The 269,332-nt window shown below is 37.3% G+C and overlaps 1 protein-coding gene and 1 pseudogene across 7 annotated transcripts; one reads left to right on the top strand and one right to left on the bottom strand.

Annotated features, from left to right (window-relative positions):
• The first annotated feature begins 53,239 nt into the window (after positions 1-53,239).
• On the top strand, positions 53,240-240,268 carry PRDM5 (PR/SET domain 5). 7 transcript variants are annotated; one of them, XM_027598799.2, is made up of 17 exons: positions 53,241-53,626; positions 68,248-68,331; positions 72,191-72,337; positions 107,178-107,300; positions 130,653-130,827; positions 133,119-133,293; positions 134,486-134,578; positions 134,845-134,966; positions 138,663-138,742; positions 143,187-143,271; positions 144,514-144,671; positions 164,728-164,821; positions 168,926-169,086; positions 172,215-172,308; positions 192,280-192,365; positions 230,882-230,986; positions 239,941-240,268. In XM_027598799.2, exons 1-17 carry the CDS (start codon positions 53,534-53,536, stop codon positions 240,103-240,105), a joined length of 2,040 nt encoding a protein of 679 aa, XP_027454600.1. In that variant the 5' UTR covers positions 53,241-53,533; the 3' UTR covers positions 240,106-240,268. The 7 variants fall into 7 exon arrangements, with proteins under 7 accessions (XP_027454605.1, XP_027454603.1, XP_027454600.1 ...); XM_027598800.2 differs by having other exon boundaries at positions 53,246-53,390; XM_027598804.1 differs by lacking the exon at positions 192,280-192,365 and having other exon boundaries at positions 53,240-53,626; positions 239,941-240,078.
• On the bottom strand, positions 140,029-140,141 carry LOC113926092 (annotated as a pseudogene).
• Positions 240,269-269,332: the final 29,064 nt, after the last annotated feature.

Genomic DNA, 269,332 nt, shown 5'->3' with positions numbered 1-269,332 from the left:
TTGTTTGTTTTAAGTAGGCTCCACGGCCAGTGTGGGGCTTGAACTCACATCCTGAGATCAAGAGTCTCCAGCTCTACTAACTGAGCCAGTCCAGGCACCCCTCATTAGCTTTAATGACAATGAAATGACTCCTTTTGGGATTCACCAGCTTTCACCTTATACATTAGTAAGAGACCACCACAGCAAAATTATTTCTAGGATTTCATATAAATGAAACCATACAAGATACACTCTTTTGTGTCAGGTTTCATTTGCTCAGGATCATGTTTTTGAGATCCATCCATGTTATTATATAAATTGGTACTGGGTAGTAATCCGTTGTTGAATATACCACAAATCTATGCACCTGTTGATAGACATTTGGGTTGCTTCCAGTTTATGGCTATTAGAAATTAAGCTGCTATGAATATTTATATTTAAGATGTTTTGTGGACCTATGTCTTTACTACTCTCAGATAAAGACCTACAAAGAAAATTGCAAGATCATGGGGTAAGTGTATTATTTATAAGGAACTACCAAGAAGTTTTCCAAAATGGTGCTATCCTTTTATACATATACCAGCAATGTATAAGAGATCCAGTTGGTAGCCTTATACATACTCACTGACACTTGGTATTGAGATTTTTTATTATATGTTAGCCTTTTGGTGGGTATGTAGTGGTACCTCATTGGAACACCTTTTTTTGCGATAATAGGCCATTTGTATATCCCTTTTCTGAAGTTTCTGCATAAAAATCTGGTCTGTTTTGGGGCACCTGGGTGGCTTAGTTGGTTAAGCGTCCGACTCTTGATTTCAGCTTAGGTCATGATCTCAGGGTTGTGAGATCAGGCTTCGGGCTGGGCATGGAGACTGCTTAAGATTCATTCTCTCCTTCTCCCTCTGCCCCACCCCCAAAATATCTGGTCTGTTTTTATTGGATTGTTTATCTTCTCATATTATATTATAAAAAGACATTATATATAAACATATATAGATAAAGACCTAAATGTAAGGCCTGAAAGTATAAAACTCTTAGAAGAAAACATAGGGGAAGAGCTTCAGAACTTTGGATTTGGCAACAGTTTCATGGCCATGACACCAAAAGCAGAGCTAACTAAAGCAAAAAGGGACTAACTTAAAAACTTATGTTCATCAAAGGGAACAATCATCGGAATGAAATGTGAGAATGCAGAATGTGAGGAAATATTTGCACATCATATCTGACAAGGGGTTAATATCCAGAATAAATAAGGACCTTCTACAATTCAACAACAATAAAATAACCTGATTAAAACATGAACAAAGGACTTGACTAGACAATCCTCCAGAGCAGATATATAAATGGTCAGCAAGCATATGGGAAGATGTTCAGCATCACTAATTATAAGGAAATGAAAATCAAAAACAGCAAGCAGATATCACCTCCCATACATCAGGATGAGCACGAGCAGAAGAAGAGAACATAACAAGTGTTGGTGAGGCTACAGAGAAATCAGAAACCTGTGCACCATGGATGGGAACGCACACTGGTGCACACATATGTTTACTGCAGCATTAATCACAAGAGCCAAGACGTGGAAGCAACCCAAAGGTCCACAGAGAGAAAAATAGATGAAGAAAATGTGTGTGTGTGTGTGTGTATAGAATATCATGCAACTTTGAGAAACAAGGAAATCCTGTCACATGCTACTACATGGACAAATCTTGACGACATTATCCTAAGCAAAAGACGTTGTCACAAAAGGACGCATACTATATGATTCCACTCACACGAAGCATCTAAAGGAATCAGTCATATTAACAGAAAGTAGAAAAAGCGTTGCCAAGAGCTGCTGGGGGAGTTACTGCTTACTGGGTATGAAGTTTCAGTTTTGCAAGATGAAAACATTCTGGAGATCTGGTGCACAACAATATGAATATACTTAACACTACTGAAGGTACACAAAAATGATCGAAATGGTAAATTTAATGTCTTTCTCCATCTCAGTAAGAAATTAAAAACAAAACAAACAAAAACCAAAACATGAAATTCTGTACCCCACGTGAAAATGTAATCACACTTTAATACAGTCACCGACCTCACAGGACATCCTGCTGGTCAACTCTGTTGATGGTATTATTACGATAGGCCATCACGAGCAAGAAGTGGCAGACAGTCTAAACACCTTAGTAAAATAGTTACGTGCCTGGAAGATATATAACGTGGGAAAGTGTCGTCTTTCTACCCCACTGATTTTTTTGCTGGAGTCTGAGACATAGCAGAGTGCGATCTCCAAGATGAAAGTATGAGATATAAATTGTTGCACCTTGCTCCATCTCCGCTACTGCCAGTAAGGAAAGGCATCAGGCTTGAAGGACCTTTATAACGAATTTACGTTTTGCAAGGAGCATATATCACATTTGTGATGATTGTGTGTGTGTGTCTGTATACATACATACATACGTGTACATATATACATACACATACATACAAATATACATGTTTCTCTCTACCAGATAAGTCATAAAGCTGCCAGCTTTAATTGGCCCTGGGCATGAGAAGTCTTTTCAGCTGGTTCAGTGTAACCTTTTTCAAAATCAATGGCTGCATACCATATGCTAGGAAGGGTGTTGTAAATAGAGCACATCTGGAAGAGCAGTACAATTTGAGTCACCACCTTATTAATTTCAGAAAAATCCCTTTTTATTCTCCAAAACAAAAAACCAAGTTAAAAGGCAATTTGATAGGAAACACCACCTCTACTTATTTCACGTGTTTGAAGATGACACTAACATCTGTAATCCTTCCAGAAAAGCAATACTGCTTTGGGTTAACAATTTGATATGGAAGAACGGTTACAAATGCTTCCTCTTGGCATTTTCATTGGAATAACCTTTACTTCATAAGTTAGTGAGTCAATGCTATACCCTGCTAATTGCCAAGTATTCCTATTTAAAATCTACATTAATAAATGGAAGAGGGGCGCCTGGGTGGTGCGTAGGTTGAGCTAGCGACTTGATTTTGGCTCAGGTCGCGATCTCTGGGTCGTGAGATCTAGCCCAGAATCAGGCTCTGCACTCAAGCTTGGAGTCAGCCTAAGATTCTCTTTCCCTCTCCCTCTGCCCCTCCCTCCCCCCCTCTTTCTCTCTCTCTCTCTCTAAAATAAATAAACAAATAAATCTTTAAAAAAATAATAAATGGAGGAAATAACTAAGGTATGATTGTGGAGCCATTATGTCCACTATGAGACAGTCTCAAGCCAAAATTCCTTGTATCACCTGAGCTTCATATATTGATTTCCAATCAACTGTCCTTGGTAGAACACAGTGATAATTAAATGATAAGGCTTAGCATCAGAGTAGAGCCCAGGGATCCCTGAAAAAGTTTAGGTACACAGCAACTTCAGTAAATGGTCACAGGTCCCTTTAGTGAAGTGCAGCATAAATATCTACAAACCAAACTTTAGGCCTTATCACAGTGTCGTCCCTTAAATGCACTCTTCAGTAATGGACCTTTGGAAATTGCATGAGAAATCATATCTCCCTACTGCGATCATTCAAGTCAGACTGTTGTGTTTGCTAGATATAGGGTATTCTAGAACCTTAGATGCCCTTTTTTTTCAGTTGGATGATCCCCATTTATCCAGTAGCTATCACCAAAGTTCTCTAGAGGAAAGGTCAAAACTTTCTGATTACCATTCCTTCCCTCCTACCTACTATGATAACCATGTCTGTCTTTGCTCTGGTGATTGAGAATTGTCATTCAGCCAAAAGCCCATTCATCTCTCAGGAAAAAGAGGGGAATCATCTCTTCTTTTGAAAAGCAAGGTGCAGTGAAGCCTGGGCTCTGGGTGCTATGATTAATCTAAATTCCTCCAAATGTCTCCCTTCCAATTCTCAGCTTCCCTCTCTCCCGATCAACATTCCAAATTTCATATAAAAGACCAAGAAAGCCTATGAATGAACTGCCCTTTAATGAACTAAGAATTTAAAACCCTGCACTTCACACTTCTTTCCTTAAATTTCTGTAGAAATCAGAAGAAACCACCTTGCCCTCAAGTCCTTGTACCCCCCACATAGTGGCCCATCACAGGAACCCCAGCCCACCAAGCCTTGCCTTCAAAGGCCTTTATTCCAGGAGAAAATTTAAATAACTATTTTGCTCTTGTCATTTCCCATTTTCCATTAATAACTGGATTGTCTCTAATCATACAAATGCAGGGATCCGAAGGGGTACATGCACCCCAATGTCTAGAGCAGCAATGTCCACAAGAGCCAAACTGTGGAAAGAGCCCAGATGTCCATCGACAAATGAATGGATAAAGAAGAGGTGGTATATATACACAATGGAATATTATGCAGCCATCAAAAGGAACGAGATCTTGCCATTTGCAACGGCGTGGATGGAACCAGAGAGTGTTATGCTGAGCAAAATAAGTCAATCAGAGAAAGCCATGTATTTTATAACCTCACTGATATGAGGAATTCTTAATCTCAGGAAACAAACTGAGGGTTGCTGGAGTGGTGGGGGGTGGGAGGGATGGGGTGGCTGGGTGATAGACACTGGGGAGGGTATGTGCTATGGTGAGCGCTGTGAACTGTGCAAGACTGTTGAACCACAGATCTGTACCTCTGAAACAAATAATGCAATATATGTTAAGAAAAAAAAAGAAGAAGATAGCAGGAGGGGAAGAATGAAGGGGGGAAATCGGAGGGGGAGATGAACCATGAGAGACGATGGACTCTGAAAAACAAACTGAGGGTTCTAGAGGGGAGGGGGTGGGGGTATGGGTTAGCTGATGATGGGTATTAAAGAGGGCACATTCTGCATGGAGCACTGGGTGTTATATGCAAACAATGAATCATGGAACACTACATCAAAAACTAATGATGTAATGTATGATGATTAACATAACATAATAAAAAAACAAGTTAGATAACCAAGCTAGTTTCCCATACTTCCCATTGAGTGGCCTGCAACTCTTGAAACTAACAACTGAATGAGTCAAGTTTCAACTGCAGGAAATTTAAAACCGTTCTAGCATTCATAAAGAGAAAGAGATCTCGGTGTTTAAAAATCTAAAACAAAACAACACAAAACTGAGGAGGGACCAGATAAGCACACTTCAGAGCAACGCTGCTGAACCAGCCTGCCAAACTCTTATCATCGTATAGATTGGAATCAGGGGCTGTCAGTGCAACTGTTGACTTCAAAAGCACACTGCCTACCCCAGGTTCACAGCAGCATCATTCACAGTGGCCAAGAGATAGAAGCAACACAAATGTCCATCAACGGATGAATGGCTAAAGAAAATGTGGTGCATACATATAATGGAATATTATTCAGTATTAAAAAGGAAGGAAATTCTGACACATGCCACATGGATGAATCCTGAGGACCCTATGCTAAGTGAAATAAACTAATCACAAAAAGACAAATACTGTATGCCTTGGTATGAGCTATCTAGAATAATTCAGTTCATAGAAACAGAAAATGGAATGGTGGTCAGCAGGGGCTATGGGGGCAGGAGAAACAGAGCATTGCTGTTTAGTGAGTATAAGGTTTCAGATTTGCAAGATGAAAAAGTTCTGGAGATTGGTTACACAACAATATAAGTATGTTTATCACTACTAAAGTGTATACCTAGAAATGGTTAAGATGATGAATTTTGTGTCCTGTATATTTTATAACAATTACAAATAAAAATTTTTAAAAAGCATATTGCCTTAGCTGAGACCCAGGGATGAGATTTTGACGCTGTTACTGCCATCACTGCATCTGGCCACTAACAAAGGAAGTGACTGGATACTTACTTCTGATGAAGAAAAATCCCAAGGTCTCAAGGATCGTGCTTCTTAGCAGAAAAGCTGAACAGCCGGCAGATGATCTCTGTCCCCATGGTCCTCAAACCCTGCATGACTCTTTCCAATAGCCAGCACCTCCAGCCAGCTTTTGGACACTCTTGCACAGAGTATAAGAAGGAAGGCTCACCAGAAGGAGGTTCAATGGATGCTAAGTGCTAATCTACTGTCCACCACAGAAAAATGTTGTTCTACAAAGAAAAAAATACTTAAAATACATTTTTAGGACTTCTGGTTCTACTAAGAACATGGGGAATTTAGTTCTGAAATTTCCCACTTTCCCTGAAACCTATACAGAGAAATAAGGAAGAAAAATGGAGGGGGGTGGGCAAAAAAGTCCTACAACCTACATTTTGTATAAAACTACAAAATGTAGAAACCCCCTAAACCACAGATTATGTGTAAGAGATGTTACCAAAGGCAGAGGTGGGACAACAGCAAGGCCAAAGAACAGAGTGCTAGGAAGCTAGTAGGGACAGATTTCAGAGATCTCTAGAAAATATCTATTCCCAGCAGATAGTATTGTCATGAGAAGGAGATGTGGAGAGCAGTGTGGAGATTAAACGGGGCTCAAATAATGCTCATATCCAGCCCAAGAATAGGGAGAGAGGCAGAGAAAAAAAAAAAAGGTGAAGACTATAGCCAAAGGAGCCTATAGATGGCAGATCTTTAAAAGATCTAGCAAAATACGCATCTGAGAGTGCATGCATTCTCAGATGGCAGTGATAGCTCTTGATGATGGTCAAGAGGAGGCTTCTGGATGGGGAGAAGGGAGATTGAGAAATCCATGAACTGGTGGCAAAAGCCCTCTTGAATCAGATATGACACTGGCTATCAGAGGAGGTGTGATTACACAGATTAAAGGCAAAGTCTTTAACTCAAGCACAGTGATTTTCAAACCTGGGCGATTTGAGCAACATCAGGAGCCATTTTGGTTGTCACACTAGAGAACCTCCTGCAATGCATAGAACAGCCCTACAAGAAAGAATTATCAATCCCCAAATGTCAATAGTTACAAGGTTGAGAAACTGCTCTAGTAACAGAGAAGGGAGCCCTTGATCTGTGAGTTTTAGAATGCTACCTTGGGTCACCCCTTCCTCCATTGGAACCTCCTGCTAATGGTCCAGGAAAATCAAATAAATTCAAAAAAAATTTTTTTAAAGAAGCAGCACAGATCCTATGAATTATACTATTAAGGAAACAAAGAGGCTCATTTTTTTTCCATAAATAATGAAAATTCTCCTAAAAATATTGCCATTGAAAGAGGTGAACGTTATAATCCAACTGTCCTACAGAAATTTGGAAAACTGATAGAAGACTACACAGAACATAAATACCATAACTAAGGGAGGAGACAGACAGGTGAAGGCACTGGGCAACTATGATTTGAGAATTTGAAGTGGACCTGGAGACTATAGGTTATTTAGAAAATGCAGGAGCTCAAGAAACCACTAGAACAAAGATAGAAAGTTTCTAAGATTTAGAACTATATTTTTTACAAGAGCAAAGAGGGGCACCTGGCTGGTTCAGTCGATTAAGTGTCTGATTCTTGATTTCAGCCCAGGTCATGCTCTCAGGGTCGTGAGATTGAGTCCCATGTTGGGCTTTGCGCTGGGCTTGGAACCCACTCAACATTCTGTCTCTCCTTCTTCCTCTGCCCCTCCCCCTACCGCTCTCTCTCTCCCCTTCTCATAAATAAATAAATAAATAAATAAATAAATAAATAAATGAGCAAAGAGATCACATAATGAAAAACATTTATTGACAGAGAAAATAATACAAGACTAAGATCAGACATATAAATAAGTATAAACGATTATTCTCACTTATTTTTTTAGTATTTAACAACTGATTCACAAAACTGATTCAGAAAAGCTAAACATAAAAAAAAAAATCAGCAACGGTTAAAAAGGCAAATAAAAATCCAAATAAATTAAGAGTTAAGATATTCTGTTATATGAAGAAAGCTTTACAAGACTCTTGCAGGACACAAAGTGATCTGAATAAGTGGAAAGACGTGTTTTTTAATAGTAAATTTTAATGTTATAAATATGTGATTTTTCCCTGGTTAATTTATAAAGTCAATGAAACCCCAATTAAGTTACAAATGTTTGCAACCAAAGAAATTAATCCTGAAGTTATTCTGTAAGAATAAACTAAGTAAAAATACCTCAGAAAACTGAAAAATAGGGGCGCCTGGGTGGCTCAGTCGTTAGGCGTCTGCCTTCGGCTCAGGTCGTGATCCCAGGGTCCTGGGATCGAGACCCACATCGGGCTCCCTGCTCAGCGGGAAGCCTGCTTCTCCCTCTCCCGCTCCCCCTGCTTGTGTTCCCTCTCTCGCTGTCTCTCTCTCTGTCAAATAAATAAATAAAATCTTTAAAAAAAAAGAAAACTTAAAAATAAGTAAGTTCAACGCATGTCTTAATAAATAAGGTAACATGATGCTAGTGCAGGAACAGATGGACAGATCAATAGGGCAAAGTAGAAAAACCCAAAATCGACTCCAATCTGTACAGGTGTTTAGGATGTGTCAAAGGAGGTATCTTCAATTAATGGCGTAAAGACAGACATGGTTTTGGAACAACTAGATAGCATTTGGCAAAAAAAAAAAAAAAAAAAAAGGCAAAGTTGAAGCTTTCCTTCATAGGATTCTATGGGATAAATTTCACATGGATTTTAAATGCAAAATAGGAAACTTCAAAGTATCCTATATAGTGAAAAAGAGGAGAAGTGAGGAGAGGAGAGGAGCGACAGAGAAAAGAAAGGAGTATAGTCACTTTCTTTTTACTGATATGGAAAGATTTCTAAGATACATTGTTAAGTGAAAACAGTAAGGTAGGGAAATGAGTACCAGTGTACTACTTTTTATATAGGGAAGAGGGAAAATAAGAATATATATGCATAACTACTAGAAGGATATATAAGAACGAATAATAACAAATAAATAACAAAGAGTGATTAGCATAGGGAATTATGTGAACTGAGGATGGGAGACAGACTTCTCTACATAAATCTTTTTATAGCGTTCTGATTTTGAAACTTGTGAATATGCCTGTTCATAAAATAAACGAAAATTGTTAAAAGAAAAGGAAAATACTCACTGGTGTCATCTACAAAACATCAACTTATACAAATCTTCCAAATGTACTCTAGATTCCAATTCACAAAAAGAAGGAAAAAAGAAGTCACGGTCACTCTCTACAAATACTCATAGTTCAGGTAGTAGGAGGACTGTTTAATGTATATGCAAAGAAAACTAATATTTCAAGAGAATCCAACTGAATTTAATTTTTTAATTTTTAGTTATTTATTTAGAGAGAGAACGTGAGTGGGTGAGGGGCAGAGGGAGAGGGTGAGAGAGAATCTCAAGCAGACTCCATGCTTGTACTCCTCACAAGGGGCTCGAGCTCACGACCCTGAGATCACGACCTGAGCCAAAATCAAGAGTCGGACACTTGACCCACTGAGCCACCCAGGTGCCCCTCAGACTGAATTTATAATGATGCTCTGAGGACCTGCTGTGTGTGGTAGTCTGCTGTGAATTGTAACAGAACTAGAGGTGTGCTCTTGGTGAGGAAAGAAAATTCAATATACCAAGACATACCAAATCTCCCCTCCCACAGAAAGGCAGCAAGGGGATGGAAGTATTATGCATACTGAACAGGAATAAAAACAGTAGGCAAATTGGGCCAAGTCAAGTTAGAGACAACCATAAGTTAGTTTCATGATTAACTATGAAGGGAAACTAGAGGTCTGTGGGTCACAGATAACGCTGAGTTGGGAGTCAGGCTTCACACAGAGAAATTCACACTTCATCTACTTCACTCTTTTATCCGTGAGGTATTTGTAAGTTAAATTTGATTAAAAAGAATGATTAATAATATCAAACTTAAAAGAGAAAGAGACCTCCAAAGGGGATGACTCAGAAGGGCATCCCCCCCTCTAAGAAGGGTGGGGGACATGGACAAAGCTTTGTAAATTGGGCACTTTAAGTTTTACATGCCATTCCCATGGACATCAGTCCCTAAGGTCTTTTGTTAACACCAACTGCTCTCTCCCTTACTTTCTTCCCACCCACTGTCTGGATGGTTTCTATAGCAGCCTCACTTCCCTTGTCTAGCAAAGAGTACATGACCCTGGGCTATTGCCCTAATCTATCAAACCTTAAACACAGAGCCATCTAAGTAAATCTTCAACCTCTCATAGACCACCCTAAGAAGAAACTTACCCTTCTGGGGCATATCCATTGTTCTCTAAGGAATGGGTTAAGGTGTTTGCTGCAGCATTTTCGAATGGTTTTATGTTCTGTATAAGTCAAAACAGCATCTTGTGTATCTCAGAAATTTGGATGCCAACAATGCATATGTGAAAATGAGGCATTTTGCTGTAGGTATGTATGCTAGAGACATTATTTCCAAAGAAGGACCAGATTTTAGCATCAAGTAATTGGCTTTTACTGAGACATGGTGGCTTCTTGGACACAACTTTATGCCTGAAACTTTACAGAAATTGCAAAGATTTGTCCCCCTCAGCCTGCCACCATTGGGTTCTTCCATACTAGATCTGCCCTAGGTCTTTGGGAAGGTAATGTTCTTTCTGGGTGGGGAAGGGGGTGTAACTTTATCTAGAACCATCCAGAAGTAACTTTTCACAAAGGGCCATTCAGATGCCTGCAGGGTTATATTATTAACTACATACATGTGTGAAGCAGGCCAAGTGTGAGAGAAGAATGGTAAGCTGTATGTATTTCAGAATAAGGAGGAAGACAAGAAAGTGCTCCAGGCAGGGACACAAAAGTATGAGCAAGGATCCTGGGGTAGGAAAATGTTCAATATAATGAAGGTGAGGAAAGAAGGCCAGTATGGGCTAGAGCAGGGACTGGCTAGGGATTGACTTTGCGCTATAACTGAGAGTAAGCAATTGCAAAAGAGACTGTCTGGCTTGGAAAGCCTAAAATAATTTTTATCTGGCCCTTTAGAGAGAAAGCATGCTGACTCTTTTTTTTTTTAAGATTTTATTTTACAGAGAGAGATAGAGACAATGACAGAGATAGCAAGAGAGAGAACACAAGCGGGGAGGAGAGGGAGAAGCATTCTCCCGCTGAGCAGGGACCCAATGTGGGGCTCGATGCCAGGACCCTGGGATCATGACCTGAGCCGAAGGCAGCCCCTTAACCGACTGAGCCACCCAGGCGCCCCAACATGCTGACTCTTGACATAGAGAATGGAGAGGCCGTAGCCAGGACATGGCTGGTGAACTAGAACCTGAATCATGCAAGGCCTTGAAGGCTCGAGTTAAACTATTTTGATTTTACGTTATGGGCCATGGAAAGCCACTGATGTGTTTTAAACAGAGAGTGCCATAACCAGGTAAATATTTCCAAAAGAGCACACTGGTTTTATGTATGTGAGAGGAGGACAGAGACAGAAATGGGAATGAGGAGCCTGGCTAGACAGTTATTGTGGTAATGCAGAGATGAGAGTACTTTGGGCTGGGGTGGTGTCAGTGAGTGTAGTCTAAGAAGAACTAAGTGGGGGGCGCCTGAGGGGCTCAGTCGGTTAAGCATCAGCCTTCAGCTCACGTCAGGATCCCAGCATCCTGGGGTCTAGCCTCACATCACGGTCCCTGCTCAGTGGGGAGTCTGCTTCTCTCGCTCTCTGTCTGCCCCTCCCCCTCCGTTTGTGCTCTCTCTCTCTCTCTCTTTCTCTCAAAATTAATAAAATCTTTTAAAAAAGAAGAAGAAGAATGAAGGGGACTCATACATACAGAAAACAAACTGGTGGGTGCCAGAGAGGAGGGTGGGACGATGGGCGGAATAGGTGAAGGGGATTAAGAGGTACGAACTTCCAGTTATAAAATAAATGTCATGGAGAGGAAAAACACAGCATAGGGAATACAGTCAATAATATTGTAAAATGTTGCATCATAACAAATTATAACTACTCTTACCCTGGTGAGCATTGCATAACATAGAGAAATGTCAATTCACTATGTTGTACACCTGAAAACAATGTAACAGCATATGTTGACTATACTTCAAAATTTAAGAAGGAGGAAAGGGCACCTGGCTGGCTCAATTGGAGGAGCATGCAACTTTTGATCTCAGGGTTACAAGTTCAACCCCCATGTTGGGTGTAGAGTTTACTTAAATAAATAAATAAATAAATAAACTTTAAAAAATAAAAGGTGGGATGGGGGAGAGAAGTATTAAGGGGTTAGAATACCCAGAATTTAGGGATTTATTTGCTGTGACGATGAGGGTGGGAGATACAATTTTTTTTTCTTCGCAGTTATCTTGCCTCAAGAATATCAACTGAAATTAAGAAAAACGGAATGAGAGATCCTTGAGGTCTCAGTTCCAAATGTCTTACTTCTGTAATGTTAAGTTTACACACTGATAACTTTGTTATTTCCAGTTATTTTTATTATTTTAAATTTAAAATTTAGGGTATGTTAAATATAATTATCAGTTTAAAATTATACTATTAGTCAAACATAAAATGAACATGTATCAAATATATTATTTAACTCATTAATAAATGAAGGACCAATAAAGAGTTGAAAAGAAATATCTATCTGAAATTTCACAAAGAAATGTTAGAATAAAATTGCTGCATTAGATACTAAACTGGTTATTATCTCACATCTGTGGTTATCTGTTCCACCAGACAGAAACTATTTATTTATATCTCTAATGGACAAAAATCTGTAAATTCACCTTTGCTTCTACAGAGTTGTAATATACCCCTGACAACCAAACATATCAAGCCCAGTACTACAACAAAAGAACACTCAATAATCTCTTTTCAAGTTTCATGTAACTTTTCTGGTAGGTACATTATGTTGTCTATAGTGAAATAAATGGCATAGCTCATTTCAACATAATTTAGATTTATAACAATTCCACTTCTGCTCTGATTTCTGTCATATTCAGATCCAAGTAAGGGATAATCAAAAGACATCTTGGCCATAAGAACAATAGCAGGTGAAAAGTGAGTTTTATGTAGAATGATGGTTAGAAGACTTCTTTTGGACTTTAAGTGCAAGTTTTCCATTTCTGGGATACTCACTAAAATCTTAAGTCCAAGAGTCTAACTTTAAATACATAAACTTGAATTTGTAGTATGGGGGGGGGAAACTCTTCTTAAAACTGAGAGCAAAATTAATGATAACTTATTGCAGCCAAAAACAAGATTTAAGGATATTTTCCTTACTTGTTTCATATGACTTTGGCTTGCCTAGTTGGCAGTTTCATAATTTGAACATGGCCAGCTGTGAACCGAAAAGCTGACCAGAGTTTTTTGAAGAGGGTTATCAGGTTTGCAGTTTCTAGCAATTGTACTTTATGTAAGCTTCCTGTTCTTCTTATCTAATAGTCACACTTAACAGAATGATTTTCTGTCATAGGACTAATTATGAAGCATATATAACTAAATGTTTTAATACTCCATATTTATTTTATTTTATTTTTTAAAGATTTTATTTATTTGACAGAGAGAGACACAGTGAGAGGGGGAACACAAGCAGGGAGAGTGGGAGAGGGAGAAGCAGGCTTCCCTCGAGCAGGAAGCCCGATGCGGGGCTTGATCCCAGGACCCTGAGATCATGACCCGAGCCGAAGGCAGCCACTTAACCAACTGAGCCATCCAGGTGCCCCAACATATCATATTTTAAACCTATATGTTTTCTCAAAGCAAATCTTTGTGGGCAGTAACTTGTATCATTATTCAATTATTCATCTCACTTGACAGTGGGAAGTCAGAGCCATGAGAAGGAAACATCATACCTGTAATGTCCCACTAAACAATTTGGAGAAACTTAAGAATATATTTTCCTGAGAAATTGAAGGCATCCAATCATGAGGATTTAGTATTGGACTGGAAATGTATTTTGAATGTCAAGAATAAAAATTCTGAGAAGAATAATTTTATAGAGGAATTCTAAGAATCTTTGGCTTTTTAATAGGTGGTATTCATGACTAATGAGGTGTTCTATTGTGAACTTGGATAAGCTAACTCCCAAAGGTGCTTTCATGCAATAAGGTGGGAAAGAGGCCATATCACTTGTAGTATCAGACTTGGGAAATGAAAATGGAATTGCTCCCAGGGCTACGATTTGTCTGTCATTTAGTACTAAGTAAGCTCAAAGGCCCAATTCTCTTTCTATTCTTGGTAAAACTTATGCAAGAGGCAGAAGAAAATTAACTATGTCTTACTGAATTCAGACAGTTCTAGAAATAACCCAAATGGTCAAATTATTTCTTTGGCTTGGGGCATGCATATCCTTTGCCTTCATAAGTTCATTCATTGGGTTATAGTCCTATGTCTCTTTCATTTTCCACTGGCCATTCAGGAAAACAAAATGGTGCTTTCTCACATGCGCTTGGGAGAACAGGAAATTTGGAGCAATCCCATAGTGGTGAGGAAGCATTCATGTGCTTTATACCTATCATAAAGGTAAAAAGTAGAGTTTTCAATAAAAAACGTTTTCCATTATCTAAAACAAAATTAAATTTTTCGTTCAAACATAGAAAGTATTAATTAAATAAATAAGAAGTTTTCAAAATAATTTGTTTTAAAATGTCATGGATTCTTTTTCAAAGAGTAGAAATACTTTTCATATCTAGCGAGGAAAGCTCCAAAAGCAACTTTGCTTTCTTCAACAATATCTGTAACCAGAAAGAATCTATCACATATACATAAGTATTTCACCGTTAAGGTAGGCATACATCCGGGCAACAGTCATACATGTTAACTTGACTTCATTTTCCTGGATATATTTACTAGGGAAAATTCTCTTTCTGTTCTGAAGGCTTAAGAGAATACATACTTGGATCCTTCCAAGTTTAACATGAAGCTACATCACCTATTGTGATATAGTAAAATCCTATTTATTCCCATTTTCTTCATCTTAGACAATTGTGAGGTATTACAAGAAGTGAATGGGTAATCTCAAAGAGAATGGAAACTTCCCTCAGTGGAGACTGAGGAATGACCATGGTAAAATCTGCTTTGGTATTACTTTTTTCTACTTTAATAATGGTTTGACAGTTTGATAAAAAACTGTCCTTAACACTGTGCAACTGAAGATGATGATGATGATGATGTTGATAAAAGTAATAGTAGTAACAATGACAGTAACAGTGACTAAACTTAACCAGGCACAGTACTAAGTACTTAACATTACCTCATTTACTCTTAGCTGTTATCTTTCTGTGAGGTCGCCTACATAAAGGAACACTCAGGTAAACACAAATTATCAAAAAACCCACTGTTGGTGGATCTACAGACATACTCCAAAGTGGCTCACTATATTACAAAAATTCTTTTTATTTCCTGTTTCATCATAATCATATAGGTTAATTTTACATTCTACTTTGTAGTGTATATGCCTTTATTTTACTATTAAAGTAATATGTTTTAAAAGTTAACAATAGAAAATTTATATAAATAAGTGTTTATATAAATAGAAAATTTATATATATATTACCTATAATCAATATTGCTTACTTGATATTTGAACCTCACTTTCATTGAAGCAGTCTGTTTCATGAAGTAAAATACCATTGTAGATTTTTTTAATGATGTTAAGTCAACTTAATAAGCTAACCATTATTGGGGCACCTGGGTGGCTCAGTCGGTTAAGCGTCTGCCTTTGGCTCAGGTCATGATGCCAGGGTCCTGGGATCGACCCCTGCACCGGGCTCTCTGCTCAGCAGGACTCTGCTTCTCCCTCTCCCTCTGTGCTCTCTCTTTCTCTCTCAAATAAATAAATAAAATCTTAAAAAAAAAAAATAAGCTAACCATTATTGTTAAGACAACAATGAATTAATTCACCTTATCCAAGATTTTTGCCTCTATCTTTTCTTCTACCCTTGAAGCTTTCCCCACGCCCTCAGAAACTTTTAATCAGTATCTTCCACAGCTTATTCACAGAGAGTAGCCCAAGGCTAACAAAGCAGCAAAGGATCTGAGGCCACAGTTCTCTGTCTTCTCCCAAGTACAGTTCTTCGGGTCATCCACTGCATGAATCTGTTTGGTTAGTTCCTCTCTCAGGCCCTGGAAATAAAGTCATCCTGGACATGACATAGTTTTGGTCATTCTGACATTCACCTTCAATTGCCCTCAATTTAGAGGAGCAGAAGAAAGTGAGACTATAAGACAAAGGCTGTGCACATCCTATTTTAAGGTTCATTGTCTTCATTTACAAACTCACAAAAATAAGTCTTCATGCCCACTCCACAGAGCCCAGGAAAGGAAAGATGTAGATGTGCCTGTACTAAAATTTCTTGGGAGTCTCCAACATCAGAACAGTTTTTCTTCAAACCTTTCAAAGAAAGGGACACTCCAAAAGGATTTGGCATGTTCCATTGACTTTTTGTATCCCAGCGCTTCACTGCAATGTCTTGAAGGTTCTTACAGGCCAATTAAGAAGTCTTAGACCAAATTTCGTTCAGAAAATTGTCAAAAACAGCTGCCAAGCCTGGGTCAGTTGGAAGGTAAGAGGATGTAGGTTAAAAAAAAAAAAAAAAAGGAGATACTTCAGGAGAATTCAGTGGAATAAGAACACTTACATTGTTGACCTACCTCCTAGGACTTGGGACAAACTCAGCCACTTAACAAAATGAGGCTCTTAGAGGTGGTCTTAAAGCCTTCATCCTCTTGCGGCTAGTACGCTGTGGGTGACTATAGGAGGATCTTAGGCTATGTCGACTTGTTGTCATATGTGAACTTACTGCCTTCAGAGATGAATCAGATAATAATTAGTGAGGTGACAGCCCTGAAGTGCTTTTGAAAAGATGACTCTAGTAAAGAAGAGTGAAAGGAAAGACGGAGTGGGGTGTCTTATAAAAGGCCCCTATATGTTCAGTCAGGGTCAGTGACCTCTCAGGTCAAAACAGAAGGAACCTAGGTGAGGTGAGAACCATTACCGTTCCCCCAAGATGATTTTCCACTGTTTTGAGACTTACAGAGCATTCTTGGTGGGCTAAAAAATTTCCCCGTTGCCATGGAAAGAGGGAGAAGAATGACACCAAGGAAAATAGAGGCAACGTGGCTTTAAGTCACGCTTGGTCTTTGGTCAAGTTTGTAAGCAAAGCTAGAGCAAAATATATCTTTTTCCTCAGTCTCTCCTGTCTCCTCACTCCTCCTCCCATTGACTGACAATTTTGAAGTCCACGCTCCAAGCACATTGACTGGACATCTCAGTCAAAGGATTCATTAGGACTAGTTTTGCTGGTATAATGCAATTGTCCTTGTCACTGTACATTTGTTCTGTTACCTCTATCTTTTGAACTTTACAAATAATGAGTAAGCCCTGCATGAGATGGTTTAGAGGGAAATTAAAGAATAAACTTGTGTAGTAGAGGATTTTAAGGCACACCATCCCAGCTGAAGACATATTCCCCGTGCATCCAGAGCAATGAAAAACTGTCCTTAACACTGTGCAACTGATAAGCTTGCTTTTCAACTTCAACTCTTTTTAGAATTAACAACCACTCCAAGGTTGTTACGGAGTTATATACAACATTTTCAAAGAATTTCATTTTGTCAGGATGCAGTGACTCTACACTTCATCTATCATCGAGAGATATCTGTCTTGGGGTCAATTTTGCATGATACTCTTCATCATGTGTAGACGAGAATGCAAAGTTTTGAGGTAACTTTTTTTACATAGACTACATCTTTGAAATATTTTTCCCAATATACTATTAGTTATGAAAACACTCAGAATGTGTCCATTCTTCTGCCAGTAAGAATATTACCTCGCTGGCAGTTACTGAATATAGTCTCTTAAGAGTTCTAACTATCCTCCATAGTTATTTATCAACTTTCAAATATAATTTAATAAATGTTGTGTTGATCGAAACACTTAACACTTCACATCGAACATAGGTCAATTGGCAATTACCCATTAGGAAAGCTTCAGTTGTAAAATCAACCCACTTCTCCGGGAAATTACCAGCATGGAATTTAAACTTCCATGTCCTGTTCAAGAGCATTACAAAAACACTTAAGACTGTTGAAGCTCTTTCAAGAGCTCATGATTAATTTATTGTACAGTTGTACTGCCAAAAGTAGAGAGTTAATTGATAGACCAAAGTAGTCCCTACATCAGAACCGAATTTATGGAGTTTTGCAAAAGGACAATCCCTGCATAGGGGGAAACAAACCAAGGCTTCTAAAACACACTGGAGCCGCTTAATCACTTGGTTAACTCTTCTGCACAGTGAATAAATTCTGTGACTTTCAAGATCGCACGTGCTCTTTTTGTGACTTTTATCCCCTTGCCTGCACCTGCACTTCTGTTGTGCTTGGATGACGGAGCGGATAGCTCTGATTCAAATCATCAAGAGCTCTGTGCACTGGAGTTCTCTTGTTTTCTTTTCTACTCAGTTTTGTTTGGCCTCAGTGACCCAGATGTAAGGTAACACCAGATTTAACGTATTTTATTAAAACTCAGTACAACTGAAAGAAGACCCCAGCTAGGTTTGACTCTTACGGACGTATTAAGAATTTGAATAACCTCTGATCATTGCTCACCATCCTTGAAGTTATTGTACAGAAACTATTATTTTTTAAAAATATTTTATTTATTTATTTGACAGAGGGGGAGAGAGGGAGAGAGAACACAAGCAGGGGGAGTGGTAGGCAGAGGGAGAAGCAGGCTCCCTGATGAGCAAGGAGCCCAAAGTGGGGTTCGATCCCAGGACCCCAGGATCATGACCTGAGTTGAAAGCAGATGCTTAACTGATTGAGCCACCCAGGCGCCCCTGTACAGGAACTGTTATATCCTCTGTTAGAGCACTAGCTTTCAAATCTCGTTTTAAAATACTATGCCTCCATTTATCTATCTATCCATCCATCATACATTTGTTAGGCACCTCTTATGTTTAAACCATGACGTTGGGTGTTATGGGTTTTACCATAATGTAGAAGATAACCAAAGAGAGTGTGATTCTCAGCTCACAAACTCAAGTAAGCAAAATACAAAATTTTATTTCTTTATTTTATTTAAAGCCCTCATCCTGTCAACCTGGAAGGTAATTCAGCTGCGGTCGTCACTAGGTTCCCTGTGCAGTTTTATATATGCTCTGATACATCAGAGAGGTCCTGTGGCTACAGCTGGTCATTTTTTCACACTGATCACTGAAAAGACACTGAAAAGACAACAGGATTGTTGGCTTATTCTGATCCTGCTATTCTGTCCTTGGCCATGGATATTCTAGTGGCTCAAAACTGACCGCTTTCAGTGTACTATGCATCCATTGCTTTCAAGGGCTCTCTCAGGGAGCAAGTGCTGTTCCCCTGTGCCCCACAGATCTCCATTTTCCCCCCAGGCTAGAAGGATCACTTGCTCTACTCTCCAGGACACTGTTTGCTGGCTTAAGCTTTAGGAAAACAGAGCCACAAAAGGAAGCATTGAGTGGACATCTTGTGCTTTTTGCCTTATGACATCAATCACAATCCCCAAACAAGGAGAGATGCCAGAATCCCCAGAAATTTTCCTGACTTTTACTCTGATGAGACCATCCTTGAAACAATCTCCATGGCCAGGCAGATGTCGTGCATTCAGCTGGGCTGAACACAAGTTACCTGCTCTGTGGCAAAAGAGATGGAATTAGCCTGACTGACTGAGGAATTAGGATTCACCGCTGGAGCTTGGAGGTAAGCCCACCCAAAGTGAATAGCTACTACATAGTGAAGTTGGGTAAAGAGTCTTAATGTGTTTCATTACATGGTTTAACAAACTATTTTCACCCTCAAACCTTCATTATTATTTTCTGGTGACTCTGTATATAGAACCTTTAAATGCCAATTTCAACTTTGGTAGTTGTCCTAGGATACTAAATAAGTGCAGGAGACAGCAAACCAAGAAATCAAAGCTGTGATTACAAACCATTCCATTACTGACCAGGAACATTTCATTTATTTGTCATTCACTGGGCACCTTGCAGTTGCCACATTGTGTGCTGGGCACAGAAAATAAAAAGATAAAATAAATAATCCCTGCCCTCAAAGAACCCAAGGTTGCCTTCTTCTCACTGATAGCCTCATATTGAGGATACCGATTAAAAAATATTCCCTACATACCTCTCTCTGTGAGTCTTGCACTTGAAGCAAATAAAAATGTTAAAAGGGTGGTAAATTTGAAGGCTAGAAGGGCATTTAAAAGCTTACATAACATCCCTAACGTAGTTTCTGGCAAGTGGATTTTCAAACCCCTTTATTCTCAATGCTTAAAAGCCCAACATTACAACGGCTCTGACCACTTCTTAAAAAAATTCAAATGTCTCTTTCTCAGTCTCCATCTCTGATTCTTAGGCATTTAGGTCTTTGGACCACTTGGACCTTCTTGAAATTTCTCTTGCATTGGCTTGGCTTCCAGTTCTCACCATTTAAATTTCTCCTGTTTTCACTCTTAGTCTTCTCTCCTCTTTACTGACACTTCCTCCCCACCACCACCATTGTCAACTCTGGTTCTGCCTCACATCCTGGCTTTGTACCCACTCATATCTGGGAACATCTCTCCATCTTTCTGGAACCTCCTAAACTCGATGCACTCAGCTAATTGCAGGGCTTCGACCATTATTTCTTCGGATAATTCCTAAACGAATATCACATTTCCTGTTCTTTGCCTATATTCCTGGTACCTATTGCCTGGCGCCATTAGGACCCCTCCCCAGAAAAGTTTCAGTATTACCTGGACATCACCGGAGCCCAAGAGCGGATGCCAACTCTCACCACTTGATAACTTTGAATAAGTCACTCTACTATCTAGGCCTCAGTATCCCTCCACTACAGTCTGAGGAGGTTGGGCCAGATGATCTCAAACATTTCATTCAATTCCAAAGACGTCATGCTAATTCATTTCCAAATCTGAATAGATGTCTACCACAAAAAGCACATTTTTAAATCTCACTTTCTAGTTTCCGTCCCATTTTACTTTTGAACTCTGTTCTGTCTTTCATATCAACTGTCGCCAATGTTTTTCTCTCTTCAAAATGTGTCTTTCTTTTGACTCCTAGTGTTCTCTCCTCTGCCACTTCAACTATGCTTTCATTTAGTCTCCTTTTTTCCCCCTTAACCCAAACCTTCTTTATACCTTTCCTAAAACAATATTTTTATCATGTCATTCCCGGTGCAAAAATCCCCAATGCTTTTATTGTCAATGTCAGTCTCCATAGATAAAAATAGTGTGTGCTTACCATTTTCAAGGGATCTAGGCGCCAAGTCTAAGCATTCTCTGCAAGTGCAAAAATTCTTTTAAAATATTTTAAAGTGGGTTTGTGGTTTAGTTCATTATATTTCCATGTAATAGCCATGTATGATGTAAGGATATTGGGTGTGTGGGCATTGCTGCTGAAGTGGTTAAGTGTGTGGACTCTGTAGACAGACCTGCATTTGAATCCCACTCCACTTCTTACCAGCTGGGTGACCTTGGACAGATGACAATCTCTTTGCTTCTTGATTATCCCCTTCTGCCAAATGGGGATAATAACAATAGCTATAATATAATTTTGTTCTGAGGATTAAGTAGTGAATGTAAAGTGCTCGGCATAGCTTCCGGCCCATGATAAACACTCAGTTTTGTGTTTGAGCTCCATACTCAACAATTAGGACTAAATTCTTTTTCCACTCCTTGCTAGTTCTATGACTCTCTGCAAGTCTCTTAACCTTTCTGAATTCCCTCATCTGGAGGTAATGGTAGTACTTACTTTGTAGAACTGCCCTATAGATAAATAATCTGAGGTGGATTTACCATGAAATGAATAAAGCTTAAGCTTCAGAGCCTCTTACTTTCCCAGGTTCCTCCCACAACCCCAATACTTAGCAGGGTGGGGGTGTGGGGGGTGGCTAGAAATCCACTTGTATGGTTATATGTGTTTATAAAATTTACAAAAATAAGATGTTGCATCCACACTTGGTTATGACTGGTGGTGCTTTCTACTCCAACTTCACCTCCATCACAGTTCCCCTCTGGGTGGGCGAGGTTGGGGTGGCCTGTGGCATTTTGGGGGTGTCGCCAAGGTAAGACTGAGTTGGGGATTCATTTAGTCTAGGTTTATGGGACATTTGTCTGATTCACACAACTTTTTGTATAAAGTTACTTCTAGCTGTCCCTCTTGTAGATGGGATTTCAAGAAATACTGCCACCCAGCCTGTGGCATGACTTAAACACCGCAGGGCCAGAGGTCATGGTATGAGCATGCTCTGCAGTGTCCAGTGCTGACGTATGTGGATAATGGTGGAGAAACTAGGTATGCAATGCGCAGAACCAGGAACCAATACCTGTATTTTATTTTTGATGCCTGCAGCATATTTGATAAAGTTCTAATCCATCATTTTAGCTGTAAGTTAGAAAGACACTTTGGAATATTTCAATAAAATAAGTAAAACAATTGTAGACTTTTGATTTGGTCATATCTTTTGTCGTCTTTAAATCTACTATTTATTAAGGAACTAAGTGAAAATTCAGGTAAAAATTAATGAAATTCGAAGTGGAAGTGTTAAGGTAAGTGATGAAATCAATGTAAATTATTCTGCTGTTAGAAGAAAATTATAAGAAAAAATAGATTATTTCAAAGGCTGCAATTAATTAAAAGGAAGAGACAAGGTTTGAATACAACAATAAATAGGCTCTTGGATTGTTTGATAATCAATTCATGAAGAGAAGTGAATCATATACACACTAGAAAAAGATTTGTGTATTTTTTTGAAAGATTTTATTTATTTATTTCAGAGAGAGCACAAGCAAGGGGGAGGGACAGAGGGAGAAGCAGACTCCTTACTGAGCAGGGAGCCTGATGCGGGGCTCGATCCCAGGACCCAGGGACCATGATGCAAGTGATTTGCATTTCTTCATGATTGCATGTTAAATAATGGCAGTGACAGAGATCTATAAAACACTCATAACCACCATGACAACCAAAGACAGCAATTAAAAATTGGCTAATTGTCAATTTAATGAGTGTGAACACTCCCTGCACGCACACTCACCCCTGCCACACACACAGAACTTGAAATGCCCCAAAGTCTTACAGTTTATTAAAAAAAAAAAAAAAATAGTAGGAGCCTTTACTGACCTTGACAAAAATCTGGAATATTTCTGTAACTTTACCAATAATGATCTGTGAAGCTACATAATGCTTTTGTAAACTGTTAGTAATAACAATAAATTTTAAGTAGGAGAAAATTTAAATTAGCTTCCTCTTCTCTCTGTGGAAAAGGTATCACTAAATCTTTATCATCAGAAATGCAATCAAGGGGCACCTGGGTGGCTCAGATGGTTAAGCGTCTGCTCCTTTGGCTCAGGTCATGATCCCAGGGTCCTGGGATCGAGCCCCGCATCGGGCTCCCTGCTCAGAGGGAAGCCTGCTTCTTCTTTTGCCTCTGCCTGCCCCTCTCCCTGCTTGTGCACGCTCTCTCTCTGTATCTCTGTCTCAAATGAATAAATAAAATCTTAAAAAAAAATGCAATCAAAAGGAATACACCAAAAATGAGGCAACAAAGCTATTACAGAAGTGTGTCCAACATTTATACTTCTCCCCTGGATTTCGGAATGTTTGTGGTTAGTTTTTTTTTTTTTTTTTTTCATTCTAAGTAAATTCTCATTTTCATACTCAATCTTGTGTCTTGATTTTTTATTCTTTTTCTTTCATGTACCAACCCCCCATCCACCCCCCCCCCCAAACACACACACAAACAACTGCCTAAGCATGACATCCCACAAAACCTGGATCCACTCCTGGCATTTCTTGGAGGAGTGCCTGACACACAGGAAGCTCTCAGTCAGTGTTCACTATGATTGCTGTCCCTCGTGTTTTATATTTCCGAGCTTTGGGAGAAATCACGCTCTAAGAGATCAGGGCATTCAGGTTTGTAAATGACAGTTTCACTTATCAAACTCAAATTCTTTTGCCCACTATTCAAAGCCTTCATTTTCTTGGTTCTAGACTACCTCTTATGCAAACATTTGCTGTTGTCCTCAAGTTGTATCCTTGGTTCTATTGTGACTATTTTCTGTTCATTACTGACACTTTGCCTTTGCTTCAATTGAGGGAAAAATTAAGTTGACGTGAAAATGTTGTGTATGTACTGTATATTTTAGTGAAAAAATTTCTAAACTCAAGCATACTCATAACTCTGAAATGAAAGTAAATTTACGTACAGAAAACACACATCTACACACAAGTATACTGCTGGCTGCCTCTGAATTTTACATGGTTATTATTTTATTTTTTATATATTTCTGTAAATGCTGACTGTTCTATAGTAAACATTTATTCAGAAAAACATACTTGAAATGAAGTGAACGAAGTAGATTTTATTTAGTTATTTTTAAAGGGCAGAAAGTGTCTTGAGTAAAATGTGCCTTTATTCAGACTTTTCAATAGGCCATTCTTAGGGACCTGGTATTCTAATTGGAGCTTAAAGGCAGGAACCTGGCATTCCTGTGATCTACTCCCAGAAATGGTATTAACTTATTCAGTAGCCTTAAGCTCTTCACTTAACCTTTTAGTTTACCCCTTTATAAAGAGAGGATAATAGCCATTCTTGGCAAATTACAATGGCAAATTAGCTTAGGTTTGTAAAGGGTTTTAAAGACGAGTCTCTGTATTAAATTGCTTTGTAATTTTTGGTATCAGTCAAAGAAATAATGATGATGGTAATTAATTATCTTAAGTGTCTATGTTCCCATGGTAAAAGAAAAACAGAACTTTAAAATAATGTATTGCGTAGAAGCTTGGGATGGAGGCAAAATGGCTTGGGGAATGAAAGCAGGCAGGCTTGACAATAAAAGTCAGGCGAAAGCATCAGTGTGTGTCCTTTCTCCAGGACCCACAGAGTTGGTTCTTTATAAAATTTTATTTATTTATGTACCTTTGAGTCTGAGGGGTAGTCAGGGAATCTGGGTTGAAAGACAACATTCTTGGCAATGTTATTTTAATATATGAATAGAATGGAGGAAAAAAACTATAAAATTGAGAAATGATTTTAATGAAACCTCTTCCATGTGAGGTAGCAAACTGAGAGCATAATGTCACTTTCTTAAGCTGTTTTCTGCTGATCAAAAATAAAATTCTCCAAACCTAACTCAATCTAAACTTAACTTAATGGGGAGGGGGGGAGGGTGATGATTCTCCTGTAATTTCTGAGGTTTAAGAAATTAATGGACTAAATTGAAGTACTGATTAAAGTCAAATGGTTTTGAAATATCTTCTAGAGGCAAATGTTACCAATTTTTATTTTTATAAATCATTTGCTCATAGTAAGTCAAAAAATATTAGAGGAGAAAAAAACATGTTTTTTACATCATCAAAAGTGTAGGCAAAGAAAACAACATTATGGAGTTGGGGAGGGGGAAGGGTAGCATTTTCCCTGAGGGTGGCGGGGTCTGCTTAAATACTGACAAAAGGCCTGTTTAATTGTTTAAGAAAGTAGATTATGTCTTTGATTTCTTTTGAGGAACACAAGTTCGAAATCAGTAGTGAACATGTGGTTTGCGTTGAGTTCATGTCAATGCGATTTGTTCCAGGTCTTCTATCTCTAACTGTCCTGGTCCTATCAACACCAGACTATGAAGGAAAAAAGGTGAGTCGTGAAGCTCGATCTTTCAGAAGCAGAACGTAGTACAGGAGACATCATATGACCTTGCCCAGTGCCCTGCAGTGAGACCACATCCTCGCCTTAATCCTCATCCCTCCCACCAGTGTCGCGAGGGGACTCCCCTCCCCCAGCGCCCGTGCTGAGCTTTGCTGTGCAAGTACAAAAGCTGTCAAAGGCAATTTTTATAAAGTAAGGTGTCACCTTCCAGACCCAAACCCTAAGACTCAGCCAAAAACTGGCCCAGCAGTTTCACAGCACCCAAGGAAACGTGTCGCCCATTATAAAAGCTTAGCGGGGGTTGGTCTTGCAAGTTCTGGCTCTAATTTTGTTCTTTTGAACATTATCTTAAACCTTCCAGGAGTTCCTTGCAGGTTTACAATTTTCTTGATTTTACTTGCTTTGCCGTTCTGATGAGCAGCGAGTAAAAACATAACTCAGTGCTAGGAAGTATTATTCATGGATTTGCTGAAGACGTTATTTACATTGTTCTTTTAGATGTCAGGAAAGAACACACTGTTTTAAAAGTCATGGACTTTTTGTTGTGTTGTGAAAGAAACACACATATCCAAGGGTCTCTGCCTCTGTTTCAAGTTACTCCCTGTCTGATTTTCTATCTGTAATGTCTCAATCGCTAAAATAAAAGGAAAACATAAGTATGGAAGGAAAGTTTGATTCCAAAATTTCTTATGGTTCTTGAGACTAAATGCTTTGTCTCTGGGGTACATTTTTGGTCAGTTAACTAACAAAGAGAGTCATTATTCTATAAGGAATATTAATAATAGTAAAAGATTAAATGTCATAAGGTAATATTAGAGTACAGTATGATGTGTATTTTAATAACCTAACATCTTTCACAGTTTGGCATTTATACTAAAGATCTTCACCTTCTGAGATTTTGGTATTATCTTTTTCAGAATAATTTTTATGTGTTTTGCATAAACAAATAAATTTGAATAGCAATTTAAAATTGAAGTGAACTCTGGAAATTCTTCACAGTTTTCTTTAATCACTAATTTGCATTTACTAATAGACTCCTTAAGAACTCGGTTGGGAAATCAAGGAGTTAGAATGACTCAGTTGCCTGAATAGAATTCAGCAAGAGAGGACATTAAGAGCCCTTGGTTTTAACATCAACTCTCTCAGTTTAAGAGGAGAAAGCTTGCTTTTGAAGCAGGCAGGCTGGGTCTGACAACCCACGGGAGGGTCCCATAGGACTAGCCACGAGGGTCGTGGCTTCATGCAGGATAGAAATCAAATATGAGCTGGAGAAAGTGAAAACAGAGCTTATTTAATAGCCTGAGTGACAGACAGAATAGCAGACAGAGTGCCTGGGAGACTTGGAAAGGAAAGGAGGATGAGTCTCATCATCATTTGAGGCTAGGGGAGTATACTGGAAAGGGGTCTAGGGTACGTGTTCCTTCAGGAGTCCAGGCTAAGGTCCAATCACAGGTGAGTGTCCAGTGAACAGTAAGTATTATTCTATAATTTACCCAAGGCAGTGATATTGATGCCAGCATCAGTTTTGTTTGAAGCTGAGTTTTGTTTGAAGCTAATGTCCCGGAACATGTTTGGAATCTGGCTCTTCTTAGGTGATAGCAGGTGTTTGGAGCCTTAAATAGAACTCAGAGAATGATTAACTTTCTCTCTCCCCCCTTGAGGTGGGAACATAGCTCCTTTGGCTTATTCAGGGGTAAACTATGGAATATGAGTAAATGGGGCCCAGCTGAAAAACAGCAGAGATGGGGCCTTTCTAAAATGGAGTCCCTTCAGCTTCCCCATCTCACTTTCACTGGCTCGAAGATGCAATCTTTAGACTCTTCCTTCCACCTTATTAATTCCCTTAGTGTCATTACCACGTATTCATTTAAATGTAGTCCATTGGCCGTAGGTCCTAAAAAGGGCAAGAAAGTTGAGGTTCTAGGGGTTTTTATCTCATTCAGCTTCAAGAAACATCTTTTGAAGCCAAACATTAAGTATTGTGCCTTATCTATCCTGAGCACACTTGTCCAAAGGGTTGACCACAAGTTTGGAGGCCATATGCTTCTTCTAATGGTCTTCTGCCAAAGAAGGATCAGCATATGGCCATCATACTTTGATCCAAACCTAAGTAAAACTGAGCTTTCCAAGGGGAAAATACAAATTGTTTTATATTTTTCATTTTAGTTTCTTATTTACCCATGTGGTTATTAACGATTGCCCATATCTCCATTGAGTTCCACTCAGTCACACTCTAACTTTCCCTGGGTAACTTGCAGTGGACACTGTGAGTGAAACGATGGGCTACTCATGATTAAAGTCCTTGAGAGTTTTCTCAAGTAAATAATATGAATCAATTTTGAAAAGAATACAACGCTATCACAGTCATATACTCTTAATTGAAATACAAATCTTGACCACTGATTTACCTTATAGTTATAAGTGTTCCTTGGGTAACAATATTTTAGGAAATAATAAGAATAACTAGCATTTATTGAACACCTAGTACACTTAGTTTATACTAAGCTCTCACTCTATGTTTCACATTCATCATCTCAAATGCTTTCTACCACAACCTCAATAAAGAAAATTTAGGTTAAATATTTTGACATTCTACTTGATAATCAGAGTTTACTACGAAGTAAAACAATAATATGGAAACTCCAAGCAATAACAAGATAATTTAGGCAAAACACCTAATTTGTACTTTATTGAATTATGTAAATCTAGGTAAAATAAGTTATTTTCCATGTAGATGTATGTGCACACCTTTAGAACTGTTTGGATCATTCAGGTAGTGCTCTGGTTCAATATTTTATATCTGGATAGTTTTTCTAAGTGATCTAAAAGTTTCTTGCGTTTGTTAAGATTAATGAGAAAGTCCCTGTGGGAATTCAACCAGTGTTTTACTAGTAAGTGCTCCATAAATATTAGCCTGTCTTGTTGCTATTGTTTTGTTATTCATTCATAAATTTATTCAATAGTATTTATTGAGTGACTTCTATGTATCAAATATTGTTCTAAGCAGTAAGAATACAACAGCAAGCAAAATAAACAAAAATTCCTATCTGGTCATCAATAATAAGAAAAGATTTTGTAAGATAGGACTAGGCTGGAAATGAGTTTTATAATAATAGCAACTTCTGAATAATGCTTGCTGTTATTTCTTACTATTATATCCCTCTCCTGGACATTGTGACAGTTATTGAGATGTCTGTAATTTTAGCCAATTTGACAGTCCTTTTAAAATTTTTACTTTTTTTAAAATTCATTTGGCTATACTTATAGAGTGCCTCCTATAAGATAGCTATTCCTCTGAAAACATAACTCAGAGACATTTAGCACTGAAGTGCTACAATTTTGCATTTACCTTTCTTAAGTACAGAAAAATCGTGCATAGACACACAAGTAAAAGATACAGGAAGGGGGAAGTATCAGAATGTTAGTATCAACAATTTACAACCAAAAACGGAGACAGTGACAACTTTTCACACTTGTCACCTATCATGGGTGGGATAGTAGCGTAGGTCAGATATTTGTCCATCCAAGAATTGTTAGGAGTTGAGTAGAACTCCCGGGCAATCTGTGGTGCTGCCTTCTTTTGGACCATTGAGCAATGCCTCTTGACCCCCATCCTTCTATTCCTAAAAGAGTGAAGGTCAGAAAAGGCATCTTACAGATGTGACAAAGACTCTGAGCCTAAATACCTTGATTTATGGGTTTGTGGCCTGAGGCGCAGAAAGAGGTGCATTAGATGCAAGAAGAACTGAGGAGGGGGCTAGGAGAGGAAGGAGGGGACAGACACAGACCTACTTCCTGATGGGCATTAAGTGGTGATTGGTGGTGAAGGGGCATACCCACTGGGTGACACTTACACAGGACTGTCCCCACGTGGAAAACTGATGAAAGGAAGATTTTGGATAAATGAATTACTCATCCACTTTTTTTCTTGCAGGAGCATTTTTCTTTTGTTTAAACTCTTTGGAGGTGATAAAATTGTATCTATCATTATACTAAGACACTAAAATTCAATTTGAAATTGAATAGTTTAAAAAGAAAGTATAAAATTCAGCCATGAAAGTAGCCACCAATTAGAGAAGAGGGAGGGAAGAATCTGTTTTAAAATAAAATTTCTCATTGTTTAAAATTACAGCCAAAGTGATGTTGGGTTTCAAATATATGGAGACATTTGAGAAATTGTTTACATGCGACAGTAACTTATGTAAGGAAACATGGTATGAACTTCCTTTTAGAAGGTGTATGAAAAATATTTGAGTCTTAATCTGAATAGAAGTGCAGTATTTAAATGAGATTAGTTGGGGGGGCTTTGTTAATGTTCTTAAATGTTAATAGATATCATACATAAATATATTGCACCAATAAGCCAGCTGCTAGCTTGGTAGACAGCAGGGTCAAAAACTAATTAAAGAAGCAAATTTTCTGTTAGAGTACGCTGTTTCTCAGAGACCTCTATAATTTCCTTTATTTATGAAAAATTGTGCAACATCCATGTAAATATAAAATACTTATAATCAAAATGTTATTGGTTCATGGAAATCTATAGTAGAACTACAATAGTGATACAATGTCCACATCTCAGCAACTGTTCTAATATTAAAACAACTTGTGTGTAAAGAAGGGGATGTGGTCTGATGAATCAAGGAAACTTCAAGGTTCCAGATGGATGGATTTAAATGAGCAAGGACAAGAAGAAAAGAAAGACTTACATGACCATGAGAAGATGGATTTGAGGAAAACAAGAGAAGAAATGGCAAGTGGGTGTTGTTTAGAACCAATTACAGAAGGGCTATGCCTCCTATCATATTAATGTATGAATCTTTTGAAGTTGTTAATATTTAATATTTATAGTTACTGTTTGTAATAGTTTAATTGAAGAAGGATGGAGTGAATGAGTACTTACCATTTATTGAATAAAAATGTTGATATAACAGATGAGTTCACCTTTGCAATTAATTTTCCACAAAATTCTTATACTTGAACATGTGGAAGCTGTGTTTTCCTCAGGTTCTGGGCAGTGTGTTGAATATCACTGAGTATGAAAGCAATGTACAGTTCTAGAAGACCTGTGCTTCCTAGGGTAAATAACCTAGAATGGTACACTGTGATGTGAGCCACAAGGAGAGCCCTTGGGGTGGATGTTTAGATGGACACCCATTAAGCCCTATATTTACTAAAATTGCTTCCTTTTGCCTGGAAGGAAAATGAGGAAGACTTTAGTTTTAAAGTGATAAAATCTTGTGTAAATCTGGTTTAAATGACCTAACCTAATGAATAATTTACTTCTAAAAAAAGACCTTTTATATTTGCTCACTGTAGAATCAAACATAACAAAAACTTTAATCACTGCTTTTGTGCACTATCACGCAAACACGTATCTATAAACAATTACTCTCTACAGTGTACCACTTCATTTAAGGATGAGCAATTTCTGTAGTTGAATAGTAAGAAATAGTTGACTCTTGTGTTCTTCCAGAGGGGGAGGTTACTGTTTTGTGTTTTACCACTTTTAGTAAAAAGAAAAAAAAAGTCTGAAGATGAGTAGAAGAGAAAGCAAGAAAAATTATGGGTAGCTTTACTTGTAATTTATAGAATTGGTGATCACTTTCAAGTTCTCTCTTTACAAATGCAGAATGGAAGTGAATTTTAAAGTTGTTACACATTACATATTTTGCAAGGTTTTAATTAGTAAAGAAAACCAGCCTTAAAATTGTCTTCAGTAAGCTAATTATATCATTAATTAACAACTTGAAAATAGATTTGGACAATGATCTTTAAAAGTCTAGTTGATACGTTTCATGGATCCTGTGATTTTTATAATTTAATATTAAAATACATTTATTGGAAATTCAGCAATTTGAATAAAAGGCTATGCTTTTTTTTTTTTTAAGATTTTATTTATTTATTTGACAGAGAGAGAAAGAGAGAGCACAAGCAGGGGGAGCTGCTGAGGGAGAGGGAGAAGCAGACTCCCTGCCGAGCAAGGAGCCTGACAACGGGCTCGATATGGGCTTGACATGGGGACCCTTGGATCCCAGGACCCTTGGATCACAACCTGAGCTGAAGGCAGACACTTAACCGACTGAGCCACCCAGGCGCCCCAAAAGCCTATGCTTTTTTACATTTTTAGTACTTCAAGTAATGAGTGACTTTTATGCCATTTTAAAAGATCAATACATATTTATTTGGTTAGTAAAATTGAAATGCCGAGTTATATATTTATGCATGTGAGAGTATGTCTTTTATTTTTTATGAATGTCTTTGAATCCAGGGTGAACGATTTAACAAAGATAGCCTGAAGGAATACTGGAACTTTGGCCAACCAGCTGAGAGGACAGAACTTTACTTGTGTGGAGTATGGCAAGAAAGCACCTCTTAGTTTTCTGTGGGAAAGTGAGGAGTAGGGTGGGAGATGGGGTGGGGTGTGTGATGAAGGGCAGGATTCAAGGGAAGAGCTGTCCTGAGACAGAGGTTAGTTAGACCGTCGGGGTCTCCATACTTGTGGAGCCCAGCCACCTCTCTTACTGGTCTCATCTAGTCTCTCTGGCACCTCAGAATTCCTAGGGAAATTCATTTTCAGAATTGGACTATTTGATTCAGAATGTAGATTTTTTTCCCCCTAGGAAACACTGGCAATCTGTGTAGGCTTCAGTAAAAGTTTCACACCACTTCCTGAATTTGACATTAGAATTTGCCTGCGTTGATACAAAGGTTGAGGGCTGTAGGAACACTGGCAGACACCAGTAGGCGTCTTGGCTAGGTTTCTCTAGGTTTAGAACTTAATGTGGATTTATTAAATCCATGATCTGAGATGGGCTTGAATGATTTAGGAAGGAGATGAAAGACAGAAACCATAGTATTCTGACAATAAGTTTATTAAAAATCCATCAATGTTACGCTTATTACATGAGAAATGTACTTCATATTTGTTTTAAATCCACTTTCCAATCTTCATCACCAGATTAGCTCCAAAAGATATTGCATTTTACAAATTCCAAGAGATTAAAAGGGGGCAATCAACTTGGAAAAAGAAATGCAATAACTTGACACTTGTTTTTCATAGAGGATCAGATTTTCAAAAGGATTTTGTTATTAAGTATCATTAGGGTTAGCCTTAATATCAGGATCCATATAACGAGTCCATGTTACATCCACATTATGGTCTGAAAGGGCCAATATGTTTTTGAAATGTGAATAGTTTAGCTCCTATTTATTGGTAGGGCTTGATAAATAGCCCCCAATGTGCTGTAAAATCTTTCTTCTTATATTGTTTTCATGACATTCTTTTGAGTCAGGAGATTACGACCAACTGTCAATTATACTTAAGTGATGGAAGGCAAGGGTAGCAGAAAATTGTGGTACATTGTTACGACAGCCCTGGTGAACTAAAACAATGAATGAAGAATATAAAATCAAGAAATAAAAACTTACAGATTCAGGTATCAATTTTTAGAATTCAGAGGTATCTTAGAGATTAATGGGCCCAATTACCTTGTTCTGCAACTGAAGAAACTGAGTTATAGAGAGAACTCTGTAGCTCCTAGGATGGGAATAAGACAGGCCCTTTCCATAAGGTCCTCATTCCTGGTCCTCCTGGTCTCGCAATTGCTTGCTATGCTTGGAGAGAAAGGATCTCTAACCAAAGTTCAAAAAGGCTGCAAGTAAAAGGGACCATATGGATGAATGCATCTGATGTTCAGATTACACAAACATCATTTTTCTGAGACGATCAAGGAAGGTAGCAAAGAGGAGGTAAGGGGTATATGTGTGTGTATGTGTCTGTGGTTCTGTCTGTGTTTTGTTTTAATTTTTAGGCTTGAAGGATAAGCAAATTGGAAGGCTGGGTGGTGAAAGGAGAAATTTCAGTTAAAGCGAGTAGGTGCACCCCATGTGTAGCACTAATGCAGTGGGTGTGTTTGGACAAAGTGAGGGATCAGTTTGATTGCTGGAATTAAAAAAAAAAATTAAAACGAAGGTTCCTGTGGAGGTTTAGTAGCAAATAAAACTGGAAAGGTCGCAGAGGCCACGTTGCCAAGAGTCAGCATGGGGAAGGAAGGCCATTCTGTGTGGATAGCGGCATTAGGCCTTGCTGGGTGAGGGAATTTGCTTTGATTTGGGGCCCAGGTGTCCCATCTGTCAGGATTCATTACTCTTCTCCCTGGCAGGAGGTACTTGCCGATGGGTAATTCAGATCTGATTATAACAGCATCTGGAAACTACTATAATTTTCTTCCTGCTTTTGATTTCTCAAACCTGGTCATTTGAGTAAATGCATGTGTGCTTTATATGTATAGGCACAAGAGAGGGACCCCCAGGTGAAGCCCCAAATTATTACACGTTTGTTCAAAAAGTGTCAGCCTATTCTAGCTAATCTCATGCTTCTCTGGGCATTAGAATGCCATGAAAATCCCCCACAAGAAAGTGAACCATAGCTCTTAAGGCCATATGTTTTTTGAGATAGAACGTTTGTAACTTGCACTATTCCCAAGAGGTGGAAGTGTTTCTTGAGGGGAATTAAATCTATTTATCCCTGTACATCTCTGAGGGGAAAAGTATTAAAAGAAATTTTATGTTGTGCAAATACTCATCAATAGCCATTTTTATTACACATGCATTAAGAATTCTTGCAATGTCGATGGACAAATTTTATATTTAGTGTACTATTCTTGCAAACGTTCCTTACAAGTCATTTAGCTCATGTGGCAGTTACTGCAGAAAGATGGTACCTTATTTTTTCATATTTATATAGGTTGTCACAAGGTGAGGTGTGACTTTATGATACTTAGGTTGTTGTGTTAGGCAAATGACTAATTTTTGTATCAAGGACAAAGCAAACTCAAGGTGATACAATAATACTTAATCTTGATAAGTAACACCTCTCTCCCCCCTCCTCCCTCTGACCCCAAATGGTCAAAGATTTTACAAATATCAATTTATTCTCATTGTTTTCAGATTATTATCCTTTTTTAAAAGAAAATATATGGGTTGACTTAAACCAGTTTTTTTTTTTTAATCTTGCATCAGTAATCGCATTTGGACATGCAGTTCTTAAGGCCAAATATTTTTTAGACGTATTATCTCCATTGCTACTTAGGCATTGGTACATTGTATTTTAAAGGTAGATTTTATTGCTCTGCGGAATTATGCACCTCTGTGCTTGCATCTAATTCAAATTAAAATAGGTCACAAATAACTAAGAATCCATTTAGTCCCAAATGTTTATTTCTGAGTTACAGATGTTTACTTTCTTCATTTTTCTATGTTAGGTGCATTAGATTCCTTTTTAACTTTATAAACGAAGTTAAATAAATAAACGTTTCCATTGGGAAAATTGGGAAAAAGAATTTCATCAGCTGCAAGCTTCACTGCATTGGTAAATTTATGTTTATTCTATAGTAAAACAATAATGCATGGCCCTGGCCTGAATTCACAGCTAAAATTTAATCTGTTTAATTGGGCAAGTTCAATCTGAGGTCCTTCTGTCCTTCATAAAACTGTACTCTGACAGTTTACGATTCTAACAAACCTCTAAGAGTGAGTTACGGTTTGGTGCTCAAACTGGGAATATCCACAGGATTATTCAGAAAGTAATATCCCATTTGGGGGCACTTTATCTTTTTACAATGGGATATTTAATTTTACTGTGCCTAGAAATATTTGTCAAAGAGGCAAAAAAAATGTTTTTTTAAAGACCTTTGGTTCTTTTCCCTCATTTTCTAAGGTAATTAGTGTAATAATGTTTTAGTTCCCTTGGGGAAAATAAAGTGTTTCAAAGCTGTCAAATGAGTTTTAAAGAGAAGTCAAGGCTGTATACAGGTTAATGAATCATGTCTGAATTTAGGCCTTGAGTTCTCTCCCATCCCCTTGGTCAAGTGTTTTTCAGATAGATTAAATATAGACTGTGAGTCCACAAATTAGGTGTACCCTTACAAAAGACTTTAAGCACCATTGTGCATGCTCTGTTGTCATTTAATGGAAAGAAAATTGGCATTTTTTGAGTACCCACTATAAACATAGTGCTCTGTGTGTTATAAACGTTAAATCATCCAAAATTCTCTCCATATATACACATATATCTCTACATACTTTATATATGTATCTATATATAGTAGTATCCCCTTTTAGTAAAAAAGGAAACTGATTTTTAGACAGATAATTTTTCCACGTGGACCTGGAAACTAAAGCATAATCTTTCAGGCTCCAAAGTCCATTCTCCTTTTAACTTCATTTTTATTTTTTAAAATTAAATGAGTACTACAAAGATCCATTCTCTTTGTAAAAAAACTAGAACACTGTGTTTAAAGCTAAAATACCTTTAAAAAACCACCTCTGATCCCAGTCTCCCCTTTCCCTCCACTGAGACAGGCCATTTTATGTATTATAATGTGTGTTGTTCAGAACTTCGGTATCTTTTACTAACATATAAGTATCCGTAAAAATGTATAGCATAGTTTAGTATGTTCTGTTATTTTTACGTAAATAATACTGTGCAAAAAATTATACAGGTTGCTTTTGTTGTTCAACATTATGTATTTGAGACCCACCCATCTTGAGACACACAGATCTAGCTGATTCATTGTTAACAGCTCTATCTGTGACTATATCATATTTGAATTTATGTTTGCAATTACAGTGAATATTGTGACAACATTCTTTTACAATTCTCCCTGAGCATATGGGCTAGTGTTTCTGTTAGAGTGGGAACTTCCCTATAAGTAGAACTGCTGAGTAAAAGAGTATGTGCATATTTAGGTTTAACACATACTACTCAATTTCTCCCCAAAGTGGATCTCACACTTTATCTTTGTACAGTGTGAGAGCACCCATTTCCCCACACCTCGCCAACTTTGGGGTCCTTGTTCAGCCTTTAGAGTTTTTGCCTCACTGGTGGGACTTAAAATGTGATCTCACTGTGGCTTCAATTTGTCTTTCCCTGAGGACTACAGCAGTTTGCCATCTTTTCAATGGCCATTTACATTTTTACTTTTATTTACTTTTTCATTTTTGCCCACTTTTCTTTTAGGTATTTGTCTTTTTCTGCCAGTATGTTGTGTTGCCTATATTGCAAATATTTTTCTTAGCCCACAGTTTGTCTTTGCACATTATAATGGTTTCTTGATTGGGTCAGAAGTTTTACATTTTGATGTGTTCCATTGTTTCAATGTTTTACATTAAAAAAATACTCTTCAGAAGTTTTCTCCACTCCATAGTCATGGAGATATTCTTCTGTTTTTTCCTCTTGTAATTTTAAAGTTTCCATGTTTATGCATAGTTATGTTAGATGATTGAAATCTGTCCTGTCTCAAGGTTTCCAAATAGTGTAAGGCTAACAGCGGAGACAGATCTCTATGGAGAAAAAAGTTACTAATTTCTCTGAGGTCGAGTTCAAAGAGGTCCTTGGCAGAAGATACCCAGTCTGACCCCAGGTGCCAGTAAGATTAACCTGTTTTGACAGTTTTTACCAATGAGAGAAACAGGGAATTTGGAAACAAAAGATACTTGCTGGAAAGCGTTCAATATGCTTACAAGTACACTATTTTGTTCTCATTCCTAAAGGTTGGGGGTGGTGAAAGAGATGTATGTCTATAGAAATTTAAGGGTGTGCTTAAACATAAAGACTAGAGCCAGATTCTTGTCTGAAGATTTCTGAAAAGGGGATAGCTATAGTGGTAACTCATCCTTGCTGGTCACGAAGGGAACAGATTGTAGTCTGTGAGAGTCCAAAGTTACATTCTGGAAAAACCACACTAACACCCTATTTCCTTGTGAGCCTTAGAGTATCTGGAAGTGGACTCCAAGGGTTCCCTGTGGCTTCACCTGGAAGAGCATGGAGAGTAACAAAGGGAAATTGAGGCCATGGGACTGGCCAGCTGGACCCTCAGCTGAGCTGTTGTACACCCAACCTGGAGATCTCTATTGGCAGGGGAACCCCATGTGAGTGCTGCAGGGAGTAAAGTTGCCCCTCAGGAGGGAGGGGGTCGTCTGCGACAGTGGCAACTCAGGTAAAGAAGAATGTCCTTAAGAAAATCAGCCTCAAAGCAGACAAATCAGAGCACAGACACATGGACCGAATTTCTGCTCCCTCTTCTCCTCATTCGCTATAGGCAAAGAGGCTATTATGAGCATTTAGAGGGGGGTGGGGAGAGAAGAGGGCTATTCAACTAGAGAAAGAAAAGGGGAGTAAGGAAGATGATCACATCCATTCTTTCCCCTCCCTGATGCCAGAAATATAAATCCAACAGCTCGGAAGTGGGTCTGTTGGGTTCAAATTCAGACAGGCCGACTTCAACATTGACCTCTTAATGACCTCTTAATGTTTCTTCGCAGGTATGATATTTGCTCCTAATTTCTGGTTTATATCCATTTTCAGATTCTGGAGATTTCTTTTGAGTTCCAATTTGCTAATAATTTTCTTTTTAAAGATTAATAGATGGGATACCTGGGTGGCTCAGTCAGTTAAGTGGCTGCCTTCGGTTCAGGTCATGATCCTGGGCTCCTGGGATCAAGTCCCGCACTGGGCTCTGCTCAGTGGGGAGTCAGCTTCTCCCTCTCCCTCTGCTGCTCCCCCTGCTTGTGCTCTCTCTCGCTCTCTGACAAAGAAATAAAATCTTAAAAAAAAAAAAAAAAGATTAATAGACATTAGCTTTTATTTGAAAACTTCGGGGCAATTGTTAAATTATTTTTCTGCTAACATGTTAATATAGGGAATTAAAATAATAGGTTTTCTAATATTGAATCATCTTGCAGCCTACTTTAAATCTGGCATGTTGCTAGGTATTTGCTAATATATTAACATATCATTAAGGCATTTTTAATTCATGTTCAAAAGTGAAATAGAACTATTCTTTTCTTGTGGTATTATTTGTCCACTTTTTAATTCAGAATATTATAGGCTGTGAGATTAGATGACTAGATTTAATATTTTTCCAAATTATGGATCTGTTCATATAAAAGGAGGATTGTGGGCTCCCTGATCTTAAATTTGTCTTGAGCCAGGTGCCTTTTGTAAATTATCTATTGAGCTTCTGTTATTGTTGTTCTATCGGGTTTTCCATTGCTTCCAGTTTGGGTGATTTGTATATTTCTAGAAAAATGATCCGATTCACATAGAGGATGTCCGAATTCGCTGGTGCAAGATTACTGATGGTAGTAACTGAAATCTGGTAATTTTATAAAACTCTTTGAATCACTAAGGGTCCCTTTTATGGCCCAATTGTTATTAGTTGCATCCTCACATCTTTCTTGATTATAATTGCCCTTAATTTGTCTTTTTTATTAGTTTTTTTCAAATACCACTTTTTGTTTTAATCAATTTATTTATTCTTTTGTTGTTTTCTGTTTTATTAATTTATTCTCTTACCATTGTTGTATCTGCCCTCCCACTTTCTTTGGGTTTGTTTTGCTTTTTCCACTCCATTGTTTTTTGATTAAAAGATATAGTTCATTTATTTTTAATACTTCTTATTTTTTAAATAATCAAAGCTGTATATCTTTTCAATTAAGTACTACGTTGTTTATACCCTGTGGGTTTTTGTTTTGTAGGGCTTTCTTTCTTGTTGGCAAGTTCTAAGTATTTGATTATTACTCATTTTTAATTGTATTGTTCTGTTCAGTATATTCAGTCTTTGTGACATAATTTCAGTTTGTTTTTTTTTAATTAGTATACATTCTAGTCAATTTAGCTTGTGTGTCCTTGCAAGAGGGATTCTGGGAAGCTGTGCTGTAGAGGGCTATGCTTTGGCTTTTATTTTTTGAGTCCAATCAGTGACTCTATCTTGTAGTTTTTTCCTTCTTTTTAATAATTAAAAAAATTAATTGTGATAAAAACACATAAAGTTTATCATCCTGATTGTTGACAAGTCCACTAATGTTAAGAATATTTACACTGTTGTACAACAAATCTGTTGAATTTTTTAATTTTGCAAAACGAAACCCTATACCCATTCAAAAACAACTCCCCATTTCTCCCTCCCCCTAGTCCCTGGCAACCACCTTCCGTTTCTAGAATTCAACTATTCTAGATAGGTCATATGAGTAGAATCATATAGTATCTATCTGTCTTCCTGTGACTGGCTTATTTCATTTAGCATAATGTCCTCAAGGTTCATCCATGTAGCAGTTGTCAGAATTTCCTTCTTTTTTTTAAGACCAAATGGTATTCCATTGTATGTTTATACCACAGTTTGTTCAAACAACATCTTTTGGACATCTGCATTGCTTCCACATCTTACAGATTATTTTAAACCCATTTATATTGATGGTACTTACGTCTATGTTTTGATTTTTTCTTCTTATTTTGTGTTTTCTCTTTATTATTCTTTTTTTTTTTACTTTCTCTACTTCTTCAAAAAATCTTGAAAATTTTAACACATATTCCTAACTTTTTCTCTGACAATATCTAGAGCCAATCAACCAAACTTAGGTCCAAACCTTAACATGCTTTTACTCACTTCTGCTTTCTTCTGCATCCTCTGCATATATATATATATATATATCTTCTTTGCCATGTCAACAATGTCTAGAATTATAGGTTTAGGTTGATATTTTAACTGATTTTTGAAGTTTTGCAATCCATAATGATGTAAATTTACTTATTTTTGTTAATCACTGTTCATTATATTATTGCCTCAACTTACTTTTATTTCTTTTCTTGCTGGATCACATCTTTCAGAGTCTTTCAGTTTTGGGGGCAATCAATGTTGTGAATCCATCTATATCTGAAAATGTCATTATTTGCTTTTAGGTTTGAATCGTAACTTGGTTGGTTATAAATTCTAGGTTCAGTTCTCCTTTCCTTCATCAGTTATGTGTTTTAAGAGTTTGATCGTTGCTTTGCTGTGTGTGATATTGCTAATGAGAGGACTCATGAGAATCTGATTCTCATTCCTTCCTGAGCCTTGTGTTCTGTTCCTTTTTTAGTATTATTTCTTCATTCATTTCCTTCTGAATTTAACTATGATGGTTTGCGGGTTCTCAGTGGGCCCTTTAGATGTGAGATTTTGTGGCATTTACAAGATCATCCTGTTAGCTACTGACAAAATCAACTCTCTTGACTCAACCTTATGCTCTTTATAATGGTCATATAAGGGAGGAGATCTTACAGCTTCCATTTAAAAATTTTAGTCATCAGACAGGTACAATAATAAAAAAAAACCCACTAGTTTATAAATAAAGAACAATTGGATCCAAATTGTGTTTCTGGCAAATGAATTAAGTTGAAGTTACCTGCTCAGATGGCTAAAGCTTTTTACTAATATTTGTGGAGACTATGATTTTCCATTTATCTAGTTTCCAAATAGCACTTCCCTCTTTTTTTCCTTCTGATGTGAACCATCTCCCTAACGTTTGCATTTCCTAGAGATGGTTCTCAGGTCCTAGAGAAGACAGTAAAAAATTTATCTCAAAGGCACAGAGAAAGGATGTTGTTTCCTCCAAGAAGGAGTTTTGGGCATATTAGCCTCTTATCTGAGGTCTGGGTAATTACTATGTAAATTTTCCTTCTTTCTTACATGCCAGACAGTTCTGTTTCCAGGGTCCTGTTCTTTTACAATATCTGCAGTCTGAATAATATCAAGGGGCTGACTCATCCACTCAACTACATTTTCTTCAATTTCCTTCTTTTGTAAGGCTGAAGATTTCCAACTAAGATGGAAATCAAAAGAGTCTTATGTTTTAGATTTAGAATTGCGTGTCTTTGAAATATTTTAAGAAATCATTCCACAAAAACTTCGGACTGTTTTCTTTCCTTCTGGGTATATAGTTCCATTTCAGCTTACAAGAGAAGCCCGCTTCCTACTCCCCCAAAATTTCCTACCAGGCTCTGAATATCAATTTCCACTTAGGCCAGCTTCTAATTGTAGAGCTTCTTATAAAAAATCCTTTCAAATATCTTATTATCAAGTTTCAGTCGGGACAAACAATAAATATTCCTGATTAGCACTGACCCCCTTTTAAAAGTTCTTTTTCCCTTTATCTTTTAAAACAAAAGTATACCTACAGGTGACTCAAAATCAAAACCAATCATCTTTTTATGACTTAACCATGGATGCAAGAGACATTCCCAAAGAAGTTACAAAAGATACAGTCCTCCCTCGACCCAGGGCCACTCTCAGGGACAGCCAGAAGAAAGCAAGACAATTTCTGAACTGTTAGCAGTTGGTAGGACACAAATCTGGACAAACAGGAAAACAATAGCCATCCCTGGGAGGAAAGGAGCAATAACCACTAGGTACCCCAAAACCAAATTCAGAAGAGTCACAATTCACAGAACTAATTCTTACAAATGTTTTTCTCCTGCTATTTTGAATTCAAAAAAGAAAGGTCAAAATGAAATGTAACCCTTCTCTGTGGACTGCACCCTACAGATAGTGATCTCCAAGAGCTGACTTTGGTAAGAATTCTTATCCTTCACAGGCTTCTGCTGGTTTCCCAGGATCCCATTGTTAAACTAGTTAAACAAGGAGACCATTACACTGAGGTGGTTCCAAAGCTGTGGTGGCCTACATAAGCAAACCAAAATCTAAGTCTGTAAATGTCTCAAGCTTATGAAATCGAAACACCTAGGACAAGCAATCGTTAGCAGCCAAATGGGTTTTAAGCTATTGCCACTCAGTGATTTCCTTACTTTGTGTCCACCTTTTCTCTATGAGAAGTTTCTCTCCACCTCCTATCATTGAAGAGCTGCTCACCACTTCCCATGCGAGGCTGCCCGATTTGAATCGATTTTTGCCCAAATGAAGTCTTAATAATTTTAGTATGTTTCAGTTTATTTTTTAATACTATCCGCAGGCTTTGGACCAAGTGGGGTGTTGCAATGTGTCCCTTCCTTGTCACCAGAGTTGTAGGGGAGGAAAAATAATATCTGGGCTCTTGCCCGAGACTCCCAGTAATAAAACACAGATTAATTAAAGAAAAACAAACTGGTTTATTAACATACATATCTCATCTTTTTTTAAAATTTATTTTAATTTTTATTTATTTTTAGTTTTTTTCCAAGCCACCATCTTAAATACCATCTTCAGGCAAAGACAGAAGATGTTGAGGGAAGTGGGATGAAGCCAGTTATGCGAAGTTAGCAGGAAAAGCATGTTAAAGAGTAAGGTTCCTTATGTGGATTTTAGTCACTGCTTCTCCATAAATAAGCTTCTTGTGATTTACAATCACCCTTGTCTTCCTGGCACCTAAAGGGAGACATCTTACAAATGAAGATTTCCTCTATAAATGTAAATTTCTCCTGCAGAGGATAACTTCTCCTCTATTTTCAGAGCTTCTCCTGGGTCTGCTGTTTCTCGAAAATAATCAGCTCAAAATAATCCTTTACGCCTGAAACGCATATTTTGAGGTGGCGTATTCTGCTACTCCTCAAGAGTAAGAAGTCAAAGGAGTCCCATCAACGCTTGAGAAACTTTTGTTATAAAGAATTAAAGAAATGACACAAGTGAGGTAGAAAACGTGCAAATATTAAGTTTATGCTCTATGCCAGCCAGTTGCTGTTTATATATAGCACGCAAGCTGCGCACTGCTCAGCCTCGGAGGGAGACATTGTCACCGACTGCGCTCTGACCGAAGCCCTTAGAGGCATGGCATGTACGACGTGATCACGCTGCGCTCCGGCACTACTTTTAAAGTGGGATGCTAGAAAAATAAGGATATAAAATGTAAGACACAACATTCTCCTTCGAAGACCTTAAAATCTGAGTAGGTAGATATGAGAAAGAACCCCCCCAACACACACACCTAACAATATAAGATAGTTATTTTTAAGTGCCAAATTAATGAACAGACAACAAAAATATGGCTCCATAAAAGCAGGAGAGATCGCTTCCAATTTGGGGGCTCGGAGATGGTTTGATGGAAAAGATGAAACATAAATTGGACCGGGAAGGATGGTAGAAGTTAAACAAGAACTTAGTAATGAAAAGGACGTCTCAGGCGATGGAAAAAAGGTAGGCACAGCATTGAGCCAGGTGTGATAAAGTTTGAGGAAAGAGACAATAAGTGAATATGATTGAATGAGGGGTCTAAAGGAGTAGTAGTAGTTCAGGTTGGAAGGGGGAGATGGAACAGGTTGTGAACAGCCTTCTGACTGCAGGATAGGATTTTTGGACTATCCGGTTGGTGTGTGGAACTATTCAAGTTATTCAAGAAAGAGAATGTCAAGGTAATATTTAAGGAATCAGTCTAGCAATGATGTCTATAATGCATTCAAGCAAAGAAAAGCTAGAGTAGCAAAATCGAATGTAGGGCTTTGAGGGTCTAGGCCATAGATAGTGCCAGTCCTATGGGAAGAGGCAAGACAAGAATGAAATGAATCTAGGTCTAAGGCATCTATCTGTTCATCAGGGAGTCAGTATTTCAAGAACAGACACTGGCAGAACTGTTTCTAGAGTAGGAAGATCAGAGTGATTAAACATATTGAGGTCGTGTCACAAAGGTTTAAAACAAACAAAATAAATAAAGCCAGTTTGTTTTGGTTATTTAGTTATTTTAGCTATTTACTATTTGTCACTGTCTATTCTTCCTAGAATGAGTGTTTGACTCCTATGATTGCAACTAAATATATTACATGGATCAAAGAGGTTCTTTCTTAATATAGTCAATACTTAGAAATTTTTCGGATTTTACATTAGAGCTAATTGTCATATTGAATATTATTGAGATAGGAAATAGTTGTCCTTTGAAAGAAGTGATATTGGTATGAATAAATATTTTTTAAATGAATGAATAAAGCACTCTTTATTCAGTGTATTCTTTAAAATAAGTTAAAACTCTTCAAAGCTAGTTAAATTAACAATTTTTTTTTAAGTAGGCTGCATACCCAGCATGGAGCCCAGCGCAGGACTTGAATTCACAACCCTGAGATTGAGACCTGAGCTGAGATCAAGAGTCAGATGCTTAAGCAACTGAGCCACCCAACAACTTATTAATTAAATTTGCTATATTATGCTATATTTTAAATTAAATTGCTTTAATTATATTATGCTATGTAGTTAGTATAAATTTGCTATATTTTAAGTTAAATTTGCTGTATTATGGATTTTTAATGTCTTCCTTTTGGAAGTTCCACAGCTACTATATAATCATAAGCCTAAGAAATATTTTACTTACCCTACAATCATTTTAAGTTTCCTGGGCCAAATTCTCCCCTCAGATGTACTTTTTATAACTCACACTGAAGTGAGTGGAAATTTAGCTAGACTATCTGAGGGCAAAATTTGGAATCACATTTGCAAAGATACTGACTTTTCCTGCATGTTTTATTGAGAAATTGGACATCTAAATAAGCTAGGATTATCTGTAATAACGTATTTGAACTTGATACCATTTAGACATACTGGGAAAAGGAGAAAAATAATGTTTTACTGCAAGTTGCTACTTTTCAGATTTTGACTTTCATTTCCCATGAAAAAAAAATATAAAACTGGAGAATTAAACACCTTCATATTTCTCCCTACTGAGCTGGAAAGTTAAAAAGCACTGCAATTGCCTGAGTAAAATATTTTTTATAGCGTACAATAACACTGGAGCTGCAGGAGATTGTCAGAAAAGGGGAAAGGAAATCGAAGTGTAGAAGAGGAGCGTGTATGTGCAATATTGGACCCAGGAATCCAGAATAAGTGAACCAAATAGTTTTAAGATTAACTCATATTATTTCATCTCTATGTTCTCATTGTGCAATCATTACAAAGATTTCCTATGGTTCTGGGTTTGTTTTGGGTTTTGTTTTGTTTTGTTTTGTTTTTGGTGTTGACCTTAATTATCTTGGCTAAATATTAGAGGAATGCAGTGTACCCAGATGAAACTCAGTCCTGTGCAGACAGAATTCTGCAAGGGATCTGCTTCTTGTGCCTTTGCCCACTCTGGGCACCAGACTTTCGATGGCAAAGCACAGGGAGAAGTCATTCAGTTCTACTGCTGATATTTTAATTACTTTTGGAGGAACTTTTTTAGTTCTTAATGAAAAATTTGTTTAAGATGATTGTGCCCATCCCCTTAATGAGAATGACCTACAGTTTATTCCTCACACCAATTTATAATTTGCTATGTGCACAGTTTACTACATGAACTATCTACATGTGTTGGGTGTCATTATTTGTGCCGTGTCGGCCCATTTCCCAACCTTGTGTGTAAAGAATCACTTCTGGCCCTTGTGAATCCTCTTCTGTGTCTACCTTGTTTAATATGTCCCCACAACTGTTCTTCCAGGTTAAAAATATCATATCAGGTTGTACCTTCAGGAACCTTCCTGCCGAGTTTCATATTTGCTTATGCACCTCCTCAAACATTTTGTCCATAGATATCAGTTGTCATCAATTGATGTCTAGAAGAGGCTTTACTTTTCTCCTGTGAGCTCGGCAAGATGATTTGTGTGTTTGTGCAAGACCATAGCACTCTTGTCTCTAAGGTGACTGCTCCATATTTGTGTTCCCTTCCTATTAGTAATATAAATACGAGCGTGACAGAAATACTATTAAAGCCTCCTTGTAAGAAACGCTGTATTTCCCCACAAATTCACTCTGCCTCCAACTGGACAAAACCACAGATTGCATGGGACAACCTTTGAAATACATTAAATAGACTCTTTTTCTCTTCTTCCCATCCTGAAGTAGAAGTATTGGCTACTATATTATTTTCACGTGCTGTTGAATTTGCGAAGTCTCATCGCTTGTATTGCTTATTCTTTGTGCTTGACACATTATGAGTTCTATAAACACTTCTTGCAGGAGTCTACCTTGATCTCAAAGATTTATCTTTTAAATAGATAACATGTAATTTGAGTTAAAAACTGAAGACCACCTACAAAGTTTTAAGTAAATGGGGAGTATAATCAAGGACTTCAAACTGATAAAATTAATACACTTTAACTTGTGGAAGTTTTATTTCCTCCCCCATTGAGAGACACAAGTGGTCTATGAGCCCAGAGAAGAACTGTTTCCTACAAGTTCTCATTGGAAAATTTTAGTATCCTGCTGATCTCTGTGGAAGCATCGTTGTCCTCTAGCCAGCATTATGCAGGTATTAGAGACACTGTTCTTGTCCTGGAAGGATGACTGGGGGCCGCCATGTGCCACGGTGCAGATTAATAGACTCACTTCTGGGTAATTAGAGCAAAACCTAGATGGCTTGGTTCTGAAGAACACTAAAGTATAGCAATGAAACATAGTCCCAATCCATGGTAATAATAACAGTAACAACAATTTCTGTTGATTTTTAACCTATTTTGTGTCCAGGGTTCTGCAAAGTTGGCAGTGTGATCCTCACGGTAGTTGTAGAGTGGCTATTAACCTTTCCTATGGCCTCATGTTAATACTTCTCAGCTCCGTGACTCAAACTCATACTCTGATTCCCGAATCCTTGCTGTTTCCATGGCTCCCTACTACTCCAGCAGAGACTGGGAAGCACTCCTAACAGAAAGGAGTTCCCCATGGTGGAAACAAAGGAGGGAGACTATTTTGGCAGTTTGTCTGGGGAAGAGGTTTCCAGAAGCTATTTTTGTGGGTAGCCTATATAATTTACCACAGACTCTACTATGGTCTGTGTGATTTAAAAAAAAAAAAAAAAACAACAACTCTTTTTGCTTCCTTCTGGCCTAAGATTCCTTATGGTGAAATTTTTCAGAAACGTTCAGAACTGATGACTTGAAGAATCAGCATGATGCCAATTTTTTTTTTTCACAGCTGCATAGTGGCCTGCAATGAAGAGAGACTTATAATAACTGAATTCCTCAGACAAAGAGAACAGCAGTGCAAGGCTGGCTGGGTGATAATTCACTGAGGAAACATTTGACCCAATGGTATGAGAGGATCTGTTATTTTTGCCATACTTGATTATTTAAAATTTTTTGGTATCTTTTCTCCAGAGAATATATCTGTCACATAGCCAGAAGTCTTCCAATTTGGTTTTCTGTATGTTGACAAGTTTCTTATAATAATGGGTTTAAGTTACCTTCAGGGCAGTATTGGTAACTTTCAAAATAATATATTGTTTCTTATTTCTGTCATGTATACAACTTAAATACTTCCCAAATTAGGTTTGGATATAAAAGCTTAAGATCTATAGACCCACTTTAGCAACAGAAAATTTTGTTGGTGTGTTAGAAATAAGTGACGTTAATATACTGTGGCCTAATCATGAAGACATTTTAAAACACAGTAAAATAAAGTTAATGAACATTACTGCCTTGAACTCACCTGTGGGACTAAATAAAAAACAATATTCTTCATTCATATGTAAAATATGTTAATATAGTCCTTGGTTACAATTGGAAACAACTGAGAGAAATTTTAATATTAATGATTGACAGTGTTAACTTGCTATGATCACACACTCAGCCTGAGAGGATGGAGTTAGAAGCTTACCTTTCTCGTGATGAAATACTCTGTGAAAACTTCAAGCTGTCGAACATAAGAAAGAAACGGTAGGGAGGAGGCCTTGTGGAGACCTCGATTCAGTGGGAATTATATCATTGGTTGTGTATGTGCCCTTTCTTATGGAGAGGTCACCAAGACATCAGCACTCAACTGTGATGTTTATTTGAAATAACATTTTCTAAGAAAAGGATGGTTCATGCCTCTCTGTGCTAAATAATTAGTAAGACATTATTATAACAATTATTATTTTACTCTCTACATAGTTTCTAGAGAGTTTATAGAAAATGATTACTTTAAGATTTCTCCTTACTCATTTGGAATGGTATTCTATGAAGGTGCCCCCCTCCCCAGTCCCTTTAATAATAGTTCAGCTCTGAAGTCACCATTTTATTTCAATAAGGGAAAAGGGAAACCAGTAGAACAAATTGTGAGGTTCTGACAAACATGGGAGCATTGGTATTGCTTTTTGGTTAATTACTGATTCTTCTTAATATTATCACTTCTGTGGATTAGAAATATGTGGATGAGCTAGGTTGTGGTTTTAAATAGACCAAGCTTCAAAATATGTATCAGGTTCAGGAAAACTTTCTGTAAAAGCAGTGTCTTATCTTACAGTCACTCTCTGCAGAGGAAATGTCCTTGGAGAATCACAGGACTTGATCTTCTCTTTATACAGTTGATTGAACCCAACTGGAGCATCTGACAACAGAGTAAGTATTTTATGGACTTTGGCCAATCAAATTTTCTGCCCAGTTCTAGAGGAGGAGTTGGAGGGGGCATTGGGAGATGAGTTGAGAGAGGGAGAGAGAGAGAGATAAGTGGAGAGTTCCTCCTCTCCTAAAGCCTCATGGGAAGTGTAACTGGAAAGTGAACCAGACCAGAATGAGCAGGAGACAGAATCAAGGACATAGGAGTCATCAGTCCTGAGTTTGAATTACCTCCACCACTTCATAGATGTGTCAAATTGACTTATGATTGATCACTTCTCTGGGATTCAGTTTCCTGGTGTGTAAAAGGGGGCAAATAAAATTTACTTTACCAGACTATTATGGTAGGGCTGTTAGGGTTTTAAGATAATGGATACCAAGAACCTAGTCTGGTTTCTGGTATATACTAGGCTCAGTGCGTGGAAACTATTATCCTTGGTTTCCTTCTGTTAGTTTCCTTCAGCTTCCACATGCCGCTCCATGAACAGCATTGACTTTTGGAGCCGTGACCACTGATTTATCCTTTGGCTTTTCTTTTTTTCCCCAGGGCCCAAGGCATCATTTTTTTTTTTATTATTATTATGTTATGTTAATCACCATACATTACATCATTAGTTTTTGATGTAGTGTTCCATGATTCATTGTTTGCATATAACACCCAGTGCTCCATGCAGAACGTGCCCTCTTTAATACCCATCACCAGGCCCCACCGCCCCCCAGAACCCTCAGTTTGTTTCTCAGAGTCCATAGTTTCTCCTGGTTCGTCTCCCCCTCTAATTTCCCCCCTTCATTTTTCCCTTCCCTTTGGCTTTTCTTTTTACAACATTACTCACTCTAGTCCTAATAACTTCTAGGATTTTTCATGTTTTCGTTGTTGTTGTTGTTTGTTATTTGTTTGTTTTTTGTAATCTCTACATCTATGTGGGGCTCAAACTCATGACCATGAGATTAAGAGTCGTGTGCTCTATGGACTGAGACAGCCAGGTGCCCCTAGGTATTTTCTAATTAAAGGATTTAATGATTATGTTCTGGTACCGCATATAAGTCTTTGGTATCATCACTTAAAACCAAGAGATTAAGGAAAAATAAATATGCAGACTTTTTCAGGTTTCAGGGTCATCTTTTCATGGTGCTGTTGCTATTGTAGAATCAGTGCTAAGGAGAAATGATTTTAGAGCAAGAATCCAACAACCCCACTATGGATTTTATTTTCAGAATTTTTTTTTTTTTTTTTGAGTCACACTAAATAAATCTTTATTCTTTTCTTCTCAGGAAACTTGGTTTCATATTCATTCACTACAAAATCCTTCTGACTCTCAGGAAACTAAAGACAAATAACCCTCAGTGTTTTGTTTTGTTTTGTTTTTTTTCTATTAGGTTTTTATTCTATCATAGCAGCTGGAAACAATCAGTAATAACCAAGACACAATCAAAAGAATTCTGGTAAAATAATCAATATAGAATCATCATTCAAGTCTTTCCTTCTAATGAAAAACAAGGCCTGCACCAGCACACAAGTTTGAATTCAATAAGTAGAGTTTGCTTTAGGCATATCAATGAAAAAAATTTCCTCCAGAAGCAAATTTGAAAATAAGGAGACATGTTTTTAGAGTCATTTATCTTGCATCAGAATTTTCTAGAATAAGTAAATCAGGTGCATGGTAGTACTTAGACGTCAATATTTTGGTTTTCTTACTTATTTTTTAAAGACTGGATTTAAACTCATGATATAAAGCAGACATTTAATTTCCCGTTTTTCTAAAGATAATATTGAAAGGTCACTTTCTAGCTTTTAAAGTTCTAAGAAGTGACTCATGGTACAACTACTGTCTTTACAGGCTTCAAAATCAAATTTCCGGTCAGTATTATGCATTTTGATTTGGCAAACATGTATCCTTTTTTATGTGTTGTAATAGAGATTATTATTAAGAGCTTTTTATTACTGATTTCCATCTTTTAGGCAGATCTTCTGAACACTCCATCATATAGGTAAAAAGAACACTGTAGTCTTTGATGAAATCTACTGTTTGTGCCAGTTATAACAAAATCTCTGACAGAGATTCATAAAAGATCTGGAAAGTTTCTCATTTTATTACTTCCAGACTTATCTTTACACACATTTATTTTTTACTATTTATTGATTAATAAAGATACATACATTCAGAAAAATGAGCATTCTCAAGCTGACAACTTTGCTCCCCGAAACATAACACACAACAAAAAGGGAGATATGCCAAACAAGGGTCATCAGTGAATGAGGGTTGTGTCAGACCAAGACCAGAAAACATTTCTTTTTCTAATGACCAAAAGCTGTGGAAACTTCTGTGCCCAGAGATATGGCAGAGCATTTGACTGAAAAGCCAGTATGGCTGAGGGGCCAGAACTGAAAGGCTTGTGTCTGAAAAAGGACTGAGTGCTCTGGGGAAAATGCCATGGCCACCCTCTGCATTGTGATCTGGTTCCAGCTGGGCTCAGGGGACCTGGTGTCGCCTGGGTGTAGCACTGGTTTAAAGGACCCCAGGAAAACTGATTTAGTCCAGATTCTTTGGGGCACAAGTGAAATCTAGGCATATCATTCATTCACTAGTTTGAAAACCTGATTAGCCTCAGAATTGACTTTTAAAGATTTTATTTACTTATTTGACAGAGACAGTGAGAGAGCACAAGCAGGGGGAGCAGGAGAAGGAAAGGGAGAAGCAGGCTCCCCCCTGAGCAGGGAGCCTGATGCGGGGCTCCATCCGAGGACCGTGGAATCATGACCTGAGCCGAAGGCAGACGCCTAACCATCTGAGCCACCCAGGCGCTCCCAGAATTGACTTTTAAACAAGAAATATTTACTGAACACCTGTTATGTGTTTCAAGGCCATTTAATTTCAAATTCCATTCAAATAAACTATTGATTGATTTATTTAAATGATTGTATTTATTTATTTTAGAACGGAGACAGAAAGCCTGTGTACATGCACGAATGCAGGGGAGGAAGAGAGAGACAAGCAGACTCCACGCTGAGTGTGCTAAGTGAGGAGCCTAACGCCAGGCTTGATCTCAAGAGCCTGAGATCATGACCTGAGCTGAAACCAAGAGTCCGAAACTTAACTGATTGAGCCACCCAGGTGCCCCAAACTGTATTTATTTATTGATTCATTTCCCCTCTAAAGATTAGATAGTATCTTCAATGGTGGGTCAAAGGGATGGAAACTCAGAGAATAATTAAGACATCCTTCTTCTCACCCCTGACAAAGCTACTCTTACATTTTTCCAAAAAAGAGGATCATTTATTCTGTTCTTTAAAATCTGCAAATATTATTATATGATTTTAATAAAATGCTTCCACTTAAGAAATGAGGAACTATTTTCATTCCAAGGCTTTTCTTAATCAAGAAATAGAAATCATTTCCATGATGTGTGTTGCTAAAAACAAGACAACAGGCTCAAAATGGAGTCACTTATGCTAAGCTCCATGTTATCAAACTGAGATTCAAACTAATTACTTCTGGTTTTTGTGGAAATGTAATTTTCAACCAGTCAGTGGGGAGTTGCCTGATGAATACTAGATAGGTAATCTGCCAGATTGGTACCTGCCATCACCTAAAAGAAAGTAACCTTGCAACAGCCAATCTGCTTTTTTGTTTAGTATAGTTTCCTTGTTCCTGCTTTCTTCTGCCTGTAAAAGTCTTTCATTTAGTACAGCTCCTCAAAGCTCTTTTGTTTGCCAGACTGCAGGCTGCCCCATTCATGGATTGTTGAATGCAGCCAATAAAATCTTTAAAATTTATTTAGTTGAATTTTATTTTTTAACAGTGTGCTCTTTAATGTTATTTTTAATGGTTTATAAGCAACATCAAATATGTTTAGGAACACCAAATGAATTCCAAAAGACCTCAGAATAGAAAATTATCAAGAATATCAAGAGAAATGAATACAAACCTCCTAACTTGTCTTAAAGGAGAAAATAGCCTTTTAAAATTTCTTCTGAGAAGTACCAAACGTTATTAAAACCACTAGAACAAGGCTTCTGTTGTTTCATTGCTGTGATACAGGATTCTACTGTTTGGGCGTTCCCTCCCATCTCCCCCACCTCTCCTGCTTATGTCTGAAGATCTGACAGGTCTCGTGATTTACAAGCAAGAGAGGACTCAGGAATGGTGTATCTTGGGAAGTGTAAGAACTTCCCCTGGGTTACAGCACCATACAAGAACTAGTTTCCGCTGGATTTAAATATTAAATTGTTCGCGACAAATTTTGAATTAACTTGAAATCGATTAGTTGCAGACTGTGTACACCCCCTTTCCGTGTACGTTAATCACCATACTTACTGATCCCCTATGAATTCAAATCCCTGAAACAAGTATTAAAAAAAAAAAAAGACGCATAACTTAGATGTGAGAAGCACCCAAAGTTCCTAGTCCTTAGGGTTGGCTTTCAGTAGCCGGGCAATAAGCATCCTTTCAGAGTCTGGAATTCCATAAAATTGTTTGGGACGATACCCCCAGCTGTGTCATGGCCCATTTCGTTTTGCATCTAAAGACAGTAAAATTCCCCTACTAGGAATACTACTAGCTCAGCGGGGCAAAACCCAGACCTGGACAAGGGCGGGTCCGTAAGCTGTAGCGCCCGGCGCGGTGAGCAGACGGGTACTCTCCTCTCGCCGGTCTCTGGGCTTAAGGCCCCGAGGTCAGCTCCGCTCCCGGCGCCGTGCCCGGCGCGGGTCGAGCCGCCAACTTCGGGCCAATCAGCGCGCGGCGTCTCTGAGACCGCAGCGCCCCGGCCCGCGCCCCCCGCGCCCCCGCGGCAGCAATGGCAGCGGCGGCCGCGGCGGCTCCGGGCTGAGCCAGACCCGGGACTAGGAGGGGCTGAGCCGCGGGGGATCCTGGAATCGGCGGAGAGGTGGGGATTCTGGGAGGAAAACTCCATTTCCTCCTTCCCCGCCGGCCTCTCCCCTCCACCCCAGCACCCCAAATTTCGATGTGTCGCCGCCCGGGCGCAGAGCGCTGGTGCTGAGCGAGGCGGCGGCGGCCGCGGCCGGGAAAATGCTGGGCATGTACGTGCCGGACAGGTTCTCCCTGAAGTCCTCCCGGGTTCAGGACGGGATGGGGCTCTACACGGCCCGCAGAGTGAGAAAGGTGGGTGACCCGAGGGCAGCCTGCGCGCCCCTGCTCCTGCCGCGCTCTGTGCGCCTCCCGGGGTCGCCCCTCCGCCGGGGCCGGGGGCTCCGCGGGCGTCGCTGCCGTCGCCCTTAGCCGGGGTCGGCCGGAGTCCGGCGGGCAGGCCGGGGCTGGCGGGGCGGCCTTCGCCTGCCCGCGCCTCCCGAGCCGGCTGCGCCACGTAAGTGCCTGCGGGGCGCGCTCCGCTGCCGGCCGGTCCCGGGGCGGAACTGCCGCCGGCCGCCTTGCGGCAAAGATGTCTTTCCTTTCCCCTGCAGGAAGTGAGTCCGGATGGAGCCTCCCTCTTCCTCGGTTCAGGGAGTGAGCTGCGTCCCTGCGTTGGCGGAGCCGCGCGTGGGCGGGTGTCTTCATAGGCGCGCACGCAGCCCCGCCGCCGCTTTTCTTCCTTTAGGATGAGGAAATGTGGCCAGAACCGCCTCACTCTCCCTATAGGGATTGGGAGGCGGTGCCCAGGGCGCACTTCAACACAGGCCTTAGAATCTCATTCAGACAAGCGGAACTTTCCCTCCTTCCAAAATGTGTTTTGTGGATCCTGGGAGGTGCCAACTAGATAATCTTAGAATCTCTGATCTTTTTTCGCTGCTTTAGGATTTTCTCTGACTAGATCTCTCCTTCCAGAAATTTAGAGGCAAGTGAGCAAGGCAGGCACATTGCAGTGTACATACGGGAACGGCTTGGAAATGTTGGATGTTGAAAGCAAAGGCCTAGGAGGAGAGATAACTGGAAAATTCCAGACCTTTGGAGTTGATGAGACCTGTGTTATGGCCCTGTCACAGGATATGTAAAATTTGGAACCACGAAGTCACTGGTAAAGTGCTCAGGGTAATGAGAGCTACCGTTTATTGAGCAGATACTTTGGGCCAAGGCCAGTACTTGGAACTTGACCTACTTTAGTAACATCACCAGCACAACTCCCTTGAGAACAGCAATCCTCATGTAAGAGATGAAAAAACAGAAGTACTGCAAGGTTAAATTTCCTGCTGAGTTAATAAGTTAGGCTTCAAATCCATGGCTTCTGGGTCCAAAGCTCATGCTCTTTTCAGATCTGTCCCTGCCAGGTACCCCCCCGCCCCCCGCCCGGTGCTCTCCCCTCAACAGAGATTTTGAAAAATAGAGGTTTGGGCAAGGCAGGCTTGTTTCGGAAAGGTATGCTAGCAAGGGGTTTCACAGAATGCACCCAGAGACACTAGGATGCCTTTCGTATGGGTATAAATCTCCACCCCCTCACCCGAAGAGCAGGACGGTGGACAGGTGCTTTGGGGCTCCCTTGACAGCATGACCTATAAGTATCTCCTAGGATAAGACTGGAAGAAGCAAACCCCATATTTACTTTTTCAAATGGGAATTTGGAAGAATGCTCAAAGTTGAAAACCAGGAGTAAACCCTTTATCTGAATTCGAGATGAACTGAATAGATGTTTTTGCCAAATAGGTAAATGTCAAAGTCAACATTCTTTCAAAGCAGAAGTTGAAATTCTGCTTTTAATCTTTTCTCACAGGATGTGAAAATTCCCAAATGGGTTTTCTTGAAAGTCTCAGGTTTAAGTGTAATCACTTAAAAATTAAATACAGTTCTTATTTTGTTTATTGTTATTAATAGTTATATATTAGTTATATAAATATTAGAATTATTTCATAATCCCTAGTTTTTGTCTTATATTACTATTTAGGTGTTTAGAAACAGCTGGCGAATGTACATTCTTTTGATACTTTTATAAATTCCAACTTATTTTTCCATGTACTTGATTATTTGGAAGTTTTTTATTATTTTTGGATATAGAATGAACTACATCCAAAATCACCATATAATTATTCTATTATTGCAGTATTAGATAGACACTTATCTTTTCTTGGCTTTTGTAATTTCAACATGTAAAACACATTGAGATTTTCATCCAGATCACATCTAGAATGCTAATCTGTATTTCAGGTGAATATGCAGATGTTTGCATTGAATTCAAATGACACACTATTAGTGACATAATTTAGTTATGATCACAAGATACTCAGTCATAAGGTCATTGATCATGGACAGGTTCACTGATGCCAGAAATGATTCGGAGTTAGGCTTCAGCTCCTTTGCCTTCCAAAGGCCAAGGACCACACTGAAGCTGAATAGCAGATTTTAACTGAGTGGTAAGGATGAAGCTAAATGTCCATGTATCCCTTACCTGTTTGCATGTAGTTTCTTGATTCTTAAATATTTTCCAGGTTACCTTTAATAGGCCTACTGGCCTTAAATCAAGGATCAAGGGGTCTGAGAAGACAGTATTTCAGCAAAGACCTTATTTTAAAGCTTTCATGTTCTCCATTCTAAATAAATTTTTTATTGTATCACGTTATATATATATATGTTGGAAGTTACAAATTTTTGTCACACTTTTATGACACATATTCTCATATAACACTTATCTTTTAAAAACATAATTGCAATGCAAGCCATCTACTGATTTCAAATTCAGAGAATCTAATCCAGACTGGTACTGAAGTTGGGGGATCTTTCTAGATACTCCACTCCCACTATATTGATCATGTCCATTTGAGAATCACCTAATGCCCTGGCTCCACCTTAGCCCTACTAGGTTTTTCCTTGGCGGTTATCTTTTTTTTTTTGCAGGCCTGCTGCCTCGTTCTTTCTCTCTCTCTTTTTTTTTTGTAGAAAGTCTGCATGATGATAATAAAGTGAAAAGGAAAGGAAAGGACCTTCTTTCCTTTTCTTGCCATTATGGAAATTAGAGGTTAGATGAGGAGAAAGTCCTTTGGTAGCTATTTCTGTGTAAGCTATGAATTGTTCTTGGAGAAAGAATGGATTAAGACTGTTGGAAGGTCCTTGAGTAGAAAAAGGACGCCTGAGTTTCTTCATGGTTATACACATTGCGATTTGCTAATGATGAGGATAAGGTGGACACTTTTGCTTGCCAGGTGTCAGACCCTGTTCTAAGTGTCTCCTGTGTGTTACCTCATGAGCACAGTTTTAATTCTTCAATAAAGATGTGGAATTTTAGATTATAAAGTACTATGCAGATTAAAAATATTACAGGTAATACATTACATATACATACAAAAAAAGTTGAGCAAACAAATATTTTACTACATTACATTTTTTATATCGTGACCATTATTCCCCTTCACAGCTGATGAGATTCATCAGTGGATGGTGGTGGTTGACATTATGCTTGGAACCCAAAAAGTGGAAAGGTGAACCGCAAAGTTCCTTCAAGCTTTCAGATTTTATTATTTTATGGAAAGGGTTAAGGCAGGAAATACAGTACTACCAGTCTTCCTTCCCTTTAGGTCTGTTGCAGGCAGTTGGTTTTTCTTCCCCTCTGGCTTTCAGGCCTTTAGCCATTCATATGTGGCAGGCGCTATGCTAGGGTCTGGGGGTACACAGGTGAGCAAGACAGACATGTTCTTCGTCCACAAGGAGCTTGTTTTCTTGTGCGGGGAGATAGGCAGTAACCAAGTAAAAAAGTACAAATTATGAAGATTATCATAATTTGAGCCTCTTTATCTGGATTGATTTTGCTAGGCACTATATTAGGCGATGGAATTGCTGAATTAGAGTAATTTTTAGTCTGCTCAGGGAGACAGCAAAGGAAATAGTTTCCATCCGATCTGACTGCTGCTATGATATTCAACCAAACGAGGTGGTGAAACTATGGGGTAAGAGATGCTGCAAGATTTCAGAAGAAGGAGAGACACCCCCTGTCCCATCATTACAGTAAGTGATCAGAAATTCCAGGGGAATCAAAGAGGGCTTTATGGAGGAGTTGAATTTCTTGAGGGTCCTGTCAAATTATTGTTAAAATATCTTTATTGTTGAGCATTTTAACTTCACACATCTGTTGGTGTGACACCTCAAGTATTGCCTGGGTAACACAGACTAAGTGGTGGACCTGTGATACCAATTTCTGTGAGTCTGATCAGATTTTGTGCTCTTAATCCATTTGCATGGAGTTGAACAGTTTGTAGGTAGAATTGTTGGGAATAAAATGGAAGCAGTCCTTTAAGGGCTAGTAGCCCTTGTGACATACCATATTGCAGACGAAGGGAGTCGTTTAAACATTTCCACTGAAGCACCACCTTGGAGACTGTGGCAGCCTGAAAGGGTCACACAACAATCTGAAGTCTGGATTTTCTGTTTACTATGTACTTGTGTGCCTTCTCTCATTTTACTGTACGATTGTCTTTGAAGGTTTATTATTATCCCCATTTTACAGATTACATACTTGATGGATCATTACTTTTTGTCAAAATTTTTGCAGTTGTCCTTATGCTGACCTTTTAAAAGTTTTTTTCCTTTCCAGTTCATTCTTCACTAGCAGACCTTACCTGATCAGATATGTAGTTATTTTCCTTTATATCTAGAAGCCCTTTAACTTGCATAAGCTGAGCTGGGTTTGTAATTTTAAAAAAGAACCAAAGACTAACAGGAAAGCTGAAAAAAAGCTGAAAAGGAAATAACTAAATATAAATGAAATAAAATTATGTCTCTCCCAGATTTCTGGTCCCCCAGTTCCAGAAGAAGCAGTAAAGAGCATCGCTCTTTTTACACCACCTGCAGTGAATTGACCCCACTGGGGTAGCTCTGTTCCTGGCTCCCTTCCCTCTCAACCTTGTGCTGTTTTGCCCAAGTGGCTCCTAAGTAGCATCCTGTGCCCATGAACCCTAGGGCAGTGTCCCACTCTACTTTGCCTTTCTCATGGACAAACGTAGGTTCCTAGTTCAAAGTGTCAGATATCCTGGGATTTTATACACAGCTACTTTTCAGGGCAAAATGTATTAACAGTGCTGGGGTATGAGTTTCCTGTTACTGCTGTGACAAATTATCACATTTCGTGGCTTAAAGCAATACACGTTTATTACCTTATGGTTCTGGAGAATATAAATCCAAAATTAGTGGGCAGAGCTGATTCCTTCTGGAGGCCCTAGAGTCTACCTCCTTGTCTTTTGCAGTTTTCTAGAGGCTGCCCACATTCCTGTGCTCATTCCTTTACCCCAAATCATTCTGACCTCTGCTTTTGTGGTCACATTTCCTTCTCTGACTCTGACGCTTCTGGCTTCTCTTATAAGGACCCTAGTGGTTAGATTGGCCCGACCCGGGTAATTCAGGGTAATCTCCCCATCCCAAGATCCCTAATGTAATTACATCTGCACAGTCTCTTTTTATCAGATAAGGTAACATACAGATTCTGGGGATGAGGATGTAAACATTTTTGGTGGGCCATTATTATCCTACCTGGCCTCCAAAGTATAATTGTTCCTTGCCTAGATTATGTGGAACATTGTACGGTGACTAATGGGTGGGTCCTTCCCCACATACTGGTCCCGATAAAAAGTACCCATTGCAAATCTACCACGTTGATGAATATTCTGCCTCATTTTCAGTATTGATTCTGGAGAAGATCTTCAGAGTTGTCATTCATGCAAGAAAACCAGGATGAGTGGTTCCCTTATAATGAGGAGGAAAAAGTATGTTCTTAGAAGTAGAAAAAGAACTTCAGAAGTAATTGAATGTACCCATTCTTATTTTACAAATAATGACACTGGAGCCCAGAGAAGCTTTGCACAGAGCCTTGCAGCTAACAACTGTGCCTTCCATAATACCAACTCCCTCTCTTTCAAATCAAGGCAAACACCTTGGTTTTCTTTGAGGGACTTGAGTAAAGATACAGTGTGGTCAAATCCCAAGTGAAGAATACCGGAAATAAAGGTTCAAATCTGAGTTTATGAAAAGAAAATAAGCGGAAAAAAAAAAAAGCAAGTTGTATAGGGCTAGAAAAACATATGGGAAAGAGGTATCCTGAAAAGAAAAGTAAGTAAAAGCATAGAGGAAAAATCACCATGCATAAATGTTAATATAAGGAGACTGAATTTTGTGGAATCAAGTGTTTTGTTGATCAGCTTGGAAGGTGAATCTAGTGAAGAAACAATGGATCTTTATGCTAGGGCTAAAATTCTGCCAGTGAATGTTTGCTTAGATTTCCTGGTGGCTGATGATAACTAATTTGGAAAAATAATCAGAGGAAAAATCATCACCATTGATGCCTGCCATATGTGCTATCTCTTTTTTATGTTTACACATTTTATACTCTAGGATAGTGACTCAATGCAGCTTTGTATTTCCTGGTGTTACAGATTTTAAAATGTATAACTAATCCACTTAAACAGGTTTTCTCAGAAACTTCATATTTTGTTTTGTTGTGTGTGATAGTAACAGCGACAGTTAATTTTTTCAACAAATATTTATTGAGCATCTGAAGTTGTTAGGCACTGGGCCAGTTGCTAGTGACAGAAGGGTGAATGACTGAGACCACAGTCACTGAATGCGTCCCACAGTTCATATGCAAGTTCTTCAACAAGCCTACAAGGTGGCCATTATTATCCTTGTTTTATAAATGAGGGAACTGATTTTGAGGAAGGTTATATCAATAATAAGTGGATTAATCAGAATTTGATCTCAGATCATTCCATATATTCTTCTCACTGAAAAAAAATTTTTTTTCTCTATACTTATAAAGTGTGTCCATGCTCATATAACACAATATGGACACACATCCACTCACACACTTAAACAGTTATTTTACAAAAATGAGAAAAGAGTAAACTCCTTTCATCATCGAGCATTTCTCATTCAACAGTATCTTATGGGAATCGCTTCAAGTCATCTACTTTGGCTGTAATTTGTTATTTTTAATGACTAAATATATTTTATGCTGTCAGTGTGCCACAATTTCCATTTATTCAGATTGTGTTTTACACAGTTATTCAAGATTTATCTTCATGACCAAAATCTGTACTGGGCATTATGAATACAGTAGTGAACGAAATAGAAATTTTGGCTCTTGTGGAGTTTGCATTCCAGTGAGAAGAGACAGAAACTAAACAATGAACATATTAGATAAATTTTATACTATGTTACAATGTGGTAAGTGGTACAGAAAAAAGAAAAAGTAGGGCCAGGTATGGATGACTCGGCACAGTGCATGGATGTGGGTGTGGGGTTGTTATTATAAATAGGTGGTCCAGTGAGGCATCATGAAGCAAGGGAGGTTTGGGCAGTGACTTACAAGACGGGAGGAAAGTAGACTTCTAGGGAAAGAGCATTCTAGGCAGCAGCTAGAGCGAAGGCCCTAAGATGGGAGTTTGCTTGTTGTGTCCCAGGCCAAAGAGGCCAATGAGGCTGGAAGGGAGTGAGCAGAGGCCGAGATGAGGGGAGGAGGTCAGAGAATTAGTGAAGGGAAGTGTACTAAGAGCCACATTTCTTTCTTTCAGGCCAATGTAAAGATGTCAACTTTTCTTTGAGTGAAAACGGAGCTGCTGCTGGGTTTCGGGCAGAGGAGTGACATGATCTGACTTGAGTTTATCAAGGGTCCCTCTGACCGTTGTGTTGAGAATAGTCAGCCACAGGGCAAGTATGTAACCTGAAAGACTGGTTAGTACTCTGTTGCAGTGATCAGGCTGAGAGATGATGGTGCTTAGACCAACATGGTGGCAGTACTGGGGGTGTAGTTTGAAGATAGCAGTGACAGAATATGCTGATGAGTAAGGGGGAGAGAAAGGGAGGGATCGAAGATGAGTCCAAGAATTTTAGCCTGAAGAAGCTGGAGAGTTGGATTGCCCATCAACACCTGAGATTGGTTAGATTGTAGGTGGAGCAGGCTTGAAGGGGGGGATCAGGAATCAGATGAAGGCAAATTGATTTTGAGGGTTCTGTTTGACAACAGGGAGAGATGTCAAAGAGGAGGTGAGATACAATTGTTAAACTTGCAAATCCTCTTCCCATCCTTTATGCCATTATTTGCATCTATTTTATTTTATGTTATAAACCTATAAACCTATATGCTATAAACCTTTTTACTCTATTCCCTTTAGATCATCAGTTGACTTTTAGAGCAATTAAAAATAAGATGAATTGTCTTCATTATTTATTTATTTATTTTTGACATTTCTGGAGCTCTTAACTACTTTGTTTTGAACTAAGTTTCTGTCTGGCATCATATTCCTTATACCTGAACCATATTCTTTGAACATTTCTAATATCAAAGGTTGCTGGCAATGAATTATCTCAGCTTTTGTTTGTCTGAAAAAGTATTTTCCTATGTCCTCGAGGTTGACAGTTCATTTTTTTTTTTTTGCATTACACTATAGATGTTGCTTATTTATTTATTTATTTTTTTTGCTTACATAGTTTCTGACAAGAAGCCTGCTATAAGTCTTACTTTCCATACATAATATCTTTTTTCCCCTCTACTTAAAAGACTGTGGGCTGTGGCCCCCTCCCCCATCTCTGACTTTCAAAATTTTCTCTGCATTCCCTAGTTTCCAGTCCTCAGTGATGGCTCTTCTGCTAGTTTCCAGTTTATTACTGAGTCCACTGGAGAAAATGCCTCAAGCCAGTTTTTTGCCAGAACCTAAGGCTTCACTTATGTTTGGTTGGCCGTACACGCTAGTAGCAGTTGTTTTGCTCAAGAGAAGCAAGTAGCTTACGGTTGGAGTTACCAGGAAGGTGCTCTATGCAGGTCACCATATACCCAGAATCTCTTCTTCCTCACAATTCTCCTGCATTTCCCATTTCAGGTTTATTTTATAAGGGACTCATTTCATAAAGAATGATTCTGTTATGTCTTGGGCACTAGTACATTTCTTTTCCTTGACATTTGCTCTGTCAGCTGAGTGTGATAGAGACAACTACAGTAATCTAAACCTTGGGGATTAGGTTCTCTATAACAAGAAGTTGGCATGTAGGCATCTACTGCTATCAGTTCAGTGGCTTAAGATTTTGGGGTGGGAGTCTTTGCATTCTCCTGGCCTCCATATGGCTGCTTTAGCTCCAACTATCATGCTTTTATTCCGGGTGGGAAGAAAGATGTAGTGACCAAGGCCCTAGGGTATACTTGCCAGATGACTTAGGCCTCTTGCTAAGAGACTTTGTAGTAGGTTCATATAATGATTTCTGCTTGCATATGGTTAGCTCGCTTCCCTATTTAAGTGGGAAGCTGGTAAATGTAGTTCTTCTACCTACATACATTAGTGCCTTCAACAAGTTCAGCATTCTAGTACTAAGGAGTATGGTTATAGTGAGCCGATTTGTCTCTGCCCCTACAGTCATAGTAGGGAAGAAAGATTGGATATTTTTCATTCTGAACTTTTTAGTAACGCACTTTGTTGAAGGCCTACTTGTACTGTGAGAGCAACACATGCATAGTAGTTTAACATTGAAATATAATTATGTTCTAAGTGGGACCCTAGACTCCTTTTGTGAAAAATTATCATTATTTCACATATGAATAATTCAACTGCAGACTGATTCACTTTAATATAATTTATTTAATTTATATGTATATATTTTATTATTTGCTCAGCTAGTTCAAAGTAAATTACAGACATTAGGACAATTTCTTCCCTCAGTATTTCTGTATGAGGACATTCTCCTAAATAGCCATAATATCATTTTCACATCCAACAAAAGTAACAGTAATTTCCTAACGTCTTCTAATTCCAACCCATATTCAAATTACTCCCGATTGCCTCCAAAATGTTTTTATAGCTATTTGGCTTTTGAACCAGGATCAAATCAGGGACCACCTATTACATTTGGTTATGTCTGTCAAATCTCTTAACTGTCTCCCCTTTTCTGTTCCCCTTTTTAATAACAGTGACTTTCTGAGATCAGGCTAATTGTATAGTATCTCGCAATCTGGCTTTATCTGATTGTTTTCCCAGGGCTTTATTTAATGTGTTTTTCTCTCTTCTGTATTTCTTCAAATCTGGAAGTTAGGTATAGATTATTCTACTCTTCTTCTTAGTGCACTGACACTGTATATTAAACACTTCTCCCTACCCTCAGGATACTTTTTACATTGCAATCAATAGTGCAGTTTTAGCAGTAGGCACCACAGGAAGCATCCACCTCCCTCTCCTATATGTTTTATCGGTGTGCTCTCTTCCTAGGTAGCACGGATCTCCCCAGGTGCTGGGTGAGAGACAGGACAAGGGGGAAGAGATCCACTCACGTTCGCTTGCCCTTTCACCTCTGGAGGTGCCTGGAGAGTTCAGCAAACACCCGTCTCACGTTCCTGTGACCGACACTGGGGAATGAAGGGCTAGAATGGTTTACCTCAGACCGCGTTATAGCAGGGGGTGTATACTGTCTGGTTTTCCCACTGTTAGTAATGCCAACACTAGGGTAACGTAATTTTTCCCTTTAAGGGGACCTTATGCTTAAACCAGTAATCTGTAAGCTGATACTGTATGAATATCTATTTCACTATCAACATTTTACCTAATGGTCTTAGCATCCATTGATGACCCCTGCCTGATTCAGTTACATTTTTAGGGATTTCAAAATGGTGATTTTATTCAAATAAATAGTGCTTCTTTATTTATAAATTAGCATTCCTCTGTAAAAAAGAGCCTTTCCTCTATTTGCTGTTATCTGGCTCTCGTGAACTAGGGTATTATTGAAAAGGTAGGGTAAAATGTTAGTTCCTTCCCTCTACTAATTTTTTTTAAAAGATTTTATTTATTTACTTGAGAGAGAGAACATGGGAGTGTGAAGGGGCTGAGGGAGAGGGAGAAGCAGGCTCCCCACTGAGCTGGGAACCCAACATGGGACTCCATTTGAGTTGTCAGCTTCTCTAAAATACTTGCCGATATCTAGGAACATTAGGTTCCCATTGTGATATAGCAACATTCAGTTGCAGTAGAAGAGCTTAAGTGGGCCTGCCCTTCCAGCTTGCCTCCCAGTCCCTTCCTAATGTGTCCTTTACATGTTCATTGTTGGATGACAAATGTTGTGCTGCTTTCCTGCCTGACCTTGTAAGCATTTGAGATAGTGACCCCTTGGAGGGTGACCCCTTGATGTGAAGAATTCTAGGAAAATTCTTTAAATGAAGGTAACATCAATAATGTAGGCACACACGAACTGCAAGAAAATAGTACAACTGACAGTTTTCCTGCTGCTAATAGGAGATCTTCAGCAGCTTAATCACAGAGAGTAAAACCAATATGTCAGCCAAAAAATTTTGAAATTTTCAAGATTGTTTGAAATAGCAGTTTTCTTCCTGTCATTAGTTGTAAACTTCACCTTAGTGTTAATTATGCTAATGCATATGTATATATAATTTTTATTATAATGAATCATATGAAAAATTTTCATTTTGTAGGTTGAAAATGGTCAAATATTGGTAATTTCATATGGTTCAACTAAAAAAAAGTAATTACATATATCTGGGTTGTGTCCCCCAAATCTTCCTTTCACAGGTATGGTACCCAAGCAGGTTTGAAGCTCACTGAGGTAGAAGAGGCTTACTCTTTAAGTTAGAATTCCCATGGGAAATGGTTAGTGAATAAAGCAGAATTTGCAATAAAATTACAATTAGAAGAAAGTGCTGTTTGTGTAGTAGAAACAAGGACGAACAAGGAATTAGAGAAAGGGTGTATAGCGGGTGGTAGGATCCTTAGGGGAAAGCTTCAGAGTGAGAGTGGGTCCAGTGAGTACAAAATCTTCATCTCAAGTCAAATATAAATTGTTTTAATTATTGCACTGTTTCATACCATAAGCACTAAGGATAATTAAGAGTTGGCTATTTACATTTTTATAACCTTGCAGCTACAGAAACTCAAGTTTAGTTGATCATATCATGCTAATATGCTCACTGGCATACTTATAAATTTGCCTTCTCTTTGTATGTTTTCATGGCAATGTTTTTCAAACTGGATGGCAAGCCATTAATGAGTTGTGAAATCGACTTACCGGGTCAGAGCTAGTATTTTTAAAAAAGTGAAGTGAAAATGTATAAAGTATATGAGTGTGTTGTACAGAGTAACGATGGTATTGTTTCAAGAAATTTATATTTTAGTTTTAAATGTGTGTTTCTATGTGTACATGTGAATATGCCAAGTTGAGATGCACCATGTATTTCTTACTGTGGGTTGAAGAAAAAAGTTGAAAGCCATATTATTCTAGTTTGGTATTTTGAGTTTATGGTAGAGTGCTTGTTCACTATTAATAGTGAGGCTTTAAAATCAGAGTCTGATTCTTATTTTGAATTTTCAAATCTGTAATTCTTTAATAATCTTGCTAGACATGCAACCAAACAGTCCTTTAACTGATTCCAGTGTATTTATTTAGGTTTCCATCCCTCTTCTTCAGTCCTTTGAACACTGCCGAATTGACTGATTCATTTTTTCCGCCCTCCCGATTTGTACTGCAGAGAGAAACTGCCTGGCATGGGTAGATCAGTAGCCTTGGAAAGTGTGTACTTAGATTATTACCTTCTGCAATGATTGAGAAACACTAAATATGTGGCTAAGTAGAGTGAAAAGGTGAACTACATGCATTAATACCAAATCCTCAGATTTATTACCAAAAACACACCTTATTTGTTGGTCTGTCTTCCAGATTGGGCTTTAGCAACCGTTCGTCAGTTTTGTCATTCAGTTCAACAGTCCATGTGTTGAGTGACTACTGTGAGCAAGGCATGGCCCACATAGTTGCTAAAGGTTATAGTCAATGGAAAGTGAGAAGAGAGGGGTGAGCTGCCTGGGCACTGGGTCATACAGTTGTTGTGAGGGTTTTGAGTGGTGGCATAGTGAAGCAGACAGTGCCTGAGCAGAATAAACCACTGGTTCCTAAGCTCTTCTCGGATCTTTGCTAGGTGGTTGACCTTAATCAAGCAAGTTATTTAACTGTTTGATTCTCCATGTCCTTCAGTGTTAAATGGGGAAATCCTCACATAGGGTTATTTGGAGTATGACACATATTAATTCTCCCCTCTTCTTTCATTTCTTTTTTTTTTTTAGATTTATTTGTTTATTTGTTTTGAGAGAGAGAGAGAGCGTGTGCACGCGTGTGTGCGTGCCTGCACTAGCAGGTGTGTGTGCATGGGGGGGTGATGGAGGAGGGGTGGGGGGAGGAGCAGAGAGGGGAGGGAGAGGGAGTGGGGCAGAGGGAGGGGGAAAGAATCTCAAGCTGACTCCACTCTGAGTGCAGAGCCTGACACAGGGCTCTGTCTCAGGACCCTGAGATCATGACGTGAGCCTACATGGAGAGTCGGATGCTTAACCGACTGAGCCACCCGGGCCCCCCACTTCTTGAATTTCTTATACAGCTTTTCTTAACTGCCATTAGATACTGGTAGGGTCCCATGTTGAGGTGAAAAATGATTACTTTTTAAAGGAGAGCATTTTAGGGGCTGTTGTAGCTGCCTGAGAAGTGATGCCCAGTGCCTAGTTTTGGCATGAAGCGGCTAGTGAGGCAGGGAAGGATGGAAGAAGCAGAGCTGGCTTCTAGCCTCTGAAATTTGCTTGCTAAACTTTGAATCAGTAACTCTATGTTACTATAAATAGCAGTCTTCCTGGTTCTTTCGTGTGCTCGTGCCTGAGTTATTTAGGATTATAATCTTGATTTGAGGAACCTCTGTACGTATTTTTTTTGTCCCTAAATTATCTTTAAAGAATAGGTCTTCTGGGCGCTGCCATTTTTTGCAGCTTTTCAGGACCTCTTCTCTTTATTTGTAAAATGAGGGGCTGGGCTAGTTAGCTTCAGTTCCTTTAAGCTTTAACATGTTACTATTTCCAGGAGTTGGGTTTTCTGTTGTTCATTAAGTAATTTATATCCCTCAAAACATTGCTTTTGTTGCTGGCTGTTTTTCCCTCCAACAGTGTTTATCAAAGTTCCCCTGGAGGTTTTGTTGGAATTTTCTTCCTTTTAGGAAGGGAAGGGTTCCGCTGAAGACTAGGCACAGGCGGGTTCGGAGGACTCTCACAAAGGCACGCATGGCTCTGTGTCCTCTCCGCATACTTTTTACAGATGCTCTGGCTGGACAAACCCAGCCTGGCTCCCTGGCTGTCCAGTCTCTGCTTTGGTTGCCTTTGTTGAGAAAACAATGTCTCTTACCCTGGAACCCTCCTCACAAGTAACTTGCAGGGGCCAGCCACAGATGCCTCTCACCTGGGAACTTGTCAAAATGCAACTCCCCACTCCCAGCAATTCTGATTTTAATAAGCCCAGGATTCTGAATTTGAAACAAGTGTCCTTGTTGATTCTCATGCCAGGTAGGCTCTGAAGCCTGCACTTTGAGAACCTCTGGTTTATAGTATGCTGCCTCGGCTGTTGGAAAGATGGGCAGGGGAATTTAATTTATTTATGAACAGTCTTCCTCTGAGAATGACAAGCCTACTTCTTTCTTGTTTATAATTGGGATGACTTTATGATTTTTATGGAAACCACGTGATTTTCTGCCTGGTGGGCTTGTCTCTCAAGTCAGGCAAAACTCAGTGCTTGTCATTTTAAGACCACTTGCCAGAGGCCTTGTCAGATTTGAATGTTATGCAATTTAACCCTTTTATGTTGGCTCCTGTCTTGTGGATTCAGTCTCTTAAGCTAAAAACAGATTAAGTTGGATTTTAAATATGTAAATATTTTGTGTTGTGTAAATTAGTTAATACTTTAAATGTGTCTCACTCATAGGGCATGAAGGTTTAGAGAAAAAAAATTTCCAGGAAAGAGATAAGTTTATTTTAGTAACTTGATTATTGCACTAACCCCTTTTCAATGTAATCATCACTACTCAGGGTGAAAAGTTTGGACCCTTCGCTGGAGAGAAGAGAATGCCTGAAGACTTGGATGAAAATATGGATTACAGGTTGATGTGGGAGGTGAGGATGTCATTGTTATTTTAAATATTTAATGTTTTTCTTTATACTATTTCATGCGTTTACAAGGCTAAGTTAGTACATATTGATTCCAGTCGACTATTTAAACACTGGAATGTTTCAGTTTTAAGGGACCTGAGTAGCTTGAAAGTTTAGCATTAAAAAATATACTGTTGAAATATCTTACGAGACAATTCTTCTAGAACTCAGAAGTTTATAGTTCATCGTTGAAAAAGGAGTTTTCCATGCATAAGGATGTTTGGATTTTAAAATAAGCGTGTTCTTATACTGGATTAAGAATTCAATTTCTGTAAATGAAATTATACTTTTCCTTTAACTTTTATTTCCCAGTTGTAGTTCTGATTTCTTAGAAACAGTTCTGAGCTCTTTGTTGGAATGAAAAATACCACTTTAAAATGTACCTTACCTATATTTCAAGAACTGTGACTTTGTAGACAGTCTTTTGCAATCTGAAATTTCCCTAATGCAGGGATCTGTATATGCAAATGTACATCTGTATGAGAATTTTCATCCTAGTTTATGCCAAGTATATTTGTTGCTGAGGGATAGAAGTAGAGAAGTAAAGGCATAGAGATTGTTGCAGCAAAAACTTGGAAAAAATTCAGTTCCAAGAATTGTATTTGGTGGGTTCCATGATTAGGGTGGGAGCTGAGTTCTGTGTAGGTAGGGCTGAGAGAGGTAGGACCAGTAAATCAGGAAGCGGTAGAATAAAGGGGTAGAGAGTTACACATAAAAAGCCTCTGAATGTGTATTTATCAGTTCGAGTCTGCAGAGCAACAGAACCAATAGGATGAGATATATATATTTTTTCCAAAGAATTGGCTCACGTGATTTTTGGGGTGGCAAGTCGGAATCTGTAGGGCAGGCTTACAGGCTGGAAACTCAGAGAGGAGTTGACATTGCAGTCTTGAGGCAGAACACCTCTGGCAGTCCTCAGTTGGCAGTTAAGGCCTTTGACTGAGGATGAGAGCCGGCCACATGCTGTATTGGCCTTAATCTCCTTTACTTACAGTCAACTGACTGTAGGTGTTAACCATATCTGCAGAATACCTTCACAGCTACACTTAGGATAATATTTGATAAATACCTGGTTACTATAGCCTAGCCAGCTCGACACAGAGAGCCATCATAGTGTATTATCTGCAAACAAAATACATTTTAATCATCATCCATATTGCTGAAACTGCTGGTAGTAGGGAACGGTGTTTGAGGAAGAGATTCTTGAAAGGTTTCTACAGTGCGGGTGATGGAAAATGGAAATTCATAATACAGTCCTCACTGGAAGTGGAAAATGTTATTGATTTGCCTAATTTAACGTGCTGTTTTGGTTGTTTATTTTATGAATGTAAACATATTTTCAGTGGCTTTCACTATTTTTCTATAAGGTCTTAATTTTCTCAGCAGTTATTTATTTATTTATTTTTTCCTGTGAAGGTTTTCAGAAATCAAACATCTATGTGACAAATAAAAAGATAACCTAAATAAGTCACAAATACACAAATACCAATTATTTAAGAGGTTGTTCCTGGCTTTTGATATTTGTTCTGAAAATTTTAGTGTGGTGGGTTAATGTTTTGCACAGCTGGTTATGAGGCATTGTGAAACAGATAATGATTGTAATTTTTTTTTAAATTTTTTATTGTTATGTGAATCACCATACATTACAACATTAGTTTTTGATGTAGTGTTCCATGATTCATTGTTTGCATATAACACCCAGTGCTCCAGGCAGAACGTGCCCTCTTAAATACCCATCACCAGGCTAACCCATCCCCCTACCTCCCTCCCCTCTAGAACCCTCAGTTTGTTTCTCAGAGTCCATCGTCTCTCCTGGTTCATCTCCCCCTCCGACTTACTCCCCTTCATTCTTCCCCTCCTGCTATCTTCTGCTTCTTTTTTTTTCTTAACATATTTCATTATTTGTTTCAGAGGTACAGATCTGATGATTGTAATTTTTATTAAAGAAAAACTTGCCTATAGGAAACGTAAGCAGGCTGTTTCTGAACTGTTCTGTAGCTGACAGTGCAGCAGCGGATCATCTAGTTTTATATGACCTATTCCCATGGGCCTTCAACGTCTTTACATTAGTACTTGTTTTCACACACCCCTACCCCCTGTCCTCTCGCTCCACGGCCCAAAGAACTATTGATTTTATGTGTTGTAGGTTCAGGTAATGTTACATTCACTTAGTGATTGCTATTCTCTATTTTATTTTACTTCTTATTTAATATCTGGGTTTTGAATAAGTAATATTCTTATTGCTTAAAAAAATACTTTTTATGCAACTCAGGAGAGTATTGATGAAGAGTCTCCCCTTGATGAGCCTGCTCTTTTCACTTAAGTCCTTTGATCCTTTAAACCCCTTAGTTCACATGTCCTTCTACTCCTTCCTCTAGTTCTTCTTCCTCATAGTCGTCTGGTTTTCATTTTGGATTGTCAGCCAGTCTTTTCTCTGCTGTGCTGTTGGGGGCGGGGGGGAGGGCAGTGCAGGACAGGGGAACACCTCTCTCAGTGGTTTGCCTTTTGGGGGGGATTATTTAAAAAACAATCAACACCTTTTGAATTCCAAAAGTTTGCTGCCTGCTAGCTTTAGTACTATTAAGTGTTATTATATTAAGTTAACTGAATGAGCGGCTTCCCAGCCTTGAGTTATACTAGTGAAGTCCACTTTCGTTATTTAGCTTTGGAGGTTGCAGACTCAGAAGGAGCAGAGAGAAAGGAGAAAGACTCCTTCTGCAGTCTTCCCCTCATGGAGCCCTTTGAGTCCTCTCTGAGGGAGGTAGGGAGCTGCCCCTCTCTGGTGGGTACTTTGGGGCTGGTTATTTAAGTCATTTCTAATTTGGCCCATAGCTACAAATTTAACCCCCTGCAGTTCTCAGATAGGTTGTCCTTCTCAAGCCAAGAGTTAACTTGGTCTATGTGTGATTATGGAACGTGAACCAGATCCTTAGGACAGTCTGGAAAATGGTGTCATGTGAGAGAGCATGTGGCATAGCTCTTCCTCAGTCTCTCTTTGCACTTTGCTTATGGCCAACAGCTCTGGTGGACAGGGCCAGGAACCCCTAGGTGGCCATTTCATGCCAGAGAAGTTGGAGGCACCAGTTAGGAATGAACCTACTGGTATGTGTGAGGCCCTGTGAGTTTGGGACAGGATATAAAGGGATCTGATGGGACAATTGATACTGTCTGCTGTGACCTTCTCCTCTCCCTCTAGAGGTGCAGGTTGGAAATTTATTGATGCCCACTGCTTCAGAGAATTCACCAGCACCTCAGCCTTGTTCTGTGTGGGCCACCAGAATTTGAGATTCAGGTCTGAAGAGACTAGTCTCATCTGTCCTTCAGGCTTGTTGGTATCCTCAGATTTTTGCTTTTCTTTTGGAATTACGCTCATTGGTAGAAGATTCCTTTATTTCTTGGGCCTGAGACCAATCATAAAGCTTGAGGTTGGAAACCCGTGCCTGATTGTAAATACTTCCCGTGGATAATTTAGTGGCATGAGCCCAGTTGTCTGTATTGTATTCTATTATGTAGAACAGTCTTTTTGTCTACTTTTTTCCAGGTCGTTTGGAGCTTGAGGTATATTTCCTTCTAGTCTGTACCTGCTCAAACTTGCTCTGAAACCCAAATCCATTACTGTACTGCGGCTAAAACTCTCAATCGTCCTTTGTTTTTAAATCTCCAAGAGCTTCTTTTTCTATAATACTTTCTTCAGTATTTCAAGGCACAGTTAACTCAAATTCCTCCTGTCTAGGCTCTGGGTCTTTATGCTTCCTGCACATACATACCTTTAAGTTTTGGCACCTATAGAATACAACACAGATTGTACTTTTTCCTCGCCCAGCCTATTATGCAGGTATTCCAAAGTGGCCGCTGGTGTCTGCTTGAATCCTCCAAACAGCTCTACTCTGTTTGCAGTGGGTCTTCCCTTGCTTTTCCAAGACATCCTTTTGCATCACCTGTAAGAAGTTTTTGTCTAGAAACTGGTCTGGTAAGTTGTCAAAACTTGGTATCATCCTGACATTGCCAGTGGAGTCATTCATTCCTAAACTTTGCATCTATTGTGAGATCACAAAGGTCTCAATCCCATCCCTCTCTCTCTCCCGCTCATGCTGGGTCCATGTGCCTCTCCATCTTTGAACAGTTCAGCAGGTGTAGTTGGGTATTTGGTGGTGTGATCTGATGCAGGTTGAGCAGAATACCATGCTATAATTTAGTAATATCGGATGGGCCTCTGTGGACAAAATGTTCTTGCTGTCAGCTAGTTAAGAACTCACATGCAGAATCCCAAAGAACCAGGTAAAACCTGGAGAGTCAAGTGAAATATCTAAATTCTGAGTGTTGTTTTTACAGGAAAAAATAAAATCTCTCTTACTTAGATACATGTTGATTTCTTGCTATTAAACCTTAGAAGAAAAGTGTCTACAACTTTGTAGAAAAGTAATTTCTGTACATTAAGAATAAAACAACACAAGACTTAAACTTTGCTTTTTAAAAAATCCATGCTCTTACTCTTAAGGAGCTTGTGGTCTTGTAAGGATTCCAGAACTAACACATTGTAGGGTGCATAAAGTACGATGAGAGAAATCAACTTTACCTGTATGATTGTGACTTAATGGCATTTAAAAAATCTTACATTTGTTTACTTTTTAAAATCTATTGACTTGAGGATTGATGAGCAAAAACTACATTTTTTTTTTTTTCTTTTTACATCTGAGGCTAGTGGAATTACCAGGGCTATTAGTCATTACATTCTGCTAGGTACCTGTGTATTAAAAAATGCAAAATATCAAATAATCAGTTTTATTTATTTTTGTCAGCAGAAAAGATTCTGTACCTCTGAGTAAATAACATGCTTTCAAAAATACAGCTAGAGAAATATGATTACAAGATTTGTAGGTGTTTGTAAGAACTGTTAATCTCCTACAGTTATAGTAAATTATTATTTCAAAATAAATGTGCATAGCAGGTGAACTGGGGCCCCTTCTGTGTTGGTCTTTAAATATGGTTTGTTTTGGGGGACTTCTTTCCCAACCCCCAGACCTTACACATTGGTGATGTTTCCTGATTAATAACCCTTCTCTCTATCTCTCTTCGGTTCTAACCAAGGAAGAATAGATAGGAGCCAGTTGAAGATTAAAATATCTACCTCATTAATAAACATACAGTAACCTCTAAGTTCATGGCTCCAGAAGAGCTGGATTGTAGAATATGACCGGGGCCCACAGTCAGAGTGGGGACTTTATACTCTGCTTCTTAAATCTTGGAACATGTTGATGATAAAGAGGTTGAGGATAAAGGGAGGAGATGAAAATGGTGATGATGTAGAAGAAGGAGAAAGGCTAAATAGGAAGACAGAAAGATATATATGGGTTAACAGAATACTAATAGATTCCAACCTTCCTTTTATTTCTTAAAATTTTATGTTTTCTGGGAGCAAGTTACCGTCTCCTATTTTTTCCTTTTGTGTTCAATTGCTTTGTTTTAATGAGATTTCTTTATGTTTTCCTTCTCTTTATTATATGACTCTCTACTTATTTTATGGGAGACTATTTTGAGCAAAATATAATGGGAAAAAATGTCTATCCATTTCTGATCCAAGTTACTTGTTATCCATTTTTGTCTCAAAAATCTGAATGTACTGGTGTGGAAATAACATATCACCATGCACTGTGAGAAAGAAGAAAAATTTCCCCCTTTGCTCTGCTGGAATCTAGAGAGTGTTCATCCTTGTGCTTAAAATCCTTGACTTCTACTTCTTTCTCCAGAGGTCTAGGAGAATACACTATGTCTCTATATAAATATGGACATTTAGCATTATCATCTTCTACAAGCACTTTGCTCAATAAAAAATCTAATGAAATGGAATTATGTTAAACAGGGAAAGGATGGGTTTGAGATGTTGGGTATTTTAGTGTTAAAAAGAGAGGAGGGAGAATGGGCAGATGCAAATTTGAAAAGATAATGGCATTGAGTGGGTATTTAGACATGACTTGTCCTTGGGCATGCCTAATTAAAGTTTAACATGATACCTTTAAAATAAAATTTTATTCTAATGGTGACTTGAGTCCTGCCACTTGATGAAGAGTCATCCAAATTGTGTAAGATTTTTTTAGAATTGACACTTTCTGTTGTAATTTTGTTCCTGTTTATTTTTAAATTGTGTTTTTCTTTCATGGAGAAAGAAAGAAAATAGCTCTAAATCTAAAAGTATGTATAAGTTTCTTTGTTACAGTGAAACTAAATGTTTATAGAAAGAATTTGATGCTTTTTCCTTAAAACAGATAAATTTAAGACCTTCCAAATTTGATTTGCTTGATAAGTACTTTTGCTTTCCAAATTTGATTTGCTTAATAAGTAGTTTTGTCAAAAAAAGGCAAATAAAGATGTATTCAGATAAGCAAAACCCAACAGACCTATACCAAAGAAATGCTAGAGTAAAAGTAGCTCTTCTGGGAGAAAGAAAATGAATTCTGATGGAAACGTGGAAATGCAGAATAGAGTGAATAGCAACAGAGGGAAAGTATATGGATGGATAAATGTAAATGTTGATAGTACTAAACAATTATAGTAATGTTTTATGGGTTTTAAAAATATGTATAATTTATATAATGATAAGAATAATTGGAAAGGCAGGAGGGAAACAAAGGGAATTTAAGAGTTCCAAAGTTCTAGCATCATCAAGTAGATTTAACTAAATTTTCTAGAATAATAGTAAAAGATTGTTTAACTAACAAGTTAATTAAAGGAAAAAATTGGATAATAAAAGAATTTTCTTAATGCAAAATCAGGTAAGAAGTGAGAAAAAAGAAACAACTGGGTCATATAGAAAGTAAATACTAACATGGTAGCTATCAATCCAACTAGATCAATAATTATATTAGATTTAAATGGGCTAAATATTTCAATTAAAAGACTATTATTAATGGATTGAATGCAAAAACCAACCTGATGTTCCTTAACAGACAGTTTTAAAATATGAAGACACAGAATGCCTGGAAATAAAAGCATGAAAAAAGAGATATCAGATGTAACTTCACCAGTATTTGACAAGTAGACTTTAAGGAAGTGAACATTACTAGAAATGAAGAGGGTCAGTACACTAGAAGATATATATATTTCAAATGTGAAGGCAAAAACTGAAAGAACTAGCAATAGGCATAGACAAACACAATCCTAATGGAAGACTTAAACACATCCTACTCAACTGCTCAGAGAATAAGCAGGAAGATAAAACTGGAAAGGATAGAGAAATAATCTGATCAATGTAGTTATCAGACATGCCCTAACTGAGATATGTAGAATACTACCCAGTGATGGTTGATCAAATGCACATGGAACGTTTACCACAATTAACCATACTCATAAAGCGTAAGTCAATAGATTTCAAAAGATGCAATCCCATTAAAAATCCTAGCAAATTTTGTTTGGTTGGTTGTTTGTTTTGGTGGAAACTGATTATAAAATTGATGTGAAAATTCCAAAGGGATATGAATTAACCAAAGCAGCCTTGAAGTGAAAGATCAAAACTGGAGAACTTACACTATCAGATATCAAGACTTAATATAAAGGCATTCTAATTTAATACTGTAGTGTTGGCACAAGGATAAGACAAGTAGACACTGTTTTTGACAAAGATGTCATCAGTACGGTGGGGAAAGGATGGAATTTTCAATAACAGCTAGGGGTCAAATGATATCCTTATGGAAAAAGAGTATTTAGACCCCTAACTCACGTTGTATATGCAAAATCAATTTAATATGATTATAAATGTAAGCATGTCAGGGGAAAACAATCAACCTTTGGAAGAAAATGTAGGAGAATACCCTTATGATCTTAGGGTAGGTGGAGGTTTCTTAAATTAACAATAAACACTGTAAAGGGAAAAATGATACATTGGATAACAGTAAAATTAACTGTTCATCAGAACATACAATAAAGAGAATGAAAAAACACATCACAAAGGGGAGGAAATTTGTAATGCATATGTCTGAAAAAAGATTTGTATCCTGACTATATTAAGAACTACAATTTGATAAAAAAAATTAAAAGAAAAACGGGCAAACACTTGAATAGACACTTCACACAATAAGATATCCATATGGCCAATAAACATGAAGTGATGGTCAGCTTCGTTAGTCATCTGGGAAATGCAATCCAAAAGCATAATGAGATGCCATGATATATTCACCAGAATGCCTAAAATTAAAAAGATAGACAATGTCAAATATTTGCAAGGATTATCTGAAACTCATTTACACTGATGCTGGGTTTTTAAAATTAATACAGTCACTTTGGAAAACTATTTAGTGGTATGTACTAGAGCTGAATATGATACAATGTGGCCATTCTATTAGGCATATTCCCAGTAGAAGTATGTTCATATATTTCCTAGAAGCTGTGTACAAGAATTTTCCTAGCAGCATGATGAAAAGTTATCCCAAACTGGAAATAACTCAAATGTCCACCTATAACTAAATGGCCGAATGCAGTGTAGTATATTATATTATTAAGCTTTGTGTTATAACTGTGCTTTACAACGTGGGTGAATCTCAAAAACATAACATGACTGAAAGAAGCTGGAGACAAAGAGTCTGCATGATTTTGTTTATATAAATTTCAAAAACAGGTAAGGCTAATTTATGAAATTATAAATCAAGATTGCTGTTACCTCATTGTGAGGATAGTGACTTGGGAGCGGGTTCCTGGAAAGTCTTCTGGGTGCTGTTTCTTGATCTGTCTGCTAGTTGTATTGGTATGTTTACTTTGGGAGATTCATTGATCTATACACTTAACGTTTCTGCATTTTCTTGGTAATTATGTTACATTTCAAAAAAAAGTTTACTTTAAAAAATAGAACAGAACAGTGAGCTAAAATGCCAGCTCATGAATTTCTACTTTCTCTCTTGACCAGAGCTGTTAGGTTGTGCTGAGACCTAAACATTGAGAGCACAGCCATATGAATACCTGGATCAAGAGCCCAGGGAGGAGCAGAGATGTCAGTAAATTTGGGCTGTTCCAAGACCAGAAACAAAGCCAGCGTGGCTAGTGGTTAGTGCATGAGGGGCCAGATGTAGGGCACAGGGTTAGACAGGTAGTTATAGGTCAGATCACAAGGTTTATTCCAGCAGCTAAAGGATTGATCAAGAGAATGATATGATCCTCTTCATGCCCTGAGAAGAACACTGTGTCTGCTGGGTGGAGAACAGGCTCCTGGAGGGAGGTGAGAGTAGAGCAGGTACACTCGGTCTGCTACTATAGTCCAGGCGTGATTTGCAGGAGGCATGGACTTGGGCCTTAGCAGTGGAGTTGGTGAGAGGTGGTGGGCTTCTGGGTGTATGTTGTTGGAGGTAACTAACACCGATAAGGCTCACTGATTGATTCTGTGTTGAAAGGGAAGAATTCAGAATGACTTTTAAGTGTTTATCCTGAACCATATGTGTGGAAGGTGGCGACGGGTGTGAGATAAGGCATGAGGCGAGTGAGAGTGTGAGGGGGTGGGGGATGGGTGGATTACTACACTGTAAACTTTGGAAGACCCGGCATTGTCCTATTGATCTGTACCCCTTAGGTCTTAGCACAGATCTAGGTCATAAATATAATCGAATAAAAGTTAAAGTCATTTAATAGTATTGAATAAATCATTCATATTCCATAAATATTTTTGTTGAGGTATAATTGATACATAACTTGATACTAGATTGAGGTGTATAACATAATGAATTTGATATTTGTATAGATTGCAAAATGATTACCACAGTAAGTCTAGTTAACATCGATATTCAGTAAATATATTGAATAAATGTATACACTATTTTTACCATTGGCATTCTTAGAAAATATGTAATTTAAAGGTTAAAAAAGAAGAAACTTCTTGATTCCCCTGGTATTTTATTGTGTTGGGTTTGCCTACTTTGTAGACATCTTTTATTTATTGCTGTTGCGAAGATGGTGATTTGACTAAAATATGGTTTTTAAAGGAGCTGATTGGTTGGATATGAAACTGGACATTCTGTTTAGATGTTTTTTTCATTCTTTGCAGTTATTTTGTGATTACAGCTGTTCTGATATTTGGGAACTTGATTCAGCCCCAGCTTTCCAATGTGTTTCAGTTTTTGGGAAAAATGTTTTCAATCTTTTAAAATCTTTTATTTTTCTTTAATGTTTATGGAAGTCCTTTTAGGTGTTTGGAACAAAGAAGTCTCTTTACTAAATGTTTTTCTTTTGCAGACGATAACATTTTGTTTTAGGTTCCAAATGGAACCACTTAGCGTAGACATCAGTTGGAGGATACCACCTAGGAAGCCTTGTAGAATGCTGGGAATCCTAAAACAAATGCCATGTGCATCCCTCCTGACACTAGTCCTCTAATAAGGGATAAAGCAAAGCAATTGAATGTTACATGTCTTCTGGAAGTTCTACTTCTGGAAGTTTGTTTTGTGGTCGTCCTTTGTCTGCCCTTCACAAGGCGGCTCCCACCTGAGCTTGGCAACCAACTTATGGCCATTCAGCCAAACCTGAGGTGTAATTAGAACAGTGTTGGGAATCTAGGCAGAGTAGTTTGGTTAAAAAAACAAAACAAAACAAAAAACAAAAACAATTCAATATCTGTATTGTTGGAGTATTTTTGCCATATTTGTGATTCTGATCAACTTAGAGCACCACAGGAATTTTATCAAATAGATACATTTGGCTACAAATAACAGCAACTCCAACTTATTTGAATAATGAGGACATTTCCTCAAATGAGAGGAAATTCAATAATTAAACAGGCTTCAGGAATGGTTGATTAATTAGATTACTGATGTTACCCAAGTTCTCTCCACCTCTTGGCTCTCTGCTTTGCTGACCTTGGTAGTGGCTTAATTCTCAAGCTGATGGCGGGTACCAAGCACGTTTCAGACAAGTAGTGTCCCTAAGGAGCAAGAACACATTTTCAAGAATCCTCTTCCTAATATGTCACATATCCATTCTTGAAATGGCAAAAATAGGATTGCTCTTACCCAGTCAGACATAACCTGGAGCTGCTATAGGTCAGCTTTTTCATAGACTTCATAGGTGAGGGTGGGCATTGGAACAAGTTTATTTAGCATTCTTTAGGGGAGGAGGGTGGACGGAATGTATACTCCCCATGAGAGTGACATTATTGGTTCATACAGCAACTCTGTCTCAATGCTTACTCTGTTCCAGATGATACATTAGGCGGTGGGTTTACCAAGAGATACAAAAAATACCTGGCAGAGAAGGTAAAGCTTAATATCTGGTAAGGAGTGCAGTATGTGTATTTTCCATTATTTCTATATTCTCCAAATGTTTTGATTAGAAAGCACCCTTAATTAAAGTCTTTGTTTATCAGGACTTTAAAGTCTTTGGTAATCAGATTAAAAGAATAATTCTAGAGTTTGAGGCAAGTATTTCAAGTAGAAAGTATAAAGGAAGGGAGAGAAAGTGTAAATGAAGAGAGATGCGTGTATCAACCAGATTATTATGTTTTCAAAATATTTATTTTTCATTACACAAGTCACATGTGATTACATGATGTAAAAAATTAGAGCAATAGACATGAAGTTAAAGTCCCACATTTTCTTTTTTCTATGTATCTTCTCTTGTAAATCATTTTGTGTGCATTTCCATACATATGTAATACCAGTAGGAATTACATGAATTTTTCATGTCTGTCTTACTTCAACATATGCAATAACAATATTGCACATCTGAGATGTGATTACCGAGAAAGCCTTGTCTCCTTCACTAACAGTTTACACATAAATGCAGGAGGCATTCGTGAATGTTTTTATAGCAGCTTTATTGAGATATAATTCACATAACATAAAATTCACCATTTAAAATATACAATCCAGTAGTTTAAAGTATGTTTATAGAATGTGGAGTCATCAGCACTATTTGATTTTAGAATATTTTCATTACCCCAAAAAGAAACCCTGTACCTATTAGCAATCATTTTGAATATTTTATGTATCCATCAGTGTCTTGTGTAAAATTACATTTTAAAGAGCCGTATTTCTCTAAATAATTTTCTGAACACTTTAAGTCCTTATAGTGAACGTCCCATTAACTTCTTAGGACTAGTTTCAGGGAAAATATTTCAGATCCTTAGAAAGATCTCTGAGCAATGATTGTATGCATTTTTGGAAGTGTAACCGTTAGCAGTCCTGGGAGTGTTATTGGGAACTGGAGTATGTTTCGGTATTTGTTGCATATATAAAAATAAAGAAATTCCATGAAATTAGTGGTAATCATAGTTCCTGTATTTTTAGATTTCTAGCTGCATAATAGAACAAGAAGACAGTTAGCAAAATAAGAGAAAATCACTTTTAAGAAAGTACAGTGTTGGGGCATTAGAGGAACTGATATTTGTTACCTCCTAACCCTATAATAGTTTATAATTCTATTTTCTTTATACTGAGAGCTAAAAAAATGAGGGCCAAGGGAGACAACCTGAGTAATGTTACTTACATTAAAATCTCTTGAAAGCTTTTAAAAGATCTTCTAAGATAACACTTTAAAAGCACTGTATTTAACCTTAAGTGTGTAGACCTCCACTGTCCAGTGTGATAACAACTGGCTACATGGCTGGGGCCATGAGCACTTGATATCTGGCTAGCATGACTGATAAACTGAATTTTTAATTTTATTTACTTTAAATAATTAAAATTTAACTTAAAAAACTAAAGCAATGTAAAATATTTTTCACTTAAATGATGCTTTATTTTTTGGTAAGACTATATTTTACTTTTCTGCTGCATGATATGAGATATCATTATACTGTGGGTGTGTGTCAGGCATGTGCATTATTTTTTAATATTTTATAGAAACATATCACCAGTTTTTTTGGTGTCAGCAGAATAATTCAAATGGTTTTCTGAAAATAAATCAAATGATTTTTTTTTTCTATACACCCATGCAACATTGTAATGTGTTTATTTGAATATTTTATGTAAACAGCATGAGTTACTTTTGAAATTGGTAACTTTATAGAAATATTTGTTATACATTATATGGTGTACGTATTTTATACGTATTTATAGATGTTACAATGGTTGTTTTAATACTATATCATTACATTAGCTTTCTAGTGTAAAAACAAAGTACGGAAAAACATTTAAGCATATGAAGTATATAACTGATGCACACTTGAGTGGAGACGCAGGAACTAGAACAAGAAAAGATGGAATGAGAATGGAAGAAGATATGCCACAAATTTCACAATAAAGACAATTTTATTTTCTGTGATTGAGTAAAAAAAAGCTATTATAAATAAAAGAAACAAATTAGTAAAGATGACTATATGAAGAAATATTTTCAGCAAATACAGAATGAATTTGATGACAAGTGTCTTCTCAATATTAAAAAAAGAACTTATGAAATTGCTTGCCAGAAATCAGAATTAAATGTATAATAAAAAAATATGTTTGATTTCAACAGTATCTGAGAGTGTAATTTTGGCCACCTTGGTTCTCACCCTAAGGAAAAAAAATTTTTTTTTCAGTTGGAGAGATTATAGGAGAAATTATTTCAGTTGTGAAAATTTTTTTGGAAAATTACAAGGAAAAGCCTAAAAGTGAAAGATCAAATAATTGCCTGTAGAATACATGGTCATTCTGACAATAAAGATCAAATTGAGCCAAAGTTTGAAAAATTGCACATATTTTTCTTTGGCTTTAGATGAGTCATGGGCCATGAGGTTCTACCCAGTTAATACTTTCCACGTAGTTTGTTTCAGAGGATTTCCAAATTTACAAAGAACTATCAGTACATGGCCTAAATAAATGAACTTGGGGTGTAGACTTAAAAAAGTGGTTTTTCATGGAGGATGGTACTTCAGGTATGGTAGATCAAAATATCAAGATTTATGGAGATTTTTTTAAAAGAAAGATGAATATTTTTAATATGACCTAATTCTATATGATACATATTGAAAATATTTGCATTCAGTTTTCTGAAGTAGACTCTATGAAAAGTATTATGGATTCAGTTATTAAATTCATTCATTTATGTGCAAATGATTTTAATCATTGCCAGTTTGGAATTATTAAAAACAGTAGAAGACAATGAATGTAATGATTTTGTGCTCTTTGCCAATATTCAATGGTCGAGTTATGGGTGAGTTTACAAAGGTGACTGTACTACTGACTCTTGAAAAAAGAAGACTTGACAAATACTCAATAGTCAAAGACAAAGAACAATTTCATTGTGATTTACGTTTTTGCACCAATATCACACTGCATATAAATGAGCTAAATTTGAAGCTTCAAGGAAAAGAAAAGCATTTTATAACCTAGCTGGTTGTTGAAATTGAAAATTTCAGTGATACAAATCAATAACAATGTCTTTATATGTCTTAAAAATGAATAAATATACAGATGATTTTAATTATAATATGCAGTGTCAAGTAAAGTTGCTGCGAAAAACTACAAGAACGATTTGATGAATGTTGATAACAATAAATTTAGGCTTTTCCATTTATACAATTATACAAATCTCTGAATTCAATTTTATGAATACTTTTTTGATATAAAAACAAATTATTTTACATAACTTGGATAGCTGTAGTTTTGAAACTGATATGCGTTTTCTTCAGAGTCAATTCTTATAAAAATGTGGAACCAGTTTTGTCAATATGGATGTGCACAGATAATTTCATTATTGGAAAAAAAATTTTTTTTAAAGATTTTATTTATTTTTTTGAGAGAGAGAATGAGATAGAGAGAGCATGAGGGGGGAGGGTCAGAGGGAGAAGCTGACTCCCCGCTGAGCAGGGAGCCCGATGTGGGACTCAATCCCGGGACTCCAGGATCATGACCTGAGCCGAAGGCAGTCGCCCAACCAGCTGAGCCACCCAGGCGCCCCTCATTATTGGAAAAATTATAAGTATCTTTGGAACAACTTTGTGAACCTTTTTAAAATTATATATGAAATCTAAAATGAGATTAAGTATTTCTGATTTAAAATATAGCATACAAATTGATATGTGGTGTGCTGTAAGTATAAAATAATCCAGATTTCAGAGTTTGAAAAAGGATGTAAAATGTCTTGTTAATAACTTTTATGTTGATTACATGTTAAAATGATAATATTGTGAAATGTAAGTTTAAATAATATTTGTATTATTACAATTAATCTTTTATTGTTCAATGTGACTACTATTAAAATTGCTTATGTGGCTTATAGTATATGTCTGCTGGATAGTACTGGTATAGACCATATCAGGATTAACCTGAGCTCCTCCTTGGGGCTTAGCTCATGGTATAATTGGATAGCAGCAGAGGTCATATTTATGGAGAAAGTTAGCTTTATTATTTTAGTTTGTGTATCCTTTACTTTAGGATATACATTTGGCACTTGATCTTAGCTTCAGCTTATTTCTTTTTCTATTTTGTGTATATTTTTTAAATTAATAGACCTTACTTTTTAGGGAAGTTTTAGATTACAGCAAAATTGTCAGGAAGGTACAGAGTTCCCATGTAGTCTCCCTTGCCCTGCCACACACAGAGTTTCCTTTATTATTTCCATCTTGCATTAGTGTGGTTCATTTGTTACAATTGATGAGCCAGTATTGATACATTATTATTGAGCTCTGTAGTTTACATTTGACTTCTTTGTGTTGTACATTCTGTAAGTGTTCTGACAAAGATTTGTATCTTTGTATTTTACATTCTTTGTGTTTTGACAAATGTATAATGACATGTGTCCACCATTACAGTGTCATATAGAATAGTGGCACTGCCTTAAAAATCCTCTGTGTTCTGCTTATTCATCCATCTGTTCCTTCCCTCAGTCATAATAGTTTTACTGTCTGAAGAGTTTTGCTTTTTCCAGAATGTCTTACAGTTTGAATCATATGGTCTGTAGCCTATTCAGACTGGCTTCCTTCATTTAATAATGTGAATTTTAAGCTTCCTTCCTGTCTTTTTGTGGCTTGATAGCTCTTTTATTTTTATCACTGAGTAGTATTCCATTGTATAGATGTACCACAGTTTATCCATTTACCTCCTGAAGGACAGCTTGCTTCCAAATTTTGGCAATTATGAATAAAGTTGCTATAAATATTTGTGTGCAGATTTTTGTGTGGACATAAATTTTTGACTCACTTGAGTAAACACCTGGTAGCATGACTCCTGATTGTATAATGAAAATGTTTAGTTTTTTTAAAAGCTCCCAAACTGTTTTCTAAAGTAGCTGTACCATTTTGCATTGCTATCAGCAATGAATGAGAGTTCCTGTTGTTCCATGTCTTCCCAGCATTTGATTTTGTCTGTTTTGGATTTTGGCCAATTCTAATAGATATGTAGTGGTATTTCATTGTTGTCTTAATTTGCAATTCCCTAATGACATATGATATTGAACATTTTTTCATATGCTTATTTGCAAATTGTACATCATCTTAAGTAGGACATCTATTGAATCTTTTGCTCATTTTGTTTTCTTATTGTTAAAGTTTTAAGAATTCTTTGTATCTCTTATATGCCAGCAAAGAATTTCTCCCAGTCTGTAGTTTATCTTTTAATTTTCTTCATAGTATCTTTTCAGAACAGAAGTTTTTTTAATTTTAATGAAGTTTAAATACTCAGATTTTCCTTTCATGGATTGATGCTTTCAGTATTGTATCTAAGAAAGCCATCACCAAACCCAAGGTCACCTGAGCTCATGACCTGGGTCGAAGGCAGATGCATAACCGACCGAGCCACCCAGGTGCCCTGCAGATTGCTTTTTAATCAAGAAGTGACTTTAATGAATTTGCTTCTTATGGAGTCATAGGTACAGTAAAGTACAGAGATAAAGTTCTATAGAAGTTAGCTGGTCAAAAATTGTGTTGCTTTTGTTGGAAAAAGAAATTGTACTACTCTATGGAATGTTTAGTTACCATTATGGGAATTACAAATAATAAGAACATAATATAATATAATATGGTTTAATATAACACAGTAATATAAATATAATTATTATAAATAAGGAATATTTGAGATTTCAAACTTACCTGAGTGACTTCACTGACAGTTTTTTTTTAAATAATTAAAAACTATTTCCTTATTTTATACTTTTGTCTTGTCATGTGGCCAGAGTTTCCTACATACTACATTTTATGATTTCCTGGGCATTAAAAATGAAGTTAGCATAAAGATAAGGCTGTTTTATTTGAAATCATTTAGACAGCCCGGAGTTAAACTGGTACCAGGAGTGGAAAAACAACTGAATTGCTAAATTGAAAAGTTATCCCAGGAACAGAATATGGTTATCACAGCAGCTGGCCACATAAATGACTGCAAAGCTACACAAATGTTAACTTGATTAGTTCACTGGCGATTCCAACTTGAAGGATGTGGTACATGAAAGAAGCCATGATCAGAAATTATGGGTGTTTGGGGAGAATACTATTTGCTACTTGTAAAGGTCACATGTGTTTCAGGAACAGAGTCTTCTATTTATTTGGTGCTATAAAAATATAGGTGAACTCACCTCATGCTCTCTTACTTATAAAGCTTACGATTCTGAACTCTGACTTGTTGAACCTACTTTGTCTCAGAGTTAAGATTGGAGTCATTTTCAGCAAGTAAGTCTTCGTGCTTCTCATAAAGTATATTTCATTTATAATAAATTATATGTGATATTTTTCAGATGAAATTTTTCTGGATAGGTCTTGATGACACAACTATTTTGAGTCTTACAATGAATCCCCTATAAGAGTTTATTTTGTTTGTAAGGATTCCTCTGGATTTAACTGATTCTATATGACATTATAAATTTTTCTCCGGTATTTTACTGAAGTTACATAAAGCAGAATACATCCTAGTTTCTATAGTAATAGAGAATGAAGGTGGTTTTTATTTTTCTAAAATTTTACATGCATTCCTTTGTGTCCTGGGGATTCCAAAGACTTGTTGTAAGTAGAATACTTGGACTCTTCATCAGATATATCTCCACTAAATGAAGCTTATAAAATTTTAATTTTATCCTGAAATACACATCAGACGTAGAATTTATTTCATGGTCTTAAGTGTTTTTTTCAACTTTTTTACTTTGTAGGGTTTTTATGTTTTTAGATCTTGTTTCTCTTTAGCTATTTGGCCATGTAGTCAGTCTTCCTATAATGTGATATGTATGTTACCAGAATTCAATGTGCTATGCAAAATGCTCCATAAAATCTGTGAGGCTTATGGGAAAAATGGGGTTAGGGACATGATGTGAAAAAAAATCTCCAGTGACATATAAAATAAAAGAATCTAATAAAAATGGTAGTAGTTTTACACATATTAAATGGTTAAGCAATACGTAAATACTGTAATAAATATGTCAATTTGCTTTTAAAAAGACCTGAAGAGTGTTTGTGGAGGTATATGTCAGGAGGGTTGCAACTTGTGAGTTCCAAAGAGGTAGTGGAAGGAGGGTTATCTGAAATTGGTTGGAAGGTTGTAAAACCCAAAATGGATGGGTATGTCTCATAACACATATGGTAAACTGAAGTAGGTGGTAGGTTTTTGAGGTGGATGTGTTTTGTGTATTTCTGTGTGGCTCAGTTCAGCTAAGGGCAGTTTTCTTCATCCACTTAGTGTTTCTGGGAGACAAAATTTACACAGGCAGTTGCAAAATTTGTGTTATGCTGAAATTTTCCCCTACTCACATTAGAACCCAACTGACACTTTCAGAACAAACATCATAGCAGAACGAACTATATACACTTGAAATACTGATAGTTTTATAAAACATTTTCATAAAAATGTTTTAGAAATAATTTTACTTAAATTACTTATCCAACCCAACATGGTACCTACCCTTTAAACAGCTATTCCCTGCAAAAAGAAATATCTGGAAGCATTTTCTTATTGAAGGAGTAGCTACCAAAATGCTCACCCCTTTGTACTTTGCTCCTTGTCTACTACTTTTTACTGAATCTGTCACTACCTTCATTGCTCTGTCCACATCACACTTTCCCCTTGCCCTTAGATTAATCATTTCCCAAAATTTCATCGACATTTAACTTTGGCTCAGTCTTTCTATATGGTCACTTTTCTCATGGACAGTTGGGTGAGTCCCATTCTAAGTTGGCTTGGCCCCCAGAAACCATGCTCAACCTTCTTAGTTGTTTTGCCTGCTGGGCACAAGTGGATGTGCGGCTTCAGGATTGCCCCTGTGAGGTACTTGAAGTGTCTTGACTGTCCGACACTGGCTGGGGAAGAAACTTCTGCCCTGTATTTCTAATTTTACATCTGGTGAAGACAACGCGGCTGCTTTATCTCCAGATCATTCTCAGCACAGTGCTCTAGGCAGCCACCGTGGATCAGAATTGGCATGCAAGCTGAAAACTTTTCCCTATTTTTGTTTCAATATGTTTTCTGGGTTTGTGTGGCACAGGCCTTGACTTCCAGGGTGGCCTGAGCCAGGGCCCTGGGCAGGTTAACAGGGAGATGCAGAAGGTTTGGCCACATGCCTTCGGTCACCAGATTTGTCATGCAGTCCACTTCGGATATCCCAGTCAGTTCATGAGGGGGGCCTCTTAACATCACCATAGGCCAAGAACACTGTCCATCCACTGCTTGCTAGAGAAGAGAGCCCGTCTACAGCCCAATGTTGTGACCTGCTGCCTAAGAGCCAGACAGATGATTATGCTGCCTGCTCCACAGGCCGCACTTAGAGCAGGAACCTTCTCCTTCCTCTTCCCTACAAGGCACTGCCATTGCCTCATGAGCAGTGGCTCTAGTCTCAGGCCCTGGGCAGTAGGAAAGACATAGAAGCCTATAGCCAGGGACTAGCTTTCTCAGGTACCTATAAATCCCTCAGTACTGGACAAGAAAAAGAAAGACATTTTCAGAACAGTGTTAAATAATAGTGGTGTGATAAGAAATCTTGTCTTATTCCCGATTTTAATGTCAACATTTATGTGTTTCACCATTAAGTATATTGGCTGTGACTTAAACTCACTATTATTTTCATACTGAAATTGTTAGGAATGCGGTGACAAGTGAAACCAATCAAATGGAGTTAAGTCAGATGTTTCATTTTTAAAATCTTCTCTTGAGATTTTGAAGCAGACATCCCGTTTTAAAGACAAAGAAAAGATAACATTTTACTACCTCCACTTCCTACTCCCACTTTCCAAGTTTTGTTGATCTGTGATGAAAGTCATTAGTATGGACTTCATATATTAATCTTCTGATTCAATAATAGAATTTTTTACTGTTGGATTTTTGAGTTCCTGATTTTGATCACTTGGTCGACTGGGAAAACCTTCATCAATGAAAGTAACTCCAAATTTGGATAAACATTTTATAAAGTGTAGATAGTAGCCCAAGATGCACGAGGAGCTAATAAAAAAGCACCTATTTAAATTAGTTTCTATCTGCAGTCCCAGAAAAAATAATATACTTGGTGCTGAAAGAAAAGCTGTTCTTGCAGAAACTGTTTATTAGTTTTTGAGAAGTCATGGAGAATAGGGCAAAAAAGTCCCCAGTGGGGAAAAGGTAGATTTTGGAAATGATCAAGTTCTTCAACTACAGAATTTTGGAATGAAATACCAGACACATTGCTTGAGAGTAGTTAAGTTAGGAAAGTGGCAAACGGTAGGGTATAATAGAGCTTTAGTTAGGTCAAATGTTTAATGTTTAATGGTTATGTACACCCAGAAGAGGCTTGCAAATCTGAAACTCTGTACCCATTAAACAGCTCTGCATGTCTTCCTCTCCCCAGCCCCTGGTAACTATCATTCCACTTTCTGTTTCTATGAGTTTGGTTACTTTATTTTTTTTTTTAAGATTTTATTTATTTATTTGACAGAGAGAGACACAGTGAGAGAGGGAACACAAGCAGGGGGAGTGGGAGAGGGAGAAGCAGGCTTCCCGCTGAGCAGGGAAGGCAGACGCTTAATGACTGAGCCCCTCAGGCGCCCCAAGTTTGGTTACTTTAGATACCTCTTAATAAGTAGAATCATACAGCTAACTTCTTTCAGTTTGCATAATGTTTTCAAGATTCATCCATGTTGTAGCATGGGGTGGGATTTCCTAACTTTTTAAAGCTGAATTTTGTTTCATTGTATGTATACACCATATTTTGTTTATCCATTCATCTGTTGATGGACATTTGGGTTGCTTCCACTTCTTGGTTATTGTGAATTGTTCTGTTATGAACATGGGCGTGTGAACCTTTTTTTTTGAGATACTGCTTTCTGTTCTTTTGGGTGTATACCTAGAAGTAAGTTTACTGGATTCTTTTTTTTTTTTTTAATCTTTTTAGGAACCTCCATAGTATTTTGTACAGTGGTCGCACCATTTTACAGTCCCACCAGTGTTGCACAAAGGTTCCAATTTTTCCACATCCTTGCCAAAACTTGTTAGTATTTTTTAAATAGCAGCCATCCTAATGGGTATGAGGGATAGATCATGTTTGAAGATATATAGTTGATATTCAAAAGCTGTTAGTAAAGTAGAGTGATGGACCAAATGCTTATGTGATGAAGTATGGCTAAATGTAAAGCCAATTTTTGAAGTCTAAGATGGGGGATACCAAACTTGATATTGACTCATATGCAAGTGTCTTAAGGGTTTACTTGATTTATATGGACATTTTGTTTAGCAGTATTACTTGGCAGCTAGATCAGAAACCCAACCTGCAATAAAAGAAGTAGAGTGTTGAGATCCTGGCAGAGAATAGTGCTATTGTACTGTGCACTGGTCAGATTGTATGAGGAGGGTCATGTCGCGTTCTGGGTGTTAGCTATGGATCCAGAAATTGGTAAACAGCTGACATTCAACAGAGAGCAGCCATACACAGAAAGGGTTTAGAAACTGTGACCTCTCAGTCAGTTGAGAGAACTGGGGTTCTTAACCTGAAGAAGACTAGAATCATACTTGTCTTCATATGATTTAACATGTTGTCATGTTATGTCATTTGGTGGTTTGGCTTTCCTGTTTGAGGACAGAGCTAAAAAGCAAAACAAAACAACACAACACATGTGGGACTGGAGAGAAGCATGTTTCTAATGAACATGAGATAAACTTTTCTGTCAGAGGGGTAGAGTTCCCCTTTGAGGGAAGTGTTTGAGCTTAGCCTAGGAGGAGATAGAAGGGGTGCTGTTCAGGATAGTCCTCTGCTAGATGGAAACCCAGCAAGGTGGAGCTATGTAAAAACTGTTAGTGCCTTCTTCTATGAGCAAGAGACTGAGAAGTTAGGAAAAAACAGTTCCATCCACAAAAAGCCTGAAATCTAGTAGTGTCCATTTTTGCCTGCCCAGTCTGAACCCTGCCTAGAACTCTGAGCTAATAAATTTTTCCATAAAGAAGAGTCTGGACTGCCAAGAATCCACTCTGGGTTGATGGTGACCTACAGTCTTTTTCCAGTGTGCCTCGAGGTGCCATACAGATCCCAAGACCTGACCCACTGCTAACCTCTCTACACTTGTCCTCAGAGTTCCTGCTTCACACTTAACTCTTTTCATTATAATTTTACAGTACTTTCCCCTCCCTGTGTGTGCGTTTGCTTCTGCTAGTCTCTACTTGGACCGTGCCCTTCTTTCACTCCATTCCTGCCCCTTATTCCTGCCAGGCTGATGTAGGGGCTTCTCCTCACTGCTTTCTGAATACTTAAGGCAGGCTCCTGTTCCTGACTTTACTGCACTGTGGGGTATCTGTCCCCACATGCTGGACTGTGGACTAATAGAAGAGTTGAGTATATGTATTTTTTTCAGTTTAGGCCATAACATTATATTGTTCTAGAAACCTTCAACCTTAATCTGGTTGAAATGTGCAGGCTGAATCTCGGAGTCGGAGGTTAGCTGAACCTCTCCCCTCCCTCCTGCTTCTCCTCTTCCTTCACTTTCTTCCCCTTTGCTCCTCCTCCTCCTCGTTCATCCTCTCCACTTCTTCCTTCCTCTTTTGTCTTTCCTTCCTCCCTCCTCTTTCTTTTTATAAAAAATGTGCAGTCTCCTTACACGGTGTTCTCCTGCAGAGTTTGGCAGGCTTTTTCTATTCCGTAATTCACTCATCCTTTAACCAAGCCTGAGTATTTCCAAGACCTCAGATGTGTAGATCCTAACAGAGATTCCAGATCACTTTTGTGTTGACATGAGGGTTTTTTTTTCTTCAATATGGAAAATGAGGTTCAAACATACCTTGTTCAATTTCTACACATTTGTCTTCTTACTTACTTGTCTTTCTAGTTTTTTTGTATTTGTGCCAGACTCCTGATGCCAACCATCTGTTGATTCTTTAATATTATAGCGACACAGGCTCTGTTTGTGTTTAGGGTAGTTTACATTTTTATGTTTGCCAAGACGTTTTGCTGTTATTATGTGGTAAATTAAACGTGAGAACAACGGGCAGGCTAGAAGTCTCTTTATGAGCAGCTTGATGGATTTGTATCTAAGTATATAAGCTGTTGTGTGGTTACTCAGTTTTTGGTCTGTTTTAGTAACAAATTGTAGCTCTAATTTATGTTTAATATAAAAAAGTAGATTTAATGAATTTTTCCTTAAGTTAGGTGTGGTATTTTCTACAAGTCAAAAACACTAGCATTCATGTAACTTCTTTGTATACAGTGGAGGCTCTCCAAACATTGTTGAAAGTTTGCATAAAATTCTACCTGAGGAATTTCATGTTTTCTTTTTATATAAAGAAGATTAATGTTCATGGACTTGAGTGAATTCCATCTAATGATTTGGCCTATAATTTCTTTACTGTATGATAAATGACTATTCTGAAAGTGCTTTGTTCTTTGAAGAATTTTTAGGACAGCTTAGATAATTAAACCTTTGATGTTCATATTTGTTACTTTTTAACTTTTGATTAACGAATCATATTTTCCCAAAATCTTCCCTTCTGTTAGGCCCTAGAGATTGGTCGAAACCCATATTCTTTTGTCCACATTTAAGATGGCTTTGTATTTTACAAATCTCATAGAAATTTCAAACCCAAAAGAGGGCTATGTTGACATATTGCCAGGACTGGCAAGTTGTCTCCAATTTGCATGTTAATAAGTAAATTGCAGGTGACCTGGAGAGGAATATATTCTTGTGTATAGAAGAGACTGTAGATCTTAGTATTATTTCCTATTTTTTACCTGTGGACGTCATTTTCAGGTCAAAGGGAGTGTGGGAGTAGTTCTCCACAAAAAAATCTGTTTTTTTTTTTTAAGATTTTATTTATTTATTTGTCAGAGAGAGAGAGAGAGAGAGAACACAAGCAGGGGAAGCAGCAGGCAGAGGGAGAAGCAGGCTCCCTGATGAGTAAGGAGCCCGATGTGGGACTCAGTCCCAGGACCCTGGGATCATGAAGGCAGATGCTTACCCAACTGAGCCACCCAGGAATCCCAGAAAATCTGTTTTCTTAAGAGTTGTAGTGCTCAGCAGCCCTTTTATATAAGAGTACCTGCTATCCATGCAACCATTTACAGATTTAGCACATTCAGGATCTCTGTTCCCACATTTCTTTAATTCTGTGGCATTGCATTTTCCTTTGGTACCATTGCCAGAGCACCTGTCATCACTCTAATAAATTTATCACATCTCTATAGAGAGAAAGGACTCTAATGGGTTTTCTAAGCACTCTTTTTTACTTCTAGGTTCATAGACCTTTATATGGAAATCTGAACTCCATAAAGCTCTGAAAACCGAATTCCTGAAAACCAAAGCTCTGAAAACCAAATATATATAAGATATATATCTTATTTAGCAGCAAAACCTGACTTGAACTTATGTAAGGCTGTTTGTAGCCTTTTGCTTTTATCCTATTTAGCATGATGATTCATACATTTAGTGCAGAAATACGAATGTGTCTGATTATGGGATGGTGTTCTAAACTCTGTAGAAAATGTTATGTAAACAGTATATGCACTATATTATCTTTCTAAAATAAATTTAAAAAAATCAGCTTTCAGAAACATCTGGTTAAAGAATTGTGATGTTGGGTAGGAACATTTCCAATTTCTGTTTAGGTAAAAGCTCAAGAACTGTAGGTATTTCTATGGGAGAAAACCATTAAAGGTAAGTATAATAGGCTAACAATATATGAGTAAAGTAGTAGGTTTTAGAGTCAGTAAGGGACTCTTTGTTATTGAAAAAAAAATGTTATGTATATTCGTGAGATAGAACATGATACTACCCCCATGTATAAGTAGTTCTGTTTGCAGGCGTTCATTGCTTCCGACATCCTGATGTTGTGTCTCCCCCAGTGAACACGTTTGGAAGGTGATGTCATGGGTCTAGTGAGCTGATCATTAGAGTTTAATATTAGAGTTTTTGTGTATGCACAGCACAAGTTTTTCTCACTTTTGTGTTAACAGTTGCCAGGGAAGTGAGATATCTCTGGACAAAGAAGGTGTTGTTATCACTTTGTAACTTTAGGTGAGTTATCTTTAAAGGTAGTTTGTTGCAAACTTAAAAACACTTCTTCAAGGAAGGCCCTAGATTTGTAAGCACACTTTTAAAAACCTTCAACCAATATTATATAGTACCTTTTGAACATCAGTTTCCCCAACTTCTTCTCTTTATTATGTTCTACATCTGTATTTTTAATGGTTTATTATGTCTTTACGAGGTAAAAAGTAATAGAAAAATATTTATGATCAGTCGTTTCCTTATGTGTTAAATTCTTGATGTGAGTTTGATATCTCTGTTACACTAGTGAAAGTATACTGGCAGCTATGTAATAAATGTAAAAAAAAACCATAATTGAAGGTTTAAGATTTGGGAAAAACTGATGAAATGGGAAATGTAGAAACATTTTTTTTTTTTTTAATTTTAGCAGGGGAACTGATTATGTCTGTAACCCAAGAATTAGCGTTGAAATTTATAAATAATATGTAGTAGGTCCCTTCTCTATTCTTTCCCTCCCTTCCTTCATTTAATATAAGACTAAATCTCTTACCTTAAACATTTATATTATGCTTAAAGGCATTTTCATTATTTTTATATAACTAATATTATGTAGATTGTAAATCACCACTTATCATCTCATCTGAAGTGAAAGAAGCAAGACAGTGAGGATCTCCCTTGGTCAGACAGCTTCAAGGAGCTGGAATTTGGCCAACAGCCTGAAGCAGCTTGGAAACAGATCCCTACAGAGTCTCCCCCATAAACCTTAAGCAGAGAATCCAGTCCCACCCATCAAGACTTCTGATCTACAGAACTATGAAATAAGAAATGAGTATTGTTTTAAGCTATTCTGTTTGTGGTAATTGTGGTGCAACAGTAGAAAATGAATACAGGTTTTGGTACCAGGAGTTGAGTATTAGTTTTCTACTTTTTGCCTATAACAAATCACCACACACTTTGTGGCTTAAGACAGCATTCTTTTTTAAATCTTACTGTTCTGTAGGTGAGAAGTCTGAGTGAGTTCTCTGCTTAAGGTCTTTCAAAGCCATATCAAGGTGTTGCAAGGCTGCGTTCTCATCTGGAGGTTTCAGTGATCAGTTTGCTTCAAGCTCATTCTGGTTGCTGGCTGAATTCAGTTCCTTGAGGTTATAGGACTGAGGTGTGTGTTCTGTTGCTGGCTGCTGGTCAGAGGCAACTTTCAGTCCCTAGATCTCTTAGGGTTCCCTATCAGGCTGCCTTGTAGCCCTACCATCTCAGTAATGGAAAACCCTTCTCATGTCAAAGCCTTCTCATGCTTCCTGGCTCTCTGACTTCTCTACTTTACCAGCCAGAGGAAATTCGAGGGTTTTAAACAGCTTGTGTGATTAGTTAGGCTCCCCAAGGGTATTCTCCCTTTTGTGATATAGCATGATCAGAGGAGTGATAACTCACTGTCCTCACAGACTCCATCTACACTCAAACTGGAAGGTATTCTCAAGGGTCATGAGGAGTGATTCTTAGAATTCTGCTTACCATTTGGCAACTAGGGACCAAGGTTGTAAAGATATTGACTTAGTATAATGTGGTGGGCTCTGGAACCAAACTGTCTTGGTTTGAACACTAGTGTCAATACTTAACTAGCTGTGAAACCTTAGATAATTTACTCTGATTGTGTCTCAGTTTCCTTATCTGTTAAATGTGGTTAATACATAGCACCCACCTCATGGGGTTGTTTTGAGGAATATATTGTAAATTATGTGTAAAGGTGCTTATTAGCCAAGTGTGTGACACATAATAAACACTCAATAACTGTTAGCTGTTATTACTACTCTTATTTGTTCTTTAAAGCAGGATCCTTTTATGTTTCAGTTTTCAGAGAATGAATTTGACTAAATACAAAGCATATGTTCAGTAGAAGTAACATGATACTGATCCAAATGGGAGACTTTCATCATTGTGGAATCTGACTCACGTGAGCATCTCTCAGATGGAAGTGTGAGCGCTGTTCCCTGCTCCAGACAGGGAATATGTACTTTTGGACAGCCCAGGCCATGTGTGTATGGGAGTGTGCCTGTGTTTGGGTCAGTCTCAGCCTATGGATAGTAATGCTGGGCATCCTGGAGGAATGCCTGGGGGAACTCACCTGGGTCCATGCTACTTTTTGGCTAGTCTCCAGAGACATTTCCCGAACCTGGGGACAATGTTGTGGCTGGACTGGTCCTTATGGTTCTTATTATGATTGCAAGATGAACCTCAGCAACAACCATCAGGGAGCTTCAAAAAAATGTTTATTACTTGTGGGTCCTGGAAGGGTACATGGCATGCCTAGGGCCATACAGTGAGGTCCTGCGGAGAGAGAGAGTGTGTGAAAGAGCGTGGACCTGGGGTTCTGCCTTTATTGGAGTTGAGGGTGGGGTGTCGAGGGTTTTGTGGGCTCACTCTTTATGAATTTAAAACATAAGAGTGGGTGGGGATTAAAGCATAGGAAGGGAAAAACAAGTGGTCAGAACGTCAGTTATCTGTCAACCAAAGCTCTCTAAAAAGAGAACTTTATGAGTGAGAAAGCCAGGTTCTTTAGCTCTGTGGCTGTCCATGTCTTCATTCAAGATGGAGATCTTTGAAGTAGATACAGAGGCAATCAATCTTAGTGTCAGGCATTTACATTACAGTCAGAAAAACTAATTGTCAGGTGCTCACGCTTAGACCTCAGTGCGGTGGGAAGAGGGTAGAGTGGCTTGAGCTGAGATGAGACAAGTCAGCATGTGAAGGCCTTGTATGTCATGCTAAGGAGTTTGGACATTTGATCGGCAATGGGCAGCTTTTAAACAGGCGCTGGTATGAGCAGATGTGTGAATTACAAAGAGAACTCTGATGGCAGGGTGAAGGATGAATTTGAAGATAGATTTTGAGTCAATGTGGAAAAATAATTATGAAAATGCTATAAGAAATGTTTAGGAAGCTCTGCTGGAGGTGAGGGTGGGTCAGACAAGGGATGTCTGGACCACATGGTGGTCCTGGTGGATGCTGTTGGCCAGGAGATGTGAGCATCTGAGCCAGAAGCAGGTCCAGGTTTGAGTAAGATTTGAGTTCAAGGATAGATGAGAATCCAGGAGATTGGTCAATGAGGAGGGTCTAAATTGATGCCTAGAGAGTATAATCCACTATTCTGGTTTTGCATCCCAGAGAAGTGGGACTGATGGCATGTAGAGAACCAAGGAGTTCCAGCTAGCAGGGCAGGACTGGCCTTCATCTGGCCTGGGGCAAATCCAACAGTGCAGGGCTGCAACTCTGTCAAAAGAAAGGTTGGAATTGAGGAAAAAGAATCCAGTGACTAGAAGGACTACACTGGGTATAAAGCAGGCTGGGTAGGAGCCCAGTCACTTAGGGACTAGATTGGGAATGAGAGGTTGTCCCATAGGAGGAACAAATCAAAAATGCAATTTTAGGATTTTATGATCCAGAGTCAGAGCAGGGTCGATGTCAGGGTTGAATCGGCAACGGCAGACTGAATAATTTCAGTGTCTGTCCATGTTCTTAAACAGTCCATGAACTGGACTCAGAGGAGAGGAGATTGGAGAGTGAGGACTGAGGGGCCCCAGTGGTGGAGTCAGAGGGCCCATCCAGGTGGCCCATTTAGGACCGCATCTCTGGAAGGGACCACAATTCCTGAAAGATCCCTTGGAGTGCCCAAGAGTCCTTTTCTGAAGGGCTCCCCTTCAGGATGAGTTCTTAGTTCCATCAACTCCCTGGGCCTCTGGATATATAATACCAGCTGCAAGAAAATCCGATCAAGGGAAAAGCCCCAGATTTTTTTTTTTTATCAGAAAGCATCCTCCATTGCAATATTTGTGTCCAAGGTTTGGACAGCATTCCTTGCCAGGCCTTTGGTTGCCAGAGCAGTTACTGGTGCCAGAGGCAGCTTGGTCTGTAACAGGGAGATATTCCAATTCCACTGATCCTGCCTCCTGGCAACATGAGACTTTTGGCAGAATTCTTGAAAATGAGCTACAGTAAGAGAGAAGCATGTACAACATAGATGTGTGGCCCCTTTTGAGCCAGTTCTTCTGTTTATGTTTGGATGATAGGAAGTAAGAGCTTTAGCTAGAAATTTTGAGTGAGGAACCTAAATGTTTCAGGAGCAAGTAGAGATCAGCTTCTTGGAGAAGACTTCTTTTTCTGAACACTCCTTAACTCAGGCGGTATGCTGCAAATCACCCTTACTGATACTGTTCTGTGACATGCAGGGGCCTTCTGTGAATTATATGTGAGGGTCATATTTTGCCATCTCTCCACTGTGTCATGATATGACTCAAAGATGGAGAGTCGCGAATTGTTGGCCATCCAACCTGATGGGCTAGATGTGTGGGAGGAAGATTTGAAAATTGCCTACTTTCCTCTTTGTTACATATAGCATATATATTATTTAAATTCTGTGTTTGTATTCCTTCCTGTAATTACCTGAAATATGCCTGTCTGTATGGTTTTGTCTGCTTTGGAATCAAAGCTTCTAGAGGGATAGTTTGTCAGATTTTCTCCTTCTATACCCTATTTTTCGGATATTAGGTACCAACGTTCAGGGCTTCTAAATTAACACTTACCACTCATCTTTCATTCTCTCCTTAACTCTGGTTTTTAATTCCAAAGGACATTTCTCTTTAGGTCTCCTTTTTATATATGAAAGTTCCTGAGTTGAATGCTAGGCGTATCTCTTCCTGTTTACTGTTTCCTTCATGTAGACATTGGTTTTTCAATTCCTGTTAGTATCAGTTAGACAGTCGGCAGTAATTGGGAAACATTTATTGTCTTAAGTTCATTCTTACATGAAGACAACTCATTTGGTCTGTATTAAGTTATGTACATTTTAAAGATGTGAATGAAGACAATATAATTAATTTAAGTGGATTGAGTGGATTTAATTTTAATTGCCTGTAGAAAAACCATGTACTTTAGAAAAAAATCTGAAAACAGGTTGACTATAGCAGTGGAACTGGGGTTAGAAGATTGGGATCAAAGGAAAAGTAGATTTTTTTTTCAATTTTTTTCTCCCTTTGGACTGCACTCTGCTCTTTGTTATTCAGTGTTTCCATAACCTTTGCCTAGAAGTTTCAGATACAAAGCATCTTATTCTAAAAATAGCACCAAAACTGTGATCTCTGGATCTTGGAGATTATCATTGCTTTTTATACAACCGACTATTTCCAGTGATTTCATGTTTGATTAGAATTTTGCTACTCAAATTTGCTTATTATTATTCGGCACATTTTGTATACCCTTTTAATATGCCATAGGGAATGTTCTTCAGAAGCTGACTTCAAGGCTTTAAGTCTGTGTAAGTTTCAAATCTATATTAAACAATTGGGCAACACTATAGTCTCATAAAACTAATCAGATTTGAAGTTTTGTGAATTGCTTCTGATGGATCTGATGGGTGTTACCAAACTGTCAGGAGACATATTGACTTTATTAATAATGGTTTTCTACTTTGTTTGTGAAATAACACTTTACTTAATAGAGAAGTCATCTGCTTATGATACTGAAAAAATCAAAAAGTAAACAAATAAGCCACTAAGTTGTCAAAATAGATGTCACAGTATTCACACACTAACCCTTCCATATCCTTTACAGAAAACCCCTAAAGCAGTGGGTATAATAAGCTAATGTCAGATGAATTTACTTTATTCTTTTTAAAAAGATTTTATTTATTTATTTATTTATTTATTTATTTACAGAATGGGTGGGGGGAGAGGCAGGGAAGGGGGAGGAGCAGAGGGAGAGGGAGAGAGAGAATCCCAAGCAGACTTCACACGCAGGATGGAGCCCGATGCCGGACTGGATCTTAGAACCCTGACATCCTGACCTGAGCCGAAATCAAGAGTCAGACGCTCAAGCCACTGAGCCACCCAGGTGCCCCTACTTATTCTTTATGCATAAAAAACTTGTCTATCCAAAATGTCACTGAAATCTGAATATCTGAACATGTTTGTAAAACTATAGAAAGGGACAATGGCTACACTGTGAAGGCTCTCTCATAAATTTACAGTGGAAAAGATGATGCACTTTTGACTGTATCTTTCAGTTATTCCTTCTTTTAAAAAATTTTTTCAATTTTCAAAATAAGGTGAAAGGCAAGGCAAGACTCAAAAAAGGAGTGCTTTTAAAAGTTTTACATTAAGTCTCTCATTACTCTCATAAAATGTTTTTGAACTTTAAAAGGAAATAAAGGCAACGGCAGTTTTGTTTTGTTTTTTTTTTAGACACACTAGCTGAGCTTTTAGTGAATAAAATATTTATTGAGACCATCCCCAAATAAAAGGTTTCCAACTCGGAATGCTCAGTTGCCTAAGTATAGGTAGGGTTTACCTGCCTATGTAAACTTGACCGAGTTGCTCAGTTAAATTTGTCTTTGTGTCTGACTGTATCTCAAGAACGTGCTTGATATGGGTTAGTTGAATATAAAGGCAACCGCGGTTAAATGTAAGATATGGAGCCAAAAGGCCTTTGTGATTTGAAGTTGCATCAGTAGACGTGACGCCCAGATCATGGGTCATATGGCCCTTTGTATGCCGTTTCATGTCCCATATTCAGAGAGCTTCGACAGATTCATGTGCATCCACAGAGCGCAAGGAGGATAGCGAAAGAACCTCAATCACATCAGACCAGGAAAGTGTTACTTGTCTTGTAGAAGAGAAAACAAAGAGAAGGGAGGACTCTTGCCTTCAGAAATTTGAAGGTCCATATGTGTGAGAGAAATTAAAACTACTGAAGAGGACAGACCTGGATTTGATGGCAGTTGGTCATAGGGCAACATGTACCCCTTTGGCTGAAGGATAGAGTGTCGATTCAGCTGAAATGGTTATCTGGATTTGCTACTATATTCTAAAGGCATCTGTTCTTACTTCGGGTGTTCAGGCAGAGGCTCTTTGAATATGTGTTTGGATTTGAATCGTGGTAGTTAGGATGTCATTCATGTTTGTTCCTTGGAAGAAGTTAGCATTGCAGAAAAATGGTACATATGTTTTCAGCTGTGCCATTGGAAAGCAGTGTTTGTGTTGAAGGTGTCTGAGCTACCGTGAGCCTCTGTTTCCTAATACTTTGTGATTGCAGATATCCATTGGTACACAGTGCTGTCCTGCATCTTACTTCATTCGATGCTCTCACGGTTTCTGTGAGGTCGTGGAGCAGCGACTGTCATCCCCCTCTCGGAGGTCGGGACACCGTGGATCAACTCCGTGAGAGGGAATGACTCACCCGCAGTGACACAGTCAGAGCTTGCATAACACCTCACTTTTTGATTCCTAGTCCGGCATTTTCCCCACTCCAGAATACTTTTCTGACGTTCTTTTCAGCTTGACATATTTAGGGCACTAATTATTTGTAATGAAAAACAGACTTAATTTTTCACATCAATCCTTTTAAGTTATTTAACTTCCTGTGCATTATATTCTGAATGCTGTTCAGTTAAAGAGACTGGGATCTGTAAAAATCTGTTTTCTCTCTGTCTGCTTTTCCATCTGAAGATGGGGGATTCCATGGTTGGGGTGATTAGATAGTTTGGGAGGGGGGAGATGTAAGCAGATATGCCACAGTGATATGTGTGTGTCTGTGTATGTGCGAGTGTGTGTATAAGCCCAAAGCAAGCAAGAATTTTAAACGGAATCCCTTTGGAAAATCAACAGAAAAAAAACCCCACGCCCTTTGTTCAGAAACTATAAATCACTAGTTTCCTAGTGACAATCCTTGCTGATTTCTGAAAGAGTGTCTCTCTTTGGCTTAAATCTGACAAAGTGGGGTGCCTAGGTGGCTCAGTCAGTTAAGTGTCTGCCTTCAGCTCAGGTTATGATCTCAGGGTCCTGGGATTGAGCCCCACATCGGGCTCCCTGCTCAGCAGCGAGTCAGCTTCTCCCTCTCCCTCTGTGATCTCTCTTGCTCTCACTCTCTCAAATAAATACATAAAAATCTTTAAAAAAATAAATAAATCTGACAGTGTTGTGCTGTCAGAACTGATTACGTGAGCACACTTGTTTTTTTGTGCTTCCAAATATATCCTGAAATCTGTTTAATTAGACACTGAAGGCAGGGCATCTGACCTAACTTCAGTTCAAAACAATCACGGAAAAAAATGCCTGTAATTTAAATATAAAAATATGATGACATTGTATACTCTAAAGATATCCATACCTTAAATCTTAGTGCTTAAAACTAGCTTCTTTGAAAAGCCTTGTTGAAAGGTAGAAATGGAAATATATTTTATTTAATAAATAAATCATATCACATACTGCGACTTCTCATTAAGGATATTATTACTATATATTTTGGAACTGACTGTACTTCACTGCCATTAAATTTTACCATATCTTAAATAAAATTCTACTGGTTACATTTTGCCATGTCTGGGGACAAATATGACTGATTAGCTTTGCCCTGATGTCCTATTATATAGTGAGTAAAAAATTCCATTCAGAATAATAGAGGAGAATAATAGAGTAAATAACACTGTAGATACTTTTCTTGTAAAAATTAACTATCCAAATAATAAAATGCTCTTCTGTCTATAGTTGACCCAATTTAACACAAAATATTTAAGGAAATAATATTTGTACTGGCTACCTATTGCCAATTTTTTTCCTTTTATTTATAGGTTAGGGGGCTCCTGGGTGGCTCAGTTGGTTAAGCATCTGTCTTTGGCTCAGATCATGATCCCAGGATCCTGGGATGGAGCTCCACCTCAGGCTCCCTGCTCAGTGGGGAGCCTGCTTCTCTCTCTACCCTCTCCCACTCCCCCTGCTTGTGCTCTCTCCCTCTCGCTCTCTGTCAAATAAGTAAATAAAACCTTAAAAAAAAAAAAAGTTAGGATTTTTTTCTTATTGAGCTGAATTTTGTGTGTGTGTGTGTGATATCTTCTGTTCTTTACTGGGTGGGAAGGCAAAATCAAGTGTGACTTATATTTAGTACTACTAATCTTTGGTCTGAAAAAAGGGACAGATCCATAGTAGCACGTTCTCTTGGACACTTCAAAAGTGATGTCAGTAGCATTTAACAGAGACTAGAACCTGCCAAATTCCTACACAGTTCTAATTTACATTTAATATTAAGTGGCAAATTCATAGACATATAAACAGCTATATGGAAATGTGAATATTTTCGTTTTTATATGAGGGATTCTTTTCCCTTCCCCACCTTAGCTAATTTTTTTTTGTGTGTGTAACTGGCTTAGGAAGTCTGTGCAGATCAAACAGGGTTTGGGATTGAGATGGTTTTTACTGCAAGAGGAGAACATTCACTTCATTACAGGCCCCCAGGCATGCAGAAGACAATCCTCAGTAGGACAGTAACCAGTACACTTCATTTTCATGAAAATTCAGATAAAAGATGATGGTATTTGGAAGACCAGTTTTGACAGGGAAAAAAATACACTTGGGCTGCAGAGCTTAGTTAGATGGCTAGAACGTGATACCAAGAGGAATATCTTCTTTATTTGTTAGACTTTAAAAATGTTCAATTTATTACCTCAGGGTTCAGTATCAAATTAAAAATAGATAAATGGAGACTTTAATAGTAGCCATCTGTCTGGAGAGTTTTTACATGGTTTCTCTGGAGAGGAAGGATGGCTTAGATTATCTTTGGATGTCTCTTTTAGATATTTCATGAGGAGAATGCTGTGGTTAGGGTGGGAAGATACAAGTTATGTGTGCAGGTAATCTGAGAGTTTCAGTGAAGTGTTGAAGACTGGGAGAGGGGAATGAAGCATTTGAAAGTTGGAGAAGACAGGTAGCCTGCAAAGATTGTGAAGGAACTGAAAAGTCATTTGGGTAAAGGTGTTTAGAATAAAATAAACAGGCAGTGGGTCTGTTAATGACCAAAGAAAATTATTTCAACTATGAATATGTAAGCAACTATAGTACATGACTGCCTATGATAGTGTTGTTATGAGGCTATAAGTAAAAGTGAATCAATATATAAATTTGGATATATTGAGGGACACCTGGGTGGCTCAGTCGGCTAAGTGTCTGCCTTCGGCTCAGGTCATGAACCCAGGGTCCTGGGATCCAGCCCCAAGTCAGGCTCCCTGCTCAGCGGGGACCCTGTTTCACCCTCTGCCTGCCACTCCCCCTGCTGTAGTCGCTCTCTCTCCTCTGACAAATAAATAAATAAATAAAAATAAGATCTTTAAAAAAATAAATTTGGATGTATTGAAAGTGACAGGTATCATCGGAATTTTAATGTGAAATTAAACTGTGCTTGTTTCTTAAGGTGTAATATGATGTGAGGTTATTGACAACCAGAGAGTGCTTACATCTAGTGGACTGGAAATGAGTCACTAATACTGAATAATTGGACATAGTTGGAGCGAAAGGGCCTGGGAGAAAGCTGAAATATACAAAGAACAAACAATGCCCCTGGTAAAATGTGCTTACTATAAATCAGGGAGAAATCTTCGTTATATTTCACATCTTTGAAGAAAGAATTCCAAATGTCAAACACATCTGATATATACTGTACTTAATACCAGGCGACAAATGTATGACTTAGAAGGGCCATTGACTAGTTTCTGTAAGTAGTGCCGTCCTCTCAAACTGAGATATGTCACTGACAGAGCCATTGGTGTTTCCCTACATAAAATTAGCTGGACTGTGGATTTCAACACTAGTGGTGTTACGGGTGAGAGAGAGTCTGTTGTGTGAATGGAGGTCTCAGTCCTTGGATTCCTCAGAAGATTTATGTGGTGATCTGCACTCCAATAAAGACAGCCAGAAGGAAAGTAGCAAGCACAAAGGAGTTCATTAAAGGGAATGAATACTCTCAAGGTGGGAGAGGGGGCAGATTCTGAGAGGTGGAACCTGCCCCTAGGTTGTTTTGGGATTTGGGTATTATTAGGTCTCTCTGGGTGGGGAGGAGCCATGACTTACAGTGGGGTGGTCTCTAAAGGAGGCTGCTTCCAGTCATTTGGGTAACTCCTCCCACAGGTTGGGAGGGGGAGTTCTTGACCTTACAAAGTTTGTACCAGAACAGTCAAGGCAGGCTTTGCAAGGGGGTGGGGGAAGGGATGTTGAGGTTGTACTATTAATGCAAATGCATTATAATGAGCCTAGGGGTTACCCTGGGGCAGAGGTGGAGGAAGAGAGGGCCTGCTTTGCACCTGTGGCTCTTGATCTGTCCGGCCCAAGGTCTTGGAAGCCAGAAGGTCAGGATGTCATGCCCCTGGGGCTTTTAATGTGTAGCTTATTTATCACCGTCCTTGCCTCCAGCTCCTGTCTCCGTCATTCCCCTCCAAGGATTTGGGACTCTGCCTTGGGGTATTCCTTCTACTGCTAGAGTCTAGTTTCTGCCTAACAGTTGGAGGTTTTAAATTTTGGTTCTGAAAAAATTTTCCTTCAAGTATCTAATGGCATTGCCGTTAGTTCTGTTGAATTTAGCTGTTTGTCAATAAAGCAGTTTTGTTACTGTGTCTGTGGAGGAAGGAGACTTTATACCCAGATATTTAATATTATTTATTTACTCTGCTTAAAGAGAGGTGAGTTGATGTTCTCTTTGAGGAGAGGTATAGAGGGTCCTTTGTATCTATCAGTGGGCAGTGAGGCAGTGGGCACCGCCTTGAGGGGTAAGCAGGAACGTAGTACAATTTTCAAGTGCCTCCCAAAGGAGATCTTCTCACCATGAGGTTTTTTCAGTGAGAAGTTACAAATTCCCATAGCTTCACACCTCAACATGTGAGAGATAAATAGTAGGTGTTTATAGTCCTAAATTCTTCTTTTAGCAATTATAATATCAGATTTCAGATTTATAATTTAGCAATTATAATATCAAATAATAAATTCCTCCTCAGTGAGGTCTGGTCTGGTATCTCATTAGCGAGATTTTTAAATGATTATTGAGGATGCTTTGGCATTGAAGAAAACAGGAATTGTTCGAGAAACATGGCAGTGAATGTATAAGGTAGTAGGAACAGGCAAACTATTTCTTCTGGACAATAGATGCTAAAATCCTGACATAAAAGTTTTTGCAGTGCGGGTAGCAGATTTTTCTATGTAAGTTTTTGGGGGTAACGTGTCCTCTGTAGATGGCTTTTCTAGTCTGTACATCAGTGTGTGACTGGGCCTGTGTAGTCTGATCTGAATGCCCCTCATTTTTTTGGTGGCTCCTTCTGTTCTACTCCCAGGGCCTTTCTCTTTGCCTTTTCTGTGCTGTTCCGTCCTCCTGGGAGCACTCTCTCCAGCCCTCCGCTGGCCACTGGCCGGTGCCTGCTTTCTTTAGAGCTCTTCTCAGGTCACCTCATCAGATGGGCTATGCCTGACCCTCTCCCCTGAGATTGCTCGGCCCTCCTCAGTCTGTTTCCTCTAGCTCTGCGTTAGTTGTCTTCACAGCTCTTCCCTTTACCTGAAGCTATATTCTATGCTTGTTTGTTCTTAAGTGCTGCGACGTTAAGCTTCATCCATCTTGTTCACTGAAAGAGTCTCAGAGCCTGAAGCTGTACCTGGCCCATGGTAGGAACTCAAGAGATTATGTCTAGGGAATGCATGATTGTCCAAATGTATCATGAAAATACATACCTTAGTAGTCTGGTTGTGCTGTGTTTTATTAAATAAGATTTTGGAAATGTAGAATTTGTTTATCCCCACCCCAAGTCTGCAAAGGTGAATTTATGTTCTTACATTTGGTGTTAGAGATCTGCAGTGCTACTCATTCCTTCTTTGCCCCTCCCCTAGATTCTAATTGAATATAAACACAGAGCGAGTTGGTTGGAGATTGATATATGCATTATTAAACTGAGCAGTGCCTGATAACCTTCAGTGTGGGGGCTTTGGAGAAGCTCCATTTGAATCAACTTGGATTCAAGAATGTCCAATGGACTACCCACTACTTTGGCAATTACCTCCCTCCCTCCAACTGAATCTTGAGTGGGTCTGACCAGGAGGCTTTATGGCATGAAACAAAAGGCAGAGGGCCCACTGTGCTCAGCAGGCCATGAACAGGCCGTGAAAAGACAAAATGGAACCTGTTTTATTCATCAACTAGTTAAAATTGTGAGAATGTGGCTCAGTGGATGTCAGCTTCCACTGGTTTCATTAGCAAGTTCTCCTCATATGGAAATGATTCAGTAAACAGGTGGAGAGAGAAATTGAAAGGATTGCTCCAGCTCCACCCCCCTCAACTGGGAACCAAGCGGTATCACCCTCTTCTGTGGAAAAAAAGGGGGCAGGTTGCAATTACGGTTATCGCCTGAGTGATTGCAGTTGCAACACATATTAAAATGTACCTACAAACAAATAATTTTAACCAGAAAAGAGCTATCAACACAGGATGTTTCTGAGAGTTGCTTGCAATTGTGAGTCATCTAGACATCTGCCAAATAAAATAGGAGGCTCTGTTTGTACGTATGTTTAAGGGGAAGAATGGATGTTAATCCAGCATCTTTTCAACACCTGTCAATAAGAAAGGCATATACTTACGAAAAAATATCATATCCTACTCTTGATATGTTTAGTATAACTAATACTGACTTCAGGTACAAACTCAGGAGCTTTTTATGTTTCAGGTTCGTGGGAGTAAGGGAGAAGTTCTATACATATTGGATGCCACTAACCCACGACACTCCAACTGGCTTCGCTTTGTTCATGAGGCACCATCTCAGGAGCAGAAGAACTTGGCTGCCATTCAAGTGAGCTTATTTGCTTCTTATTTGTACTGTGCACTGTGAGGGGAATGAACTAATTTATAACTGCACTCCCTGTTTTAAATTTATTCCCAATGACCTGCTTCAAATAACAGTAACTAACTCGTAAAGCAGAGAAATCTCATTCATTCAGCATATGCAGGAAAGGGGCAAGTTTAGTTGCAAATTGACACCAGATCACTCTCTTTATGAGAATTCTTGGGGGAATGAATTACATGGTCTGATATTGTCCTTGACAGGTCTTGTTTTCAAGTACTTCTAATTTATTCAGTGAACATTTATTGATAGTTTCTTTATTTGATGGTTTATTTGGCTCATAGTACAGTGTTCTGTGTCATTGTTTGGGAAAGGCTTCATGGAGAAGGTTTACTTGGGTATATCCCCATGACTGGATTTTGAGCTTCTCGAGGATAGTGTGTTAGTCAGGGTTTTCCAGAGAAGTAGAACCAATAGGATCTATGTACCTATGTCTATCTATATCTAAATCTAAATCTATCTATTAGAGAGAGATTTATTCTAAGGAATTGGCTTATGTGGTTATGGAGGAGGCTGGCCAAATCCAAACTCTGCAGAGCTAATGTCCCACTTTGAGTCTAGAGGCCATGGTCTGCTGTAGAACAAGGAAGAACCCGTTTCCCACTTCACATGCCATTAGGCTGGAAGAGCAGCTATTCCAGTTTGAAGGTCATCAAGCAGGAGATTGCTCATATTTGGGGGAGGGTCACCCTGTTGTTCTGTTCAGGCCTTCAACTGACTGGATGAGGCTCACCCACACTGTGAAGGGCAATTTCTTTTACTCAAGTCCTTCTATTTAAATGTTATTTTCATGCCAAAACACCATCACAGAAACACCCGGAATGATGTTTGAACAACTGTCTGGGAATCCCATTGCCCAGTCAAGTTAACACATAAAATTAACCATCCTAAGTAGGAACCATATTTTATTGAATTCTGTATCCCTCTCTCCTAGTATAGTGCTGCACTTAACATTGGGCTCTCATAGAAACTATGATTGACTTAGGTGATTCCTCAGTAGAAATTAAGCCGAGAAGAGAAAAAGTTAAGGCAGTAAGTTTTTAGAGGGGTCCTCTAATTAAAACTCTTTGATCAGGTGATTAACAGAACAAAGAAACATTGCATTCTTTTGGGAAATTGGCTGATTGCATGTGAAAACACAGCTCCTGGTTCCTAAACTGCAAAAGAAGAAGCAAAGCTATGGTTGGCAGAAGTAAGAGAGAAGGAAAAGAGTAAGGGAACTAATATTTCCTTAAGTATTTACCATGTGTCCTGTTCTAGAAGCTTCATAAATGTCATGTAATTTACTCAAATCAGAGAAACTCTCAGGTTTAAGAATTTGCTGAGTGTTGTGCTGATTTCACTCAATTCTGAGTGTAAAACCAACAGTCTCAAGAGGGAAAATGCACAGAATTAAGTTTTAGAGTAACCAGAAAAGATCGTCATCTCGAATATTCCATTTCCTGATGTTATTTGCTAACCAATGTTTTTTTCAGTACAAATAAGTATCGGATGACCAATGTGATTACTGTCTTTTTTTGTCTGGATAAATGAGAGATGCCTCTCACCAACAGGCTAGGTTGGGCTGGAAAATGGGATCTTTGGGCAGTTAGAGATATTCAAGCCATTTTTCAGATTATCCATAACATACATTGATCCAACCACAGATGTCGGCTGATCTTTTTAAATGTGTAGACATTAACTTTTTTTCAAGTATTTTGTATTTTTTTCGTGGTTTCCTGATGTAGTCATTTCACAGCATCCCCAGTTACCTCATAATTTTAATCTACAGACTCAGTTTTAGTGTTTCCTTGTGAATGTTACTGCTATCAAAAAGCCTACAGACCCATGAAATTTAATTTAGGCAGACCCATTGTTTTGTGTTGTTTCTTTATTATTGTGTTTTAGAGAATGTTATTCTATCTAAACTAGATTCTTTTCTCCTTATGCTTAAATAATAACTCTCACCTTTGCTCAGATGCCTTTTGTTTGAGACATTTCTTCCCATTGGCTGTTATTTCTGTAGCACTGGTAACTCTCTCCATTTGCCCAGACTTCCAAGGTGTCTCCCGCTCAGCTTTGAGTTTTGTGTCAGGCTCTCTCAGATAAGCCTTGTTGAAGAGTTCCCTTTCACTGTACATTTTGCTTGTAATGATCCCTTTAGGTAATGGACTACTATGTCAGTAGGTGTTTATCTCCATCTTCTCTTACCCACATTCGCACCTCCCTGCCCTATTACTTTCTTTCATTATATGGGACCACCTGCATGTCTCTCTTTTCTAGTCACTGCAGTTGCTCAGACTTAGACAGATTTCACGTTCATTTGGGTCTTCAGTACAGTACTCTTCTTCCGCTAGGTCAGCCGTGCTTCTTTCCTTGAAAGAGAGGAGGAATCTACAAGGGAGGCCTGTTGCAACTTTGATACTCCCAGAAATTATTATTTAAGAGGAGGTGAAGCGGGATGGGATTAGAAGAGGATTCATAAACTAACTAGAGGCTCTGTGAAGTTTCACCCTCGAATTTAATTAGAATCTGTTCAGAGGCCACTGGGACAGTCTTTTGGTGCACAAGTGATGACAGTGCCTTTAATTCCTTTTAACATAGTTTTGGCCTTTCTTTAGAGGGGGGTGAGTGCACTCTAACCATGTTACTTGCCACGGAGCACAGTATGGATCTTTGTTAGCTCCCTTGGTGGAACGTCTGTTTTACTTGAACGGTAGCTGGAGTAGCAGAGCGTTCAGGGTTCAAAATCACATCTGAGCTAGGGGCAGAGGACATAATAGTTGGGTCACAAGGCTGACGGTGATGTCAGCCTTCTGATTCGTTGGGATAATCTCCTGAGGGTTGCATTCCAGAAACACTGAGTTGGTAGGAGAAGATCATAATGTTTCCTGCATAACATTATGAATCACTTACATTCCAAATTGTATCTGAAATTTGGGGTATTCAGGAAATTTTTTATTTGAGCTGTATGTCCCAGGAGTGGAGTAAATGAGAAACATTTGTGGCTATGTGGCTTGCTTGGTGGAAAACGTCAATACTTGGTCCAATTTTTTTGGACAAGGGATTAAGAATTTGAGGTCTGTTTGGCAGAGGATTGGAACTCCTTTTTAGAGACTTAGTTTACTTGTAGTTTTGCAATTTATTTGATTTTGGAAAATTTGCTTTGGAAATGATGATTTAAATATATGAATTATTGAAGGATCTTGTAAGCAAAAAGTTCTTCCCACATGCACACATTTCAGAATAATTAGTTGAACTGTATGTTCAGACTTCTGAAAAATATTTCCAACTGAACCAGAAAATTCTAACCGTGAAAGATGTGGCTTAAAATGAACCAAAAGAATTCTTAGACCCTATAAAAAAATGGATGATTCTTATTAAATATTAATTTTGTTACAGCAAAGGAAAAAATGTAATATTTGAAAAAATATTTGACCTACTCAGGGTTTTACAGGATTTTAAAGATTTCTGATCTTTTCATAGAAAATTATTTATTTAGGTACAGAATTTTGTCATTCAAAGTTGAGACTGTGATTCTTGGGAAATTTCAGAGATTTATTTAAGGACATATCTCCAGGCATCCCTTCCCTGGGACTTTTTTTGCAGTTTATTATCAACATAAATGAAAAGATGGCTTGGTGTTGTAAGAAAAAGGAGCATATGGAAAAACATTTGGGTTTTGGTACACCTCGCGAGGGATGTCAGGTTGTGGGGATGGCCTAAATAAGTTGAGAGAGCACTAGGTATTGAGCCAAACTTGTGATGTCAGCACAGCTTTGTCCCAATTCTGATGTCAGTTTAGTTTTCCTGTTACCAGGAGAGCTATTTTATTACACATTATTTTCTCTCCTTCCTCTGCCTTGTGCGAGGATGGGCAGTCTTAGGCAGTCTATCCTGGAGTCTTCTGGTGACATATGATATTTCAAAATGGCAGAGCTGGGAGATCAGATGTGGATTCCCTAGGAGAGAAGCAACTTGAGTGTTTTTAAAGCACAGACAAGACTTTCTCTGTTGTCATCAAGACACCAAGATCCACAGGCGTATTAAATGGTGTTGATGCAGCATTCAAATCGCAGTGTTACCAACCTAGCAACCAAGCAAGCAAGAAAAGAAGAAAGAAAAAAAGAAATATCAAAAGGATTTTTCATTTATACCCAAAATTATAAATAGTTTTCTCTAATTCAGTGTCTTCTCTATTTCTGTTTCTTCCTATCAGATTTATATAAATGGTATTTTTAGATTTTTCTAGAATCTGTTACAGAATATTAAGGTGCAACTGTCTAATGAGTTCTTCAGTAACACCACAGAAATATCAGTTAAATAACTTGCAGATTTTTTAATGGATTGCCTCATAGCAAAGTACATACTTGTCTTTCATTAGGTAAAAGTTAAAACTGAGGTACAATTACAAGCAGTTGGTCCTAAGAAGTTTTAAATACTAGCCCTACTGTGGCCACATATTCTTGTGGGGAGTAGAGGAATTATTGTATCACTTAGCAACTTATTATTTTAATTCAGATTGTAGTTTATTGGCAGGTCAAATGAGTATTTATAGAAATACCCTTAAGTTATGTATAGTGATAACCTTGAAATATATCAGTTAATCCTTAATAATGATGATGGCGATGGTAGCTAACACTTACCGAATACTTAACTATGTGCCAATAAGTGGTTATGTGTATTATAACCTTAATACTTACCAGGATCCTCTGAGGAAGGTGCTATAGTTGTTGCCTCCCTTTGTCAAATGAGGATGCTGATACGCAGAGTCTAAGTAACTTGCCTGAGGCCACACAGCTAGTAGGTGGCTGGACAGGAATTGAATCCAGGCTATCTGTCCCCCCTGCCCACCCTCTAAACCTCTGTGCTGGAATACCTTAGAGTTGAGATAAGTAAATGAGTAAATGTAGATTGTAAAAAACCTTCAATGTTTCTGAACTTACTATTTGCATATTTTTGAAACTACTGAACATTTGCAGAACAGTTTAATTTAAAAATGTGCATATTTTAGAGTTATTTACATCAGGTATTCCTTGGTCTTTTTTAAGTTCTCAAACTAATACCGAGTTCATTCGAAAGCACTGCACCTTTCTTAGGCAGTATCTGTCCTTGCCTCTCGTTCCCTTCGGTTCCTTTCTCCTCAGCTGTTAGCGAATGTGTTAAAAATACGTTACACTTAGCATTGAGGTCTCTTGAAATTAATAGTAGTAAAATTTCAGGATCAGAGCACGTCAATTTGGGTGTAGGGGAAAGTTTTGAGTAGGTGGGACTTCCTGAGCTTCTCAATCCAGAAACCATGCAGGTAGTTTCTGCTGCTGCCTCCACTTCTTCTTCCACCAGTTCTGCTTCCGAGTGTCCAGGTCCCACCCAGCAGCAAAACAGACTGGGCTGTTGCCTTTTGACTATGAGGATTCCGTGAGTCTCTTTTCTTAGGGTGTGACTCTTGAGTTATTCTTCAGAATGATTTCCATCTAGCCTGTCTTATCTGTGTCCTTTTGTGATTGTATTAGTTATCTATTGCTGCGTAACAAATTTCCCCCAGATTTTAACAGTTTAAAACAGCAGATGTTCATTATTTCACACATTTTCTGAGGATCAGGAATTTGGGAGCAACTTTCCTGGGTGGTTCTGGAGTTCTTGCTCAAGGACTGTTGCAATCAAGTATCAGCTGAGGCTGTTTGAAGCCTCCAGAGACTTGATTGGGGTAGGAATTCTGCTTCCGAGATTACTCACATGGCTCCTCTACCATGTGAACCTACTTACCTAGGGCTCCTCATTACATGGCAGGTTGCTTCTCTGAGAGTGATGTTGGGAGAGAGAGAGACAGGCCATCTTTTATAAACTGATTTTGGAAATGATGTACTGTACCACTACTGCTGCGGGATGCTATTAGTCACACAGACACAGACCCCGGTACAGTGGAGGAGGGGACTACACAAGGGTGTCAATTCCAGGAGGCAGGGCATCTTTGGGGGCCATCTTTAAGGCTGACTCTGGCAGTGGTCAGTGAGGGAAATTTACTTTGTAGAAGGATGAGGAAAGGTTAGAGTCAGTGGACAAAACAAGCACTTGATATAGAATCAGAAGGAAGGCAGAACTGAGCCTAGTCTGGATACTATTAAGAAAGGCAATTTAAGCAGTAGATTCCCGGCTCGGAGCCTTGCTGGCTGAGCAGTTCACTTGATGCATTCATTCAACTAATAGCTCTCGAGCATCTGCTGTGTGCCAGGGCCCGAGCTGCACACTGGAGCTATTACAGTTCAAAAGATATCTAGTCACTGTCTCCGTGGCGGTAAAAATAATCTTGGAACTCTTCCTTTTTGTGAATAAATGATCATAATACCTACCTCACTGGATTTTGTGAAGATTAAATTAAACGAGATAACATATGCAAAACACCTGGCCCCCATGTGTGCCAATATAAGTTAGCAAGTATTTTTATCACAGCTCTGCCACGTTTATAGTTTTTGTCTCTGTAGTTTTGTTTCTGTATGAAACAGGGCAAAATCTGTTTTATTTCTTCTAAAGTCTTCTCAAGGTAGCTGGTATAAATGCAAGCGTGTAGAAGACGTGTTAGGGAATAATCACCCCTCAGGGATCAGCCTGCTACGTGGAATGACTAAATCCTAACGAGCCTGCCCCCAACGATGCCAGATGCAGCCTGGCGCCCTGCTGCTGAGCTCCTCGGTTGTTGGGGGGCACGGGGAGGCGTGTGTCCGCTTAGGCCACTTGAACACTGTTTACTGCACCATTGTACAGGCCGTGGCTGTGTGGCCTGTTTTCTCTTTGGAAAGATTGCTAGGACTTCATAAACGTAAGAAATGTCCTGTGGGGAAGGTATCTTGTTGTGCTGTGCAGAGACCTTTATTAGGTACAGTGGTTTGGCAACCTCAGAGATAGGTTTAAGATCGTTATGACAATGCTAAGCCACTTTTCAGTGTTTGTAGAGAAGCGGGTTTTGTGCAGACCCATTGTTTCTTAGAGAACACACTGACTTTCTGCCTGCCCTCAGCTATCTTTCAGAATGCGGAATGATAGATGTGAGTAGGTAGGGTCTCTAGAAATCATTTCAGAGACTCCTGTGCTTTCATAATTTGCAAGCCAGCAAAGTCCATCTCTGTGACATCAACCAGAGAGAAGCTGGAGTGCTGGAGAATGTTTGTTTCCTGATTAATGTGGGGCCTTTGTTAACAGGATTGGTCATAGTGAAAGTATGAAGTAGAATTTAAAATAGGAATTCTGTGAAGTTATTCTTCTGGGAGGAAAAGTGCTGAGTCTTCTATTTTATATTTAATTTAAATTTATTATTACTAATTTAAAGTTAAATTCTATTTAATATTTTACTTTATAATTTTTAAAATTTGAAACAAAATTATTTAAAATGTTCCCAACCCCTCCGGAATAGAAATCCAAACTAAGTGATATATCCGTGGGCTCACTTAAAGAAATGATATACTTCTATGTGTGTACCTGTCACTGGGCTGAGTTCCTCAAGAGCAGTCCGTATCAGCTCTCTTTGTTTTCCCACTGCCCACCCTGGCAGGGGGTGCATCCAGTTGGGGCTTAGTGAGCACTGGTTGACTTGGCCTCCTCTGCTCTCTGTCACTTCTCTCCTGATGTGGGACACCGAGCTGAAGGTGCCTTGTCAATTTGGAAGAAAGCTTATGTCTGTTTCCTCTGAAATAACAGAAGGCAAATGCTTCCACTTGAACTGTGGTCTGTAGTTTCCGTGCATGAGAGTATTGGTCTGGCAAAGCGTTACATTTTTACTCTGTGAGTGCAGAGTATGTGCTGGTGTGTGTGTACAAGTTTCAGTCTACTGTGTGAGTACTCTGTCTCAGCCAGATAACTGTGTGGCCAACAGCACCTTGTTGTTAAGTCGTAGATCTTTTTACAGTTATTACCACAGATAGTCAGAGCCTTAGATTAAGAGAACTCCATTGACTAAGAACTAGGCAGTCCAGTCTGGACTAACTCGGAAACCTGGATATAGAATAGTGAAATGGCAGACGTTCATGGGAAAGATGGTATTTGCTGCGACCTGGTAGTTTCTTTTGAATTATACTTAATACATGTAATAATGAAAGATTAGTATTTAAAAACTCATCACCGTTGCATTAAATACACTGGGATTATGCTATATCATTACAAGGTTTAGGAAGAGGTATGGTAAAGACTGAAAAGAAGAAAGTTTAAAATATTTTAGTTGCTAAAAAATACAATGAAAAGAAGAGACATTTGTGTTAGATTCAGTAAAGCAAATAACAATACCCCAATTATCAGAGGAGGAAATTAAAATTATATATATATGCATTTAAGTGTTAAATCTAAAATCTAAACAACTAAAATTAAGGATACATACCACTCGTTTCCAGGCAAGAATTTTTTTTTTGTGAAGAAAAACATAAAGAAGAAAATGGCTTAGTTTTTGTTTTTTAAAATTGGAGATACATTTTATGGTGAATTTTATATTAATTTTTAAATGATTGGTATTAAAATCGTCAATAATCTGCAAAGTGAAGTTGATTTAATGCTTGTAACATAAAACACTAGAATTAGCTACATTTAGTTCTTTATGAAGGGAAGTTGGGTTTTCTAGGGAAATATTTATTCAAAGAAAAATGTGCTCCATCCAGTACATGAGTAGATTCTCATAAAAGGTTTGGCCACTACGTAGCAATACAAAAATAAAATGTGAAGTTCTATATTCCATCACTGAATTAATAAAATATTTGAAAGAAGGTGTAAAATTTGTCTTATAATTTATATATCTTTCAATAAAGATTACAATAAACAATAAAGTTATACTGTATTCAGCTAAGTATATTAAATTCTGAGAATTTGAGAAACCGGCTCACAGAATCTTAGGAAAAATGTTTCTTAGAACCTAATCTAGTTGTCATTAAGTGTCTCTTCGTCCTCTTTGGAAATCTCACATGATTCAAAAAAGCCTGCTTGGGGAAAGGAAAAAAGGAAGATTAATTATTGAGTTGTAGCCCACTGTTTGTGGTGCTTTAATTGCATCAAGAAGGTACAGAGTTGAATGAAAGAGGAGTTCTAGGATTTGAGTTCTGTCCTTCCCTTTTTTGGAGTTTAACAAGAGTCTAGGAAGTAATTAAATATATCATCATCATGGCTGACTTATGTCAAAACTATACACACTTTTTATTATACTAATTAAATGCATAATCAATTGACTAATGTGTCTGTTACTTCTTAAGTTGGTATTTAATTGAACATTTTATTTAATTCTCAGTGGACAGAGATTAAAGCACCATTTCCTGGTTTCTTTTCCTGTGGCTAACTAAGTCCTTTGATATATGGCTACGCACAGTTAATGGTGGTTTACATATCCGTCTGTTCTATGAATTTGTTTTCTTTGCTTCTTTCTTCCTTCCTTCCTTCCTCCCTCCCTCCCACTCCCTTCCTCTCTTTCTCTTTCTTCCTTCCTTCCTTCCTTCCTTCCTCTCTCTCTCTCTCTTTCTGTCTCTTTCTTTCTTTTCATTCTATTAGTTTTTCAGAAAGGAAAAAGGGACAAAAAGGAGCCTGGTCATTCTTGCTGAGAATTAACCTGACTCTTCTTCGAGCAATAGCATGTAAACCAACCAGGCTTTTGAGAGTTTTCCCTAGGTGACTTAATTCCATGTACCCATTTCTAGACTTTGAAATGTAGTGTGCTTGTAAGTAGCTTTTCTTTCCTTTCCTCATTTTTTTTCTTTATCATATTTAAAATGCATATTATTTGGCATTTATATGCATGTATTAAACTTCTGTAAATATATTTTGCTTTGTTTCAGTTCATGGTGTGACCAATGCCATATTGTATACAAAAGTGATATGTAATAATCCCTGAAAATATTTCACATCTTGCCATTCAATAACACATATGATTTTTAACACTCTTGACATCATCTAAAAGTCATTGGAAACCCTATCATAATTTTAACCCCTAGAAAGTCAATTAATAACTAAAAACAAAACAAAATAAGTAAAAACTGATTATCTGTATTTATGAAATGAGATTTCAAATCGCTACTTTGGCCCATTATAAAAATTTGTCACATTTTTGCATCAGCATTATCTCACTTAATTTCAACAGCCTCTCTCCCCCCAAAAGAGTAGTGTGATCCCCATTTTGCAGATGAAAAAGCTGAGCTCAAGTTTATAGAGCCTGGAAGGAGTGGAGCAGGGCTTCTCATCCATTGTGAAGCACTCTCTTCCTTTGGCTTTTCTGAAAGCATCTTGTAGCCACTCATTTTCATTCCGTTTTTGCAGCTTATACTCTTTTTTACCCAGCTACCAAATGTCCCAGTTCTTTCCACTTGCTCTGCACATGCATTTTCCCTTTTCCCTTTGTTACATTCCTCTGTTTGTGTTCTTCAAATCTGAGCTAAGTCATCACATTGCCAGGAAACCATCCTTGAACTCCAGATGAGATTAGCTCTCTCCATTACATACTCTGGTAGCACCATGTTCCTCGCTGTCCTTGCGTTCGTCAGGTTCTTTTCCGTTTCTCTGGTGGTTGACTAAAGGCATACACCTAGTCTATAAGTTCTTTGAGGGTGGACTCTCTGTCTGCTTTATTTCACTGTGGTATACTTAGTCCTAGCATAGTTCTTGGCATATACAGGCTCATTTTTTTTTTTCTCAAATGAATTACTTATCTCTATCAGAAGTGTTTCTATCTTCATTAAAATGAAAAGAAGTAGAATTAAAAACTATTGATAATTGAAAGATTATTGCTCTGAAATGATCTGTAGGTTATTTAATGTTACATTTTTGTCTAGGTTAATATGTTTTCTTTGACTAGAAGTTACATCAAATGTACTTTAGTTTTTTATCAGATAGATTCTATTGTAGCAATATAAAAAACATCTTAAATTTTAAGTTTGATTGTATAAGGCAGGGTTCTCCAGAAAGACAGAATCAATAGGATATCTGTGTGTGTATTTGTGTATGTATGTGTGTGTAAAGAGACTTGTTGTAAGAATTGACTCACATGATTATGGAGGATGACAAGTCCCAAGATTGCTGGGTGAGCCAGCAAGCTGGAGACCAAGGGGAGCTGATGTTGTAATAGTCTGAGTCTAAAGGCCTAAGAACCAGGAGAACTGAGGGTGTAGTTTAAGTCCAAAGACCCTCAGGCTTGAGACACATCCAGTGTTTCAGCTCAGGTCCAAAGGCAGGAGAAAGCTAATGTTTGGAGGCAGTCAGGCAGGAGGAATTCTCTTTTACTTAGGGAAGGGTCAGCCTTGTTCTGTTCAGGCCTTCAACTGGAAGCCCTTCCATGTTGCAGACGGCAAGCTCCTATACTCAGTCTGTGAATTCACCTGTTAATCTCATCTGAAAATACTCTCACAGATACACTCAGAATAATGTTTGACCAAATATCTGGACACCCTGTGGTCCAGTCAAGTTGATACATAAAAGATACCATCATATTGATCAAATGAGCAAAATTTCTTAAAGGTTTCTACTTTTCATTCCTTTTTTTTTTTTTCTGTCTCATTAGTGTGAAATGGTTGCCTTACAATTTTCTTCAAATGCTGCAATTCACAGAGCATGTTTAATCTGTGCCTGACTTCTCGGTCACTGCACACATCAAAGCCACTTTTTCAGTCAACTTCTCTGCAACTTTTCTGCAATACCCGGTGTTAGCAGCTAGGTTTGTTGCTTGCCATAACTAGACTACCCTCTGCAAGTGCTGTGACTTTGCCAACGTTGTTTTCCCTATTTTAATAGGCCCACTCCCTCTTGATCTTATCTTGTCCAAAATTTAACCAGCTTACAAGGTTCAGAGTGAACTTCAAACGCTGTTGTGAAACTGCCTCTAAAAGTCCCGGAGATGCTCTCTGTACAACTGTCTTGCCTTTTTGCTCTTTCTGGTAATTTAACCAGTTTCTATTCTATTTCCACCGAGAGCCTGTAAAGTCCTGTAGAGCAGGAACTGGCGTGGGCATTCTTGTGAGTGTGGGTATTTTGTGGTACTGTGTGCATTATGTGCAGCAATAAATGCGTTGAATGAACATTCAGTTTCTCTCCTGGTTTTTAAGTAGACTTCTGGTATGTTGTGTGGGGTGTGCTCGGCCTGATTCTGGTTCTCACTCCAGGAAGCATATCTGCTTGTCTACTGCTTGTCTAATCTGTTCCCTCATTTCCAGTTGGTTAAAACACTCTCAATTGTTGGCTAACTTTTGAGTTCTTAAGAATTCGCTGGGAATGGGAAGTTAATTCCCCAACCCTTTTTGCAAGTTCCACTTTCCTGAATGACACTCTTGCCTTTATGGTTTTATTAATTCAAAAGGAAATGACAATTATTTCTCCCTTACTTAGTTCAGTTCAGTGGATCCTTTGTGGATAACCTTCAAAGAGCAAGGTGTTGAGTCAGGTACTGAGATTTCTACATAGATGAATATGATGTAGGGCCTGCCCCCAGGGAGCAAGCTGTCTTTGGGGAAGGGGGGAGGCAAGGGGAAGGAGAGGCCTGTGTTTAGCTAATTCTCATGCCATTTAGAATTATAAGTATTTTTGGAATAATAATTTATATATAATTTGAGGTTATAATCCCTTCCCCCCATGGAGTTAATAGCCCAGTTGGGGGATGCAGCTAAATAAATACAGATCAGGGTGGTAAATACTTTGACAGGGATAGCATAGACCTTTAGGGAGGCATGTATGGGGACCCTATTGCTCAGACTTGGTTATATGATAATTTGGTTGAAATTCTCTTTTCTGATAAGATGTGGACCAGTACTTGGTCAGGTAATAGAAAAAGTTTGTGCTAGTAGGGATCATAGAATTACTATTTCAACCATTTTATTTTAACTGAAGTTTTATAAGTATACTTTGATTCTTTAATTTTTTTGATTTATGACCAAAGCCTTCTTGATTCTGAGTATAGGTTTTCTCACTAGAGTTTGCTACCATATTTTTTTCATAACTACTCCTTATAGTATTGTTTTGCTTTTTTAAAAGTCATGCGAGTAAAGCCTCTTTCTTGTAAAGCAACCTGAGTGCGGAATCCTTCCAGATTTATAATTTTCCCCCATCTTTTAGAATTGCTTTGCCTTCTGTATCTTGACAATTTTTTTTTTTACAGACTTACCTTTGAGTCTTTTCAAAACATACAACTGATTTTCTTAGAAACAATGGCATTTCTTCTTACTCATATCTTTGGTTTATGTAACGTTTAGTTAAGTTACTAATTAAAATAACTTGTACCAGTGACATAAATATGTATGGGAACAAACACGTTGGACTCGGGACGCAAGTACACAAGTCAAGTGGCAAGGACAGAGGTGTGCGGGCAAAGCAGAGAGCAGGCTGCTCCCTGATAAGACTTTGTTTTGGGCATCATTTGGTAGATTTGATGCAAGGTGTCAGGGAAATCTGGGAATGAGTTAAGTGGAGGTCAGTTAAGAGCTTCTGATGTAAAATAGAGCAAATATGCTGTGGGAACACAATATGCTCTCTAATTACTTGTATATAAAATAGCCACTCTGTTCCTGGCAGCATTATTTTAAAGTGTTTTGGCCTGTCAATATTGATAACTTATATCTAAGTAAAATAGCCAAGGTATAGGTTTTTTTCAATGAAGAGCCTTCATTTCCCAGGATCAAATCATGCATTTTCTATGTAGCAAATTTTTCTTTTTATGCTTCTCGTCTTTTCTGTTGACTTCTTTCTCTATGATGTCAGATTTGTTTTGTAAGATGCCTCAAAGATTACTATCTTTGCTTGAGCCCCTCAGAGAAAGATGGCATATATGTTAGTGATTTGTGATTGTTGTTTTTTATTTATGGACTTGTTTTTTTTTTTTTTTTTTTTTGTCTAATATAGTATCTCATTCCTGGGAATTAAACTGTTTCTTTGCTTTGTGGCTGATTATGAGCTGTAATTAGAAAAGAGACCAATTTAGGGGCGCCTGGGTGTCTCAGTTGGTTTAAGCTCTGGTAATGATCTCATGGGTGGTGGGATGGAGCCCTGTGTAGGGCTCTGTACTCAGCGGGGAGTCTGCTTCTCTCCTTCTCCCTCTCCCTCTGCCCCTCCATGTGCTTGCTCCCTCTCTCTCAAATAAATGAATAAATCTTAAAAAAAAAAAAAGACCATTTTATTTACATTTGTTTGAAACTTCATTTTTCTTACAGGACCTGATTAATGTACCATAAACATGAAATTAACTTACTTTGCACAGTTCACCCTTTAAAATACCCCTGTCATTTTCCTGCTTCATGTGATTTTCCTTGATCTCAAGACGTTTTCGTTTTACTCACCAAGAAAATAATTTAAAAAGTACTTTTTTGCTTAAGTCATTGTATCAGTCAACTTTTGCCAAGAAGACTGCTCTAACAAGTAACCTTAAAGTCTTAGTGGTTTGTAGCAACAAAGATTTAATTTTTGTCCACACAAGTACGGGCTCCGGAGGCTGTGACTCCTTCCAGCATTCAGCTCCACCTGATGTCTATAGGAGCAACCCTTAGCAGAGACTTGCATTTTTCTGGCAAAGGGAAAGAGCAGTCACCCAAACGTGATGACTCTTTTAAAGCTTTCTCTTAGACATGGTTCACCTTGCTGCCAGTCACGTTTCTTGGGTTGATACAAGTCACCTGGTCAAGCCTGATCCAGTACACACCTCCCACAGCCACCACTCTGAGACTCTAAGCTCCATCGCAACTTGGTACAGTCCTCTTCCTGGGATGGGAGTGAATAAAAAGGAGTGTGATGTTCTATTACAGTTAGGTCTTTTTAAAAGATTTTTTGTTTTATTGTTAGGTGAGTATTAATAGATGTATTTTGTGAATTTCACCGTGGAAATGATTTTTTCCTGATATTTTTCAACTTTGTATGTTGAGCTCTGTAGAAATGATGTTGATGTACGGGTTGAGGCAGAATTAGGGTTTTTGTAAAGAAGAATTAAGTGAGAGGATATTAAATATGGAATTCTTCCTGTTTCATTACATTTTCTCCTTTCCACCTTTGTCGCTTGTCTCCTACTTCTATTGATAATCAAGTAGGAGTCCAAACTTTTTTTTCATCCACACTGGTATGGTTTCAATTTGTAACCTCAGGAATTTGGTAGATGATTTCCTATTGTGTTGATTAGTCATTAGTCATTTTGGCTGGGGAATCTGAATTCTCACTACTTACTACCTTTTCAGTACAATGAATTGTGTCTTTGCCAATTTCACAATCATGGTTTTTTTCTTACATCATGCACATGTGGAGAACAGTCTGCCAACAAGTAAACAGAAACCAAGTTAAGTCACAGACAGGCGCAGCTGAGATACCAAGTCACCCATGGCCTCTTCTAGAGTTATATTTATTTGCACACAGTGGGGATTATATTTCCTTACAAAACAAGAGACAGTTACTTTTCCTGTTTCGAAATAGCAGAACTGAACCTCAAATGCATGAGTTCATGAAATCTGTCCTAATGGGGCATGGTACTTGAGAAGGGACAGTGGGCAAATTGTCAAAGAAAGCTGAGGTTTTTCAGTGATGCTGGATGTCGGAAGGAGATAGGGAATTTGAAAAGTAGGTACATCTAGATATCCAGGAGTTTTATGATAGTGATAGATATCCAATGTTTTATGATAGTGATAGAATCAGGAAGAATTAGACTGGAAGGCATTGTGAGTTTCTTTGGTTCTAGCTATTGCCACAATACAGAAGCAGTCACATTGATAAAATCTTATCAAGTGGTGACTTACGTTATCCTGTGTAATTTGAGAGAAGCCCCCTCTCCCAGTCTTACAGGGTTGTGTGCCAAGCTTTTTTTCACTGACATCCTCCTTAAGTGTCTCTTAATTCCATACCAACCTTCCTTTTCATAGGGTGAAGTCTGAGAGGGGTAGCAATGATCACATCATCCTGTAGGCATGCTTTTCTCTTTAGCTTCGTTAAAATAGCCCTTCGGAAAGATGTTATTTCACTTGTGATTGAATCTAGCTCTGGAAGGGATGAGATAATAAAGTCTATCTCCATCCTTTTACAGACGAAGTAAAAGAGTTTCAAAGATGATAAGAGACTTGCCCAAGGTGAGAGGGCCTGAGTGGGAAAGCCAAAGCCAGAAGAACAATCTTGACTCCTAATTAAGTGTTCTTACTTTGTATATGACATATAAGTGGTTATTTTAATAGATATTAATATCAGATCTACATAACAGAATATAAGTTTTTCCTGTGCATGAGGTTAAGGCAACATAGTAAATAATAGGTGTCTGACCAAAGAAAGGAAATGATTTTGTGAGTCATTGAAAAGTAAGCAGAGGGGCGCCTGGGTGGCTCAGTCGGTTAAGTGGCTGCCTTCGGCTCAGGTCATGATCCCAGGGTCCTGGGATCAAGTCCCACATTGGGCTTCTTGCTCAGTGGGGAGCCTACTTCTCCCTCTGCTTATACGTGCTCTCTCTGGCAAATAAATAAATAATAAAATCTTAAAAAAAAAGTAAGCAGAAAAAAATAAAAAAAAAATTATATGAGGACAAATCCCCTTTAGGCCATAAATGCATTGGGTTATTGAGACTCCTTTAGGAAATATTTTATCCAGTAAAATTGAAATCGTAGCTGTATAGATTAACTAAGTCTACTTCACTTCTGACCTCATTATGCCAGTTCTTCTCAACAGTTCTAGTTCTAGACTGGCTCTGAGATTTATTAAGTGTGAGCTTTACAATTTATTTATCATCTCTGAACCTCAAGTTTCCCATTTGTAAAATGTGCACTGGTTGGAGGAGTTCTTCTGGGAGATGGACCCTGATGCTGGTTCTAAAGCCCTAAAGTCTAAAGACTGCCTCCTCGTGTTCCTCTCTAGACCTGAGTTTTACTCTGGCATAGGGGCTGATTCCATCACCCCTGGACTCATTCCCGTGATGGAACTTCCCAACCAGTGCACTAAGACACCCTAGTGAGCTAAGAGTGGGCTACTAGTATGGAAAGAGATAATGACATTGATGATAGTATTTGTTTTTAGGACCATACACCTACAGTTAGTCATTCAAACTTCATGACAGTTGATATAACAGTATTTATATGGCTACCCTGCTATATACTTTATGAATTCAGAAATGGATTTTGGGAGAGCACCTGCCTCAAGAGGGCGTTCTGTAGCAACTCTACCACATGGCACTTTCCTGTTGAATCATCCCTGCCAGGTTACTACTTTTTTCTGGATTTGTTTATCTTCATTACCTAAGTTTGTTTTGAAAACCCTGACAATTAAGATGTTCAGAGAAGCTCTTGTGTGTGTAAATTTGCCTCCAAATCTGAATTCCATATGTGATGTTACCAAAATGATGAATCTAATAAAATCTAAGCCACCATTATTTTTTTCAGTGTCATTCGGAGAGACAGATCAGCATTCTCCTGTACTTTACATATCTGAATGGGTTGTCTGTCCAAAGGAAGAGCTTTGCAAGTAGCTTATGACCTAAAATATTTCTTTTTTTCGATTGGGGATTATGAATGACTCTTACTTTGCAGATTTGTTGAGGAATAGTAATTAACTTTAAAAATGGCTGCATTGGGGGCGCCTGGGTGGCTCAGTCGGTTAAGCATATGCCTTTGGCTCAGGTCATGATTCCAGGGTCCTGGGATCGAGCCCTATGTCAGACTCTCTGCTCAGCGGGGAGCCTGCTTCTCCCTCTCCCTCTGCCCCCTGCCCCCCGCAGTTCTTGCTTGTTCTCTCTCACTTTTTCTGTATCTCAAAAACTAAAGAAAATCTTTAAAACATGGCTGAATTGGGTAGTATTCTTGGGCACCTGAGTGAAGGACCACATGAAAATATATTTACATATACAAAGAAGACACAGGTTCAAAGCAAAAATCTGAAGTTGGTGTTTTATTTTGAACCTTAAGAAGCATTGTTATTAAATAGAGAAACATCTGTGAATGCTTGAGGGAAAACTGTAACAGCCCAGACTCATCCTCGACCCTTCTGCTCTCACACTGCATGTACATTGTCAGGAAATAGCATCTGCTTTCTCTTCAGATCATACTTAATACTTCTCAACATTTCCATTTTTTCCCTGCCATAACCCTCCCATGTCACCACTATCTGTGACCTGGTTTATTGTAATAGTCTACCACCAAAGGCAAATCAAGGAAAGTATCTGTAAACTTTTTACTAATAAGTGCTTTTCTTCTACAGACACAAGCATTTTAGTATTCTTTTTTACTATCCATTATTTGTAAAGTGTTGAGCAACTGTTATGAGTACAGCTTCTGCTGTGGGCAACACATGGTAATTCCTTGTTGGCTGCCTTGAGGAAATTATCTTTGGGAAGACGAGATCAACACATACTAGAATTTCACTGATCATATGAATTAAATGACAAAAACCACAGAAAGAAATTATAACTGCCCAGTAAAGTTAAGGCATTTTATGTAGAGAAACCCCTTGGAACCTACATGCATTTAGTAGATTAGAGAAGATTTCATGGAGAAGGATGAAAATGAGCTGTGCCTCAGATGATGCTGAGGAGTTGTAACAGGGAGGCCAGGTGGCATCTTTGCAATTATACTAAGGCAGGAATGAGGCCAGTGTCTTCTGAGAAGAAGTATACCAGCTGGACTGAAGAATAGGAGGCAGGTTCGTTTGAAGGATAGCTGAAGATGAGAGGACAAAGTGGGTTCAGATTATGGGAGTCTATTTGATAAGGCTTTGGAGCCATATTTGGGGATATGACTGGTTCTATATGTTGAAAACCCTGAGCGGGGGCTGGAGATTGGGAGATGGACCCAGTCAGTATTATTGGTAGGAAATCTTAAGTAGAGTTTAGAATGTGGTTTTGGAGAACATGATGGGTGAAGGTACGGTGACCAACTGTCCTGGTTTGCCCAGGACTTTTCAGTTTAGCTGTGAAGGCCCCATGTCCTGGGAAACCCCTCAGTTGCAAGCAAAGCAGATGGCCGGTCACATTAGGAATAGTTCAGACAAGTGACTGAGATCGGAGATCCAAACCAGAGTGACACATTAGTATGTTAACAAGAGAACAGAGCGTGACAACCAGAAATCCAAAGCAATTCAGAGTTCTGGTAGGCAGTCAGTGGAATTGAATTATATTTTGACCGAGAGCAATTTGACCAAATGAAATTCAGTCAAAAGCATCATTGTCATAGCAACTTTATGTGGCAGTTGGGTTGAAATAAATTTTGAAAAAAAGGAATATTGTAAGCACTGGTTTTCAAGTTTTATATCATGATAATAATAGTAACAGCAACAACAACAATAATAATAATAGCAGCAGCTACCATTCATGAATGCTTACCATATGCCAGGCACTTTACCAGATTTTACAGATATTCTCACTTTTAATTGTTACAACCAGCCTGTGAGATAAGCAATGTTATTTTCTTCATCTTGCAAATGAAGAAACGGGTGGTGTGGGAGATTAAGCTGTTGGCACAGTTACACAGCCAATCAACCGCAGAAAGAGACTTTGAACCCCGGCCAGTCCAAAGCCTGTGCTGTTTAGTCACTATGTGGTACCACTTCTGGGTATCAAGAACCAGGTCTGTTTATTATTTATTGTTTTCTTTTACTACAAAAGTAACCCCTGTTAATTCTAGAAAAATTGTAAAGTATGATCTAGCAGAAGACTCTGCAAAATACTTAGAATTACCTCTACTTAGAAGTAAGCTCTGTTAACATGCTTGTTGGTATCTTTTTCTTTGTGGGGCACATTGGTATGTGTGTATATATATATATATATATATACACACACACACACATATATATACACACACACACATACATATATGACATATATTTTTTTCCTATAAAAATTACATCTGGTAAATTTTAAAACCAATTGCTAGGTATTTAATTTATTCCAACTTCTGTTGTTGGACATTTATGCTACTGCAGCTTTTTGATGCTACAAACAGCTTGCAGTAGAAATAATTAGCTGAAAATGATATACAAATAAAGCAAAATGAAACAAGACTAAGAGACAACAAATTCAGAATGATGGACAGTAATGTAAGAGTTGGATAACAGTTGTAAAACCATTCACTCTCTATTGTATCCTGATTACCAACACAATGAAAACCACTGGCTGAGGACTATTTGCTTTTGGGGCGCCTGGGTGGCTCAGTTTGTAAAGTGTGGGACTCTTGCTTTCGGCTCATGTCATGATCTCAGGTTGTGAGATCAGCTCCCCCTCCCGTGGGGCTGTGAGCTCAGCGTGAAGTCTGCTTGAAAACCCCCCTCCCCCACTCTCTGCTCCTCCCCCAACTTGTGCTACTGCACCCTCTCTCTCTCCCTTCCTCTAAAATAAATAAATAAATCTTAAAAAAAAAAAGAATATTTGCTTTTGAACAGATCATCATGTTGAATAGCCTTCTTTCAGCCAAAGCATTTTTTTTTCAAAGATTTTATTTATTTATTTGAGAGAGGGAGCATGAGCAGGGGGAAGAGCAGAGGAGGAGGGAAAGGGACAAGCAGACTCTATGCTGGGCGCAAAGCCTGACCTGGGGGCTCAATCCCAGACCCCCAGATTGTGACCTGAGTGGAAACCCAAGAGTCTGATGCTCAACCGTCTGAGCCACCCGGTGCCCCCAACGCAAGCATTTTCAGGAAAATCACCAGGAGCCCATAACAGGAACCAAAAACAGGGCCCCAGACCCCAGGCAGAGTCCAGGAAGGTGCTAAACCCTAACATGTAAATATAAAGAGTGATTTTCTTATGGAGGGAACTGTGTTCAGGGGAATAAGCCACAAACCTGATGACCAGAAATGATGGCTTTAATAAGAAGTAAATTTCAGAATCAAAATATTAGAACAGTCATCAAAGCTGGAACACAAGGTCAGAGCCAGGCTAACGACAACAAGGAGTTGATGCTGAGTCCCAGGACTTTGGGTCAACACCCTTTAAATTCTTCTTGCCAAAGGGCACAGAATTGGGCCCGGGGGTGAGCCTACAGGTGAGGAATATTGCCCCAAGAGCTCAAGAGAGCTCCAGAGATTAGGAATCTGGCAGGTTCTGGCAATGGGAAGTTTTGAAGGAGAACAATATAATGAAGAGTTGTTATGTGATTAAATTAGTGAAGTGTAGGGAAGGAAGCAATTTAAGAGGATACTTCTTAAAACTACTGTGCTAGTTTTAAATGAAAGGAAGAGACTCTTGGTCTGGGTAGTGGTAGGAATTATATGTCGAAAGGTATCTATATATTTCTATTAAATAAATAGATTGGAGTAATACCTGTAATGACATTCCTCTTTGTACCATATATTGGCATACAGGCAAAACATGTAGTTGGCCCTTGGCGGCTATCATGCTATTACTTTTATTAAATTGAGGTTTTAACTGGTATATGAAATTTTTTTTTTATTATGAAGTCCCTAAATAGGCATGCTGTGTCTTATGATTGCAGTTTAAGTTAATGATATCATGCTTTAAAATTAAAAATTATCTTTTCTTGGTGCTGCACAAAATTGATGATTAATATTCTGGAAAGACGTTTCAGTTAAATTTCTTGGATGTTGATCAGATAAGTGCTAAGATTTATGATTGTATTCTGAAATCTTCATTAGGTGAGTCCTTTGTTGCTTTGGGTAACTCTTGGCGAGTGGTTTCCAAACCCTGGAAATTACCACTTCTGGGTTAATTTAAAAAGAGACCACTCCTTTGCTGAGTGTCTACATTGTTTTTTGTTTATTTCTGTTGCACAAAGAGTAACAATTGTGTAGAAGTTAACTGTGTTCTTAATTAAAAATAACTCTGTATAGTTTCTGGAGGTTTGAAATTCGAAAAACTTCCAAGGATGCTCTAAATATTATAGAAACATCCTTTAATCAACTGTAGCTGATGGTTAGATTTGTTCAATGCTTTGAGCTTTTGCATCAAGCCTTTCTTGACCAGAAATGACAAATATGATCATCATTTCTGTCTCTTGCATGGTATTTTCTAATGTATATTGTTTTAAAAATTACAAAGATTCTGTTCATTGTAAAAACCAAAACAAAAAAACCTAAAACGGTATTGAATATAGACTACTTTTCCTCCCAGCCTCCAAATGATAACTGTATAACAGTTTGATGCATATTTTTCCAGCTTTTCCCAAGGGTTCTGCTTGTGTATACATATCTACACACACACGTAGACCCGTTACATGTCCCTCTTCCTCCCCTCGCCCTTCTCCCACTCACCTTACCTATTGCCCCTCGTCCTCTGTCTCTTCCTCCTTAACAAGAGTGTGGTGATAATGCCAATGGAGAGAAGGCTTTGTTCTGTGTTCTCTCCCTTATTGAATTTCACTCCTTGGTGGAGCTTATTCTTCTTGTCCTTCCCTCCCCTTGCCTACCACCAAGGTTCAAAAAATTCAGGCTATGCTTTGCTTCTTTTTATCCTCAGCAGCCAAACTAGGAGCCCTCCCAGAACAAATCCTCAACTATGTAAAAGACAGCAATTCTGGGTGTTTCTCCTGGGCACAGCGAGCTAAGCAGCCCCAGTTCTGGCCTCCCTGGTGATTGGCCGAAGGCCCAGAGGGGCTTTTTGTACCAGTTCATTCCAAGTGTGAAGTTTCTCTGGAGTTTCCTTGGGAAGTAGGTTCTTCTTTGTAACTTTTTTCTTGTGTCTTTTATGGGTTGGAATTTCTTCTGCAGTAGTTATCTATCATTTCGACCCTGATTTCTAATCTTCCAGAATTTTCCAAAAAAATTTTGATGTGTTGATAGTGGAACTTCCTTTCTTCTCTGTTCTCCTGTCATTTTAGTGGAATTTAGATACACATGATGATTCAGTCAATTTTTTGAACCTCTCAGGTGCCTGGTCTTTTTTCTATTTTTGGTCCAGGTTTTTGGAAATTCTTTTAGGGTTCGTTTGCTGTTCCTCTGACTTTTGTTATAACTTGAAAGCTTTTTTTTCTTCCAGTTTTGGATTTAATATTAATTGTAATTAGGTCACTGATAGCACACTGTTCTCTGGGTGCAGAAATGACACCATTACTTAACAAATTTCTTTTTACTGCATTTACGGGCCTCCACAGGTGTTACTGCATTAGGCAAATTAACAATGTGAAATTCACTTCTAGAAATATAAATAACTAGTCTTTCATTTGATATATATAAATGTCACTATCTGTAATATATATATATTTGTATTTTATTTGCCAGGTGACTGAATATTGTCAGTTTCCTTTTTCAGTATCTAGATCAGTGAGAGCTATGAAAAAAAAAAAACAGACGAATAGTCTTTCAATGGGCACATGGGACTCAATGTATCTTAAAATGTCATTACTATTAGAAATGAATGGTTCAACGTTTTTTAAATCATTGAGTTATATTTGTCATACAACAGCATATTTTTTAATTTTGTCTCAGGAAGGAGAAAACATTTTCTATTTGGCAATTGAAGATATAGAAACAGATACAGAGCTGCTGATTGGCTACCTGGACAGTGACATGGAGGCCGATGAGGAAGAACAGCAAATTATGACAATGGTCCAAGAAGGGGGAGTTAAAAATTCTAAAGGACAATCAACAGCTGGCAGAAAAGGTATTGCCTCTAACTGGTGATCTGAGAGAAGGGAAGTTGTAGGAGAAATACAGTTTGAACAGCTGGTGCATTATAGTTGCGTTATCATAGGGGGTTGTCAAAATAGTTGTGGTCAAAACGACTATCAGAGGCTATCCAGCTGTAAGCCCACTTTTCTTCCAGCAGGAGGAGAATGCTGGGTGTGGGTGATAGATGTACCCTGTAGGACTGCCAAGGTCAGCACCAGCTCCTGGCTCGCACTGCTATCCCTGGTACAGTGGGGTGGCGAGCGTGAGGAATTTTGTACTCCAGCCCTGGATCTGCCACTAGTCAGTCTTGGAACCAAGCAGGTCACTAACTCTTGGAGACGTTACGTTCTCATCTGCACAAGGGGAAGGGCGAGTGCAGAGGTGTCCAGAGGGTGCTGCTGGATGCTGGGCCTCTCTCTTGTTAGAGATCCTTGGAGACTCTGGAACTTCTGGAAATCTCTTTCTGTTCTGATTGTAGAGGCCTGCAGGACTGTTAGGTTGTTTCAGTTGGGTAACCAAAAACAGTGTGTTGGCTGTAGGTCTGACCTGCTTAGAGCAGTCCTGCAATCCGGAGATGTCGCTTGTTTGCCATCTGCTGGGGAATAATCGATTATTAGTGGGACTTGTTTCTGTTACGTTGTGTTTTATTCCTGATGGGGTTCGAAAGAAATATGAATGATGTTATAAGTATTCACATTTTGTAATAGGCTGAAATTTACCATAGGGTAGTTTTTCATTTTGTTTATTAGCAAAGCCATTTCAGAAGTGACACTAGCTTCTTTAGCCACCATAGTAGTAATGTCTTTCATAGGAATTTCCTATTCTAACTGTACGTTACTGGCTGAGAAAGTGTAAGTGTTCCGAGCATTGCCAGCTTATTGCTTCTGTTTCTTTATTTGAGTTGGATTATTTAAGGGGAAGATGAGGGCAGGCTTTCTGTTCTATCTTTCAAATATGCATTTTGCTGTTTTGCATTTCAGACTTTGGGTGACAGGGATTATTTCTGTATTATTCTGTGTTTTCTTTTTGAGGGGTATGTATTTATGTGAATTACAGTATTACTGACTGCATTCCCTATGATGTACTTTTTGTATTTATTTATTTATTTTTTTAATGTCACCACCCCTCTCCCCCCGGGCATGTTATTATTGTGTCCACTATTTTAGCTTAAAAATGAGTCTCCTGCTTATTATTATCACCCTGATTTTTCTTTAGTTAACAAATATCAAATTCACTTCGATCAGATTTACTTTTGTAAAAATAATCAACAGAAACTTAAATAGATTTTTAAAACACATGTATCAGGTACTTACATTATTAACATTATTGCTATTTTTACTTTAGAAATCAGTTTTTATTTAATAAAACCATCCCCCCAATAAAAACCCAAAACACGGAATAACAAACCCACAACACAAAAGAAACAAATAATCCACTCCAATGTCAAACAATGGGGAGTTTAGTTAAATAAATATGGAACCTTATTTTTTTAATAGAGAAAATGTTGAATGAAAAAAAAAAGAGCAGCAGAAGAAATTGCATAAGAAGTATGATCATAAATATAGTTAGACTGTGCATAAAATGTGAATGGACAAAAGACAAATCAGACTTGAAAATATATTATTAAGCGGTTGTCTCTTCCTTTTGGGATTATTGGTCATTTTTATTTTCTTTATATTTTCTAAATTTTCTAAATCTCATCTTATTTAGTAATCAGAAAAAAATCTGTAACGTAGGTAGTGTACTTTGAGAAATTTGGGTGGAGCTGTGACCGTCCATAGGAACTGACAAGCCAGAGACGCAGTGGAGCCTCACTGCACCTGCCGTAATGATTGCTGTTTTTTTGACCTTGGTCTTTTCCACATATATGTGAAATTCCCCTTGGTGATTCCATATTGTTTGCCTTGGTTGGATTTTTTTTCTCTTTGTGCACTCAGTGAACTCAAAATGACCCATTTCAGGGAAAACTTTTGCTTTCTCATTCAACATTTGTAATAACTCTTTGATGTGAAAAGTGAACATTGTAGGATAAATTAAAAATTGGTTTTGATTTTGTATTAATTTGCTGAAACAAGAGAAAGGAATTAAAAGACAATGTATTTCTCTCTAGTAACACTTCCTGTTATTTTTCGTGGACATTATTAATATTCATAGAAGTAATAAGCGTTTACTCTTCTGATACTATTAAACAGAATTAATTTTGATTTTAAAATGAAGATAAAACCGAGCAGTTCTTGGCTGTTAATTTTTGTCTTCTAAATCTGTTTCCTTGTAAATGTGCAGATTGCCTTGGCCGTAAAGAGGACCATGCTTGTCCCCAGTGTGACTCAAGTTTTACCAGCGAGGAAATTCTTGCTGAGCATCTTCAGACATTGCACCAAAAACCTACCGAGGAGAAAGAATTTAAGTGCAAGAACTGTGGGAAGAAATTCCCAGTTAAACAGGCTTTGCAAAGACAGTACGTACAGCAAAGAATATCTAAAATTATAAGCTAACACTTTTTTAACTATTCCATTTGATTTGTTTTACAGTTTTTAACTTGTGCATGTGTGCATGTGTGCGTGTGTGTATGTGTGTGTGTGTGTGTGTGACAGAGATAGGATGGGAGGAAGATAGTAAACGTTCTATGTTGTCATTGTCATTAACTTATCTTTTCTTAGTATAATATGTTGATTTTGAAACATTCTGATTATGAACTTCAACAAGTGAGCATTGTTTATGCTAATAAGTCTGTCCATTTAATTACTTGCCATTAAATATCAAGCTCATTGGTTTACTAAGCTGAAATTCAGTTATGCATAATTTAGTTAGTGCTCTGAGGTCACAGATCAAGTTTCAGTTGTCTACATTTGATATTCTCTCTGAAATCAGTAAAAGAAAAGTTTAAGAAATGGAGAGAGTTGAGAGTATAAAGAAAACAGGGACATTTTAGAAAAGAAGCACTGTTTATTTCATAACAATTTAGAAGGAACAATTTAATGATGAATAGGTATAGGATATGACATTAAGATGAATTAAATGATCCCACACATTGCTCTGCACCCTTTATTATTTTGACTTTATATTAACAAGCATATAAAGTTATCTTTTTACTTAAATATTTTACACTCATTATTAAAAGTGAGAACGTAGATACATATATTTTTATTTTAAGAATGTCACCTGTATATGAGCAAGAAATCTTTAAGAGACTTAATATTTCATTTTTTACTCATTAAAGTAAAATTCTGAAACATTCTATATTTTACATTAAGACAATTTTCACATATTATATGCATCCAACTTTGCTTACAAAATTTGAGATGAAAAATTTCTGCTTAAAAAAAAAACTTTTATAATAGCAAGAGAGTAAACACTTAGAAATTCTGTTATAGGCTCTTGAAAAAAAAGCAAGGGCTGTATACTTTTTAGTGAAAAGACTTTTAAAACTGCAGTCTAGTCAGCTTTTATTGAATCTACACCAAAGATACTTTTGCTGAGCTGGGTCTTACAGTTAAATTAGGTACTATTAAAATTTTAAAGGGCAAAGACAGAATGAAAACAGAGATCACAAACATGATTTTATTTAAAGTAGAGAGATTTTCTTAAGTTTTTGTATTACGCTTCCAGTTTTTATTTCTTTTTGTTTCTTTTTTTCTATTTCCCCTCAGTGTTCTTCAGTGCACGGCAAAAAGCAGTCTGAAGGATTCTTCACGAAGTTTTCAGTGCTCTGTTTGCAGTTCTTCCTTCAGTTCAGCATCAAGGTTGTGTTTCTGAGTTCTCAGATGGCTGTTATCTAATTGTGGGTCATTTTTAGCATGCGTGCTTTCCACGCTTTGTAGTGACTTAGTATCACAAGGCTGTTGTGGGAATTTAAGTACTTTCCTTTTTCCTGCCCAGGTAATGCATGAAATGACCTAGAAACGGGGCTAGAGAGCTTGCACTGCAAAAGCTTGCCGCGATGTAAGAATTATTTAGGTATGGCTTCACCGTCTCTTCTCCCTTTTCCCCTTGACTGGTTGTCTTGCAGTTTTGAGCAGCACCAGGAGACCTGCCGGGGAGATGCCAGGTTTGTGTGCAAGGCCGACAGCTGTGGGAAGAGGCTGAAGAGCAGGGATGCCCTCAGAAGACACCAGGAAAACGTCCATGCTGGTGAGAAGTCCCTGCAGGGTCGTTTCTAAAGGGGCCTCCTCTCCCCGGGCTGCAGTGATCTGTTTTTAATTCTTGCTCCCAAGGAGAGAGCTTGCTTTTCCATCGGACTCATACAGATGTGGAGCTCTGGCAGTGGACTTTTTTCTTTCACCAAACACTATTTCTTTTGCAAGTTGATTTCAGCAGTATTTGTCATTTTTCGTATGTCTAAAGTAATCTTAGCTGGAAACCTAAGCTAGAACCTACTGGAGCTTGGTAGGCAGGTGTATTAAGAATTAATATTTTCAAATAAAAATTTAAAGGTGAAATACGAAATTTCTCTTTATGGAGATAGATTTTAAAACTGTTACATGATGCTCTCGTGCCTTAGTATTTTTACAGTAAAATTCCATTTTTTAAAATTTATATTTCTTCTATATTGGAGAAAATTACTTACTGCATTTTGACATGGGAATTGAATGTATTTGGGTTAATAGAGCAGATACTATTTGAATGCCTTCTAATGGCCAGCTAAACAATAAAACAAATACAACATTTGACGGTCACTTAGATCGTATCTGTTTAGCACATGGTAAATGTATTTTGGCTTAGGGATTGAATCTCTTGCACTGAGTTGAACAGATGGCTGTATTGTCAGAGTTAACTTTTCACTTCCTCAGTGTCTTTTCCTTAAAGGAGGCCGACATTCGTGGAACTCCTCACAGCCGCCTGTATCTATACTTGTCTCACGTGTTTACATTTGCCCTTGGCTTCTGGGAAATGTGTGGAAAGATGTCTTTCTGGATGTGGGGAATGTGGATTTCTCTTCTCCCGTCTTGTTTATTCTCACATGCGTGAGAACAGGATGATCACTACTCAGCTTCTGTATCCTCTCTTTGTTCATTGTCCAAAAAGTATCTCCTTTAATGTTAAAGTTATATAGAAGCGAGTATGAGTGTGACTTACTGGCTCCCACTTGGCATCTCTGTTTGGGCCTCAGATTAAGTTAGAGCTCTGTTTGAAAGCTCTAGGTGGTAGAAAGTATGGCCTTGGAAAATACAGCTTCAGGATGAGATCAACAGGACTTTCCAGTATTCTAACTTCTTTTTTTCCGTTTGAAGAATATATGGCTGATTTAGGGAAGATGGCATTTTTCTGAATTCATTATACTGGGCCTTCCCTATGCTTACAAAAGGCAAGCATAACTTTTTGATAGTTTTTTGTAGTTTTTTTTTTTTGAAGCTGTTATGTTTAAAATGCTGTTCTTAATTTTCTCCATCTTTGTCTGCAATGTATTACAACAAATCTTTCATGTCATTTTTAAAGTTAACTTTGCTGAACTAAGTAAAAAAGCAGATGCATACTGAAACTCTGGAAACTTGCATTCTTGTTATTGGGCATGTGGTCTTCAGGCTGTGCTATAAGCATAATTTCTTTGAGGCTTCTTGTAATTGGCCTTGGATATTATAATATTACTGATTCTGGAAATCATTTTGACTTCGTAGGAAATAATTTATAAGAGGAATTTTTTTATATTTCTATGTTGTGGAAACATACAAAATATGGAACATACTATATTAGAGGTTACTATATGTACCTTTTGTTGGGATCGGTACACAATCGGTCTCTCATTCATAGCCCCTCTTTTGCTTCTCCCCTTTCTTCTATGAGATACACAGGCATTTGGAGAGAGATATTCCACATTCAGAATAGCATAGCAAAGCAGTGTTCACACACTTGATTGTAGAATGCTTGGAAGCATACTTAAGCCACATTGTACTGAAAATCACAGTACTTAGGTGACTGTGTATTCAGTACAGCTGTATTAATTTCTCATATATCTCCTACCATCATAAAAAATGTGTTCCCGAATTTTTTGAAAGTTGAATCTGAAAGTAAAAAATCAAACTTAACTGAATATAGCAAAACTAAAATAGTAAAAAGTCTAGTTATGGCTTTGTATGGGCTGTTGTCCTTCAGCCTAGGGAAGCCAGTAGAGTGGTAAGGACATTCACAGTTACCCAAGAGGAAACAGAGAAAGTGAAGGGGCTGGACTTTCTTAACCCACTTCCATTTTTTTCTTTTGTTTAGAGTCTGTGGGTACTAAAACCAAGAGGTTTTGTATTTATGGGAGATAACATTCGTCTGTACTCTCAGGCAAATTGTCATAACTTTTTAAAATATATATATTTTTTTTCTCAAAAGAGCTAGGATTTCAGTCCAAGGATGACGAATAGAAGACATGAGGAGGAGAGGAGAGGTTGAAGAGTAAGGATGGGGGTATGGTATACTGCCTATGATTCCAGCTGGAGGGACAGTGGCAGGAAGATGAAGCTAAAGTAACAGGTGTGGTTGGGAATGTCTCACTTCTTTCTGTTCTTTCCCTCAGGCTCTGACCTACCTTTTTGGAAGGTTAGGGTCTAGTCTCAAGGAGCAGCTGGTATGAGGGATAAGATCGAGCAATAAAAGTTTATGGATTGAAGGAGGGAAATGCCTGCTAGTGGGAGCTGAAAAGAAGGAATATTCTTTCTCAGTGGCCCCTCATGTATTCAGTCTATATGTACAAAGATACTTATTTTGTTTGGGAGAATTTTCTCCTTCAGTAGCCAAATTACTTGTCAATCACTAAGAAAAATTTTCTTGGCTATAATATTCGGCATGCTAAAAACAGTGCATCATATGAAATAAGTAACTTGAAGGATAAGACAAAAATTCATATTTTTCTTTTTCTAAAAGTGTTTTTCTTTCATAAACACAGTCCTATGATAAAATCATTTTGGAAAACTTCTTTTTAACTTGGTTTGTTTTCAAAATAATGGATAAATGGGGGAGGAGATGGGGTTGAGGTTAAGGCAGGAATAGCCATGGATTTGTCATTGTTGGGGCCAGGTGATGGATACATGGTGGTTCCTCATATTATTTGTTTACTTTTTGTATATTTGAAATTAACTAATTAAAAATTGAAAAAAAACCACTCCAGTTATTTATGGTAGTACAGATGGTGCTATTATTACATCATATTTGAAAAATGTTTTATTGAGTCTTCATTTCTACAACCACTGTGAAATTTGAAATATGAAATGAGCTACTATGATCACTATGTAGGAAGACAAAATTGGGCTTGTTTTGATTTGTATATTAATATGAATGTCAATATAATGTTTTATTGTACTTGATTTTTTTATTGTTTTATAATATTAATATGAGAAAGTATATGTTCATAGATTTTGCAGGAATCTAGTGATGGAAAGAATAATCTATGAATTCCATCTTAAAAAACCCAGAATGAGTTTTAAATATTTATATAATACTTATATGTTTATATATAAAAATGGTATAATATATTAATAATATAATATTAAATGAAATATTCTGTTAAAATTTAAAGTAGCAAAATCAGCTTGAGTTAATAAATCTAATTTTTATAAACACATTTGATTAATTTCAAGTAAAATTTTTCATGTAAGTGCTTTTTAAAAATTTTACATTAGTTTATGGAAAGGTGAAAGACCTATTTTATTTATGTAGAAATGTTATATCATGCTGAATATTTTTCATATTTAAAAAGAAAGGGTTTAAAATGCAGTTTAATGGATATAACTATAACACTGAAAGTTTTGGAATTCTAAGTTAAGAAATATGTGTTTAGAAACATTGTATCTGATATCCTTCTAATATTCTCATTTAAATCATGTTGGCATTTTATTTTCATTTTAGGAGATCCTAAGAAAAAGCTCATATGTTCAGTGTGCAATAAAAAGTGTTCTTCAGCCTCAAGCCTGCAGGAACATAGAAAGGTCAGTAAGATGAAGATTAATGCTCATCAGAGTATAAGATCTTTTAGTCATTTATAGTGTCTGCCATGAAAATTTTTAGTTGATTTTTTATATTTATACAGACAGAGCTTTGTCATTAATTTATATGCTAACATATTCTAAAATGCAAGACTGATATGCAGAAAAGTAAGTTCTTGCAAAAATGTATTTTGAATTGTTTATCACTCAGAATTAATAGAAATATTTCTCCATTGCAAAGTGTTACATCTAACTGAGCCTTTCACGGCAACACCACACCATGGTTTCAAGCTTTGTCAGTTGCTGTTTGCTCAGGAAATACCATACATTTGATGAAAACTTAACAGTTTTGTGTATTTATAATGTGCTCTGCAGTGGCACTTAGCTATTAAAAATAGATGCATATGATGTTTAAGTCTGGCAAAACAAAGACAAGAGCTCCATTATTTTGAAGAACTAAAAATAATGTTCAAGTATGTCAAAGTGTTGTTGGCAGGAACAAATGATTATATTTACAGAAAATAAATTAAGTATATTTTGTAATAAGCATAAAGCTTACTAAGTTACTATTTTATGTGGAAATTTAACCTGAAAAATATACAGTAGTTATTAACCCTAACAACAGTGGTACTAGTTAATAGAATTTACAATAGAATAGAACTAAAGTAGAATTTCACAATTTTTGTTCTTACTATAGCAAAGTCTAGAAAAATTCATATTATATAATATTACCTTATATTGTAATAACAAAGATGAACGATTATTTTTAAATTTCACATATTGTTTTGTCAGAATATCTAGGAGCATATAATATTTTCTTTTAGTAATTTAGTATTGAACAAGAGAAGAGATGGTACTAGTGAATGTAAGATTTTACTTTTCTTGTGGTTTAAAAAATTAATTTATCTTTTTATTTGTATATTGATATATTCCAAAATAATCTGACAGACTTTAAAATTCGTAATATTCAGTCTGATGGCTCTAACCACGTGTCATGGATTAATCTCCAAACACATGAGATAGTTAGATGGCAAAGATGTCTGAGGTTATATTTTATAAGTTGGGTGATTGAGATCCTCAGGGAGAAATAATGGAACAAGCAGTGGACTGAGAGTGAGGACAGTGGGTGTCATCTTCTGTCCCTAACACTCCATGTAACATTGGGTCTCTGTTCTCTGTTTTATTACATGTGACTTGGAACTGATTCATGCCTTTTAATTTTTTTTCTGTAAGTGCAATGAAACTTTTTTTTTCTAGTTTCCAAATGGTTTTCTTATTAGGATTGTTGAAAAAATATAGAACACTTGAAGAATTCGTATATAATTCTTGTGCACGGACCATGCTAATCTTCACTGTATCATTCCGATTTTAGTACTTGCACTGATCACTTCACTGGCATTGCTTCTGAAGAAGAACCTAGTCTGAGACAAAAACATTGTAACCGGGTGATGGGTATTAAGGAGGGCACGCGTTGTGATGAGCACTGGGTGTTACACAGAACAAATGAATCGTTGAACACTATGTCAAAAACTAATGATGTACTTTATGTTGGCTAACTCAACATTAAAAAAAATTATTAAAAAAAGATTAAATCCAATTGAATAGATGTTTTCTAAATATCTTTGTACTTGTATGTATTTCTCATCTCTTTAAATCGTAAGAAGTTGAAGTTTAAGATATTTTACCAAGTTAAACATTTTACCAAGTAGAATGTTTCAGGAAAGCTGCTTGTGGGGCATATTTCTGAAAAGCGTTCTATTTTCCATTTATTTATTTATTTTTTTCATAATATAAGAACCTTTTCCCGAAGGAATATCTTGGCAGATCTAAATACTACCTGGTGATGGTAGAACACAGCACCGAAGTTATCTCTGCAAAATACTCATAACTTATTAGCTCGGTGCAGCACTTCCTTCATTATAGCATAGCTCCTCTAACTTAGCTTTGCTGAATCCATAGGCAGCTTTTATTGACTCCCAATTTTGACTCTATTCTTATAGTTAGTTGGATATGTTGAATGTCTAGTAGAGTTTGGTTGCAGTATTTACTCTTGCCAGTAGAGGGTGCTTTATAAATATGCCAAATTACATTATGGTCTAGAATGGTATCTTACGTTACTATATACTATCCCATGTTACAATAAGACATATTATGGTCCTTCTTGAGAATGACCTAATTAGGGACTTCAAATTGTAAGTTATTACCCTCCATATCAATTAGTAAGCTGGACATTTTGAAAATTGTGCTTTATTTAGCATTAGGCATAGATAAATGGTTTTACCTGTCATTTTCATTTGAAATCTGATTGTTTTATCACGCTTTTTTTGGATTTTTAAAAATAGCTTGGGCCTCAACTTTCCACTGTAAGTATGGTATTCAATGCAAAAATGCTTGCATGTACAGTGAAAATTCTATTTTGTAATTATGGAAAATCAATTCAATTGAACCTTTAAAAATAATTCGTGTTTCAGGAGCCACTAGAGTTAAGTGAACAAGTATGGGTACTATGCTACAGTAGTTTATTTAACAGTTAACATTTTATATTTGGTTGAATAATTTTAAAAATTTAATATGTTAATATAAATTTCGTATTAAAATGAAAATTAAATATGTTTTCATTTATGTATGGTTCAGAAGGCATATCATCTTTTTAAGAGGTATATTGTTATTATAAAACATACTGTTATTATAAAAGGCATATATTACAGAAACACAGAGTTTAAGAATATAAATGTCTTCATACTGTCTTTAAATAAATATTACGCATAATATCACTGCTCCTTAAACATAGTTGTTCGACCAAAGCCACGGTGAGGGTCTTGGATGATTGAAGAGGCTGTCTTTAAAATGGCTCAGGCTGAAAGTTTTTCTCTGTACTGCGTACTACTTGCTTTCTGAGTACTTGTGCAGATTCCCACCTTGTTTTCTGAGGAGTCATAGAACTCTTTGGACTCCATGTATTCACTGATTGAGATGAGGTAGCACTGTATGGAAGCAGAGATGTAAGTCAGACTCTAGTGGAATGACACCGTTCTGCTTCTGCCTTGTTTATCTACCTTTTCTCTGCTTTTCCCAGAGGAGTTTACTCATCAGGGTCTGACAGAATCAGGTCTGACAGAAGCAGAAGGTGGCTAGGCAGCCTCAGACCTGCCATGGGGTTGGGTGTAGCATTAAGGCACAGACCGCAGACCTGGGATCTGTTAACTTTCCTAGCTTTTGTTTCCCTGCCTTCCCCGCTTTTCACTCTCTCGGTCTTGAGTTCTTCCATGGCCACTTAGATCAAGGGAGCCGTTCATGAGAATATAACCCAAGCCCCTCTTTACTCACTGCTGTACCAGTTCATGGTCCTCTGCCTTGACTTCTCTCTGCAGTGGCCCTAGTTATTCTGCAGGGATAAGCATAGTATCTGGCTTTCCAAGGAAGGGCCTTTGCTTGTCTGGTGCTTAGTATTGTGAGCTCTACCTTTCATGAGGTTGAAACAAAAACTTAACTTCACCATTTTTGAATCTTCGGCAAAACGCTGTGATGTTTTTTCTTGTAGTACATTCCTCTTAGAACTTTGTGCATTGTTTCTGATCATAAACTGGGCTTCTACTTTTCATACCACCTATTCAATTACTCTGAGTTAGTGTCTGGAAGGGAAAGAGCTAAACTTAATATCTAGTTGTAATAATTATTTAGCCAGTTGTTTGCTAAAGTTATGCTCCACCTCTTCTTATTATGGTTTTTGAGCTTTTCTTTTTGTTGTGATCTTCCTATCATGTAAGAATTTTCACTGTGAGCTAAATGTTTTTCAGAATCATGTATCTTCTTGTCTTTCATGATAATTAATGCTTTGTTCTGTAGTATATACATTTAAATTTAAAATAGTTTGACTACTGTAAAGGGAATCTTATTACCTATAAGATTACATATTTTCAAACCTAAATTTGTGCATAACAAAGAATTAATGTAAATTAGGTATAACTCTTTACAGAGTGTAGAAATTTAATACTCACTAAATAGTCAGCTGCATCACATATTTAAATACTGTGCTGCAATCTTGTATTTTCTTTCCTTTTTAAATTTTATTTGTTAGAGAGAGAGAGAGAGAGAGAGAGTGGGGAGGGAGAGTGAGAGGAAGAAGCAGACTCCCCGCTGAGCAGGGAGCCTGACGTGAGGCTCCATCCCAGGACCCTGGGATCATGACCTGAGCTGAAGGCAGCCGCTTGACCAACTGAGCCACCCAGGCACCCTTCCAATCTTGTATTTTCTTTTAATGATAAGATTTTACTAGGTAACATGTTCACTGCATTTTCAATTTATATAAGACAGTGTGAATAAATTAGGGCTGAATTATAATACATAGATATTGCAGTAGCAGCTGTCTACATGTTTATACTTTTACTTTTGCTCTAATTTATTTGGCTTTGACAGTTGACTTAACTATCCACTTAACCTTTTGCAGATTCATGAGATATTTGATTGTCAAGAATGTATGAAGAAATTTATTTCAGCTAACCAGCTAAAACGTCACATGATCACTCACTCAGGTAAAATATATGTTTTTCCATTTATATTGAAATCACTATGAAAGATTCACTTTGTCATTTTTAGGAGCTCCAAGAGTAGTAATCGGGAAGCCTGGCTCTTAGTTCGAGTTTGGCCATTAACTAGTCATGTGATTTTGAACAAGTCACTTAGCCTCTCTAGACCTGTTTATTTATAAAGCCAAGGTGGTTGGACTAAATGATAATCAAAGATCTTCAGAGTCACCATTTAATTTGTAATCTACTCCTCTTGGAGCCTTAGATTCTGTTCTTTATCTGTGAAAAGGTATCCTACCTTTCAAAATTTCTGTGAAGTTTAAATGAGATCATTATGTATTGTGCTAGCATAATGTCTCACTTTTAGGAGGGATTCAGCAATTAGAATTTCTACCTTTCTAGATACTTTCACATTCTAACTAAGGTACTAATAAATGTTAGTGAGAAATTTATAAATACATTTTGAGAATATAAGTTTTTAAAGCTGTAGTTTCATTTTAGGCAAGTTTGACTAATAGGGCTGTTAAACAGATTTTTCAAAAATAAGGTCTGAGAATAAATTTTGCTTTATGAAGTCTCCTTCTAGAGTTTAGAACATCTATCATTGGAGGCCACTGAAGTCAGAATTTTTTTGAATATCCGCTTTGCTTGGAGACAGATATAGATATTTTGACAAATGGAAATAGGAGATCAGACACTGGTGGACTGTTGAGATATGCTTTGTTTGAAACAAGCAGTATTTTTTAAATCTAGTGGTCAACATTACATGAACATTGCATAAATAGGGATTTTATACAATAACCTAGGTGTGTTGTTTCTGCTGAGGATTGAAGCTGTGCCCATATGGGGTCCACTTGTTTGAGTAGGAGGCAGGTCTGTCATTTACCTTTATCACTGTCAGACCACTCTTGGCATTTGGGGTTGTGACCCTGGTTTAAACTCACACCTATCAGCAGATTTTTCATCTGGAAGTAGGATTTTTTTCCTTGAATTTAAATTTCATCCTTACATCTAAGCTGCTTTATACACATAGTTTACAGCATAGGTCTATAAAAGAACTAGCTTACATTTCTTTTGTGAATAGGCTCACGTATCTAACAAATGGATTGGTAAGTAGATTTTTTTCTCAGTTGTTTCAATCATGTTTTAGTTGACTTATCCATAAGAAGTAATATAAGGTAAGGCTATTTCCATTTTTATCCTTTACCTTTATATAGATGTGAGATTGTCTCCACTCATTTTTCACAGAAAAACGACCCTATAATTGTGAGATTTGTAATAAATCTTTCAAGAGGCTCGATCAAGTGGGCGCCCACAAAGTAATACACAGCGAAGATAAGCCTTACAAATGCAAGCTTTGTGGAAAGGGATTTGCCCACAGAAATGTTTACAAGAATCACAAGAAGGTAAAACCTTATTCATATTATTATTACTGTTTTTGCTGATTTGTTGATTTGATTTCTAATTGTTTTTTTTTAAAGAGGTTTTTGTATATCTGGACATGCTGTACATGTGGACTAACTAGAGGACAATTTTGCTTATATGTTCTACTCCCCCACTCAGGCCATAACCCCACCTGGCCTTATTTCCTGTTTTCCCTCCTCTGTTGAAACTGTTCTTATAAGCAAAGTGTCATCCACTGTTTCCCAGTGTTGTACTAATTGCAAAGTCTTTTCTTCTTTTCCTTTTTTCTCTAAAATTTGACACTCTTGTTCATGGTAGCTTTTTTGAAATTCTCTTCATCTTTGATGTGTAATTGGCTAGGTGTTCCACCAATTTCTCTGGACACTTTCATCTCTCCTCGCCCAGGAGGTTATCCTGGATGCGTTGGCTATGGACCTCTTTTAGATTCTCTGCATCAGCTACATCCATGACTTCTGCCATCAACTCTATACCAGCAAATCCCAAATGATTTCTTTCTTTAACCCAGGCTTCAGACTCACATTTATTTTTCTTTATTTGATACAAAACTGTATATCTTTTTGACCTAATGAATTTAGCATGTCCCAGAATGACCTTTTTATTCTTTATGCCCCAGATAACCTCTCTTTTGGAGTTTCTTCTTTTTGTTAATGACAGAAGCATATATTTATTCCTGTCTGTTTCTTTAGTCTTAAGACCCTTTTTAAAATTAGAAGCCAGTTCTTTTTTTAAATTATTTTAATTTTATTTATTTATTTATTTATTTATTTATTTATTTATTTATTTATTTTGAGAGAGAGAGAGAGAGAGAAAGAGAGTGAGCAGGGGAAGGGACAAAGGGAGAGGGAGAGAGAGAATCTTAAGCAGGCTCCATCCCCAGTGCAGAGCCTGACATGGGGCTTGATCTCACAACCCTGAGATTATGACCTGAGCTGAAATAAAGAGTTGGAAGCCCAACTGACTGAGCTACCCAGGCACCCCTAGAAGTCAATTCTTAAAGATTCTACCCTCTACATTGGCTCATCACCCTCATTCCTTTACCATCCTATATCCTGATTATTGCTCATCTTCATTACTTTAATACCCATCTAATCAGATTCTTATTACTTGTCACTTTCCACTTACCCATCCTCCTAGATAAATGGTTCCACAGTGCAACTCTGTCACTCTTGTACTCTAATATTATGAGTAGATTTCCAATGCCTATGTAAGTTATGGTATATGCATGTTACCCTGTCATTCAGAGTTCTCTGCTCATGACCTCAGCTTTTCTAGATTTCTAGCCTTTTCTCTGCATTAGTCATACCTAAGACAACTTGGCATTTGCTTTCAGTCAGCATGACCTAACTTCCCCTTCTTCTTTTCTTTAAATTTTTAATTTAATTTTATTTTTAGCTAAACTCTACACCCAATGTGGGGATTGAACTCATAACCTGAGATTAAGAGTCATCATGCTCTACTGACTGAGTCAGCCAGGTGCCCTACCCCTTCCTCTTTTCTGATAGGACTCCAAGTTATGATCTCTTAGTCTTCTTAATTTTTGTTTGCATTTCCTGTGCTTTACCTTTACTCTGGTTCTTGTTTCAGAATGTATTAGTTTTATTTATCTACTCTGCGTTGATAATAAATAATGTTTGAGTTGAATTCAGAATATTTGTCCAAAGACATTCAACATCTAAATAATGCATATTAAGATGTATTTATGATGTGATAATTATTGATTTTTTAAGAAAGGTTTTATTGAAGTATAAATGGCATACAGTATTATTAGTTTAGTGTATACAAATAGTGATTTAACATTTATGTACATTGTAAACTGATTACCACAGTAAGTCTACCATCTGTCATTGTACAAAGTTAATACAATGTTATTGACTGTATTCCTTATGCTGTACATTGTATCCCCATCACCTATTCATTTTATAACTGGAAATTTGTGTCTCTTGATTCCCTTCACCCATACCACCCCCTTAGCCCCCTCACCTTTTGGCAACCACCACCCAGTTCTCTATCTATGAATCTGGATTTTGTTTTGTTCTATGTTAGTTAGTTGTCTTTTTTTTTGGCTTCCATTTAATAAGTAAAATTATGAAGTATTTGTCTTTCTCTGTTTGACTTATCTCATTAGCCTAATACCCTCAAGGTCCATCCATGTTTTCACAAATGACAAGATTTCATTCTTTTCTGTGGCTGAATAATATTCCATTGTATACACATGTACTGCCGGTTCTTTATATATTTATCTATCGATGGACACTTAGGTTGTTTCCATATCTTGACTATTGTAAATAATCATGCAATGAATGTAGGGGTTCATATATTTTTTTTTAATTAGTGTTTTGTTTACTTTGGATAGATACCCATATGTGGAATTGCTGGATAATATGGTAGTTTTTAATTTTTTGAAGAAAATTTAGTACTGTTTTCCATAGTGGTTGCACCAGTTTACATTCACACCAACAGTGTATGGGTTTTTTTTTTTTTTTTCTACATCCTTGCCAACACTCGTTATTTCTTATCATTCTGATGATAGCTATTCTGATAGGTGTGAGGTAGTATCTCCCTGTGACTTTGATTTGCATTTCCCTGATGATTAGTGATGTTGAGCATCTTTTCCTGTTGGCCATCTGTATGTCTTCTTTGGAAAAATGTCTATTTAGATCCTTTGCCTATTTTTTAATGGGATTTTGTTGTTATTGAGTTGTGTGTGTTTATTATATATTTTGGATATTAACCTTTTATCAGATATATGATTTGCATATATCTTCCCCTCTTCAGTAGGTTGTTCATTTTGTTGATGGTTTTCTTTGCTGTGCAGATGTTCTTTAGTTTGATGTAGTCGTATTTGTTTATTTTTGCTTCTGTTGCCCTTGTCTTTGGAGCCATATCCAAAAAACATTGCTAAGACCGATGTCAAGGAGCTTACTGCTTATGTTTTCTTTTAGGAGTTTTATGGTTTCAGGTCTTACATTCAAGTCTTCAATCCATTTAAAATTAATTTTTGAATATTGGGTAAGATAGCGGTCTAATTTCATCCTTTTGTACGTGGCTGTCCAGTTTTCCCACTACTATTGATTGGACAGACTGTTCTTTTCCCATTGTATATGCTTGCCTCCCCTGTCATAAATTAATTGCATAAATATATGCATGGGTTTATTTCTGGACTGTCTATTCTGTTCCGTTGATCTATGTGTCTATTGTTTTGTTAATATATTGTTATGATTATATAGCTTTGTAGTATAGTTTGAAATTTGGGAATGTGATACCTCTAACTTTGTTCTTCTTTATCCAGATTGCTTTGGCTATTTGAAGTCTGTAGTTCCATAAAATTTTAGAATTATTGTTTCTACTTCTGTGAAAAATGCCATTGGAATTTTGGTAGGGATTGTATTGAACCTATAGATTGCTTTGGGTAGTATGGACATTTTAGCAGTATTAATTCTTCCAATCCATGAGCATGGCATATCTTTCCATTTATTTGTGTCTTCAGCTTTTTTCATCAAAGTGTTAATAGTTTTCCGAGTATAGGCCTTTTACCTCTTTGGTTAAATTTACTCCTAGGAATTACATTCTTTTTTTTTTTTTAATTTTTTTATTGTTATGTTAATCACCATATATTACATCATTAGTTTTTGGTGCAGTGTTCCATGATTCATCGTTTGTTCATAACACCCAGTGCTCCATGCAGAACGTGCCCTCCTCAATACCCATCACCAGGCTAACCCATCCCCCTACCCCCCTCCCCTCTAGAACCCTCAGTTTGTTTTTCAGAGTCCATCATCTCTCATGGTTCATCTCCCCCTCTGACATACTCCCCTTTTCTTCCTCTCCTGTTATCTTCTTCTTTTTCTTTTTTCTTAAAATATGTTGCGTTATTTGTTTCAGAAGTACAGAACTGTGATTCAACAGTCTTGCACAATTCACAGCGCTCACTGTAGCACATACCCTCCCCAATGTCTATCACCCAGCCACCCCATCCCTCCCACCCCCAACCACTCCAGCAACACTCAGTTTCTTTCCTGAGATTAAGAATTCCTCATATCAGTGAGGTCATGTGATACATGTCTTTCTCTGATTGACTTATTTCACTCAGCATAACACCCTCCAGTTCCATCCACGTCGTTGCAAATGGCAAGATCTCATTCCTTTTGATGGCTGCATAATATTCCATTGTGTATATATACCACATCATTCTTTTTGATGCAGTTGTAAATGGGATTGTTTTCTTGATTTCTCTTTCTTATAGTTTCTTATTAGTGTGTGAAAATGCAGTGGAATTTTGAGTGTTAATGTATCTTGAAACTTTATTGAATTCATTTCTTAGTTCTAACAGCTTTACTGGTGAAGTCTTTGGCGTTTTCTATATATAGTATCATGTCATCTACAAATAATGACAGATTTACTTCTTCCTTTCAATCTGGATGCCTTTTAGTTCTCTTTCTTACTAAATTGCTTTGGCTAGGACTTCCAATATTATGTTGAATAAAAGCAGAGAGAGTAGACATCCTTGTCTTGTTCCTGATTTTAAAGGAAAACTTTCAGCTTTTCATCACTGAGTTTGATATTAGCTGTGGACTAGTTATATATGGGCTTTATTATGTTGAGCTACATTCCTTCTATACCCACTTTGTTGAGAATTTTTATCATAAGTAAATGTTGAATTTTGTCAAATGCTTTTCTTCATCTCTTTGAGATGAGCATGTAATTTTTATCCTTCATTTTGTTAATGTGGTTTATCATGTTGATTGATTTGTGAATATTGAAACCATCCTTGCATCTCTGGAGTAAATCCACTTGATCATGGTATATGACCTTCTTAATGTGTTGTTGAATTCAGTTTGCTAATATTTTGTTGAGGATTTTTTCATCTATTTTTTTTCTGTTATATTGGCTCATATTTTTTTTTTCTCTCCTCCTCCTACACTTCCTTCTCTTCTTCTTTTTTTTGTGGTGTCCTTGTCTAGTTTGGGTATCAGGGTAATATTGTCTTTGTAAATGGGTTTGGAAGCATTCCCTCCTCTTCAATTTTTTTTTTTTTTTTTTTTTTTGGGAAGAGTTTGAGAATGATAGGTATTAAATCTTTGAATGTTTGGTAGAATTCACCAGTGATGCCATCTTGTCCTGGACTTTTGTTTGTTGAGAAGTTTTGATTACCGATTCAGTCTTCTTACTGTAATTGGTCTATTTAGATTTTTTATTCATGATTTGGTCTTTTTTAAAAGTTTATTTATGGGAATTTATCTATGTCTTCTAGATTATCCAATTTTTTGACATGTAATTCTTTTTGTAGTTGTATGATGATTTGCATTTCTGTGGTATCAGTTTTAACTTCTCCTCTTTCTGATTTTATTTCTAAGAATCTTCTTAGCCTCTATTTCACTGACTTCCATTCTGATCTTTATTATTTCCTTTCTTCTACTAGCTTTAGGTTTCATTTTTTCTTCTGTTTTTGGTGTTTTTTTTCTTTTTCTAATGGTTGGGAAAGTTGCTTGATATGATTTCAGTCTTTCTGAATTTTTTGAGACTTGCTTTGTGGCCTAACATGGGATCGATCTATCCTGGAGAATATTCTCTGTGCACCTGAGAAGAATGCACAGAGTGCAAATTTATCTGCTTTTGGATGAAAGGTTCTGTATTTATCTATTAAGTTTATCTGGTGTAATATGTTCCCTTATAGACTTTCTGTCTACGTGATTTCTACTTTCTGTCTGTCTGATTTATCCATTCATATAAATGTGGTGTTAAAAAACACTACTGTTATTTTTTTTTATGTTCTTGATGTCACATTTCACATCTTTTATGTATTCCTAATTATTTAATTTTATTACTTTTGTCTTTTAACCTTTATATTAACTTTATAAATGGTTAATCCACTGTTTTTACTAAATATTTACCTTTTTTAGTGAGATTTTTACGTTCATATGTTTTCTTATTATTAATTAGTGCCCTTTCTTTTCAGCTTAAAGAAGTCCCTTTAACATTCCTTTTAGGTCTGGTTTAGTGGTGATGAACTCCTTTGCTTTTGCTTATCTGGAAAATGCTTTATCTCTCCTTCTATTATGAATGATAACCTTACCATGTAGAATATTCTTGGTTGGAAGTTTTTTCCTTTCGAACTTTGAATACTTCATGCCACTGTCTCCTGGCCTGCAGAGTTTCTGCTGAAAACTCTGGGGATAGCTTTATAGGATTTTCTTTGTACATAACACATTATTTTTCTGTTGCTGTTTTTAAGATTCTCTCTTTAACTTTTGGCATTTTAATTATAATGTGGGTTGGTGTGGATATCTCCCTGGGCTTCCTGGACCTACATGTTTGTTTCCTTTCTCAGATTAGTAAAATTATCAGTTATTATTTCTTCAAAAAGTTTCCTGTCACTTTCTTTTTCTTCTCCTTCTAAGATCTCTATAATGTGGATGATATTCTGCTTCATGATGTTCCATATGTCACTTATGCTGTCCTTACTTTTTGAAATTCCTTTTTCTTTTTGCTGCTCTGTCAGGGTGAGTATTGTTGCTTTTGTCTTTGAGCTTGCTAATCCATTCTTCTGCTTCATTCAGTCTTCTGTTGAGCCCCTCTAGTGTATTTTTCAGTTCAGTTATTATATTCTTCAGTTCTGTGACTTCTGTTTGGTTCTTTCTTATATTTTCTATCTCGTTTTTGGAGTTTTCATTCAGCTTTATAATCATTACTTTATTTTCATGTTTTCACTTCTGATTTTATTTGTTTTCTCTCTCTCCCTCCTTTTTTTGTAATGAGTCTGACCAAAAGTTCATCAATTTTGTTAATTTTTTCGAAGAACCAGCTCCTGGTTTCATTGATCTCTTCTATTGTTTGTTTATTTTACTCTTTATTTCATTAATTTCTCCTTTAGTCTTTATTATTTTCTTCCTTGTACTGGCTTTGGGCTTTGTTTATTTTTTCTTTTTCTAGCTCCTTTAGGTGGAAGATTGTTTGCTTATTTGGGATTTTTCTTGCTTCTTGAGGTAGGCCTGTACTGCTATAACTCATGGGCCCAGAAGTGTAATCCCCGTGGTCATGAGATTATCCCCTGCCCCAGACATTCAAGAGGTGTACCCTTTGTGGGCTTTGTGTGCTCACTGGCTGTGGTGGAATTGCAGCTGAAGCTTGGGGACTTGGAGTGCTTGCCCAGTTGGCTGTGGTACTGCTTGCTTATTGATTTTGGTTAATACATTTTAGCATGCTGTTAAGTAATATGTATATAATATCTTTTAAAATAACTTGTTAATTATTTTTCTCTTAGACTATTCCATTGGAGTTATAGTTATTTCAATATTTATTGAGACTTCAAAGCATCATTCTTTCTCTTTTAAAATCTTTTAAAAAGTTATGACATCATTTTAGCTTTAGCCTAGAAAGAAAAAAACAAAAGTTAGATTTACCAGAGAATAAAAAGAGTTGATTGATGGTGTCCCAAATTGTCTCTTTCTAATTTCTTGCTGACTGTTCTTAGGTTTAATTCAAGCATTAAATGATCAGGGGCAGGACCACATTCATTACTTCTGCTTTGGAATTGCATGACTGTAAAAAATTATCTGGCTAGTTTCCTGCTCAGTCTCTGGAACTCGCTTGCTCCATTCTTTGATGAAACTGATCTACCCACATTTACGAGTTTTTCAGTTTGGCTTATGTTATATGCCATATGGGAATTTGGCACAGGATCTTTGCACCATCTCTCATACATTCAGCCATAAATCATATGAAAGTAATAATGAGGTCTTGGGAAGGATAGAAACAATGATGCCTATAATTTCTAAAGTGGAAAGCACATTCGGTCCTTCTGCTATAGACAAATGTGCTTCTCACTGTTATGATCCTAGCATGTATTTGGTATGGTTAAGTGAAAAAGTCTGAAATATTCTCCATGAGTTATGTGAAAAAAGCAAATAAACTTTTTCTTCTATCATTATTCATTAATGGCCAGTTAGGAAACTGAAAAATAAGGATATGCAAGGAAATTAGAAAAAAAATTTGAATCAAACTGATCTCCATCATATAGCATGACCAAAGGTTGTTATTTTAAATAAATAAATTATTCTTCTGGTTTCTTTGGTGATGTAACTTTTGCATTTTTATTATACTTACTTTATTCATTTTGGGGTCCGTTCTCTTAACATTTGGATTTTCTTGAAAAGGAAATACTGTCTTTCAGTGTGATTATGGCAGTATCAGACTTTGAAGGGGTGATTTTTTTGTTTCTAAAACTTAATTACTTATTTCATCATTTTGCCAGTATATAGGCTCAATAGGTCAAAATTAGTTTTTCCTCTCTCTAATCCTTTCTGACAATTATTTGACTCGATTACTAGTTGAATTTTTTGGATCTAGTTAAAATAATGATTGTTTATCTGGATCTAACTAGATCTATAAATCACAACTGGACACACACTTCAGAACTACAGGTGGCAGAAACTAGTCTTTACACCCTCCATTTGCTTCCTTATCAAATTTATTGAAAAGCAAAATTGAGATAAGGTGTATAGTGCTTCCCTCCTGCTATAGGCAGGACATCTAGATGGACTCAGTTATCCTGGATCATGAAGCTGGTACTACAAGCTTGATGATGGAAATGAATACAGAGAGGTTTTGTCCTGATGAAGTCATAGACAAGCTTCTGGGGACAAAGGTATGTCTATTCAAATAATAGACTTTTTTCTGACCCTTTACATATCCCTCCAGAGATGAACTTAGAGGCCTATGAGGAACTCTGGTCACACCCTTTCCTGGAATAATTCCATTGGGCCTTCTATATTAATATCTCATCCAATGATTTCCAAGCTCTGGGCCATGGCCACTTTGTGTCTTGAAATCAATTTACTGGGTCATGAATCGCCATTAAAAAATAGAACAGAAAACAGAAGAATACGGGCAATTTATTTATTTATTTATTTATTTATTTATTTATTTTTATTTTTATTTTTTTTTAAGATTTTATTTATTTTTCAACAGAGGGAGAGACAGCGAGAGAGGGAACACAGCAGGGGGAGTGGGAGAGGGAGAAGCAGGCTTCCTGCAGAGCAGGGGGCCCAATGTGGGACTCGATCCCAGGCGCCTGGGATCATGACCTGAGCCGAAGGCAGACGCTTAACTACTGAGCCACCCAGGCGCCCAAGAATATGGGCAATTTAAAGAAATAATACCTTTGTTTGTGTGTGTATGTGTATGTGTGTTGAATTTCAATATAAACAGTATTTTTTTGGTCGTGGTCTGTTTGACAAACATTGCAGATCAGACTTGGCCCATGTAAAATTTTATTAAGCCTTCTTTTTTTTTTTTAAAGTTTTCGTTTATTTATTCGACAGAGAGAGACATAGCAAGAGAGGGAACACAAGCAGGGGGAGTGTGGGAGGGAGAAGCAGGCCCTTTGCGGAGCAGGGAGCCCAATGTGGGGCTCGATCCCATGCTTAATGACTGAGCCACCCAGGCACCCCTTATTAAGCCTTCTTTAAAGGAAAGGATATATCTCTCCCTAAATGAATCATGGATTAGGTTCTAAAACTATATAATATATGGCATAAACTTTATATAATAAAAAATTCTTTGAAAATCTCTAAGGAAGGTGCCATGTTGTAGACTGAAAGAATCACTCAATAATTTCGTCACAGTCACTTTTTCCTTTGACGTTGTACCGGATTTGTCTTCCTTAGGTGTGCTGTAGGTGAAGTAGTGGGTGGTTCATTTAAGGTGCTATGTTGTACAAAATTACCGATTTTTGTGTTCTGGAAGCACATTCGCAATGATGAGATGCCACGCTGAGAGAAGCATGCAGCTATTGAACCTGACAGAGAGAAACAACAGATAGATATTTGTCTGAAACTTATTTACCTAATGGCAAATCGCTTATCCTATTACAGTAATTTTTTTCTGAAGTGCATGATGAGATAGCACTGTATAATTTCTAACATAAGTACTTTATTTTCCATATTAAACTATAAGTTTTGAAGATAGATGCTGTACTTTAATTCATAGTACTTATTGACTACATTGTGCTTTGAATGTGGCACATGTTTTCTGAATAAATAAAATCCATGAAAAGATTATCCCCAAATAATAAGATTTAATGTTCTTAGTTAAGTAGTTGTTGAAGCATGAGAAGTGAATTAAAACATATATATCTGCAGTACATTTTGCCACATTTGCAGTGCTGTTTTTCTGCACATTCTTCCTCTCTCTTGATTTTATTTTATTTTTATTTTTTTTAAAGATTTTATTTATTCATTTGAGACAGAGAGATACAGAGAGAGAGAGCATGAGCAGGGGAGAGGCAGAGGGTGAGGGAGAAGCAGGCTCCCCGCCAAGCCAGGAGCCAGGAGCCAGACGCCAGACGTGGGGCTCGATCCCAGGACCCTGGGATCATGACCTGAGCTGAAAGCAGATGCTTAACAATCTGAGCCACCCAGGCGCCCCCTCTCTCTTGATTTTATGAGGGTATTAGTGGTCTAGTGATATACTGGGAAATCTTTGTTGTATTCATTCTACACTAATTGAGTTTACACACTCCGAGATACCTAAGTATTACTCTTTAAACCTTTAATTTGAACTATTGTAATTTTGAGATAAATACTTGACTTGGAGTTCATTTACTTCCAAATCAGTGATTCCCCTTTATTCTCAGACTTTAATAGGGAAACCTCCATCCAGCTTTATTCTACTCTCTCCACTCTCCCCACCCCTAAATATTAACTTAGGAGTCATCGACTGGAGACCATACCTCCTAGTGTTTGCCAGAACCACATCATTGCTCATTGCCCTTCAGAGCTTCCTTCATCCCTGCTCCTCTGGGCACAGGGCACCTTGCCTCCCAAACTTCTGGCCTCCAAGTCTTGTCTCAGCCTTTAAGTTTCGACTAATGCTTACCTCCTGAGCTCATCTTAAGTGGGATATCAGCTTTACTCTCTGCTCTGCTTTTTACCAGCCTAGCCCAACCCAGTCTAGGGTTTTGAACTCCTTTCACTTGACCTGTCTGATCAAGTACACATCCCTAACCCTCTTAAATCCACAAAGCTGGAAATATTGAAAGAGAGGAAGGTGTCTTGTTTTTGTTTTTGTTTTTTTTTAATTTGATTAAATTTTTTTTCTTTTGGTAACAGGTATCTTAAAAGTAAAATCTCAAAACACACATAGTGTATGGGTACTCAGTTATGCAATTTAGGTTGTAATCCCTGACAGCACCTACCTTCCCTGGTCCCCCACAATTCCAGTCCCCTCCCCAGTGGATACTTTTTGGGACTTTCTTAAATATATTAAAAACTGTACACATTATGTGCACAAACTGTTAATTATGACCCCATCTACTACTGTATTCAGGCTAGTGATCCTAATAGTTAGAGGATATTTTATACACAGTAAAATAGAATCGTTATTTATCTTCAGTATAATGCCTTTGACATACCTTCTCACTGTTTAAAATCGGTTAGAGTGTGGGAAATTAGAAATGAGAAGGTGAGAGTTGTTTGTGTTTGTGTAGCAGAATTGGAAAGATAGGCTAGGAACTGTGAAAAGCGGCTATTGGAAAGAGATTCCACAGTGTTAGATTAGATGTGAATTTTTCAAGTGCTGTGCATACCAGCCATCTCCTTCATCTCCCTAGTCAGATCTTCAGTAACTTCCACATGTCACACTGATGTTTTTGTATAAGAGAACGTTCTTCTGGGTGGAACTTGGAGAAAAGCACAAGGTTTTAGCTGCCCATCTGGGAGATAAGTATATTTACATGTAAATGGTATTAGGACATAGATGTCATTCTGGAACTTACTTTTTTGCCTTAACATTATGATTTGGAGAGTTTTTCAGGTAGGATCATATAAAGCTACTCATTTTTTGTCACTATAACTATTCTACATAAAACTTTATAACTATGTCAAGAGCATTAGTGCAAATAGTCCTTAGTTATGAAATTTATGAAATAATAATAGTCTTCTTTACTAAAAAATTATTTTTCTTTAATAGAATAGGAAGTTTTGCTCCTGCCCAACTGCCTTCTGAAAAAGCTCTTTCATTTGGCAGTGATTGAAGTGCCCCTTTATCTGTACAATTAACATTTGATTTTGTCAGTCTTTATTTTTCAGTCTGAGAATTGAAAAGTGATATTTCATTCCATTTAAGCAATGGTTAGTGAAATTATGTTCTTTTTATAAGTTTATGTTCCATTTACATTACTTTTGAGAAATGCTTGTATGTGCTCTTTATCCACTTTTCTATTGAACTATTTGGCTGTTTTCTCATTGGTTTCTAGGAACTCTATAGATACTATGAATGTTAATCCTTTGTTATTTTTGTTTCTAATATTTGTCCCCATCTATCAACTTGTATCTTTTGAATGAAGAAGTTTTACATTTTTATCTTTTGAAGTATGACATGGATTGTGAGTTTTATGGCTTCTGAGTATATACAGCTTCTGAGTTGTATGTCTTATTTAGAAAACCTTCTTATTCCAACACTATGCAAGCATTTATTAATGACTTTAAAAGTTATATTAGTTTCTTTTTTTGTTACCATCTTAGTGCATGAAGAATTTGTTTTTAGGTATGGAATGAGCTCCTCATTTATTTTATTTATTAATTTTTAAAAGATTTATTTATTTATTTGAGAGTGAGCGAGCTAGGGGAGAGGCAGAGAGAGAGAGAGGAAGAGAGAATAAAACAGACTCCCAGTCAGTGCAGTCTGTTGCGGGGCTTGATTCCACACCCCTGAGATCATGACCTGAGTCGAAATCAAGAGTCAGCCGCCCAACCACCTGAGCCACCCAGGCACCTCTGAGATCCTGATTTATAACCACTGCTATTACATTGTTGAATGCTTCTTATATAAAACTGTTTGGATGTTGTTCTTTTCCATTTAATCTCTGTTCTCTTATAATATCATAGTATTTTAATAATTGTACTTTATAGTATGTTTTAACATCTGTTGGGTAAGGGCTTCTTTTAGTTTTTCTTTTATGAAATTCTTTTACGTGGTGCTTTGGGAAGATGGATGTTAATAAGCAGATTTCTTTCCACTGCTTCCTTTTTATCTTCTTGTAGATCAATGTCATATATTAAAAAATAGCTCCTTTTCACAGAAAGTCTTCATATATATACTTGCCCTTGTGAATAATTTGGATCAGAAATGTTTTATTCTTCCCCTTTTTGGTAAAAAGAACAGGAAACAAAAACATAGCTTATTTTCCTGTATAATTATAAATTAATTCTCCTCTACTGCTAAGTTTCATGTTTTTCATGTATTAAAACATGTTATTTAGTCATAACATGGAGATCCTTTCTTTCTCACTTTAACTTTTACTTTATCTGAGATTCTACCAAGTTCAATTGACTCATTTCCTAGCCCACAGGACCTATTAGAAGGTTAAGTGAAGGATGAATTAAAAAGCAAAAACAAAAACAAAACTTAGGTTAGCAATAGCCAGAAGATGTGGTAATGGCTTGTTACAGCAAGAGAAGACAAAAACTTTGGAAAGTAAACTCAGTGACTCATGGAACATAACATACAGTGGAAATTTATCATGAAGGCAAGAAGTATACCTATATGAACCCTCAATACACACACAGGGTAATGAATTTTTGAATGATATAAACAATTTTGGTGGGCAGGTAATATAAATTTGGAAGCTAAGTTAAATTAAATGGAAAATTGTATATTTTTGAAAAATAGATGCTCTTCCCATATAACATTTTGTACCATAATAGCCAAGATATGAGGCAATCCAAGTGTCTATCGATAGATGAATGGATAAAGATGTGGTATATACACAACGGAATATTACTCAGCCACAAAAAAGAACAAGATCTTGCCATTTGCAACAACGTGGCTAGACTTAGAGCGTATTATGCTAAGTGAAATAAGTCAGACAAAGACAAATACCATATGACTTCACTTATATGTGGAATCTGAAAAACAAAACAAATGAGCAAAGAATTTGTGTTATACCAGAAAATGCTGTAAACCTGAATCAATGAAAACTAAAAAGGCACAAATGAGAACTGTATGTTATAATTAAAATATGCTGAAATGCAGTATTTTCAGTAGAAAATAGGCTTTGAACCTAATACCCCATCTTGGATATTTTATATTTAAAATTAGAAACTGACTCTAAACTGTGATCTTTTGAATTTAGTTTATATCTGTATTAGGTTGAAAAATAGATTAATTTTTATGAGGGTTTCATTGAGAATATGCCCTCTGGTGATGTTGACACTTAGATAATTGGATGGTGGCTTAAACACACATATACAAAACACACATACATTTTACTATCTGTCTATCTATCTATCTTGTCTGGCCAAGTATTTGAATCCTATTAGCATCTGTTAGTTTTTATCCTATTGCTGATAATACATATCCTATTATATGTTAATTTCTAGGGATTTATATTTTAAGAAAACTTTCTTATTCAACAACTGGTAGTAATTTTTAGAGAGCGTAATTTTATATAGGATTAGAATCCTATAAAATCCAACAATCCCTTGTTGTTTTATTTGTCTGTTTGTACTTTAGGTATCTGCACTTGTTTATTTTTGGATGGCACATAAAGTTCAATGCAGAATTACCAATTTATTTAGCCATTTTGCATAGCAAACGAATCATCCACTAGAGGAGCTGGTATAATTGCTGAGTTGTTCCACGTGAGTTATAAAAATTAGGATGTCTGATTTTTATTTTATTCAGAAAATTCTGCTTTACAATTCCTGTGATGTATCTGAAAGCCATATTTTCATGAGTGAAGCTACAGGTGTCTGGTTATCACAACAGTTTGTGAAGGGACATGGTTGCTGTTTCCATATACTTGTGGAAGAGAGTAAACTTGTTCCGTATGACTCTAGGCTCACTGTAATAAATGGTGGCCATTGTAGAGGCAGAAGTTTTAAATTAATGGTCAGATCAGCTAGCCTGAAGGGTCATATTGTTTGAAGCAGTGTTTGTTAAAAGCATCTTGATTAGAAATATGGGATGCTATGTTTTAGTAGTGTTGTAGAGGGAAAAATTCCCTGAGTGGTAGTCTAAATTGCTGCCCTTCAAGGAAGACTTCTGCAAGTCTATGGTTATTCCTTCTTTTAGCAAATTCCCTTTGCCCTGATCAGGGTATAAACTTGAGGCCTTTACTAGTTGGCTCCATGGAGTTACAGCTTTGTACTAATGAAATTGTGGCTTTTCAAGCAGTGGAAAGGTTGGGCTTGGCCATGAAAGGCTATGCTTCTGGAAGAGTCTTAACTTAATCTGTGTGAAATGAGCTACCTTTTCCTGTGCTGAGTTGATTTCTTTGATATCTCTCTAGTTTCCATTCATTTTTGTGAGGACGAGGCCCTTTAAGGAAGCCAGTTATAAAGCTGACAGTAAAAATTTAATCCACAGACCTTGTAAACAGCCAGATGACACACATTCTATGCAGCTTTAGGTTTATTATGTGACCCAGTGGGATAGTAATATGCTTATGATATGCAGACTTGAGACTTCAATAACAAAAGTCTTTTTTTTTTTTTTTTTAAGAGAAAAGAATAGTTCTGACATGTATATCTCAGGGATATTTTCTTCAAATTTATTTTAGCTCTTGTTATTTCTCTGAATTTTAAGATAGTTTTCTTGCTTTGCGCATGACCCAAAGAAAAAATATCATTTCTAGGGTGCCTGGGTGGCTTATTTGGTTAAGCGACTGCCTTCGGCTCAGATCATGATCCTGGAGTCCCGGGATCGAGTCCCGCATCAGGCTCCCTGCTCAGCAGGGAGTCTGCTTCTCCCTGTGACCTTCCTCCCTCTCATGCTCTCTCTCTACCATTCTCTCTTAATAAATAAATAAATAAAAATCTTTAAAAAAAAAAAGAAAAAATATCATTTCTAGTAATACTGTTACTACAGAGCAATATATACTGGTGATAGTCATGGTCATAATTTTTAATTGTGATTGGGCCTGATGAAAATTTTATTCTGTTCTCACGAAATTAATATTTGGTTTGTATAGCTAGAAATATGCTAATTTGGTGATTATTGTATAAAAATTATGTTGAAAACCTGAAGCATTCTTGAGACATTTTATTAGGCGTTATAAAGAGTGGAACACATTTTTTTATGTGTTTTCTACATCTGCAACAACGATCAGACTTGGTGCATAAAAAGATATATGATATGATACATAAAATATATATGTATAGTTCATGGACGAGTTCATTTGTTATTACCAGCAGATATTGGTGTCATTGGTGACTTGGCATTTAAGTGGGGGAATGTTCTATAGCTGAAGGATAATGTAATTAATAAGTCTGAGAAGTTTGGCACCCTGTAGAAATGAAAAACTGAAGCATAAGCACCCTTTAAAAAGCTGAATTTTATCTGGTACTTGTAAAGTATATTATGCCGAGACTTTGACAAGTCATGCCATCACAACTCCTTTGGTGGTATTGGAATCTTTGACAAAAATATTTATTCACCGGCCTATGCACTAACAGCTTATTACTTAAAATAGCTCTTGACTTCAGGCTGTATCTAGATGTTGTGGCTTTGGTTTGGTTAACATAGGCGTGAGGCTTCATGCTGTCCCAAGTTATTTCATCATCAAGCTGCTAAATCATAGCCACACGTTGTATTGTCCTGGATTTGGAAAAAGAGAAAGAATTGGTTAGGGTGGAATATCATATTTTTGGAAGACTAAAAGCAACCCTTTGTTCCAATATGGGTGCTCTAAAAACAAAAGAGTTTCTTTCTTTTTGTAATAATATAATCTACTCTTTGTAGAAAACTAAAACATCAAAGAAAGGTGTAAAGAAGAAAGCAAAAGCTCTGTCAGATACCACTCTCCACTTTACTATAAGAAACCTCCTCAGCATTTCGTAGGACATCTTCCTACATCCCATTCTACATGTGTGTATGTATGCAGCAAATGGTATTCTATCTATAATGGTTTGCATTGTGCTTTTGACACTCAAAATATGGTATAGTGGGTTTTCCATACCAAAATAAATATACAGTAGCCACTCAAATTTAGTTATCAGGTTTATATCTGCCAGTGGGCATTTAGGAGGTTTTTTAAAAAAGTTTTTGTTTATGTAAATAATTGCCAGATCTGTGTCTGTCAAGGGAGTTGGTTAGTCAAAGAGTATGTGCATTTGTCAATTTGGTCAATAGAGCCATACTGCCACTCAGAAAATGTACATTCCCGGTTATAAGATATAGGATTGCTTGATCTTACCTTTTTGTCGACAATGAGTAATATCCATTCTCCTCACTTTTGCTGATCTGATATACCACAGAGAGTTTTTTTTTTTTTTAACTTTTATTCTCTCATTGTACTCCTGGCTTTAAATACTAACAATATATAATCTGACATCCCCAAATATTCTACACTATAATGCAGACTTGAAAGGTTCCACTGTCTACTAAACATCTTTGATTAGTCATTTGAACCCACCCAAAACTGAACCCCTCTTATCTTTCACCAGACTTGTTTCTTGCTTGCTCTTTCATGTGTTAGTTAATGGCTGATCCAGCCTACCATCACTCTGGTCACAATCTTAGATCTTCTTTTCTGTGTCTCATGCTTCAAATTCAAGGCTCTCCACAAAACCTGTTGACTTGCCTCATATATCCAGAAATCTACCACTTCTCTTTACAGTGGTAGCTACCACTCTGATATAGGCCTTAATTACCTCTTGTTTGGTTTATTGCTGTTCTTCTCCAGTTTCTCTGCTTTGCCTTGTTCCCCTCTCTCCTTTTCTCAGCACAGCCACCTTAGTATCCTATTAAATGTCAAGTGAATCATGCCACTCATATGCTCAAAACTCATTTGAGATTTTTTATCTTTTTCAGTAAAAGACAAAATTCCTACAGCGGCCAGCCAGGCTCTACGTGATTCACTTCTCCTTCCCATTCTTTGCCCATTTTTTTTCTGGCCTCATCTCCCCACTTCTGTGTTTCTTCCACATGTACTCCAGCCACACTGGCCTCCATAGTGTTTCCTGCCCAGCTGCCTCTGAGGGAGACATGCCCTTGCTCCCTCACTTCCATCAGTTCTTCTCTCAAGTCACCTTCTCAGTTAGAATTTCTGTTTAAAATTGATACCCCATTCTTTGAAACTTTTGCTATCCCCTTTCCCTTCCTTTTTTTTCTCTATAGAATGTATTTCATATTTTATCATTTGTTCTTTGTCTTTCTCTCTTTGCCAGTGTGAGAGCTCTGTGACAGCAGGGACTTAGTCTTCTGTTTTTACTACTATATCCCCAGTGTGTACAACAGGACTGACACATAAGGGCATGCAGTGCATAGCATGGACTGGGTACAAAATAAGTAATGAAGGATATTGCAAGAGTGCTACTTGGAGAAGTCTTTTTGCCCCTTTTCTTTGGAGTTTTCATTTTTTTCCTGTTAATGTGCCATAACTCCTTATATTAGCAGCTTAAAATTTTTATTTCATGTTGCAAATATTTTCTTTGTCACCAAACATTTTTGCCTTGCAGTTTTAAATTTAATGCCTTCTCTCATCTGCATATCTGAGTTTCTGCCATGCTTAGAAAGCCTTTTCCTGCTCAAAAAGTATTTAACAATTCACTTATATTTTCTTCTAGTATATTTACAGTTTATTCTTCACATTTGCAAAAAAGGCTGAATTGAAATGGGATTTATTTAAAGGGGTGAATGAATAATAGATCCAGTTTAATTTTTTCCTAAATGTCTATACAGTTGCCTCAAAACCATTCACTAAACAGTCCACTGTTCTCCTACCAATTTGAAGGACCATATTTTCCTATACTAAGTGTCCATATATTTTATGTAATGAAAGAAACTTACTCTCTGTTCTATTTTATTCCCAGCTATCATGTTCATTTATGTAGCTAAATAACACATTTGAATATGTGTAGTGGTTTATCCCAAGTTTTAAATATTTGTTCCCCTCATCCTTTATACTTTTTACAACTGAAAACAGGCAGGATAATCCCTTTTTCACCAACATTATGTTAATAGGTAATACTTATATCTTGAATTTTATAATGTACATTAAGAAAATGTTTAAATCTTTATGCTGTGAATAAAGTGCTTTATTTATTCCCTTTATTTTTATACCACATGTATCATAAAAACTAATGAATTACATGATTTGTTTTATTATCATAAGAGAAAATAGTTCAATTTTTGGTATTTTAGCATTTATGAGCATTGTTATCTTGCCATCCATGGTAGAATAGGATTTTATACACTGACTTGTGCCAAACAGGTTAATACTGATGTGCAATAAAAAAAGTGAAGTTAACAAGCATACTATTTTGTTGTTTGTATTGTTCTTATTTCTGGTTTTCTGTTTATTGTTTCTCAGTGTATTTTTGTTTGTTGTATGTTTAAAGGTGCTTGCTGCACCTACATTGTTTGATCTCAGGGAAGTTACTGAAATTCTTTGAGCCTTAGTTTTTTCATCTGTAAAATGGGGACAGTAATAGTATGTTGTCCATCCAATTACTGTTAGAATTAATTGAAAAAATTCATGTAAAGTGTTGAGTGCAGCAGTGACACAAAATAAATATTTAATGAATATTACCTGGTTTAAGTATGAGTGTTCTAGTTTAATTTAGGAGGAAAATGGTATCTAGGACTAAAAATTATTGGAACTTATTCAATCAAGTTGAGGATAGAAGGTGGAAACTGTCTCCTTTTACCAGTTTCCTTTGATTATGTTGAAAATGTTGTAGTAGCATAGTAAAAGCCTGTCCAGTAAAAAAGAAGTTTTAGTCTTCAGAGAAATTACAAATCATTTTACTCTGCAGAGTAAATCCTGAGAAATCTGTGTATATTCAGATTAGCATTTTGAGATTATAGGGACAATTTCCTTTATTACTTATCAAATTTATAATTAACGTGAGAACTTAAAAATACAGTTGTTTTGCATATTTGTGTCCACGGTTTTATAGTGAAAGAACATCATCAGAAGAAACAAGATATTGTCTACCTTCCCATTCCTCTCCCACATCATGAATACAAGCTCCAGTTATTGTCATGATCAGATGATTCTAGATCCTCCTGATTCACAGTTTCTTTCATCTGCAGACCCATTCTGAAGAGAGACCATTCCAGTGTGAGGAATGTAAAGCTTTGTTCCGAACCCCATTTTCTTTGCAGAGACACCTGCTCATACATAACAGTAAGTCACAATACAAGCAGTTGAGGACAAAGTGAATTATCTCAAACTTCGTTCTTACAACTTTTGAGAATGTAGGCATCACAGAAGTGGACCTATATGTGGTTATGTGATCTGCTTTTGAACATAAACAGGGCTGATAATCCTGCTTTTCACCTTTTCTTCCTTTATCCTTGCTTTATTTTCCCACATTAAGATAAATCATTTTATGAGACATTTTATTTTATATCATTTCTTTGTACTATTTAAGGTTTGTATATAAAATCTTCTCTTATATTCAGTAAGGTACCTTTGAAATTTGTTCTGAAATAGACATTTTTGTTCCCTTTTAAATATAATGATTAAGGAAACATGTCTGACCCTTTAAAACATGCAGATGTCTGGCATGGTTTTATTAGCTCACAGACTTTTAAAGTTGGAAAAGATCAGAGTACATATCTAATAACTTCTAATATCTACATATCTAATAACTTCTTACTTCTTTTGGCAGGAGCACTTCTTTTTCTTTTGAGAGAAGTTACACACAAACACAGCATGCAAATTTGTAAGGCAGATACACTCAGAGCTGTGTTTAGAATATAGCACCTTATACCCACATCGCTGAAAGACCACTTTATATCACTTTATTTCAGAGAAAATGCTATTGCTAAGCTGAGTTTTAAAGTGGGTTCAGATATCAAAGTAACTGGACATTTGCTGCATTACTGTATCTAAAAGTAAAGAAAAATGGCATAACATAGGTAATCTTTGTATTGATTGCTTTTGAATTGTTTAGTCAGTGGAACATCTTCTGAAACAAAGTTCCTACTGCTGATTAAACTTTTAATATTTCTGAGGAAAGCAAAACAATTAATCATTTGTGACAAGTGTATGGATAAGATAGTGTCTTGGAAGAAATTTTCTCCGGTCAAATAGAAGTGTCTAAAACTCAAAATACCGAAGATATTAAAGTTTTTAAAAATACCGAGCAGTAATGATCATGACGAAATGCCTCTTTTCCTACATAAGAGGTAGTGTTAAGGTCTCGTGCCATTCTGCATCTGACCTTACAGCTCTGGAGAATTGGTCAACACCACTTTCTGTTTCTTTATTAAGGACAGCCATGCATTTAAGAAATAAAATTTGTCATGTAACAGCAGGAATTTCCATCCCATTTCGCTCTCATTTGATTAAGAAAGACAATCATTATGAGATGAATGGATTTTAGAGTAGGGATTTGGGACTAGTGAACCTCATTAATACTATTAAGACTTCTGTGGCCAAATTTGGCCTGATGCTCAGGAAATTTTTCTTTAGACAGATGAAAATTTAATTTCAATAGCGACAAGGAATATTTATTATAAGGAATCTGCTACTTTTGATTTCTGCTGATTGGTTCTCATATACTTGAGACAGAGGATTGAAGCAGTGGTGTAGACTCTGCTTGCACACTCTGTATTTAATATAATGTCGATCAGTACATTAATCACAGGCTTTATGAAGCTGCACCGACATTTGGCTGGAAAATCAGCTTTGTAGTTGACTGAGTAAGTGGGTTATTGAAGGTAAAGTTAAACATCAGATAAGGCGAGTCAGCTAAAAGGATGGGAAAAACCAGAAGTAGACAGAATAAGACAAAATACTAGATGTTATCTTACACAATATGAAAATTAAAACCTGTTTAACTTCAAAACATGCAGGCTGTTTTAGAAACTTCTATCAGCATTCTGGCTCAAAATATGAAGAATAGCTTGTCATAATTACTTTGGGAATTACTGCTATTTTCTAACACACTGAAAACCAAAAGGCAGGTTACTAAATAGCTTCTTGGTTTTAAGATAGGAAAAATCCTATCTTTAATCCTGTGTTTATTTCTTTAAGGCAAAGAAATCTGATAACATCAGATTAAATCTCATCAGAGTTAAAAAATTCTGATAAGCTTAAAACAAAGAAATCTGGAATTAAAATATGAAAGAAGAAAGATAAGGCCTCCCTTGGTATAGCTTGAAGAGGTCTTTGTATAGGAATCAATATTTTGATTCATGTGGTAGTTTAATAGAAATGCTTTAATAGGAGAAATCTTGGAGGTTTACTTTTTTGTTTTGTTTTTGTTTTTTGTTTACTTAATTGTAAAGATTTACTCATTTATTTTGAGAGGGGGGTTGGGGAGGAGCAGAGGAAGAAGGAGAGGGAGGGAATCCTAAGCAGACACCCTGCTGAGCACAGAGCCCTAAGACACAGGGCTGGACCCCTGGCCCTGAGATCATGACCTGAGCTGAAACCAAGAGTTTGACCCTTAACCGACTGAGCCACCCAGGCACCCCTTGTTTTTGTTTTTTAATTTCTCTTTGTTCCTGAGTTGCTTTGGTATTATTTATAGTCTTATATCATTGATACTTTCTTTTACTCTCACTGGTTATACATTTTATACAAATAAAGTATTTAAATAAATCTTAAAAGATATGTAAAGACAAACTAGTAATAGCACCCAGCAACAAAAATGCACAAAGGCAACGTACAAACATAGCTCTCAGAATCTCCACAGTTCTTGCATGGTTTGGGTGTCACTTTGTTCCAAGCATCAGATTTCAACAGGGCTCTCAGAGATTTTACGTTAAAGAGCCATAATTCTGTTTGAAAAGGGTCATTTGTCTTTTTCTTTTTTTCTTTTTTCCTTCTTTTTGTCCTTCCTTCTTTAAATTTGGTATGAAGAAATAATAAGATCTTCACATTTCTAAATCTATGCTAGTTCTAATGGAGGGAAATAAGATGAGTTTGGTTGAAATTGAGGTAATCTCTTATTTCAGTGTAGAAAGTTATCTGTATATTTTGTCTTATAATGAATATAATATGTGAATCTGTACTAATATAATTGTTCTTTAAAAAGGGAAAATATGTTCAAATATTAGTCTGTCTAGGGGCGCCTGGGTGGCTCAGTCGGTTAAGCTTCTGCCTTGGGCTCAGGTCATGATCCCAGGGTCCTGGGATCGAGCCCTGCATTGGGCTCGCTGCTCAGCAGGGAGCCTGCTTCTCCCTCTCTCTCTGCCTGCCACTCTGCCTACTTGTGTTCCCTCTCTCTGTCAAATAAATAAAATCTTAAAAAAAAAAACAAACAAATACTAGTCTGTCTAATTTATATAATTGTGTTAAAATTCCTGAGAGGTAAAACTGCCTTCTAATTGTGCACATGCATCGCTTAAATGTATTTAATGTATTTAAATAGACCACTAAAAGGTAGACGTGTTTGTTAAGAAGACCTACAAGGATAGCATTATATGAAAGTTGAAAAAGTACCATACCATACAACCCCTAAACATAGTTTGTGGAGTTGCTTTCCCTGTGGGTCTAGGCTATAGAATGAGAACAAGGTGAAAACCCTCAAAGGTACCCCGGGGCTCTTGGGTAGAAAAGGATAATTGTCCCAATCCAACTGCCTCTCTGAGAGGCAGCCCCCTAACCTGTCTGAGGAGAGCCTGGGAGCTGCACCCCTTCCCTGGCTAATGAATTAATTAGCAGACCAAGGACCATGTTAGGGTGCCTCTAGTCCAAGTTCCTGAGATAGTGCTGAGGAAGTAAAGGGGTGTTGTAGCCCTCTCCTGTCCTAGAAGGGGGCTGGCTCTGACCTATTTCTGTGTGCCCCCAGGGGCTTCCCTCCCCACTGTGCTACCCATGACCCTATTCTGCTTGTGCCCTGTCCCTTAAAGGCCATAAAGGTTGTGGAGTGAGGGGAGTTTAGGAGGGACCCCAAAAGCCACTAACTCTGCTTGACAGAAGCCTTTTGTCACAAGAATCTACTTACTTCAAACCTGAGCCCCTGCCCTAGAAAGACTTACTTTCTTAAAGAAAGTTCATGGTTCCTTTAGAAAATTAGCTAACTGAGTCTCCACCTTTTCCAATAAAAGAGGCTGAGAACATAAGGTTAAAGTACTTCCCACTGGTCACATAATGAATGAACAAATATGGAATTGAAAGATGTGAAAAATTACCTTTTCTGGTTATGATAAATTGTTAGTAATAAAGCTAACTTTTTGGAGAAAAGAACACTATGTCTGGAACCTATGAGGGAGAGTTAACATCACCCTGCTATTGCATCTGATCTTTCTCTTATTTGACTTTTTCATTTCTCAGGTGAGAGGACTTTCAAGTGCCATCACTGTGACGCTACCTTTAAAAGGAAGGATACCTTAAATGTTCACGTCCAGGTGGTCCATGAAAGACACAAGAAATACAGATGTGAGCTATGTAATAAGGCATTTGTTACACCTTCAGTGCTTAGAAGTCATAAGAAAGTAAGTAGAAGCCTTCTGTGAGTTTAAATGGATTACATACTTCAGCAATATAGGCATGCATGCTAATTATGTGATAATCAATTTTATATTAATTAATCAACATATTTCCTCAAAATGACAAAGGTTGCATGGTTTATATGAGCTCTTCAAAAAATGTCTGCTCTTTACTTTTTCAGAAGAGATATATAATTTGGATGAAGGTGAACCTAGTTTTAGGTATGGATTCTGCATAACACTGAGCTATGGTGATAGATGGGTCAAAGTATTTGATGAGTGGGAGCTTGTCAATTTTTGTACATTTTTGAATTATTGTGGGTTTTTATCTAAAAAATGATTAGTGCCTTAATTTTATTTTTCAGAACTAAAAATTCATATGTTTATTGACAAGTTATTAGATTGAGCTCTTTTCTAGGATTGGAATGGTCCTTCTTCATCTTGCATCTCTAGGGCCTAGGGAGGTTCCTGGCACAGAAGAGGGACTTGATAAGTATTTGCTTAACTCAAATAAAATGAGGTTCTTACTTACGGTGGTGATTTGGAGATTATCTTTTTTGTGTTATGCTAATTACTGTAGGCAAATCAAGAGGTTATTTTTATTTGTTTTGTAAGTACATTTTAAGTGTATTTTCAAAAATAGCAAAATTCATAGTGTAACAAACACCATTATAAGTTTTACTGTTGACTCTAGAAATGACTAAGAAGTAACAGATTCGGCTACTTGGTGTGTACTGCTGAGTGAATGTGAGGAAGTGATTCCTGCTTCAGTGTGACTTTTATTTTGGTACCTGTCCTTAGTATGGCTGTGTCAAAGGACTGAATTGAATGTTCTTTTCCTGTTTCTTTAATGTTCAGTAATAATGATATTGTCTTCTTTTTTCAAATTTCTGGATAAGACAGTCTTTCAACTGTCTTTGCTTGAATTACTTTTTTGCATGAATTTAATAAACTTGTGTCATGTTTTAATCAATGTGGGAAAAAATAGCGAGTTTTCAAGAGAGATAATCGTTTGTCCACAATCACAGATTGTCGTATAGTACATTTTGCAGAGCATTGTTCATTTTTGTCTCATACATTTATCCAGTATTGTCAGAGTGATCTGTTTCCATGCTTTCTTATCTATATTTAAGATATTTTAGTATTGTACCTTAAATGACTTTTAAAACCAATTAACCAAATTCCATATCTAATAGGATGATACATTTTTGAATTAAACTAAAGAAGCATTTTAATTCTTTTCATTAATGTTGACTTAAAGTTGTTCAGTTTGAAACTTATGCCACTGAAAAGTAACTTAGGTCATGTAGGTGAGCAATGAAATACTTATGTAGCAGCAAAAGAAATGCTGTGGATTTTATATGGATACTATAAATAAATTGATAGCTGCCTCTTTGGAATAATCCAATGTTGTAATAATAGATATATACAATTTCTAAACAACCGTACACTAATCAAGAAAGAATTATTGTATTTTGCCCCTTCTGTCAGGGAATGAGAAGAAAATAGGTCTGCTATATGTTAAAATGTTATACCATTTCCTTTAAAATGAGCCATAATGGGGACCATGGGAATAACGGCTCTTACAGTAAAGAATGTATAACTGTTTTGTATAAAAACTTAGAGTGAAAATGGAAAGTTAAGTTCCTGCCAAATGCAGAATCGAGGAGATGTCTGTTGTAGCCAGTGTCATTGGCTAGCGTGGCAGTTGGTTAGACTCTATTTCTCAAACTTGAATATAATGTAAATCATTTTCAATGGAAAAATATTTAAAAGGACACTGATGTTGACTAAGGTATTTAGTTTATAACTCTTTTAAAAACTACAAATACAATAGTGTCTATCCAAATGCACATTATAATTCAAATGTGAAAATTTTCAAATTAAATACCAATAAGGCTATGAAACTAATTATATTAAAGTTAGCAATTAATATAGAGAATGTTTTGCTACATTGGTGGTTTTCTGAGATGAGGTAACTGCCCCACCCCCCTCCCCCCCTTCACTCAATCCCGGCCAATGCGTCCCTCCTGGGAACACATCATTTAAAGAAAAAATAAATAAATAAATAAAACTTTCCTATTCTTTTTACATTAGCCCATGGCTATGCCAGTAATTTGCACAAACCTAATGCAAACACAGGCCCTGGAAACTCTGCGTTCTGGTGGTAACACAGATGATCCACTGTATGCTTTCATTGATGTGTAGGTCATCATTGAAATGAAAAAAAAAATTTTTTAAAAAGTGTCACTGAGAATGTGCAGATATCCAGAGTAATTTCCTTCTCCCTTCTTTTCCCCTTCTCCTAAGTTTGAAAAACAATGGGACTTGAAAAGTAGCTCTGACCCCCTCATTTATTGGAATGACCTATTTTGATGCTGGTAGAATAACTGGTCTCCTGATGAGATTGTGAGACAAGTTTAAAAATCTCCATCTGCCTCCCCTTTTTGGGAGAGCTTACTCTTTTCTTTGAACTCTCTAACATTCCGGCAAAATTCACTTTTGATGATACATATTCACCTTTCCTTGTTATTTTATGCTGAGATTAAAGGTGTGTGGAGGGCAAGGATGTTCTTTCAAATTGACTGCTCAATTAACACTGCTGATTTTAAAGATCAAATCGGATTTATATTTCTTTTTGCTTTGCCGTAAAATCAATCCAGTCAGGCAAACATAATGCAAATAATAGATTACTTTATTGAGATTAATTCTGTACTCAAGAGTTAAATACACACAAAGAATGTGAAAAATGCTTCTAAGGAAGTGTTTCTTGGCAGCAGTAAAGGGCAGCTTTAACCCCATTTTGATTATGCGGTTTTGCCAGCATATACTGGTTTTGTATAACTTAATCGCTTTTACTTGGGGGCTCCATAAAGGCTTAAAAAGTAAACTGCAGAATTATTTTCAAATTAGCACTAATGCATGATTCTAAGGTTTGTGTTTTTATTTTATTTTATTTTTTTGAATCAGTGGGAATACTCATGATAAATTGTTTAAAATCTCATTGTGATATTAAATCATCTTAATGAAACATAATCCTGGAAAAAAAGGATTTACCATTGTCAGAGGCACTTAATCATTTTAACCTAATTCTTTATATTTATCCTCAACCCTTTTTATTTCTTTCCTATTAGACCCATACAGGAGAAAAGGAGAAAATCTGCCCATATTGTGGCCAGAAATTTGCCAGCAGTGGTACACTGAGAGTTCATATCCGTAGCCACACAGGTATGTAAACTGTAATTGGTGATAAAAACAACTTAAAGAAATCAAGTTCCTTTAAGACAAGGAATATAATAATCTTACAAAATATCTCCCAGATTAAGAATTAATCTTGGCTGTTTTCTCTTCCTTAAAATTTTATGGAATCCAGTTCCTTACTTTAGAAAAATCTTAAATAAGTTTACTTTCCCAAACTAAGTTAAATGTCTGAAATGGAAATAATTTGGCTAATGTTTTGTTGTGATATAATTGTGATTTACTGTATATTCTGTTCTAATGGAGGAATAGGGAATGGCAGTTTCACTTTTTATAGAAGGCTAAGGGCCTCCTCTTAAAATTCCTTCCTATAACTGACATCAAATGTGGCTTTTTTAAAGTTAGAAAGTTCTTGGAATACTGCCTGGATGCTGTAGGATTTTATTGGCTATGAGGGTGATGGAACCGTAATGTCCCGTATGCCATGGATTGCTTCCTAAAGGGGTCGTCCCTTGATTTCTTATGACTTTTTGTGCAGTTTCTCCCATGAAGGAGGGCTGTGCCCTTGTGAAGGCTGAATAAACAACTAAATTATTCTTTTTTAAAATTTTAACTGAAGTATAGTTGACATAGAATATTTGTTTCGGGTATACAACATAGTGATCTGATAATTATATATGTTATAAAAAGCTCACCATGGTAAGTCTAGGATAAGTCTAATTACCACCTGTCACCATACGCAGTTATTACAGTATTATTGAGTATATTCCCTATGCTGCACTTTTCAACCCCATGACTTATTTTGTGACTGAAGTTTGTTCCCTTATCTTCTTCACCTATTTCACCCATCCCCCCACTGCCTTCCCCTCTGGCAATCACTAGTTAGTTCTCTATTATTTATGAGTCTAATTCTCTTTTTGTTGTTGGTGGTGGTATTTGTTTATTTGTTCATTTATTTTTTAGATTCCACATATAAGTGAAATCATACAGCATTTGTCTTCCTCTGACTTACTTAGCATAATATCCTCTAGGTCCATCCACACTCTTGTGAATGGCAAGATATCGTTCTTTTTTCTGGTGAAATCATATTCCATCATATATATATATACCACATTTTCCTTATCCATTTATCTGTCAATAGATACTTACATTGCATTGCCTCCATATCTTGGCTCTTGTAAATAATGCTGCAGTAAACATAGAGGTGCATACATCTTTTTGAATTAGTATTTTCATTTTCTTTTGGTAAATACCCAGAAATGCAATTACTGGATGGTATGGTACTTCCAATTTTAGGGTTTTTTTTGAGCACCCTCAAACTGTTTTCCAGAGCGGCTGCATCAATTTAAATTCCCACCAGCAGTATATGAGGGTTACCCTTTCTCCACAGTCTCACCACCACTTGTTATTTCTAGTCTTTTTGATACTAGCCATTCTGATTGGTGTGAGATGTTATCTCATTGTGGTTTTGATTTGCATTTTCCTGATGATGAGTGATGTTGCACATCTTTTCATGTGTCTATTGGCCATCTCTATGTCTTTTTTGGAAATTGCCTCTTTAGGTCTTCTGCACATTTTTTCGTTGGATTATTTGTTGTTTTGGTCTTGAGTTGTATGAGTTCTTTACATATTTTGGATATTAATCCCTTACTGGATATATCTTTTGCAAATATCTTTAAACAATTAAATATTCTTGACAGGACCTTGTCTGGATTTTATCTATCATGTAGAGAAATACTTGAGAAGACTTGAGAAAATACTCTGAATATTGATAGCCAGATCATTTTACCTGAATCTTAATGGTTTTCAGTAGCTGGACTGTATGTGGTAAAATGTAACTAGATTACATTGCTGAGGCTTCCTATTCAAGAGCCAGAATATTTGACTTTATCATTGTAGCCCCAGTACCTCATGCAGTAGACGTCTAGCATAGTAACTATTTTGTGGATGAGGAAATGTTAACTTACATAGACCAAAGAATCAATAGCACAACTATTACACATAGGTGGGGGAAAGGACAGCTGTGGAACATAATTTCTTATTCTGGAATTTTTTTGGCTAAAGCTAAAAGACAATGTCAAAATAGTATTTGTAATCTTAGAGTGGTCTCTTAAAATACTTTTAAACTAAACCTATAACCAAGAACATATCAAACATTATACATGATGGATGTAGAATAATGGGTGCCCTAAAGAGAGAAAGGAGGTCGTATTGCTTAGAAGTATCCAGGGAAAGTGAAGTTTTGAGAACCAAAACAGAAGCAGAGAACAACAAAAAGAAAAGAAGCAAAAGGAAAAGAGCGGTAGAGAGCCATGTGGATGGAGGGTGGGTGGACTTAAAATCGTGCCAGAGTCTTAGCACTGTGTCCTGATTGTACAGAAGAAACAAGTGATTGATATAATTTCTTATATTATTCTTTTCTCCTTTTCTTAGGTTTTTCCTTCTTACAGATACCATCCTGAGAATTTTATGTTCAATATCTTTCCCTTTCCTTTCTTTCAAGTTTATCAAGATCCTAAGTCGTTGAATATGCTGAAACTTTAATAATTTATAGACATAATCTTGATTGACTATTGATAAGGAGCTAATTTACTATCACGTTGTCTGGCATTTTTTTTTTAATGTATTACCCTTGGAAAAATGCATTTTTGATGGAAAAAATGCATTTAGGTGGCTGTGTTCCTGATTAACCTGACCTTTTTGTTTAATAAGTGTTGAAAGGAGAACTTGGTTGGAAAAATTATTTTTAGTGTTGTTTTAAATTCTGAGCTATGTGTTTTTAACTAACTTCTTTCTTAAAATTAAACTGTAATGATCTCCAAGATAATCTATCAAAAATTTAATTTACCTTGTCACATCAAAAGTTGTCCTTGGCTTTTTAAATTATTACTATCTTCCTTATTAGACATAAACTCAAAGTATGCTTGATTTCTAAGTCCAAAAAGAGATCATAGGCAGTAAAATTTGTTTAAAAAAAAAGAACAATCTCCTGTTCCTTGAAGAGCTATTGATAATAGGGGGAAAAAAATGGAAATAGAGCCTTTAGTTTAGAAGATTGGTTAAATAAATTATGGTCTATCTATAAATTGGAATATTCTGTGAGCAATACCATATATTAGTAATCATATATTTGTTAACATGAAAAGAAATATGTTATAAAAACAAAATGATATATTTTTGTAAGGATAATATATTTATATATAAAGGCCTTAGAGGTTAAATACTGAGTTATTAATTGTGGTTATTTCTTTGTATTATAAATATGGACAATTTGAATTTTCTTGATGATTTTCTGTGCTTTCATATGTTTCTTGTCTAATAAAATATTTAAAATATATTAACATTATGATTATGCAGGTAACTGCTATTATTAGGTTTATGCTAAATTACTTAGGTGTGACATGTTTCTGCATCTGATTCTCAAATGGAGCAGCAAAAAGAAGTGCAAAAAATATATTTTAAAAAAGGAGAAATGAGAATGAGAAAGCAAATACGGTGACATTAAACCCAAGTGAGGGTATATGTGGCTTATTGTACTATTTTTCCAATTTTTCTGCCTGTTTGAAAATTTTCATAATTAAAAGTGGGAGTGTTCTATTCCAGTGAGAACAATTGAATGGATGCAGATGCTAACTAAGTGCCGCTAAGAGCTGTTTCCTGAACATCCAGCTTCACAGCTTACATCTTGTTCGCATCTCTCTCAAAACCTAGTTCTTTCAACAGGAAGACTTCTATTCTTTAAATATAAACAGACTTTTTATTGTTTTATTTTGTCGCTTACAGTCATACCACTCAGAGAGAAAACTCAGATTCTTCTGAAGAAGCAGAACTTCATTACTGCATGCTTAGTCATCTTCTTGAAAAAGGAATTCCATGAAATTTGCTATTGGCATAGTCTTTAGAAGTTTTTTTTTTAAATATATTGTAAAGTATATCTATTTTTTACAAAAGAAGGTTTAAAGAGTTGGTAAGGCTTACCCAGTCATGCTGTTATCCTACTATAAATCTCGCAGTGGTTTCCCCTTGCTTTCTGCAAAATGACTGTCCCTTACCTATCACGAGACTCATCAACTACCAATTCCTCTCACAGTTGACATTCCAGGCTCAGTTATTAGGCTTCTTTTGCTTTCCCCCAGTCTCCAAGTAAATGTAACTTTCTCCACAATATGTCATGTGACCATCCCTTCTTCCCACCACATTTGTGCTTCTCTCAACACCGCATGCTTCCAAGTGCTCATACTTCTTCAGTCATCTGTAAGTTCTCTGTTCCTTTAGAGCTGTGCCTATATCTGATAACTTGTTTACTATTCAGAGAACTGACTGGCATGGAGAAAGAACCTAGAGAATGCTTCTTGAATAAATAAAAGAATCTACAAATACATTACCATACCTGTGGGATAGTGGAAAGAATGCTGGCTTCATAGCAAGAAGTCCTGGATTTGAGTCTAAATTTAATTGACCACAAAATCATTTTTTCATAAATTATACAATCATGGAATTCACTTTGAGAAATGTTAGAATCAAAGAATAAAATTACTGAACTCCCCAATCTATTAGCCAGTCCCACCTCAATATAAAGTTGGGCCCTTTGCTCTCCTTTCCATTCTTTACCTCACTGCTTTATCATGCTGTTGGTTGGAAACAATTGTATAACAGATAATAATTAACAGCATGGTTTAAGATTTAGCTCACCAATATATATAAAATCATAGTGCTTAAATGAAGGAATAAAGAGCAACATCTGGCCAACCAGTATTAAAAACTTACCATGACTCTTTTTAACTTGGAATTGGCTAGTTTTTAAAATTCTTATTAGAAAAAAGGTAGAGGAAATTGGTCCTGACAAATGCCCTATCCATTTTGTTTGACAAAGTCCACTCTACAGGAACTGGAATAATTACAAACAATTGTGTAGTATATTATAGTCTCTTGCTCTTCATAGCCTCTCATCTAGTAGAGATTTGGGGCTCCCCTTGCTTACTATATATAAACATCTCTTTTCAATTATGATATTATACTTACTTTGCATTATCTGCTCCATGACTAGATTCTGAGCTGAAGGGCAGGGCAGATCAGGCTCAGGTTTTTAATCAAGTTTATCGAAGGAGAAAAGTTTTTTCAAATATTATCTGAGTTAATCCTTCCACAGTTAGTGTGATAGGTTTCTAAGACCATTCTCATTTTCTAGATGAGGAAGCTGAGATTCAGAGAAACAAATGACCTATCCAGTTAAAGTAGTAAGATCCAAATCTTTTGACTTCAAGTTCTGTCTTATTTTTGTGTTATCTCTTCTTTTTTGCTACACAGCTGCTATGTAGTTATAATTAAAAGATTTACACACATCATGTAAGTTCTCCAATATAAAAGATGAGGAATGGAATTCTAAAATTCACATTATTTTAGTAGTGTGAAAATTTTATCTTTTAGAATGAAATGGAAGGTGTGTGTGTGTGTGTGTGTGTGTGTGTGTGTGTGTGTGTATGTATGTATTTAGGATTACATGCTCATTTTCTTCCTGAGTCACCTTTATAGTGGGCAATGACATACAGAGAAAATGATGACTAAATTTAACTTTCCAGATTTTTATTTTAAGATTTTATTTATTTATTTGTCAGAGAGAGTATAAGCAAGGGGAGAGGCAGAAGCAGAGGGAGAAGCAGACTCCCCGCTGAGCAGAGAGCCCAATGCGGGACTTGATCCCAGGACCCTGGGATCATGACCTGAGCTGAAGGCAGACCCTTAACCGACTGAGCCACCTAGGCATCCCTGCCTTTATTTTTTAGAGTAGTTTTAGGTTCACAATGAAATGAGGGGAAGATCCAGAGATTTTCCCTCCTACCCCCTCCCTCCACTATGTATACCCTCCTCTGTTATCAACATCCCCAATCTAAGTGGTATGTGTTACAATTGATGAACTCACATTGACACATTATAGTCACCCAAAGTCTATAGCTTACATTATAGTTCACTCTTGGTGTTGTACATTCTGTGGGTTTGGACAAATGTGTAATGTGTGTTCATCAATATGATATCATACAGAGTACTTCCACTGCCCTAAAAATCCTCTGTGCTTTGTCTGTTTATCCCCTAACTCTCAATGCCTGGCAGCCACTGATCTTCTTACTGTCTCCATAGCTTTGTTTTCCAGAAGAACATTTGACATTTATATAGTTTGACATTTTTCAGAATGTCATATAGTTCGACAGATTACTTTTTTTATTTCTAGGAAATGATTATTGATAGTTGGGCTTTTTAGTGGGATGGATGTACATTTGAATACACTGCAATGTGGTAAGATTTTTATAGAGGTAATAGTCTTTCCATGGTTTTCCCATTATGTTGAAGGAGTCAATTTCATTTCATTTTTGTAGCATTCAAACTGTCCATCAATATTTTGGGAAGCTAATTCTCTTTTTTATAACATCAAATAACATTCAGTTTTATGAAGAGAAAACAGGACTCCTGTCTATGTTTCTTCCTTCCACCTTGCCAACTGGTTATCTTTCATCATTTCCTATTTAGTATAATGATGGTATTGCTTTGTGGAGTATTAAAGGCAGTTTCCTTCATATTAATTTTATTAGAACAGGTCTTATTTTATTGGCTCATGACTAATGGTCATTCTATAAGACAGTGATAACTTAGCTATTGGATTACTACCTGTTAGTTCTGGGAAGAGTCTCAGTATTTATGTCTCTATTGTAATTTTTTGTTAATAGTGCTTTAAAAAAATTTTAAAAACTTCTCCAATTCACATTTTGATTGGTTTTATCCTTTACTACCTTAAGTAACCAACCAGTTGTATCCTTGCTTCACCTTCTTTTCCCCTCCTTCTCCCTCCCCTTCCCATTACCGCCATTTTGTACTGCTAAGGTGAAGTCTGACAAAACTTTGTGGTTTTTTTTCCATTAACTTTGAAAATGTTATTTTTTACAAACCCTGTATCCACCTTCTGAAGTCCATTCATTCTTCATAATTAAGTGATTAGAATAAGAACATGCACAGCAAGTGTGCACAAGTCATTTGCTTTTAAAGATTATTAAAATACAATACCCTTCACTTTTAGAATAGACGGAATTTCATAAATTTTGTAGTTCAAGTCTCTTAACTGAACCCATGCCCCACAAAATACAGTGAATTGCTAAGGTTACACTACTCGTATATTGTTCCTCTAGAGCTAAACTAAGGCTTAAATTTTGTTCAGTGTACACTTTGCTGGTATTTTTAGTTCTTATTCTAAGTTTTACTGTTACTCTGAAACTTACTGTAGAATTACATATATCCCTTCCATGATGTTTGATGATAGTATCTTGTTGACATATCAACCAATTGAGGTTAATAATCTCTACTTAGAAGCTTGAGGGTCTGTAGTTCGTTACTTAATTCCACTTACGGAGAAATTTTCCCACCACAAAGTCATCTATCTCCACTTCTTGTTATTTAATACCTAGTTCATATCCGAAGTATGGATCGTGGAGTCATATGACAGGCTTTCAAACTCCATTTTATTCATTTCCTCCCTGCGTGAGCTTTATAGTAAGTTGCTTAGTTTCCTCATTTAAAGGACTTGGGTAAGAACAGTTCCAACGGGGATGCCTGGGTGGCTCAGTTGTTAAGCATCTGCCGTCGGCTCAGGTCATGATCCCAGGGTCCTGGGATCGAGCCCCACATCGGGCTCCCTGCTCAGTGGAGAGTCTGCTTCGCCCTCTCCATCTGCCTGCTGCTCCCCCCTGCTTGTGCTCTTTCACTGTCAAATAAATAAATAAAAGAAATTGAGGAAGACACAAAGAAATGGAAAAACGTTCCATGCTCATGGATTGGAAGAAGAAACATTGTGAAGATGTCAATGCTACCTAGAGCAATCTACACATTTAATGCAATCCCTATCAAAATACCATCCACTTTTTTCAAAGAAATGGAAAAAATAATCCTAAAATTTGTATGGAACCAGAAAAGACCCCGAATAGCCAGAGGAATGTTGAAGAAGAAAAGCAAATCTGGCAGCATCACAATTCTGGACTTCCAGCTCTATTACAAAGCTGTCATCATCAAGACAGTATGGTACTGGCACAAAAACAGACACATCGATCAATGGAACAGAATAGAGAGCCCAGAAATGGACCCTCAACTCTAGGGTCAGCTAATGGTGACCATTTCCCAAATGGTGTTGGGAAAATTGGACAGCCACATGCAGAATAATGAAACTGGACCATTTCCTTACACCACACACAAAAACAGACTCAAAATGGTTGAAAGACCTGAATGTGAGACAGGAGTCCATCAAAATCCGAAAGGAGAACACAGGCAGCAATAAAAATCTTAAAAAAAAGAACAGTCCCAATGTGCTGGCATTGTTTTGAGGAGCAAATGAAAAGTCTGTGTCGGGAACCTTGCACGGTGCCTAGCACAGTGTGCGCATGCGGTATGTGAGCTGCTGCCGCCACGGTGGCTCTTTGCTCTGTCTTCGTAATTCCTGCCTGTATTTAACCACAGTTATGCAACCTCCCTTGATATACGGTCTGACCTTTTGTTCCCAGTGTCATCATCATCATCTTTTTATAACCTTTAGCAGCAGAATACAGATCATCTGTAGAACATAGACGAGGGTTTGCTGTCAGACAGGGCTGGTCTGGGGTGAGTGAGGGTGCATGTACTGTGTGTCACCATCAGCGTCAGGGAAGGTGAAATGTTTAGGTCTGTGCCTGGCGGCTCTGTAATTTACCATCCGGTTTCCTATGCTACAGTGACAGGGATGGCACTCTGTGGGTCAGCCGAAATAGTAGAGCACATTCTTCTGTTGGTTTATAGCTTCTTAGGGTCGGTGAGAGCTGGGGCTAATTCCGCAAGGGAATCCACGGACTGTGACAAGAAATCCATCAGTTGTTCATAAATTATGAAAGAAATTCTAGGAACTGCTTTTGGGGTTTTAAAGCTCTGGGCCAGAAGGTTAATTACTTGCCTACAGTTCCAACCAACTTTTCGTGTTAATAGATACCGGCTGTGTTGGCCCTTCTGTTCTAGGCTTGCTTGCACACTGTTGTATGAATGTAGTAATAAATCATTGTCTTAGGAAACAGTTAATTTTTTTTAGTAAATACCTGTGATCAGCTTAGAAATAAAGGATCAGTATAATTTGGTTATACTTGGATTTTAGCCATTGTTTTTCTGATTCTTTCTCTAAAAGAATTTATTCATTCTTTTTAGAATATTTGTTCAAAATTACAAAAATGGTAGCTATAATTACAAACAACAATAAGACAATATGGCAATTATTAATAAATAAAAATAGACAATTAGCAAAGTCATTATGAACACAAATGAAAATTTAAGGCATGTTTTTCACATTTTTATAAGAATTAGATAACTTGCCTGTGTTGAGAGGAAGCTTATTTTGCTATATTTATTTTCTAAGTGGTTAATTACTAACATTAGGTCATATTGAATGTTCTCTTACCTGCAGGTAAACTAAGAGTTCACAGAACAGTTCAGTGTAGAATCTGCACAGAAGTAAATGATATTCTCAGCATCACATTTTGGGAGCCTTAGATTTTCCCTAAGAAGTCATTCGTAAAGTCTTGAACTACATGATTTTTGTTCTCCGTGTTATTTTGACACTTAAGATCATTTTTGAACACTGACCACATTAGTGGAATGTAGTGTTTCTTTCCTTTTTTTTTTTTCTTTCTGTACTTCGCTCCTCCCGTTTGATTCTGAGTTAGTGACAAGTGCATATAACAACTTAAAAGAGAGATATGGAGAAACATCCATTTTGATTTTCATTGATAGTATTATTATCTATTTTTAAATATTTTTTCAAACAATATCAAAGGCCCTAGTTTCTAATGCAAAAGCTATAATGCTTATGTCAGGGTTTGTCAAGGACGGATAGAGGCACAGTGGGAAGGGTGAGGGAGTGGCATTGGTCTTGGGATGTAGCATCATGAACCAGATGAAGTAGTAATATAGTCACAGAGTCTAACAAGAGGGATCATTTAAAATATATCATTGTTTAGTAACTCTCTTTTTATCTCTTCTTCATTTTTTTTTTTTTTGATACACTGAGATCCTCAAAGATGGAAGTGGTCCAGGCAACAGTTTTCATCACCTGTATCTCAGCAACTTTATCTGTTAGTCCATTTCTACGTAATATTATGAATAGCTACCTCTGTTAAATTTGGTGTTCCAAATTTAACTACAAGAGATTGGGTTTCCTCTGATACTTGCTTCCTCTTGCCATTACTACCACTTTCTCCCCTGAGGACAACTTCTCTGGCTGTTGTTTTCCCACGACTCCGAAGTATGCTTCAGGGCTGGGGAAGGTTTTATCCCTTTTCTAGTTTGGGGGGTAAGGAGAATCATTTTCAGGGTTTCATGCTGCTCAAAGTTATATAGTCTTGATTCTTCCTTGCTGGCACTGTTAGCAGGAAGCCCCTCCATTTGCAGCTCCTGAGGTTTAACTACTTCATCACCCCAGGACCACTGTTCACAAACTATGCTCATAAATATGAGGCTAAATAAAACTTTTGGTAGAAATTCCTAAACACGGGAAACTGCTGGGTGAAAGGATTAGTTTTCCCACTGAAGTCTGACTCCCTACCAACAAAACCAAATCAGTAATTACCTTCCCTTTCTCTACTTACCTATCTTAAAGTGTCCCTTAACAGTAGCGGGGAGAATTCATGTAGTTTTTCTTTCTTGGTCAGAACCTTGAAAACTTTGCCAGTGTCTGGATCATTCAGATGTTTCTCCTGTTTGTGAAGCAAACCCCTTTGCTTTTGTTGGCGCACATATGAAGGAGTCGTACTCCCTCAGACAAATTGCATGTGATGGGTGTCATTTATACACCTGGTCGACTGAAGCCTTGAGTAAGGAGTCTGACTTTCTCTTCCTAGCTAATTATATATTTTTAACTATTCATTAACTCTTGTACTTTTTTTATTCTGCATCATGTATTCTATTTTGTTTGCATCTGTAAAACTCATTTTTTATTTTGCCGTCAACCCAAAAATAGTTGTGGCTCTTTGAGATTAGAAAATTAGTGAGCACATGACTCTCCTATTTTTCTGCTTCCCTGTGAACCTCACCTCATTTGACTTGGCAAATCTCTTCAGAAATGAGGGATGGATACTGTTAACTGTAAGATTCTTAAGGAGAAGAATGCATCTTTTACTTTTTTTTTTTTTTTTTTTTGTAGCTCCATTCATAGAACCTGGCATTTAAAAAAAGACTTGATTTGTTTTGATTCAGGTGGCCAAAGTATTTTGAGAAGTAAAGATCTCCGCATTTAGTAAATTTTGATTTTTGTATTTTACTGCCCATTTCTTTCTAATAGTAAACTCTTTACACTTTTAAAAGTAGAGCATCTCTGTAAATACTCAAGGAGAAAATGTCAAGTTCAGACTTTTGTTGTCTTTCTTTCAAAGAGGGTGTCCTTGGGCTCAACTTCTTCAGATCAAGTGAGATTTTTGCAGGATTTGATTAATAGGAGCATTCCAAGAGTAACAATGTGGGGTTCAGTGAGGTCAGTGGGGTTTCATGGCTTTTTTTGTTCCTGGAGAAAAAAATAAGTATTTCAAATCATAGAAAATTGTCAAGAATGAACTTGAGCTACTCCCATCTGTCAGGGTAGCATTTCACTTCTCTCTGTGGTGTACTTTTAGTTTATTAGATGCTCCATAAATTGAGGGGATTGGAATGGTGAAATTGGAAAAGTGGGCGGTGCTTGCCCCATTACATTTTTTGTTTAATTTTTATTTAGAATGAGTCACTTTGATGTCTTATAACAATTTCCTTAGTTCACAAAAGCAAAACAAGCCAGTCCCATGATATTTGTGGAAAACAAATTTAGAGTTCTAAAGAATTCCCATATAGAATAGCTTTTATTTTGAAGTCCAACCACATGGAACCATCTTATTTTTCATGAAACACACACTTTCAAGGTTTGCTTGTTCATTTGAAAGTTGCCCTCTCCAAAACTGATTTTCATTGAAAAACTCAAAAAGTAAAACTGTGGCTCCAAAATCTTTAAACCTTATTTAATTTAATTATTTAAACATTATTTAATTTGGAGTCACTGTAAGTGGGAGTTTAATTTTATTCCATCTTAAATTACATTTTCTGTGTGTATACATCTTTTCATCTTTTTAGAAAATTATGAGAGCTCTCTGAAATCTCATCCTTTTTTTTTTTTTAAAGATGTTATTTATTTATTTGACAGAGAGAGACACAGCGAGAGAGAGAACACAAGCAGGGGGAGTGCGAGAGGAGGAAGCAGGCTTCCTGTGGAACAGGGAGCCTGATGTGGGGCTTGAACCCAGGACCCTGGGATCATGACCTGACCGAAGGCAGACGCTTAATGACTGAGCCACCCAGGCACCCTGAAATCTCATAGGTTTTAAAAATATACTGACAAAATAAAAGTTAAAATTATTAAACTGTTTTCTGAAAATAATCTATTTTTATTTTAGTCAAAATCTCTTAAATTGTATACATTATATTATTAAGCTTTTCTGCTTCTTTAAAATCTTTCAAAGCATAGGGCTCATTGGCATTACACATCTCTTTTTGTTTTTTAATTTAATTTTATTATATTATGTTAATCACAATACATTACATCATTAGTTTTTGATGTAGTGTTCCATGATTCATTGTTTGCATATAACCCCCAATGCTCCATTCAATACGTGCCCTCTTTTAATACCCATCACCAGGCTAACCCTTCCCCCACCCCCCTCCCCTCTAGAACCCTCAGTTTGTTTCTCAGAGTTCATAGTCTCTCATGGTTCGTCTCCCCCTCCAATTTCCCCCACTTCATTTTTCCCTTCCTACTATCTTCTTTTTTTTATTAACATATAATATATTATTTGTTTCAGAGGTACAGGTCTGTGATTCATCAGTCTTACACAATTCACAGCACTCACCATAGCACATACCCTCCCCAATGTCCATCACCCAGCCACCCCATCCCTCCCACCCTCCACCACTCCAGCAACCCTCACATCTCTTTTTAAATTGTGGTAAAATATACAGAACATAAAATTTATCATTTTAACCCCTTGTCATTTTAACACTTTTTAATTTTCAAGGTTGATCATGGTCATTATTGCTAAATTTGTTGAAGTCAATGTGTTTAGGAGCTTGAAATAAAATTTTATCTCTGATTCCTTTTATAGAGTGGCCAAGTTTATTTCTTAAATCCAGGGGCTAATTTAAGAATATCAAGGTTTGCAAGATTTTGTTTTGTTAATTTCATATTACATAAACATAGATCTTAAGAAAAGATTTGTGTCAAGTTGTTGGACGTTGAGTTAGTTTGGAGCCATAGATGGATAGTCAGTGATACTGTGGCTTTAGTATCCTTTTATCATGGAGATGCATGCCAACATGCATTCCCTTCACCCATTTTAAGATTCTGTTTTAATATTAATATATTAATCCTTTGATGAGGGTTGGAGTTCTTTCTGATGAATTAAAATTACATTGCATAAAACAATGGTAACGTCAATAAATCGTCATTCTAATGGCATATATTTACCTAGAATCTGACTTTTTCCAATTGTTTTTAGCCATATTTACCAGTGGATGGTTATTGTTGTAGTGCCTTTTCTTCTTCAAAGACTCAAGGCAACGTGTTTGAGGGCCAGGCTAGACTCTGTAAGGTGTTCCATGTGGCATCCAGATGTCCCCTCTTGTTACCACTAGCTGCATCTAGAAGGCCATCCCCAATTTTTTGGAGCTCTTCTCTGAACATCCTCCACACTCCTCCTCACACATTTCAAATACTTTTAGGCTACTTCCATATCAGGTATGCCAGCAGTGAGAATTTGGAGGCACTTATTTCAAGCCCAGTAAGCTTAAATAATTCTGATTCAAATATGAAGAGTTAAAAAAAAAAAGTGTGCCTCAATCATGTGAAATTGGCATCAAGGATTGGCATTGGCATTCATTCGCTTCTTCTGCCTTTTGTAACAACTTTAGCTCAGTCCTTCAGCTCACTCCCACAGAGATCTTCCTTAAACCTATCTCCTTGTTTTATTTTCTTCATGTAGTTTATCAGTATCTGAAACTATCTTGGGGTCTTTCTCTACTTTTTCTTGTCTTTCTCATTACACTAGCAAAATTGAAAGGCAGTGACTTTGTGAATCTTTTTGCAACTGCATTCCCAAAGCCCAGGACAGTAATGAGAAGAGGGTATGTGCTCAAAAAATATTTAATGCATGACTAAAGTAGCTTCATGGAGTATCCACTTTGTGGTACCTTTGGAAATCAACTTAAAATCAACCTTCTACAGGGCGCCTGGGTGGCTCAGATGGTTAAGCGTCTGCCTTCGGCTCAGGTCATGATCCCAGACTCCTGGGATCGGGTCCCGCATCAGGCTCCCTGCTCCTTGGGAGCCTGCTTCTCCCTCTGCCTCTCTCTCTCTCTCTGTCTCTGTCTCTCATGAATAAATAAATAAAATCTTTAAAAAATATATCCTTGACTTGTTTCCTGAGATATAAAAAAAAAAAAAAAAAATCAACCTTCTACAATTGCCATCAGTGTTTCTGTTTGTTCCTTGATATGTTTGAAGAAAACACAAGTGGATTTTAATGCTTAGTGTCAGAACATAATTTAAAGAAAGAAGCATTGCAAAGAACTCATCCATTTTCCTTAGTTAAGTGAAAAATATTTTGCCATTATGTACACATCAATATTATTTGAGCTACTGTGGTCATTAAATTTGACTACTGATAGTTAAATCTCATAGATATTTGCCAGTATTGTGTTTACCTTCTAAATTTTGAAGGTGGTTACCTATAGAGAGTTCTCAATGCACAGCTTTATATTATGTTAGTATTTGCATTCACTTGGGACCTGCTTTGAGACATAACACACATTCCTAACCTGCCCCCTACTTTTTCCTGAAGAGCTTTGATAAGTAAAAGAATGCTTGAATTTACCAGCCAAAAAGATCTGGTTAATGTTAACTGCTATTACAAGAAGCTGAGTTTCTGTCAGAAACTTTAGAAAGGCTAACCTCATTTACACAAAATACTAGCTGTATTATTAATTTATGTAATGGCGTAAGAGTTAAGGGTTAAAATTCTGATTCCACCACTTAATAGCTGTGTCATCCTGAGCAAAGTACTTACCCTTTCAGTGGCTTACTTTCCTCATTTGTAACTAGGGATAGAATACCTAGATCATAAGGTTGCAAGAATTGAAATTGTTAATATACGTTAGGCATTCTGAACAGAACAGAGGTTCTATATGTTTAAGCTATTATTATTTCCATTTAGATTGTGGTTTTTAGCTATTTTTTAGCTAATTACTAGATTAATTAATATTCAGGTTAGTTAAAATTTGAACATTTTAATTAGCCTGAGCAAAATGAAGACAATGTCTAAATCTATCAGAGATATTAAAAAAATAGTAGTTCTTGGGGCACCTGGGTGGCTCAGTTGGTTAAACGTCTGACTCTTGGTTTTAGCTCAGGTCATGATCTTAGGGTCCTGAGATCGAGCCCCCATGTTGGGCTCCTTGCTCAGCAGAGAGCCTGCTTTTCCCTTTCCCTGTGCCCCTCCCCCCACTCATGCACTCTCTCTCTCAAATAAATGCATAAATAAAATCTCTAAAAAAATGGTAGTTCCTTGGATTTGCTTCATATTGTGCATCAGAACCTATGTACTGGCAGTGTTCAAGTAAGAAAGAAAGATTTATATTCTCAGGGTTAACTCACATTGAAGATTGGTTCCTGTTTGCTCCAGAATAATTTTATGTGTAGACAAATGTATTTCCTAGAGACATATTTATCACAATAATTTGAAATAATGAAGATACCATATGCATAATGTGAAAAAACTAAGAATAACGGCTTCCTTTAGTATGAAAATTAGGAAAATGACTTTAATAGTTATTAGCATGTTGACTTATACAGGTAACCTTCAGCTTCAGATTATGTGGGACCACAAATGGCTTTGTCCTCGGAGTCTTAAGGGCAGGATTCCTGCAAAGATGCTCCAACCAAACAGGTAGAGAAGGTAGCAATTTAATGTACAGTCTGGGCTGATTTGCAAACCACACACTCTAGATTTCAAATGAATTTTGTTTATCAAAGCCATTTACCCAGGGGGCGCCTGGGTGGCTCAGTTGGTTGATCGACTGCCTTCGGCTCAGGTCATGATCCTGGAGTCCCGGGATCGAGTCCCACATCAGGCTCCCTGCTGAGCAGGGAGTCTGCTTCTCCCTCTGAACCTCTTGCCTCTCATGCTCTCTATCTCTCATTCTCTCTCTCTCTCAAATAAATAGATAAAATCTTTAAAAAAAAAAAAAGCCATTTACCCAGTGACATTCTTTAAAACTGGAGTTATATTCTGGGAGAGTAGAATGAATAAGTAGAGTTAGACTTACTCAAGTTTCCCAAACATACCAGCTCAGTATCACTGGATTTCAGTGTTGGAGTAGGGATGGGGCAGCAATTCAGTCCTCTAGAGATACCAGTTTCTCTCCTGGGCAGTTTACAGCAGCGTCATGGGCAGCAGAGAGATAGACATCATTGAAAATAATAATTGCCAACACTGTGAGTCAGGTGACTGTATTAGTTTGCTAGGACTGCTGTAATAAAGTACCATAAACTGTGTGGCTTAAACAGTGATTTGTTGTCTCACGGTTCTGAAGGCTAGAAGTATGAGATCAAGGTGTCGGCAGGGTCACATGCCCTCTGAAGGCACTAGGGAAGAATCTGTTTTAGGTCCTGGCTTCTGGTGGTTCTTTGCCTTGTGGCAGCATCTCTGTGCTCTTTGCATGGGGTTCTCCCTGTGTGTCTCTGTCTTCGTATGACCATCTTCCTATAAGGATACCAGTCAGATTAGATTAGGGATCCACACTACTCAAAGAACATTTCCAAGGACACATTTTGAGGTACTGGAGTGGGGGGGTTAGGACTTCAACATATGAATTAGAGGTGTGTGGGGAGGTACAGTTCAAACCATAATAGTTAATTGGGTATTTTTATTGTCCTAATTGGGACACTGGTGAAAGTGAAGGGAGTACTGTTAATCATTGTTCTGGGATAACCAGCATAAACTGAGACTGCCTTAGGCAAACCTGAATATATGGTCACTGTCCCTATGAGATAGATAACAATTTATCCCATTTTTCAGAGGTTCAGTGAGGTTGAATAACTTCCCCAGAGTTATAACTAGAAAGAGGACAAGTATTATTCAAATTCAGGACAATCAGATTCTAAAAAAAGGAGAAAATCTATGCTTCTAACAAAAGAAAAGTTAACGTTTTCATGTCTATAGAGAAAATTTCTATATTATGACACTAGGTAAGGTAGGGAATGAATTTGTTATGCTGCATTCTCTAAAATTCCTTAACTATATCTTTTTCCTTGCTTAATCACTTTAGCTATTATGAAAGAAAATAATAACCTGGTGTATTATATTAGGCTTAATTAACATACAATTTACCTGATGACTGCGAGTCTTTGATTTTTGTTTGCTGGCTAGTCTATTGGTATTTGGAGAGCAAGACAACACCCAAAGCTACACAAAGAGAATAGCCATGAATATTAAATTATTTTAGGCTTGCTAGAAAATTTTTGAAATGACTTTTTGTAAGGGTAAACCACCTTACTATTTTTATCATGCTTTATTTGTAATCCAGATTTGATTTTTGATTGACTTGTTAATAAACATTTTAGCATTCCTCATTATCTATCACTAAAGTAAGATAAACTTTGAAAATCTTAAAGTTTACTTTGCTTTTCATACTTTATGAAGAAGGAAATAAAAAATTATCTGGAATTCTACGATGCAGGTGTTACCACCATTAGATTAGCGTTTTGCTGTATTCTTCAGTTCTTTTTTTGCAAGGGGGCTATGCATGGGAAAGGTTAGATGGTCAAGAACTCAATAAATGATAGTTGTTGCTACTACTCCTTCTACTGCCAATGCTGTTGCTGCTGCTACTGCTATTAATATTATTTTCATTTTTGTCCCCATCATCAAGGAGAATTCTAGAAATATCAGAGAAGGGCAATCAGTACGACTTAGAGACTGGATGCAGGGGGCAGTGAGTAAGAGGAAGTACGTTGGAGGGCTAAGTTTCTTATTTGGTAACTGGGTGAGCGTGGTATAACTAGTCAGGACAGGATTTGCAGGATACCCAGGATCAGAAGTTGAAGACATGAATTCAGAACGCTGTATTTGACTTGTCCATGGGCTATCCAAATGAAGATACCTGGTGGACATATGGCTGTCTCAAGACCAGGTCTCAACAGAGAGATCTGGAATTACGATAAATATATATTATCAACTTAGTGTTAAAATAAGATTATACTTTCATAGTTTTTCAAATAAGTTGGACTCTACACCTTTAGTCTTCTGACAATAAAAGACACCCGTAGGGTCATGATTATAATAAGGCCAAAAATTCCAGGTCCACTTATCTAGTACAAAGGTTGACTTTTATCTCACAGAAGAAGTTGGCAAGTGTAGATAGTTCTGTAAAGAGTCCTGCTTCTGTTTGTACTGCCATTGTTACTTTATTGTTTATTCATTTCCATTCTGGATGGTTGTCATCATTTTACAGTGCCCAGTTCAAGGGGAGAGTCCTGGGTGCTCCTTCTCAGGGAGAGGCTGGGAAAATGCGGCTGTGCTGGGGGCTCTGCTATATTCGCCCCCCTGTGATGTTACTGCTGAAAACACTCAGTTCATAGACAGAGCAAGGCCCCTCAAGAATGTCGCTGTCATCTCATGACTAGGGAGAGGTCCAGGAAGACCGTGATGCCAAGTGACCATTGGAGCAGCAAGGACTTCATTGTTGACCTGATAGGGGAGTTTGCTGGAATAAGGCGAGTGATACCCGGATTGAACGAGAATGAGAATCAAATGGGACACGGGGGAGTAAAGGACTAATTGTGCTGCTTGTGAAAAGCCCTGTCCCTGAGGGAAAGGAAAGACAGATAGGACGTTTTACATTTGCAGAAGGCAAACATTATACTGTGTCCATCTTTGATTGCAGGGTCTAGCATCCTCCCGTGTAAGTGCATTGTTAAATGAGACAATAAAGAAGAAATACTGATTTTGAGTGACTGTTTTTTCTAAATAATTAGGCTTTGACTAGAGGGCAGCTTCAGATTCCTCCTGGAGACTAAATTTTGTCACATTTTTGTCATTTCACAGTAGAATTTTTTTTTTTAATGTGATGTGTACGTTTACTTGTAAGTTTTTTAAAAAAAATGACTTGGCTCTTTTCTAAATAATAACCTCTAGATGCAAGATACTCAGTTATAGCAGCAAGTATGGATCAATTATTAAACTACCAGTGGTTCTGTTTAACCTGTACCAATGTGTGAAATTCTTTTGAAACTCATCACCCCAACTGAGACAGAATATGAAGTCTTTGTTAAAACAAAGAATCAATAAATCAATTAAAGACCCCTATAATGAGTAGTACAGTGACAGAATGAATGGATTAATATAAAGTCCTTTTAAGAGATTCTTAAAATCAGAAGATTTAATTTGGGCTCAAGTGGTAAAAGGAATATGCCGGGGCACCTGGGTAGCTCAGTCGGTTAAGGGTCTGCCGTTGGCTCAGGTCATGATCCCAGGGTCCTGGGATCAAGCCCCATGTCAAGCTCCCTGCTCAGCAGGGGAGTCTGCTTCTCCCTCTGCCTCTCCCTCTGCCCCTGCTCATGTGTCCTCTCTCGCTCGCTCACTCTCAAATAAATAAAATCTTTTAAAAAATAAAAATAAATAAAAGGAATATGCAAGAAGCCTGCTGCTGGCCAATGTTGAAATGTTGGAAGTGCTCTGGGCTCAGTCCCTCTCCACAGGAGGGGAAGGCACAGTCCTTTGCCCTGCAGCGCCCATGGTGTGTCAGCCCAGCTGTGCAGGGAGCCTCTTTTTGGCAGTGCAAAGAGCATATGTGGTGATTAGGATATGAGTTGGGGGAGTGATGGCAGTGCTTGCTTTGCTAGTTTACTTTTTTCTGACCTGGAGACTTCCTTTGCAGGTGAGCGTCCCTATCAATGCCCTTACTGTGAAAAAGGATTCAGTAAAAATGATGGACTGAAGATGCATATTCGTACTCACACCAGGGTAAGATTATATTCTGTCTCATTAATATTTATTATAAAACTATACTTAGTTTTTTTTTAAAGATATTTAACTTGGCATGAGAAAGTAAAAGTGATGTATCTAAAATTATATGTTCATATTTAGGATGGACATTTGGGGATTAATTAAAAAAAAGACAAAACAATGAAAGAAACAAAAGTCCAAATTCCAAAAGGATCCCCATTCTTTCAGTTAGGAATAAGTGCTCAGGAGTAATAAGAATTATCAATGGCAAACTGCCAAATAAATAGATCACAACATTTTAGGACTAGAAGTATAAAAGATGGTGCCTTGCAGGGCATTTGCCAGTAATAGGAACATTTTTGAAGAGAGGCGTGTCTGTAAGCATGTGAACACCAATTAATACACATGAGCAAATACATTTGCAAGAAAGATGTTGAAAATAATGTAAGTTATCGGAAGGGACAGAAAACAGGAAAGGACAACTCACTGCTTCACAGGGTGCTGCCTGGTACTGCCTTCCATTCTTTTCCAAGGGTGCCCTGTGTTTTTTAGCTTGTCAACACTTGTCACTGCACTCTAGTCATCCTGTTACATACGGCTTTCCCAAACTCAAGCATCTGCCTCACCTGCTATATAAAAACCCGTGAGCAGCTCACCCTCCATCCAGCTACATTTCTTAACCCACTATTCTGTTTAGGGCACAATTAGATACTTTATATGAACTTTCCACTTGGAAATTTGATGTTTTAAATAGTTCTTGAATTTGCTTTACCTGTCTTTCCACTGTATTATCTCTCACACAGTTCCTTTTCAGTCTGGCCTTTTAAAGGTGCTTATGATCTGTACATAAATGACATGTTTTTCCAGCTTTGAAGAGACCTGCTTAATCCCTCAAGAGCAATTCTAATTTCGGCCTTTCCTGGGTTTCACTTTTTTATCTTAGCTATAAAATACAAGCTTTAGAGAAAACACATAATAATAATATCCTTTCCAGTATAATAATATTCTAGCCTTCCACGTCAGTTCTGTAGGCCATAAAAAATACCCTCGGAGGTCCTGTTAAGAAAATCACTCTTCTTATCTTTCTGGTGGAGGACAGAGGCAGTTTCTCTACTCATTAAAGCAAATCCATAGCAGGTTTCTCCTTCTGGTTTATAACATCATATTTATATTATATGGATATTAGTAATTGGAGTACTTACTGAATATAAAATTACTTCATAAACAATAAAGGATTAGACAAATATGACTGCCTGTAATGATATGACTTAAATATTTATTTCACCTTGAGCATTATTAAAGAGATTTAAGTTAGTTTTAGTTCAGCCTAAGAAGTTATCTTATGTGTGCAGTCTTCATAGTGCTGTTAATAATGCATTTTAAAGCTGCCAGCATACAAGGAACCTGGTTCCTCTCAGTGAAACTAGTGATATTAACCAAAATCTGGGCATGATGGGTACATAACTATATTATTGCACTTGATTGCAGATGATAGACATGATTATACCACAGAAGAAAATCACTGCAGGAAAAAAAATACCTTTTGGGTCCCCTCAAGAAAGTGATATTTCCAATTCGATTAGTTTTTTACTTTGTTTTAATATAAAATTTATTAATGAGACCGATACAAATAGTTATAATTACAAAGACCACTATCCCATGCCAGGTCTGGGCCTTCATATTTATTCATTTAAGAAGCCTTACAAAATTTAGGTCTCATAACAACTTGTTAATGAATTTAAAAATTCTTTTAGGCCCCTATAAGGTAGATATTATTATGATCCCTTTTTTAAAAAATAAGAAACTGAGGCCTAAGCCAGTAAGGAGCAAAAATGAGATGGGAACCCAAGCAGATTGGCTGCAGAGCCGACCCCCTTACCTAGTACATACATCTGCCTTTTATTTACTTGAATATTTTGACTCTACCAACTGATGTACTTTCTTGTATATTTTTAAACTAAACAAACTGCAGTAACGACCCCAAATTTAAAAGTCTCATGTTCATTTGAATATTTGAGCCTTGACTTGAGGATCCTGGAACTGCCTTGAGGTGTCCAGGTGCAGGTGGTACTTTTTAGCAGCTCTCGAGCACTCACTGCAGGAAAAGAAAACAAATCCCAGCCTTTGATTAAGGGAGCACCCAACAGGGTCTCAACTAGAAGCACCCAGCATTTTAGACAGAATCCCATACAATTAGTGGAGTACTCTAGAGGAACAGGGTAAGTAGATCTAAGCCTCTCAGGTTTTGCCTCAAACTCTAATTCTTTTTCATGCATTATTTGTATTTTATCATAGACAGCTTTAGTTTTGAAATTATATTTCCTAAGCATTGAATGGATACAGATATTCTTTGCTTATTAGTGCAACTTTCCAAAAGCTAATTATCAGCTAATGCAATCTAATTAACGTCAAGAACCAAAAGAGACTTTTAAAAAAAGTTCTAGAGGAACAATCTCTGCAAATTCATATTTTCCCCAATATTATTGGGTTTTATAGGACCAAATACAAAAACGATATCATTACATTTGGACCGTAACACATTTCAGTTTCAGTTTTGTATTCACATTACGTTTAGTATTTAGATCATTCTAATTCCGGGCGATTTTGCCCTATCTCGAAAGATCATTTTAATTCTGTTACAACAACAACAAAAACCACACTATTCAGCAACTTACATCTTTGAGAAGTTTTGGTTAGTCTACACAAAATGCCATGCCATGCCTGCACCCTCAGATTCACATTCTATGGTTACTGCATGGATGCCTTAGCGAGGGAACACAACATCGTTTCATCCTGGTTATCGTTTATGTGGTCCAGTAAGGGCTGCAAATGTGGGAGACAATTTTGCTAGAATCCACATTTTACTAAAAGGCTAAACAGTCATTGGTCTTTTATGGAGAGGCCATGGCTTAAGTCCAAGGCTTAATTTCCTTTTATCCATTTCCTTCAATGTATTATATATTCTCCTTATTTTTGGTTTTCAACACTGTTGTGCTAGATGTGTTTTTCTTTGTATCCATCCTGCTTGTATTGACAGTTTGTTATTAATAGCTATATTTTGGAAAATTCTCAGCTGTGTTTTAGAAATTATTTCTTTGGTCCCTTCCTTTCCTTCTTTTTCTTAAGGGATGTCGAGTACATGTGTTAGATTGTTTGATGTCGTTCCATAGCTCTTGGTAGTTCTCTTCTGGTTTCGTTTTGCTTTGGCAGCTTTTTGATTTTTAACCACAGTGTTTTTCTTCTTGTTGTTTGTGTTTCTAATTTCCATTCATATATTTTCAGTTTCACTGAATCGTTCCTCTTTTGTTCCCAGTCTGCCTATTGAAGGAGTTCATCTTCAATACCATGTTTCTCACTTCTAATATTTCCATTTGGCTTTAAAAAAAAAAATCACTTCCATGTCTGTTAAGATTACCCATTTGTTCGTGCATGTTGTCCACTTTTTCACTGGATTCTTTAAGATATTAACTATAATTACTTGAAGTTGTCTGATAGTTTCACCATCTGGGCCATCATTTGATCTTTTTGTGTTGTCTGTTCTGTCTGTTGATAATGGGCTTGGGGGAGTTGCTTTTTGTGTGTCAGACAGAATTTTTATTCAATGCCTATTACATGTGTGAAAGAATAGTAGACATCAAGGTAAATGTTACGTATACCTGGAAATAGATACACCTTTTTCTGCCAGGCCATTAATGTGAGGGATTGAGCCAATCTGGTCAATAGTTGAACTATCTTTGGGTTTTGTTGTTGCTATAGGTACCATAGGCTTTAAGCTTCTCCCATGGTGGGCTGCTATTTCCATGTTCTTATTGGGAAGTCTGGGTGGTCAGGGGTTTTCTGCAGTAATTCTCCTCTACCAAACAGACCCTGTTACTCAGCATGAGATGTGAGTGGGGCAGAGGGTTCTCTTGGTTCTCCTGTTCGAGCAATAGGGGGAGGCAAGTGCTATGTACCTGAGTCTCTAAAGTGGAACTTTCTCAGCATTCCTACTCTGAGCCTGTGGCGGGCAACTTCTGCCTCTGCCTTAGTACAGGTCTAGAGCGGCAGTGTCCTAGGCACAAGCTACATGTGGTTATTTAAAATGTAATTGTAATTAATTATAATTACAAGTGTTTGGAATTTAATTACAATTAAGGCTGATTCATAGAACATGCAGCTTGTGGCTCCTGTATTGGACAGCACAGTTATAAAACATTTCTGTCATCGCAGAAAATTCCACAGCACAGGTCTAGAAGGGCAGGTGGCTGAACTTGGCCTTGTGTCAGTGGAGAGTTTGGGGTATAAGTGAGGTTGTCACTCCTCTTCTGGCAGCAGCAGACCTCTTCTACACGTCAGTGTGGGTCTTGGGCAAAAGCAGGTCCGAGAGCACCTCCCCTTTGAGTCTCTGCAGGGTGCGGGGTGTGGGCAAGCTTCTGTCCTTCCCCAGAGGCACAGTCCTTCACCTGGGACCAGTGTGTGCACGGGGTTCCTGCCTCACCCCCAGCAGGTTATGGCTTTTGCCTCCTGACGGAGATAAGATACAAGACAAGGCAGAGACTGAAGGCATTTGTTTCCTGTGTCAGGAGGGTCTGTGGCCTTGTGCTTGTTCCCTGGCAGTGGCCAGTCACCGCCTCATGGTCACGCAGGGTCTGTTCCACCCTGAAACCTCGTCAGGCCCCATAGCCTGCGTCGTGACTCTCCAGTCTCCAGTCCTCCCTGCCTGCCCCTCATCTTTCTCACCAGCACCTGGTGGAGCCAAAGGAAAAGAAGCTATGAATGGTGTGGACTTCCAGTGTGCTTGGGTCCCCCCGATTCTACTCTGAACCATCCTCATAGCCCACAAAGGACCTTGAAGAATCCTTTAAAGTTTTACTTGTTTTCTTCCCACCCACTGACCCGACAGCTGCCTCATCCTCTGTGCTGTGACCAAGAGGAAACAGTTCTTGTGTTCCATCTCTGTGGCATTCAGTTCACCTGCTTGTCTGGGGACTCACAAAACATCCCATGACCTTAGGTTCAAAACAATGATGTAGATTATCCAGCAGGTTTTTTTTTGTTTTGTTTTGTTTTTGTTTGTTTGTTTTTTGGTTTTGTTTTTTTTTTTCTGTTTAGTGTGAAGGTGATGTTCTTTGTGTTTTTCTCACATTTTAAAAGCAGTAATTTATCTTAGCTATTTAGGTTTGTTAGGATAGCTTCTTGTACTTAATTAATGTCTCTAGATAAGATTTTCTGCTTCTATCTGCTTTCCAAGCAGAAAATTAAAGTCTTACACTCCATGACCAGTCAACACCTCCATTTAGTTAGGGAAGCATCCCCATTTACAGGCGCATGTAGTTTAGGCCATTGTGTTAGGTTTGGACAAAGGGGTTCTGTTTCCCAGGATGTGGAGAGGTCAGTCAGCCTCAGGGCAGGGCTTGGCAGGCCTCCCACAGGGCAATGCATTATGAACCATTTCTCATCTCTGTCTAGGTTCTCTCCTATCTACCTTCTCTCCTTCCCATTCATGGGCTCGTTTCTTTGCTTGGGTGTTGGAGGAGACAGCTTTTCGTGGGGATGAAGACTTCTCTTGCACGTGGGTGGGAGGGATTCTTTAGTTTGGACACTGTGGCTTCAAACCAAACCTTTTAAATGAAACAACCTCAAAAGGCAGTGTTTATTTTCCCAGGGGTTTTAAGCCTGGAGATGCTCCAGGCACCCTGGCAGACCCTCCCCTCCTTATCTCTGTAGTCCTTTTGTCTGAAAGGTCTTCTTGAGCACCCTAAATTATATCCAAGGTAGATATCTTTATGTGTAATGTCTCAAGTCCCAAATTAGTACATTACACTTAGGAACAAAAATCATCTGGAAATTATGGACCTTGGGTTTTTATTGTGTTAGACACATTGAGCCAAAACACTCTCACTGAAACGGGGCACATGCTCATAAATATCCATTTTGTAAACATTAGGTTCAAAAGGAATTGTTTTTATAATTATTTACTACAGAAGGCTTCACATCTTACTTAATCACTTTTGAATTTCAACATGGAAAGCACCTGGACCAATTAGAAAGTTATTTCAGAGAGTCTGCCTTTTGAACACCACTTAGAAACCCAATTAGCTTACATAAGTTTCAAGATCACAGCTGTCTCTCCAGCCTTGTTTGTGGGAAGAGCCAGATTAGTTCTTACAAATATGAAGATGCAAGTAATTGCCAGTGGTTCAAAGTAACAGCAAGTCTTTTATGTTGTTTTTTATTTTGTTAATTTTCTTTCATGAAACTTCCTGTCCCTGAGTCCCAGGTAGTTCAGGTTTTCGGTGGGTTAAACAAACATGTGCACTTTGCACTTTTTTTCTGACACCATGCAGTGACCCTGGGTCTCTGAGGCTAGCCTGGAGTAGTATGTCTCAGAGTCCTGGGCATCAGGCACAGCTGAATTTATCTGGAGGCTGTGGGGGTGGTATGCCATTGTAACAATTGGAAAACTATACAAAAATATCTGACTAGAGCACTCATAGGGTGCACCATGTGGATGCAATGGAAGCATGATGTTGAAGGAAAGAGAAGAGTTAATTCATTGTGGGTGAAGATGCTGGAGGAGAAGTGAGAGGTGGATACTAAGAGGAAGAAGAGGCAAAAAGAATTTTCCCAGCTACAGGAACATTGTAGAGGATTTTTGTAGCCTTGGTTGAGAACAGAAAGCGGTCTTTTAAGGGTAAGAATTGGCTTGCAATCTTCATGAACACATTATGAGGCATTCCTAAAAAACCTAGAGACAGATGCAGAAGCGAGCCTGTTGTATCAGGAAGGGGGTGGGTGAATTCATTCCAGGAAACGCTAGAGAGAGAGGGTGGTATTTGAGTTGAGCTTTGAGGAATAGGGAGGAGGGCATGCTGGGCAGATGTAACCGCTGGGGCAAAGAGAGAGAGGTAGTAGCTCCAGATCCCGTAGGGTGGCCTCTCCACTGTTAAGTCTGAGGATGCATGTTGGAGTCCAGCTGTAGTTGTGACAGACCAGGATGCAGGAGTTGGTATGAATCCTGGAAGTGTGTTGTTTTGTGTGATGTGTTTTATTTTGAGTAGAGGGATGACATGATTAACTCTCTTTTAGAAAGGCTTCTCTGAAGATATCCTCAAGTGTGAATGAAAGGAGGCCGTCCTGGAGGTAGGGAGACCCAGTCAGGAGGCCTGAGGCAGCCAGCTGCGCTAGACAGAGAGCCCACACCAGGTGGCCAGTAGACTTGAAAGTAGGAACGTATATGAGGAGACGCCTTTGAAACAGTATTGAAAAGGTGTAGACATGTACTGCCTGTAGGTGGTGAAGACTAGGGAGGAGTCCCTGATGAACCTGAGATGCTTGGAAGGGGCACTTCAGCATATGGTGATGTTCCACGTAGAGACAGGAAGTGTAGCTAGTAGGTTTAGAAATTTAGATTTAGAGTGTTTTTATATCTAGAAAAGAGGAAGAGATTAAAAACAAATTTAATAAACTTTTAAAAGTTTAGTATATGTGCTGCCGAAGCGAGCACTAATAAACTTTTAAAAGTTTATTATGACTTGAGAGAAAACACTGAAATGTGTTTTTATTTTGGATTTTTCTAAATTTCACCAGCTTTTGTGCTTGTGGGGACAAAAGGGTATGGCTCATTGCCACTATTTGAAAACATCTTTAATTTGGTTTTGGAATTAATACATCTTCGTTTCCACACATAGTTCTTGGGGAATTTTAGATGCCTTACACATGAATCATTTAAGATAAATGGCTTTGAGATACTGTTGTGTTTTATTTGGCTCAGAAAATACACCTGCATGAAATTGAACATTCTTATTCTAACACAGTAAGCTGCCTTTCCTTTGTAAAAGGGAAAATCAGGCCATTTGAAAAATAACTCCCCTTTCAGGGACTGACAGCATCATTTTCTCTCTTTCTTTTTCCCTTTTTCTTTTCTGTGAAAATTCTTTTTGATGGTCATCGACCCACTTGGCAGAGCACCTCCTTTTTTAATTCTCTGTGCAGCTAGGCTCATGAGCTAGTCAGCTCTCTTAAAATCACCAGCAAAGAAACTTTTGGTTCCCTGGTTTAGGGATACTTTTCTGGCACATCAAATGATGTTCCCAGTTTAAAATAGGACTTCTGGTCCAGGCATTCTAGAATGTGATAATTGGTTCCCTGAATTTCTGTAGGCTTTGATAGTAAGAGATGAAAACTTAAAATAAATTGGATTTCATACTTTTGACAAATTTATTGGGTAGGTAAATTATCCTATGGAAAATGGACAAAAGTCTTTTGTGGAGTTAAGTTCTCTTTACTGTATTTAGGGTTACAAGGGCAGAGTTATATTGATGTGAAGGATTGAACTGGTCCCAGGCATCATATGTGATTTTTATGCAGATTTTTTAAATTTTACTTTAAAGTTTTTTAATTTTAATTTTTAATTTTTACTTTTTTTTTTACTTTTAATTTGATTTTTTTAATGGTACTTACATTATCATTCAGTATTTCTTTAGTTAACTTGATATTTTGGAAACAAACAAACCTAGAACCATTCGCCTGAAACATAATGTGTGTTAGTGTGGTAATGGTGTCTTCAAGATGGTTGCCATCACTTTTTTTCCCTTCTTGCACGTACATGCTGCTCTTTACATCCACAGGTAGAATCTAATTTCCCTTCCTTTGAATGTGGGCTGGCCACAGTGACTTGCTTGACCAATAATAGAATGCAGCAGAGTTAATATTGTAGGAGCTCAGAGGCTCCATCCTAAGAAAGCTTGTAACTTTTGCCTGTGTCTCTTGGAACCATGCTGTGAAGACCACAAGTCCTGTGGTGACATCACAGATAGGCACTCCACACAGCAGCCAACATGAACTGCCAGCCATGTGAGTAAGCCATTTTGGACACCTGGCCTGTTTGAACCTTCAAATGACTTTATCTATAGCCAACTGACTGCAGTTATAAGAGAGACTGAGAACTGATGTCTCTGTAACAGTCAGCTCTTAAAATCATGTCAGTCTGCATTCAGTCCACAAAACCATGAGAAATAACTATTTACTTTATGTCACTAGGTTTGGGGATGGTTTATTACGCATGGGTCGGTAACTGGAACAAGTGCTAAATATTGCACAATGCTGAATAAGTACGATTTTAATTGTATAATATGCTTTTGCATTTTCAAGTGGTTGACATTTCTGGACAAAGTGCTAAAGTAAGCACATACAATTATGTTCCTAAGCATAAGTTAGCTGTTGGATCATGATAGCATCATTTAGCAATGGGAACTGTGTTTTGTAATTGGAAAATATAATTTTTAAAATATAGTTTAAAAAATAGTACTAACAGTTGTTTATAAAGGGATATGCTGCTCTGAAAAGGATTTTAGAGACCAAGAAATGTGTGACCTTTAAGACTCTCATGATAACTTATATACTACTTAAGTACTTTGGATTCAAAGTCTAATGGTAAATCTGCTTATATAATACTGAAATTTATATAAATGAGCTACATTAAGAGCTTTCCTTTAAATAGTTGGCCTTGTAATTGGTGGGATATCGGGATGGCTAAAGTGAATAGGCTCATCACCATCCTAACATTTTCTCTGGGATATGTTTGAGAAAGTTAAATGACAACTAAAGAGTCTGAAACAGGTTACCTGGCAGTGTTATGATCAGGAATGCTATATGTTTGGGGGCCTCTGGTGTGTAATTCTTGCCTTTGGGGCTAGTCCTCTGGCAAACACAATTACTAGGGTAGTCTCCGCTCACATGTCATGATCATGAATAGACAGTTGGGACATCCCTGTTTAGGACTTTCTTCCTGATTAGGACACTTTCTGACTGAAGCTGTTTAAAGTACACAAACCTCAGTTTTTGAATTTAACAAACTTACTGTTATAATTTGTTCATGTGTTTCTCTTGTTTAGACCTTGACTTCCATGTGGACAGAAATCTTCCAGCTCTTTTTCCTTAGCACCTGTGGGCTTGTCTTCTAGTAGTTATCAGACTTTTGAATGAATGAAGTAAAATGATATCAGAAGTGAACTATATTAATCTACCAACAAATCTATAGCTAAATAAGATATATGAATTCATTCACTCATTTATTCAGCAAACATTTGTTGAAGGACTACAGGGTGCTAAAACTGAGAATATGGCAATAAACAATTCGACCATTATCCCTACCCTCAGTGAGTTTGGAGCCTGTTTATGATAAGAAGTGTAATTCTTGCTTAATCAGCCATTCCTTCTCATACTCAAAAGGTATGAGAAGACAAGAGCATGTGCATTTAGCAGATATTTGTGATAGTGCCCACTTTGTGCCAGAAACTGTCATGTCACAAGCCCTGCCTTGTGTCCATCAAGAAAGATGAGCATATGATCTCACTGATATGAGGAATTCCTAATCTCAGGAAACAAACTGAGGTTTGCTGGAGTGGTGGGTGGGAGGGATGGGGTGGCTGGGTGATAGACATTGGGGAGGGTATATGCTATGGTGAGCACTGTGAATTGTGTAAGACTGTTGAATCACAGACCTGTACCTCTGAAACAAATAATACATTATATGTTAAAAAAAAAAAAAAAAGAAGACGATAGCAGGAAGGGAAAAATGAAGGGGGAGAATCGGAGGGGGAGACGAACTATGAGAGACTATGGACTCTGAGAAACAAACTGAGGGTTCTAGAGGGGAGGGGGGGGTGGGGGGATGGGTTAGCCTGGTGATGGGTATTAAAGAGGGCACGTACTGAATGGAGCACTGGGTGTTATACACAAACAATGAATCATAGAACACTACATCAAAAACTAATGATGTATGGTGATAAACATAACAATAAAATAAAATTAAAAAAAGAAAGATGAACAATAAGGGCATTATTTTAAGTCATAAACAATAACAGCTGTGCAAAGTGATGGAGTGGGAAAATAGCAGGTCCCAAGTGTATAACCGGTACCAAGCCTAGTCCTGAGGTCCTGGAGCCGTTGTCATGGCCCTCTCCTGTGTCTCGCTGGACCTTCTTTGTTGTGTTAGTGTCTGCCGTTACATCAGCATCTCTGCCTTCCCCTAGGTTACAGTGAGTGGGAGGCAGTTCTTTCTGTCTAGGTAGCAACGGATGACTATAGACCTGTTGCTCTGTGCTTCATGTACTGTGTTGATGTACACTGGGCCAGCATTTCCCTGGTTGGCCTCTGGGGCCGTTCTTGTTACCTGGCTCTAAAGACTTTGTTCTTAGAGGTCTGTTTGCTGAAGAGGGAAGGTGGAAGTCTATGGTCCTCTGATGGAGCCATACTCCTCCGTTTACCTACCCTGACATACCTGGCAGATGAAGTTCAGGTGGGCCGTGCACCTCAGGCTACAGCATAGACCATATACAGTCCTTCAAGCTTCAGCCTCATTTCACTCTGCTCACTGCTCATTTAGGACAGCATTTGGATGGAGATGAATATGAACAGTCTTATTAGGGAATAACATTAAAACCCAACTCATTTGCAGAAAAGAAACTAAATATGCAAAGTTTAGTACTTTGTTAGTAATGAGATATCATTTTACAAATAAAATATATCACTGTGCCAAGGAATTGAGATTGTGACCATTGATCTAAAAGTTGTCTCTTTTAAGGAAAGTCGGAAAGAACTCAAATACATGGAGGCTAAAGAGCATCCTACTAAAGAATGAAAGGGTCAACCAGGAAATTAAAGAAGAATTAAAAAAATTCATGGAAACCAGTGAAAATGAAAACACAACTGTCCAAAATCTTTGGGATGCACCAAAGGCAGTCCTAAGAGGAAAGTATATAGCAATACAAGCCTTTCTCAAGAAACAAGAAAGGTCTCAAATACACAACCTAACCCTACACCTAAAGGAGCTGGGGAAAGAAGAGCAAATAAAGCCTAAACCCAGCAGGAGAAGAGAAATAATAGATCAGAGCCAGAAATCAATGGAATAGAAGCCAAAAGAACAGTAGACAGATCAACGAAACTAGGAGCTTTTTCTTTCAAAGAATTAACAAGATTGATAAACCCTTGGCCAGACTTATCAAAAAGAAAAGAGAAAGGACCCAAATAAATAAAATCATGAATGAAAGAGGAGAGATCACAACCAACACCAAAGAAATACAAACAATTATAAGAACATATGAGCAACTGTATGCCAGCAAATTAGATAATCTGGAAGAAATGGATGCATTCCTAGAGATGTATCAACTACCAAAACTGAACCAGGAAGTAATGGAAAACCTGAACAGACCTATAACCACTAAGGAAATTGAAGCAGTCATCAAAAATCTCCCAAAAAACAAGAGCCCAGGACCAGATGGCTTCCCAGGGGAATTCTACCAGCATTTAAAGAAGAATTAATACCTATTCTTCTGAAACTGTTCCAAAAAATAGAAATGGAAGGAAAACTTCCAAACTCATTTTATGAGGCCACTATTACCTTGATCCCCAAACCAAAGTCCCCATCAAAAAGAAGAATTACAGACTAATATCCTTGATGAACATGGATGCAAAAATTCTCACCAAAATACTAGCCAATAGGATCCAACAGTACATTAAAAGGATTATTCACCATGACCACGTGGGATTTATCCCTGGGCTGCAAGGTTGGTTCAACATCTGCAAATCAATCAACGTGATACAATATATTAACAAAAGAAAGAACAAAAATCATATGATCCTCTCAATAGATGCAGAGAAAGCATTTGACAAAGTACAGCATCCTTTCTTGATCAAAACTCTTCAGAGTATAGGGATAGAGGGTACCTACCTCAATATCATAAAAGCCATCTATGAAAAACCTACAGCGAATATCATTCTCAATGGGGAAAACTGAGAGCTCTGCCCCTAAGGTCAGGAACATGGCAGGGATGTCCACTATAACCAATGCTATTCAACATAGTACTAGAAGGCCTAGCCACAGCAATTAGACAACAAAAAGAAATAAAAGGCATCCGATTTGGCAAAGAAGAAGTCAAACTCTCACTCTTTGCAGATGATATGATACTTTATGTGGAAAACCCAAAAGACTCCACTCCAAAACTGCTAGAACTCATACAGGATTTCAGTAAATGGCAGGATATAAGATCAATGCACAGAAATCAGTGGCATTCCTATACACTGATAACAAGACAAAAGAAAGAGAAATGAAGGAGTCGATCCCATTTACAGTTGCACCCAAAACCATAAGATACCTAGGAATAAATCTAACCAAAGAGGCAAAGAATCTGTACTCAGAAAACTATAAAATACTCATGAGAGAAATTGAGGAAGACACAAAGAAATGGAAAAACGTTCCATGCTCATGGATTGGAAGAAAAATATTGTGAAGATGTCAGTGCTACCTAGAGCAATCTACACATTCAGTGCAATCCCTATCAAAATACCATCAACTTTTTTCAAAGAAATGGACAAATAATCCTAAAATTTGTATGGACCCAGAAAAGACCCCGAATAGCCAGAGGAATGTTGAAAAAGAAAAGCAAAGCTGGTGGCATCACAATTCCAGACTTCAAGCTCTATTACAAAGCTGTAATCATCAAGATAGTATGTTACTGGCACAAAAACAGACACATAGATCAGTGGAACAGAATAGAGAGCCCAGAAATGGACCCTCAACTCTATGGTCAACTAATCTTTGACAAAGCAGGAAAAAATACGCATTGGAAAAAAGAGTCTCTTCAATAAGTAGTGCTGGGAAAATTGGACAGCCATGTGCAGAAGAATGAAACTGGACCATTTCCTTACACGACACACAAAAATAGCCTCAAAATGGATGAAAGACCTAAATGTGAGACAGGAATCCATGGAAATCATAGAGGAGAACACAAGCAGCAACCTCTTTGACCTCAGTCACAGCAACTTCTTCCTAGACACATCGCCAAAGGCAAGGGAAGCAAGGGCAAAAATGAACAATTGGGATTTCATCAAGATAAAACGCTTTTGCACAGCAAAGGAAACAATAAAACCAAAAGACAACTGACAGAATGGGAGAAGATATTTGCTAATGACATATCAGATAAAGGGCTAGTATCCAAAATCTATAAAGAACTTACCAAACTCAACATCCAAGGAACAAATGATCTAATCAGGAAATGGATAGAAGCCATGAACAGACATTTTTCTAAAGAAGACATCCAAATGGCCAACAGACACATGAAAAAGTGCTCAACATCACTCGGCATCAGGGAAATCCAAATCAAAACCTCAGTGAGATATTACCTCACACCAGTCAGAATGGCTAAAATTAACAAGTCTGGAAACAACAGATGTTGGCGAGGATGCAGAGAAAGGGGAACCCTCCTACACTGTTGGTGGGAATGCAAGCTGGTGCAGCCACTCTGGAAAACAGTATGGAGGTTCCTCAGAAAGTTGAAAATAGAGCTACCCTATGACCCAGCAATTGCACTACTGGGTATTTACCCCAGAGATACAAATATAGTGATCCAAAGGGATATGTGCACCCCAATGTTTAGAGCAGCAATGTCCACAATAGCCAAACTATGGAAAGAGCCATGATGTCCATCAACAGATGAATGGATAAAGATGATGTGGTATATATACACAATGGCATATTATGCAGCCATTAAAAAAACGAAATCTCGCCATTTGAACGATGTGGATGGAACTAGAGTGTATTATGCTAAGTGAAATAAGTCAATCAGAGAAAGACTAGTATCATATGATCTCACTGATATGAGGAATTCTTAATCTCAGGAAACAAACCGAGGGTTGCTGGAGTGGTGGGGGGTGGGAGGGATGGGGTGGCTGGGTGATGGACATTGGGGAGGGTATGTGCTATGGTGAGCGCTGTGAATTGTGTAAGACTGATGAATCACAGACCTGTACCTCTGAAACAAGTAATACATTATGTTTAAAAAAAAAAAAAAGTAGGAAGGGAAAAATGAAGGGGGGGAAATTGTAGGGGGAGACAAACCATGAGAGACTATGGACTCTGAGAAACAAACTGAGGGTTCTAGAGGGGAGGGGGTGGGGGGATGGGTTAGCCTGGTGATGGGTATTAAAGAGGGCACATACTGAATGGAGCACTGGGTGTTATATGCAAACAATGAATCATGGAACACTACATCAAAAACTAATGATTTAATGTATGGTACTAACATAATAAAATAAAATTAATAAAAAAAAAGTTGTCTCTTTTAGATCCCAGGATGTAGGAAAACTTATTTCTGCTGCCAGTATTTATTATGCATGCTGTGTGCCAGAGTTGTGCTAGGTACCAGGGATACATGGTTGAATCTATAGTACAAGGTGCCTGGGAGTTTCAGGTATTTTATGTGATGGATTATGGCATATATAATAATAATATTAATAATAATAATAATAGAGGCTTCCAGGGTGAGTAAAGGAGACAGATAAAGAGGGCCACTGAGAAGCCCTAGAAGGTCTGTGGCCTCAGAATTTTGGCTTTGTAAAATTCTGCTAAATACTTTGTTTCTAGCTGATTACTGGCCAGTACCAGCCCCATTCTGATTATCAAATTACTTTGTCCTTAAATCTTAGAGATCTCTTTGTTCTCTGATTCAGTGATCCTTTGGACTCACCTCAGCTTGCCAGTAAGTTTTGATTATTCTGCCCAGGGAGTTTTGGGTAGGGATAAGGGAGTGTTGCAGGAAAATACTCCCAGGCTAACCATCACTGGAGAAATAGCAAATCCTTTTCTAAGTAGGTTTTTCCTAGGATCCATTTGGTCTCTCTTCTTTTTCCCACTGCTTTAGAGCAAGGAATAAAATAACTGTGCCTAAAATCAAAAAGCCTTATTTCCCATCCTCCTCCCAGACCTGACAGGAGAGCTCTTCTCAGCATTTTAAGTGAGCAACTCTTTCCTGCCCCAATAGGGTACACAAAGACAGATGTGCCTTTTTTTTTTCATCTGTCACATAAATTTCAGTTTGGGACTATTCCCACAGCTGGGATGATATTTTAACTGAGGTATTGATGAAGCAAAGCTTACGGGTAATGTAAAATTCGGACAGATTTTCATTTGAAGGGGTTATTTATGAAATATTTGGTTAACTGACTGATATTACCGTTATCCTGAATGATGGGAATAAAATCAGATCCCTGTGTTGTAAAGTTGAAAATACTTGTGATGACGTATGGCCTTTCTTGATTATCTCACATAAAGTCTTAAAAATTAAAAACAAAAAGAATTTATCATAGAGGTTTCTGTGATAGTTTCATTTTAACTTCAAATATTTGTTGCATATATAGAGAACTCCTGATTAGAGAAACTTCCTTTGACCAGTGTGGGACGTTTCTAATTGCAACTCTTTAAGCTTTAGGAGAACATATGTTTAGTCTCAGTTGGCCAACTAAATTTTAATGAGCCAACTTCTGTGTTATGTGCTGTGTATTCAAGGAAGGGTTAAGAAAAAGTCCTAGCCCTGAAGGACTCTGGGCAGAGCATCTGAAGGAGATGATGCTCGAGCAAGGCAGGGCCAGTGATAGAAGTATCCCCAGGGTACACAGGAGAGGCACCTGCCTCACTCTAGGAGAAGAGTGCAGGCCAAGAAAGGTGTCAGGAAACACATGGGCGTTTAGTCTGTGGGAGTAGAGAGATCATTCATGAAGTCCCCATGGAATGAAAGGAACATGGCTGAGCAGCAGAACATCTTTCAAAAGGAAACTGAGGAAGAACAGCCAAAGAAGCTGAAGGAGAACCAGGAAAAAAGAGATGGCATTAAAGCCAAGGGAGAGGAAGTTGTAGCCATATGTGCGATCTTTCTCTTATAATTCTGTCATCTCCACAAGCATATTACAGGTTCTGGGAAGCCCCCCGCCCACTTCTCCCTGTGGAGATCTAAGCTTCCTAAAGCTCCTGGTCAGGCACCACTTTCTATCCAGCTTTCTCTGCCTCCTCTGCCATGGACATACTTTACAGATACATTAATTATACTACATTCATTCTTTTTTTTTTCAGTTTTAGAGCCTAGTTTTCCTTTTCTTTTTTCCTTAGAGCTTATTTCATTTATTTAATCATTCAACAATATAATTTTACGTCTTGTAATTTTATAGTTAACCTTATTAGTATTTATATATCTTTTCTGTGAAAATGGACTTTCTAAATAGGTCTTCCTTAGTGGTGAAGAGACACACTTTCTAAGACTTGTTCTCAGCTACCAGGAGTTTTCTGCATACCCTGGGGGGAGACAGACTCTCACATTATTAAAATGGATCTTCTTTCAGAGAGAGGATCCATGTGTATCGAGAGTGTTGGTACGTGGAAAATATAGCAGCTCACTTTGCCCAGGGGAGACCAGATAGAGTTCACTGAAGAAGTCAGAATTGGGTCAGAAAACAGGAGAATGAGCTTTCTAGGGAAAGGAGCAGAATTGGGGGTAGGGCATGCCTAATCAACAGAGTGCTGTGTGCAGTCATGAAGTTGTGCTTTGTGAGTTGGTGAGAAGATCGGTGGTGGAGCCCATGGTGTATGTTGGAGAGAACTGAGCATAAGGTGCGGGACTAGGCTAGTTCCACAAGACCATGAGGAGATTTCTGTGCTGGGACAGGAAAATTCGATTGATTCTGTAGGCAGTAATGAGTCAACACAGGCTTTTGTTTCTCAGTGAGGGCGTGAAGGAAGAAGAGAAGCAAGAATCCTAGGTGTGTTCTGCTTACAAATACAAAACTGTGAGATAAAGAAAAGTGTTCCCTCCAAGCAACTCTAGCCCCTAAACTAACATTTTTTTCATCTTTTATGTCAAAATTTTTATACAAAAACTTTCATATTAAGACTAATAAAATTCTAACTCAATTGCTAAGGCTATAGTTATTACTGTTCCTACTGTGAGAACAAAATATAGGACACAACTGTCTCTTCATTCCCCACGGCGTCCTCAGTGGAAAGCCCACATATTGGGGTCTTGGGGTTGCTCTCTCCAGTTGAACTTGTTCCTATAATGGCTGGGGCAGAGTGGTGTCAGAGAAAAACTTCATCTCCTCGGCTTGAGCAGCCCCTTTTACAGTAATAATGTCGTTATTTCGGAGACGTCTACTCAGTTCCTTTGTGAACGTGCTGTATCAACAAAGAGTATATGCACAGCAGTTTGCAGATTTAGCTAAAATAAAATTCTATAAATATTTAACATTTCAGCTAAATGATGATGGCTGCCTTGCTATTATTATATTATCCTTAGACTTTAATAATATACTTCAGGATTTAAAGGAAAGTACATGCTGTGTGAAGTGCAAAAAGAGAATTTTTCTTTGTTTTTGAGATAGGCAATATATAATTAATTTTAAAAGAAATGGGACCAATATTCTTAGAAAAGTAATACATTTTCTATACTCTTTTCTCTCTGAAACAGAATTTTATATTCATCTGCACTCTATTCAGGGACTTTAATTACTAAAGTATCATAGGAATCTTGAAATAGAGGACTATCTATTTATATGAGTTTCCATTAACGGATTTCAAGAACAATGCTATATTGAGATTCATACATAATTTCCTTTCTTCACAAAAATCACCCCAGCTATATCTTCATAATTTGTGTGCCTTTTTCAATTTTGAATTACATTATTTATGTGTATATTTTGATAATACATAGAAGAAAGCAGGTTAATATAATATATAAAATACCCTTCTTGAATTCTCATTATGAGCCAAGCATTGCGATAAGTAAAATCCAATGATACAGCTATAAAATCTCATGTTACAAATGAAGGAAGTAAGGTTTAGAGAGGTTAAGTAGCTTGTCCAGTCAAACGGCTAGTGGGCAGGACAAAGATTGGAAATTAGATGCCTTTATCACTAAAATCTTTATTCTTTATTACTACATATATAGAGTTATCAAGATGTTTTAAAGGATTACCTTCCGTATTGTATGAACCCATCTTTTACAAATACTCCAAGAAAACTGGTGCTGACTTCTTACTCAGTTCAAAAACAACTTGTTGCTGCTAAGTACTTTTTAAGTCCACTGCTCTCCTCCTTCCCCGTTGCAAGGTCCCCAAGGTTTGTGCCGTGAGAATGCGCCAAGAGGACTGTCACAAGGACACTCCTCATCAAAAATTATTCCACGGTACTGGTATGACCTCTGCAGGCATTTTCCCTTCACTTGCACGTCTTAAGCTATTTTCAGTAAAATATTGTTAATATTTTGAAAGCCATCAGGGAGGGATGTTTCATGCCCCTTGTAATCCATTTTAATAAGTGCAATTTCAGTGTAGGGAGATTTACTCCTCACGTTTTACCTAAATTCCTCATTTGCAGTTTCCCTGCATTGTTGGAAATTAAAACAGCATTTTCAGTGTAAGAACCTTTCAGATCTTTGAAGATCGATTTTCAGCATAATATTTAAGACTATTTTAGATATATTCCTCCAGGAAGATACGTCTAGGCCAGGAATGACTCCCAGTAGGACACATGGTAAGTTGATATCAAGACTAGTGGTCAGGTTGAGTGAATTACGGTTTTGAGGGACCTATTGGGCCTCTCATCCATACTGCCTTCATCCCGAGGAGGTTGTGAATATTTTTAAATGCTTTGATTTCAGTAATTCTAGGTATTAGGGTGAAATTTATTTTTAAGTTCATGAAGGAAGCAAGGGGCCTTTAGGATGTCATTTATTTTGGTTTCAGTTTAAATTATAGTGATGGATATACCCCTTTTCTCCATAAAAGAGGCATTACTCTTTGATTTCTTTATTTTTCACTATAATCTATGAGGTGGTTAGTGGTTCCAACAACATGTATATCATTATGGTCTGACCCAAACCATTCTTATATTGAAGTGAAAATCTGCTTTCTCTGATAAACATTCAACCTCTGGCTATCTCTTTCTCTTTATGCTTCGGACTAAATCCTCATTCTCTGTATCAGTTGTGATTCAGTAGAGAGAAAATTGCCTCCTTCTGGGGTGTGAGAGTCATAGCTGCTAGGCAGGCTTTAGCCACACTGCTCCTGAGGAATATTTAAGTGTGCTGCTTGTAAAATCCCATTTTCCTTCAGTTCTCGTCTCAACTTCAGTTCTCAGTTTTAAATGATCTTTTTTGGGGTCACAGACTTGGGTGTTTTCCAGTGAAATGATACTTGTGTATATTTTCTATGTAGTTAGTCTCTTCATTTTAGGAAATCTGTAATGCAGGTTTTATCCTTTCTTGTGACTTCTGTTCTTTCTATAGAGTATTTAAGTATGAATATTAAAAAGTTAATACTATGGGGGAGCCTGGGTGGTTCAGTAGGTTAAGCATCCAACTCTTGGTTTGGGCTCAGGTCATGTTGGAGCCCCACTGTCAGGCTCCACACTGGGCTCCACACTATGCTTGGAGCCTCCTTAAGATTCTCTCTCTCCGTCTCCTTCTACCCCTCTGCCCCTGCATGCACCCGCTCTCTCTCTAAAAAAAAAAAAAGTTAAGGGGTTTATAGCAGCAGTGTCCACAATAGCCAAACTATGGAAAGAGCCCAGATGTCCATCAACAGATGAATGGATAGAGAAGATGTGGTGTATATATACAATGGGATACTACTCAGCCATCAAAAAGATGAAACCTTGCCATTTGCAACAACATGGTTGGAACTAGAGGGTATTATGCTAAGCAAAATAAGTCAATCAGAGAAAGACAACTATCATATGATTTCAGTCATATGTGGGATTTAAGAAACAAAACAGATGATCGTAGGGGAAGAGAGGAAAAAATAAAACAAAATCAGAGAGGAAGACAAACTATAAGAAACTCTTAATCATAGGAAAGAAACTGAGGGTTGCTGGAGGGTGGGGGGGGCGGTGAAGGGATGAGGTAACTGGGTGATGGACATTAAAAGGGGGCACGTGATGTAATGAGCACTGGGTATTATATAAGACTGATGACTCATTGACCTCTACCTCTGAAACTAGTAATGCATTCTATGTTAATTAATTGGATTTAAATAAAAAATTAAATTAAAAAAAACAAATCAGCCAACTAGTTAACAAATAAACAAAAATAAAGTTAATACCATGATGCTAATGCCACACAGGCAGAATATGCAGGAGGGCTGGGTGTTGTTTGCTGGAAAAGTGAAAGATAAGAGTTTCTACAAAAGAAATGAGTATAGCAAATTCTATGATGTCACGTGCTTACAAAACAAAAACAATTCATTTAAAGAATAAACCAATTGGTCTTTTTCTTTTTGTGAATATTTGGATACTACTAGTGTAACTAAATGTTCTCTGAAATCATCATTGCATGGAGTCAGAATATATATTCTGGTTCTTTTACATATAGCAAATATATGTAAAATAAATATATATATGTAATGTTTATAATTTTATAAATATATGAAAATATACTTTTATAATTTTACAAATATGTAAATAAAATATAAATATATATGATTTTTTTAACTTAGTTCCCTATATGATTATATGCTCGAGATTATAGATAGAAATAATAGGAACCAAAATTGAGAACAATTTTTCAATGAATTTTTGTCATGAACTGTTATTTATTTGTACTTTTTTTATTATTATTTTTCAAATTTATCTGTACTTTAAAGACCTATCAAACAGAGGTATTGTTTTTTCTAAAGTTTTCCTTTTGCTTCGTAAAAAAACTCTTTACAGTGATTGTGATGGTGCTGTTTGTGGTCTTGATGCCAGATTATAAAAGATTCATGGGGCAGATTACTAAATTTGAGATTTGGTGTTCTGGAAATCGTGAGGCAGAAGGAAATGGGCAGGAGACTCTGGAGGCTGGTCATCAGACCTGCAGCCCTTTACTCCAGGGTTAGTGGTTGTGCTAGATTAAAGATGTGAGTGATAGAAGCCACTCGTCCAAGGACTGATTCTTACCATGGCAGAAAACGGATGGTCTGAGGTTCTTCAGTGGTACTTTCAGAGTGGAAAGTGCCTTCCACCTCACCAGTGACAGACACTTGAGAACCTCCTTGAGCTTGATGACTACTCTTGAGGCTCCCGGACTGCCCAGCTGCCCAGCCCTACAGCCCTAAAGCCTGGACTTATTCCAGGTCTCAGACATCCCAGAGCCTTCATGCCAGATGCAGGCCGGATCCCAGCGCCAAACTCAGCACATCAGTGGGGACAATTCTGGTGGTTTTCCTAGGACTAGTCTCAAGATACATTACATTGAATTCATTTGAATTAATTCTATTTAACTCAAACCTTTGTCATTATCACGTAAATCGTATCTATACCTATCTCTACATAGCTATACATATTATATATATGCATATATACATACACCTTTCTTATGTGTGTGGCTGGCTATTTCAGCTCCTCCTATTCAGTGAATGAATACATTTGGTTTACTCTTCCAGTACAATTTAAAAGCAACATTTTTGCTGGAATGTGGTGTGCATGAGTGCTTTAGATCTATTATATATATATTTGGCTTTGGAGAAGCAACAGAAGTGAAGGAACAAAAATTAACATGTGTTTTTAGACATATAAGTAGCATACCAAGTCATTGCCAAAGAAATGACATTCCATCGACAATATAGTCTTTAACATGAGGGACAGTTTATCACCAAGTAATATACGACTTAATGGCTAAATTTTGAATTTTCAAAATATTAAATTGTTTACATTTCCCCATTGGCAGGACATGAGTTAGTTCTCCAACATCTGTCTCGTTAAGAGCTGTTGCCAGAGCCGTGGCTGCCGCGTGCTCAGTGTCTGTTCCTTTTCATGCAATCCTGAGCCTAAAGCCCGAGAGGCCTGCCCTACTGCCCATCCCCACCCTCATTTTTGTGTCTTGAGATGACCAGTGTATGTTCTTTCACCCCTGTTTGGAGAGAGGTCTTTGGAGATTGGTTCTGTACTTAATTTGAGAGGTAAGACGTGCACTCACTGACCTCTCTCTGGGCCTCTTTGTGGTTTAGCTCCTTTGTGTGCATAATAAAAATTGTGTTAATTGAATCTTCCACCAAATGTATTACTTACATTGATTTGATTTTGAGGATATCTGGCTACTAGTAGGAAACTAATGCCACTGCAAGTATAAGGAGAACAAATGTCTAGGAGATCATACTGGCAATTCTTTTCTTACATGTTAGCATCCTCTGAGTGGACCAGTATATGTAAACCAAGGAACAAATGTAAAGAATGAAAACATTAAAGAAGATCATCTCAGTATGCAAAAGAATGGGTCAGAATTGAGATCTGCAATTCTATCAGGCTTTCTGTATCTTGGAATTTAGTAAAAACAAGGAAATTGTCTCAATTCAAAGTCTTTTCTTTTACCTAATATGTTCTGAGAGAATGAGTTGGATGATTTCTGAGTAACTCTCATAGCTCATAAGCAGCTCTCTCTGTCAAAATGTTCTTCTTTTAAACAAAACAACAAAGCAAAAACCACCTTCTTGAGGGGGAAAAAGCATTTTGGTTGGCCCAAGCAAAAATTTGGCACTTCACCCTGAAATACTGGTCTTCCTTCCTCTCAGCCATCCTTCATCCTTCATCCTCCAGCATCTTGACTTATGCCGGCTGGGATAAGAAGCCAGTCTTCTTAGTGGGGACAGTCAGTACTTGTCCTGAGTAACTGAGTTCATCCTGCCAATGAGGTGACAGACTCTATTTGTACTTGGGGTGAGAGAACAGGGGAGAGATCAAGGAGTAGTGTAGGCAGGCCTTGTGTTACAGAATCTCTCCTGCTTAGTATATTGTCTATCAAGTGACAGCTGAGCACATTTATAGGGATGATGCCTATAGTCCCTCGATGATATATAAATGCAGAGTTACAACAGGCCGTTATTCCTAAATTCAGGTGGTGCTCTTTCATATAGAAACTGAGTTGGCATCATCTTGCTTTTGCCCACACTGAGGAGATTCCGGAGATGTGGGACTTTTAGGGCTGAAACCGGGCTCGTCCCGGGTAAATGGGGACAGTTGGTCATACTAGTCAGAGTTCTTAAAATAAATTGAGAAATATCTTCTCAAGGAACATACTGAAGCCCAAACAATCAGAAATTAGTGAGTGAAATCACCACTATGTTTAAAAAAAAAAAAAAGGCAAAATCTGATTTGTTACTGGTTACTTTTGACAGTAAGTCATTTTGTTTTGGGGGTAAGAATGGTGTTTTGCAGAAGGTAGGAAGTATATATCAGCCTTTGGAGTCTGTGTAGTACCACCAGAGATAACAAAAAGTTTTCACAAGATACTCACCCATTTGTGAAAGAAGACTGAGCTCAAATTTACCTGCAGAACAAAACCATTCAGATGGAGTGAAGTAATTTTATGAGGAAAAATAATGTTCTGTGGTTGCCTTTGGGTTAAAAATGTTTATGATATTTAAATTTGGAAAACAAAAACGTTCCCATTTATTACAATAATCCTATTCTTCCTTTTTCTTCCTTCTTTCCCTCCCTCCCTCCTTCCTTCCTTTCTTCCCTCCTTCCCTCCTTCTTCTCCTCTCTCTCTCTCTCTCTCTCCCCCCCCAACCTTATAAGCTGACTGACTTTTTGTCAAAACGTTGTATGACTTGAGCACATTCAAATCTAGCAAGATCTTTGCCAGGACAGCCATGGAATCCTCACCTGTGCAAATAGACAGACTGTTTTTTTCAGCCTTTTTGAGGTTTGAAAGGGGCAGGTTTATGCTACTAGCTCACTGCCATCTGTGGAGGGTGTTGATTCAGAGACGTAATTTATATTGACGATATGATTTCCTCTGACTTCTGCCTGTGCCTTGATGGTTGTGTTTCACCTGTTGACATGAACTTGGCTGAAATGAATGCTCCGTTGGCCATGGGCGAATTAGTTGCATGTGTGATAGCACCTTTCTGCTGTGTTCTTATTATTTTCAAATTTGTGTAATGGGATCAGTATGTTATTCCTTTAGAATTAGATATCCCGTTTCTAGGGCTTTCATTTACATAATTCCTTTCTCCTACAGACCTCTGAATAAACTTTATAGTTTTATTCAAAGATGGGTTACACTTGCCACCATCACATATGTCAGAAAGCATGCTTGTTATTTTTGCAAGTAGGCAAGTTGAATTAAATCAATTCTCTGTGGACTAATTGGATCTGCTTCTTAAATGTGAGAGTCTGTGACTATATTGTGTTCTCATTTTACATTGTTCTTTGTAGCCCGTACAACTATATTATGGCCTCTAAATTGACCGGGATATTTGGTATTTGCCACATATTATATTTCATATTGTATGGCCACAAAAATTGAAGGTTGATGGACACGTAAACCTCAACTCCATCTACTCCATCTCCCCTTTTTGCAAACCTGTTAAACTCTTCTTGAGGATAAGGATCATGTCTCAAAGCTTGTGTCCCCCACAATTCCTAACACTGTGTCTGGCTCAGTACGCAATGGAGACTTTTGCTGATGAATTTACCCTCAATTATAATCAAATCATGGGGGTTATCTTGATTGCTGTCAGAGCTAGAAACATTTAAATTAACTGGTAGGTAAGCTTAAAGTACTAGTCTAAATATAGAAAAGGACGTTTTTAAAGGAAGTAGTTAATATTTTTCTTCCTAAGTTTGCCTTTGGTGGTGCATTATTGTGTCTTGAGACCAAATTTTTCAGAAATATCCCATATGTAAATGAAGCAACCTAGAACATTAAAAAAAAAATGAGGCTGTTTTAAACTTCTAAGACTTACTTTGATTTTCATTAGCAAAGTTTTAGGATACAACAAACAAAAATGTTGAAGACAATATGTAACAAAAGACTAAGGCAGGCGCATTAGCGTCCTATGCTGTCACAGCTCTAACAGCTTGTCTTCATGATGGACTTCATTTCTTTTTTTAAGATTTTTTTTTTATTTATTTGAGAGAGAATGAGAGAGAGGGAGCATGAGCAGGGTGAGGGGCAGAGGGAGAAGCAGACTCCCCACTGAGCAGGGAGCCTGATGCGGGGCTCAATCCCAATCCGGGGACTCCTGGATCGTGACCTGAGCCAAAGACAGATGCCTAACCTCCTGAGCCATCCAGGCGCCCCTGCTTGGCTTCATTTCTGATTGTTATATGAAACTCAACATTTTTGGACACTATATGTTTATCAAAACATATAAACATAGATACACATACCTGTTTATCTTTTCCATATATCCTTTATATTTTTATATTTATTTCCCTTCTACTCCTGTCTACTTCTTTCCCTTATATATATTTTTGTTATATTTTGCATTTATATTTCAGAGTTTGATTTATAATTTTGTAAGATGGTGAGAATAACTTTTTCCTTACTATAAAATTTTCGTGTTCACAAGATCAGTCTTTTGTAAGATTTTTGAGGAAAAAAATCTAAATAATTAGTCATTATGCAGGGAAAGGAATCCTTTCCCTTTAGATAATTTAAATAATAACACTTTCACTTAACCAGCATTCCTTTCTCTCAAGGAGTACAAAGAACGCCCTTTACAATGCACAGATCTCACATTGTTCTCAGAATTCTTATCAGCAAATACATTTTCAGCGGCTTTCTTTCTCCATGTGTATCAGAAAAGTGCTGCTGTCCGAAAGGACACTCAACTGCCATTTTTAGAGCTGAGGCTCGTAGACTGGGTTGTGCCTCGTCGTTTTTAAGAGCCAGCTTTTAACAAGATGATAGTGCTTTATCTGCAAGTGACTTTGAGTTTTTGATTGATTGGTGTAGTGTTTTACTTCCGTCTGAGCCAGAAGTTTCTCCGTCACTAGCATAGAGCCGTTGGAATATGGCGTGATGGTGAGAAAGACAGAGACAGCAGAATACGTTCATTCCTAAGTAACCAAAAGCCCCACCGACAGGGTCGTAGATGATAAAGGTATTTCGTAAGTCCCTTAACAAGAATTCAGAGGCAGGGCCGTCTCGTGGTTGGGTAAGACGGGGCTCCACAAGGTCTTCCGCGGCTCAGGTTCCTCTCCTGTCCTGCCGTCCTCAGCCAGCTCCTCACGTGCTACCGCGGGGCTGCAGTAGCCCGCGCATCATGGCCATACGTGGTCGGCTGCAACAGGCAGGAGGAGCCTTTCCCAGAATCCCCCTATCGACGTGCTGCTCAGGAAGCACTGTCGTGTGACAGGCCCCGATCTAAACCCGTCCCTGGAAAGGAAATGGAATTGCCATCTTTGGCTTAGCCCAGCGCTTCCCAAATGTGTGTCCATGTTAGAGTCGCCTCCGAGCCTTTAAAAATGCCAGAGCTCAGGCCACACCCCCGAGCAATGAAATCACACTCTCTGGGGGCTGGGTCCCGGGCATCAAGATTGTTGGAAGCTCCCAGGTGATTCCATGGGCAGGCAGCTTAGCCTCATCAAGATTCTCTCTGGTTGCTGGGCTTGGTAGCCTCCTCTTCCGCTGTGCTTGACCGGGAGGCAGGGGTTTGACGGGGAGGAGGCCCCAACACAAGGAGGTCACTACGACACTGGGCCTGAAGTAAGCATGCTGTATTTTGAGTTTTGCCCTCTATACCCGATGATGTAACCTTGGCCGTATTTTAAAGCTGATAGTGCTTCATTTGCAAGTGAGAATATGCATGTCAAATTTGCAGCACTGCTTAACAATTAAATGGAAAAAAAAAATCCTTAGAAGTTCCTAGCACTTTACCAGCCAACGGGAAATAGACATTCTGTTAACAATACACAATAGTGCCTTGGTAGGAGGAAATCATAGGAAGAGGAGGAGAAATAGAAGTTATCGTTGCTAGGTTGTTGTGTTTATTCGTAGTAGTACCGTTATTATTTGAGAGGATGGTGGATCAGATTAGAAGTTCTCACTTCTGGTTGCCTGTTAGAAGCACCTGGGGAGCTTTAATAAAGGCCCTCTCCTGGCCACATCCAGGCCAGCTAAGTCAGGCTCTCTGGGAATGGAGCCCAGGCATCAGTGTTTTTAAAAAGATTCCCTGGGTGATTCAGGTGTGCAGGCAGCCACAATCCATAGGCTAGAGACTGGGAGAGTCTGAGGGAGAAAGGTAGTTAGGTCAGTTTGCCTCATTATTCCAGATGACCAGTCCGAGACACCAGTGTAGCCCCAGGGAAACAAGGTTTTCCAGCTAGTCTGGATGATTCTTTGCTTGCTTAATGCCAGACAAGCTCTTCTGTCACCTCTATGCAAGTGATAGGACTTTTTCTAGCCATTTAACTTACAGACATTATTCTGTAGGCCTTGGGAGTGGATTAAAAAGGGACTGAGTGCCTTCTTGTTTCTATTTAAAGTTTGTATACAACAGTTTAATATAAGAATTATATTCTATTTATATTCTAATTATATTCTATTGTGCTTATTTTTAGTTTTCTATATGTGAATTGTGCAATCATTTTCCTAGTTTATAGAAAGTATGTTTTCCATTAGCTACAATGCAAAACCAATTATGGATGTGTTATGTAGAAACCTGCTTTAAATATTCTCCTAGCTTTCTGTAGGCTTCCCGAAGAGTTATAATTTTTAGGTGCATTGTTTACTAGGCCATGAGCATGTTTTGTCATATGTTGAAAGATCACACCAGCTATAAAAATAAGATGGTGAATAAAAAGCCACAAGAGCTATAAACATCTGTAAAAGAAGTTTTCTAGCCAAGGCTGCTTGTTAGAGGGAAACTCGGTGCATTTTGATTGTGTGCAGCTGGTGGCACATGAACTTTCAGAAACGGGGCCATTAAGAGGAGCTGTTAGATATATGGCAGCCGCACTGTGGGCCGTAGATCTGTCCCCTCAGCTGTGTGTAATAGCAGCCCGTGGGGCCCCACTCGCAAACCCCCTCTAAATTCCACCTGCGACTCTGCCGTGAGTTGGATATTTTATGGAATTGGGTAGTCCTCTTTTGGTCGCTAAACCGGTCTTACCAAGAGAATTAGCTGGCTCCTAGTAAAGTGGAAAAATCTGAAAATATCAGCATGGGCTTCACAGTTTCTGCCACCCTGAAGAGCGTGTGTCAAGGCTGACCTCTGGTCCGTGTCAGGGCCACTGCAGGATTCTGCCTGGAGCTCTCATTTATTATTCTTGGAGGATCTCTCATGCGAAATACCACATAAAGTATGATGTTGACCCAATTAAACAGATGATCCCATTATACAAGAGCAGAAGAGACCCCCTGCTCTGGACACATATCTGGGTGAACGGCCTGGGCGTGCTGGGCTCAGGGGGAGAGGGGCTGGGTGTTGGGAATCTACTCACCAGAATGCTTTTTTGTGGCTGGCAATGGGACCAGTCACTGGAGCACTGGGTCTTCTCTGAGCAGGCTTTCCTGAGGCAGCATTTCTGACTTCTGAGATGATTAAATGTTTACGGGATCCATCTTTGTGATACCAGAAACAGTTTCCCTAAAAAAAAAAAAAAAAAAAAAAAAAGACAAGATCTTTGAAACAGAAGGAGAATGGTGATGTTTTAAGTTTTAGAATAAAATGAAAGCCATTTTTTATAAAATTTCCTTTAACTTTTTATAAGGAAAATTTTAAACCCACAGAAACAGAGGGAATAGGGGAATGAATCTCCATGGAACCTCACTCAGATTCAACAAATATTAATTTTTTTTCCATTTATAACCTCCCCGCAACCCCAACCATAAAATTCAGAATTTTTATATGTAATATTAAAATGATATTTAATTCAAGGTTTAGATGTAATTCTGTTGGTAGTTACCTTTTATGTAAGGTGTATGATATAATTTGTTCACTTAGATGATGATATGACTGAATCATAGGCATTTGTGATCAGACATTTTTGTTCTAGACCCGTGCTAGCCAAAGTGTGGCTTGAAGACCAGTACCAGCCCACAAACTCTTTGTTTCTGGTCCGTGATGAGATAGGTACAGAAATTGTGAGGAACTATTTAGGACTTATGTAACATTTTGGCATTGCTGCACCTCTAAGTGCATGATCATTTTTTTAGTAATTCATTTTCATCCTACTTTGAGAAAGTATCAATCAGCAACACACTGAGAAAAACACAATCTTTCACTGCAGATAATTCAGGAAGTACTCTTCTGTATGGCACTTATGTGATTTTTGCCCCCAGGGGACGTTTGGCAATGTCTGGAGCTATTTTGAGTTGGCACAATTGGGGAATAAACTTGGAAGGGAGAGGTATGTGCTACTGACATCTAGTGGGTACACAGGACGGCTCCCTAAAACAAAGCATTATCTGACCCTACGTATCAGTGATACTGAGGTTGAGAAACCATGCTCTAGACCACAGTGGAGAGCTTAGGCTGTCTGTGCCTTGCCTAAGAAAGGTTTGGCAAATGGGTCTTACCAGGGTGCAGGCTGACAAGAGTCTAAGTCTGTTTGTATGTGACCTGCCCTTACACAAGAGTCTCCACATTCTACTTTGGCAATTAGCGAGACCTCTTGCAGATGGAAGAGTTTGATGGTTAAATGACTTTGCCCCAAATGATATAAAAATATGATGCTTTAATATTTAGTCACAGGTTGCCTGTTTCGTCTCTGCCAGAGTTTATAATGTGCCCAACAGGAGAAAGTCAGCCATTGCTGCAACAGCTGAGAAAATAGGGAATGAGAAATTTATAAAATTTGTGTTTATTTAGAAATTTCATATTTAAGAAAGTTACACCAACTCCCTGCTTAATGAGGTTTTTAATATTTTCTTTTAAATTTAGAAATAGGAAATCATCTGACAAAAGTCATCATTTTTCTGAACTCTAATAGAGGAACTATTAATAGCTAGAAATATTTAGTCTAGAAAAGATCAAATGAAATTAATTTGGAATAAAAGATAACTTATATCCTAGCATACTTGTGTGTGTGTGTGTGTGTGTGTGAGAGAGAGAGAGAGAGAGAGAGAGCAAGAGAGAGAGAGATAAAAAGACTTACTTCCACATCTGATTCCTCTTCAGTGAGTTTCTTCTCTCAAATTCTATTTGATGTCCAAGTTGCTCACATGGAAGTTATTTCATTAACAGCATGGACACTCTGGCCTTGGTATAGCTTTGAGCAAGACAAATAGGGGAAAGGTTTGTCCATCAAGTATATCATATACTATATAACAACCAAGAAGCCAGTGTTTTGCTTATAGGTTGAACCCTGTCATAAGCCAACTGTGTTTATATGTGTTCAGAATACCACAGGCTCTGCCAGTCCTCACCATCCTCACTAGTATGCCTGTTTTAATTGCTTACTAATTTTTCTCAATTTTATTAGAGTCAAGCTACCACTGTCACAAAAGAACATTTATTAACCATCATTCTATGACTTCCTTACACCATTTACCTTGACCTCTGACTACAAGGGAAAAACCTCACTTGTTATATTTTCTGTTTCTATTTGATTGGTCCTAACATAAAACAACCAAGGTAATATTCAGAATACCCACCTATGGCATGCAGATAATCTACCCATGATCCATTCTTGTCTTTGGAGTCTGTGTAGTGGAGGGCATGCTTCTTTACCTCCTGGCAAGTAATCCTTAGCTAAACTAAGAGGAAACCGCCAATAAATTTCTATTTTAAAGAACTTCAACATTCACATCCCTCCAAGATTTATTAAAAATGTGACTTTGTTTCTAAAATGATTTTGAGATTTATTAATGCAGTTCTTGTTGGGAAAAAATATAACATTTGGAGTTTTTTTTTTTTATATAGATGGTCATTAGCAATATAAAAATAAGACTTATTATTAGCTACATAACAAGGTATAGGGTGTAGAGCTCTATAACTCCTACCTTCTGAATGAATTCTGCCAAGTGCTGTTTGATTAAAGAGAACTGATTAGACTACTGATTAATTCTGCTTTTGACAGATTACATAGTTTAACTGACAAATAGATTGCCTCCATTTAGTAATGATTCCCCAGTTATGATGACAAAGGACAAGCTATTTGTCACTTAAACTGTGTAATCATTCAGAAACAGAACTAATCAAGGACCTAATCATTTTGTCTCCGGTTAAATCCAGCTAATGAGTTAAAATGTGTAATTTATACTACATATTCCCCTCGGAAACAGTGCTACAATTTCCATGATATTTTATTGAATCGGATTTTGTGCCCATATTAAAGATTTTTGTAATGGAGGAAGAGTTGGTGGAAGAGAAGTAGTAGAGTTATGAGATGATTAACGTTAAAATGATGCTACTGTATGAGTTCTTCGTGGGGGAGGAGCAATGAGGCCTTTGGAAGTCCAGCGGTATCCAAACTTGCTTAAACACGTCAGCCACACCAGCCTGCAGGTGTTCTCCGGTGTGTACTTGGGAAGGTAGCAGATAGCTCAGCCTCACCTCTGCTGCCTAACCTGACAATAAGAACTCAGAGATTTCCTAAGCTTTCTGTATCACATGGTCTCTTGCTGTATCAACCACTGTGTAGTTGCCTAACCACTGTCATCCTCAGTGAACCTTATGGTGAGAGCAGGCAGCGAAGATTAGAAATTGAAGTTCTCCTTCCTTGCACACAAGTGTGGATTCTTCTGGACTCGGAAGTTAGGGCTAGGAATACTTAGGAATGCTCTAGAGGTGACATAGATTTTTTTCACAGTTTCCAGAGAAAAAGAGAGGGGAAGCACAGGTGTAGGTGTCTTTGTACCACTCAGCTTACTCTTTGTGCCCAACTACATTTACCACGTGAGAGGTGGTATTTCTTTCATATGGCGGACTAGGAATAATTGAGAAGAAATTAGTAAATAAGGGGGATGAGGGTTTTGTTTCTTTTTTCTGAAAAATAAAATCACTTTTTTTCTTCCTATTTCAGTTCATTTGGTTTTCTAAAATTTGAGATGAGTGACCTGTGATCTTCTGGCTCTGCCTCTGGTATAAAAGCTATTTATTGGAGCAGGAATTCTCTCACACTTGCTTTGGCATCATTCTCTGTAAATTGGAATGTTTTCAGGGGTACCTGGGTGGCTCAGTCGGTTAAGCGTCTGACTCCTGATTTTGCCTCGGGTCCTGATGTCAGGGTTATGGGACTGAGCCCTGCGTCAGGATCCACACTCAGCACAGAGTCTGCTTGGAATTCTGTTCCTCCCTCTCCTTCTGCCCCTCCCCCCACTTGCTTGCATGCAGTGGCATGCATGCATACTCTCTCTCTAAGTAAATAAAATCTTTAAAAAAAAAAAAAAGATGGAATCTTTTCAAGGGTGGGCATTAAAGTTCTTTCCAAGGAGCACTATATGGCATTCTAACCAAATCTGTCAGGAATTATATCCTTCCTTGCAATATCTTCAGGAAAATTGTAGATTGTTTAAGACTTAGGGTTAAAAGAGATGGACAGACTTATGAAAGGCAAACATGGCTTCTTCTTACTATACTTTGCTATGGCCTAAGGTTTTAGAGAACCTTTCTTTCTAGACTGACATAAAAGTGGATTGTAGAGTCCTTTGTGAGCTAATAATCTTAGGACAAAACCCCAGGGAATCCTCAGCTTTAAATGGTTCTTGGTAGAAAAGAGGGAATCTAGGCAGATACAGAACTACTGCATCAAATGGGTCCCTTTTCCAACTGTTTTTCTCAAATTTTTTAAATTGGAGTAACCTTTCTAACATAAATTTCAATCCCAACTTCCCTGCCAACACACACATAGAAACACACGATGGTTGTTGTACTTTTAATGTCTTTTTTTAAATAAAAATAAACATTTTTATTTTATGGCTGTTTTGGAAATGCAGAATTATTACAAAAGTTCAGAGAGTTTCTGTGTACCTCACATCCAGTCTCCCCTATTTTTTTCAGCTATTCTTAATTCTTTTTTTCATTGCCTTTTTTTAAAATTTTTTTATTATATTATGTTAATCACCATACATTACATCATTAGTTTTTGATGTGGTGTTCCATGATTCATTGTTTGCGTATAACACCCAGTGCTCCATGCAGTATGTGCCCTCTTTAATGTCTTTTATAGGAAAAAATGAATAAGTGAAGGTAGTATAATTTCAGTGACATTTGTAAATAAAGTGTGTTGAAGTAATCTCCAATAGTACTTATAAACATTTGAAAAATACCAATATATGACTGGGTGAATGTGTGTGTGTGTGTGTGTGTGTGTGTGTGTGTGTGTGTGTGTAAAACATTATTTATTCAATCCAAGCCAATGCATAATACATATTTGGGTTTTTGAAAACTCTTGTGATAACTGCAAAACCCCTGTGCCTTGCCGGAATCTCCATACACTGGCTTGGAACCTTTCTCAGTATCCATGGGGCACTGTAGGATGCTTCCCTAGACAGGACCTGCTAAGAAGAAATTTAAGAATGAATGAGAAGGGTGTTCTTAATCAGTGATGCTCAGACCTTGTTTTTCACTGCCTTTTCCTCCTGGAAACTTCCCATCACTCTCTTAGGATGTCATCCAGATAACTGGTCCTGTCTTAGGTTGTTCCCTGCCAGACACTTACCTGTCATTGCAGCTGCCACAGTGATGTGCATCTTACTTCTTTACAAGATCTGGTTTCATAGATAAATTGTAGGGAGAAGAGCTTTCCTTTTTTTTCTTTTTGTATACATCGTATTGATATATCTTTATATGTTTTTAAAATACAAGTTTAGGTAAAATGTTTGGATATCGTAAAAGTTCCAGCAACTCCAAGAAATTTCTGATTTAAATACAACTACATTTTCAAGTTTTGTTTGTTTGTTTTTTTTAAAGAACTGGGCAATATTTGAAGAAGTAATAGGCACCAAAGACCATGTAATATGTGAAAAGAGATTGTGTTTAGACTAAATGAACACAGTAAACATATTTTTTGGACTGCCAAGAAAATGCAGTGTTTTTCTGTTAACTTTGAACAGTCATTTAAAATAAAGAGGCCCTATACAAAACACCTATTCACGCTGGATATAATAAAGTAAATAGCAAATATCTGAACTTGTGAATAAAAAAAAGTAACAGTAATCCCCGGGATCCAGCAAAGCAAACTGCAGCCAAATGCCAGAGTTGAGAATGAGAACACTTTCAGGGTGTTTGCCAGTATCTGTAAATTCAAGGTGGTTTTTAATGGTGATGGAAAGGGAGGCAAGCTCTGGGCTTAGGTTATAGGGCAAGATGGAACCACATCCCACCACAATGTGGGGACCCTAGAAAAGCGATACTCAAAATGAAATCAGGAACTGGAAATAATCTACCTTTGGCAAATGGAGGTGCTTGGGACATTTAACTGTCTCAGAGTAATTGCTGGCTAGAGAAAAAGAGTTCTCCCTAGAGTTTGTAACCACAGTCTTTCCCTCAAGTGTGTTTAGAGTTCAGACTTAAAATGCTTCCCTGACCAGAAAACCCTAAGGCAAGAAATAAACTTAAAATGGTCTTTGATTGATAGCATCCCAGAATGCCTGGCAGAAGCAAACACAAATGCTGTCTGGAGGGACTTACCCTCAACCTAGGGGTCACAGAATTTTAACAGATAAAGACCACCAAACATGAGCCCATGATTCCAAATTCCAGAAACATCCAAGGAAACAAGAGCCATGAGCAGGAGACAGGAGAAACCACAAATAGCAGAATTAGTTTTCCAAAAACTTAATGATTTATCAGATGAGGTAAATTATACAAATGTCTAGAATATTTTTTAAATAGACATAAGCAACATGAGTAAAAAATAAGATTTTATCAAAAATTAAGCATAATTGAAAAGAACCAAATAACTTACAAAAATTTAAAATATAATGGAAATTAAAGTGATCCTATTAACAAGTTATTCCTACTGGAAGATAATTGATCAACTGAGTCTAAAGAAATTACATATGGTGCAATACAAGGAGATGGAAATGGTTAAGAGATGTGAAAAATAGAGTTTGTTATACATCTAATTGGATTTGTAGACTTTCACTTAATAACAAATGAGAAACAAAGTCATTTTCAAACAAATAAAAACAGAATTTACCATCATCAGATCCTCTGAAGGTCAGATAAGAAAGCATGAAAAGTAAAGAGATTGTTAAGTGTGTATAAAACTGAACTGCACTGTTGTATAAAGTAATAATGATTCCATATCGGGCATTAAAAATCAGTAAAATACTGTTACACATAACGTGTAAGACGGGAACATTCTTCAGGACTTGTTATTCAGTAGGAGGGAAAACATACAGATACATTTTAGATTGTGTTAAATGTACATGGTAGAATTGTTAAGGATAACCACTAAGAGAAATAGTGTTCATAACTTCTATGATAATATGGGGGGGAAATCATCAATCCAAAACATACAAGAAAATATAGGGGAAAAAAACCTGAGAAGATAAGCAAGATAAAAGCAATGCACAAAATAAAATGTTAGAAATATATTCAAGTATATTTTTAATAACAAATATTAATAGATAAATATACCTAATGTATTTATTATAACAGTAATTATATTATAAATGAAATGAATAATAATGAATATTAAGAGGCAAAACTTGCTACCTTAAAAAAAATGATATAAGCATAGGTTAAAAAAATCCAGTTGGATACTGTTTATGGAGACACTTCTCATACCTAAGGATATAGACTGTTTGACAGTTAAAAGATGAATATACCAGGCAAACACTAATTTTACTTTATTTTTTTGCCTCTTTCTTTTAAACTAAGGTATAATTGATGTATAACATTATATACATTCAGAGGATGCAAGGTATTGATTTGATACATTTATATATTGCAATACGATTACCACCATAGTGTTAGCTAAACCTCCATCATGTCTCGTAATTACCTTTGTGTGTGTGCGTGTGTACAGAGATGGTGAGAACATTTAGGTTCTAGTCTCTTGGCAACTTTAAAATACATCCTATGGTATTGTTCACTATAAATCACAATTCTGTGCATTAGGTCTCCAGAACTTCTAACTGCAAATTTGTACCCTTTGACCAACATCTCCCCAATTTCCCTACCACCCATCAAATACTAATTTTAAAAAGCTTTTACAGGTATATTAAGACCAAATTAATTTTAAAGTAAAAAGAATTATTACAGATAAAGAAGATTACTTCAAAATGATAAAAGATCCTATTTTCTAGGAACATAAGAGTTTTAAACTTATATATACTCATCATGTTCCTCATGAGTCTCAAAATTTGCAAAATACAGTGATAGAATTATAAGAATATACTGGAATGTTGGAGTGTAAAATGGTTTATCCACTCTGTAGAGTTTGGCCATTCCTAGAAAAGTTGAAGGTGCAATCCCACTTCTAGCTAAAATACCACAGGGGATTACATTTCTGCATTCAAGTATACATGTACAAAAAAAATCCAGAGCAATGTTATTTCTAAGAGTGAAAAATTGGAAAAACATGAACTACTCATCACTCGACAATGTATATAAGCAAATTGGGGTATAGCCATTGAATGTAATATGGTATTAAAAATGAATGATTAGGAACAACATGTGTTCACAAAATGAAATTGGGGACTAGAAGCTCATAAAGATAATGTTGAACAAAAATAAGTCAATTTCAAAAGAACTCACAGAGTTTACATATAGTATGTATGTAAATAGTATCTATTTAAATAAGTTTAAAAGGCAAAATAATACTATGTCTTACTTAGAGATCCTTCCATACATGTGCAGTAAAAAATGTAGAGAAAAGCAAGGGAATGTTAAGCAACATGTCCAGCACAGTGGTCACCTCTGAGGACATGGACCAGTGCTGCAGTCAAGTAGTGGGGGTACAGGTGCGTTGAGAGGCATGTACTGGTAATGTTTGATTCCTTAAGAGCTAGCTGGTAGACACACACATGTTGGTTTGGTTTTGTAGGTCTGAAAATGTTTATAATACTCTTTTAAATACTAAGGAGAAAATATGCATGGAACTTGTCCACATAACAGGAAATTAAATACACACACACTACCTCAATTTAAAAAAAAAAAACTATAACATTTTTGAAGATGTATTTGGGAAAAAATCTCATTGCAAGTCTACTTTAAACAAATCTTATTATTTTCCTCAAATATTTTTATTTATGCACTGTTTCATAATGACCAGCTGTTTTTAGTTTTTTTTTTTCCACGAGCTGTTTTAATGGAACAATGTTAATTTATTTTGCAGTTCTCTCCAAGTGAAAAGAATGGTGATATAAGTACCTGGTATCAAAGGTGGCTAAGGAATGTGGACATTTTTTTCTTTTCCTGTGGAGATGTTATTTTTCCTTATGAGTCTGTGACAAACAATTAAAAATGCCTCATTTAAAAAAGTAACAGATTTTATAAAAGAATATTCTACCTAGGAAAGAAAGATTGAGCAATAGAAATGAAAATACTTAAATCACAGTTGAGCTATAGTTTTTTAAACTCACCCCCAAAATCTGATGACAATTTTTTTCTGAAGTTTTCGTTCCCAGGAATTCCTCTGAGATAGTAAACAATTTGCACCATCTAGATCAGGGGTCCCAAACTCTCTTGGTCCATGATGCCCTTAGTATCTCAGTAAATTTTTGCAACCCGCCAAGACCAAAAGAAAACCTAAGAGTTCAGTTCTTTTAGTAGTTAGATCATGTCTATCATTCAGAACCCAGCCTTGCAAAGGTATGACATAATTAAAAGAACTGTTGTACAATCTAATGTTGGAACTGAACTGCCATGAGCCAAGTAGTTCAATTTGTCCAGCAGATGTTGAGTAGTGCTGTTTCTCCTGAACATTTAAAATAACTCATGGCACCTCTCTGGATTTGCTGCGGCACCCTACAGAACTAGATAAAATACCACCCCCCCCCCCATACACCTTAGTAAGGAGGGCTCTAAGTTCACTCAAATTCATGGCACTCTCTTTCCATTGACTGCAGGAGAAGCCATACAAGTGCTCAGAGTGCAGCAAAGCCTTCAGCCAGAAGCGAGGCCTGGATGAGCACAAGAGGACGCACACTGGAGAAAAGCCTTTTCAGTGTGATGTGAGTTTGGTTTCTCTTTTCTTTCCCCAGTGTCCTCCAGTAACAGACATGCTGGAAGTTTGTGTGTGTGTCTGTGTCTGTGCATCTATGTGTGTATGTATGAGTGTGTGTTTGCGTTTTGCAGTGCTGGTCTTTCTATTAATGTCTTGTGCTGCTTGTATCTTGTGATTGAATAATTCATGTAACCACTTTGTAGTAATTTGGTTCATCCTAGTTTGCTGGCAGCAAATAAACTCTGATTTTCTTCAAGGCACGCTTGTACCCTTTTTTAATGCAATTGAGTTCTTTCAAGGTATAGGTGCATGATGATTCAAGGCAGCTTTCATGTGTCTACCCATATCTTTGACAGGTTAATGACACTTAAACCAGAGATTTAACTGGTCGTAGATATTATTTATTTTGTTACAGCCTAACCATGAATTTCTAAAACAGGAACAAACTCCTTTGTTTAAATAATATTGCTAATTGTTTAGATTTTCTGCTTATGACATTTGAATTGAAATGAAATTATCAACATAGTTGTTTACACTATTTATGAAAGGAAAAATACTACCACTGTCAGTAAAATTAATCTGAGCATTAATCAATTAAGGAAAAAAACTGGTTTCTTGATGCACAGTGTCAGGATTCTGTGCAAGATTGACAGTCGACAGAAGATTGACACAGGCTTTAGGGAAAACACTTGGATGCTTATTTCTAACATAAGAATAGCAAGAAGAGTATTAATGTAGCTCAGTAGAAGAAGAAGAAGCATTAAAGTTGTAGTGTGTGAAATTGCACAGTGGAGAATTCTCTTTAAATGTGGAGGGAAACTCGAGGACTTCGTCCCATTGGCATATCCCAACGGATAAAGTATGGGGTAAGCAGTCCACATGAAAGGAAACTCACAAACACAAGATGTTTTGCTTGTCCTTCCATGAAACTTTTGGTGGTAAGGTTAAGGCAACAATGTGCTCCCATTGGGCCTACTCATAAAAATACCTATATGAACAGTGAACTTCTTTAAGGCAAGAAGTACTTGTAGAGAAAGAAATCTACACATGTAGAGCTCTATCCTGAAACAGAGGTACAGCCTTAGCTTCATAATTTCATTTGGTTTAATTCATTGGTGCTTAAATTGGAAACATTTTCATATAGGCAAAACCTGTTTAGATTACTTAATTGTACAGCTACACAAACAACTGATGGGGCACAGAAATTAAATATTAACTGTGAAGGACACCTCCCTACTATCACATTCAACTCATCTTTCATTTATGCTAAATATTTTTGTTGACTACTTCCTAAGCTAAACTGGACCATGATGTTATTTAAAAAAAAAACTGTAATGTTACAAGCATGATTTTTTTCTATTTACTTCTATCTCATCTATTTCTATCCTATTTTCAAAACTCTCTGATCCTTATCTGTGGCTCAAACCGGTCCATTGAGTAGAGATCCACTGCCTCCGAAACCTCTCTGAAATGCAGCCTGCTCAGTAGAGAGAACTGGTTGTTTTTGTTCCAAAATCTTACCCTTTTATAACCTGCTCATTCTGGAAAGAAGTTATCCTTTCTCACACATTCCCAGTCTTTCTCCTTCCTAAATAACACTCAAATCTATTACTTCCTCTCGGTTTCTAGTCCCACTAGCAGTGCATAGCCTGCACCCTCCCTGTGTTCTATTACATTCCATCTCCAGTGTATGTGTTCTCCACCCTGCCAAGATAATGGTTTTTATTTTTTAATTGAGATGAAATTCACATAACATAAAATCAGTCATTTTAAAGTGAACAATTCACTGGCATTGAGTACATTAACAACGTTGTACAACTATCACCTCTATCTCGTGCTCAGACATTAATGTCCCAAAATAAAATTCCATACCCATTAAGGAGTTATTCCCTACTCTCCACAGACCCTGACAACTACCAATCTTCTTTCATTTCAATAGATTTACCTATTCTGGATATTTCATGTAAATGAATCATATAGGATGCGACCTTTGTAACTGGCTTCTTTTACTTAGCATAATGTTTTCAGGGTTTATCTACATCATAGCATGTATCAGTACATCATTCCCTTTTATGCTGAATGATATTCCATTGTATGTATATACCACAGTTTGTTTATCTATTCATAATTGATGCACATTTGGGTTGTTTCTCCCTTTTGGCTATTGTGAATTGCTCTGAGACAAACATGTGCATACAGGTATTTAATTACCTGTTTTAAATTCTTTGGGGCATATACCTAGGAGGAGAATTGCTGTGTCATATGTTGATTCTGTTTGATTTTTCAAGGAACTGCTGTATTGCTTTTCATAGTAGCTGCACCATTTTATATTCCCACTAGCAATGCCCAAGAATACAAATTTTTCCACATCTTTGTCAACGCTTGTAATTTTTGTTCTTAAAATTATAGTCACCTTAGGGCATGTGAAGTGATATCTCATTGTGGCTTTGATTTAAAGTTCCCAGAGGATTAATAATATTGAGCATCTTTCTATCTACTTGTTTGTTGGCATTTGTATCTTCTCTGGAGAAGTATCTATTCAAGTCTTCTTCCCATTTTAAAATTTTGTTGTCTTTTTGTTGTTGAATGTAAGAGTTCTTTGGATATTCTAGATACTAGACATCTTCTTACATTCCATAAGTTATCTTTTCACTTTTTTAGTAATATCCTTTGATGCACAAAACCTTTCAGTGTTGGGGGTGCCTGGCTGGCTCAGTCAGTAGAGCATGCGACTCTTGATCTGGTGGTTATGAGTTTGAGCCCTACTTTGGATGCAGAGATTACTTAAAAAAATAAAATCTTAAAAAAAAAAGTTTCAATGTTGAAGTCCAATTTATCTGGTGTTTTTTTTTCTTTCCCTTTTCTCAACATGCTTTTGGTGTCAGATCCAAGAACTGTCAATTTCAAGGTCATGAAGATTTACTCTCCTGTTTTTTTCTAAGAGTTTGATAGTTTTAGCTCTTACATTTAGGTCTTTGATCTGTTTTAATTTCTTGAATATAGTGTGAAGTGTAGGGGTCCATTTTTTTGCATTATTTTTCAGTTTTTCACCATTCAATGTGATGTTAGCTTTGAGTTTTTTATAAATGCCCTTTATTATGTTGAGGAGGCTCCCGTCTATCCTAGTTTTCAGTATTTTTATCAAGACAGGGTGTTGGATTTTGTCAAAGGCTTTCCTTCATCAACTGAGATGATAATTTTTTTTTATCTTTTGTTCTGTTAATGTGATGTATTACATTGTTTGATTTTCTTATGTTGAACTACCATTACAGTCTGGATAAATCTCATTTGGTCATGACTTGTAATCCTTTTAATATGCCTTTGAATTTGGCTAATTAGAGTTTTTGTTTTTTGTTTGAAGATTTTTGCATCTATATTCAAAGGGGATATTGGCCTAGAGTTTTCTTGTAATATTTTTGTCTGGCTCTGGTATTAAGATAATGCTGGCCTCACAGAATAAATTAGGAAGTATTCCCTCTTCTTTGTTTTTTTGGGAGAATTTGAGGGGATTAGTGTTAATTCATCTTTAAATGTTTGGTGGAATTTAAAAGTCTGGTTTCAGACTTTTCTTTGTTGGGAAGTTTTGTGTGTGTGTGTGTGTGTGTGTGTGTGTGTGTGTGTGTGTGTGTGTGTGTCTGTTTTGTTTTGTTTTTATACAATCTCTCGTTCCTGGTCTCTGGAGTTTTTCTATTTCTTCTTGAATCAGTTTTAGTTATTTGTGTGCTTTAGGAACTTGTTCATTTCATCTATGTAATCTAATTCGTTGGCATACAGTTCATAGTATTCTCTTAAAATCCTTTTAAATTCTCAGGGGTCAGTAGTAACATCCCAGTGTGATTGTCTCAAAGTAAACCTAATCATGTGCTTCTCTGTGATAGTGTCTCACAACCCATAGGGTAAAATCTACCTTCTTACTTGACTGAAAAGTTTTTCTGGTTTTTGTCAATTCTTATTATTAAAATCTTAATAATCTCTTATCTGTCAGTACTCTGCATTTTATTTGTACCAACACTGAGTTTCCTAAAGCATTGATGCCGTTCTGCATCTCTGTCCCTTGTTCCGTGTGGCTCCATGCACTAATCCTCTGCCTGGAAAGTCTTCTCTATCTCTTGTTCACACTGCCTGGCATTCTCACACATACACACACACATACACACACACACACACACACACACACACACACACACGGATGATGTTTGAGTTGTGTTTGAGCGAAATTGTGAAGAAAAAACTGATATATGTTTATCTCAGTTCTTTATAATTTTGCTCAAATGCCACTTCACTCATCAACACTAGCCCCTTCAGCACAGTCATTCCATGCCATGCAGTTCCCCTGGCATGCCATAGCTATTGAGCTTCTAGTATCTTTGCTACTATCCCTATGATGATGACTTCCAAATCTCTCTTTCTGCTGCCTAGATTTCTCTTTTGAACTCTCTGCAGATATTTTGAAGCTGCCTGTAAGACTTCTCTCCTATATTCGAGACTGAAGTCAGTATCTCTCCAGCCATCTCAGTCACTCAGCATGTTCCCTTTACCTATACATCTCTCTGAGGGTTCCACCATCTCCGAATAACCCAAACCAAAGCTCTGAGCCTCGTGCCAGACACTTTTTCCATGACCAATAGCATCATCTAGTTGAGCTTCTATTGTGGGAAAGACACAGTGACCCAGTTTATATATATTCTCTCTGATCTTCACTACACCCCAGAAATACCCAGGTATTATTTCCACCTCTATGAAGCAACTGAGGCTCATGGAAATTGAGTGACTTGCCTCTTCTCTACCGCTTATAACTGGCCAAGTCAGGATTCTAGGGTTCGAACCCAAGTAGCTCTCATTCAGTCCCAGTAATTCCTGACAGTCTTTCCTTCTGTATATTTCTCAAACTTATTATCTTCTCTAAATTTCCACTGCCACCTTTACTCCTCTCTTTTTCTCACTCCTGACCTCCAACCCAGTAGCAAATCTGATTGGCTCTACATTTAAAATAAGTTGAGAATCTGAACACTTTTCACATCTCCCCAGCTACCATCTTAGTCTCCTGCAGTAATGCAGTCATTCTTAATTTATCTGTCTTTGGTCTTTGCTCCTCCCAGTCCTAGGCTTGCCACCCAGAGTTATCTTTCTAGAACCTGAGTCAGATTTTATATATTTTAGGTGTAGATTGTATATGTATTATATTTCACTCATTTGCTGAAACCCTCCAATGACTGTGCATCCCATTTAGAGTGAAAACCAAGGTTTTACCACGGTCTGAAAGTCCATAGAGATCTGTACCCCCACCCTCCTACCCCACCTGCTCTCTCTGACTTCACCACCACCATCCACCTCACTCTGGCTATATCATTTCCTTGATGTTTCTCAGACACACTAAGTATATTCCAGTAAATAGGTCTTTTTGTTTGGGGGCGGGGGGGGCAGTGCCTGCTTCCCTGGCCTGGGACACCATTCTCAAGTATCTTTATGGCCTTCTCCTGTACTTATTTCAGTTCTCTGCTTGAGTTCTTCTCTATCTTATTTCCGTTACTTTCTTAACCCTCACCCCGTATTCTTCTCCTTCTTGCATCCACTTGAAATATTGTTTGTTTGTTTAATTATTTATCATCGATTCTAAGTTCCATGACAACAGAGCTTTTTTTTCTTTATTGTTCATTGCTGTGTCCCCAGGCCTAGAACATCCAAAATAAGAAATATTTAGTGAATATTTTTAAAAGCATGAATTGATGAATCAATAAGTGCTGTCTTAGTTCATATCCAAATCATTTCTGGCTTAGAGTGGAATAATAGTATTGGCTATGCTGACTCCAGTTTCATACTCTTGAGCTTGGTGACTAAATGATATTTTAGTTTTAGTCTCTATTTAGAATCCTTTAATGAATCCCCACCACTTGCAGAAGATACTTCCAGTGTCTTATTATGATTACGAGGATCTCCAGGGTTTGGCTCCAGCCTTCAACTCTAACTTCTTTGTGAAGTTATTTCTCTTATTTATTTATGTCAATTTATTGCTCTAATAATCTATTTCTTCAGCCTTAGTGAACTGTTTTCACCTCCCCACATGAGCCTTGCTCGTCACACCCCTGTACCTTTGCACGTTCTCTTCCCTCTCCCTGGGATATCATTCCCCACCTTACAACATGACAGCACCCATACACCTGGGAAGACTTGACTGTGCTCTCCTCTGTTGCTTCTCCTAGCGTTATGTTCATGGCATCGAAAATATTTCTCTTTAGGACTGTGGGCTCCACAGGGCAGGACAGAGTGCTCTTTGTTATTCTGTTTCTAACTGAAGTGGCACAAGGCACATTGTATGTGATTGATAAATATTAACTGAAGATGTTTGTATAGAATTTTAATATTATCTCTCAAGGTACTGCAGTAAATGTGTTTTTTCACTTCATTTTAAAACAAAATCGGTTTATTGCTAGCCTAGAAAAATAATAAATATTTTCCTATTCTTTGGCAGGTGAATTAATACTAATTTGGAGTAGGTGGAAGGGTTGGCTAAGGACTTCAGGTGGAAATAAAGAAAAGCATCCCTGTTGCACTATTTGAATTCTTTCTTGCTCTCCCTTAATTTTAAAATGACCATGAATGTCCTTGCATTTTACTGATTTATAGAGAACATCAGTTTGAAGTCTCTTAATGACTACATTTAAGTTCATGAAAACATAGCTTTTAACATGTAGGTAGTCACTTCCACAACTGTGACATCAGCTACCCTCTACTGACATTTAATCCTCTACCTGGCCCTCATTCAAAAATCCGTTGGGATGTTCTCCTCCCAGCTCCTATGTGGAGCTTCTAGGAACTCCTTAATTCAGAGCCATTATCAATGACTTCAGCATCTTGCTCAACTTCCTTTTCATTTCTCCAGCTTGCTGCTGCTATAATTTTCCCATGGTAACCATGTAAATGAACTTGACTTGTAGCCCTCACAACACACTGGTAAACTGAACTGTCTGAGAATCTCCTTTATTTTTTTCAAAGAGGTTTTTATTCCTTAAAAATGGTATCAGCCAGGCAAATGGAAAAAGTACAGTCAGCTCACATATCTTTGAAGTTTGAGCCTTTAATAATAGTCTGTCCTTGGGGTTGTAAAGACTCTAAACCCAGACTGCATGGGTTTAAATCCTGGAAATCACTTCCTAGTTCTGTGACCTTGTACAACCTGCTTGAGACACTGAAGTGAATGTGTCAGTTTCCTTCTGTAAAATGGGGCTCAGAGTACTAGTATCTACCTAAAAGGGTGAGGTGAGGATTGCACAAGTTAATGTTTATGAATTGCAAAGAATGGTTCCTGGCACATAATGAAAGCTGTTAGCCCTTCAACCTAGTCCCTGTGCCAAGCACTGAAATGAGACAGTGAACAAGGCACTATGTCCCCTGTGCTCACAGAACTCACATTCCTGTGAGGTATAGACGTTGAGCAAATAAACCTATATTGCACTCTATGATGAAGACTGAGAACAATTTTAAAAAGGAGGAGGGAGAGGCATAAAAGAATACTTAAAGAAGAAGTGTCTGAGAAGGTAACTCTAAGTAACCTAAAAGATGAGAAAGAGTCAGCCATGGGGAAGAGAACATTCCAGGCTCAGGGAACAGTATAAATCAAGGCCTGTAGGTGGGAATGAGTCTGGGTATTAGGGGAGGTAAGAAGGCAGGTGGAGCTGGAGCATCGTGAGAAAGAAGGGATGCAAGTGAAGTTGGAGAGCAAATTGATGGGCCTTTAAACCATGGTAAGGAATTTATTCTGAATCTACTTTCAGTGGGAAGCCAGTGAAGAATTTGGTATCTATTCATTACGTGGGGTTTAGAGAAGGAGCCAGGGAAATAGAAAATAGGGGATACATTATAATTCTATGTTATGATAACAAATTTTGATTATACTTATAAAGACAATTTGGAAACTTAGAGTTTCTTTTACTTGAAAATAATCTCTATGGTTACCTTCTTTGATTTCTCTGGAATTATTCTGCAGCCTTTGGTGTACTTATATTGCTCAAAAGACTTCTACCTAGCTATCAAATATCTTATCTACCTTTCTTTAAGTCAACAAATATTTATGGAATGACTACTCTTGCCCTAATGTTTCTTAGACCGGTAAGGAGACAGACATAAAGAAAATCACCTAATAATTAATTACATTCAGGGTAAGTGTTATAAAGGAAAAGGAAAAGCTACTATGAAAGCAATTAACAGAGGACTTCTGGCAGACAGATCATATAGGCTTCCCCAAGGAGTTAGTAAGAGGAAGCTACATCAAGGGAATTGGGCAAGTACTGAGGCAGATGTAAGGAAAACCTTACATCTTCTGTGGTAATATAATATTTTTAATTATTGGACTGTTAACGTCTGTTGGGCCAGGTGGCAATGTGGCAGAGCTTATATGAAGTAAACATTGGATGCCTTAGTTAAATGAGCGTATATAATAAGAAATAAAGAATTGGAATTGTGGGTAAAAAACTTCCACTTAGGATGCTTAAAGCACTGTTAACCTTTTACTTCATAAATGGGACTAAATTGAAGGGATCACTGGTGAGACATGTCTTGTGCTATTTATGTCATATGGAGAGATGCCCTCTGGGCCATTAGGCATTTTGTTTAAGAGGTTTAATATAAAATTGTCAATACACTCCATCATGGGAAGAAAGATACTGTTCCCCAGGAGTTGTTTCTCTAGACATGTTTAAATACAGTGGTGGGGGGGAAGGAGGGTGGCTAGGGTGTAAAGGACACACACATTAAATGCAAACAGCTTTTGGGAACTATAATTAATTTTCTTTACCCTTAAGTTGGGATGTTAAATTCCACTTATTTCAAGCAATTTTTGTTCTTATGCCCATCCGTATATACTTGATAATAGGACTATGCATAATGTATATTGTATAAATGATAAATTGGCATATCTTCAGGTTTTTCAGTATAATATGATTGGTATCTTTGGGTCTTTTCTAGGTTTGTGACTTGGCTTTTAGCCTAAAGAAAATGCTGATCCGACACAAGATGACTCACAATCCCAATCGTCCACTGGCAGAATGCCAGTTTTGCCATAAGAAGTTTACAAGGAATGACTACCTCAAAGTGCACATGGACAATATCCACGCTGAAGCTGACAGCTAATGGTAGCTGTAAAGGAATTAAACCATTTAGAAGGGCTCCTAATATGAAACCCAGATTTCTCTCACCTGATTAGCATAGCAGAAGCAGCTAAAAGTAATTCACTGGTCTCATAGTTCTTATTTGCCTACCTTTAGAGTTTGTAGATGCTTATGCAAAAAAAAAAAAAAAAAAAGAAAGAAAGAAAGAGAGAAAGAAAGAAAGTCCTACTTCTACCAAAAAAAATGGTGCAAATGGAAAAGAAAAGTTTGTAGCCTTGCAAAATACTACTTGTGGTCTGTTTTATAAAATGGAAAAAGGAGTCATGACTTTCCTCCTTGGCCACCTCTCTGTAATGAAGTTTATTAACATACTCTTTATTAGGCCTTTTTATTTCATTGTCATCTCTTTGTGTGTGCATGCGTGCACATGCTGGTTATTACAACTGACTACTACTACCAGAAAGATATTAATATACCAAAATATTTCATTGCAGATGAGGATAAGGTTAAGAGTTTTTAAAGTATCAAGCATGGTAACAGGATAAAACTTGCTATTTTGTGAAACAGACCAAAAATTGATCTTACTTATAGCTCCCTACAACAGTTCATTTAAATAAAGAGGTATTTAAGAACTAAAGCATCTATTGAATTATTCTCATTTTAGACAATTCTTAAGGGACATTATTTCCTTTAATCATTTAGATGCAGATATTCATGGTCTGCAATACTTTCATAAGATCTGTATAAGACCATACACTTAAATGTATATCTAACTGATCCTCCTGAGTTTATACTAGTTATCTTTAGAAATTAATAATATTCAAATACATATAACTAAAAATTGAAACAAAATAGGTTCTCAGTATTTGCTGACTGACAGAGTGTCAGCACATAGTGGCATTACAATAGTAGCTATGATGAACCTAGCCCATTACCTTCTCATTCCATAAAAGTGCACAGAACGTGTTGGTGCAGATATAATAGAGTCCTCAGAGCATTAACATTCTGTTTTGCAAAAGACATTTTCCAGAATCTTGGCAGTAGGTGATTCTGAAACACTTTGAATTACCCTCAATTGTCCTATATAATTGGGAATCCAGAATAAAAAATACAAATCTGGCAATTGTTATGATTGAACTTATCACTGATGCTTAAGGAAAATTGAAGCAAGAAGCTCAATTTCTTCAAGTTATATTTCAATAACATACTTGAAAGCAACATACAATGAGCAACTTGTTTTGAGAAAAGGTATGATAAAATATAATAGTGATGTCAAAATAGCAGAAAGGAATCCAAAAACCAGAAGAAAATCAAAATGAAGTCCAAATCATGAATTTTTCTACTCGCTGCTCAGTCAAAAAGAGGAAGTATAATTTTAAGGAAATTGGTTCTAATGATTTAAGGAGAAAGGTTATCTGAAGACACAGTTCTTTGAAGTCAGGAATCTTGTTTTAGAATTATATTTTTGCTCAGTTCCAGTTTTAAAAAGAAACATAAAGGTTCAATATAGAGATTTAAACTCTATAAAAATACTAAGTTTGAAATTCACCAGAGATAACTTTAAAAAATATAAATCTCAGATTATAATTTAGAAGATATCTAAGTATGGTTGTATGTAGCATTTTTGTATCTGAAATTATAGACTGTATTTTATAAAAATAGATTTTGGTCTTGTTTCTCACTATGTCATTTATTTCAACAGTATATTTTTAGATCTAAAATGTTTTCAACTTAACATGACAGTGTGCTTAATATCATTTGAATATAAAAGGACAGCTATAAAATTGGGTAGTGTGTATTATTTAAGCACGTTCCTTCCTTTGGATGCTACTTCCTCTGTATGGGATGCTTCATATCCCGATTATGTGATGGATGTGAAACTTGAAGAGAAGCCAAATCCCATTTTGTATAATCTCAATGACTCACAATTTACAGATCTGGTGTAATTGGAAATTACCCTTGAAACCATGTTGTCGCCATGTTGCAGAATAAAACTGATGCGGAAGAGGTGCTGGGCCTTATCAGGCTGAAGGTTCCTAGTCAAGGAAACTTGAGAAAATGGTGTGGAAAGACTACTGGTCCACAATCGTTACTTTTCAAAGCCCTGAAACCAAAACAAGTCCTTAGAAGACTGTGTGCTGTTACCTTTATCCAAAAGATGATTATATATAGGCATTTCAGATATATTAGTATTCATGCCCTGCAACTTTTAAATGATTTAGCAATATCAAAAAGATGAGAATTGATTTTATTTTTAGGTTTGATTGAGAAATTAAGAACATAAATAGTCACGGAGGAAAAGTCTTACTGGCAAATTGGAGTACAGGTACCCACTTGGAAGTGTCTTTCTCTGCTTCTCTGCTACAAAAGATTATGGCTTAAGTACTTTCTTGGAAACAGGCCAAACTCTCAGGTACCCATGAAGTCAGGGCTACATAATATGAGAGCTATTCAATAGTATGGGTGGGTTCAGATATCTTCTTATAATCATTATCTTTGTGTATTAACATTCAAGATATTTACATATCTTGAGTTCCTTCTTGTTTCACAATCACTAGCTTGTATTATTTTCCATCTTGTTCCTTTTTTTTTTTTTCCGGTTGTTTTTGGCTAGATGGGAGACTTTATTGATTAATCATGATCAACAGTTACAGTGTAAAAGTATTCATCGGTGATTCATTCTTAGGGTTTTACAGGATAGTTAAAATGCTACTTTTAAGAAACATGTTTCTTATATTATGGGTGTATGTGCGTCTGCAGAGGATCACTTTTTTTTAATTTTATTTATTTGAGAGAGAATGAGAGACAGAGAGCATGAGAGGGAAGAGGGTCAGAGGGAGAAGCAGACCCCCCGCTGAGCAGGGAGCCCGATGTGGGACTCGATCCCGGGACTCCAGGATCATGACCTGAGCCGAAGGCGGTCGCTTAACCAACTGAGCCACCCAGGCGCCCCAGAGGATCACTTTTATTCAGTGTTTTACAATGCAAGTACATTGCTTTGCTCAAAATTCTTCTGACCTATTGCAGCCAACTCGTTGGATATATGTGAATATGGATCATAGGTCTTACAAACCTTAATTTGTGCATGACATTCTATGTGCTTTTGTGTCTCCCAAAGCTGGAAAGGAAGAAAGGAAAGAGGTTAGGTGTTGGAAATACTCATTTTTCTCCTTCATAAATCTAAACATTGCTTATGAAAACTTATGGTTGTGAATATATGGAAATGGGTGGGTAGGAGGAAATGTGCCTCTTTAAAACCATAAGATTTTATCATTAATATTGAGGTGTATTTGCGTGTATATAAACGTACCATTGTAAATATAGCAAAACTTCCATAGCATTTTTATTTTTTTATAATCTGTAATAAATCTGTATAAATCACTGCCACAGTTGGTCTTAGCATTGTATTTTACTATAAAACTAACTAGCACAGTTCTATAGTAAAATGCAAATGAACATTTTAAATTTGGTTTTGATGAAAGAAGAAAATATAATTGTTCTTACTCCCAGTCCCCCTGCTTTTATAGTTTACTTCTAAGCATTTCTAAATCGGGAAAATATCTGTACATTTAAGCCGAGTTGGTCTCAGGGCAATAAGAGAAAACAACTTCCTTACATCTCATCTCATTGTTGGTCATACATAAACAACATGTAAAAAGGAACATCACTGCAAACAAAAGAAACTTGATTTATAGAACCATCTCTGAGCAAAAATAGTCTGAAGTTCACAAATATAATGTAAGGGTGATAAAAGTTATAGCTAATGTTTTAGGTATTCCTTTTTTCAAAAGCAGTGTTTCATTATCTTGGTGTTGCCCCAATCTTGTGAGTCTTACCTGATAACAAAAAGAAATCATCACCATCATCAGCATCATCATCATCATCATCATCATCATCATATGTCTCCAAGGAGTGGATTTGGAGATGATGCATTCATTTAAATTTGAATTTCTCAGAATCTGCGAGACAGTAGTTCTTTGGAGCTGACTCTCATAGCTTTGACTACCTTGGGCTCAAAACTGTGTTATCACCGCAGGTTGTTAATTTGTTGTATGACAAAATAGAAAACTAACTCTGGAGTGCTCAGCATGGGCCATGTCAGAATATTCTAAATTCCCTAGGCTCGTGAAACAGTACAGAGTGCAACAGCTAGCTATCTTATACTAATGGTATTGCTGATCCAATGTCCAAGTTTGTTTTCTTCCTTTAAAAAGATGCTTAACACAATACTATAAAACAAATGTTTATATTTGTTACAAAACAGTCTCCCTAAATATTTGGTGGCATATTTAACTGACTAATCCTGTAAACATTTAGGCAATTAGAATAAGATTTTATTCCTTGGGCCCATGCCACTCTGGCATATTACATAGAAGGAAACTAAGATTTTGAGTAATGTTGATAATTTGTGTTGAAAATTGAGAAAGGTTGTGGGACCACTGAGACTTGATGATCTAAATTAATGTAAAGGAATTCATATGAAATATCACTGTTTCTGATAAGAAGCACTATAAACTTACTAGGAATTAATTCCACTTAGAAAGCACACACAAAAAAATCCATTTGCCTTGACAAAATAGTATAAAAATGAAAAGAATTCCAGCTCACAGGAGACACTTGAAACATTCCATTACTTCATTTTTAAATTTTGTCTTCTTGGAGAATATCAAGTAATGCTCTTTTCTTTAAAGTTAATTTTGTCTGACATCTTTTGCATAATGTTTGACTGGTATACCTCCCCCCCACCCTTTTCTTCTACTGAAAACTGTTCTGTGAGTATATGTAAATTTTAGATGTGTTTCTAATAAACAACCTATGGTAAGATTTCACATTTTTATCCTGTCTGACAATGCTGTGTGCTTTTCAGGCTGTGATGATGAATTTTCCCTGCTTTTCCCACAGTCTCATGCAGCCTCCATTCAGATGCCTGACTGGGCTTGTATCGGAGTCTGTACTCAGAGAGAAATATGTTCCTGACACCCAACATACGAAATTCATCATCACCAACGTGTAAATCTGATAAAAGCCTGACACTGTAGACATAATCATAGACCCTCCTTTGTATGGTTCTCGTTGACCCAAGGTAGCTACTGATGCACAGCTTAAAGCAAAAGAGATTCCTTAAAAAAGTATTCCAGGGCCTTTGATAGCATAGATGCAAGTATAATTGCTGAAATCTGAACTAATACACTACCATTATTGGGATTTAGTTGTTGAAACAATGTATCCTCTCTTTGTTCTTTAGTATTTGATAAAGCAACCCATAAAAAAGGGAAGCGCATTGGCTTCCAAGTCTCTCTCTCTCTCTCTCTCTCTCTCTCTCTATATATATATTTTTTTTTTTTTTCCTTTCTAAAGTAAGTATTAGCCAGCATCTGGAAAGCTAAAATTGCCTTTGATGTAAAGAGGGCCTGAAATTAACTCCTATGAAATCAAAGCAAAATATATAGTTCCTATGCTAAGTAGGAATATAAAAGTATGGAGACAGGGAGATACCACATTTATTTGATTCTAAAACTTTTATTGAAATTGGCAAACTGATGAGTCTTCTGTGGAATACTACATATAGTAAATAAGACTTCTGAAATACTGAATTTTGTGGAAATTAACCAGTCACTACTTTTGACAGCCTTAAGTCTGGTTTTATTATTGAAATCTAAGAAATCCTCTCCTGACCTCACATTTTTGGTAATCAGGTTTATCACACTAGTGAAAGAACTAACCATTTTCAGCTCATCTTCTGCCTGGCAAATAGAGCACACAGCGTTCTCCAGAGCATGAAATAAAATAGAGCAGTGTCAAGTGTAACACACTAAGTGTCGCCTTCAGCTTTTCCTGCTCTTTTTATTTCTTGTGCTGTTCAGCTGCTGCATAACTTCAGTGTTCTCTCCAGTTTCACCTTCAGTTGGGCTTTGAGGGTGACAAGTTGGTATTGTTCCCAGACTCAAATTATGATATTTAGGATATTAAGTTGTATCCTTTCTGCTCTGACCATAAAGTGTGAAATTGGGGCAGATGAATTTAGTTGATTAAGGTATTATTAGACTAATTTGTGAGTTGAGCCAATTGGCTTTATACTGATAAAAACTATTTCATACCCGTAATCATGGGGATTCAGTAAAGGGCATGGAGCTTATGGCTTACTACAGATCCTAAGCGAGAGGATGGCACAAAGTCATAAGGATTAAAAGAAGAATTCAAAATGTATGTCTTATAGACAGGAATACAATACTCTTCTAAAACCGGATATGTTGGAATTAAAATTTCAGGTAAGAGTATTACAGTATAGGAATTCAGATGTCTTTCCTAAAGCATATATGTTATACAGCATTGAGATTAAACCCCCATCCCCTGACTTCTTTTTCTCTCTTCTCTTACTGGAGATCAATCACATCACACTTATAACAACACCAAATCTGAGTCTGAATTTGATATATGTTAATTTCCTTAACAGTGAAATGTATTTAATAACATCTACCAGTTGGCTTTGTTGTAAGAAATAAATCAGAAAATGCATTCTGCAAAGGATGCCTGGCACATAACTGGGGTTCAAGAAATAATAATGCCCTAGTGTTCCTCCAAGTAATTCCCTTGTCATCTTGTATATGCTATCAGAAACTTCCACTACGGGGCGCCTGGGTGGCTCAGTCGTTAAGTGTCTGCCTTTGGCTCAGGTCATGATCCCAGGGTCCTGGGATCGAGCCCCACATTGAGCCCCGCATTGGGATCCCTGCTCGCCGGGAAGACTGCTTCTCCCTCTCCCACTACCCCTGCTTGTGTTCCCTCTCTCGCTGTGTCTCGCTGTGTCTCTCTGTGTCAAATAAATAAATAAAATCTTAAAAAAAAAAAAAAAAACTTCCACTACTCTGCAACATTCCAGCTCATGCCTGGAAGCAAACTTGTCACAAGCCAAATTAGATAAAACTTAAATTGTATATCATTGGTATAATTACAGTAATAGAAGCATTTCATTTGAGAATTTTTTGAAAATTCTTAACATACTGTATCAATTTAGCACATTATGCTTTAACAAAATTACCTATTCTTTTAACTCAAGCATATAAATAAGATATTTTTGTTAATGCCTAGATTATCAGGGTGTTTTATTATTGTGCTAAAATTACATCTTGCTCTTATCTTAAAACATAATCTAATCAATAATTCTGATTTTATACTTGAGCTACCTCTTCACTAAAAAGTAGTAGTACCCAAATGTTCAAATAGGGAACAACAACCTTACTCTGTTATTCATATTTTAAATGGCATAATTCAAATGAAGCTCTGCTAACAAAAACAAAAACTGGGCGTTAAAAGTAATTTAATTGCATCAAAAACCATGAATTAAATCAAGTATGTGCAAATGAACATGAATACATCTTTCCCCTTTAAACACACTGAAAGAGAAGGAAGGCATTTTCTGAGAAGATTAAAAAAACAGAAACGAGTAATTCATTTATGGCTAAGTTCAGCTATTTGGAAAAAAGGTAAAAGTATATAACGAGGTGAAAAATAAGGTCAGATTTTTTTAAAAAAATGGTATAATTCAAATCTTGTTATTCATACAATGATCCTTTATTCATACAATGATCGTGAGATAATTTTTGAATACTGATTTTCTTAAGCAAATGAACAGTAGTGAAATATCCTAGAATTAAGGATATCTTATTATACAGAATCAATAGAGTTTATAGAGAAATTGTTGCAAATAAAGATTCTGAAATGTATTGGTAAAAGACAAAATAATTTTCTCCACTTGTTTTTATACCACCAATATAATTAATATTTCAATTATTTAATTGCACAGTGTGTTAGACATGAGTACTGTTGCAAATTAGACAAACCACAACAGTGAAACATCAAGGAAAAATGCCTCACTGTGGCTGATAAAGGGAGCCCAGACAACTAGAAATGATAAGAAACATGGAAATCTTAAAGACATGACTTTTCCATAACTTTCAAATTTGCATTTTGATAGCCTTTTCAGGCTCTGAATCCTACAATATATTAGGGTCTCTGGCAAAAAAACAAACTGGTTTTTCATGTTCTCTTTGGCATTACTGTCATTAGACGTTCCAGGAGCAATGGATTTGCTTTCCTCATCATTCATTTGGGTCTCAAACTTTGTAAATTGGATATGTGCATGGAACTGGTCAGAGTATATTCCTCTCTGTTGTCCAGTCAGAGTATATCCCTCTCTCTTGTTGACAAGGGTGTTATTATCTTACAGAAAATGTTTTATCAATTAAAATACTTCGTCTTCTATAAAGGGAAATATTGAATGCTTTGGAACTGATATAAAAGGACCTGCTAAATGTTGAGGCTCACAGGACCTAAAGTTTTTTGTTGCTAATTGTTGCAATGTATTTTCAGAAGGAATTTTCTGGACTAAAACATCAAGTGCTAACTGCTCTTTCTCCACACAAATCCCTGTGGTAGGTTGTTACATGAGTGAGTCCTGGTGAATCATGACTCTTGGCATCCGTGACCTTGTGAGGTCTCTTCCCACATTGACTCCGGCTCGGCCTATCACATACTTTGGCTGATGGGAAATATACAAACATAATCAAAAAGCTATGTCTCACTTATTGGGAATGTTGCCAACCTCTATCATGTAAAGAAAGACAGGTCAGCATCTTTAAGGATGAGAGAACACATGAAGAGAGAGACCTAGCCATTCTGTCTAAGCCAGATCTTAGTCAACCTCGCTGAACACAGTCACATATCACTGTGTGGGAGCATAGTCAAGACCAGTGGAAGAACCCCTCACCCAACCTACTGAATCATGAGAAATAATTATTGTTTGAAATTCTAGCATTTTAAGGTGGGTTGTTTTAAAGTAACAGGTAACACATTCAGAAATTAGTATATATTAGTATGAAGAGGGTTTTTACTTTAAGAAAAACCTATAATATATGACTTAGGCTTTGAGACTAGGCAGTCGATATATATGCTGGTAAAAAGTGGCAAGTAAGCTGCTCACCGAAGCTGGAGGAATGGCAGACAAATTTTAATGGATGCTGAAAAAATGTTGGGGAAACTGCTATTGGAAGTTTGAAAAATAGTGATCTGTGTCTTTTCATCATAAAACAATTTCATGACCATCCCTGTAGTAAAATGGAAGTTAGAAAATTTGTACCTAATGAAGTTGTGGATCTAGCTTAAGGAGATTTCCAACAGAATGATGGAGTTGACTTCTTTGTGTGTGATAAGATAGGAAAAGAGAAGAATTAAGAAAGGATATTAAGGTTTACAAACAAAAGTTAGAAGAAATATGTATCCAAGTCTTGCTGAGTTGAGGAACATAGAAAGGTTTTACCTTTCTGATCTCTCCAGCCAGGGCTTTTTTCTTTAGCCAACAAATTCTCAAAGTAAGAAACAGTCTTAGCGAGAAAATCAAATCAGAGGTGTTGTCTATAAAAGCCTTCATTAAGAGCTCAGAAAGATTGAAGGTGGTGCCTAGTAGGCCCCCAGTTCAACTAGACAAAAAATATTTCTAGGAATGTTAAGGGTGTTGTTCCATGGCACTTTGTCATTCCATGCAAAGTACAGAAACATATGTCTGAAAAAGAATTATTGATGTGGCATTGGGGACGTGGAGTAAGTTTCAGTTAGATTCATAGAATACCCAAAGAGCATCAGCTTGGACTAAAAGGGACTGAGTCAGTTCAAAATGAAAAAGCATCTGGACACCAACATTCTATGGGAAGGAAGCAGACTGGAAAAACTATTCAGTTATTCAAAAAATTTCAAACACAGGCCATTTCCTATGGAAAAGGAAAGACCTCCCTGAGGATAGAACCAAAGAGGAGAACGATTGATGAGAACCACTCCTATAGAAGAGCCCCAGGCTCTAATCCAGAAAAGTCCATGGGCCCTGAATGGAAGCTCTGACAGCATGTGTCCAGTGGGATTTCAGAATTTTCAAGTACTTGCTGTGTGCCTCTCATTCCAAATTTGTCATCTGTAAATAGAGACAGTTTTATTTTCTTATAAGACTATTCAAGTTATCTATTTCATCTTGGGTGAGTTTTAGTTGTTTGTGGGTTTTGAATAATTGGTCAATTGGACAATTTTGTCTAAGTTGTCAAATTTATGTGCATAGATTGTTGACAGCATTCTTTTATAATTGTTTTTCTATCTTGAGGTGGTAATGATATCTTCTTCATTCCTAATATTGGTAATTAGTTTATTTTTTCTTCTTTTTCTTGGTTAGTCTTGCTTAAAGGGTTATCAATCATATTGATTTTTTTTCAAAGAACCATCTTCTTGGTTTGTTTTTGTTTGTTTGTTTGTTTGTTTTTGATGTCTGTATTCTATTTCATTGACTTCTGCTCTTACCCTTATTGTTTTCTTCCTTTGGCTTGCTCTGGAAGAACTGTTCTTCTTTTTCTAGTTGCTTCTGGTAGAAGCTTAAAATACTGATTAGAGACATTTTTTTCCCTAAAAAAGCATTTAATGCTGTAAATTTCCCTCTACATTCCACAAATTTTGATATGTTACATTTTTATTCAGTTCAAAATATTTGCTAATTTTCCTTGAGACTTTTGGTACATGGGTTATTTAGAAGTATATCAATTAATTTCCAAGTAGTTGAAGACTTCCTGTTACCTTTCTATTGTTGATTTCTTGTTTAATTCCATTATGGCCAGAAAAATACTTTGTATGATTTTAACTTTTAAAAATCTGTAATGTTTGTTTTATGATCTAAGGTATGATATGTCTTAAAGTATGTTCCATGTACACTTTAAAAGATGTATTCTGTTGTTGGTGGAGTGAGCGCTGTAGAGTCTATAGTTAGATTATTTGGTTAAAGGTGTTAAATCTCGGGCACCTGGGTGGCTCAGTTGTTAAGCGTCTGCCTTAGGCTCAGGTCAGGATCCCAGGGTCCTGGGATCGAGCCCCACATCGGGCTCCCTGCTCCACAGGAGGCCTGCTTCTCCCTCTCCCACTCCCCCTGCTTGTGTTCCCTCTCTTGCTATGTCTCTCTCTGTCAAATAAATAAATAAATAAAACCTTTTTAAAAAAAATAAAGGTGTTAAATCTCTTGTAGCCTTGCTGATTTTTTTTTCTGTGCTAGTTCTATTTATTACTCTCTATTATGAGAGAGAAGTGTTGATGTCTCCAATTATTATTGTGGATTTGTCTATTCTTTCAGTTCTATCAGTTCTTGCTTTATGTATTTTGCCATTCTATTTGTTGGGTGCATACTCATTTAGGAATGTTATGGGTTTTGTGTGTGTGTGTGTGTGAATTGACCTTTTTATTCATATGTAATATTCCTCTTTATCGCTTAGAACTACACCATCAGATTTTTTTGGTCTCCAATTTACAGGCAACAGATTGTCAGACTTCTCAGCCTCTATAACTGATGAGTCAGTATCTTATAATACATCTTTTATACTAGATAGTGAGAGAGTGGAAGAGAGAGAGAGAGAGAATAGGAGAATGAAGTTTCATCTTGATTCTGTTTCTCTGGAGAGCCCCATTTAGTACAATATTCTCTTTCTTTGCTGAGCATTTCTATTTTCCCTTTGTTTTCAGGAGTGCTCACAACTGCTTGCTGTAAGATTATTCCAACATCTGTGTCATGTTGGCATTGCATCAGTTCATTTTCTTTTTCCGTACGAGTTGAGTTTTCCTGGTTATTTGTTTTGTAATTTTGCATTGTATCCTGGACATTTTGAATATTATGAGACTTTGGGTCTTGTTTAAATCCTATGGAGAATGTTGATATTTTTGTTTAAGCAGGCAGTTGAATTGGTTGAGTTCAGGTCACAAGTCCCAATCTTCCTTCCATAAGCTATAGTTCCAATGTCAGTTCCAAATCAGTTTTCAAATTCTTTGCAGTGTTTTTGCAGTGCTATTTGGATCTACCTCATATGTGTGCCACCCTGTAGTCAGTCTAGGACCTGTGTAGTAGCATATCATTATTTCAGCTCCTAAAATTTTTGGCATGTGAAATAGGATCAGATCAGATTCACAGCTTAGAAGTGGACCCTAGAGTTCATAATCAACTTTATGAGGTTGCTTTTCTGAGTTCTTCCCTTTCCACAATCTTTCTGGTCTTTCCAGTTCCCTAGAGCTCCTCATTTTGGTCCTCCAACTCCGTATTGCCCTGCTCTTCTGTATACTTCAGCAACTTCATCTGCATCCACAGTCAATTCTCAGGACAAAAGAAAAAACAGTGAGAGGAGAATTGGACACTACTCTTGTTATGGAAGCATCCACTGAACAGGAGCACATTTTTATTCACTCAGGGTTTTGGCTCCTGTAGTTCCCTTTTTCGGGCTGTGTCTCATCACCATGGGATGACTTAAGGGATGCAGTGTGAGAGAACAGAAGAAAAACAAAAGGAAATAAGGGAATTTCCATACTCTCTCTGAGTCTTATATGTTTCTTTTCCTGCTTTGTGCACCAGAACTAGAGGGCTTCTATTTGCCCTCTAATGCCCACTTCATTTTTTCAGGGATACCATGAGGGAAAAGGTACTATACCCACCATAGATTTATTCAGACTGGAATTCTGATCTTCTTTCCTAATCCACTTGCTATCATTTACGTTTCACATTTCTCAAATAACTTTTCTATACAGTCTGTCCAGGTTTGATAGTTATAGTCAGTGAAAGAGGAACTCCCATTCAATTTTATCCCAGAAAAAGAACCCCATTCCTCTCTTTGAAGGGGACTATCTATTGTAGTCATCCATCCCTATCTCACTACTACATATTGGGTTAATAGATAACTTGTCTTTTTGTTCAGATCTCTGGATAAAGAAGAGTTGCATGTGGGGATCCTCAATCACACCTGCACCAGATCATGAAATTATAGACTCAAAGACCAATACCATGTTTGGATGAGACTTTGGAGTCTGGATAGAAATTAAATGTATTTTGAATATGGAGGGTACATGGATCTCTGGGGGTTGTGGTAGCCATGAATATGTACTACTCAGAGCTTCTGCTGTGGGGGAGCATAGCTAAATGATGACTTCAGGGATTGCCCCTTTGGGTCCTCCACTGCTTTCATGCTGAGGCCATGCTTCTGAGGCTGACTTCAGGAGTAATAATGGAGGCCCATTCCAGTGAGCCTCGGGACACCTCTATGTACAATTGTGGCTCAAAGTCTCCCCATTGGCCTGGATGAAACTTTCTTAGACTCACCTAAGAGTCTGAGGCTCCTACTACCCCATCCTCTTTCTTAATTCTTTCACAGAGGAAGGAGTGACCTGGATCACAATCTGAAGGTGCTCCATGCCTTCTCTGGCTATCTCCTCTATCTTTTGCATTTTCTCTAATAAAGCTAATGCCTGTCTAATCCCATCTTGGAAACTGCTTATTGGAAGACAGGAAATAACACAGAACCCAAGGACAAATAGCAGTAGATTGTTACTTGATATAGCGTGATTGTTACCTGATGTATCATGCCTCTCAGTATTCCTCCTGTGTGTCATCCCCCACAGTAGTCAGGGTTCTTCAGAAAAACAGACCAAAAGGGTATATATTTTAAGGATGTAAAATTTGCAGAGGTACCGCTGGACTACATTCTGGAGGTATGTCTTCTAATTGTGCATTGAGTGTGTGTGTATGTGTGTGTGCACATGCATACACATGGTAAGCTTTATAAAGAAATGTCCTAAGAGAGTTTTAGGCAATTCTAATAAATTTCCTTAGATTTTAATCCCTGGAAAAATTATAATGATCTCAAAATGAATTTTATTTACTGTATTTCAGAGAACCAAGGGTTTAAGAGTATCTTTTAAAAGAGCTGACAAGATCCAGCCTATAGACATTGGCCCAAATTATTATTATTTTTTAAAGATTTTATTTATTTATTTGAGAGAGAGAGCATGAGCAGGGAGAGGGGTAGAGGGAGAGGGAGAAGCAGGCTCCCCACAGAGCAGAGAGACCCTGAAATCATGACCTGAGCCAAAGGCAGACACTTAACCGACTGAACGACCCAGGGCACCCTGAAAATTGCAATTTGTAAAGTCATTTTTTTTACTTAATGTAGCATTTAATTAGTTAAAAGAAAGCTGATAAAGGAGTCATTGGCTTCTAATACTGAGGTTCTATAGAAAACAAAACATACTAAGTTCTAGAGCAACTAGCCTTACTAGAAGTAATCTTTTTTAATCTTACATTTTTTATTTTATTATGTTAATCACCATACATTACATCATTAGTTTTTGATGTAGTGCTCCATGATTCATTGTTTGCGTGTAACACCCAGTACTCCATGCAGAATGTGCCCTCTTTAATACCCATCACCAGGCTCACCCATCCCCCCACCCCCTCCCCTTACTAGAAGTAATCTTGCCAGTGTGTTGAGCAATTGCAACTGTTGGTAGCCCCATTTCCAGAAGGCAACCTTCAGCACATACTTGTCCAAGATTTCCTACTGAACCATCAACTTGAATATATACATACTACTAACTTCTGTGATATTTCATTTGATAATTTTTATAGTTTTTAAACAATAGCTATTTAATTAGTGTCAACTAATCTAAAAGATATTTGCAAATATGACTGGCAATTTGGGGATAACCTGCAGGATAACCTGCACTTTGGAGAAGTCAAGGAATCCAAAATAGTCTGTCAGCCCTGGAGTCTTTGTCTATTGTGGTGGAGCTATGATGTATGCTGCTCCAATTGCTTCCCATCTGCAGGTGGCATTTAATTGTGAAATGGATTATACTCATTAGTTCTTATCATACTTCTCTTGTTCTGCTGACCACTATATGCCAAAGTCATGGCTGTAACCAAAATGGAAGCTAAACTAGTCCATTTTTTCCAGTCTAGCATATTAACTCCTCAAGTATGATTTGAATATATCTTTCAGATAGAAGTGCAAATGAGCGTAAGTATATTATTGATCATATAGCTACCCAGTGTTAACTCAGCAATTAGAGAGAGCAGTGGCAGAGGTTTCCAGAATACAATAATTCAAAAGACCTTTACATTTGTAATGTGATTTCTATCTTTGGATACAATTGGATATAGCAAAATTGACCTCAGTGGGAATGGAAAAGGTTAGAACAACCCACTAAAGTAGGGAGGTCAGTAATGGGAGAGGCAGAGAGGGGGATGATACAGAGAAGTTTCCAACAGGTATACTATACCATTCTGAGTGTCTGGCAATAAATGCTCAGGCCACTCATGTTGTGGTACAGGTTGGAAGCAGCATAAGTGACATGAATACTATGCAGATGGGCAGACCCAGTGACAAGAGTCTGGGAACGGATTGGAAAACAACTGGCTTCATGGAATTGTGCTGATCTGCAAGGAGCAGACTCCCAGATGCTGAGTTAAGGTTCAGGGATGGGATGTCAGCAGCTAAGGCAGTGAAGATTGGCCAGAGCTTATGTAGATAGTGTCCTGCTAAAATGAGACAGAAACCATTTAGTAATTCATATTCAACAGATGCCATATAAGACTCTTGAGTCTCTGTGGCCATCTCTCGCCTATGCCATGCCACATGTCGAAGTCTCTGGGACCTGTGTCATCCAAAGAACCTGAACGTAGGAGACCAGTGTCTGAACTGTTGTTCAGAACATGCAGGAGTCAGATATTGCAAATATTTGCAGTTGCTGTGACTGATTTCATATAAAGGATGATTCTGTTAGTTCTTGGATTCTCATCCATCTAAGTCATGCACTTTCAGTCAATGTTCAAGGTGTAAGTTTCCCAATAGTCTAAATGCTCTATCATATTTTCATCCCCATAATGTTCTGAATCATCTTGTTCCTAATGCAAATCACACCTTTCACCATCAACCACCCTGAGGACCTGCAGTGTACCCTCACCCTTCTATATCTTCTGAAACTGTCTCTCTGTTGTCGGCAAGCTCTCCTCTAGCTTTCAGTTTTTTTCTGATTTTGTGCTTCATCTTCCAACTTGGCTGATATGTATCCGCTTGAGTTGGTGGATGCTTTTTCTCTCATGTCTCACAAACCTTAGAGTCAGTAGATGGGATTGGTGCCAAGGAAAGCAAGGTTGGTTTAATATTTGAAAATCAATGTAATTCACCATGTTAGCAAAGAAAAAAATAAAAAATGAAACTATCATCTCAATAGACCCAGAAAAAGCATTTGACAAAATTCAACATCAATATCTGACAAAATTATTGGCAAACTAGGAATAGAATGGGCTTTTCTCAACCTGATATAGACCACAAGCCAAAATCAATAGCTAGCATCATACTTCATGGTGAGAGACTGAGTGTTTTTCTCCTGAGATCAGCAATAAGATAGGATGTCTGAACTTAACCGCTTCTTTTTTTTTTTAACCACTTCTTTTTCAATACTGTGTTGAAGGTCCTACTCAGTGTCACTCATAGACAATAGGATCATCTATACGGGAAATCTAATGGAATCTACAAAAAGCAATTCACTAATAAGTGTGTTTAGCCTGTTTGTAGAATACAAGATCATTATACAAAAATAAATTCTATCTCCATATACTAGGAATAATCAGAAATTGAAATTAAAAAAATGAAATTGAAAACAGCATTAAAATACAAAATACTTTGGGATAAATCTAATAAAAGATGTGCAAGATCAGAAAACTACAAAATATTACTGAAAGAAATTTTAAAAGACCTAAGTAAGTGAAGAGATATGCTTTGTTCATGGATTGGAAGACTCAATATTGCCAAAATGACAATTCTTCCCAAATTGATCTATAGATTCAAGATAATCCAGACAAAAACTTTAGTAGGCCATTTTTTAAAATTAATAAAGTGATTCTAAAATTCATATAGAAGTGCAGGTGATTGGGGCACTTCGGCAGCTCAGTTGGTTAAGTGCCCAACTCTTGATTTTGGCTTAGGTCATGATCTCAGGGTCCTGAAATTGAGCCCCGTGTCAGACTCTGCACTGAGCATGGAGCCTGCTTGAGATGCTCTCTCTCTCCCTCCCTCTTCCTCTGCCCCTCCCCTTCTCTGCTCAAACTCTTATCTCTCCCTAAAAAACAAACAAAACTTTAAAAATAAATAAATAAATAGAAATGCAGATGATCAAGAATAACCAAAACAGTTTTGAAAAAGAAGATTAAAATGGAGGACTTTAATTTCAAGTCAAAGGAGTTAAGAAAATACAGTATTGACATAAGTATTAGACAAATAAATCAACAGAACAAAAGAGAAAGTCCAGAAATAGACCCACACATATATTAATGATTGATTTTCAATAAAGGTGCAAAGGAAATTCAGTGGAGATAGTGTTGTCTTTTCACCATGTTGTGCTGGAACAATTGCATATCCATATAGAATCATGTGAGTGAAACAGCTCCAATGTAGACTGATCCATGTGGCTCGACTGGGGATGGAAAGGCCATGGGCAGCATTGCCATCTTCAGTATGATTTTGAGAAATGATGAGCGATTCTTGGAAAACTTCCAAACACGTGAAGAGCAAAACAAAACAAGGCAGCTGTCTCTCAAATGGTAGTTATGTTCCTAGAAAAGTTAGTATATGTTAAAACTATGCAAAATGATTTATGTTTATATATAAGATGAAATCAGGCTTAGATAACTAGAATAGTGGCTGGTGCATAATGTACATTCCATAAAGGTTACTGAACAAATTAAAGAAAGGCTGCTTCTGACTTCAACTTCTTGCGAGACCCCTTCCACTTTAATTTTAAACTTTCTCAAAAGCTGTGAAAAATAATGGCGAGATGTTTCAGATCTTAATCATTTATTTAGGAATGTATTTTACTCTGGGAAATCCAACTCTCCAGACTTACCTTTCCTACAATATATAAGCTGTAGGCGCAGGGACTGCTGATCCTGAGCCATAGCTCTGAGTTAATATCCCTGCAGAAAAATCTGCCCTTTATCCTGCAGGGAGACACCTTTCCTCCCTTCCACTTAAAGACAGTACATTTCAAAATAATAGGAAACCTACTTAAGAGTAAGATGTAGAACTTTATTAAATCTGATATATTCGTTTTCATTGTAATCAACTTACATGTTGTCTAGAGTGTCCTCAGCCTTTTCCTGCTACAAGCCCATGGTCAGTTGCAATTTGTTCAGCTGAACTCCTGCAGGAAGTTAATCAGATTCATTAACAAACCTGAGTGTTTCATATAAAATTTCCCCTTGAATATCAACATATCAACTTTCATATTAACTATAGTTATTTTGATGATCTTAGTCCCCAACCTAAAAAATGTTTGAGGACTAATTTCACTATTTCTGCACAACTACCAAATTTGGTAAAAAATGAAATACACAAAAATCCAGAAAAATAAGTTTATCGTTGAGCAGTGCATTTGTTGCATCTTAGGAGGGCACCAGCAATTCTGAAAATATCACAAGCCCCTAGTGAAACCTGGAAGCTCCCAACAACATGAAGTAATCTACACTCCAGGTGTGGAGAAGTGCCGGGGAGCTCTGGATGTACACTTTGGCAAGAGTAAACATTGAGACAAGGTTGTAAAACATAATATCTTTTTTTCTTTTTTTCCCCAGTTTTATTTAGAAATAATTGACATATATCACCATGTAAGTTTAAGGCATACAGCAATGATGGTTTGATTTACATATATTGTGAAATGATTACTAAAATAGGGCCAGGTAACATCCATCTTCTCATTAGATAAGAAAATAAAGGAAAAAAAGGAAAACATTTTTTCTCCTTGTAATGACAACTCATAGAATTTATTCTCTTCACTTTCCTGTATATGATACAGAAGTGTTAATTACAGTCATCATGTTGTACATTAGATCCCTAGTACTTATTAATCTTATAACTGGAAGTTTGTACCTTTGGTCACCTTCCTCCAATTTCCCCTCCCCACATGCTCCACCCCAGGTAACCATAAGTCTGATATTTTTTTCTATTAAATTAAATTTGTTTTCTTTTAGATTCCACATATTTGTGAAAACATACAGTATTTGTCTTTTTCTGTGTGATTTATTTCATTTAGCATAATGCCTTCAAGATCCATCCATGTCACAAATGATAAGATTTCCTCATTTTTCTATGGCTGAATAATATTCTGTTTTATGTATACATACCACATCTTCTTTATTCATTCATCCACTGATGGGCACTTAGGTTGTTTCCATGTTTTAACTATTATGATTAATGCTGTTATGAACATGGGTGTGCAGATATCTTTTTGAGTTAGTGTCTTCATTTCCTTTGGATACATTCTTTGCAGTGGAATTGCTGGATCATATAGTAGTTCTGTTTTTAACTTTTTGAAGATTATCCTTACTGCTTTCCATAATGGCTGTACCAATATATAGTCCCACAGCTGTGTCCAAGAGGCCCTTTTTCTCCATATCCATGTCAGCATTTGTTATCTCTTGTCTTTTTCATGATGGTCATACTAACAGGTGTAAGGTGATATCTCATTGTGGCTTTAATTTGCATTTCCTAAATGACTAGTGATGCTGAGCATCTTTTTTATGAACCTGTTGGCCTTTCCTGTAAATATCTACTTTTTAATTGTGTTAATTGGGTGTTTTTCTTTCCTTTTTTTTTTGCTATTGAGTTGTATGAATTCTTTATATATTTTGGATATTTTATATATTTTGGAAATGTCTACTTTTTAATTGGGTTAATTGGGTTTTTTTCCTTTCCTTTTTCTTTTTTTTTGCTATTGAGTTGTATGAGTTCTTTATATATTTTGGATATCTTATTAGATATGTTGTTTGCAAATATTTTTTCCCATTCCACAGGTTGTCTTTTCACTTTGCTGGTGTTTTTTGTTTGTTTTTATTTTTGTTTTTGTTTTGCTATGCAGAAGTTTTTAGTTTGCTGTAGTCCCACTTTTTATTTAAATTTTGTTTCTTGTGTTTTAGGTATCCAAAAAATCATTACCAGGACCTATGTCAAGGAGTTTTATTCCTATGTTTTCTTCTAGGAGTTTCATGATATCAGGTTTTAATTTAAGTCTTTAATCCATGTTGAGTTAATTTTTGTGAGGGTGCAAGATAGGTGCCCAGTTTCATTCCTTTACATGTAAATTCCAAGTAGCTCAACACCATTTATTGAAGACTGTCTTTTCTCCACTGAGTACTCTTAACTCCCTTGTCAAATATTAGTTGAACGTATATATTTGTTTTATTTCTGGGTTCTCCATTATGTTCTTTTGGTCTATGTGTCTGTCTTTATGCCAGTACCATACTGTTTTGATGACTACAGCTTTATAGTATAGTTTGAAATTAGGAGGTATGATGCCTCCTGCTTTGTTCTTCTTTCTCAGGATTCCTTTGGTTATTTGGTGATTTTGTGGTTCCATATGAATGTTAGGAGTGTTTTTTCTACTTCTGTAAAATATGCCATTGAAATCTTTATAGGGATTATATAGATGGTTTTTGGTAACATTGACATTTAACATTAATTCTTCCAGTCAATTACCATGGGATACCTTTCTATTTATTTGTGTCTTTGTCAATTTCTTTCATCAGTATCTTGCAGTTTTCAGAGTAGAGATCTTTCATCTCTTTAACTAAATTTATTCCTAAGTATATTTTTTTGTTCTTCATGCTATTGTAAATGTGATCAACTTCTTTATTTCTTTTTCAGAAAATTTGTCCTTAGTGTATGGAAACACTACTGATATTTGCATGTTAATTTTGTATCCTGCAACTTCACTGAATTTATTAATTAGGTCTAAAAGTGTTCAACCTTTTATCATTGAGCATTATGTTATCTGTGAGTTTGTCATATATGGCTTTTATTATGTTGAAATATGTTCCTTCTGTACCAAATTTGTTAAGAGTTTTTATCACAAATAGATGTTGAATTTTATCAAATGTTTTTTCTGTATCTATTGAGATGATCATATGATTATTTTCTTTCATTCTATTAATATGATGTATTACATTGATTTGCTCCTGTATATTGAACCATGCTTGTTCCCCAAATCCCACTTGATCATGATGTATGATCCTTTTAAGTACTGTTGAATTCAGTTTGCTAGGATTTATTGAGGTTTTTGTTTTGTTTTGTTTAATCTATATTCATCAGGAATATTGGCCTGTATTTTTCTTTTTTAGTAGTATTTTTTTTTCTGGTTTGGTATCAGGATAATGTTGGCCTTATAAAAGGAGCTTGGTTATGTTCCCTCCTCTTAGATTTTTTGGAAGAATATGAAAAGGATTGGTGTTAATTTTTTAAATGTTGGTAAAATTCATCCATGAAGCTCTCTGGTCCTGGGCTTTTCTTTGTTGAGAGATTTTTTTTTTTTATTACTGATTTAATCTCCTTACTAGTAATTCATCTATTCATAATTTGTATTGCTTCCTGATTAAGTCCTGATAAGTTGCATGTTTCTAAGAATTTTTCCATTTTTTTTATGTTGTTCCATCTTAGGGCATATAGTTGTTCATAGTAGCCTCTTATGATACTTTATATTTCTGTGGTATCAGTTATAATGTCTCCTTTTTCATTTATAATTCTGTGAATTTTCATCCTTGCTATTTTTTCCTTGGTTAGTCTAACTAGGGGTTTGTCACTTTGTTTATATTTTCAAAGAAACAATTGTTAGTTTGGTTAAAATTTCTATTGTTTTTCTGTTATTTCATTTATTTCTGCTCTAATATTTATTATTTTCTTTCTTCTAACTTTGGGATCAGTTTGTTCTTTTTTTCTAGTTCATTAAGGTGTAGAGTTGGGTTGGTTATTTGACATTTTTCTTGCTTCTAAAATATAGGTTGTTTATTGCTATGAACTTCCCTCTTAGAACTGTTTTTATGGCATCCCCCAAGTTCTGATATGTTTGTTTCCATTTTTGCTTATCTCAATAAACTTTTTTTTAATTTCCCCTTTAATTTCTTCTTTGACCTATTGGTTGTTCAGGAGACTGTTGTTTAATTTCCATGTGTTTGGGATTTTCCATTTTTCTTCTTGTTACTAATTTCTAGTTTTATGCCATTGTGGTCAGAAAAAATACTTGGTATGATTTCAATCTTTTTGAATTGCTAAGACTTGTTCTGTGTCCTAACATATGGTCTATCCTAGAAAATGTTCCAAGTGTACTTGAGAAGAATGTGCATTCTTACTATTGTTGGATAGAATGTTCTATATATGTTTTTAGGTCCATTTGGTTTACAGTGTTATTCAAATCTGTTGTTTTCTTATGGATTCTCTGTCTGGATGATCTATCCGTTGTTGAGAGCAGACTATTAATGTCCCCAACTACTGCATTACCGGGGTTTTTTGTTTGTTTTTGTTTTGTTCTGTTTAGTTCGGTTAGTGTTTGCTTTATATATTTAGGTGCTCCAAAGTTGGGCACATAAATATTTACAATTGTTATATCTTCTTGATGTATTGACAATTTTATCATTATATAATGACCTTCTTTGTCTCTTTTTACCATTTTTAAAGTCTATTTCACCTAAGCATAGCTACCCCTTCTGTTTTTTGTTGTTATTGGTGTTACTATTTGCTTGAAATGTATTTTTACATTCTATTACTCTCAGTCTATGTGTGTCTTTAAGGCTAAAATGAGTCTCTTGTAGGCAGCATATTGTTGGATTTTATTTTTTTTAATCAATTCAGCGATTCTTTGTCTTTTAACTGGAGCATTTAATCTGTTTATATTTAAAGCAGTTATTGATAGGTTAGGACTTACTATTGCAGTTCTGTTGTTTTCTGGTTGTTTTTTACATCTGTTTTTCTTTATTTCTTATCCTGCTGTCTTCTGTTGTGTGTTTTAATGTCTTTTGGTATCAGTCTGCTTTGACTTCTCTATTGTGTTCTTTTGTGTAATTTTTATAGGATTTTCCCTTGTGGTTATCATCAGGCTTACATAAAATATCTTAAACTTATAATTCCCTATTTTAAACTGATAACAACTTAATTTCTATAGAATTCCTAACTTTACACTTTTACTTCCCTTCCCTCTCACATTTTAGGTTCTTGCTGTTACACACACACACACACACATTTTATATATATGTGTAACTAATAACAGGTTATTGTAGTTCTGGTTATTTTTACTAATTTCATGTTTTTTTTAAAAAACTAGAATTTTAAGTGAGTTATGCACTACTGTTGCTACATTGCAATGTTGTGTTTTCTTGTAATTGACTAAATTTCCTTAAGATCATTATTCTGAATTCTTTGTCTGATAGTTCATAGATCACCATTTCTTTAGGTCAATTGCTGGAGTTTTATTAGTTTCTTTTGATGGTATCATATTTACCTGATCTTTTTTGTGATCCTTGATTCCTGATGTTGGTATCTGTACATTTGAGTAATGGGGCTCCTTTTCCAGACTTTATAGGTTTGATTTGGCAGAGACAGTTCTTCACCAGTCAGCTCATTTTGCCAGTGTGTCTGCTGGTAATTCAGGTGGGACCTGCTCTTATGCTCTGTTTGGGAGCAAGGCCACTGTTCAAACTCTAAGGATAGGGTTGGGGGCAGGGTGTGTGTGAGGTGTATGAGGTGTGTGCCACTGGCTGTGAACAGTTGCACAGGGTTTGCTGACTTGGTTTTCTTCCCAAGTGAGGCTGTAGGGTGGGCTCCATGGTTGCCTGGATTTCCTGATCAGGCTTACTAGATGGTCAGGACTGGGTTACTATATTTAGTAGTACATAGGGCTATTCATTAGCATGCCTTCCTAGGCAAGGCAACAGGATAGGACCCAGAGCCTGTACAACTCATTGCTTGGGAACTCAAATCAGGCCAAAATGTGCACTGAATTCCCTGGTCAAGTGAGCCCACCAATTGTGTTCTGCAGATGGGGGAAAGCTTGGGCTATGCTCTATAGACTCTGAAGCTTCCTTTGTGCTCAGGTTTGGCTCCCCAGTTGGACAGGCTGAAGGCTGTATTCAGTGATGAGCAGGGCTACAAATTAGATTCCCTACCTCATCACAGAGGGAGAAGCAGCTCTAAAGCCAGTAAAGCTCTTTGTTGTCTTAACTCAAGCTGATCTGCACCCCAAGTTTCCTGACTGAACAGGGCCTTTGGTTTTGTTCTGCAAACTATCAGCTGAAGCATATTATGTTATTTATTTTTTTATAAACCTTCCATTTTCCAACAAGGATTTAGGTAGCTTAGAAAGGATTTTATTTGTGGAATTGTTTGATGGAAGTTAGTTAAGAGTATTAAGTGACTGGAAATCTCAAAAATCCTGGGGTAGACAATAATTCTCCATGCATTATCTGCTGGGTAATGTGGGATTTTCTTGTTTCAAAAAAATAGAAATAAAAAAGGTTCCATTCTAACAGGCTTCACATTAGAGAAAAACTTCCATTATTCTCCATGTATCAATTTTTAATTCCCACTAATGTTTATATATTGTTTGGTCAATCAGTTGCCAGTTTATTTTTAGAGGTAAAGCAATCTACATGTTTCTGATTCTGGTGGGTACGGGACTCAATGTTACATATAAATCAGTTTGGGCTAGTAGATCTTTGCATTTTACACATTACTGAAGAGAATAGAAGGTAATTAGGTCTCCCTTTTATATGTGTTGCAGCTTGTCTCTTTACTAAATCATTGTTTTTGCTACTCACTTATGTCATTATTTCTACCATCTTCATTGTTTCTTTCCAACCCAGAGTGAGACATTTACTCTAGCTTTGATGAAATACAAGAAGTGGAACTTGTTGGTCAACATGTTAGACAAAACAGATGGGGAAGCAAAGAAGTGTGTGACATAAGACATGCAGAAATTTGGATCTCTCCAATTAATCATGGTTCACAGCTGACAAAAAGGTGACAATAATTGATGTAACCCTTTGAGAAACAATCTGGAACTTCAGCACCCTGGGAAATCTTGTTCAGCTTTGCTCAGCTACTACTGAATTAATGTGTATTATAAGTTGCTCCTCAGAGGGGCACTTCATAAAGTAGGAATTTCTGGAACAAATCCCACACCATGAGACATCCCAGAAATCATCCATTTTTTTTTTCTGGCTTCTCACCACTCAGCGTTGTGTCACTACTGTACCAAGCACAGTCCACAGATAAAAGATGGAAGGGCCAGTTGTCGTTGTCTGCAGTGCATTTTGCCAATGGAGGTAGTCTCCATAACTCAATTCAATCCGTAGGAGGGTTACATGTTAGGTTGAAGTGTCTAAACTAGTTGTGTATTTGGTAACATGCAATGCTACATGCATGGATTGACTAGCTTTGCAGCTATAGGACATACAACCCCCACTCTTTTAGATGTAACCTCAGTCTAAGAGACTTCCCCTCAAAAGATGATGTAACTATTGGGCAGGCATTTTTTGTCCTTGTAAAAGGTGGGCGCTTACACATAAGCAATACTTCCAAGTTCCACAGCCGAATAAGGTAGTGTAACACAGATCTCCGGAGCAAGCACAAATGTATGAAACATGAACCACTGGAGTTGCAAGAATATATGATTTTTATTCATAGTTGATTTTTAACTAGAAAAAAGAAAAAGCCTCATTATTTTTCAACACAGAAATAGACACTAGTCTCTTTACTGAGTCCATATATTAAGAAGGTCACAGGGCACATAAAGCAAATGAAGAAATGAAGTAAGAGTTCCACCATGTGGAGAGATTGCCTGTGACATTCTCCCTCACTCAGTGCTTTCAGCATCTTGATAGGCATTGTAGTTGAACAGACTGATGGATTGTTACCGAGTTTGGATCACCATACTTCACAAAATAAACATGTGCTTTAAAAAAAATCTCTTTAAGTAAATCATGGATGACCAATACTACCAACAATGCAAGTAAAAGCAACCAAGAAGGAAATGGTAATACTGACAACTATTCCTAGTATCATCTCTTTGTAGACTACATCACAAGATAAGAACAATGATTATCTAATCAGATCTTCAGAGATAATGGCCACAGTAATTTGAAATGATCTAGGAAACTATTTGAAATCAGGATTTATATCTGCTGTTATTAACTATAGTTAATCGATTAAAGCTCAAATACTGTATTTCAGATTTAACTCTGAGATTCATAGTTTTATATAATTTATAAAGTATGAAATAGTATATAAGATACGTATTTTTTTGTGAATGAATGTATATTTATTGAGGATACACAGTCAGAAATTTAAGAGATCAGGGCGCCTGGGTGGCTCAGTCATTAAGCGTCTGCCTTCGGCTCAGGTCATGGTCCTGGGGTCCTGGGATCGAGCCCCGCATCGGGCTCCCTGCTCCACGGGAAGCCTGCTTCTCCCTCTCCCACTCCCTCTGCTTGTGTTCCCTCTCTGGCTGTGTCTCTCTCTGTCAAACAAATAAATGAAATCTTTAAAAAAAATTTAAGAGATCAACTGCATATTCAAATATAAACAATTTTTTAATATTCAAAATAAATAAAGTGTAGCCAAGCATGAAGGATTGTTGAGATTTTAAGTATTCAAGGTGTTTAGTTCTAAAGTTATATTTATTTCAGGGCACCTGGGTGGCTCAGTCGGTTTAGCATCTGCCTTCGGCACAGGTCATGGTCCCAGGGTCCTGGGATCCAGCCCCACTTTGGGCTCCCTGCCCAGTGGGGAGCCTGCTTCTCCCTCTCCCTCTGCCTGTTGCTCACTTGCTTGTGCTCTCTCTCTCTCTTTCTCTCTCTCTTGCTGTCAAATAAATAAATAAAATCTCTAAAAAACAAATAATAAAATTATATTTATTTCAATAAAAATTCAAACTTAACTTCAATAATCACATGGGTTTTCTTTCTTTCTATCTTGAAAACCTAAAAGGCCATATAAGTAGCCAAATAAGAGTCATAATCAAATGAAACAAATTATATTCACAGGTGAAGGGTCTTAACATTAACTTAATAACTTGTCTTAGATTAGAGAGAACACTCCCAAATCCCATGTAGAAACCTCATACTATCTTCAAGCCAAAATCAACCTAAAAATTATACCAACAGAATATTAAAACCAAGACTATTTTATTATGAACTTGGGTGAATATAATCTAAGAACAGACTGGTATACATTGCAGAGTGGTGCACATTGGATCAAACCATCACTGCAACCATCATCACTAGGAAATGACAATGCCATCACCTGCAAGCAGGCCATGAAATGAAGGTAAGTAACAGCTGTAACCTCTACCTCCTGGATAATTTGTATGTGCTAAAGCTCATTTTACCCTCACATCAGACAATGAAGTGACTATTATTATGTACCTTATACAGATGAGGAAACAGGTTTAAAGTATTAGAGTGATTTCACAAATCACTAAGCTGACAAATGCCAGCTCTGATATTGGAGTCCATACTAGAAGTCTGGTTCTGTCAGAAACAAGATCAGATGTGAAATTGAGAGAAACAAATGTTTCTTCAATATGATAAAGAGTTCCAAAGAATTTGGTCTATGGGGTGCTTCTAGGAAATGGCTTCTCTCTTTCCGGAGATAATGATGGAGTTATTGGGTAATTTCTAGTCAGTGATTTACAGAGAGAGATTCAGATGTTGCCTGGGGCTTGAGAATATATGTTCTCTTTCACTATCCTCCTCTATGATACCATGATTTTATCCCACTAAACCTATCTTGAGGTTTCAAAGTTTTCTGAGGCTAAGGGGGATTATGTTTACTATTATAATGCTTATTATTATCTTCACTTACACCAATATACCACATCATTTTTAAGCCAAGCAAAAAATCCTAGGAGTTAAAATTATTATGGTTTTGTTAATGTACAATTTAAAGGGATACTTACTTGCTAAGTAATTCTGAGGAAAAGGTCCATTGTTTCTTTCTTTTTGAAGCTCAGGAACTAGTTATTGCCATGAAATTGGTAATAAGTGTATCTACAGAAGGTAAATAAATTTTTAAAAGGATTAAATGTGATTCTGAGTTGTATCTTTATAAAAAGCTCATGCAAAAGTATGCACTTTTTTTCAAGTGATGAACATGCAGTTCTCATATTACAAAAAATTAAACATGTTTTTTGTAAGCACACATATATAACAATATGGATTTATTATTATAATAGCGCACAGAGATAGATAATATGTATGCACACACACATTCAAACATGTAACATATATGCCTTTAGAAAATGATAAGGACTGAAAACTATGTTAAGAACTTTGAAGGGTCTGAAATTTTACCCTACTTACAAGGTAACAAATTAACCTACTGGTTTCAGGGATGCTAGCAGAAGACCTGAGACTCCTGGGTCAGAGACAAAAGACAGTTTATTACTCATAGCAATAGTCAGAGTACCATTGTTTTTGCACCACTTCCCCCAAGTCGTATGGGATATTGTGAAGAAGACCAGGTAACACCTGCATGTGCACCAAATTGAGTAAGAAAAAAGGAACCTTGAGCTTAGGGAACCAAAGCTTTTATAATGAGCAGTAAGTCTACCTGCCTTAACTCCAAAGGGAGACATTGTTTTTATTATACTGTACGATAATCAAACCTGCTCTTTCCTCTGGAGAGAACATGATTTCTCTCTTCTAAGGCTGTTTGCTAAACTAATACCCTTGAAAAGATATTCCTGAACAAAGGGAGTCAGTGCCTGTGTCTAAGGCATGCAGAAATGCAGGAAACTCATGGAGAATTGTCTCCCAACACCACCAGAAATATTTCTTGTCAGCATTTGGCTTGGAAAGGGGGACATGGCACAGCACTTGTGAAAGTCATCTGGACTTTGATCCCGTAATAGTCAAACACAACATTAAGACATGTTGAACGTATGGACTTTTCCCACCATATTTCCTGGAAAGCACATGTTTCCTATTCAGGGGTCAGTCTGACACATTTGGTCCTGGAGACCAGCACAACTAGACTTGTGTCTGCATCACTTGCTGCCTGGGATCTGTTCTGCCAACCTGCCTTCTGGGACCCTGCAGAGGGGTGAGTAATGGAGCATTAAATACCAACAATCTGGCTATCACACGGACTTAATCTCTTTAAGCCCCACAGGGATCTGGGTGCACATCAAAATAAGCACACCAAATGTGACGTCCATTGACTCCTTAGGCAGAAGAGCCTAAAACACCAGTGAAAGCATATGAAACTCAGATTGTTTGTCTTATAAATGGCATATTAAGACATCTTCCTCTAAGGCAGCAACATCTAAGGGAGAGTCAATGCCACATTCCCCAGCAGGGCACCAGCAAACAGGGACATTGAATGGAAATAAAGTTTGAAAATCCCACGTTCAGCGAATTTATCCAGGACTTAGAAACACAGATCCAGAATGGAAGTATTTTAAATTTCAGCTTACAATGTAACCTTGTGATTTTTTTTTTTTAAATACTGTTGTACTCTGAATTACATGTTATGATGGTGGTTGGGTGCTGTTGGGCATAATTATTCTTTTAGTTCCGATGGTCTGATTAT

This window comes from Zalophus californianus, chromosome 2 (assembly GCF_009762305.2).
Source record: "Zalophus californianus isolate mZalCal1 chromosome 2, mZalCal1.pri.v2, whole genome shotgun sequence".
NCBI lineage: Eukaryota > Metazoa > Chordata > Mammalia > Carnivora > Otariidae > Zalophus > Zalophus californianus.
This window is presented reverse-complemented; position numbering and strand designations above follow the sequence as displayed.

What these genes read in the sequence shown, in the direction of transcription:
- PRDM5 (XM_027598799.2), top strand. Translation starts at nt 53,534, where the DNA reads ATGCTGGGCATGTACGTGCCGGACAGGTTCTCCCTGAAGTCCTCCCGG. An exon ending in TTTGTCTAGAAACTGGTCTG is followed by an intron (nt 72,338 to 107,177) that starts GTAAGTTGTCAA and finishes TTTATGTTTCAG; the next exon opens with GTTCGTGGGAGTAAGGGAGA. An exon ending in CCAGGAAAACGTCCATGCTG is followed by an intron (nt 134,967 to 138,662) that starts GTGAGAAGTCCC and finishes TTTTCATTTTAG; the next exon opens with GAGATCCTAAGAAAAAGCTC.